The 288,358-nt window shown below is 41.4% G+C and overlaps 6 protein-coding genes across 30 annotated transcripts; 4 read left to right on the plus strand and 2 right to left on the minus strand.

The window, feature by feature from the left end:
• Positions 1-30,567: 30,567 nt before the first annotated feature.
• Positions 30,568-77,783, plus strand: KLHL7 (kelch like family member 7). Of its 7 annotated transcripts, XM_081147290.1 has the most exons (14): positions 31,552-31,600; positions 32,478-32,607; positions 39,786-39,915; positions 41,023-41,202; positions 43,660-43,762; positions 44,658-44,751; positions 45,013-45,137; positions 49,010-49,185; positions 51,499-51,673; positions 55,924-56,066; positions 69,352-69,592; positions 71,845-72,046; positions 75,808-75,905; positions 76,382-77,783. In XM_081147290.1, the coding sequence occupies exons 5-14, from the start codon at positions 43,684-43,686 to the stop codon at positions 76,663-76,665; spliced, it is 1,617 nt and encodes a 538-aa protein (XP_081003416.1). In that variant the 5' UTR covers positions 31,552-31,600; positions 32,478-32,607; positions 39,786-39,915; positions 41,023-41,202; positions 43,660-43,683; the 3' UTR covers positions 76,666-77,783. The 7 variants fall into 7 exon arrangements, with proteins under 7 accessions (XP_081003411.1, XP_081003412.1, XP_081003416.1 ...); XM_081147288.1 differs by lacking the exon at positions 41,023-41,202 and having other exon boundaries at positions 31,553-31,600; XM_081147287.1 differs by lacking the exon at positions 32,478-32,607 and having other exon boundaries at positions 31,583-31,600.
• Positions 77,784-81,607: 3,824 nt separating this feature from the next.
• On the plus strand, positions 81,608-95,478 carry NUP42 (nucleoporin 42). 4 transcript variants are annotated; one of them, XM_081147626.1, is made up of 7 exons: positions 81,608-81,824; positions 86,531-86,762; positions 88,025-88,119; positions 91,075-91,151; positions 91,919-92,005; positions 93,991-94,075; positions 94,640-95,478. In XM_081147626.1, the coding sequence occupies exons 1-7, from the start codon at positions 81,713-81,715 to the stop codon at positions 95,206-95,208; spliced, it is 1,257 nt and encodes a 418-aa protein (XP_081003752.1). In that variant the 5' UTR covers positions 81,608-81,712; the 3' UTR covers positions 95,209-95,478. The 4 variants fall into 4 exon arrangements, with proteins under 4 accessions (XP_081003752.1, XP_081003753.1, XP_081003755.1 ...); XM_081147628.1 differs by having other exon boundaries at positions 81,664-81,973; XM_081147627.1 differs by lacking the exon at positions 91,919-92,005.
• An 18,093-nt stretch (positions 95,479-113,571) lies between these two features.
• Positions 113,572-134,760, plus strand: GPNMB (glycoprotein nmb). Its single transcript, XM_081147689.1, has 11 exons — positions 113,572-113,847; positions 118,448-118,600; positions 119,273-119,416; positions 121,189-121,359; positions 123,797-123,955; positions 124,270-124,581; positions 127,157-127,255; positions 128,115-128,217; positions 129,942-130,156; positions 132,909-133,002; positions 133,455-134,760. Exons 1-11 carry the CDS (start codon positions 113,778-113,780, stop codon positions 133,597-133,599), a joined length of 1,665 nt encoding a protein of 554 aa, XP_081003815.1. The 5' UTR covers positions 113,572-113,777; the 3' UTR covers positions 133,600-134,760.
• A 6,231-nt stretch (positions 134,761-140,991) lies between these two features.
• MALSU1 (mitochondrial assembly of ribosomal large subunit 1) lies at positions 140,992-163,224 on the plus strand. 3 transcript variants are annotated; one of them, XM_081147805.1, is made up of 6 exons: positions 140,992-141,261; positions 142,527-142,705; positions 146,980-147,061; positions 148,298-148,477; positions 149,087-149,146; positions 161,981-163,224. In XM_081147805.1, the coding sequence occupies exons 1-5, from the start codon at positions 141,006-141,008 to the stop codon at positions 149,134-149,136; spliced, it is 747 nt and encodes a 248-aa protein (XP_081003931.1). In that variant the 5' UTR covers positions 140,992-141,005; the 3' UTR covers positions 149,137-149,146; positions 161,981-163,224. The 3 variants fall into 3 exon arrangements, with proteins under 3 accessions (XP_081003931.1, XP_081003932.1, XP_081003930.1); XM_081147806.1 differs by lacking the exon at positions 161,981-163,224 and adding an exon at positions 153,626-155,490; XM_081147804.1 differs by lacking the exon at positions 161,981-163,224 and having other exon boundaries at positions 149,087-149,231.
• Positions 151,014-240,770, minus strand: IGF2BP3 (insulin like growth factor 2 mRNA binding protein 3). 4 transcript variants are annotated; one of them, XM_081147800.1, is made up of 15 exons: positions 240,454-240,770; positions 239,240-239,300; positions 207,657-207,705; positions 183,804-183,855; positions 183,649-183,712; positions 175,755-176,036; positions 171,829-171,963; positions 170,481-170,603; positions 168,258-168,393; positions 166,401-166,526; positions 156,354-156,473; positions 155,729-155,803; positions 152,980-153,111; positions 152,182-152,295; positions 151,014-151,318 (listed from the first exon to the last, which is right to left on the minus strand). In XM_081147800.1, exons 1-15 carry the CDS (start codon positions 240,626-240,628, stop codon positions 151,220-151,222), a joined length of 1,743 nt encoding a protein of 580 aa, XP_081003926.1. In that variant the 5' UTR covers positions 240,629-240,770; the 3' UTR covers positions 151,014-151,219. The 4 variants fall into 4 exon arrangements, with proteins under 4 accessions (XP_081003926.1, XP_081003923.1, XP_081003924.1 ...); XM_081147797.1 differs by having other exon boundaries at positions 156,354-156,470; positions 240,454-240,728; XM_081147798.1 differs by lacking the exon at positions 152,980-153,111 and having other exon boundaries at positions 240,454-240,728.
• Positions 240,771-267,272: 26,502 nt separating this feature from the next.
• TRA2A (transformer 2 alpha homolog) lies at positions 267,273-287,814 on the minus strand. 11 transcript variants are annotated; one of them, XM_081147644.1, is made up of 10 exons: positions 287,580-287,765; positions 286,993-287,082; positions 278,179-278,257; positions 277,532-277,665; positions 274,500-274,665; positions 273,230-273,418; positions 270,710-270,825; positions 268,850-268,975; positions 268,439-268,506; positions 267,273-268,115 (listed from the first exon to the last, which is right to left on the minus strand). In XM_081147644.1, the coding sequence occupies exons 5-10, from the start codon at positions 274,530-274,532 to the stop codon at positions 268,105-268,107; spliced, it is 543 nt and encodes a 180-aa protein (XP_081003770.1). In that variant the 5' UTR covers positions 274,533-274,665; positions 277,532-277,665; positions 278,179-278,257; positions 286,993-287,082; positions 287,580-287,765; the 3' UTR covers positions 267,273-268,104. The 11 variants fall into 11 exon arrangements, with proteins under 11 accessions (XP_081003770.1, XP_081003769.1, XP_081003766.1 ...); XM_081147643.1 differs by having other exon boundaries at positions 277,957-278,257; XM_081147640.1 differs by having other exon boundaries at positions 277,946-278,257.
• Between the last annotated feature and the right edge of the window lie 544 nt (positions 287,815-288,358).

Consider the following 288,358-nt stretch of genomic DNA (forward strand, 5'->3'; position numbering starts at 1 on the left):
CCACTAGTCTTTGTGAGCCCCCCTCCAGGGCTTGAGACCTGGACGAATCATTTTGATTCAGGATACAAGAGAGAGCTTGGCTGAAGCTGCTACCTGAAAGTTATAGGGTGCAAAAATGTTCTATGCCTGTCAACAACCCAGTGGTTAATCTCAAAACCAATGCTTAGAGAAGTTGCCCAGCTTGGCTAAGGTCACAACGTGGTGGAGATGGAATTCCACTCCATACTTGTCTAACTCCAAAGCCCACAGGCCCTCCACTGCCTTTTCTTGTCCTTGGGGCAAGAAGTTTTGATTAGAGGGTGAGATAAAGGATGGGTGAATCTAGAGTCAGACCAGGCCTAAGTTTTTCAGTAGGAGCCTCTAGGGAGACATAGGGAAACAATGGACCCCGGCCACAAGGAAGCTGGGGGGCTGGAGCAGGACAAGGAGAGGGAGGGCACTAGAGACGAACATCACCTAGTCCACAAACTTGAACTCCTTGAAATAGATTCTGACCCCTGGACATTACCAGATGTTGTACAGAAACTAAATGTGTGTAGTTCTTACATCGCATGACATTTTATTTGACATTTCAAACTCTGCACTCACTTAATTCTTCATCTTGTTTGTGAAGCAGTTAGCACAGGAAGGTCATCTGACTTGTCATAGGCAGTCAAACATTGTGAAACTGCATGTTGGTTACGGTGCCGAAGTGGTGATTTAGTTCATACAGATCACCGATGGGGTTGACTTCTGTCTGTGTCTTTCCTGGGCTATATCAGAAATAGCTAAAGGGAGTCAAAATGTACAAACTTCCAGTTATGAAATAAATGAGTCCTAAGGGTGTAATGTACAGCATGACTATAGTTGATAATACTATATTGTATATTTGAAAGTTGCTAAGACAATAGATCTTAAAAGTTCTCATCACAAGAAAAAATGTAACTATGCATGGTGGTGGGTGTTACCTGGACTTGTTATGGAGCTCATTTGTAATATATACAAGCATTGAATCATGGCGTTGTACACCTGAAACTAATATGATGCCATATGTCAATTATATCTCAATTTAAAAAATAAAAAATAAAGACCTGCAGCTCACTCACTGATTCAGTATTTCACTTACAATTTGTTATTGAGTTCCTCCTAGCTGCTATGCATGTGGATGTGATAATACATAGGCCAAAATGAGGTAGTGTTTTAACTAATTTAAACAATGTCGCTTAAGTAAAAATTAGCTCCAATCATCCAATTCAAACAACCACTATTTAAAATAATGTATAAGGCAATCAGGGGTGGTGGGGTGTGGAGGGGGCCTAATATATGGTGACAGAAGATGGTTTAACTTTGGGTGGTGGGTACACAGTGCAATATACAGATTTTGTATCATAGAAATGTACACTTGAAACCTATGTGATCCTATTAACCAATGTCACCCCAATAAATTTAATAAAAAAAATAAGTAAATAAAAATTTAAAGGCAATCAGGGAAATATGAACACTATATATTTGATGATGTTAAGGAATTTACTGTCTACTTCTTTTGATGTAATAATGATACTGTGGTTAGTTTAGTTTTGTTGTTTTAAGAATATTTATCTTTTAAAGCTACATACAAAAATATTTACTGATGATATGATGCCTTGGATGTGCTACAAAATAATTCAGTGGTAGTGGGAGGGAGTGGAGAAAAAGTAGGTGGGTAAAGATTAAAAAGATTGGCTGAGATAATAATTGGAGAGGCTGGGTGAAGGGTACGTGAGGTTCGTTATAGTATCATCTCTTTTGTTTATGTTTAAATTTTTTATTTAAAAGTTGTGGGTTTTTTACATATAGATCTAATCGGTGTGACATACGGAAATTTCAAGGGCTTTGGAGTCAGGTAGACCTGAGTACAGGTACTGATTCTTTTCACTAACCATTTAGGGAGACTGGCAAGATCCTCAACTCACACAGCTTCTTCTTCATATTTAAAATGAGGCTGATTTGTGCCTTACAGGTATACTGAGAATTAAAGAAATAATATCACTAAAGCACTAGCACAGAGCCTGCTACATGGTAGACACTCAGTAACTCTTGTTATAATTGTATATCGTATATTGAAAAAGTAGGCATGTCAAAGAAACTTGGAGCAACATGTTTTGAGATTTCAGTGGAAATAAATCTCAAAGCAGAATGAAATGAACCGACAAAGGGGAAGAGGTGGTATCCTATCCCAGACAGCCTGAGGTTAGAACTTATCTTCCTAGGCAACAAGACTATTATTTGGAGCACAAAGAGGAACACTTTCCTGTTTATCTCATCTCTAAGGTAACCATTGTAGCGCTAGTGAAATAGCTCAGCCGCAAATTGCACATAGTGTGCAAGGTCTCAGATTCCCTTCTGTCTCAGTACTTGAATGAAGAGCAGAGAAACAAGCCCTTGGCTGGGGAAGATGAAATAGAATCCAGGGTTCTTTTGTTGACTTTTTTCTCTGACTTAAATTTGTACTGGTTTTAGATCTCCTATGAGAAAATGGATTCTTACCAGACAGTTGTGTTTAAAATTCGGTCTTTCTTCTATAATAAATTAACCAACTCACGGCTTTACCATCCAGTTACTCAGGCCAGAACAATGATCTATATACTCAATTCCCTTTCCCCCCTCACCTCTTCTCTCCCCACACACGGGCCATCGATTCCCAAGTCCATCAGTTTCACGCTCACGTATCTTTTGAAAGTGTTCCTTAATCTCTGCTTACATCTAAGCGCTGTCACTGCCTTAGGCCAGGTCCTCAGCACCCCACAATGAAATTTCTGCAGCAATCATCAAACTAGTTTCCCTAGCTCTAGTTTCTTCTTTCTTCAAATCATATTCCAAAATGCCAGCAAAATGGCATTTTTACACTCAAGTCTGATAATGTTATTACTCTGGGTAAAATATTTCGGTAGCTCCCAACTGTCTACAGGAGTCCAAATTCTTTACCACGGCATACAAGGACCCTTCGCCCACTTTCCTGGCCACATGAGCTCTTTGCAGATACATTCTAAGGCCCCTGGTCCACTGCTCTCCAGCCACACTAAATGACTGGTCATTCTCTCCAAGTGCCATGTTCTCCTCTGCTGCTCTCTGGTTTTGCATATGCCATTCCCCCTGCCTCGCAGGACAGTCCCGTCTATTTGAAAAACCTTGCTTATACTTCAAGGCCTAGCTTGAATATCCTTTTTTGGGTCGTTTACCCTTTTGTTACTAGTTGCTCACAGCCACCACACTGAGTTAGACCCTCTGGTCTCTGAGCAACATGCACATACATGCATATACCCCTATTTTTAAATCTCTGAACAGCAATCTCTCTCTCTCTCTCTCTCTCTCTCTCTCTCTCTCTCTCTCTCTCTCTCTCCCCCTCTGTGTGTGTGTGTGTGTGTACTAGCCCATGAGCTCCTGGAGAACAGAAACCATACCTTATTTATCTTTATCTCCTTAGGCCTTACCCAGTACCTGAATAGAGCTAGGTGCTCAGAAATATTTAATTAATATTTAATTAATTAACAAAGCACTTTCATCTAACCAAGCGCTTTAATCTAATGAAGCACTTTATTAATGAAGCTCTTTAATTAACAAAGCACTGTAATCTAACCAAGCGCTCTAATACAACCAAGCCCTCTAATATAGTCAAACGCTCTAATCTAACCAAGCATGAAGCGCTTCATTAATGAAGCGCTCTAATCTAACAGGCTCTCTAATCTAATCAAGTACTGTAATCTAGCCAAGCATGAAGAGCTTTAACTAATGAAGCACTTGATTAATGAAGCGCTTTATTAATAAAGTCCTTTAATTAATGAAGCCCTTTAATTAATGAAGCACTTGATTAACAAAGTGCTTTAATTAATGAAGCACTTTAATTAATGAAGTGCTCTAATCTAGCCAAGCTCTCCAATCTAATCAAGCTCTTTAATCTAATCAAGCACTTTAATGAAGCGATTTAATGAAGCGCTTGATTAATGAAGCGCTTTAATATAACCAAGCACTCTAATCTAACCAAGCATGAAGCACTTTATTAATGAAGTGCTTGATTGATGAGGCGCTTTAATTAATGAAGACCCTGACACCTCACAGATCCAAATGTTTGAACATGCAGGTGTGTATATAAGCTTCTGGAATTCTTCTAAATTAAATTTCTAGCTGAAATCCTGGGTTTCCTCCCAGCACAAATTAGCCAACTTTTCACCTTTTACTCAAAATCCTTTTTTTTACTTGATGGCCATTTTTAAAGGTCAGGTTTATGGGGATATAATTTACATAGAATAAAATTCACCTGTTTTTAGATGTATAATTTTATGAATTCTGACAAATGTCTTGTGATATAACCACCACAATTAGGTTATAAAACATTTCTACCACCCCAAAAAGTTCCCATGTGCCCCTTTGTGGTCAATCCCCAGCCTCCGTCTGTCCTTATAGTTTTAAGTTTTCCAGAGTGTCACATAAATTGAAACATACAGCTTGTAGCCTTATAAGTTTGGCTTCTTTCAGTTAACATAATGCATTTCAGGTTTGTCTGTTTTGTTGCTGAGTAGTTTTCCGTGTCATGGGATGCATCACAGTAGGTGTGTACACAGTATGGACGCACCACGGTTTAGTTATCCCTTCCCAAGCTGATGAATGTTGGGGTTTGCAGTTATTGAATTGCCAAAGCTCTTTCCTTATTACAGAACCCAGTCTTTTATTAGACTGTGTTTTAGAAACAGTTTTTCCAATCTGTGGCTTCTCCTTCATTTTCTTAACAGTGTCTTGAGGAGTAGATGGTTTTTACTTTGATCAAGTCAACTTTGTCAGCTTTTTCTTTTCTGGTTTGCACTTTTGGGATGCTATTTAAGGCCTTTTTTGCCTAACCCAAGTTTCAAAGATTTCCACTTGTTTACTTCTAGAAATGTTATAGCTTACATTCTGCACTTAGGTCTCTGATCCATTTTGAGTTAAGTTTGTAAAATGGTATGAGATGTAGGTCAAGGTTCTCATTTTTGCACATATATGTTCAATTGTTCCAGCAGCGTGCATTTCAAGTTTTTCTTTTTCCACCAAATTACCTCAACACATGTGTCAAAAATCAGTAGATCATAATATAATCTCCTTATGGACAGGGCATATTCCATATCCATCTTCTGTATTCACAATGCTATTACAAGGGTTAGGAAATCCCGGGCATTAACACAATCTATTTAATGAAGAGATGAGCACTTTAAAAATTAAAACAGGGCTTTTTTCTTGTACAAAATTTTTCTTATATCAGAAAAGAGTAGTCTCTGAAACAACATATATGTCATACATGCTAAAATTTAAGGCTTTCACTGCTATTAGAAGTATTCGAGTTGTCTCTGTTTTTTTACAGGGAAAAAGTCTATTATAAAATAAAAGTAATGGTTATTGTTGGGTTTTTGTTACATGGAGGCTTTAATAAACCTCCATCATCGTGTGGAAAGCTTAATAGTCTCAAGTTGCTGCATTATATGTCAGGAGTCATAGTATTGTTGGTTATACATATTCCTTTTGTAGAAATATTTTTTAGGTAGGCTTTGAAATCTCCTTTCACTTTCAGAATAACCACAATAGTAGCTTTGTGTGTGTGTCAGTAAGAGAAAAAAACTTATATGATGCCTTTTTATGTATGTACATCATGCAACAAGACAAAAAAATAAAACATTTTTTAATTCCATGCCTCAGGCCAGCGGAGCAGTTAGCTGGCCTACACAGCAGTGCCATCTACTGGCACAAGCAGGACTGAGCACCCTGAGGTAATGGAAACTGGCAGGGCAGCCTTTCCGTCATCCTCTAACAATCCCTGGCTGACAACACAGAGTTACACAAGTCTGACTTTCTTAAAAACAGAGATCATGTGTTTTTTGACCACTGTATCTCCATTGCCTAATATTGTGCTTGTCACATTAAAGATGCTCCCAAAATGATGTAGAGGACCATGAATGTAACTGCCTATAGTCTAAGCTTTTAAAAAGCACAGTATCCAAACAATGCTGTAAAAATGACTTAAATTTTAAAATAACATTAATAAAATTCACTAAAAGAGAGGCTCTTTGTCTTTGTGGTTGATAAACTTCTTTTAAATTCTAATAATGAAAATGTCCCATGTTCCAGAAAAACCACACACAATTTTACATACAATTTCATGAAGGTCCTAAACCTTATGTCTCAGGTCCAGATCAGGAGACAGCAATATGTTTTTAGACACTGTAAAATGCATGTGAACAAATTAAAACAACAATGAAATACCACTACATACCTATTAGAATGGCTAAAATCCAAAACATGGACAACACCCGAAGGCTGGCAAGTATGTGGAACAACAGGAACTCTCATTCACTCTTGGTGGGAATGTAAAATGTTGCAGCCACTTTGAAAGACAGTTTGGCAGTTTGTTACATAACTAAACATATCTTGCATATAACAGAGCAATCATGCTCCTTATTTTTACCAAAATGAGTTGAAAACGTATGTCCACACAAAAACCTGCACATGGATATTTAGAGCAGCTTTAGTCATAATCTCCAACACTTAAAAGCAACCAACTGTCCTTGAGTAGGTGAATGGAAAAACAAACTGTTTACATCCATGCAATGAAATATTCAGCAATGAAATATTATTCAGCAATGAAATAAACTAGCAAGTCATAAAAAGACATGGATGAACCTTAAATGCATATTGCTTAGTGTAGGAACCAGTGTGAAAAGGCTGCAGACGGAATGATTCCAAATATATGACATTCTGAAAAACGCAAAACTAAAAACAAAAAGCTCAGTGGTTGCCAGGAGTTAGTGGGGAGGGAGAGACGAATCAGTGGAGAATGGGGATCTTTAGGACAGTAAAGCTATTCAACACAATACTGTAATGGTGGGTGTATGTCACTGTACATTTATTCAAACCACAGAATGTACAAAACAAAGCGTGAACCCTAATGTAAACTGTGGACTTTATTAATAACAACATATCAATATTGGCTCATTGATTGTAACAGATGCATCACACTAATGCGAGATGTTAGTAATAGGAGAAGCTATGGGGAGAGTAGGTACATAGACACTTTATGTACTTTCTGCTCAATTTTTTTAAAGATTTTTTTTTTATTAGTGATTTTTAGAGAGAGAGGAAGGGAGGGTGAGAGAGAGAAAGGAACGTCAATGTGAGGGTGAAACATTGATCAACTGCCTCCTGCTCTCCCCTCACTGGGGATCGAGCCAGAAACCCAGGCACATGCCCTGACCAGAATCAAACCGGCAACCTTTCGGGCACAGGCCGCCCAACCAACTGAGTCACACCAGCTAGGGCTCTGCTCAATTTTTATGTAAATCTAAAACTGCTCTTAAAAAGAGCCTATTAACTTTTTTTAATTAAAAAGGTAAACATCTTTCATATTGAAACATATTATAGGATCTATTTGTTACAGTAAAAAAAAAAATGCATGCAGTCCCATAAGAAATAAATTGAACAGGCTTATATTCCACTGTTTTTCTCTGCTACATTTTAAATGACACATCATCTATGCCAGAAGTTTATTTTATAAGTGCTCATGTAATCAAGTGTAACAGAAGGTTATTTTGCTATTATAAGCCCAAAGGAGAGACTTTTTTAGTTCATCCTTGGGTTGATGAGATTAAACACTTCACTTGGTGTGCTTTTCATTTTGATGTCCCTTAGGACTGAGAATTGCCTTTCTCAGAAAGTACTATAAATCGACTGTGAATTGCTGGGGTAAGAGAGGGAGGAAGAACGATTCTATTTTAGCTTCTGCCAAGAGCTCTCAGGCACATCTAGCAAGCTGGTGCCAAGAAATGTTTAATAGTGTGGCAGGGAGTTCTACTCCCTGGATCCTCATGAAAAACCGAAAATTGCTTTTGCTCTGTCAGTTTCATTATAAAAAGTCTTAGGCTTTAAAAATGATTACCATTTTATCTCAGAAAGCAGCTTGGCAGCCCAACAAATCATGAGTCCTGTTAAGTCCTAATCTAAACTCCTAATTCTTATGTCAGGGAGAGAGAAAATTCCTGCCCTCTACCCTTCTTTAGTTCTTATGGCTGGACTAATAATAAAATAATAAAATTGACACAGTACCAGATTAACTGGAGAAAAACCAATTAAATACTTGTACACGGGAGAATCACAATATGAGGCTCAGATCAGAAAATGAGGCTCAAAGAAATGATCAAACCAGGCATTAAAAAAATACTTTTTAGACAAAGAAACAATAAATTTATCAGAAATTGGCAGGACCCAAGTGCAGCATCTCAACTTTTCAGGTGTGAGTCTGTCTCTCTTCATGTCTCTCCAACTCCAGGGACACATGCCAAGTTCTTGAAATGGTTCCACTGAAGCTTATTGCACCTGGCTTCAGCTGAAGGTTAAGTCTCTCCCTTCTGCATCCTGCCTTCTTGGAGGAGGAAAGGAGACATGCACAGCACCCTGCCCCTCTTTGTAAGTTTCTTCAAACCTGAATGCTTCCCATCCTCTGAGATAGTCTGAGAGTGGGTCATGGGCGGGTAGTCAGAGATGGGGCCACACGGAGGTAGCCCAGCCTTTTCTTTAGGACGTGAGAGTACATGGTACCTATTGTATTATTTTTGGCCTTAGAAGCTTCTGCTAAAACTTTGAGGGAATAGGGAAAATTCATTTAATATCCAGTTCCCAGAGTACATTAAAATATTAAATCAAATTTAAAAATTAATTTCTTCTCAGATTTTTTAAAAATATATTTTTTATTGATTTCAGAGAGGAAGGGAGAGGGAGAGAGAGAGAGAAACATCAATGATAAGAGTCATTGATCGGCTGCCTCCTGCACGCCCCCTGCTGGGGATCAAGCCCATAACCTCAGTATGTGCTCTGATGGGGAATCGAACCTTGATCTCCTGGATCATAGGTTGGTGTTCAACCACTGAGCCACACCGGCTGGGCTCTCTTAGAGATTCTTAAACACCCTTTTCAGGGGTGGTGCCCACCCCACATCTAGTTAAGGAGGAACACTGTTTTATATATAAAAAATATTGAATTTCTTGAGGCTCTTCTAAAAGTCCAAGGCATCTTTGCAACCACCCAAATTTGGTGCCTGGGATCGAAGATCAGTAGGGAACTTTGCTCAGGTATAAAAAAAAATATCTAACTTTGATGAGCTGTAAAAGGGTGGTTAAATTGACAAAGTTGATATCCCAAAGTGAAAAGGCTGAGGCTCTTGGGCCATACAATCAGGGTTCCCTAGGTTCACAGGACTGGAAAGGGTCTGTCTAAGGGAGCAGTAAAACTTGAGCTTTGGGACATCATTCTAGTCACTTGTTTGCTTTCCTTATGACCAGAAGCAGGTTGGGGTTGGGCTGCTCATATAAAGCCATAAAATATAGTCAAGATGACTATGCCCTGGAGATCTGAACACATAACTTTAGCCTCACCGGCCTTGTGCTCATGCTGAGTTCATATTATAGAGAGCAGTGAGTAATACAGTAGTGGTCCCTGGGATGCTGTTTCTCTCTTTGCCCAGAATGGTTCTAAAATATTTACAACTCTCCTTTTGACTAGATAACCAATCTGACAGTCTAGATTTCCCCATAAAGTTTATCTCAATACGATTCTGAGTGTTAAAGGGATTTTAAAGACCCAGGGACGTATATGAGGGAGATAGTATCTACTACTGATAAGGTTGTCACTCTTATAGTATCACTCCACTGGGCATGATGCTATCAGTGTCTTGTTATCAAAGTATCTCTGCTAGTCCCAGGTGCCAGCACAGAATGGAATAGAAGCAGTAGACTTGGCCTTTCCATCTCTGTAGAGAAATCAGTTCATCTCCTAGATCGTAGCAAGTCCTAATGGAGTTGAGGACTTGTTTGAAAATTCCTCTAGGAGATTCTACAGAACTCTACTCTGGATAGGATTTGATAAACTGAACACTATGTATGAAGTGGTTTCCATTTCTTAAAAAACCCAAAGAGCAGGAGCAGCATTAATTCTGTGAGTTACAGCTCCTGCTAGAACAGTGCTCCTAATCTTCCCAGGTGGCTGTCAACCAAGAGAAGGGTGGTATCCCCTTCTGAGGTGCTGAATACCACAGAGCAGCAGCTTATTGTCCTGACGCTGAATACCCCAGAGTCTGGCCACAGACAGAGGGTGAGGTGAATTATGACAATGCATGATTTCTTTTGATCAGAGATTAAGGGTGGGTGACAAACATGATTCCTATTGCCTAGCCTGGAATGACAGGTGATTTGGAGATGACTGATTTATTTTTCTTTCTTATTTTTAGATAATCCTCATCACCTTAACCCCCAAAAAAAACACAGACATAAAGCTAATGGCTGTTTACAAGTGACTGTCAACCTTCATATCATGTACGTCCTAGATTGCTCTCCACAGTGTTGCCTAAGAAGATCATATACCTCAAAGTGGAAACAAATCTGATTTCCTCAAATATTATTCAACTTGAGCCCTGACAAATGCAAAGTGTCAGTGTACCAAGAACAAAACTTTGAAAAATTCACATGCTTTTCTTTTTTGCTTTTCCTAGTCATGGCTTTCTCTTTATGGAACTGAAAGCATCCATCTGCGTGCCTGCCTGGAGGCGGATGGTAATTAGGAATGAAAGAAGTAACAGTCGGCTTCTGACATATAAACCAGGATTTTGCAGTGAGAAACTGTCAAAGTGAAGGAGATTATTTTTCTACATCACTTTGGCTCTCACCTAACATGTTAGGAGCTAGACTTGGCAAACCAGATCATAGAGCTTTTCCTCTTTGCCTAGAACACTATGCCAAGAAACTTTCTACTCTGTGGTAGAAAGATGTGATAGAAGTAAAACTGGACTTTCCCACTGGTGGTCCAGGGGGTGGTGAGAAGGAAAAGAGGGATCAGAGGAAGGGAAAGGTGGACAGTGAGAAATGCATGCTCCAAGGTGGTCATCTGGCCCCATCCTGTGGGATCCTGGGATGTCTATGCTCAGTGGCTTCATCTCAACAAGAGATGTCCCAGCATTTAGGAGAATAGAGTGCTGAGGTCCCTGAGGCGGGCAGGGGGGTAGGCGGATTGGAGAACTTCAGTTGTACTCCCGAGCCTCCCTTGGTAACACAGACACAGAGCTGAGAGCCAGCAGCCTGCCATGGGACCTGCTGTGGCAATGGGGGAGATGATCTCAGGCGACGAACAGCCTGCTCAGGGGCTGAGTGGGGGGATACTTTCAAGGGTCTGCAGTCAGAGAGAGTGGAAGGGGGAGGTCAAGCCAACAAGGAAGGGTGACTAGGCCCTGACTGAACCAGAAAAAAAAATAGATAACTTTGGCAGCCACTAAAGTCTATAGCCAAAACTTGGGTGAACTAACCGGTACACAATCAAGAACCAGGAGAAGGCCATGTGGGCCCCTCTGCCTACCCCATGTCTTAAGAATACAGTAATCTATGCTCTTCCATGAACTTTCAGATAAGAGGGCAGTGAGGTGTGAAAATGTGGGAAATCCAAGAACCTGAGAACTACCTAAAGAGATGGTTTAAATTACTGGATCAGAATACATTTTAATTCAGATTAAACTGAGTTTGGTTTGGTTTTGTTCTTTCCAGCTACCTACTAGGTCACAAGACCAAACCGTCTATAAACAAAATAAAGAAACTAAACCCCTCCTAAATTTCTATGTCAGGAGTAATTTTGTAATCCTGCTACAAAAACACTAAGATCAAATAATGTTATGTTCTCATCATATTGCATTCGACCCCACAAAAACAAAGTCTTTCACTACCCAGAACTTTGCCATAGAAAGTCTTTTCTTTATGAGGCTTTTGTGCATGGAAAACGATCACTACTATTTGTGCTTCAGTTAATATCCAATATTTTGATCTCTTGGATGTGCTGAGTGTGGTAGATTACATTATTTGCTCACAATTTTTCCTTCCCTCCCCCCATAAGAACACAGGTAGAGCATTCTTTCCTACCTGCTTGATGTTGGCCTTGGGCATGTGACTTGCTTTAGACAATGGAATGTGGACCAAAAAGAGAGCCTGCCAAGGAATTAAGGCAGTCACATGATCCCACTCTCTTCTTTTGTAATTCTGCCATCTGCCTTGAGAAAAACCCTGAGTAGCCACTGATCCTACAACAGAAACACATGGAACCTACCTAAACTCAATTCACAGTCTGGCGGATAGCCGCCCCAGACCACCTGCAGGCCATGAATATGAAATAAGTGATTTGGGGGTTGCATTTTATGCATCAATATTGCAGAAGAAACTTAACTAATGCATTAATCAAGTAGCATTTCCTTAAATATTAAACAATCAACATTATCCTAAACATTCATACACTATTCATACAATTGAAACACCAAATCACAGATTTAACTATTTAAAATTTTCCAGATATTCAGTGATTATAAAGGTATTTAATTATATGTTCTAATTAATTACTTAAAATCGCAAATTTAACCCATCAGGTTTTTATAAATATTTTAAACTATTTATAGTAGAGACAAACACATTCACGATATTATATTGATTACCAGCACTGCAGGGTTGGAGTGGTCAAATGACTGCTGCTGAGTTGGATTTGGAATCCAATCACAGTCCAAATCACAGTCCAAAATGATTCTACCTCAAACCACTAGTCATTAAATTAAACCTTTATCTTAATTAAAACTCACTTTTACTTTTAATTAGTTGCCTTTCCTAAAGATTTTGATACATGGTTTCTCTTTATAAAATCATACATTCTTCCATGTATTCTAGGTGCAGCAGTATCTAACCAGTAGCCTTACCACTGTGATATAATAGTCTGGCCTGAAGGTACAATCAAAGACTCCTGTTTCATGAATGTCTTACTATAATTAGAGTATCTAGATCAGGGTTTTGCAAACTTTAAAGTGCATATGAATCACCTGCGAATCTTGTTAAAATATAGACTTTGGTTTAGTAGCTTTGGAGAAGGGCCTGAGATTCTGCATTTCTAATAAGCTCTCAAGTGATGGCAACACTGGTTATTAGTCCTTGAACCGTATTTTGCACAGCAAGAATGTAGAGTTAGCTTCTCCTGGGTAGTGAGGGATTGAGTCTATGGAGTTAATTATCTTCTTTGGACTAGCTGGCTCTTTTATTTTCTTAAAATACAGTATCTTCCAGCATGACCATTATGTGTGTTAAATAATTGCCAAACTTCCATTCTTCATGTTGTTGCTGGTGTTGATCAATTTTTCTCTTTCTTGGAACAATATCTGCTTCTGATGTTCTTGGTGTATATTCTTTCTTTTATTCAGACATAGAAATAAGGACATTTATATGCCTTATAAATAGTCAGAAAAAAAATGTGAAAGACTTTGAAATAAGCAGAAAAAATATATACGGGGTGGGCAAAAGTAGGTTTACAGTTGTAAGTGACATTCTTTCGAGTTAATAAAGCTACATAATAATCATAACCTGCATGTCTTTTTCCTTACAAACAACTGCCCATCCTTGTATTGACTGTCTTGTCTGGCACATTTTCCATGTTCCATTGTCTTTGAACTTGACGAGCTATCCCCAAATATGGCACCTTGACATACTGAATATTTTAAGCCGAAGGAATTTGAGAAATGGCATGTGCAGGAAGAACTTTCCGACCTTCCCCTGAGACAGGTCATAAAAACCCTCATGGGAGACTTGACGTCCCTATTGCTGGAGGAAAGAAACATCCTTACTCCAAGATAGGAATCTGAGCAAACAGGCCTTGCTGCTTAGCCCAGTTTATTATACTCAGCTTACGCCCTTTCGGTTTTTTTGTTTTTGTTTGTTGCTGTTGTTGTTTGTCCTAATATATTTTTCTACCACTCTCCACTCTTCATCAAACCCAGCTTTAAAACACTCGGGCATAACCACTTCTCCTGGTCTGCATTTCCTTATGAAGGCTCCTGTGTCACATAGAACTTATGCAAATTTATATGCTTTTCTCTTGTGAGCCTGTCCTTTGTTACAGGGGTCCCAGCCGAGAACTTAGAAAAGGAGGAGAAATGATATTTTCCCTTCACTACAAACTATTTTACAACTCTGTAAGTTGTAGTAAACTAATAATAGTACAAATGATTCTTGTCCATAGAAATGGAGATTAACAGTTGAATGCAATTTATTATTGCCTGTAGATAGATCCATTTTGCATCTATTTGTAAATTCATTTCAACATTCCTCATTACATATGTGTGTGTGTGTGTGTGTGTGTATTTCTTAAAATTCTCCTTTGACCAAGTGGTAACATAGGGCTGGTTCACTCATTAACTAATGAGTTAAATAAAATCTTTTACATGGATTCATTCTATATTGTTAGAGACAGCAGGTCCATAACAGCGTCACTTGTGCTAAGCCTTACATTAGCAAACCAAGACTTAATAATTGAGACTAACCAATACAGACCTAGTTGCAGATTCAGCCTCTCCCATAACTGTAAACTTTAACCAGCCTATCTAGAATTACCTGGTCAGTGAGAGTGAGGTAATCCACCTGATAGATCCCTTCTGTCCCCCAAAGGAGAGTGACCTTGCCTGAAACAATCCACTTTGCTAGAACAACTTCCTTGCCCGGTCTCTTTCTGCCTATAGAAGTTTTCCACTTTGTACAGCTCCTTGGAGCTTCCTTCTGTCAGCTACATGGAATACTGCCCAACTCATAAATCATTAAATAATGCCAATTACATCTTTAAATTTGCCCAGCTGAATTGTGTTTTTAACAATATCTGCATGAGAGAGTCGTATACATAGAATGCCCTTTTTAAAATGATCCTTTAAAAAGACATAAATTGAAAACAAATAACTATCTTATTATTTCATTAGTAAGTAAAAATTGAACAAATACATTCATAGTCACCATTTTGTCTTATATCCACCTTTATCCTTACACATTAACTTTGCTCTCTGTCAGCACCCGAACTATTTTTAATAACAAGGTAGGATCTGGGGTTCGTTTTTGGAGCGGTGGCTGGCCCCTCGGCCCCTGGCCTGCTCACACTCCCAGCCCTTGGCACGCAGGGAGGGTTGAGGTGTCCGCGCGGTGCCAGGGGCCTTGCTGAAATGCATGCACCTCTCTGCCCTAGCGAGGACCAGAGAGCAGGACCATGCCACAGCCCTTGGGGGAGTCCAGGGCCAGCTAGTAGAAGGTGAGGACCTTGCCTCTGGCTTTGAGGATGCTGCGCCAGCGGGGCTGCTCACGCCTAAAGTTTGGGAACCTCCTGGACGTGTGTTCGAGTCCCTACACGTCATGTGTTCTAGTCCCTACAACCACAGTGGTTTTGCCCTCCCAGCCAGGAAGCAGCATCTTTTGGGTCATCGGGGAAAGGAACAGAGGCAGCCGCCACTCATGAACAACCTCTTCTGCACCTCTTGGTTAAAGGTGTCTTGGTTGGTGTGGCCAGAAACCTGTACAGCGTGACCGACAGCCTTAGGTAGGTGTCCTGGCTCATGGGTTCCTTGTGCTGAACATTTCGTCTTTGTCGTGGCGGATGCCTGCTCCCACGATGGCACCTCCTGCTCCACCTGTTTTCTTCTGAGTATCATTATGAACTTAGAATACTAAAAATAATCATTCGATTCTTAATTTTTCAAAATTTAGTCTGCGGGAACACCTTTCATTTTCTCCTTTAGACCGTTCTGCACTGACCTTACTGTATTTTTAAAGAATCCTTGTTTTCTGGCAATAGAAAGGATATTTCCTGATCTATTTAATTATTTTTCCCCCTCTCTAATCTTGGGAACTGCTACAGTCAGAGGAGTTCAGGCTCCTTCTAGCGGACAGAAGTATCACAGACTCAAGTCTGAGCATTACAAGTACTCACCGGAGTTGGTGGTGATGCTGCGTCTTGCTGGGGCACTTGAGAGGTTGCGGAGTTGGAAAAGATGCCTTTTTTTAAAGTCTTGAGTTCATACTGATTTTTCCAAGCATGTTAAGTTGCTATGTCCTACTTTTCTTAAAGGCTGGGGTTTTTCACTGATCCCTGAGACTTTCTACCACGTTTCTACAGAAGAAAAGACGCTAATCTGTAGAAAAACACAGAAATAAATTTCCAGAGGCCAAGAAGGGTTTGGGAGAAGGCTGCAAAAGAAAAATTTATTTTTTTAATTCTAATTTATTTCCTTGCTCTAATCTCGTACGGATATTTATTTACATATAACCAGAGAAGGGAAGAGGGTGGGAAATCACAACGATTTGGGGAAATCGCTTTAGAGACAGAATGAGCGCAAGATATAAACTGTGAGTAAGAAATCAGTGTTCTGTCTCAGGCAGTCTCCATTCCTCTGAGGTTAAACTGGGCTCCCAAACGGATGAAGTAAAATATTCGTTTTAACCTTCCCCTTGGCAGCGACGGAGAAGTCAGTGTTCTCCAAGGACACTGTGACTGCGGCTGGTGATCCCCTAGAGCTTTCTCTAAAGCAGCAAATACAATTTTTCCCACTGTGGGGTTTTTCGCTTTGCCTATGAAAATCAGCTATGGCTTGATTCTAGGGACTTCTCCTCTTACTAGTTAACTCTCTGCTGAGTTTCCTCCCCTTAGTTGCAGTTTTCATCAGAGCAAATTGCATCCTGCCCTACCCAGAGGACAGGAACCGTGACTAATGCCTGAGTCTTGGATCTAAGCCTTAAATACAGCCGTGTGTGAGCTGGAGGGTTTAGGCCTCCTCGCAGTCCCTTTGTAAGGCGCCCGGAGGGCAGAGAGAGAGCACGCTCTTGTCCCATGGATTCGTTATGCCTTAGCACAGAGTTCATGTGAGCCGGGCCCAACCTCTCTAAAAATCTAGATTGTCTCCCAAACAAAAAATAATTAAATCAAAGATTTAAACACCCTGCTCTCTCTCCCTCCCTCTCTCTCTCTCTCACATACACACACAAACACGCATACAAAACAGTTAAATGCTGTTATGTTACAATAAGATTCTTCCTAAGACTATATTACAGATTACCAAATTAAAAATATGATTTTTATTTGCTTCAAGGGAACACTACAGAATCTGTCAACTGATATTATTACATGTTACTCTTGAAAACAGCTTTTTCCCTGCTTGTCTGAACCAAGTAGCAGTTCATGCCAAGTGCAGGGAGCAACAAAGTGCTGTGTTCATTTCCAATGGCTGAGAAGCTCATAGTGCCCCCAAAGAAGAGAGGTGATCTTTTAAAAATCACAAGTGAACCAAATTTGGGAACACATTTAAGTTACTTTATCTTTTGAAGCATTTATAAAAGAAGAAAAAAAAAATTGGAGGTGCTTAGCCTCACAAATGCAAGAGGGTGAAGAAATATATATAAGATTTTTCATAGTCAAAGACATGCGGGTGGCCCTGGCCGGTGTGGCTCAGTTGGCTGAGCATCGACCAATGCACCGAGAGGTCGCAGGTTCAATTCTCGTCAGGGCACATGCCCTGGTTGCACTGGGCTCTATCCCCAGTAGGAGGCATGCAGGAGGCAGCCAACGGATGCTTCTCCCTCCCTCACCCTTCGTCTCTCTTTAAAAATAATAATAATAATAAAATAAAAAAAGAACCCAAAACAGTTTCTTCCTTTTAAAAAAAGGACATGAGGGTTAGTTAACAGAATATTTGATTGCCTTGTTTTCTGAAAAGATGCTGACATTGGAGCAGGCATTGCCCACTCCATTTACCCAGTTTCATCACATTCCAGCACTAGGTAAAGTTCATGGACAAGAAGTATTTATAGTCTAGTTAAGTTTGCATACGCTTACCTCATTTACCGAATGTGCCATGTTAGGATTAAGGATCCGATAAGGCAAGGAGAAAAAATAAACCCCTGCCATCCACAAGATTTCTCTTGGTCCTAGTTTTATAAACAGTTCTCTGACTCTTGCATTTAAGAGAAGCAGCAGTGATTGTGAAGGCTGCTGGAGAGGAACAAACATTATTTTGCCTAAATAGAAGAACTCCACAAGGAATTAGCTGGTGAGCCAAAGAGGCTTCCAAGCAGCCAAAATTGATTTTACACATTCCAAATACTAAAAGTAATGGGTTGCATCCCCAGGTTTGCCTCCTGGAGCCTATTTATTCCTACTTTATATACAATTCTAGCAATGGTGGTATAGGAAAATACTGGCTCCCTCGCAAAGATTAATGTTGAGAACTTTCAAAGTTAATACCATGCAGTCCCTGTTAATACCATGTAGTCCCTGGTAAGTGCAAAGTTAATACCAAGCAGTCCCTCATCTCATTCTAGTGGACCTGGCCACTTGGTTTTCAAAGTATATTTGACTAGCAATCCACAGCTGATAAAAGGGCAAATGGTGCTACTGTCCTGTGATAAGGTGTTATGATTTTATAGCCTTTAGAGTAATCAACCCCAAAGATGTTGTGGTTTTATTGCCCTGTAGAATGTTAACCAATTTTGTATCTCAATTAACAGCGGGGTTTTTTGCTAACTCTGTGTGTGTGTGTGTGTATGTGTGCACAAGCATTTAAGAAAACCAAATATTTTGTCTTATTATGTAATTCCTGGTTCCCTCACTGAGTTCAGTAAAAATCAGAGACACCCTAACAAATAATTCTGTTCAAGAATTTTGCTTTTAAAGCTCTGTATTATTCCATACATTATCTGAGATACCTGCCTGCCCTTCAACACTGACAGACGTTCACAGGTACTTGACCTGTCACTTTCTTCTTAGTGCCTACCTTAGTCTTACTAAAGGAGGAGCCGTTCTAACATTCACCCAAGAGTGTTGCTTTCTTCATAGTTTTAATGCCTTTGTGGTTGTGATCAAAAGGATAGGTTTTTTTTTTTTTTTTCATTTTTGCTCATTGCAGCTCTCCAGGCCTGGCCTTCCCAGCCTCTCATCAGCTGACTGCCACCATGAAGGACCTGACCTGGACTTTCAGATACATCAGTATAACCATCTCACTATAATAAAATGCCAAAGCTCTGTGCGGGAGAAAATGGGTTGGGGGACTTTACTGAAAGAACTCTGAAATATTTATAACTCCCTTATATTCGATATTTCTGCCATTCCTTGTTTCCCTAAAACAAGTGGTAAAACTTAAAATAAGAAGAGCCTATGCCCGGCTGGGCGTGGCTCAGTGGTTGAGCATTGACCTAGGATCCAGGCGATCGGGGTTCAATTCCCGGTCAGGGGACATGCCCGGGTTGCGGGCTTGATCAATGACTCTCTCATCATTGATGTTTCTATCTATCTATCTCTCTCTCCCTCTCCTTTCTTCTCTCTGAAATCAATAAAGATATATTTTTAAAAAAAAAAAAAGAAGAAGAAGAAGAGCCTATGTTGAGGGATTATGGGAATAGTTGTTTTCCCTTTTTTATTTCTGTTCAAATATCTGTTGTCCCCTATATATAAGCACTGTTAGCACTTTGGTTTGTAATTTGGTTTCCAGACAGCTTTTCTATGTAGTTTCAATACGTTCTGCTACCTTTCCATGTCAAAAGGCTGCCCTTTGAACCATTGCCTCACAAGTATGAAAGAGTCTCCCAACAGATTTTGAATGTTGGTACAGCAATGGAATACTTGGAGACTTAGAAAATCAGTCATTTTTCCTGTGTGTTTTATCTATCGTTGGGAATGCTTGTGGAGCATGGGGAAAGGTATGCGGAAATGTGGAGGGGAAGACGATAGAAAATAAACCTAGAGAAGCTGGGAAGAGCTAACTAGAAAATCCGGTCTCCAAGTCCCCAGCGAGAAGGGACTGGGGGAGCAGAACTCCACTGAGTTTACAGGGTCACTCTGATGTGTGTTTGTGGGATAAAGGGGGAGAAGAGCAATAAGAAAGAACAAAGATAAATACAACTGTCCTCAAAAGGGTGGGGGGTTGGGGGGAAAAGGCCCCAGATGGATATTCAAGATACACTGGAGAAAGATGTTGAAGCTCAGTGGGAAGGAATTCAGAAAGAGCGTGTGCGTTCTCCAGCCAACCTGACCTGAGTTCCGAGGCAGAGCTGAATGCCTTGGGCTGAAATCCTTTCATAGATGGATTCATTGTTATGTCGTCTCCTTAACAGCATTTTAATTACAAGCTACGGTTCCAGTGAATTAGTGTATGACCCACAGGCAAAACAGTCAATTAAGCAGTTATAAAAAATGTTCCAGTCTCCTTGGGTTTCCTCTGTGTTCCAAATAATTCCTTGAGGGTATTTGAGATACTGTCTTTCATTCCAGAGTCTTTTTTCATTAGAGCATCTATGTATGTAATTCATACCTTTTAAGCTGAGGATGTGACTAAATTATAATCTTTTTTAAAATATAGTTTTATTGATTTTAGAGAGAGAGGGAGAGAGAGAGAAAGAGAGAAACATCAATGTGAGAGAGAAGCATCTATCAGTCACCTCCTGTACACACCCCCATTGGGGAGCGAACCCACAACCTGGGTGTGTGCCCTGACCGGGAATCAAAGCTGCAACCCTTTGGCACATGGCAGGATGCTCAACCAACTGAATCGCACCGATCAGTCACACCAAGCTATCATCTTTTCCCCACTTAAGACTCCCATGAGTTTAGAAGACTAAATATATTTGGCGCCCGGCCGGGCGTGGCTCAGTGGTTGAGTGTCGACGTAGGATCCAGGCGATCAGGGTTTGATTCCCGGTCAGGGCACATGCCCAGGTTGTGGGCTCAATCAATGACTCTCTCATCATTGATGTTTCTATCTCTCTCTCTCCCTCTCCTTTCTTCCCTCTGATATCAATAAAGATATATTTAAAAATAAATAAAATAAATAAATAAATATATTTGGCACTTTAATTGGGGGGGGACCCAACTACATTCCTGGGCATGGCCACTTGACCTATTGGCATAATGGGCTGAGGACCATCACCTTGTCCCCTTTCCATCTCATTTGAAAAAATGTTGACTCCTTATGTTATATTTTCAGTATCAGATTTTTCCCTTTGAGGTTTAGACTAAAAGCAAATGGTTTCAAAAGACATTTTCTAGCCTTCTTGCCTAGATATGGATTGTTTTTGTAATATAATATTGGGAAAGTGAAGGCAGTCTAATCACCCAGAAAACTTCAAACTTGAGATATGAAAGATAAAATTTGTGACTAGCAATTAAATTACTCAGTTAAGAGTTCAGAGCTGAGCCCCATTCTCCTGGCTGCTTCTCATGTTCAGGGATCTTTTTGATCACGCCTAGGTAAGAAATGAGAATAAATAGATGCGTAGATAACATGGGAAGTAAGTTCCCACTCCTCCAGGAAAGGTCTTTTTGCAGTTAACAAATAGATAATAACAACAATGACAATAATAATAACATACAACACTTTTGATTACCTACTAGGTGCCAAACACCATTCGAGGTGCTCTAATTCCCACAACAATCCTGGAAGATGCGCATTATGGTCTCCATTTCTAGCTGAGGAACCTCAGGTTCAGAGAGATTAAGTAACACATCTCAGGGCAAATTTTTCTGGTTAAGAGAGTGAGAGAATGTGCTGCTGTGATGCAACAGGATTATATTCCCTATGCTGTACTTTACAGCCCCATGAATATTTTGTAAGTACCAATTTGTACTTCTCAATCCTATCACCTTTTTCACCCAGCCCTCCAATCCCACTCTCCTCTGGCAGCCATCAGTTTCTTCTCTGTGCCTGAGTCGCAAGAGGACATTTGGATAGCACCCTCCCACCCCAAACATATCCATTGCTGTTGAAAATTTAGATGCTGCTGGGAATGAGACTGTATTGGTCAGAGCCTTCAGCTCTTGGGAGGAATGGAAGTGAGAGCTTGTCTCTTTCCCTCTCAAGTTCAAATGAATCACAATTATTTGATGGACTTAAATTAGGCAACAGAGAAGAACAAGATCCCTAGGAGATAATTTACCAGGGTGACGGGTGAAGATAGGTAGAGCAATCAGCTAGGAAAAGTGAATCCTGGTCTGTGTTCATTAGTGGATATGCCCCCAACATAGCCACCCGGAAGCAGGCAGGGCCCCAGGGAAGTGAGTGTGAATCGTAAGAGCCTGAAGGTAATAAGGCTACGTCATATTTGATGTAGATCCCACTTGACGAAACATTGTGCATTTCTCCTCTGTAGTAGGAGGAACAATCATAACCTGGCTTATGATCTGCCATATCCCTGGTGGCATAATTAGAGCCTCAGTGGTTTGGCTTGGCCTGGGTCCGCAGACAACAATCCTGAGGTTCAGTTTCAGCAGTAGTAGCAAGAGGGCACATGGTCACTGGGCAACCAGAGCATGGCCTGGTCAGGGCATGTCCTCAGGCCGCTCGGGTTTCAGAAGGCAGTGCACCACTCCTCTTAAGTCAACATTACATCAGTAGCACATTCTGGAGTTACAGCATCAGGAAGGCTCTTTGGAATCCTCTTGCCTCAGGGGGGCACATTCACTTGGGGCTTGCCAAGAAAAAATAGTGGACAAACTTGGACATGAACCAGCACCCCTGGGGCTTCTTGGATATACTTGGGGAGTGAAACTCAAAAAGGACTGGACTCCCTGCAGGCATGCATGCCACACTAAATTGTGTAGTAAAAGATGTGACTGCTGTGGATCATATGAGGACATGCTTTTCTAGGTCACTCAGAATACTTCTTTGGCTCTTCTGGATCCTTTCCCTCCTCGAGCTATGATCAGTAATATGCTTTTGCACATCTGTATTTTTTCTTGGAGACCTCATCCTGCATTTTCAATGACTTACTGGACATTTTTACACATACATTATCTCAAACTCAATTTGCCTAAAACCCACCCCAACAAAGAATACTTGCAAATCAATAGGGGGGAAAAATCAAAAGAACAAAGGACATAAACAGGCAATTCACCAATGGCCAATAAACATATGAAAAGATGCTCAACCTCACTAGGCATTTTAAAAATAACACTGAAAAATCACATTTTGCCTGTCATATTGATAAATGTTTCCAAGACCAGGGGCTCCCTGTCATAATCCAGATCTAAAGCTCTTTTTTAAAAATGTGAACCCAGGGAGAGACAAGATGGAGGCGCAGGTAACCGCGTACCCGCCGCCTCCCGCAACCACATCAAAATTACAACTAAAATACAGAACCACCGTCACTCAGGGCCTCCTGAGATCTGGCTGAACAGAAGCCCCACAACCAGGGGACTGAAGCAGCACCGAGCCAGGTAGGAGGGGCGGAGACGCGGGCGGGTGGGGGCTGAATCTCAGAGACGCAGCCGCAGGCCCACACCGGGTGCCGTGGTTTAAACCCGGGAGGGAATCTCAGGAGTGGAGGTTTCCGAGTAGTGAGGGTCCCAGCCCCACAGCAGGCCCCAGCCCAGGGCTCCAGGCCAGAAAGAGAAGTCCCCACACCTTCGGGCTGTGAAACCCGCGGGGACTGTCACTGAGGGTCGGAGGCTGCGGGAGCCCCAGCAGCTCCTCCTAAAGGGCCCGGCACGGACTCGCTCGGACGCTCCCTCTGAGCCCAGCGCCGGGAGCAGCCTGAAAGGACCCGGGACACTCGGGGGGAACTAACCTGCCTGAGATCCGGGCGAGAGGCGGAGGGCGGCTTCCTCCCAGGCAGAAGGGCTGGCGGAGGCCATGACCCCTTAGGTGAGTCCTCCCCGCACACAGCCGGCAGGCGGGCGCCATATCTGAATCGCCAGCACCTGACTCACACCTTTGCCCCCCCCCCCCCGTGATTCCCGGAGGCCCCGCCCCTCCCACCTGCAGCTCATCCAGGCCATTTCCAGGGGCTTTTCTGTGCAAGTGGCCTCTCCAGCCTCATGCTTAGGACTTTCCTAAAATCTCTCCAACAAGCAGCAGCTGCCCCATACGGCTTGATAAGTGGCCCCAGGCCTGGCACGAGCGGCAGCTGCATTGGCTCATAGCTTGGCCTCTCCTGGGCACCTCCAAGCCCAGCACAAGTAGCAGCCAACTACGGTTTGCTGAGTAGCTCCTGCTGGGTGGCCCTGGGCAAGGCCCTGGCACAGGCTGACTTTGCACCTCCCGGGAGGCCCCAGAGACAGTGCACCTGGTGGTCAGACTCGACCACGCTGGATTACAACCCTACCACATCCACGAGTGACACACTCCAGGGGCACACTTGGTGAACACCAAAGCCCCACTGAAGTAAATCCTGCTCCATAGGGGTGTCTCCACCACAGCAGCTCTTTGACTGTGGTTGCAGCTGGTCCTCACAGCTGATTGGCCTGGGAGTCAATTCCTCCCAGTGACTCCAACAGTAACCAAGACTCAGCTACAACAGGACAGTGCACACAGCCCACACAGGGGAGCACCTAGAAGGCCCAGCTCAGGTGACTGGGGAGGCTGAGCCACTGGACCCTACAGGACACTTACTACATAAAGCCACTCTACAAATTCCAGGAGACAGAGCAGCTCTACCTAATACATAGAAACAAACACCTGCAAGTGGCCAAAATGCGGAGGCAAAGAAACAGGTCACAAAGGAAAGAACAGAAGAAATCTCTAGAAGAGGAACTAAATGAAATAGATCCAAGCAAGCTAACAGATACAGAGTTCAGAATTTTGGTTACAAGGATGTTTAAGCTGACTATTAGGGAAATAACTGAGAAAATCGATAACATAATAAAGTATCAATATGAAATGAAGACTACACAAACTGAAATGAAGAATAATTTACAGGGAATCAACAGTAGAGTGGAGAACACAGAGAATAAAATCAGCAATTTGGAACATAAGGAAATGAAAAACACCCAACCAGAAGAGCAAAAAGAAAAAAGAATCCAGAAATATGAAGATAGCATAAGGAGCCTCTGGGACAACTTCAAGAGGTCCAACATTCATATTATTGGGGTGCCAGGAGGGGAAGAAAGAGGGCAAGAAATTGAAAACCTATTTGAAAAAATAATTACACAAAACTTCCCCTACCTGGGGAAAGAAATAGACTTACAAGTCCAGGAAGCACAGAGAGTCCCAAACAAGAGGAATCCAAAAAGGCCCACAGCAAGACACAGCATAATTAAAATGCCAAAGGTTAAAGACAAAGAGAGAATCTTAAAAGCAGCAAGAGAAAAGCAGTTAGTTCCCTACAAGGGAGCACCCATAGGACTGTCAGCTGATTTCTCAACAGAAACTTTGCAGGCCAGAAGGGAGTGGCAAGAAATATTCAAAGTAATGAAAAACATGAAACTACAACCAAGATTGCTCTACCCAGCAAAGCTATCATTTAGAACTGAAGGTCAGATAAAGAGCTTCACAGATTTAAAAAAAAAACAAAACTAAAGGAGTTCATCACCACCAGACCAGCACTACAGGAAAAACTGAAGGGTCTTCTTTAAGAAGAAGCTAATGAACAAAAGAACCTGATGAACTAAATAGATCCAGAGACATTGAGGCATGCAACAGACGATCACATTTCAGAGGAAAGAGGGAAGGGGGGTGGAGGGTGGGAAGAGATTAACCAAAGAAGTTGTATGCATATATGCATAACCCATGGACACAGTCAATAACGGGGTGAAGGCCTGGGGAGAAGGTGGAAGCGAGGTGGAGGGGGTCAATTGGGGGGAAAAATGGGACACCTGTAATACTCTCAACAATAAAGATAAATTTAAAAAAATAAAAAATAAAATAAAAACGTGAACCCAATGTCTCAGAGCTTGATACCAGCTTTCTTTGTCCACTGGGAACTCTTCCCTCCAGGTGAATGATCTCAGTTGTCTTCACAAGAGGAACAAATGGAGGTCTTTGGACATTTAGAAAAGCTAAGAAAACAATATGGGTCCAACAAAATCAACCAATTTCTTCTAAGAGTTCATTCCTTCACGCACTCCCGAGCAGCAGAGGATATAGATGAGAAGACACAGTCTTACGAGTCGACTCCTCTGACTCTTTTCACTTGCTACTTTGATGCCTTCCATTCTTTCAACTGTCTTAGCTAAAAATGTTCTAAACACCTCTGACTTTTGTCTTGCAGGAGGAACCTATGTTGAACAAACCCTTTTGTAGGTGTTTGTACTCCCCTGGAAAGCCTTTGAAATTATTCCTTGTTTCAGCATATTAATAAGACCGTAACTACTCCAATATTTATAATTGGGCACCAGTGATTACTCTAAAGGACAGGGACGTGTTTTCCTTAAAAGCCACTAATGTAGCCCCAGCTGGAGAGTGTGCAACTTTTATCAACTGTACTAACAACTGTTTTATGCTTTCAGCAGGCGTGTAGATGAGTTGCAACCCCACCACTAATACATCTTATGCCTTTGGTTATGTCAGATTGCCGGCAGGATGGCTTCTAATATGTGGGAGGACTGGTTTTCCTATGTTCAGCAAACAGTGCTGGGGGACCATGCTCTCTAGAAAGACTGACGGTGTTTATCTCAGAAGCCTCACTCCACCCGGTCTCGATGGGAACTCTCCCTTGCACCTGATTGTGACAGTGATTTGCACCCTTTTTGCCCCACTGAATATATATCTTTGACTATATTTGTAATGCTAGTCATGGTAACTTCTTTGAATTCAGAAATAAGTAGATTAGCCTGCGCTATAGTAAAGGCTTTGAATGCCACCTCTCAAGCGATTAGTGCCATCAGTCAAGAACTAGGACAAGTTAGAGAAGAGGTATTAGAAAATCGCACAGCTATAGACTACCTCCTTTTAAGACATAATCGCAGATGTGAAGAATTTAAAGGACTCTGCTTCAACCTCACTGATAATTCACAGCTCATAGAGCATAAAGTAAAGCAAGTAAATGAAGTAGTGTCCAAGATAAAATGAAGAGAGGGATTCTTTGGTAGTGATTTGTGTAAACTAACCTCCTGACTGCCCAGTATTACTGGTCTTAGAGAGGCATTTATTTTCATTCTTTTTGGTATAACTTATTGTTGCATACAATATGCTCCCTTAAGTGTATTCCTAAACTCCCGAGACTTTCTAATGCTAAGATACATGCTCAACAGCAAAATGATTATTTCCATATGAAACTAATCTCATAGAAATAAGATAAAGACTAACAGTGGGGAATGATGGGGAACTCAAGAGGTCCTGGTAATTAATGCATGTAGAAGGCTATTGTTCCAGGAGCTGAAATGTATGACTGGACCTACCCTGACTTCTGGAGACCCACATGCAATTCGACCTTCATGCCCCAGGAGGACTACAAGTGACCAAGATGGTATCTCAGCCATTGTGCTCCAGGAAGAGAACGTTGGCTGCCCAGGATGCAGATCTAGAATCACCAGTCAGCAGATGAAGGGATGCTCAGAAAATCTCCAGACTGCAGCTGTTATCTGATTAACCTTTTCCTCTGAATTCCAGACCCATTACCTACTTTCTCCTGAATTCCAAACCCTTTACCTACACTTTTCTTCCCCTTATAAAAGATCGGCTTGAGATGAGATGGAAGGTGGTCTTTTAGAGTACATAACCCACCATCTTCTCAGGTCACCAGCCATCTGAATAAAGCGCCCATAAAGAATCAATCTTTGTCTTTACTTATTGTTTCTAGTAGTGACAGACAGCAGGAATGCCGACTTTTCCAGTTTCACAAGGAGGCATCTATAGGAATAGCTTGGTCATAGTAATTTTTTGATAATAGATAAAAGTCTAAACAACTTAAATGTCTACTAATAGGAAATGGATGAATGGATGTTGATACAACAAAGAATTATATTGCAGTTTAAAGTGAATGAATTAGAGCTGTAAGTATAAACATAGACGGGCTTCATCAATATTGAGGAAAGAAAGCAAGATACAGAAAAATACTCCTTGGATCATTGCAAGTCTTTATTAACTTCCAACATTCTGAAAAAGTTGATTTTGACAATTTCCCAGGGTTCTTGTTGCTTTTATGGGGGAGTGGATTTTCTCTCACTCTGCCATTCTGGAAGTTGAGGTCACACTTATCATTTTTATGTTGTATTATAAAACATATGCATGACAAGTGTATGGCATCCAGTTTTGACTAGAATTCAATATACAAAATCTTTTCCTTACAATGTTGTATATCTGAAAATCAAAAGAATTCTCCACAGACCAGCTTCTGGCTTCAAATACGTCAAGCTTGTTTCTCCTGCACTCCTTACATGAACCTCCAGTGTTGGGCACTGTAGAGCATATTGTGATCAGATCTCTGGCCCTGCATATTTTCATTGCAGCACAGAGTTGGCACAGTGGGCACAGAAACTATTGCTGGAAGTTGTATGTACATCAGAAAGGCTAAAAATAAACTACATGTAAGCAACTATGATCTACAAAAATATATCCTACTCAACCCCAACAAAATGTATCCCCAACTTAATTTTCCCTTAGTTCCCCCAAATATCCATGTCCACTCCAATACCACCTGACAGTAGAAGAGGGGTGATAGAGGCAAAATCAGAGCCAAATGAGACAACAAACTCAACTGATTGTGGTTAAAATATTTACTTTTGTAAATTTTACAAAACTAATGACCCTGTCAACACATTGTTAGAACCAAGCCTTGAAAGAAGCCTGTTAAAGTTAGAGATCCTGAATTTTAAGTTAACCTTATTCTATCTCCCTCTCCCTCTCCTGCTCCTGCTCCCTCTCTCTCTTACCATGTGGTCTCTTCCCCAATCTCTCTCTGGGTTTATGTTTTATTTTTTCACTCTGAAGTCTCAGAAGACTGCCTTTCTCTGCTTATCTACGCACATTGTCCAAAAATAGCTACCTGAGCCCCTTGTACATATTCCCTGTAGAGCTGCCACATGCCAGCTCACCAACATCCATCTGTCCAGTGTCCAGAATAAATATGATGCTCTTCACCCCAGTTTATTAATTGGCTTTCTTTGGTTCAGGTGTTCAACCTTGATCCAGTCAGCTGAAACCAAGTATAATAAAGTCCCGTAGAACAAGTGCAGCTTTAGGACCCCATCCTCTAAGTGAATAGAAGATTGAATAATTCATGGAAAATGGAAATGGGCTGATTTGACACCCCAAAAGCCAGTATACCACAGCAAAGCTGATTAGGTTCAAGCAATAGGTACAGCAAGTCTTCTCCAAAAACTTAATAAACAAATGTATTTGGGATTTTCTCCAAGAAGGATGTGTTATTTTCCAAAGTTGTATTCTCAGGGATCCTATTCTGGGGGAGTTGAGGGGTTGTTGGTTCATAGCGCTAATATTCTGAGGAATGCATTTTGGGAAATGCTGGATTCAATAATAATAGTTGTTATTAACTCGATGATACTGTTTGTCTTCTGCTGTCACCAAGCTAAGCGTTTTTGTAATCTTTATACCAGTTCCATGCGGTAGGTTCTATTTTGACAGATAAGGAGCCTGAGGCATAAGGACGTTAAGCGATTTGGCCAAAGTTGAACAACTAGAGAGTGGGGGTGTTGACTTTGTACCCAGGCAAAGCTGCAGGCTTAACCTGTGTGAAATTCCACCTCCCTGGGCTCGTTAAGCTCTGAATCCTATGGCTCTTCCATGACCCTTGGGGTTCTATATTTTGTAACAAGTGAAAGGACTGTTCCAACATCAAGTAGAAAGGATGCCCTTCTTTCCTTCGACTTGTTACAAAATAACACTTCATCTCATCGCCTCCATTTCTGCCTCTGAATCAAATCTGCAGCGTCGCTCAGAGCATTAGAGTTAGAAGACCGGTTTCCAGTTCCGTTCGATTAAAACTGCTTCAATGTGCTTTTTATTCGTCCGTGTCCTCGATCATTTAATAAAATGAACACATTGTTCCTCGTTTCTAATTCCACAGGAATAAATGTCTCCTATCGTCAGGGTCCACCCGAAAACCTGACACTATTGACTAGTTAAAATTAAAGACTATCTGGGAACCTCTAGATGAAAGGGGGGGGGGGGGTACAGCGGCATCTCTTATTCTTTGTAAAAAAAATATAATAAAAATGGAGGCTTATCTGCCACTTGCTCTTTGTTATACTATATTGCCTGTCCTCATCAAGAGAGAGCATAATGGTTCAATAGTGTAAATTATTTTACATTAAACATGTCTCTATATTCCTATATAGACCTGCGCAGAAAATTAAGGGGATACGTAGAAAGTTCTCAGAATGCGAAATTTCAAATAGTCCTGCATCTTGCCGCACACTAAAAAGAATAAATTACTCCAGTTCCGGAAAGCGCTGACCCGGCGCTGTGACAGTCTCGCGTGGCCGCGGGCCGCGTGGGGAAGCCTAACCGAGCGCGTCGCGACCGCGCACCGGACCTTGGTTTCGAGCACTGAGCGCACAAACCACCCTGAGCAGTCGGCATCCCGCACCGAGGAGACACCCGCGGGGCTGCGTGTTCTTGCGTGATGAATCCCGAGCAAATAAGTCTTGAGTTCCGTGTAATAAGCCTTTGACTTGCAGCGCGGGATCTGTACTGAGCGCCTCCCGCGTGCCAATCTCGGACGATGCAGGGACGACCACGCCAACCCTGTCGCTATGGAGATGACACTAATGGGAGGTACTTGTCACGTGCTCAACCGCCTAATTATGCCAAAAAAAAAAAAATCATCTCGCCACGTAGTCTAAATTTGTAAAACTCTGTCTCGGACCCAGGGAAGGGGACGCGCCACCCAGGTCCCGCTGGAAGTCAAAGCTCTTCCGGCTCCAGGCGGGGACCAAGGCAACCGCGGCGCCCGCGCGTTGCGTCGCTTCGAGCGGCGCGCGACTGTGACGCAAGGCTCCGCGCCCCGCCCCCTTCGTAGCGTCCCCGCCCCCTCCGGCGCAGTGCGCAGGCTCGTCCGCCCGGCTCCGGTTCTCCAGAAGCTGCAGCCGAGCCCGCGACGCTGCCTCCGCGCGAGCTTCTGAGGGGACCTCCGGGCCTGGTTCCTCTGCGGTGGCCGCGCCTCCGCCGCCGGTACGCCCGGGAGTAGGGCGCTGCAGCCGCAGACCCCGCCGCGGTGTTTGGTAAACAGAAGCCCCAGCGTGCCCGGTGCGGGCAACCCCTCGCCCGGCCCGGCGAGCCCCGGGCGTGAACCGAGCTGACGGAGGATGGCAACCTCCGTGGTGGAGAAAAGCTGCAAGAAGAAGACCGAGAAGAAACTTGCTGCTCGAGAAGAAGCTAAATTGCTGGCGGGCTTCATGGGTGTCATGAATAACATGCGCAAACAGGTACCTCCTGTGTGGGAGTGGCGGGCAGCAGGGGGGAGGTGTCCGGGATCCGGGACCCGGGACCCTTGCTCCCTGGGGCTCAAATTCGCGCCCTGTGGATCCAGACCCTCTTCTTCCTCCGTCCTCGCCCTTCCTCCCGTTTTCGCGCGCAGGCAAAGCTGCCGTTAGTAGAGGGTCGCTTTAAACTGGTGTCGAGCCGAAGTGCCTCCTCGTGTGCCGACGCTGGGACTCGCAGGTCGGGCTCGCGGGAGACGCCGCGGGCCGGCGTCGGCGTCGGGTACCGGTTGTATAAGAGCCCTGCCCTAGTTACCGCTTTGTGAGGCGAGGATCGCTCCATGGGCGAGCCAGTGTAAGTAAGGTGTCGGGAGATCTTGTGCGAAGAAGCGCGTTGGCACAGCCCAACCAGGAGCCCCCAAAGCGGGGAGAAGCGTTGCTTGCCCTGAAATCAGCTCCTCTCCAGTAAGGATCCCCGCCCCCTTCTGTGGGACCCGGGTGGAGCTAGTTGCGTTACCCTCCGGTCCGTGTTAATTCAGAGCAGAGACCGCCGTCGATAAATGCAGTGCTGTTTTTAAAGGGCACTGTGCGCCTCTGCTGTGATGACGAGCTCTTTGTTCTGTCTGGGGTGTGTGGCGCATGAATGAAAGTCTTCACTCCGTCTCGAAAGGTGGGTTATGAAAAGAACCGAATTTAATACTCCAGGGAAGGTAGGTTAGAGAGGTTTTATTTTATTTTATTTGAATTCCATAACATCTCCTACCAATAACGTATCAGAAAAGGTCACTTGGTTACGTTTCGATTCTGTAAACTTTGTTTCTAGAAAATCCAGTCTAGGGAGATTTGTGGGAATGTTTCCATTTTGTGACACTGGTCCTGTTTTTTTCAAGAGGACAAAAGCAGGTCGTATGAGTAGCTGCGAAACCTAGTTTGCTTATCTAGTGGTTCTGATGGGAATGTGGATGATAGTAGAGGAATTTAAGATCTTTGTGAAGATGTTCACTTTGGCTTCTTTAGGGGAATTCTGACTGATGGGATCTTGTCTTTGTTCATCAGCTCCTGGCATGGATGGTGCATGAATGCAGTAAATACCTGTGGGAATGTCTTTTAAATCTTTTCTGGCCTTTGTGCTGAATTAGCTGGGAATGTCTGAATGCAATATTTTATGTAACTTTTATGTATCTATTTTTATGTATACATTCATGTTGCTTTCATGTAAACCTTTTTATATATGCAGCACCACTGACAGAATCTGCCTGTAAATGGTAGTTGGATACAGTGCACCAGTGCTCAAATTTGTTTCCAACAACCTCTCCCCTTCCCCAAATAATGTGTTTTCATCCGTGGACTACAGCATTGTAAAGCAATGCCTCATTTCTTGCTTAGGCAAGGTGCAACTGGGTTGCAGCATCAAATGTTTACTTGAGGAGGAGGGGATTGCCTGAGATTGTATAATTTAGCTCTTTAGGTTTAAAAATGAATTTATATCCATTTCTTAGATTTAGCTTTAGACTATGTTAACATCTGTTTATTTACTGTCAAAATAGAAATACAGTTACTGAAAAATCAGGATCCTGTACTGAGTAGGAAGGGAAAATGGATGCTGGGTGGTATCTCTTCCACAATGGTTAACTGACCTTAATCTGCTGGATCCTCCTTTTGTCAGTGGCTTTACATGTAAGTCCAACAGTTCTCCAAAAGTATTTTTACCAACTTAATGGAATTCTGCATCTTTTTAAGATGTGTAGGTTCGCTTTGCAGTTGATTTACGTTATACTTGTATTGTTCTGTTTAACATCATAACACAGAAAAGATTCATGAAGAATGACTGATGAGGGCAGTTGATGGGAATTGGCAGAAGTAGAAGCTGGTCTCAGCCAGAGAAGGAATGGTTGAGTGAGGACCCATTTTATAAGTGTTCTTGTTCTTTTGTGAATATTTTTGTGTTATGACTATTTTTGCTTCCCCTTATGACCTGAGTACTTTGGGGATCAGGATGACGAGTACCTAAATGACAAGGGTTCCTCTATGTACGCCCAGAAACATTTCTACAAGAATTTGAGAACACTGAAATTAGGAAACCTGAATTCCAATCCCTGGGCTACCATTAATTAGTTTTGTGATTTTTATGTAATTTAGGTCATTTCATCTCTCTATAACATAGTAACCAATCCTATACATAGTGGTGAAAGGGGAGTTCTGCAGAACCACAGCCTCAGCTTTTTTTTTTTTTTTTCCTCAGCTTCTGATGGAGCCTTTTCCTCCATCACCCTTTCAGTCATTTCCAGCCTTTCATTTTTAAGTACATTTTCCAATGAAGTAGAGGATTCACATAAAAGGATACAAACCATAAACATGCAGCTCTGAATTCTTACAAAGTGACCACACCACCACCATCCAGAAATAGAACATGACTAATACACCAGAGGTCCCTCTTTAGTCACTATCCCCCAAAGATAACCATTATTCTTCTATCACCAGAGATTTTTTTAAACTTTTTTTTAACTTACAAATGGAATCATACAGTAAATATTCGTGTCTTGGTTTCTTAAAGGGTAGTATGTTTGTGAGATAAATCTATGTTGTTGTGTATAGCTCTAGTCCATCCTCATTGTATGTAGTATTCCATTGTATAGAAACACTACAATTTATCCATGCTATCATTATGGACATCTGGGTCATTTCCAGTTTGAGACTATTAAGAATATTTGAACATTTTTGTACATTTTGTACATGTCTTTTGATGTGCACATGTGTGCATTTCTTTTGGGAAATACCTAAGAGTGGACTTGTTGAGTTATAGGTTATGCTGTGTAAAGCTTTATAGATACTGTCATAGTTTCCAACGTTTTGCCAGTTTACATTTCTGCCAGCTGTCAATACTTAGTATTCTCAGTCTTTATAATGTTAGCAATTCTATTGGGTGTATAGTGGCATCTTAATTAGGTTGCACACCTTTTCATTTATTTTCCTAACTTTTTGTCTATATTAATTTTATTACCTGATGCACTAGTGAGGGGCTCTACAAAGCAGGGCTGGGTCACAGTTGCTACTACACATATCCAGTTGTTTCTATTGTGTTAATGAAGTCTGGAAGTCCCTTAACATTGAGGGATATGTTTTGAGACCTAAGTATCACTATGGTTTCCTCATGTTAAATGAATTAAAGCATAACTGGAATTTAAGAGCTTCTGTTAAAGCCCTGTTGAAAGTTATATGAGAGAACCACAAGGCTGATTTGAGCATTAGATGCTTGGCAGTCACCTGGGCTCACTAACTAAAAGGGCCCAACTTCTGTACATGCACCTCTCTGAGACTGGAAGTTACTATATATTGTTATTCTTTAGGGTCTCTTGTGAAACTTCTTGAGCACTTACTCTCTACCAGCCATTCTGCAAAGTGTTTTACATGCTTTGTCATATTTTATTCTCACAACAACTGCTACTGACGACTCCCATCATCCACACCTTCCCATTCTTAACTCTGTTCTCTTTTCATCTGTCCAGCCTAGGAGATACTCATTCATATTCTCTGCCCCCCTTTCTCTCCAATGCCTAAAGCTTTCTTGATTCTCTGTACTTTTTTCACATCCATCTCGCAAAAGGCATTGATGACTATTTACCTTCTTTGTCCAAGGCTTCCAAGCAGAGCTAGAGAATGTCCCACTGCTGGGCTGTGGGTACTGGTGAGCAACCCTACCTTCCTTTTACTTTACTTTCTTTCTCTAGCTTGACTTCTTTCTCTGTATCCTCACTTGCAGTAGATCATTCCTCCTTTGTCATCACAAATAAATAGAAGTCATTAGTCTGCAACTATCTGACTTTTAACTTTCCACCACAAAATCTGTGAACCTGTTTTGATACTTTTTCTCTTTTTATTCTGCTACACTGGAGAAGCTGCCTCTTTTCCATCCAAGGCCAGTACTTTTACCTGGGCTTTGACTCGCTCAATACTAGCATGGTCATAAAAGTCACACTGTTGGTTATGCCATCTCTTTTGAGCATCTTGAACTTCTCTGCTGGATTCTCACCGTCAGCATTTAGGCATGTTTTAACCTCTGCATCTTTTTTTAAATATTTTTTTATTATTATTGATTTTTAGAGAGAGAAGGAGAGAAAGAGAAAGAGAGAGAGAGAGAAACATCAACGGTGAGAGTCATTGATCAGCTGCCTCCTGCACGCCCTCTACTGGAGATGGAGCCCGCAACCCAGGCATGTGCCCTGACCCAGAATTGAACCAGTGATCTCTCAGCGCATGGGTAGACACTCAACCACTGAGCCACACTGGCCAGGCTCTGCAGCTTTTAAACCAACCATATCTAACTCCAAGTTCAAGATCACTTAGTGAAATTCACTTCTTCTATAATCATTTCAAGATCCTAAAGGCTAAGTAATAATAGATTTTATTGTTTGATTCTGGATGGGAAAAAAGAAAGAAAACTAGTTAAAAGTTATATAAATATAAGAACAAGGGTGGAAATGAAAGTAGAAACCACATTTGTTGTTTAATATTATTTATTCATTAATATTTTTATTATTTATTGTTGTATCTATGACTTCTTTCACTGCCTATTCCTATTCTTTGTCTTTAGCCAACTCTCAAGGTTCTTATCTGATGGGGTGACCTAATCTTTTAGTTCTAAGTATCTTAAGCCTTTAGTCTTGCCTGTATATATGGCTACTTCAGGCTTTTATTAACATTTACCACTAGATTTGGCAGTACCAGTGTTGAGTATGGGATTTGATTTTTATGCTACTTAAAAGCTGATTAATTGGCCTGTTGCTGTTTAATGGATGTTGGCAGAAGACATGAGACCCCTGTGTCAGAGACAACAGACTTGGTTACTCACAGCACAGCATCAAGAGCGTCAGCATGTGTGTCTCAGTTCCCCTTGCCCTACAAGTGCTGTGAGGACAACATGGTGAGCCCCAGGCGGGTGTACACTGAGCTTAAGAAATCTGTGATTTTTATAGCAAGCAATAAGCAACCTGCTCTTTATCCTAGAGAGGAGGCATTGTCGCATCCCTGACGGTCACTCGCTGCCAAAACAACCCAGAGAAGCGGCAGCCCAGGTAATAAGTGGCAGGGCCTTGCACTCTTGTTATGTCCAGGAAGATATGTAGGAACTCATGGAGTACTGTGTCTCCTGACAACACAAGGTACCCAGATGGATCCCCTGAGTTCCAGCCGTCTTCTGCCCCGTGGATGACCAGAGTCAGGCACCTAGCCAAACAGAATAACTTTTGTTCTTTTCACCCGGTGGCACAAGGAGGCCACAATCTTAACTTGCAGTTCTGTGAAAATACTGTTACATCATTTGGTTGAATCATTCTTTTTTAGGACTCCCAAATCTCTAAACTTGCAGGGTCCACCTCCAGAAAGACATTACTGAGATCAAAACCAAATTTTTTTCTAAGTGAATCATTAAGTGTAATAGTGACGGTAACGTCTTCCATCCCTTGGTTGCCAGGCTAGTTCTGGCTACAGAGAAACCATTCTGTCTATATAAATTATATGAAATCAGATCATTTGAGAATGGATTCTGCTGCTTAAAGAAAATAGTTTGGCCCTGACCGGTAGCTCAGTCGGTTGGAGCATCGTCCTGAACACCAAAAAGGTTGCAGGTTCAATTCCCCGGCAGGCCACCTACCGGGAGGCAACTGATCCATGTTTCCCTCCCTCCCTCCCTCCCTCCCTCCCTCCCTCCCTCCCTCCCTCCCTCCCTCCCTCCCTCCCTCCCTCCCCCCTCCCCCCCTCCTTCCCTCCCTTTCTCAGATCAATAAAACATATCCTTGGGTTAGGATTAAAAAAAAGAAAAAAGTTTGAAAACCACTGATAAAGCTTTTCTCTGAGAGTGTACTCTGTGTGTGTGTGTGAGAGAGAGATCGAGATCCTAATCTAATTAAGTTAGACTTAAGACATTGCTGTTTTATTAATGATGAGGTTACTCTATTGAGACCCACATATCTCTACTTAAGCAGGACCATAAGGCGTGTCTTATGGTAGACTCTATAAACTGGATTTGGGCCCAGCCATCTTTTTTTTTTCCCCTTGCAGGACATAAAAATATGCAGATTCCAAAATTTAGATTATTGGTGGCAGAGGTGGATAGAAAGGCCTATATATGGGCTTCTCAAACAAAGCCCAGTTTTCCAACTGTATTTTATTAGAGAAGCACTGCATATGGGAGATTACCAAGTCCTTGCCCATCCGTCAGTAGTATGTTCTCTTGTGTCTCATTTGGACATTGATCCTTACATAAACTCCCTGCATTGGCAGAATTCAGACACTAAAGTCCCACCCCACTCCCAATAGAAGTTAGCTGGACCAAGTAGCTGTAAGTTCTTATGTCCAAGTTTACTTGTCTTTTAGGTTTTCAGTTTTCTTCCTGGCACAGGGAGTGCTTTGTTCTGTCTTCAGTGATGATGAGGCATTCTCTATCAATAACTGTTCTTTTGTGTATCCTCTGAAGACTAGTTTAGGAGGCTGTTTAATTTTTTACTCCAGAAAGCTTTGAAGTGTATAGGCATTGATTAAGTTAACTCCAGACTGGAGTTTACTCCATTTCCCATTGCAAATTTTTCTCAAGATATCATTCATTCATAGTATTCCAGATTGTCTGCAGTGAACCACATGACAGCTTAAAGTACTTCATCTAATTCCATACTAGAAACATAAAATCCCCCAAATTTGACTCTTACGAGCCCTCTTATTAAATTCCCACATCTGTGGTCTCCCTGTAAATTAAAATGAAAACAACTGAATTGCAAATATCTGCTCTCCCTGCTTTCTTATGCTGCTCAGTCTTAGCAATACAGCATTTGCCTAAGTGTTTGTGTAGTCAGGATAGCTTCAGCAGCTGCAGCGTGGGCTGTCTTCCTTTGGAATAGATTTAGTTTAATACCTCCAAAGCTGAATTTCTCCAATTTCAAGGTAGTTGGTGCCACATGTTTTTTTGCATGTCAAAGGAACCCTAGAACTCTTAAGATTAGCACAGCATCATCTTCACCTTTACAAACCTGAAGAGATTCATGCAAATCTCCCATCTCTGTAATAAATAGTGCAGATGTTGATACATTATTATACAATCCTAACCCACATTATTGTTCCCAGCCAAAAACAGAACAGAAACTTCAGTTTCTGAAGGAACAGAGGGTTTTCAAAAACATAAAATCTTGGCTTTTGGTGTCGAGGGGTTGCCAGTCTACGGGCTGTCTGTAATTGATAGACTCTAAGACTAAACTCAGCTGGGAGGAATCACTTATCAACAGGCTAAAAGGAATACTGTATTTACCATATAGAGAGGGAGTTTCATCTATACATAATAATGTTTCACTGGCATAAGACACATTGTTTTTCTTGGACAAAATGTTAAACATTTGCCAACGAGATTTACTCTGCTGCCTGGTCTCCTAGAGTTTCCCCCTTTTCCCTGTAGTCCATCCTGCACTTTAAAGTTTAATTTTTATTTCTTTTTTGAACTCTGTGTTCCTGGCTACCCAGTGCTAAAATGATTGAGTTCTGTCTAGTGACAAAGCCTTCCCTCCCTTTTGAGGAAAGAATGACCTACTTTTGTAGCAGGCACAGAACAGTTTGTGGCCATGCATTCTCTACAGTTCTAACCCTTCTGGTGGTTCTGTACATTTGTGTCCCCATCATTACCCTGCCTTTCTGTTAATTTCCTTATATCAATTAATACTATCTCTGGAAAGGAGCCTTTTCTCTTTTCCCCTCCATTTGTCTGACCTGAAGAATGACCTTGAACAGAGTCCTATGAGGCCTGCCTGTCTGTGGTCCCCTTAGGGACCAGTATCGCCTTTACTGTGTGTTCCTCAAAACCTTGTCTTTCTTTATTATTTGAGTTTTCCAGGCCTTGGAAACTTAGTGGTAGCAGACGCATTCCTTTCTGTTACCTATTTTGTGTCAAAATGGGCCATATCCCTTTGTTCCTTTCAGGCAGCCCCAACTGAGTTGTGAACCTGTGTAAGTTGAATACCTTTCCTTTTCTGTGTTGTGTAGAGGTAACATTGTTTAGATCAAAATACCTTCCTTCTTTTTCCTTTCCTTTTCATTTAGGGTCCAGATGTTTGTTTGCTAACATTTTTTTCTCTCTAGTGCCTGTCTTACAGACTTTGCCATAGTGGAAAATTAGAGGCCCGTGGTCAGGATTGATTTAGTTACTGCCAGCCCTTACCACCCTCAGTAAGGTAATTCCAATTGTGGGGAAGTCCAGCATCTAATGTAGGCCTGGACTATGTCTGAGTCACTTGGCTTCCCTTTAATGTGACCTAGTACTCTCCCTTTAAGTCTTATTTCCACAAACTTCCCAGATGTGTCCCACTGTAGCATGTACCATTCCTGTCTTCCCACCCGGGTTACCTTGCAAATTGCTTAATAAGAGAACCATTTTAATCTATTCCTGAATTCTTCTCTCCCTCTATTTTATCTTTTTGATCCATATTACTTTTTTTGAATAAATAACAAAAATAACTCTCTCCTAGTTCCATCATTGAAGAGCAGTCATACCAAAGCGCATCTCCTTTCGCTTTCAGAGCTGTTTGGCCTAACATCACATTTCCCTTAAGGAAGGAAACCCCCTTTGCCCTCTGTTAATGTAGGTGTCTTCCTTTGACTTCTTTCACTCTCTTACTGGTCGTTTTGTGATTATGCGTGTGTTTAAGTCCAATGCTGTTTGTCTTCTTTTCTGAATAAACTTGATTCCTAAAGAGGCCTTTTTAATTTTTGTCCTTAGTCTTTGGGTTTATTATGGCTTTTGCTGGGGCTTTTCTAGTTATCTCAATTCAAGATGATTTACCCCCATATAATAAGGGCTCCGTTTCCCTTTATCTTTTCAGTGATTTAAATCTACCATGCGACTATAATTGAATCTACAGTCTGCTCAGGTATTTAGACCCAGGGCCAACTTGAAATCACACTGGGCGGGACTGATTGCAGGACCTGTTGACAAACTACGTAGATCCAAAGGTTAGTCATTCTTCCGACCTCTCCTTGGGATACACTGAAGAGCAGAATTTGGGATAGCTGATTACATGCCTCCTGCTAGTGCCAGCACATATCCTTAAAAGCTATAACCTCATCTAGTGCCGCGGCGCTTATGTGGAACCCGGCTGCCTTTTGCGGTCCTTTCTGGCAAACTTGTAAAGAGGAAAAGGTCATTCCACCAACACATGCCTAAAATGCTGGCCTGTTTTGAGGTCTTTCCTAACAAAGGGTCTCTTGCCTCAAAAGCCCCTACTACTTGAAGGCCCTAAAGCAGCACCAAAGTTTGTCTCCTTCTGTGGTGCTTTGATGATCTGTGCATGTGGAATTGAGGAGCCTTCTTCCACTGAAGAGGGAGTACATTAAGAGCCAGAAACCTGACGTTTCCTCTAAAAGTATAACAGTTATCCCAATACCATTCTTCCCATTATCTGATCTCTCACTACATTTTTAAATTAATAGACTTTATATTTTAGAGAGGCTTTAGGTTTACAGAAAAAATGAGCAGAAAGTGCAGGGTTTCCAGTTACCCCCTTTGCCCCACCCCCACAGTTTCCCCAATTATTAACATCTTGCATTAGTGTAGTGCATTTGTTACAATTGATGAGCCAATATTGTTACATTATTATGAACCATAGTTTGCATTAGGGTTCACTCATTCTCTTTACATTCTGTGAGTTTTGACAAATGTATAATGACATGTATCCACTGTTATAGTATTATATGAAACAGTTTTATAGCCCTAAACTTTCTCTGTGCTCCACCCTTTTACCATATTTTTGAAATGGTATCTCTGTCGTATACCAAATTCCCACTTGTTTCAAATTGGAACGAGAGTGCCTCTCTTGTTCCACCATTAAATGTGATGTCTGCTGTTGATTTCTTGTTCCACCATTAAATGTGATGTCTGCTGTTGTATGCCTTTAGTAAACAGACACATCATTTTCTTTATTAAAGACTCTCAGGAAATGAATTTTTAATTTTATCCAACACCCTTTTGCCATCTATTAAAGTTTTTCTACATGAAGTTTTTCTCTTTTAACCTTTCAATATGATGAATTACATTAATAGAACTATTTTTTTGAACCCTAGAACAATATTTGACTAATACCCTGCTGAATTCAGTTTGCAAATATTTGACTTACCTGTAAGCAAGCCCCCAAAGGAAGAAAAAAGTGCACAGAAAATGTGACCAAAATAGCAACTGGCAGTTAAAAAAGAAGACACCAAGGAGACATAATAAATAGCATAAAAGAAGATGGCATTTGTAAGGTAAAATATAAATTTTTAGTAATAAATATGAAGGATTAAACACTACTAAAAATCTTAGATGATGAGAAATTCAGACTGTCACACAAAAATCTATGCTCTTTATAAGAGACTAAATATTCAAAAGCTGAAATAAATACAAATTGCAAGGGTTATTTTTCTTGTTTTATCCAGTGAACATGTATTGTTCAACCGGTAATTTTTTTGTTTTAAGTTTCTCTTCTATCCCCCTAGGACTTGTCACCTCGCACATTCTCCAGTTTACCTGAGTCTCATTTTTCTTCCCATTTTCTGTCTGTGGATATGCCTCTTCCCTAGATGACTGATAGCAGGAGGTCCCTCTCTCTAGGTCAGTCCCATCTCTTGTTGAAACCTATCAATCTCTTGTGGTGCCGGCAAATATATGTACCATTTGGATACAAAAGATTCCTCCCCTTGGACACCCCCCCACACACACACAACATTAATATCCAGCTGAAGATTAATCTTAGATTAAGACTAAATTGCTCTACAAAGATTCCTCTTATTTCTCTAATTTCCTTCAGTGCTTATAAATTCACTCCACTGAAACGCCCCATTTGTTGCTGAGTATGCCTTAGAAAGGATTTTGCTACATTTCAGTTTAGCTCTCTACATGTACCGGAAATTCCCAGCAGCAGCCGTAGATCCTCTCCCTCTCTGATTTGCTTGCTATTCTGTCAGTATTTGTTTTCCTTCCTCCCTTGCCCTTGCCCTTGCCCTTCCCCTTCCCCTCCCTCCCTCCCTCCTTTCCTTCCTTCCCTTCTCCCCTTCTTTTTTTCTTCAGCAACTTGATCAGCTTGTTTTGATGGTAACCAAATAGTTGGTTTGGTTTTTGGTACCTGGGTTTTGGGGTTGTTTTGGGTTTTTTTTTTTTGGTGTGGTATGTAGCAAAATCACCTGAGAGCTATGCGTACTCTGAACCCCCGCCCCAAATAAAAGGAAATACATTTTTTAAAATTCAAGACATTATTGGGATCACAATAGCTTTAACTTACGCTGCGTATAATTTCTAAGCAATAGTATGTAGGCCTTATAAAAAAATCTTCAAATAAGCAATAAAAGTGAAATAATGTTCATCCTTTAGCCCACTGTTTGGGGTTCATTTCCTTTCTCATCCTAAGCATTACCTTCTTATTTGGATTTTTATTCATGGAGTAATAAAGTAGGAAAGAACAGTGATTTATGTATCAGAAACTAGATTATCAGTTACAGCAAAATACTTAAAAAATGCAAAATGCATATCCTCTGAGCTACTAAGCCATTATTTAGATTTGTGAGTGATAGATTTTTTTTACTCTGAAAATACAATTTTCCTCATTTTCCCAGTGCCTAAAAGAGTACTTACTATATCCCAGGCTAAATTTTCTCTGAGCCTTACCTGTACATTATATCTTTAACTTCATTAAGAAATTGAAATTTTATTTTGCAGAAAGGACATTTTTTTCCCTTGAAATTCATCTCTAATGGTTCTAGTAAACCTTACAGTTTTTTTCTTTAATATTCCATTTTTCCAACATTTTTAGTATTTAATCTAAATCTGCCTTTCAGCAACATAGAGTGACACTGTTTTGGCTTTGGTCAGAAATCACAATTTAGAAGTGACTGATATCCAGCTCCTACCAGAAGTACATTTGAGAGCTGTGTTATTTAAGAAAAGAGTGCCAAGTGGACATTTGGTTTATCCACTCTGTATTTTGAGTTGCTTCTGTTTCAAGTTAGATCTATGAAGGCTACTATAGGGAAATGCAGTGTGTACTCTGGATTTTGCCAAGGAGAGGTCATTTTTAAAAAAAGAATGTTATGTTTGAAAAACACACATTTACACAATGGAGTACTACTCTGCCGTAAAAAGGAAGAAAATTTTACCCTGTGTGACAGCATGGGTGGAACTGGAGTACATTATGCTAAGTGAAATAAGCCAGTCAGAGAAAGACAAGTACCATATGATTTCACTCATATGTGGAATTTAATGAACAAACTGAACTACTAAGCAAAATAGAGACAGACTCAGAGAGAGCAGGCTGACAGCTCTTTGGGGAATGGGGGTGGGGGGAATTGAGGGAAAAAGAAAAACCATTAAGAACATTGTCATTATGTCATTTACTGTCCCCATAAAATCTTACTATGATAAATAGCTTAGAATTTGTCTCAGAAAAAAAAAAATTGGCTTTCCTAAAAGATTAGTAGACTACTTCTTTGCTGATTATAAAGATTTTCCTGACTATCGGGAAGCTCAGTGCCTGATTTTGATACAGCAAGCTCATGACAGCAATTCCAAGTCCTTCCTAAATAGGTCTTATAAACAAATTCTGTACTGGAAAGAAGACCAGCTTTAAATAGAAAATAGAGATAAAGCATTCGACAAGCACCTATTTTATATGTTTGCTAAACTAGGCCCAGTGAGTCCCTTTTGATTTTATTTATTTCTCTCTTGATTAGAAAACCTTGTGTGATGTGATCCTTATGGTCCAGGAAAGAAAAATACCTGCTCATCGTGTTGTCCTTGCTGCAGCCAGTCATTTTTTTAACTTAATGTTCACAAGTAAGTATCTTAAAGTCAAACATGTTATTTATTCTATGAGAATGATGGGGGGGGGAGGGTCTAAATGAAAATATGCCATTTTTCCTCATTTTTTTAAAGGACTTAGAAATTAAGGCCATAGAACAGTGAAGAGATTGAAAAGTGGTCATGGTGATGATTAACCAAAGGAAACATGTCCTTTCATTAGCCCTAAAGGCCCAAGGTCTTTATTGATGGAGATACAGCTTCTTCCTGAATGCCTAGGGTTTTCTTCTTAACCTCTGGTGGAAAGGCAAAGGAACAGGTCAACCTTACGACATTTTATCTAGCAAGTTAAAGTAAAGAAAAATGAAAACAGCATATCATACTAGAAAGAACCGTAGATTTGGAATTGAGAACTGGGTCTAAGTCCTGGTTCCTCTACCCAGTACTGTTTTATGAGCTTGATCAGGTTATGGACTGTGTCTACCTCAGGCTTTCTGTCTGATGCCCTAGCCACCTGCCAGGGTTTGGGGGAAGAAGGAGAGCTTTGCTAGTTGTAGCCAACTGTACATAATTGTCATTGTTCTTATAGGTTTGTTGCTGCTACATCAAAGGCGTTTTCCTTGTAGCAATTTAGAAAAGTGCTACTTAATTATTTTAGGAGTTGAGAAAATACTAGTTTTATGTCTCTGTTCACTTGGGCCCCTTTGTAAAAGAGGTACATAATTCACTAATTTCTTAAGATTATTTTAATTTAAGGCATATCTCAAGTGTAGAGAATTAATTTGCTTTTATTATAGGAATGTTGGGCTTTCTGGGGTATTTTCCAGAGAAGCCTCTGTCCTATTATTCCTCTCCACATTTCTCATGGCCTAGAATGATGTGGTTCCTCAATGGTAGTATTTGCCATTTGTGTTTCCCCTCTTTGTTGTAGCTAACATGCTTGAATCAAAGTCTTTTGAAGTAGAACTCAAAGATGCTGAACCTGACATTATTGAACAACTTGTGGAATTTGCTTATACTGCTAGGTAAGTTAAGGATTATTTCTGTTACAGAGGAGTAAGGCTGGGATCTCCCCTGGCAAAGTATTGCAACAAATCGGTGTGTTCCAGAGCCTTTAGAATGAAAAACTTCAAGGATTGGGGCAGGGGTGGGGGGTTGAAGATCCTTTGCCACACTAATTCAGGGACCGAAAAGTTTAATTTTTTGCGTAATTTCAGGGCCTAGAGGGATACATTACTTAAATAAAAAGTCATAGGAAATTAATATTCACTTTAACTTATTTGCAGAATTTCTGTGAATAGCAACAACGTTCAGTCTTTATTAGATGCAGCAAACCAGTACCAGATTGAACCTGTGAAGAAAATGTGTGTTGATTTTTTGAAAGAACAAGTTGATGCTTCAAATTGTCTTGGTAAGAAATCAGATTCCTATTTTTAAAAAAACTTTTAATGTGTATTTTAGTAAACAAAAAAAACTGTGATTATAAGTGTCCTCATTTAATCTTAAAGACATTGTCCACTAAACATTTTTCTAAGAATATATTTTAAGAAGAGCTTAGGGAAGTTCCTTTAACTTGGGCAGCAGTAAGCTCATTAAATACTATTATCAGTATTTCCAAAATATAAAATAGCTTTAATAATGAGTTTTTGTTTATCTAGAAAAGGAGTAAGGATTGCATCTGGTAGTGGTGTGCGATACATGATGACATAAACTGGAACGTTTTCCTTTGTTGAAGCCCTTATGGTTACTATGGTCTGTCACAGATAAGGAAACAGGTTGTGTAACTTTCTAAGGTCAGATAATTGGTTATGTGAAGGAGCTAGGGTTGGAATTCAAGTAGTAAGTCCTGAACTACTACACTGTGCTGCCCCTCCACACTGTCAGATATGCTAACTATTGTATACTGGAAGATTTAAAAATCCTAGACTGTAACCCTGCCCAGTGTACTCAGCAGTTAGAGCGTTGGCCCATGCACCGAAGAAGCATCGTGGTTCAGTTCTTGGTCAAGGGCACACACCTGGGTTTCGGGTTCACTCCCCCCCCTGTTAGGGAGGCAACTTGTTGATGTATCTTACATCGATGTTTCTCTCTCTCCCTTTTGCCCTTCCTCTATCCCTTCCACTTTCTGAAAAGCAATGAGAAAAAATGTATATTCTCAAGTGAGGGTTAACAACAACTAAAAATCATAGACTGTAAATTAAGAAACTGATTAAGGGACAGCTATAGCACTCCATTTTAAAGCCATACTCAAATATTTTGTATCTGATATCAGGAGAAGCAAAGAAAGTTGACCGGGGTTTTCCAGAGTGTGGTGTGGTTTGCTTTCCACTGTGAGATCATGCTTAGCAGCACATGAATGAACATCCAGATCTGTAATTATATTTTCCTGCCCTTGCTCTGATTCAGAGGGAAAGAGAATCAGGGTAGGAGTGTAGGAAAGCAGAAAGGAAAGAAAGTGGAATCAAGGACAGCATAGAGGGAAGCCTGGGAATCCAGCCAATGCTACGATTTTTGACCCATAGAAAATGATGGGGGGTGCTGATGACAAGAAGCCAAAGGCTGGGGCAAAGGGCTCCTGGAGATGCACCAGAAGTTTGGCAAGCCTCCTCTGTTCCCCCTTTTCTAGGCTCCCTTCCTCCTAGATAGTTTTATTACTCCATCTGGTACACCATCACCCCACCCCACCCCGCCACTGTGAGCGCAGAGAAAAAGATCTTAGAAGGCAGGTAGAAAGGAAGTGGAATAAATTTTAGGGAGAGACAAAAGCTAGGCAAAGGATGTGAGTGCGGTTGTTTCTGGTATCCAGAAAAGGAACTGAACCAGGTGGAACAGGAGGGGAAATAGCTATGCAGGTTGAATATACTAGTGGAATTTTTTTTGAAGGTAGCCATCGGTTTACATAGTGAAAGATCCCTATATTAGGAAATAAAAGACCACCCTTCAATCCCAATAGACACACTCTGGGATGAGTCCCTGTATCTCTCTGGACCATAATTTGGGGCTCCATTTATCAGTAAGATTTACATTACTGATATTTATTTCCCTTTAAATAAATATGAACAAAAAATAATTATTAAAAAAAAGATTTTGAAGAAAGATTTGGAAGATAATGGCTTAAAGTATATTTCCCTAACTCCCTAGCACTCCACATTTCATACTGGGGTGATTCATTTAGAATGTAGGGAATGGGTATGGCAGTAGAAAGCATAGTGTGGAACCCAAAGCAAGTTTTTGCTAACCACATCTTAAGCTTTGGGCTTCTGGGGAGACTATTTAGGAATTTTACCCTGAATGCCTTCTGTCATCGCTGATTACAAAGCTGGGAGGAAGGGCAGCTTGTCAGCCTAGGAGGGAGCCTGATAATCTGGCTAAGCCTGGGGCAAAGACAGGGGCCCAGCCAGCTGAGCCAAGTGCAGCTACTCAGTGCCCCGGGGAAGTGCTCTGGCCTGCCTTCTCTTTAGCCCTGAGCCTGGCTGTCCCTTGAGAGTGGACTGGAGAACTCTTATTTTTTATCACTTGTCAATTTCTGCTGCCCATAAGATCCCACCCGATGATCTGACTTCGATGAGTGCTAGAGGAATCCGTGACAGCTGGTGGAACTGGGCAGAGGTCTCATGTACAAAGTTAAAGGAAACCCAGTTCAAGGGCCAGGAACTCAGTCTAAACAGCCAAAATGAATGGCTCCCATAGCCAAATTTAACGTAAGAAACGGAAGAGAACTTAAAAATAGGATGCATTTGAAGGGGGGAAACGTGATTTTCCATGAAATTCAATTGAATTTTAAAAAAACAGAATGGAGTACCTGAAAAAATTAAAAATCAAACAGAAAATTAATTGCCTCATGATACAAAACAAAAATGCAAATAAATGGAAATGATTATTGAAAAAATAAAAGATGCGGGAAAAAGATACAGGGACACTAATTTGAAGTAGAAATTTCGGAAGGAACGGATGGAGGAAAAGCACTAACTTACTGAGAGTCTGAGTACAGAATCTCTAGACTTTTGCAGTGTTTGCATTGTTTTCCTGGATCTTATCAGCTGTCTTCGTCATGGCTAATTTGAGCTTTTTTCCAAATTGGTCTTAAACCTTAAGATTAGTTTTCATAGAAACAACTACTTTTCACACTTGTAGTTTATTGATCTGTATGCTATATAATTAGATTGCATAATTGCAACAAATTCAACTGCCAAAAACTAGTCAGTCAGTAAACAGATACTGGTTCTTGGTGAAAATGTCATCTCCTCGATGGGAGCATAAGTGTACAGATGCAGCCGACTGCTCACCATGAAAATCTCCCATGCCGTGGCATTAGTCAGCACATTTATAAAGTGGCAGCTAATGTGACAAGTTCATGAGCAGCATCAATTGTGAGAATCTTTATGGAATAAATGTGGAAGCTTCAAAATTCATTATCTGAAGACAACATGAAGTTGAAACATGGAAAATCAAGATAATGAACTGAAAAAATGTATCCCATGACTTTGAAGGGAGATTACATACAATAATCAATGATTTTATTTAGGAGAGAGGTTGGCAAACTTTTTCTGTAAAGGGCAAGATGATATTTTAGGCTTTGTGTCACGTGGTCCTTGTCACTCCTGTCCCTCTTCTCTGGCTCCTTTCCCTTCCCCTCTCCTCTGCCTTCCCTCCCCCTCCTCCTTACCTTGCCTTTTTTTTCTTCACACTTCAAAAATATTTAAAAAATAGCTGCTAACCCTGCAGCTAGATGTGGGCTGGATTTAGCCTATAGACAGTAATATTTTGCCAGACTCCTGATAATATAACATTATTAATCAATTAATAACTTATCTCCCAAACAAAAGTTAAAATAGCTAGGAAAGTCTGAATGGGAAGTATAGGGTTTCTATGAAGAAAATTGTATAATTATATTCACAATAAAAAATCTGAATAAATGGAGATGTATCATGTTCCTAAGTGGAGCTCCTCCCGATTGCAGAGCAATCACTGTCCCCAAAGTAATTTAAAACATAAGTGTAATCCTAATTAAAATCATAGTAGGATTTTTTAAAGTAGAATGTGGTGGGCTTATTTTAAAATTAATATACAAAAGAAAATATTTAACAATAGCCAAGAAAAGTTTGAAAAAATGTTGAAGGGGGCTTGTCCTACAAAGTATCAAAATCAGCCATACATAAGATGGCATAAAAATAGATCAGTGGAACAAAAAAGATCCCAAATTTATGAAATTTATGCAGGCTACTTGGAGTCATATTTTATCTTCAATGAGTGATTTTCTTTTCATTTTCTTTCTATGTTTAGGTATAAGTGTGCTCGCAGAGTGTCTGGACTGTCCTGAATTGAAAGCAACTGCAGATGACTTTATTCATCAGCATTTTACTGAAGTTTACAAAACTGATGAATTTCTACAACTTGATGTCAAGCGAGTTACACATCTCCTTAACCAGGACACTCTGACTGTGAGAGCAGAGGATCAGGTGATTAAATTGCCTTCTCACATTTTTCTTAGTAAAAATACAGCTACTGATTTCTTACGCTTCGTGTTGGGATGCATGACAAGGAATAGAATCATATTAGGAGAGAATGTGTTTTTTATCTTAAATAGAGTATCCCAAAGTCTGCTTTATAGGAAAAGTAAGTCTTGGGTGCTTGTAAGGGCTGGCTACATGAGAGATAGGCCACTTGATAGAGATAAAGCTATTGGGTACCATGGTAGGCAGAACAATGCCTCCCCCAAAGATGTCTATATCCTGATCCCCAGAATCTATGAATAGGTTACCTTACATGGCAAATGGAACTTTAGAACTGTGGTTCAGGATCTTGAGATAAAGAGATTATCCCAGTGGGCCCCATGTAATCATAAGGGTCCTTAAATATGGAAGAGGAAGACAGAAGAGTCAGTGTCAAAGTGATGTGAGACTTAGTTGGCCATAGCTAACTTTAGAGAGGAAGGAAGGGGCCGAAAGCCAAGAAATGCAGGCGGCTGCTAGATCTGGCAAAGGCAGGGAAACAGTTTCTCCTCTAAAGCCTTCAGGCAGCCCTGCTGACACTTGATTATAGCCCAGTGTGACCCATATAGGACTGTGACCTTCAGAACTGTCAGATAAACTGTCAGAGGTGTAAGTGGGGTGGAGACATTTTGGAGTGAGGTGGGGTAACACCTTGATATGCAAGCATTCACTTAATCCCTCTTTTCAGTCCCACATTCTTCCCTGTATTTTAAGCCAGTAACTTTGTGGTAATTTGTTATAGCACCAATAGGAAACTAATAGAGGTACGGTAAGATCATAGGCTTTGCGTTATTTTTGTTCTAGAGATAAAAGGTTTGTACTGAGCCTTGTTATTTTGTCCAGTCTTCTTCATGGCCCAGAGTATTAGTTTGCAAGTTCACAGTTTGGACCTGGAGGACCTGACTGGGCAAAAAGAAAAACTCAGTTCTATGGTCAACATTAACTGACTTATATGCAATATGGAAAAGGAGGAAAAAATAACTTTGGACTGAAGAAACCTGACAAAATACTACCTACAGGTTACCATCAGTGATAGGTTATGTTGCTAGCATGCACCCTTGATATAATGTCACCTGTGTGGTCTTTGTCCCAAAAATCTGCAACCCTAGTCTAACCATGAGAAGAACACCAGACAAACCCAAGTTGTAGAGAATACCTGACTCGAACTTGTCAAAGTCATCGAAAACAAGGAGGGTGTGAGAAACTGTCATAGTCCAGAAGAACCTAAGGTTATATAATAACAAAATGTAATGTGGTATCCTTTATGGGATTGGGACAGAAAAAGAACATTGGATAAAAACCAAAGAAATTGTTTAAAAGTGTAGACTTTCGTTAAGAATAATGTATCAATGTTGGTTCATTAGTTGTAACAAGAGTATCATACTAATGTAACATTTTAACACCTGCGTGCAGGGTATTTGGGAACTCTGAACTATCTTTGCAACTTTTCTGTAAATCTAAAAGTATTCCAAAAGAAAAAGCTTATTTAAAAAAATAAACCAATTCCCATAAAAAAATTAAGTAACTCATAGGGAGATCAGACCGTAGTCCTTTTTAACACCAACCCAAAATTAACAAATTTAACTAGCTCAAGTGTCTATGTGGTAGATGTGTATGTATATGAAATAATGTTTTCAGTGTGTTTAAACCATAATTTGTTAATCAAATTATGTTAATAGACTTGGACTTGTTTGGTACAGTTAAATGAATGCCACAGTATTGTTTTGGGAAAAAATTCTTATATAAAAATCCTGTAATTTGTTTTTTAAATATAGAATTTGTATATTATAAATTTTCTAGAAAGCAGATAAGTCATTTCACAATTCAGGAATATTAGATTGAAATAAAATCATAGGTTACCTTAACATCTTTTGAGATAGAAGGCCTCTTAGGAAATTAACCTGTTTTCCTATTACCAATGAACATATTTTAGAATTATCATTGACCAATAGATTTTTTTTCCATAGAAATATGCATCATATCTCCTTCAAAAGGAAGTGATAGTTTATTTTTAAAAATCATAAATTCAGCATTCTCCCTGTCACTACAGTACGTAGTAGTAATTCTTAAAAAAACATATTACTTAAAAGAATCACTAGAACAGCGTGCAAACTGTTCTGAAGTATAGGCTTTGCTTTGGGGATGAAAGCAAATATCTGAATAAAATATTGGGAATAAGTGGTTATGAGATTCTTCCCCTTCAGTGTGAGAGTAAATCTAGGTAACTGGAAATGTGCCTGCCATCTAAGAACTTTCACTATGCTGTTTTTCCCCCCTTAGGTTTATGATGCTGCAGTCAGGTGGTTGAAATACGATGAACCTAATCGCCAGCCATTTATGGTTGATATTCTTGCTAAAGTCAGGTTTCCTCTTATATCAAAGAATTTCCTAAGTAAAACAGTACAAGCTGAACCACTTATTCAAGACAATCCTGAATGCCTTAAGATGGTGATAAGTAAGTTGCCTTAATATCCATTTATAACCTGACCATGTAGCCAGTTTTTCATGGGCTTCAAAAACCCTGTAGAATGAATCGGACTCCGTAGCCAGGGAGAAACATTTAAAAGATTTTGCTCTTCAAGATAATCATCCTTTGGGGTTCTCAGCTCTCTACCTGGAGGGGACTTAGCCCCAGCCCTTATTTTATAGGGACGTGTGTGATAGAAGGTAAAAAATATATACATATTCCTCATGCTTTGTCTCCTTTTGTGTACGATAGCTTTCATATACTTTGTTTCTAGTCCTTCCTTTGTTATTTTATTTAGCCAAATAGTGTACTGTGATCACATTTTCTTTCTTGAACAGCTTTGTTTTTGTTTTTTTGGCCTGGAGCTAATACCACATTTTTTCATTTACTTAGTTTTTCTTGACTTGCAGGCTAAGTCCCAACCCCTCTGTAAAATGCTACTTGACAAAATTGCCTGTACAATTAAGCAATCTTTTGCTTTTATTTTATTTCTTGGAAATCTCCTTCATAGAGCCTTCCTCTGCCTATTCCAATATGGACTGTTTGCTCTCCAAGCCTAAGACACAATTTTTATCCTTGGGCTCCCCTTCCCAGCCATCTTGGGATGGCCTTTTACCCCTCTCCTATGTTCCATCTGCTGTCTTCCTGGACCCCAGGTCTTCTCCTTTCTTAATTCTTCCTATTTGATGGAACGTATCCCCAGAGGTTCCTGAGAAAGAGTATACAATCAGTAAATATTTGGAACCTTGACAAATCTCGTATCTTTGTTTACGATAAGATTGAGGAATAGTTAAACTGGTTATAGAACTATGTTGAAAATCATGTTCACTTAGAATTTTGAAGGCATTGCTCCATTATCTACTAGTTTCCAGTCTTACTTTTGAGAAATCTGATGCCAATCTGACCCTTTATTTTTTACTCGTCTTTGTAAACATACAAAATCTTCAGTGCTTTTATCCCTGATATTTTGAAATGTCAAAATAATGTATCTTAGTGTGCATCTTTTTTTCCTTTTAAGTTCTGTTGGGTATTCTCTGTCTGTACATGTGAGTGGGCTTCTCAGTTCTTGGGAGAACTGTAGAGTAGTCGTGTAGCCAGATAATTTTTAATTGGGGATCCCCGAGTGTCGGTGTCTATAGATGTTTTCTCAAGTAGCTGAATACAACATTATAATTTGACATCTGTATTCATTTGTCGTATAGTTATTTTATGTTCTGTATTTGATAATACCAATATCTGAAGTCTCTGAAGACCAAATGTTGTTTGTTAGTTTTGTTGATTTATTTCTGGTGGCCTAATTCCTTGTGTTTTGTAATTTTAGAGTATTCATTTATAGTTAATTGATCTTAATTGCCAGGAATAAGTTTGAGTGTTCTGATTGTTAAGTAGTATCACTTCCCCCTTCCCCTTAATTTAGAAATTAAGAAAAATTTCTGTTAAGACTTACCATACAGCTACTACTTCATAATATTGTTGTGGTTTTAGGTAAGTTGTCACCCAGATTGGAAAAGTATTATTAGGTATCCATGTAATGGAATGCTTTATACTTACTAAAAATACTTTAAATTAATAATGATATGGAAAAATCTTATAAGTGACAAAAGCATAAAATATAAACAATGTATGGTATAATACCTTTTTGTTAAATAGAAATAAATTTTTCAAAAAGACTTGGATATTTGAATCCAGTTAAGGTGTTGAGAGAAAAGGGTATGACTCAAGGACATAACCTGTGAGTATCTACATTTTAGGGGTGGCAGGAAGAGAAGCACCAGGGAAGAATAATTCACTGAGCTGCTTGAACCAAAGGCTGGTGTCTTGAAAACCAAGGTGTAGAGTTATAAGGAGTGGAACGTAAGTGGCCACTAGTCTCTTAAATGCAGAGAGATGAAAGAAAATTGGCACCAAGAAGATGTTTTTCTATTAGGACTTTCCATCTTTGGATTTCATGCATGTTAATACCAGGTTTTTTGCCTTGTTCCCAAACTGTGTTATATTTCTGGTTTTAGCATTTCGTTGGGCAGAGAACTTCACCTGTTTCTTCTTACATGGTATGAGCTGTCGAAGACAACTAACCATTTTTAGTCAAGTGTAGTATCTAGTTCTTATGTTGATTCTAAAGTGATTTAGAAACACGATAATAGGACTGTTCCAGAAATCCAACCAAGTGTGGGGATTAGGCTGTTTGGTCTTGCTGTTTATTACATTTATTTATTTATTTTTAAATAGAGAACAGTGAGTTCTAAAATTTCTTGACTAAGCATAAGCAGCCAAGAGTCTTTCAGACTTTGGGGCCTGGGCAGAGCTAAATGGGGGAAGGAAGGCTCCAGTCTCCCTTCTTCAGACCACCAGTTACCTTACTGTCATCTGACTTAGTGCTGCCTTTTGAGAGTGGACAAAAAACAGAAAATAGACTAAAACTAATAGAATTTACAACTAGAAGAAAGCTATAAAATTAAAAAAGAACAGTCAGAGCCACCACAAAGTTCCAGACCAAGTGCAAATGACCATACCCGACCCTCACAGGACTAACTCCCAAAGGACTAAGCGTACGGAGCAAAAAGTTCCTCGGAAAAGGGCTGGAGTGTTTATCCCCAGCCCTGTCCTTGGAGAGAAAAAGCCTGTCAGTGAAGGAGCCACAGCTCATGCTTCCTCCAGGGGTCAACACAGTTGGCCGCAGTCAGACACTTCACTCAGTGGCCTGTTCTCTCCACATCCCCGCCAGCAATGAAGGGGGGTGCTGCTCCCCACACCTTCCCCTGTGTTCCAGACAGTTTCATCTTGGCCATTCTGATAGGTAAAAAAATATTATTGTAATTTGTATTTTTCTTACTTGAGCACTTGAGTATCTTTTGATATGTGTAAGAGTGGTTTGGAGTTCTTTTTCTGAGAACTTCGTTCAGATACTTAATCTAATTTTCTGTTTCTGGTCTTAATCTTGTTAATTAATAGGGTATCTTTTTATATTTGTCTTTTAAATGATTTATAAATATTTTCTCAGTTTGTCATTTGATTTTTTTTTTTCTTGCCATGCTGTAACTTAACTTAAAACCTATGTAGTTAAGTCTGAATATTTTTTCTATGGCTTCTGTGCTGCTTGTCTGTTTTTAGGCTTCCCCATTCTGGGCCTAATTTTTTTTTAAACTATCCTATTTTCTTTTAGCATGTTTATGAGATTTTTTGCATATTCAAATATTCTATTGATTTTAAATACTTTAGAGTAAATATAAAGTAGGGGGGACAAATTTTCTCTCCATATCATTGTCTCACATCACTTATTGGACAATCTACCTTTTCCACAGTGATCCGAAATGACACCTTAAAAGTTTTTAATTGTTAAGTGGCCCTTGACAAAATTAAGGAATTGCTAAAGGATCATGTTAATTACAGTAGTTCTGAATCCTCACTGCATTTTAGACTTATCTAAGGCAGTACTTCTCAAAGTTTTATGTGCATCTGAATTACCTTGATATCTTGTTAAAATGCAGATTCTGATTCAGTAGATTCAGGGTAAGTTCTGGAATTCACTTCTAACAAGCTCCCAGATGCTGAAGGTGCTGGTCTTTGAACCACATTTTATTTATTTATTCTTCCTCACCTGAGGATATGTTTATTGATTTTAGAGAGAGAGAGGAAGAGAGGGATGGAGAGAGAGAGAAATGTCCATATGAGAGAGAAACATTGATCGGTTGCCTCTTACATGTGCCCCAACTGGGGATCGAACCCACAACCTTTTTGGTGCACGGAAAGTGTTCCAACCGACTGAGCCACCATGGCAGGGCATTGATCTACATTTTAAGTGGCAATACCAGTGCCTGAGCCCTACTACCTGAGATTTTTATTTAATTATTCTGTGGTATGGCCCAGGCTTGGTTTCAGAGATTTCCTAGGTGATTTCTAATGTACATTTAAGACTGAGAACTGCTAGGTTAGGAGATCTGAATTTCAATAATTATTATTTTGGCAGCTGTTGCTTGAAGAGCCAGATAATTCACTGTTCTGAAGTAAGTGGGTGGGGCAATCAGCATAATGGTAATTGCTGAGAATAATAAATTGGTTCGGACTCAGATCCTCATACATTTCTCCTGCCTCTTCCCCCTCTTTCCTTAAAGGCTATAGAGGGATGATAGAAAAACAGTTACACAAATAAAAACACTGTTATGTTTAGGTGGTTTTGTTTCCCCCAAAGCATTAAAGTGCCTTAAGTTCTTAAAGAGTTGCCATGTATTTTTCTACAGGTGGAATGAGGTATCATCTCCTGTCTCCAGAGGATCGAGAAGAACTGGTGGATGGCACAAGGCCCAGAAGAAAGAAACATGACTACCGCATAGCCCTGTTTGGAGGCTCTCAACCACAGTCTTGTAGATACTTTAACCCAAAGGTAACTAATTTTTCTTGTTTTCCTTCTGAAAGCTTTGAGCACATAGACACTCACCTGTCACCAGTAGTAATAGCTTGTGTCTGTAGAGATGATACTGTTTATGGTGTTCCTTCACATACCTTATGAGATACATAGTTATCATCTTCATTTTATAAATTAGGAAATTGAGGTTTAGTCAGATTTCAAATGTTTCCATAATTGCTCTGGAGTGCTGCACAGTAACCACTATCAAAGAAAATGGAACACTGGTTCTCCTATCTTACCTCACTTTGTTAGCAACTCCTTGCTTTCAGTGAATAGCTATTTTTGGAGTATATGTGTTTTTTTGTTTTTGTTTTTGTTTAGTATTTATGTTTTAAAATAAAATAATAGTCATTTTAGAAAATTTGGAAAACCTAGAAAATCACAAAGAAAAAAGATAAAATTATCTTTAATGCAACCATCTAAAAATGACCATCAATTTTAATGTATTTTCTAGTACATGTTGTGCCAGTTGGGCCAGCAGAGCCTGAGTCATAGGTCTAGGGACACAATTTTTAAAATAGATTATTAATTGTAACCTTAATAGAGTCCACTCACACTCCTACCCCTTGTTTCTTAGACCTGTGTTTTTTGGCTATGGCGAAATAATACAATATTTTGCTGATACTACATGTATTGCTGGGACGGAGCAAATACTACAGTCCTAAAAGATAGCACCCCTTCCTTGCAAGACCATAACTGGTGTTTGAGTCTAAGCACATAAGGGTCTCTTTCATCATTTTGTAGGCCTATTTTGGTTGATGGTAGATACCTGAAGAGTCCAGAGCATCCTGTTGACATCAGGATACTTGTCTGATTTTTCTCACTGAAGTGGGTCCTTGCAGGCATTGTGTATAATACTGTAGTGGTGATGTACAAATTATTTTTAAAAACACGTGGTGTTGTTATGAGTGCAAAAGACACTCTGGCCAGTGATGCTCAGTGCTTGGAGTGAAACCCTGCACCGAAGGATCTCGGATTTGATTCCCGGTCAAGGGCACATACCTGGTTGCAGGTTCAATCCCCAGCCCTGATTGGGGCATGTGTGTGGAAGGCAACCAATTAATGTGTCTCTCTCATGTCGATGTCTCTCTCTCTCTCTCTCTCTCTCTCTCTCTCTCTCTCTCTCTCTCTCTCTCTCTCTCTCTGTCTCTCTCTGTCCCTCTCTTCCACTTTCTGAAAAGCAATGGAAAAAATATCCTCGGGTGAAGATTTAAAAAAATAAAAATCAATGGAAAAATATCCTCAGGTGAGGATTAACAACAAAAAATTTTTTTTAATTAAAAAAATAAAAAGTGCAAAACACCACAAAGGCCAATCCAAATCCAGAGTAAGTATCAGTTCCAGTGAGGGCAGAGCATTGTCCCTTCAACAGTGGAAAGGTCCCAGTGTAGTTAGCCTGGTATTAAGCAGTTCCCTCAAGGTATAGTAACAAATCAAGCGCTTAGGATTGGCCAATATTGCTGACAAAGTGCATGCTGGCCAGTAGTGGACAGTTACATTGATCTTAGGCTTTGCTGCAATTGTGAGTACTCTGGAGAGAATTCGTCTTGGACACAAATCTGTGTCCTTTCTGGATAGCCATCTGCTTTATCTTTCCTCAGTTCTCATTGTCAGCAATCTTCCATGCTTGCTTATTTCAAGTCTACATCCCATTTGGGTAAAATGATTCACCACTGTCCAAGAATTGATAAAAAATATTGACCAAAGGCTTTCCATCCTGAAAGGTATAATGGACAATGAAAGGAACTGCTTGAAATTTTGCCAAATCAGAATATGTTTCTTCTGTATGGTCCTTCCATACCATCCCTGCAGGGACCGTAGTGCTTTAGCAGTCCACTTTTGACTAGTACTATCACAAATGAACCAAGCTCACGTCTCTCAAATTTATCAGCTGAAGACATAACCTCCATGAAGACAATCCTGGTTAAGGGAAATAGCCTACTGGGTAAGGATTGTAATTACCCTGTTTGAGTATTCTGTGCCTTTGAGACCTCTATAAGCCCAGTCTTATATTTACATATCAGATTATTGGTTAAAAGCATGCTATTTATGATTTGGTAGATCACATAAACTTCAAAAAGGATTAATGATATGGTCACCTGGATTCCCTTGGTGTCAGGCATTTGCTGTCTGTTAGAACTTAGTGGCCAGCCATGAGCTGTTTACTAAGAAAATGGTACCTACTTAGCCCTGGCCGGTGTGGCTCAGTTGGTCGGGCATCATCCCATGCACCAAGAGGTTGCCACCTCAGTTCCCAGTCAGGGCACGTGCCTGGGTTGTGGGTTCGATCCCCAGTAGGGGGTATTCAGGGGGCAGCCAACCTATGTTTCTCTCTCTCTCCCTCTCCCTTCCTACCAGTAAAAACTTTTTTTTTTAAATGGTACTTGCTTAAAGTAGGTTGGCTTGCTTCAGAATCCCAGGAGCATGCTCTGTGATCATATTGGGACATGCCTCAAGCAATATGCTGCATCCTGGTCAGCATCCTGACGCCCCAGGATCACAGTGTAGCCTGAGCAGCCAAGCTGTACTGTTGTAGCCTGTCCCACTTACAGAGTGTTCTCCTGCTCTAAGGTTTACTTGTAGTTGACAGCTTTTTGGTTCACCGAGTGAAAGTATAAAAGTAGGACACCCAAATACAGGATATGTGTCATCTGTAATGTGTAGGAGATTCTTGGGGCAGCAAGCTGCCCTCATTTCCAAGAGATTATACCAATATGCAATAATCAGGGCTCGGCAAACTTATTCTGTGAAGGGGTGGATAATAAATATTTTCAGCTTTGTGGACTAAATAGTCTCTGCTGTAGCAGGAAATCAGCCAGAAACAATACATTAACAAATGGGCAAACAAAACTTTGTTTACAGAAACGCAGCAGGCTGGATTGGGCATAGCAGGCCTTGCTCTAGACCTCTGGATATCTAGGAACTTTGAAGTGACCAACACTGTATTCTACTTCAGCTTCTCTCCTGTTCTGTCAAATACTTGTCTTACCAAGGCATACAGGAAGGATCCTTTCCATTTCCTGTTCTCCAGAACTGATGACTATTATGACTATTATGAGACCAGCATATAACTACCTACCTTTGGAAAGGTGAAATAGACCAGGGCTCCTGCAGCTTAGATTATGGCATACAGCTAGAGAGTCAAGAGATCTTTAAGGTCAGACCATGAAGTAATTTGATTTTCCTTGCCAGTTGAAAAGAAATTCCATCTAATGGTCTGGGTAGACAGTAACAGAAACATTCATTAGCCAGAGTGTTAGCTGTATGCCACATTTTAGTGGTTGTTTTCAGTCTGGTCCAGTAAGACCACATCTGGCCTGGCTGCAACAGAGTCGCAGTCCTGACAGTTTCTCCTCTATTTTGGTAGAGGAGACCTACAACAGCTTCTCTTTCTTATTATAATACTTAACATCATAACGTGTAGAGTAAATACGCTGCCAAATATCAAAGAGACCTCTTCAAGGAAGGAGGATCGGGTTAGACTAGGCAAATACCATCCTATTTGGGCTGTCCCTACTGGGCTACTCTCAGCTCATACATCTATCTCAGGTCCGTTTCTCCATCTCCAGAATATAGACTGATTTTGTACTAAAAACATTTATTTGGCTTCCCTTCTCAGTAGAGAACTGGGTACTGGCAGGTGCCATGAGGCTTAATGGCCTGTTGCAATCCAATCAAATAAGTACAGTGTCCTTGTACTTAAGAGATTGTTATACATGCACATCTATTTCATATCAGGTAAGGTTAAGACTATTGTTACTTCGGTGGCTATTTAATTTCATTTTTAAATTTTTCAGGGTCCTTTTGAGTCAAGAGCAGGAAATTTATAAATATATTTTTTCCAAGCAAAAACTGAAATCATAGGAGTTTATAATTCTCTGAACCACAGCTTTTAGGTGTTGATAATAGTTATACTCCCTCTTGTTTCCCAAAGCCTAACTATAGTGTTGAATTTGATAGTTAAAAAGACTTAAGCACGTTTTGGTAGAAATATTTTATCTTAAAGTAGTAATTAGCTATTTTGATATACAGAGGGACAAGAGGAACCCTGATTTCATTTAGGAGACAGAGCATTATTTCTAGATTAAGGCAAATGTGGAATGATTCTTAGCACTTTGTTTTTTGGTCTGTAGTTCTAACACTTTCCTTGATTTTTTTTTTTTTTTATTGGACAGTCGAAAAGAGATATGTATTCTGCACCAGCCTGGAGGTGAATCTGTAACTTCAGAATTCTCATTTGATGTCTTACCTTGCTCTTATAAATGGCCCATACTTACTGCTATTTTGTATACTCAGCCACAAATTTTTAGACTTCCATTGGAAAAATTCATATAATTGAGGAAATAACTACCAATAAATACATCCTCATTTCATCAGTTCTCTTATTCCCTGAAGCTAAGAGCATTAGAATCTCATTACATTATTATTAAATGTTTCTATTAGAAGTACCAGCCCATTTCTTCTTTTTGCTATACAATTTCATTTGGAAAAATTTGCACCATTTACTCTTATTTGTATATAATATAATATGAGTTGATTGGTCTTTATCCTGTCTAATAGCAAAACAATTGAGATACTTTCAACAATGAAGATACATTTTTAAAAAACTAAATTTAAAACAAAACCAGCTGGAGACGTTGACTTCATTATAAATTATTATTTACCTCAACTCTCCCAAAGTGAACATTATTTCACTATTCAAGTTGACTGCTTAATAAGAAGTGCTATATAGGAATTGTTTTATTTTAAAATTCTTGAACTTAATATTTTCACAAATGTTAAAATGGTTTTAACTATCATTAAAGGGGACCCATTTTTGTGTGTTCTCTGCCAGCCAAAAATTATCATTTTTATTGGACTGATCTCCTTCAAAGGGGACAATTTAAGCATTAAAACTTAATTGAATTATCTAGAATTAAGTCAGTGTCCCTGTAAACTGTTATCTTTAGATATTCTTTGGATATCACTGGTGATAGGATGCAAATATTTGTATTAAGTGCAAACATTTGTATTAATTGCTGATTGAAAAATGATAAAGAAAATCTTAATATTTTTTCTGAGGACTTACAGAAAAGGAAGTCTTGGGTTGCTGTATTGAATTAAAATGATACTGTTCTTGTTATGGTCCTTTTATAAAGCCTGCTAGCTTTCCCTTCCCCATCTGTACCTGTGTTTTTAAAGTTTTCAAGTGCTTAGTGATTACTAAAAGAGTTATTTGTTTGTATCCAGTGCTCTACTCTCTTAGTGTTGGAGTTCTCGATAGTAGCACGGAATGTCTTATGATATTGATGCCTAAATAAAAGTTGACTTAATTGACCAGTTTTTATTTGGATTTTTCTTGTCAATGAAATGATGAGCTCTGAGGACTCAGAACTTTGTAAGGGTCTCGGCTCACCATTTCCATGTGGTGGGGAAAGAGACTTATGTCCTAGAGAAAAGGGGATTCTGCATATTTCCTGTCAAAAACAAGCAAGGAGTAAGAGCACAGGGTGAGGGCCAGAGCTTGTAAGTAATAAAGGCAGAAAACCATAGGATGCCATGTTATATGGAGCCATCAGGCCCAGAAGGTTTACCCTGAGTACATTTTCTTACTCAGAACTCTGAAGTAGATTCATCACTGAGATTAGTATCTGGCCCAGTGTGGGTACAGGCACCCCTCATTTTATTGTACTTCTCTTCATTGTGCTTCACAGATGTTGCATTTTTTACAAAATGTAGAGTACACCCTCCACCAGCAAAAAGATTATAAATCACTTTATTGCGACACTCGCTTTATTGCAGTGGTCTGGAACCAAACCCATGATGTCTCCGAGATAGGACTGTACTCAGGTTTGTTAGGGTGAATGAACCAGTATAACTTTATTTAACTTTTCACAGGCAGTTTTGTCAGTTGGTTTTATAGGGCTGGATTTAAATATAGATTGGCCCTAAATCAAAAGACATGAAACAAAAAAAAAAGAAATGAAATTACCTTCAAGTCAGAGCACAGTTTCCTGTTGGAAATATTATTAAAGGTATCACAGTGGCTTTTCTCAGAGTATCATAGCCACTTTCCCTTTTAAACAGGCCTCCCCCAAGGAGACGGCCCCACTGTGTTCAGGGTGGAAATCAGCAGTTATACTATATTGCATGTGACTTTTAAAAACGTGTGCATAAGTATAAACCTTAAAGGAAAATGGTGTTACATTAAACAATTACCAAGGCTTTTATAAGTGTATCAATAGTGTTTACCACCAGCAAGAGTATTGTAGAAACCGTGCCCTCAGGTAAGAGGGTGAGCACTGCTGAAATGATCGGGAGCACTTACAGGAATCTAACTTAACTTTGTGCTTCAAAAAAAAGAAAAAGAAATTAGGCATAGGTAAAAGAACTGGAGGACTGGGCCACTGGCCATTTTTTTTCTGTGAGGCCTTTTCTGTTCTAACTTTTAAGGAAAGCAGCTGTTTTGTAGAAAGAGCATTTCATGTCTAGGTATATAAGCTCAGGCAAGTCACTTAGCCTTGCTAAGCTTCAGTTTTCTGGTCTATTAAAAAGTTTAAATCTTAGTGAATATCCATTATGTTTACTTGACTCCCTTTTTTTTTTTTTTTTTGTCTATGTTCGCTCAGGTTCTCCTTGCCATCCTTAGTTTTTGCACATTTAAATGTAAAGAGGCTCACCATCTTCATTTTTTCTGTTCTCCTTCCCTAACGCTTCCAAACCCCTTGGCCATCTGCATCCTCTCCTGTACTCGGCACAGCTGAGACAGGGCAGATGTTTGTCCCCCTGGTGAAAAGCTTTTATTAAATGAGTGTGTTACTGCATTGGGGTATTTGAGGTAATCATTTAAAGTGTAATATGCCTTCCTGTGACAAGATTTAAAATCACACATCAAAGTTTATCTAAAGGCAAACCTTGTGTTGAGATAACTGGCGGTGGCTAGCAGTGGAATACTTTCCTACTGTCTCCTCTATTTCTATTCAAAAGAGAAAGGCTGCTGTTGAGCACAATATTCATGTCAGATTTCACTTTTGGACTGAGTTTCATTTTATACTTAAATTTCTGCATAGTTCAGGTTTGAGTTTTGTTTTTTTAGTGACAGGGTTTTAGTTTGAGAGCAGAGGGAAACATTTTGTGACCTTCTAAAGCAGCAGTGATTCTTAATTAGTAATTCCCTTTAAACTGGTCTCTGGCCTCATTTCAGACTCCTTACTCATTTTAACTAATCATTAACAGCTGAGAAATGCCCATTTATACATTTATTCTTCTTAATTTTAATCTGTTACCTTACAACAGAACAATCATTCCCTACCCACCCCCAACTGTGGAAGCCTTCTTTCCCCCCTCCCCACCCCAGCTACAATGCTATATTTCTTAAAAACTTAAGAGTATTTTCTCATAATGGCTGATTATTAAATTCCTTTCTGGACTTGGGGGGTTAATATATTTCCAGCAATATTTGTGTGGGCCTGTTGAAAATGAGTGCATTTCAAAATGGGTACAACCTGTGAAATTACTTGGCTCAATCAGGTGCTCACTTCTGAAAAACTAGAGTGCCCTCAGAAAAGTGCTACTTAGCAGGAAGGCAGAGACTATTTCTGATCCATCCTGTAGTTGAAATCCAGCCTCATAGTATAACTGTTTGTGTTTTTCAATTGCTAAAGCCTTAAATTAGTTTTAAATTTTACATTTCTATTAAAACATTTAGCACTATTATAAGTATAAGAAGATGTTGTTTTCCTTGTACCATACTTTTGATACCACTTGTCTGGTTGATGTATTTACTTTTTCTGTTTAAAAAATAATATTAACACAAGCTCATTGTAGAAAATTCAAATATAGCAAAATCTAAAGGAGACCACCAAAGTGCTCCCACCATTAATAGTTAGCAAACATCATTCCAGTCCTCTCATTTTACATATATGACATTATGGCATGCAGGCTATTTTGCAAAATATATTTTTTTACTCTCTCAGCATTTATATGATGGCAGTATTCTTATGTCAGTGAAAATACCATCCTTTTGATGGACTGTGGAGTATTCCATTACAAGGATATACCATAAGTTAGTTCATGCTAACTTAATTTGTTTAATGCCTGTCTTCTTCATGCACATTTGGCCTGTTTCCCATTTTGCCCTGTTAAAATACCCCTGCAGTGAAATGTTTTTGTATGTGCCAACTTTGTACACTGTCCAGTTTTTTCTTTAGGGTAAATTCCTAGAAATAGCAAGGGATAAAATGGAAACTGTTTAGATTTACCCAAAAAGTAGATGAAATCCTGGTCCCTGACCCCCGTTACTATTGGTTGGTTGGTCCTCACCACAAGGCCAGGAGCCATAGTGACAAGGTGCACACTGGAGTCAGTGTAATTTAAGGACAGCGCTGCAGTGAGGAACTGGTCCAAACTAGGAGTCAGGTGTCATATCTACAGCCTTTGACCTTTAGAAGGCCAATAATGAAGGTGGCTCAGCTGGATGAGATACAGTTTTCTGTAGAGGTGGCCTGTTGACCAATACAAACATTCCCTTAAACATGCTATGCCCTGGGCCAAATATCACACCGGGATCTGGGGAAAGTCCCTGTATTCAGAGAAGCTGTGGCTTTAGTGGTTGAGCATTGTGTTTATAAGTGTTAAGATGTGGAGACTGCAGGACCTCAGTGGCCATCCTGCCAACAGCCTGATTTTATAGATGAGGGTTAAGGTTTCTCATTGTCAAGTCAGATGCCAGGCACTTAGCTGGAACCACAACAGGAACAAGAAGAACCCAGGTTACTTCACTCCCAATCCAGAGTTCTTTCTAGGTTGCCATGTAAGAAGATTGTTAGAGAAGCCTGGCAGTGTAGGGGTTAAGAGCACAGCTTTGGAGTCTGAGGAATTTACACTTAAATCTGGGATTCACCACTCTAACTCTGTGACCTTTGACAAGATATTTAACATCTCTAGGATTTAGTTTTCTTATCTGTGAAATAACCTCATAGGGTTAGTGAGGAAATAAGATAATGTTTTAAGATATTTCAACATAGTTCCTGGAAAGGGAAGTGCTCAGTAATGGATAAATTAATAGTAGCTCTTTTTTATGAACACATTCTAAATCATTTGGACCCAAGGTCATTGGGTTTTAGCGCAGTACCCAGGTTTTACTAGTTCCTTAGAGCTCCATTCTTTGTGACCTTGTGAAATAAATGAAGCCAAAGTGTGTCTATATGTATTTTTCATGAAACTACTTCTAGGGATGTTCTGACATCTGACATAAACCTGCTTTCAATAGAGATTGTTGCCGTAGTTCTGTGGTGTTTTGTGTGTGTGTTTTTTACAGCCCTTAGAAACTAAGATAAGGCAGATAATGGCTTAAGAGAAAGGGCTTATAATTTGGACATCTTAAACTCAGATCGACTCCTGGAGGTTTCTGCAAGAAATCTTAAGGTTGTTTACCATTTTGTTAATTTTGCTTTTCTTTTTTCTATAACCCTGCCTTCCCTAATTTGCTTGGTGTCTTCTCAAAATGATCCAAAATAAAGTTTTTAAGTCTTAAGAATAAAAAGTATTTCTTTCATTTTGGATTTTGGTTGTCTTGATTATTAAAACCTACATGTGTAGTGTTTCTGTTTTTTGAAGATTTGTGTGTTTTCAGAATACAAATGATATAAAATCAGTTCTTACTCTCAGGAAAAATAGTAGACTGATGTTCCTGCCTTGAAGCATTTAGAGAAAATGTTACAGCCCCTCACCTCAAGAGGTGTTTCACTCTCCTGTAGCATTGTACTACAGCTGGGAAATCACAGTATGCTCACCATCAGTATGGTGGGGACTTAGAGAAAGAAAGTTGGAGAAACCTACAAAAAGAAAAGGAGTCTTGAACTCGAACAAAGTCTACAGTGTGGTATATCACAGCAGAGGCAAGAAAAGTTGACCAGGTCTGGGGAAAACAGGACTTTATACATGGGAGTGTCTGCATGTGTATGTGTGGATGCATATATGTGTGATGTGTGAACATTTGAGAAATCCTTCTACTTGTGTCTTTACCAGGCTTTCCATTTTCCCCATTTTCATATCTTCTCAGCAGCTAAATACAGAACCTTGCATGGGCTAGTTAACCTCAATTAAACTTAACTGAATTAAATTCTATTTTTAGGGTAACAATTCCCTGCCCACACACATACACTGTGACTCTAGTGCTATTCATCTATCTTGTTGCCAACAACAAAGAAGCATGTCCCTCCAGCTTGCCCTGTAGCCTAGGAGTGCAAGAAGCTGTAAGTAACCCTTAACCCTTCACCTCCAGGCCCAGGTTGGGAGTAGTCCCATCCCTAGGATGAGACCAGCGCTCAGATCCACTGACATGAGTGGTATTAGGAGGATTTAAGGAATTAAATAGACTTCCCAGGGAGGTCTACCCATACACATACACACACACAAAAATCATGAGCTCCCCTCCTCCCATACGTACATACAACCAAAGTCAGATATGTTCAAACACAGGTGTATGTAACACCTGACAGATCTATTTAATGAGCCCAAATGTAAGACATTACATTTTAGCTGAAATAAAGTCCATTTTGCATTCTAGAGAAATCATAGCCTAAATTGCAAGTAAATAGAAGCATGTGCCTATTTCTGTGTCACACACAGGTACTACACACACAAAGGTTAATCATTTTTCCCCAAGGGCTTGTAATTCCAGGAGAGCAATTTATTTTGTTAAATCTGAAGCATAACCAAGCCCTGTATGGCAGGTATCTGTGAGCACCCATTAATTCCCCACTCAAATCCCTGAGTAGTATTAGAAAGTTAGAACTATTGTTACCAAACTCTTTGGAATTCATTCTTTGGAACTCCATATCCTAGCATGTAAATGTTTAAGCTCATCTAGCTAAAAGAAAAAGTATTTTGTTTGTTTTAATCCCAGCTTCTACATGGGCAGTTATTTTTAATTTGAAGAGTAGCAGGTCTTGGAGACCATTAAAAGAATATATGACCAGTTTTCTCATCCTGATTAAATAAGGAAGAACATGGAAACAGTGTTTTTGAGGACATCTTTAGAAACTCTGGAAAAGTGTCCGATTGCTTTCTAATAATAAATATCAATAAGTTAGGTGTAAGAGTGACAAGATGAGATTCACTAAATTAATAATGTATCTTACTAATGAAATTATATTTCTCAGCTAATGAACTTGGTGAGGTAGGAATTATGAGTAGATCTGCAGAATATGTAAGAGAACCATTAGTTTACTTTTGAGGGATCACTCCCTGTAGAATATTTTCTCTCTTCTTTTTCATTCTTTGGTTTGCAGTTTCTCTAAGAAAAAAAATTTAACATCCCCCCCGCCGTTTTTCAGTGTTCGTTGAGTAAAACTGAAGCTTTGGGGAGGTGTTATGTTTATCCTATAGTTTCGTGTGCCTACCAATACACATACCACACAGTAACCCTGGGAGGCACATAGATCCTAAATTGAGAATAAAAAATAGATTAAGACTCTGTGTGTTTTTTCATCACCCAAAAAGCAGAATGTTTATCATCACTAGAAGTCAAGGTATTCTCCGTCAGGGACTCTTCTTTCTGCTAAGAGACCTTAATGAAACTTATTTCCTATGGGACTTTGCTTTAATCCGATGAATGCCTGAAACATGGGATACTAGCATCATAGATACCACTTGATAATCACATAGATATCAGTTCCCCTTGGGAACTGAACGTTAATAATCACACACACTGCTTTACTAGGTGAGATTGGAAATTGTTTGGATTTCTGTTTGACCCTAATTATTTTTAGTCATTTTCAGAAAGCAGCAGGAACACTATAGCTTCCTTTTTCTAAAGGGGAGGATCCAAGATACTGTAACTTTGGGTGCATTCCCCCAGACATTTACATAGAAGAAGGGCACAGGTATCCTTGGATGTCATCAAACATAATAAGGAAACAGAGTGTGCTGTGAACAGCCCTTATTGTGAAGTCCTGATAGGTGCCCATTCCTAATCATTAGGAAGAAAAAAGTGAGTTTCCAGACTACTCAGAACAGATTACAGTAGTACCCTTTATTCAGGGTTTCACTTTCTACAGTTTCCATTACCCGTGGTCTGAAAATATTAAATGGAAAATTCCAGAAATGAACAAACAGTTCATAAGTCATGACTAGATGACCCTCCTTTTGATGTATCATTGTCAGAAGGTCAGTAGTAGCCTAACGCTATGTCACAATGCCCATGTCATTCACCTCACTTCATCTCATGTAGATGTTGTATCCATCTCATACCATCACAAGAAAAATGGTGAGTACAGAACAAGATATTTTGAGGAGACTCCACAGCCACATAATGTTTATATCATATTATTAAAATTATTCTATTTTATTATTGTTAATCTCTTACTGTGCCTAATTTATAAATTAAACTTTATTATAGGTATGTATGTATAGGAAAAAACATAGTATATATAGGGTTCAGTACTGTCCACGGTTTCAGGTATTCACTTGTGGTCTTGGAACAAATCCACCACAGATAGTGGGGAACTACTGTAATCAAGTCATAATAAATATCACAGCTTTAAGCGTCCAGCTGACTACACTGATGTAGCTCAACTGAATGTTTACAGAAAATTAACATCTCACAGAAGTCCCCAAAATACCCTCTAGCTTTAGACATCAGTAGGATAATTGCAGTTTAAACTTCATATTAACCATTGATTTTTTTTTTTCCATTCCTCACTGGGGACTTTTTTCAGTCCTCACCGAGGATTTTATTTCATTGAATTTAGAGAGAGAGTGAGAAACATCGATTGGTTGCCTTCTATAGGTGCCTCACTGGGGATCAGACCCGCCATTCTTCATTGTACAGGACCACGCTCCAACCATCCGAGCCACCCCAGCCAGGGCAACCACTGATGCTTTAAAACACTCTGTACATCTGGCAGGGAAAGGGTGAGGATATTTACATTTGAAAAGAGACTTTTTAAAATAAACTACTCACTTTAGAATTTTCTTGTATTACTATCCTCAGTAACAGAAGGAATAGAAGACTGGGAGATGACAATTCATCCAAATGTATTGAAGTTTATTTTAGAGCCAGAAAGACCCAGAGCAGCCACTGTCTTTTTCCCGCCCTCTGCCTACATTCTGAAAAAATCACACAGATTAGACAATAGTCTCAAGCCCAACATTTTTGTATGTATTCTAGTAAATTCACATATTCTTGTATTTTGTATTTCCTCAACTGTGTCTTTGCTTGATCTTTTTCAATTATATTTTTCTATTACTGAAAGCTTCCTGTCCTTTCCTGTTACAGGATTATAGCTGGACAGACATCCGCTGCCCCTTTGAAAAACGAAGAGACGCAGCATGCGTATTTTGGGACAATGTCGTATACATTTTGGGTGGCTCTCAGCTTTTCCCCATAAAACGGATGGACTGCTACAATGTCGTGAAGGATAGCTGGTATTCCAAACTGGGCCCCCCAACCCCTAGAGACAGCCTCGCTGCCTGTGCCGCGGAGGGCAAAATTTACACATCTGGAGGTTCCGAAGTCGGTAAGCACTTTCTCGGTGTTTTCGTTTGGGGCGTGTTTTTTAAAGACGAGTATCCTGGCTTTCATATTTAAATAAAAGAGTTGGTGTCATATGTCCAGGTATTTTTTTGACATAATTTAAATGCGTATGTTACATTTTAGAGCCCATTTCCCTGAAAGCTTACCTTACTCCCTTATAAGTCATTACTTTACAAGAACTTAAGCTTCATGGCCAAGCCGTCATTGACGACATCTGGATTAGTTCTAGATTAGCTGTTTTTGATACGTAATATTATTTGCTTTGAAGATTTCAGAGTTTGGCTTACTTATAGACCTCTTTACTACATTTGGGCTTTTAAAACTTGTACTATCTTTGCTTTCTTTGAATCAGGAAAAAAAACTAAGACTGACCTTTTCATTGTCTTTATTCTTTACCTTTTTAATGTAATGACTGGTTGTGTTATTTTATTCTTTTTGATCAGAATGGGGCAAAAACCTTTCTCATTGGTGGATAATAATTCAGTGTGCTGTAGTGGTCTTTTCATAAGTGAATAATTTTTTTGTTTGTTTTATTTTTATTTTTCAATTACAGTTGGCATTTAATATTATATTAATTTCAGGTGTACAGCATAATGGCTACACGTTTCTATAACTAACAGAATGAGCTCCCCGTAAGTCTAATAATGAATAATTTTTCTAAATGAATATTCTATGTGCAGACTAAACACATGGTAGCTTTTACAAGTAATTGCTTTAGGTAAGTAATGGGCTGATAAAGAAAACTAGGAAGACCAAGTAAACCTAAAACATGGAATTTAAATGTTAGTCTTTTTATTTTCTTTGCTAATTTTTATATTAGCCCAAAGAATGTTTTACTTTTATTCAGCATATTTAAGTTTTCACTCCCTCCCAGATAAATACAAGAAAAAATATGATTTCCTAAATGTGATTTAAAAGGTGACCTTTTCTCCTCTTTAAAAGCATTTTTCACAGACTATCTGATGCATCATATTTCAAATGCAATAAATGCTAAAAATAATAAAAAGTAACTTCTATAAATATGCTTTTTGTAGAAAGTATAATAGATAACTTCATTTCTTCAGCATTTACTCTTAAGTCAGTTTTTTACTTAATTAGGTGTATGGTTTTTTTTCATGTTTTATTGATTTTTTAGAGAGAGAAAAAGGGAGAGAGAGAGAAACATCTATGTGAGAGAGAAACACCATTTGGTTGCCTTCCATACGCACCCCGACCAGGGACCGAACCTGCAACCTGGGCATTTGCCCCGAGCAGGAATTGAACTGGCGACCTTTCGGTGCACAGGACTTTGCTCAGCCAACTGAGCCACACTGGCCAAGGCACTTAATTAGTTTTTTATATCTGTTGTATACTGTATATTTCCACCTAATATCAACCTGTTAAATCTGCCAAATTGGAAATGTTTAAAAAGTTAAAAGAAAGAAGTTATTGTTAGTCATGACCATTGTTTTTCCTGATTGTTACTCTCTGATCTTTGCTTTTCATAGCCTTTGGTTGCGGTTGAGAATTATAAGACGGTGGGAGTGGTAGCAAAGCTCAGGAGAATGGGAGATGAGAAATAATTTGGTAACGTTCTAACTTCTTTTTTCTTGGGAAGGAAAAAAGCACTTGATCTTTAATAGTATCATTTCTAAAACTTTTTATTGAGCTCCTATAATGTGCAGAAGTTTCAAAACAGAATGAATATATGTTTTGCCATTAAAAGGTATAATCATAGTACACCAAAAACATACAGTGATGCCTTGAGAGTAAAGTCAGGAATGGACCAGCATGACTTCAGCGCTTACTACACAACTACTGAGAGCAGTCAGGAAGGGGGATTATGTTAATGTGCAGTGGCTGTTATAAAATATTAAATGATAAGCCTCAGAATATTATCAGATAGTGGTTTTTACATTTGAAGGTATGGATTTACTATCTGTAAATAGTTACGTTTTTCCCCTCTATATAAACATTTCACATTTGGATAATTCCCATCATGCACAACTGGGCTTGAGGACATACATAAAATAGCTGATTTAATTTTCTTTTGAAATCAAACCAATTTCTTTTTCTAAAATTTAATTCCCAATGAGTCTCTCCAACATATCCTTCTGTGACTATTTTCCAAGGTCTATACCCTGAGTATAGAAAAGACTCTGTAACCCTAAATTCTTTCTTCCAGTAACTGACTCAGCTCTGTATTCAGCCCCCCCCCCCCCACATCAAGCATGATGGTGCCCACTTCTCTTACAGGAAACTCAGCTCTGTACTTATTTGAGTGTTACGACACAAGAACTGAAAGCTGGCACACCAAGCCCAGCATGCTGACCCAGCGCTGCAGCCACGGGATGGTAGAAGCCAACGGCCTGATCTACGTTTGTGGTGGCAGTTTAGGGAACAATGTTTCTGGCCGAGTGTTGAATTCCTGTGAAGTGTATGATCCCGCCACAGAAACGTATGTATTAGTTTAAAGGTCTATGTCACAGTATTGTGTCTGTACGCTTGGTGGAAGGATGTGTCAAAAGGCAGAAGGAACCTAACAGAAGAATTTAGCTCTTATATTAAGATGCACATAGTTTTAAATGTGCAAAGGTCAGGGGCAGTGCAGTCTGGGCCCTTCCTCTACAGTTCACACCTTAAGAAATGGCTTCAGCTTATACCCTGTGGGAGCCTCTCTCTTTCTCTTCCTGCTTATAGGCAGTAAGTGTCTATGGATGGGACAGGTCTGACTGATTGATCAATCTCATGAAATATCTTTGTTTCAGAGGTCAGGAAATGTAGGGGATGAGGGGGAAAATTATGATCGGTAGTAAATTTGCCTTTAATTAGAAATATTATATGTTTAATATGAAATACTAATAAATCATAACCCTAGGTATAATGCCTTTTCTGAGTTTGTGCTTACTAACTAAAGTATGTTTGGATTCATGTTTATTAAACAAAATTATTCTTAAATCAACTGGGAGTAACTGCTTTTTAAAAAGCAAAATGATAAGCCAGTTTTTCTGACCTTAATTAATGATGAAACCCACTGATTGTTGCCAAAGGAAATGTGCTGTTTATTGACTAGGAGGGGTGGTGGTAAATATAGTAACATGAAACTAATGAGATGAACACAGATGATATCCCAGTCAGACCTTTTGTTGATACTCAAAAGCATCCCAAGAACTTCAGTAAGAAACTTCACTTGCTTTTTGAAAGGATTGTTCTTCCTTTACCCCAGAACAAGTTATTGGGTAAATATGTTCACCTTAAATGTTTGTTACACCAAAGACCTGTACCAAAACTCTTGTGCTCAAATTTTATATTTAGGAAATATTTCCAGACTACAAAACGTAGCAGTCTTCCACTCCAGCTACTGCTTTTTTAAAAAATTAAGAGTAACAATTTAATTATAAAATATGATCAGTCATATTTTAAAGGATTTAAGGAAGCATAATTAACAACTCCTGCAGTTACAGTGGGGTTTTTTTGCTCATATTTTGCTCAACTGGTTGCCAGTGTTAGGAATAGAGTTGAAAGCAATGTACCTTGAAACTTGTACTTTGCTAGTGTTGAGACTAAGAAATCTCTTGAGATCCTCAGATTTACTACTCCTTTCAAAATGTACCTTTGTACTTGCCAGAGCAAACGGGGATGCCTCTCCCTTATCCCCATCCTGCCATCCATCAGGTCAGCTCTACCTCCCCCATCCTGTCCCACACCACCAGGGGCGGGGTACCAGCTGTCCTCCCTCCTGGCTCAGTCTCTGCCTTACTTCCCGTAGACCTACGCTCCAAGTGTAACACACACTGAACGGGAAACTGGAGTCCTGTTCCTCCTGCTGCCTAATTCTTTTCTCGTTTCTAAAAAAAAATCTCTTAAAGTAGAACCTATACCATGTAAGTCCAGGCTTCTAAATTTTGAGACTGTTCAGGCAATATCACTGTAAATCAATACATTCTCATTCATATTAGCAGAGAAGAAGAATTAAAGGAATTCTGCAATCTTGATTTTTTTTTTTTTAAACTAGGTGACTGTATGCAGTTTGGGGAATATTTAAACTTATACAACTTAGCATTTCTTTTGTTTTGTATAATTGAGCTTGTGTGTTAAATCTGAATTTTTCATATTTTCTTCAGTGCCCTTAAATTTTCCTAAGTGAAAAAAGTTGTGTGAATATAATTATCCAAAGCTCAAAATGAAAATTAAGTTATATATTACTAAGATCTCCTTTCTAATATGTGATCTGTCCATCCAAGTTATATATACATATATATATATATATATTTTTTTTTTTTTTACTCCTCACCTGAGGATATTTTCCCATTGCTTTTCAGAGAGAGTGGGAGGGAACGAGAGAGAAAGAAACATCGATGTGAGACACATTGATTAGGTGCCTCTTGCACACGCCCCAGCAAGAGCCAGAATCGAACCTGAGACCCTTCAGTCCGAGGGCTGATGCTCTAACCGCTGAGAAAAACTAACTGGGGCCCAAGTTATATTTTATAAGAAATTTTATTCCCAGTTTTGACAATTTCCTTGTGTTTTTTAAACTACAGTGTGTTTAATTGGAAGCTATGAAATGAAACCTGTGCAGTCAGAATTTTAAGAAAACTGTTTTGGGAAACGTCCTTAATTCTAAACCTTCAGGAGACATATATATATATATATATATGTCTCCTGAAGGTTTAGAATATATATATACACATAAAAACATGTTCTTTATACCATAGACATATCTGAAGAAGAGAGGTATACACACACACACACACACACACACAGAGAGAGAGAGAGAGAGAGAGAGAGAGAGAGAGAGAGAGAATTTTCCAAGTCAAATACTATTTTAACGCACTTTGACAGCCCACTCTATAAAGCTCACTGCATGGAGAGCCATGGAGACCTGATGCTGACTCTCCCACTTCCAAGCTGTGTACTGGTCTTTTCACCTGGATGAGCATGTGTGTTTATCCTGAAAAACAGGAGCAGTGTTGCCCACCTCACCTTACAGAGTGCTCTGAGAATGGAAGTGGTGGCTGCCAAACCATTTTTTAAAAATAAATAAGGCGCGGCCGGGCGTGGCTCAGCGATTGAGCATCGACCTAGGATCCAGGAGATGGGGGTTCAATTCCCAGTCAGGGCACATGCCTGGGTTGCGGGCTAGGCAGCCGATCAATGACTCTCTCATCGTTGATGTTTCTATCTCTCTCTCCCCCTCCTTTCCTCTCTCTGAAATTAATAAAGATATGTTTAAAAATAAATATGAGGCAACAAAAAAGTTGCTACTATTTCATAGTCAATCAGTATGCCTTAGTTATGTTTTGAAAAGTTACATATATTACATTGTTTAAGAGGTAGAAGTAACCATATTAGAGAGTTAAAGCTTACGCCAGATTTTTCTTTTGTTGTTTGGAGTATTTTGGTTATTAGCTGTTAAGAACACAAGCCTGTGTGCCAGTACCACCTTCACAAACACAAATGTCAGTTTTGTGTATATGGGAGTATATGCAAAAGAAGGGATTGAATCTCATAGAAAGAAGTAGCTAACCACATTGTCTATGATGTGTATGTCTATGATGCTGTTACCTGTGAATCAGTGTCCTTCAACACTTGTATCCACATTTATATTCTTAATCTCAGTATTTGTAGTAGTGGCTGTGAACATAGCAACATACTAATAAGTTATTAAACTCGACAGAATGATAGTACATTTGTTGCTAGAGCTGGCTAAAGTTCTGAGTGTAAATTTGAAGATGACATGTGAATAGTAACGGATACTACTAATTTGCTGATTGCTAGAGGCCCATGATAAGTTTGTTTTACTTATTTATGCATAAATATTATTTAAAAGCACATGTGACAGTGTTCCTGCTTTATAGTCTCTTATGTACCTTTCCCTTGTTTTTTGTTACCATTTTACAAGTTATTGTGAACTAAGGGAAATGAATTTCTTCCAAAGACATCTTAATAGTCTCCAGATATGCTCTATGTCTCATATCCTATCAGAGTTGAAGGGAGTAAAATCTTTTATTTACCCACCTATAAATAAATTACTCAGAACCACTGTTAAGGTTTGTTTTCTAGCCTTCCAGGTGTGTGTGTGTGCATGTGCATGTGTACACATATGTGACTGGTAAGTGAGCACTTAGTTGGGATAACAGATCTTTCTTATAAATTAGTATGAGTCCTATTACTGCCTGTGAACAGGACCCTAAAAACTTTCTTTTATTTTTTCAGATGGACTGAGCTATGTCCAATGATTGAGGCCAGGAAGAATCATGGGCTGGTGTTTGTAAAAGACAAGATATTTGCTGTGGGTGGTCAGAATGGCTTAGGTGTGTGATGTTAACTCACTGTTCAACTTTCCCAATGAGTTTGCTGATATTTCCTTATCTTAAATTATGGAAACACTTAAATTATAGAAGACAAAATAACTTCTTTCCCTCTCCTGTTTCTACTCATTGCTATTTTCCATAAACTGCTGAAAGACTAATAGTAGAGGGACAAAGTGGACATTTGAATAATTATAATTAAAGTTAATTAGAAGAAAAATCCACAGATGGTTTACTTTTGTATTTTTCTAGAACAAATAGAAAATATTTAATTTTATAGAATTAATTTCTATAAATTTCTGTTGTGTTAAGGTAAGAATAAGAATTTCAATGGTAGATATGTGGGCATTATAAAATTCTTACACCTTTCCTGCATGCTTGAAAATTTTCATGATAAATTGTTGGGAAAATGAAAAGAATTATTACTTTAAGAGATCTTTTTAAAATTGTTCATATAGTTCATGTTTGTTCTTTTGAAGGTGGTCTGGACAATGTGGAATATTATGACATTAAATTAAATGAATGGAAGATGGTCTCACCGATGCCGTGGAAGGGCGTAACAGTGAAGTGTGCAGCAGTTGGCTCTATAGTTTATGTCTTGGCTGGTTTTCAAGGTGTGGGTCGGTTAGGACACATCCTTGAATATAACACTGAAACAGACAAATGGTTTGCCAACTCCAAAGTTCGAGCTTTTCCAGTAACAAGTTGTTTAATTTGTGTTGTTGATACTTGTGGAGCAAATGAAGAAACCCTTGAAACATGAAAAATGAGTGGACTTCACGACTCACCGGAGACTCAAAAATATGGCCACCAGTACTTTGTTCCCAGAGTTTGGTTACAAAGTTTTAGTTTGGTGGTGTTTTTTTATTTTAAGGAAGTTTCAAGTAAAGAAAGATCCCTATAAAATAGATTTTTATATGAATTTCCTTAATTCAAAGACCACATTTTAGCTGCCCACATAATCATGAACATATCTAGCAAGAAAACTTGAAAAATACTAAGCATTTGGTGAAACAATGAATTCTTAAATGAATTTCACATATGTAGCTGTGACTATATGGGGGGGGTGCTCATCAGTGAAACAATCTCGTCTTAGCTCTAGATTCTATTTTCATACATCACAGAAGTGCTGTGTAGTTAGGTCTGTTTGTTTCAGTTCAGTCAAGAACTAAGAAATAGTATGGAGCAGCTTAGTCTTCCATAATTTTGCTTGTCTTCATTTGTCCTGTTTAGTGCCAAATGTGTTCTATTTTTAAAAGCAAGACAGAGAGAGTTAAGGCATGCACATACTCTCTCACAGATTTCATAATCGCATTTTGGGACTTAAAAATGTACCAAACTCCTGATGAAATATATCCAATCCAATTAAATATATTCCATCTTTTAGACAGAAATGTCAAGCTTAGCACCCATCATTAATTTATATCGCTGTTTTTACCCAGTGCTTAAAAAATGATGTCTCTTCAGTCCTCACTTTAAATAAAATCCAATTATAAAAGGAAGGATTGGCTAGCCAAAAATAAAGCTATTTAGAGCAAATTTATAGGTCAGTAGGCTAGCACTGATAGTTATACAATATCATTGTTGACTTTGAACTTCTTATGGATTAAAAAGTACATGATTTCTTTCCCTCAGCAAGACACATCAGAGATATTTGCCCCCATTGTATCTAAAAGTTTTGTGATAATTTGAATTGAATATTTTTCCTCTCATATTAATTGCTTTTCTGTGGTCAATAAGTCTTTTACAAACCTGTCTACTCATTTCTTTCCTACTTAGTTTTTCCCTTTACATTATGAAATGTATGGAATGAGCCATGTAAAGCTGTCACCATCAATGTTTTTATCTGGTAATATTAAATATTTTTTAACTTAAAATACACTGCTTAGTTCTATTCGCTCTTTATTTTAGATGTGTTAGATAGTAATTGTTTTTAAAATTTGTGAGGTAGTGTTTCTGTTTTCATTTTCATTGTTTTCTTTATATGAAAGTTGTATAATCTTAAACACTAAAAATGTTTAAATGAAAATGGGATTGTAAAAAGCATAATGATATATTTCTATTTATGTAGGCTTTTTTATGTACATAATAGCTTTATTGAGATATAATTTACATATCAAGTAATTCACCACTTAAAGTGTACCATTTAGTGGTCTTTAATATATTCATAGAGTTGTGCAACTGTCACCACAATTTTGGAACATTTTCATTACCACAAAAAGAAACCCCATACTCATTAGCAGTCACTCCCCATCTCTCCCATGTATTAGTTCCCTATGGCTCCTACAACAAATAACCACAAACTTGGTGGCTTAAAACGGCAGAAATTTATTCTTCCTCAGCTCAGGAGGCCAGAAGTCCTGCATCAGGTGTTGTCAGGGTTGCTTCCCTTTGGAGGCTGAGGCGGAAATCCCCCAAGCCTCTCCCCTGGCTTCTGGTGGCTGCCGGCATCCTTGTTCGTTGGCCTATAACTGCCTCACTTCATTCGCTGCCTCTGTCTTTACATGGCCTTCCCAGTGCATCTCTCTGTGGCTTTCTGTAGTGTTATAAGGACAACAGTCCTTGGATTTAGCCCCCCCACCACATCCAGTATCACCTCATCTAAACTGATGACATCTGCAAAGACCCTTTTTCCAGATAAGGTCACACTTGGAAGTTCTGGGTGGACGTGAATTTTGGGGAGGCATTATTCAACCCAGTCATATCCTGCAAACACCCAGCTCTGGGTAACCATTAATCTTCCTCTAGGTTTGCCCATTCTGAACATTTTTATCTTGGGTATTGAATTTTTCACTCCATTGGGGGGAAAAAAGTGTCATGAGAAAACAGATAAATCTCCATTGAGGAACGTCTACAAAATAACAAGCTATAATCTTTACTAGTGTTAAGGTCATGAGAGTCAAGGAAAGACTGAGAAAATGTTCCAGAATGAAGGAGATTAAAGAAATATGAGTAAGGCAATATATGGTCAATTAACATAAGACAGAGGAGGCAAGAACATACGATAGGGTAAAGACAGCCTATTCAATAGATGCTGCTGGGAAAATGGGACAGATACGTGCAAAAACATGAAACTAGACCACCACTTTACACCATATACAAGAATAAACTCAAAATGGATTAAAGACTTAAATGTGAGACTCAAAACCATAAAACTCCTAGGAGAAAATATAGGCAGTAAACTCTCTGACATCTCTCTTAGCAATAGTTTTTCTGATAATTCCTCCAGCAAGGGGGGAAAGGGGAGGACTACATCAAACTTAAACATTTTTGCACAGCACAAGAAGCCAACAACATGAAAAGACAACCTACTAAATGGAAGAAGACACTCACCAATGATACATCTTATAAAGGATTAATATCCAAAATTTATAGAGAACTTACACGACTCAACACCAAAAACTATCCCATTTTTTAAAAACAGGCAGAGGACCTGAATAAACACTTCTCCAAAGAGGACATACAAGTGGCCAGTCGATATATGAAAAGATGCTCAACAGCACTAGTCATCAGAGATGCAAATTAAAACCACAATGAGGTATCACCTCCCACCTGTCAGAATGGCTGCCGTCAATAAATCAACAAGTGTCAGGAGGGTGTGGAGAAAAGGGAGCCTTCGTGCTCTGTTGGTGGGAATGCAGACTGGTGCAGCCACCATGGAAAGCAGAATGGAGGTTCCTCAAAAAATTAAAAATGGAACTGCCTATGACCCAGTCCTACTTCTGGGAATATATCTGAAGAAACCCAAAACTCTAATTCAAAAGAATATATGCACCCCTATGTTCACTGCAGCATTATTACGACAGCCAAGATTTGGAAGCAACCCAAGTGCCCATCAATAATAGATGAGTGGATTAAAAAATGGTGATACATATATATACAATGAAATATTAGCCATAAAAAAGAATGAAAACTCGCCATTTGTGCCAACATGGGTGGACGCAAAGGGTATTATGCTAAGTGAAATAAGTCAAAGACAAACACCATATGATTTCACTTATATGAGGAATCTAAAGAACAAAATGAACAAAATGGAAACAGACTCATAGGTACAGAGAACAGACGGATGGTTGCCAGAGGGGAGAGGGGTTGGGGAGCTGGGTGAAAAAGGTGAATGGATTAAGAAGTACAAATTGGTAGTTACAAAATAGTCACGGGGACATAAAGTCCAGCTTAGGGAATATGGTCAGTATTGTAATAACTATGTCCAGTGCCAGATAGGTACTGGAAATACTGGGAGGAACACTTTGTATTGTCTAACTACTATGTTGTATACTTGAAACTAATACAAAATAATATTGAATGTAAACTGTAATTGAAAAATAAAATTTAAATTAAAAAAAAGAAATATGAGTAAGGCAACAATGATTATGAGCTGAATTCTTTTCCTTTGAAGGACATTATTGGGACATTTGATAAAACATGAATGGACTCTAAGGATTAGATAGTAATACATCGATATTAATGTCCTGATTTTGCTGATTGTATTGTGGTTAACTAGGAGAATGTCCTTATTTGTAGGAAATACAGTATTTGGGTGATGGGACATCAGGTCTGCAACAGTCTCAAGTGGCTCAGAGGGAAAAAAAAAAAGTTATTTGTACTATATCTAAGTTTGTTTTTAAAATAAATGAGACTGATTTTATAAAATAAACTAGGTTGCACCATTTATTCCCAGTGCTCCTGTAGATGCCACCGTCCTCAAAATCCAAAGTATGGGAACAACTACAATAGTCAACCATCCTAAACCAGCAGTTTTCAACCTTTTCATCTCAGGGCACATGAACTCATTACTAAAATTCTATCACACCAAAAAAAACCAAAAACATTTTTTGCCTATCTAACCAAAAAAGGGGTATAATTTTGATTCATTCACACCAGACGGCTATTGTTGTGTAGGCTGCTGTCATATTTTTTTAATTTTTTTTGACACTCTAAGGGGAAAAGGGGTCAGTGCCCCTGACTTAGATAGTCAGGTATTGCATGTTTTAAAACTTCTTGTAGCTCGCTGGTTGAAAATCGCTGTCCTAAACCACCAGGGACAAACCTGCGATCCAACGAAGTCAGGTTTATTGATTCGTTGCAACAAAGGAGACTGAACGCCAGGGGAACTGCAGGTGTCTCACCATAGAGGAGAGAGTCGTAGGATTTGAGTGGAAGGCGGCCGAGGCAAAACTTAGAGGAAGCAGCACTGACAGGCTCAAAGCAGAGCGGCTGTGCGTAAAGGCCTCGAATCGGACCTGCACTGAAGTGGATGTAGGCTCCCGTTTCATTGGAAACTACAAAGCTGAGAGAATACGGGGTGCTCTTTCCAGGAGCCCCTTCTCAGAGCTCCGCCCCTGTTAACGCTGCAATTGCCTCTACCTGACACTGTCATCCATCCTGGTGAACGGCTGGGCACCGCTTTCTTTCTCAGCTGCTGAAAATGAAACCACACTCGGTCTCTCAGACCACAGCTAATCCTCCTCTCGGGGCCTCGAGCGAGTTCTGGGTTCGCCCGACTCGCTTTCTTCTCATTTCGAACCCGAGCCTCCCTTGCAGCCGGGACATCACGCGCGGGTGAGGCGGCCTCTTTCTCAAAGCGCCGGTTCAAGCTTTCCGCCTTCCCAGGCTGCGCGCAGTACTTGGGCGGGGCCCGCCCGCTCTTCTCAATTCCTATTGGGTGAAACCCACGCCTCTCGTCGCGCTGGGGGCGGGACGAGGCGCTGGAAGATGACGCCACAGCAGCGGGGCCGGAACTTTCAGCTGCTCCCGGCTCTCCACAGGCTGAGGGCGCTCGCTACGACAGTCCCGGTGGCGGCGCCTCCGCAATGACCGTCTGTCAGTTCTTCCTTCAAGGCCGGTGTCGCTTCGGAGAGCGGTGCTGGAACGAGCATCCCGGCGCCCGGGGTGCGGGCGGGGGACGGCAGCAGCAGCCCTCAGGTGACGTTGCCCTCTGTCCGCGCCGCCGCTAGCGGAGTGGGACGGGCCTGACGTGGGGCCCAGAGGGTAGAGGACGGGCGTCCCGCTAGGGGCTCGGCGCAGCGACCTGCGCAGTTTCTTTCCGACGGTTTTACCAGCGTTTAGACTCGGTGGGTCGGTTTTCCTTGAGCGGAGGAAGCCAGGGGCGTGGTCCTGGGTACTGGCGGGGAACAATGAGTTTTCAGTCGGCTGTGCCTGTCAAAACTGCCCCGTCGGTGGGTGGCAGTGGTCCGGGCAATTGGCGTCGGTTGACCCAGACGCCTCTCGCTTTACTATACCTTTCTGTTCACTTGGTTTTTTCCCCCTTGACTCGACTATAATGCTTACTAAACTTGTTTTCTGAGGGAGAGGCTAGCAACTGGGGTCAGAGTCAGGGCTCTTTGGGGAAGTCGCGAACACCTTTGGAAATACAATAAAATCTTAGCCATGCCTCAGACAGCTGTACGTGCTCATGAAACCTGGGGTAAAATTGGGAGGATGGGATGCCCAACTAAGAACTCTGGGCTATGAGGGAACGGGGTGTAGGGGACCACGCCGACCTGCTCCCTGGGCCTGTCATTGCCCAAGGTTTCGGAAAATTTCATTAAACCAATTATGGATGATGCAAGGAGCACTGTCTTCGAGGAGAGGAGGCGTCAGACATGAAATCATAGTACAGCACAAGGTTTTAAAGGTCTGATGGAGAGGTGTTATTTTCTTAGAATTGGAATTTAGCCTTAAAGGTATCACAGGATGCTGACCCCCTCACGCATTCCCCCCTCCCTTCCCTTTTTTAGAGGCATTCATCTCACCTTTCCACCTTGAGTGGCATTGTGGTTTCATACCTGATCCCTCTTCTTGAAACAGTCTTTTTGCATTACCCACAATAAGTGTAATGAAATATTCCAAACCAAAAACTAGGACTCCGGGTCTGATAAATACGAGTGTACTTCCATGAAAAACAGAATGTAATATTTGACATTCTGTAGAGACTCACTCTAAATGTAATTAGAAAATAAATGTTAAATGGGTATATTAATTGATGAAAACGTAATAACACTCGATAAGTAAACAGTGTATTTAGTGAGATGGAGGAGAGACAAGGTGGCAGCGTAGGTAACCCCGGTCCCCACTGCCTCCCACAACCACATCAAAATTACAACTAAAATACAGAACGACCATCACTCAGAACCTCCTGAAATCTGGCTGAACAGAAGCCCTACAACCAGAGAACTGAAGAAGCACTGAGACCACTAGAGGGGAGGAGGTGTGGGTGGATCGGGGCTGGATCGAGGTGCTGCGGGTTAAACCTGGGTGGGAAGCTCCGCGGTGGAGGTTCCCAGAGGAATGAGGGGGTCCCTGCCCCACAGCAGGCCCCCAGCCCAGGGCCAGGAAGAGAAGTCCCACAACTTTGGGCTGTGACAACCAGCGGGAACTGTTGCTGAGGGTCGCGGAGGCTGCGGGAGCCCCAGGCTTTCTTCTTAAAGGGCCCGCGCACGGACTCACTCAGACGGGCTCCCTCTGAGCCCCAGCGCCAGGCAGCAGCCTGAAAGGAACCTGGGACACTTAGGGAGGAACTAACCTGCCTGAAATCGGGCGAGAGGTGGAGGGGCGGCTTCCTCCCAGGCAGAAGAGCTGGCAGAGGCCATTGCTCCGTTGGTGAGCCCTCCCCACACACAGCCGGGAGGCAGGCACCATATTTGAATTGTCAGCACCTGACTCACACCTTTGGCCATGCCCCGGTGATTCCTGGAGACCCTGCCCCCCCCCACCTGCAAGCTCATCCAAGCCGTTTCCAGGGGCTTTTCTGTGCAAGGGGCCTCTCAAGCCTCGTGCTTAGGACTTTCCTTAAATTCTCTCAAACAAGCAGCAGCTGGCCTCAGCGTGCCACATATGGCTTGATAAGTGGCCTCAGGCCTGGCACTAGTGGCAGCCTGCATTGGTTCATAGCTTGGTCTCTCCTGGACAATGCCAAACCCAGCACAAGTAGCAGCCAACTACGATTTGCTGTGTAGCTCATGCTGGGTTGCCCTGGGCAAGGCACTGGCAGAGGCTGACTTTGCACCTTCTGGGAGGCCCCAGAGACAGTGCACCTTGTGGTCAGACCCTACCATGCTGGATTACAACCCTACCACATCCACGAGTGACACACTCAAGGGGCGCACTTAGTGAACACCAAAGTTCCACTGAAGTAAGTCCTGCTCCATAAGGATGTCTCCAGCACAGCAGCTCTTTGACTGTAGTTACAGCTGGTCCTCACAGCCAGTTGACCTGGGGTTCAATTCCTCCCAGTGACACCAACAGCAACCAAGGCTCAACTACAACAGGACAGTGCACACAACCCACACAGGGGAGCACCTAGAAGGCCCAGCTCCGGTGACTGGGGAGGCTGAGCCACTAGACCCTCCAGGACACCTACTACACAAAGCCACTCTACAAATTCCAGGAGACAGAGCAGCTCTGCCTAATACATAGAAACAAACACCTGGAAGCAGCCAAAATGTGGAGGCAAAGAAACATGTTACAAAGGAAAGAACAGAAGAAATCTCCAGAAAAGGAACTAAATGAAATAGATCCAAGCAAGCTACTAGATAGAGTTCAGAATAATGGTTATAAGCATGCTCAAAGATCTTAGTAAGACTATTAAGGAAACTAGTGAGATCATCAATGACATAATAAAGTACCAATCAGAAATGAAGGCTACACAAACTGAAATAAAGACTAATTTACAGGGAATCAACAGTAAAGGATGCTGAGAATCAAATCAGCAATTTGGAACATGAGGAAACAAAAAACACCCAACCAGAAGAGCAAAAAGAATCCAGAAATATGAATATAAAGAGTCTCTGGGACAACTTCAAGTGGCCCAACATTTGTATTATTGGGGTGCCAGAAGGAGAAGAAAGAGAGCAAGAAACTGAAAACCTATTTGAAAAAATAATTACAGAAAACTTCCCCTACCTGGGGAAAGAAATAGACTTACAAGTCCAGGGAGCACAGAGAGTCCCAAACAAGAGGAACCCAAAGAGACCCACAGCAAGACACATCATAATTAAAATGCCAAAGGTTAAAGACAAAGAGAGAATCTTAAAAGCAGCAAGAAAAAAGCAGTTAGTTACCTACAAGGGAGGACCCATACGACTGTCAGCTGATTTCTCAAGCTTTGCAGGCCAGAAGGGAATGGCCAGAAATATTCAAAGTGATGAAAAGCAAGAACCTACAACCAAGATTACCCAGCAAAGCTATCATTTAGAACTGAAAGTCAGATAAAGAGCTTCTCAGACAAGGAAAAGCTGAAGGAGTTCATCACCACCAGACCAATACTACATGAAATGTTGAAGGGTCTTCTTTAAGAAGAAGCTAATGAACAAAAGAAGCTGACAGACTAAATAGATCCAGAGACATTGAAGCATACAACAGATGGTTGTATCTCAGAGGGAAGAGGGAAGGGGTATGGAGGGTGGGAAGAGATTAACCAAAGAAGTTATATGCATATACGCATAACCCATGGACACAGACAATAATGGGTTAAAGGCCTGGGGAAGGGGTAGGAGTGAGGTGGAGGGGAGAAGTGGGGGGGGGGAAATGGGATACCTGTAATACTTTCAACAATAAAGATAAATGTTTTAAAAAACCAACAGTGTATTGAGCTACCCAAAACAGTGGATACTTCTGGAATTAATAAGTATGAAGGCCAAAAGCTATATACAAAAAATTAATTAAATTTCTTCAGTTGTGTCATTCCCCAAAGGATTTGGAACTTTAGAAAAATAAAATACCATTAATTCCTACTAGTGGAGTCTGGTCCAGCAATCTGCTGCCTTTTCTCTGGTTTTATTAAGGAGTTTTAAAGTTGGGAGATGAATTTTAATAAAGGAATATATCTCCCATCACTCCACTATTTAATATATTTAATGGAATATCTCCAATTCTGTGAGTAACAAGGTGAATTATCTTGGACCCAACTAGGAAGTGATGAGTAATTGAGATAGTTTAAGTGATGAGATTTTTTAAAAATATAGAGACTAAGAGGATAGATTCCTATTGGCTCCTTTTGATAATTATGAAATATTAGTAATATGCTCATAATAGAGGAACTCAATGCACTTTATTTACATGTAAATCATCTTTATAATCTCCCTATGAAATTTAGGTGGGTATGTGTTTTACCAGAGAGAAGACTGAGTCAGACAGATGTAAGCATCTTTTCAAGGACAGAGGGTAGAGGGTATAAGCTTTTATATTCAACAAACTTTTTGGTATTCCCCATTTTTCAGACTTTATTACTATATCAGGCCCAATGGGAGAGCAAAGATGATAAAGACAGCTTTTTATCCTGAAGGAACTTATGATTTAGGATGTGTGTCCTTTAGCCACTCCACTACCAAGCCAGTTTACTTAGTAAGCTAATGTCAGCTAAATTTAGTAGTACATCATTACTTTTCTAGGGATTTACAGTCCTCTCAATCTTTTTAGCCAGAATACAATTAGACTGTTAATGCGATTTGTTGATATTACACTGAACTGCAGTATATAAGTCAAAAATGAAGAGTTCTGTGATTTAAAATGAGTGGAAATGTTGAATGTTTGCATGTCTGCATGTAATGAGACAAAATATGTAATTAAATTTTTAGAGATTTAAAAGATGAGTTGCTTGTAAAACTGTTTTATTTTATTGCTTATTTCAGGTAGTAACAGACGTGGATGGAATGCCACCAGCCAGAGATACTCCAGTGTTATCCAGCCATCCAATTTCTCCAAATCTACACCATGGGGGGGCAGCAGAGAGCAAGAAAGGCGATCTTTTGTTTCTTTTGATTCTGGAGATTCAACTGATAGGAACAGGGGGTTTGGGTTGCCTCAGAACCCATTTGCTTCTTCACCCAGCTCTGATGCACAGAATGATGAAAAGAAATTTCTGTAAGTGAAAGCATTCAGAAAAATTACTACCCATTTGCTTATTTTTTTTAAAAACTACTTATATATTTTTTAAAGAAATAATACATTATTTTAAAAATCAGGATAAGCAAAAAAGAAAAAGCATTCATGATCCTATCACTCAGAGAGAACCACTGTTTTGCCCACATATCATACTAGACTGTATTTCACTCAAAAATGTGTCGTCTCTCCGTATCGGTACAGTGCCTTCTTAGGGCTTATTGTGCATTTTCCACTTTTCTCTTGGTAACACTATATTGTGACTGTCTTTCTAAGGTAGTCCTGCTTGAGTTTGTTGTAAATTATGAGACCTTTACAAAGTATGAGGTGATTTAAAGCAACTTGTAATCTTGGAATATAAACTACGTTTATATAGCATCTTGTATTTTTCTAAAACTTTTACTTCTTTACCTCATTCCAATTTATTTCATTCCTCATTGTAAAGTAAATTCCTTACCATTTCTTGAGAACATTTGTAGTAGAATTTATGACTGATGCCAAAACAATGCCTGGCTATCTGTAATTTCCTTGAGCTTCTGGCTCCCAGGACAGAAATATACTTGATAGTCTTTTACTTTCCATAACTAAATTAGAACCAATGGTAAACATTTTGATCCATGTACCATAAACTACTGATTTTTTTTTTTAAAAGAAAAATCAAATGAACCCCTCCTTCCTGTATTTGATGTTGTAAAAATCCTAAATTTAATATAGATTCTCTGTGGCATCTATTATTAATTGTAGTATTCTGGATGGTGTGGGAGGGGATTTAATTTAGAGCCGACTCTATCCATAGCTTTGCCAACAAATTAACTGTATGGGTATAGGTCTGTTTCCCCCTTTTGAAAAATGTGAGAATTAGACAAAATGATCTCTAAAGTCCCACCCCTTTTAAAAATGTTATCCTTCTATATTATGTGGTACTTTCCGTTTTTCCCAGTTAAATGATCATTGATATTTATGATAATGAACAAATGATTAAAGTTGTATTGTGTATTTGATTATATTTTAGTTCTTTAATATATGTATGGTACAATAGTTCTCAGTTAAATGTTTTGGTTAATGATTTCGTGTACTGGAAATACCAAAATTATGAACTTCTTTAGTATTATAATAATACCCATAACATGAAATGTAGTTTATATTTCTATAAGCTGTTTAAAGAACACTGGAGGAAATGTAATGGGGAAAAATATATATATATATATAAAATTTTTTTTCTTTTTTTTTTCTTTTCCTGTCAGGGAAGGAATTGTGAAAGATATGGAGATTTGGGAGTCGTCAGGGCAGTGGATGTTCTCTGCTTATTCACCAATGAGAAAGAAACCTAGTATTTCAGGTAACTGAGAAATTGTATGTTTTTAAAGTATGTTTTACAACTCTTATTTTCTAAAACCAAGGCCATGCCAAATAAAGAAATTAACCACAAACTTAGCTACAGTTAGGAGAGTTTGGACACTGTTTAAAGTATCCAAGTATTCTAGCAGAACTTCATGATTCAGAGATTGAGGTTGGAAGGTATAGTTCTTTTAAGATATGTAGTTTTCAGTAAAATCAGGACCCACCACAGTTCCAATTCTGGAAGCCCAGGCAGAGGCTCTGCTTTCTTGGTTCCCTATAGGTACAACTCAGAATCTCTCGGCTGCCTGCAGTGGATAGAAGAGTCACATCCTGCCTGCCATTAAGGCCTTGGCTGCCTGGTTCTGTTTTCTCTTTCTTCCCTATCTTTCCTTTTAAGGATAGTCTTTTTTCATAAGGCATGTGAAGACCTATCCTGGAGATAATGTTTAAAGGTAAAGAGCTTTAGCTGGACCACAGGGATAGTATTTCTATAGATGCCCCTTTCCTTCCCGTTTTCTTTTGTCCATAGTTTCTAAACCCTTTCTGGGCTGAAACCTAGACCACTGCACTTTTCTAAGCCCACTCTGGGTGGTCCTGGCCTTCTGCCCTGTTGAGGGCAGGTACCTAGCAGGTGAGAGCCCTGCAGTCCCTCAGAACTCTGGGATCTCCACTCTGTCTCAGCTCTACCTGCTCATTCTCTGTGAGCATTTGTGTCCTCAATCAATTATTTACTCAATCATTCAACAAATTCTTACTGAATTTCTTTTGTTCCAGGCCCTATTCTAAGTGCTAGAGATGTAGTGATGAGCAAGATGGACAGGAGCCCTCCCTTATGAAGCTTACGTTCTTGAGGGAGGGAGACAATAAGTAACACAAATAAATAAGAGAGTTTCAGATAGTGATTTTTCTGTAAAGAAAATAAAGAAGTATTAAGCCTTTTTAAATCAGTTCAGAATTGAACCTACTGCCTAATGAATGCCCTAAAGCAGTGGTTCCCAAAATGTGGAATGTAGATCCCTAAGTAGAGCTGCCAGATAAAATATGGGGTACCCCCTTAAATTTAAATTTTAGATAAAGAATAATATTTTTAGCATATGAATAGCCCATATAACATTTGTGACATACCTATACTAAAAAAGTATTTGTTGTATGTCTGAAATTCAAATTTAACTGGACATCCTGTGATATCTTTTGCTAAATGTGGCAGCGCTATTCCTGAGACTCTTGTAGAGGCTATACAAGTTCAAAAATATTTTATAATAATAGTAACACATTAATTGCCATTTTCACTGTGTTGACATTAGCACAGTTGGTGCAAAAGTATTAGTGTGTAAAACGCCTTGTATCCTAGTATAAATCAAGGCAGAGAAAATAACCTGTATTAACTGACTATAATAGTCAAAAAATTTAATGTCATTTTCACTTAAGAATGTCCTTGATGGAATGGTAAGTTATTAATTTTATTAAATCTTGACCTTTGCAAACCTTTTTACTATTCTGTGTGACAAAATGGGAAGCACACATAAAGTGCTTCTGCCACATACTCATGTGTGGTAGTTATCTTGAGGGAAAGCACTGGTGTGATCATTTGACTTGTGAGCTGAACTAGCCACTTTTTTCCATAGGACAGTTTATATTTGAAAGAGTAACTGGAAACTGTGATTACTTAGACTTAAGTATTTGGTGACATTTTCTTTAAAAAATAAAGGAAGTGAGCTTGTCACTTCATAGAAAACAACTGACAGTGTTTATTGCCAGTAATAAAATTCAAGTGAAAATTAGATTATGGAAAACTGTTTCCTGCTAATGTGAACTTGATGACTTCTTGATACTTACAGTCTCTTCAAATGAGATGGATAGTGACATTAACAAATATGAGTATTTCAATATTATAAAATGACATTTGCCAACTCAGTGAACCAGTGTTTTCCAGATGCTCAATCTGTAATGTTACAAAATTATACATGGCTGAAAAGTCCATCCTAAGTGCAAGATGAACCACTGGAGTCAATATAATTGTACAAAAAGTTTGAGTCCACATTGTAGCTAACCTTTTAGAAACTACCACCTGTCAAATTTTGGTGTAATACCAAAGAAGAATATTCACAATTATCTGAAAAGGCCATTAAAGTCATCCTTTCCCAACTACATATCTGTGTGAAAACAGGTTTACTTCATACACTGCAACCAGGCAATATATTGCAACAGATTCAATGAAATTCTATTAAGGTCAGAAGGTATGAACATTTCTAAGGCAATTGATGCTTATTGACAATTTTTCTCCTAGAAAAATTTTACATTTTTAATTCCCTTAATGTCAATTTAGGAGATAGTTCACCTCACCACATTCTTAATAACAATAAATAACATTCATTTTTAATTTTTGGCAGTCTGATAAGTAAAGCATTTTCTCTCTATTTTAAGTTGTATTTTTAAATTGAACTTTTTTATTACATTTATTTACTATTTGAATTTTTGTGAATTGCCTGTTTATTATATTTGTTCATATTAACTTATTTTTCTTATTGATTTGTAAGAGCTACTCATACAGTAACATTAGCTCTTCTCCTGTTATGTTGCAGTTACGGTTTCCCCAGCTTATCATTTGCCTTTAATTTTGCTTATTGTAGTGCTGTCATACAGAATATTTTTTAGTCAGAAGTTTGAATGTATATGTAGTCAACTTTCTTTTTCTTCTGTTATTCCTTCCTCTTCATTTATCTTTAGAAAAAAACTCCCCCTTCAAAGATCAAATAACCAACTATACCTTATTCTAATTTTATACTTTGTTAAACATGAAAGAGAGTTTAGGCTTTGAATTTTTTCCTTATGATTATGAAAATTTTCTAATGATCAACATTAGCATATTTCCTTGTCTAGCACCTCTAGCTTTACTATACTGTCAAAAGTACTGGCATTTATTTTAAAGATTCCAATTGATTCCTTACTTCAGGTTTTACAGACATTTCACCAGAAGAGTTGAGGCTTGAATACCAAAGCTCCTTAACCAGCAATAACTTACAGAGTTATGTAAGTTCATTTCCTATTCATCTACCCCAGTAACAGATTGGCTGTTAATTACTGTCTGCTCTGTTTGTAGTCGAGGCTTGCTTGTGTTGGCAGAATGGATGAGATCTACAATTTTTTTAAGACAAAGCTATTTTTATTTTCTAAACTACTTTCTTTGGAATTGATTGGTTATCTAAAATGGCGATAATATATTTTGACTGTAGTAACTCGGAATATCATTATTCTATTACAAATTATCCAGCAATCAGTCCCAGAAATTAAACCCTTCCATCATTTAACATTTATGGAGCATCTGTTAGGTGCAGACACCATGATGAATGCTAGAAAGACAAAGTTAAATAAAGTAGTTTATTATATAGATTAACATTATCACATATCATATATCAAAAAATAAAAACGCTGAGCTTGAATAAGTTTGGTGCTAAAGGAAATGACAAACTCTGTATTTTTTGTTGTCTATAGTCATGATCATGCGTTTTAAATAGTACACATGTTCATCTCCCATCCAAATCTAACAGACTCTATGCTGCCAGATACTTGTGATTCTTAACCAGGTTTTACAAGGAGTTAGAGAACAGGGAAAGGGGACTATAGCTGGAATATCTTTGGCAAATAGGGGCAGGTCAATGCAAATTTTACAAGTTATGGGCCATAAAAATGTTTCATAAACTTTTTGTGATTTTGGCAAAGACTCGTGAAGTTGTCATTTGAGAGATTAACTTAAACACTCAATATTGACTCATTATTTTCCTGCCTTCTCTCTTCAGCTAAATTCCATCCATCAGTTAATAAATCAGTGGAGGAACAGGGTAAATGAACTGAAAAGTCTAAATGCATCAACTAAAATAGCTTTGGTGAGTACTAGAGAGTTTGCTACAGGGAAGTATCTTCTCTATTGCTTTTCTGCAGAGAATTTTACTTTGAATTTGGAAAGCAAAGCAAAAATTCTGTCAAGAATTATGATACACACATTCTCAAGAACTGTATCATCATTTAGAGTCAAGGTCCTGGAATTGTTTTCTATCTATTCCTCAGTCAGAAAAGCACAAATAATTATGCCTTTTTAAAACTTTATTTAGGGTCATGTCTTAAACTTTGGTAGTACTAATTTTGAAATTGGCAAATACTACATAAACTCAAATATTTCTAGTTATCAGCATTTAAAAAGAAATTCCTTCAAAAATAACATGAATACACATTTATACTTTTGTGACTGGAGGATACTTACCATATGTTCCTTGCCTTATACAGAAATGCCTTTAGGAGTTATATTATACTCACTTGTCTCCAAAGATACATGATCCTAACTGTAGCATATTCATTCTCTCTGTCAATAAAGTTACAATTTTTCTAGCCCCATAAAAAGTTCTTAAGAACCTATTTTAAAATAAGATATTTACCTTTAGAATTTAATATTTCCAGTTTTCCAGGCAGTTTATGTTTCTGCTTTCTGAAAAATGACATGAGAGTAGTAGCAGCCTAAACTTAGTGAATGACTGTATGACAGTCCTAATACCCCACCGTTCTTAACTGTGTGCATCCTAAATAACTAGACTCTTGTGCAAGCTAATTTCTTCCACCTTTCAGTTATTGTAATACCATCTGAATTTAGTAGGACTTCTTAAAAGTATTCTATCCATAGGTGAGGGGTGGCCCACCATCACCATTCTGAGCATTGACAGAGAAGGGGAAACTGAGTCCAAAGGACTACAGAATTTCCCTCATGGTTGGAAGTCCCCTGCTCTCTGCCAGCTTCCTAGGCGCCCCTTTGTAGTTGAGGATCTTGGACAGTCCACTCTCAACTGGCTTAGTAATTCATTCTTTATTCTTTTAATCCATTGTATGAATATAATGTAATTTATTCATTTACCTGTTAATGAATATCACACTGAGAGAAGCTAGACCAAAAAAATAGTACATACTAATGATCCCATTTATATGAAACTCTAGGAAAGACAAACCTCATCTATAGTGATAGGAAGCAGATGAGTGGTTTCTTGGGGTCAGGAGTTGGGAGAGGGCTGACTGGAAAAGGGCACAAGGGAACTTTTGGGGTGATGGAAGTGTTCTAAATCTTGATACTGCTGGTGGTTGTAAGTTTATCAAAACTCGTTGAAATATATATTTTATAGATATATAGACATAAAATGAATGCATTTTATTGTATGTAAACTATACCTCAATAAAGTTTGTTTTTTAAATATGCTGTTGGGTTTTCCTAATGAGAGAAATCGTTATCTGTTTCGGTTGATTAGGAAAGGAAAGGCTTCTTGGGAAGGGGTAAGTGAAAAGTTTCTTGAAAGGGAGATTAAGATTTCAGTAAGCAGAGATGAAAGGCATTTCTAGAGCAGGAAATAGTAAGAGCATAAGGTATTTGCAGGCCATGGGAAATGTTTAATAGATTTTAGTGGTAAGTTTTAACAGTGTCATTGTGAATGAACTTCAGTTCGAGCATTAGAGTAAGTAGACTGGGTGCCCTCTGAAGGTCCCTTACCTAATATCTAGGTTTCTTGATAAATGCAGATCAGCTTATAGACAATGAAATGTATTATTAAAAATTCCTTTTCCAATTTTAATATGTGTTCCTTAAAGAAATTTAGAAAATATTTAAAAGCATAAATAAAATTAAAACCATAATTCATCAGCCAGTTACTCTTAATCTTTGAGGTTGGTTTCCTTTTTTCTATGCATATTCATATTGTGGGCACTTTCCTATGTTAAACATTTAGCTTCACATTTTTAAGTGCATATTTTAAACACTGAATTTGGTTCTAAAGTATATAGAAAAGGTACTTGAGAATTATTCATCAACTACTTTATTATTTGCCTTTTTTAATAGCTCTCTGATGTAAAAGATGGAATAAACCAAGCAGCACCTACATTTGGATTTGGCAACAGGCAAACAGTAGCATTTGGGTCACCAGGTAAGTGATAAAGAAATGCAGGACTTCACTGATTTAGAAAAATATGACTTTATATGTTTCAAGTCATAAAGCCTGAAGGTATGTTAAGTACCATTTTAAGTTACCCTTCAAATTCTACCACCTTCTATAATGGAGCTTCAAAGAATTTGGCTCATCAAGCACTAGTGAAAGGGGGGCCAGAATGGGCTGGGCTGTCCTTTGAAAGACCCTGTGACTCAGGCTTTAGACGTGTATTTTAGGAGCGACTGCTCTGGTGAGATGGGGGGAGGGGAGGGGGATCTGAAAGCAAAAGGGTACTGGCTAATCTCTGAGGCTTCTCAAAGCTGCCTCCCTGAGTGAAGGTGAATCTTGGTGCAGATGAGATCAGTGTAGCAGAAAGACAGAACAGCAGGGTTCAGTGGGTGTGTCATGGTTCTCATTTTCACTTTTCTCTTCCCCCTTCCAATAATCTCTCTTCGCAAATCCAAGCATGACGGGAATAAGGGGGAAGTGAGAGGGAGTAGGGGGTACATGGCTACATTTTCTGACTGTAATTATTTTTTTATTTTTCTGGTTTATTTGTAGGTTTTCCCATGAGTAACAGCAGCAGTAGTAATGCTCAAAATTTCAGTTTTAAAGCAAGCTCTGGATTTGCCACGGCTTCTTCTGGAAGCCCTTCTGTGTTCGGGAATACTCCAGCATTTGGAGCTGTTCCCTCTACCAGTCCTGCCATCACTACTTCTACTCCAATTCCTGGATTTGGGAAACCGGAAATCACATCTGCTGCTTCATTTTCATTTAGAACCCCTGCAGCCTCAGGATTTGGCTTAGCTGGGTTTTCGGGATTCCCAGCTCCCGTGGCAGCAGGCCCTTTTGGAGCTCCAGTGGCCCCAGCCTTTGGAAACAGCAGCTCTGTGGCTGGCTTTGGTAGTCCAGGCTCACATTCTCACACTACTTCCAAGCCAGCCAGTGACACTTGTGGAAGCAGCACATCCACCTCTGTCCCTGTCTCAAATGGCAGCACAACAGGTAATGAATTATTCACACCCAAGCATCAACTAACAGGAGAAGAACTGGAGCAATTTCAGTCCAAGAAATTTACTCTGGGGAAAATTCCATTGAAGCCACCACCTATGGAACTTCTAAATATTTGAAAGGACAATTTTAAATACAGAAAAACATGACTTTTCAATTGTTTTGAATGGTTCATACAAAAGAGTAGATACACATATTTATGTACCTATATATTTATAAGGAATATAGCTTTCAATGATAACTTTAGGGGTTTGAAATTTAACATTTTTTTCCTGAGCCTATTTAAATAAAACATAATGCTCAGCAAGAGATTTTCTTTTACTGTAATTATGAATGGAAGTCGAAAAACTTGGTGTGTGCTGAATAAAGTACTTTTCTCATTCTACCTCATTTTACTGTCTTAACCTTTAAAGTTTTATCTTAAGACAGATAATTTCTAGAACCATTGGGGAAAAAATGCTCAAATATTTAGCCTGCTTACCAAGTGTAAACATCAGCATGACTTTCCTTCATGCAAAAGAAGATTCACTTAAAGAGAAATAAATTTTTGAAGAGTGAAACTTTTATTTTTAGGACCTAGGAGGCATTTTTTCCCTCATAATTTTGTTCCCCCTCAATTTTGGCTGTCTCGTGGACCACCATTTGAGTTTTCTGCAATAATTTTAGGCTAATTTTTATATAATTCTATTTATTCCTTACATTATCCCATCAAATGGTTGGATTGTAAGAAGAATAGAAATTATGATCATGAGAATAAATAGTGTGTTTCTAGAGCTTTTATTAGAATTCTCAGACATGCTTAAATCTCCCTGTGTCCTCAAATTGAGGGATAACATCTTGCTATCTTACATATGGTTGATCCAAGAAACCAAAGACTTGGCATGAGTCGCACATATATCAAAGCTCGGTGCTCCTTTCTCAAGCCTCAGAAATTACAGAGGTAGTACTGCGAGAACAGTGATCTAACATAGATCTGGTATTGAGCTGATTTTTTAAGTGAAAATAAAACCTTACCTAATAATAGATATGCATTCCAAATGATTTTAATATAAGCAAAGGATTATAGACCTCAGTGGATCCAGATTTTCTGTTACACTTTTTGAAGAACTGTATGGCTCCAACTAACAGTTCTGGAACCCCAGAATCTGGGATAGTATATACCCAAGGAGTGTATGTTTGAAACCATCCTTGGTGCAGAGATGGTAAATTGACCCTAAGTTCCTACCTTGGTCTCAAGCTCTGAAGACTGTCCAATGTTTATTCCAATTTGTAGTTGACTCCTAGAATTTTCCTACCCTGATGGAATGAACCCTACACTACTATAGGTTGGTTACAAGCTTACCAGGCTCCCTTGGGTCCCAGTTGAACTTCCCAGTGTCCTGATAGCTCTGAGGGTGGAGGTAAGGGCTCAGTGTTTCTAAATTTGCCTGATTAAAATTATCACCTGGATACTTGTTAAGTAATATGTCCTTTGGATTAGACCTGGAAATGTGTTTTTTTATGAAGTGTTCCATGAGATCCTTTAGGCAGATTGGGAAACAGGAGCCTATCCAGCTACATTTAGGATACTTAGTAATATGTGATTTGAGAGTTTTGTTTCGATTTAATTATTGAAGTCTGTTTTCTTTGCTCACACACAGAATATGATGAACTTAATGAGATCCAAGTTGTTAAATAGTGCAGATGTCAAAACACAAATAAGTGCCATGCGTTACTTAAGAGTGTGAGAAACTAAAGCAAAAAAGTCCACAAAGTGGAAGCCAGCATTGTGCATGCTTATTGGTATCAGGAGCCCAAGAAGGCTAGAAACTACTAATCCTAGGCTAAGGGACAGCAGGGCTTCAGAAAATCAGAAACAGGTAGCAATGAGGAGGTGGACAGGCATAAAGGTAACTTCAGTCAAGACCCTGAGAGGGAGAAGGAGTAAAAAGGCAACAAGAGCATGTGCCACCATCTGGATTTATTCAGTGAGGCAAGAAGCAGGTCTAAGAGAGTTAGTCTAACTGAAAGGTGTACCCCAAAATAAGCAAAAACAGCCTCCCCTCACACTGCTGCAATAGCTGTGCCTTTCACGTAGGACTTACAGCAAGTGACAGAATTGCAAATAAGGTTGTATTACAAGTAAACTGATTTCAGTACCTTATCTGATCACAGATTAGGAGAGCAGTGTAACAGCTGAAAGCTGATCAGAAGGGGAGAGAGAAGCTGATGTTAAAACTATTTCAGCCCGGCCGGGCGTGGCTCAGCGGTTGAGCGTCGACCTCGGATCCAGGTGATCAGGGTTCGATTCCTGGTCGGGGCACATGCCCGGGTTGCGGGCTCGATCAATGACTCATCATTGATGTTTCTGTCTCTCTCTCCCTCTCCTTTCCTCTCTCTGAAATCAATGAAGATATAAAAAAAAAAAAAAAATTTTAAAAAAAACCCTTAAAGGAATAACAAGATTTAGTTACACAGTATTATTCATAAGGGTAAAATAATTCAGTCTCTTGTCCAACAACAGGAAATTGGTTAATTGCAGCAGATTCGTATATTGGAATATTTAACAGTCTTTCTAAATGACCTAAAAGAATTAGGGAAAAGCTTGGAAAGGTTTTTATCCCGTGGTCAACGAGCAAAAGCCTGCTATATTATAGCAATGTTGTCCAATTTGCGGGAAAGTATATATTCATGGGGCAGGTGGGGGGGGGGGGTGCTAAAAGTTAATAGCTCAGATTTGTGTGTTTTTTAATTGTGGTAAATAACATGAAATCTACCTTCACCATTTTTAAGTGTCTAGCTAAGTAGTGTGCACAACATTCACATTGTTGTGTAACAGATCTCTAGAGTTATTTCATCTTGCCACGCTGAAACTCCATACCCACTAAACATTAATTCTCTCTTCCTCTCCCCCCCAACCCCCGGCATCCACATTTCTACTTTCTGTTTCTATGATTTTGACTATTTTAGATACCGCGTATGAGTATAATCCTATGGTAATTGTCCTTTTGTGACTGGCATATCTCACAATGTCCTCGAAGTTCACCCATGTAATAGAATGTAATAGGATTTCCTTCTTTTTTGAGGTTGTGTAATATTCCGTTGCATGTGTGCACCACGAGAGTATCCATCACCTGTCGATGGAATTTGAGTTGCTTCCACTCTGGGCTACTGTAAACGATACTGTGATGAGCATGGGTGTGCCGATCTCTCTCGGGATCCTGCTTTGAATTCTTTTCCACATATACTCAGAAGCGAGATTGCTGGATTATAGATGTATCTTCACTGAAGTTTGTGGAGTTTCGTGAATTTATATGTCCATTTCTATTCTCAGATTTTGTAGGTTTGGGCCATTATTTTTCAAACAGGCTCTCGGCTCCTCCCGCTCCCCCTGCTTTTTCCGTGATATATATGTTGTTCAGCTTGATGATGTCCCATAAGCCCCTTAGCTCTCTCCATTTTTCTTCAGTTGTTTTCCTTTTGCTCCTCTGCCTCAGTAACTTGAAAGTCCTGTCTCTGAGTTCACTGACTCTTTCTTCTGCCTAGTCAAATTTGATATTGAGTCGCTCTAGTGAAGTCTTTCATTCAGTTATTGTGGTTTTTTTCATTTCCAAAATTCCTGTTTGGTTCTTTATAGTTTCTATCTTTGTTGATATTCTCATTTTGGTCATGTATTGTTTTCCTGATTTTGTTTAGTTGCCTGTGCTCTCTTTTAATTCATTAACCATCCTTATGATGATTATTTTTAATTCTTTGTCTAGTAACTCATATGTCTGTTTCTTTAGGGTAGGCTTCAGGAGATGTAATTTGTTCCTTTAAATGGGCCATGTTTCTCATTTTTTTGTATGTCTTTTTATCTTCTGTGGGAATTTTTGGCATTTGAAAAATCAGCCATCTCTCCCAAACTTTGCAGTCCTGTTTCAAAATACAGGGAGGACATTCTCCATTCAGCCCTGCTGAAGATTCTGGAGACCTCTCAACCCTGTTCTGGAAACGGTCCTCTCTGGGCCTGTGTGGAATACCCTAATTGAATGGATTTTCCTATTTCTATTCTGGAGCTCCCCCTGATGTCTGTGTGATACTGTGTGGCATCTCTGGTGCCAGAGTGTGCCATGGTACTGGAGAGTCACCTAGTGCCTGTCTGTAGTACTGCAGATTCTGGTGCACATTGATCACTTTTGTTCTCAGAGGCCAAGCTCCTGGTTCTTGTGTTTGGATTCAGGCAAAATAGAAACCCGTCCCTTAGGCAATCTACCTAAAATTCAGATTGTTGGATGGACATTCCACTCCTTTCCTCCCAGGGAGAAGATGGGGATTGGATGTTTCCCCGCAGTCGCACCACACTGTCAGGAGGAGGGGCTCTGGAGAGAGACAGCCACGAATTTTCTCGCCATGCTATGATGTAGTTGACTTTGCACTTGCCTGGAGCACAGGAACCTCTTAACTGGGTTCTGGATTTTTCACAGAGGCAATTGGTCCATATATTGTTAAATCCAAGTGTCCATGGGGGAAAGAGAATTGAGCATTTCCTACTCTACCATTTAAAGAATGAAACATGAATAAAGACATTTTATTTGTCCAAAATATTAGTTTATGTTGAGAATTATTACAGAAGAAGGAACTCAAGAGGTCCAGCTTCAATAATACTCAGGAAAGGCAAATTAATATAACAAGATACCACTCCATGCCCATCAAATTAGCAAAAAATTAGTCCGACAACAGTTATTGAAGACGTAATGTTGTAGAGAGTTGTGACTGTTGATAGGCACGTGGACTGGTGCAAACACTTCAGAGAGCAGTTTGTCAATATCTAGTAACATCGAAGATGCATCCCTTACAACCTAGCAGTTCCATTCCTCTGCAAAACCCTTGCTCCTCAAAGTGTGGTTCAAGGACCAGCAGCATCAATACCACCTGAAAGCTTAATACAAATGCAGAATCTCAGGCCTCATTTCAAACCTACTGCATCAGAGTCTGTATCTTAAGATCCACCAGGTGATTATGTGAAGACAGGAGTTTGTGAAAGTACGTTTGCAATTGTGAGTATGTGAAAGAGTTTATTCTTGCATTATTATTTATTTATTATTTATTATTGTTATTATTAACCTACTTTTCCCCACCTTCGTATATGAGGAACTGTTGCATTTGGGAAAAGGAGACCTGTATAAAACGACATAGTATTGTTTGTAGTAGCATTTCCCACAGCCTCTCACTGGCTCTGAGTAGGGCTGTGAATCCATCCTGGATCAGTCATGGGATACACAAAGGCTCTTCTGATATCCTGACCAAATTCTGATACAAAGAGCTACCTCCCTTTTAACAGCTGTATAGTATTCCATTGCATGACTGTGTCATAATTTATTTAACCTCTCCTTTGTTGGTGGACATTTAGGTTTTTCTAGCAATTTACTAACACAAATGATGTCAGGATGCACTTTCTTGGACCTTGCCCACCCACATACTCACACACAGTTCTTTCTTCACCAACCTCAACAAACACATGACTGCTGAATTTGCTTTAAAGGAACTTTCTATCATACCACCATGTCACACCATGTCACACTGTATATTCCTGTGACTACTTTGAGGAAGAGGGGTAGGGAGGGGACTGTGGAACTGCAATGTCCAGACTTTTTCTTCACTGTCTTCCGTTTACCAAATGTAGTCCACCTGACAATAGACGGGCTCTATGAAGCTTCCCCTAAAATTAGGGGGGGAAGCTTCAAATGTTGATGGGAGACCCACTTGCCTTCTGATTTCTCTGGGTCTCCTGGGTGTGGGGGCACCTTTCTCCTAATCTATTTTTCTGAATAGCCTCTGCTTTCACCACAACAGTGGCGGTAAAAAACAAACAAACAAACAAAAACTGGTAAAAAAACACAAAAAAAAACCTTGAAATTTTCCATTTCCCTTCTTTTGCTATTGTCTAAGGGCTGCTATAACCCAAGCCACAGAGAAAGCTACTACCACAACCCATAACCTCCATCCCCAAAGAGGTGGCATCACCCCCAGGCCAAGGCCTGACTCCTCGGCCCCTGTCTCGGTCCCTGGCCCTGTGGTGAATGGCCTTGCCTGTCCACAACGCCCTGACCTGCCCACCATCACCCTGAGGCCAGGAGCCAGCCCCTCCGGCTGAGTGCCGCATCTCTCAGAAGGCTGTCCTGCTCCCAACCCCTGAGTTTTTGAAGAAGCACTTCCCCACCCTCTCTGGGCTAGCCCCCATTCTGAAGTCCTGGAGCTTAGCTCTAACCTTGTCTAGGTCTCCATCATTGTTTTATTGCCGATAAACAAGCTTCCTCTTCCTTGCAGGGAACTTATTCTTCTCTTTTGTCTTCACTCGCTCAGTTGTGCCGTAGCCAAACGCCACCAAGCCCATTTTTAACCCATGCAACGGAGGACCTCTTTCTGTTCCTCCCCTCATGGCCAGCGTGGAGTGAAAACAGACTGACAGTCTCCCTCCCCCCCTTTCTGATGGGACCCCCACCTCTCACCCCCCCATCAGCCTCCCAGTGAAACGCCCCGCCCACTCCGGAATACACTCTTCCCTCGGGCCACAACATCTGCTGACATTTCATAAACAAAACTTGCTCTTACTGGCGCTTGGTAAACTGAATGAACAAGTACTGCTCAGAAAATGTAGACAGAACTTATTAGGCTGCCCAGCATTGTCTCTAAAGGGCTTTGCAAATGCTGCACTGTTGGCATTAGTAAGCATATTTGTTTTAAAGACTTGGCCTTACCAGAAGCAGCCTCAAAACAGAAACAGGAGCGGTGCACAAGTTATAATCCCTAGCTGGTGATTATTTTGGTTTTCCAAAATCTAATTTTTTTGTAGATCTGTATACATTAGTTATTCTTTATCCTGTGACTGTAGCACTTTATCTCAGCACAGCTCCCTAATTCCCACTTAATCAGGAGATTTAGAAGAGAGGAGAGCAAAAGGAAAGCGACTCAACTTGAAACAAAATTCCTAAGTAATGCTTGAAGCGGAAGAGAAACCCGCCGGTCCCCTTACCAAATTTAGAAGGTGGACTCAATATTCAAGTGTTTGCTGATTTCATTAATTTGGGGGGTCAGTTACAGGTGTGGCACTCAATGTGTCAGTCTATAATAATGTATAATGTACATCTTACTCCTTTAAAGGACAGGTTCTCTAATCCCCCAAACCCCACTACAGCCAACACTTCCCCGGGCAGCCCTGTGAGACCCAGGATCAAGCTCCTCCTTTGGTGTGTCCCAGAGTGTGGCACGTCTCCCTTGTCACACGACTTCAGGAGGTACACAAACACATTTTTTTGCGTGCTTGTTTCAGTAGGTTTCTAATATTTATTTTACAACAGATTACTTTTCAGGAGATAGATTACAGTCGATTATTTTTCTATATAGAGAAAAAACACATAGCTCGCATATTGAACTCCTGAACTCATAGGTACTACTGTTTAGGGTGAGATTAAGGTATCGCCAGCAGATCCTAAGATACACATTAAGTCAAAGCCATAATAGGAAGTCCCCGGATATAACCAAAACCATGAACGAGGCCCAAGGAGGGCTGAGCTGAGAAGGCCCTGCTCTCGCCCGCTGGGTAGAGCATCGGGGTTTTGTCAGGGTTCAGTCACCGTGATGCCTGATCCCTGCCCAGTCTGCCTGCGACGCTTCACATCACCGCCACAGGCCAAGGAGGTTAATCAGTGGCCACTTCCCCAGCTCCCCGTTTCCTGCATAACTGGTGCACTGGTTATGTTGCCTTTGGGTATCAGAGAAGGCCCCAGGGCCCTTCTCTGTTCAGCAGACAGTGAGCTGGTTTGGGTTTGTCTTACTGTTGAGAAAGAAGAGGGTGGCAGTGATTTCCCCAGGAGCCCTGGGCAGCTGACTGCATGTCATGGGGTTTGCTGGCCTGGAGGCATTTTAACAGCAGAGCAAATCCCATGACTCCATGGGACTGCCCCCCCCCCCCCCCCCGGCCCCCGTGCCCCTGTCTTCGCTGCTGTGCCAGAATGCTCTAGCGAATAATACTGCGTGAGTGAGTAGGTCCCGAAAAGTCGTTTTACTTTACTGGGGTTTCAGGGGAAGAGGGCACTTGATCTTGTAGGATTTGATTTATTTTAACAATTATCATTTATTTACTGAGTTATAACTTTCTTTCTAGAAAGGATGTGAGATGACTTACAAAAATGCATCCAGTAAGGTAGACGTTTAAAAGAACAAATGAGGAAAGTGAGGCAGGAAAAATAAAACGGAGCCAAGAGGGAGAACTGCCCCACAGTGTCCGCGGGCTCGACACTTGCGAGTGGTGGCGGCCCCTCTCACTCTGGGCCTTTCTCTAAGAGGCTAGTGGGACTATGGATAAAGGTGCCCCTCTGGATCTAAGGAGGGGTTTCATGAGCTAGACCTCTGTGAACCTCTGTGAACATCCTACTGTAGGATCTCAGAGGGTTGTATCCTAGCCCTAGAAAGAGGCCCGAGGTAAGGACTACACTTTAATGCCTTCCTGGGGCATAGAATCCAAGGGAAGCGAGGGCGATAGGGTAGGAGGGCTGTGTTACCACGCCGGCCACTGCCTTGTAACTAGCACAGAAGGCTGGGCATGATCACAGGGCATCTCAAGAGAAACTGCAGAAAGCTACTGCGTTTGAAACAATCTGTTGTCAGGAAGGAGAAGCCAGTAGTTTATCTGTGGCCTCCTTCCCCAGTCTCCTCTCTCTCACTGGCCAACCCGCCCCCCCCCCCCGGGGCATTAACTCCCCAATACTTTCGCATGGGGAGGCTGCAGCCTCTGCAGGTCCGGTGAAGGGTGCAGATCTCTCTGTGAGTGGGCTCTGCAGCTAAGTGCTCCTGGTCTGGGGCCAGGGCTTTCTAATGGGGGGGGGGGGGGTAGGGGCGGCCTCCGCTCTGACCTCGCAGGCTGGGAGGAGAGAAGCAGGGTCAACCGATCTGGGGTAGAGTTGGGTGCCTTCAGTCTGTGCACAGAAGGCTCCCCATATCTGGATAAATCTGGAGTTTCCAAAAGAGATGGTGGGGACCACAGGATCAGAAACTGCACCGAGGCTCAGGGGTTGTGGGGCAAAAGCGTTTTTGTTTCCAGCTTCTCTGCTCATATCCATCGGCAGAAACAGAAGCATCTGAGGGCCACTCCAACTTTCTGGGTTTCCTTTCCCAGGTCATAAACCAGCCTCACCATTAGTGAACCTTGGGGCAGACACTATTCATTGCCTCCCTCAAAGCCATTCCCTTATTTGTCATTTTTCAAGAGTTTTGGGTGGAGATCTCCAGTTCTCAAGAAGGGGGGTCCAGTCCCTGGGCAAGGTGAGCAGGGATCATTGATTTCATGTCTCCTTGGAACCTGTGCTCGCATCCTGTGTGTTCACATTCTGGCTTCGGCCAGGAGGGGAAGTCTGCCGCGGGGCCTCAGGGAATATCTTCCTCTCCTATAAGAAGGGGGGATAGTAGGTCAAGTTCTTTGCCCATGTTGCTGCCAGTTTTCTGCCTTTGAACGTGATCACTTGCGGGAACTATCGAGGAGCTGCGGATACTATCTTGCAACCCTGAGTGGACAGTAGAACAGACCTTGCCCCAGGGCCCTGAGCTGGCTCCACCGAGCTGTTGAATCAATGGATTTCTTGTTATGTGAGAATTAAAAACCTACCAGAAGGCTATTCTGTTACTTGAAGCCAAAAGTAGTCCTAAGTGGTTATAACTAGCACTGCAAGGCTGTGTGTGGAGCAATCAGGGAAATAAAAGATGCCCTGTATATGATTTTCATCCTCAAGGGACATTCAGTCTGGTTTGGGGTTTGGCAAAGGTTTTCAGCAAAGGGCCAGAGGGTAAATAGTTTAGGCTTTGTTAGCCATACAGTCTCAGTCACGACTGCTGAACTCTGCAGGTGACAAACTCTGCAGGTGACAGACTCTGCAGGTGACAGACTCTGCAGGTGACAAACTCTGCGGGTGTGACAAAGCAGCGCAGACAATGCATGAGTGTGGCTGTGTTTCAATAAAACTTTATTTATGAACACCAAAATCTGCATCTCATATACTATTATTATTTAAGTGTCACAAAATATTCTTATTTTCCCCTCAACCATTTAAAGATGTAAAAACCCTTCTTAGCGGGCTGTACAAACCATGAGGTCAGCTGGATTTATTCACAGATTACTGACCCCTATGCCAGGCAAGGAGAAGCCTAGGGGGAAAAAACTCTCTTTTTTATTTACAGGAAGGGAAAACTGAAAGTAGGGGAGAGACAGGCTTTAAACTTTAGCTCTTCTTTCCGTTTTGTCCTTAAATAAAAGAAAACCCCTGGGCAGCTGCGAAGGGCTGACCCACAGCCGAGAGAGGACTGGAAACCAGTGCGAATGGAAGAAATTCTCAAGGACTTCCATGTTCTTGAGGGTTAGTTTGAGGAGTTCTCTCCTCCCCCTACATCACTGAGATAGTCACCCACACTTTCTTCTTCTAACCCCATTGTTTCCACTTCCAAATGTTGGCCTCCAGTGGACCTAGAGTTCACTTTGTATGAAGTGTCGCGTGGGGATCCAGTTTCATCTTTACCCACGCAGTAGCAAGGCTTCCCAGGGCTGCCTTTCGAGAGCCCCCCTTTTTCCCGGTGGTGTGGTGGATGGGTGGGGGCGGCCTGGGTGTCTGTCACCTGCGGGAGGGGAGGGTCATACGTAAGGATGTGCAGGTGGGGACCCAGCAGCAGGGAGAGGAGAAGCCTGGAAGTCACGGCGACCTGGACTCAAGGCCTTAGGGAGAACGTCCCACATCACACCCTGGAACACGGGGACACGGGCGTCAGCACAGCACGCCTCTCCACAAGCACTGGGGAGCAGAGTCCCCTTCAACACGGGATGCTGGGGGGTGCGGGAGTGAGGCGAGTGGAAAAGAAGACAGACTACAAAGCAGGGGGCAGGCGTCTGTGGAGCCGCGATGAGCATGTGCTTCCAACAGGGGAATAAAATTCACGTCGTCATCCAGGTTAGCGCCGTGAAAAAGAGTTTACGAGCATCTTGAGAAAACAGGTCTGTTCCTGCCGCGGCCCGGGGATTCCTGACCGCTCTTGCCTCCCGAGGGAAGCGTGGAGATTTACGGCCCGCAGCAAGGCAACTGCTCCCGGGGGTGTGGCAGCTCACGCGGGAGTGAACCGCGCCGCGGTTGGCAGCTGCGGGCGGGTGTCTGCGAGTAAGCGAGAGGGCGGCTGGATCAGAGGGTCGACAGTGACAGTGACAATGAGGATTACCTTCCTATGCGAGACAATAATCTGAGTGTTTCACATCCTCACAGCTACCCACTGGGGGCAGGTGCTTTAATTGCCCTGATTTTTCAGATAAGGAGACTAGGGCACAGAGAGGTGGGGTAATTTGCCCAAGGTCACACAGCCAATAAGTACTGGACCTGGGATTCGAACCCTTGCAGTCTGGTTCCAGAATCTGCCACCGAATCCTCTCACTGTGCTGAGGGTTTCGCCAGGTGCTGGCAGTGTCCGGTGAAGCTGTATCACCAGCACCACTCAACTTACGCTCTTGGTATTCATGGTTTAATTATAACAGGTTTAACTTTTTGAAAATATGGGGACATTCGGTACCACAGGGGGGACGATATACAACATTTTTTGGCCTTAAAATCTTTTCACAAGCACATTTGTCCTGTGGTTTTATTTCTCAATAAATTAATATGACACTACTTTTAAATAAAGAGTATTGAGGGCCATGTTCTATGCCGGTGCCACGAACTACACTGTGGAGTGTCCTTCCCGGGCCTGGATATTGAGAAAGACAAAGGTGAGAAGGGGCCGTTTTGATGGAGGACCAATGATGACAAGGTAACAGGTTAACTGGACCTTTTCATCTCTAATTGTGTTGTTTGTAACTCGGTCAGTGGGAAAGATGTGGGCACGTCTTCCCTAGTCTCTAGAGTAAATGGCTGCATTTCACGCTAACAGATTAAAGGACTGTCAGTGAGCAGAATCAAAAAGAGAGGAAAGAAAAGGATGAGAATACTGCCAGGGAGCTGTGTCAGCGGGAAAGTTACAGATTCCTGTATTCGGGCTCTGCGGTGGCAAACTGCTCTTTCAGACCAATGTTTTGGAGTGTGTTCAAACCAAGAAGAAAGCGGCAGTCTTCATGAGCCGCAGATAACAAGAGGCATTTTCAGTGGGACTTAACGCTGGGCCGAGGCCGCGGCAAGCATGGCAATAACCGCGTCTGAGCTCATTGAACTGATTGGTGCTGTTTGCTGATGAAAAGACCCCATTGATTCAAGTTTTCTGCCCCCGAAGCCCTTCATCAAGTGTGCAAGGAATTGGCACGACACTCCCGGCCAAAAAGAGCAACACCATGAAAAAGAGACACGTGAAGGAAGCGGACTTTTCTGGCAGGAACGCCCCAGCGCCCGTGAAAGGGAACACTGGACGTCTGTGGGGCCAGGGCAGGGGCCACAGCTGCCAGATGAGGCCTGAGCGGAACACGTGGCTTCTGTCGAAGGCGTCGGGCTTCTGGGGAAGAATGAAGGCCCGGGCTGGGCCGAGGCGGCAGAGAAGAGCTCAGAATGGTGAAAAAGACAGCTGGGTTGGCACCGGGAAGGGCACACCAGGCCCTCTGACACTTCAGCCCCCAGGGGCTCAGCCAGACCTGCTGAGAGGAGGTGGCTGTCCCTCTGGGTCAGCTCACACTGGACTCCACCAGGACACACAGGGCTGGAGCTTAAAGGCTTAATCCAGCTTTTAAGAGGAGAGGATTATGACAACATGTTTTAATAGGTACATCCTTCAGAAAGACAGCAGGACAGGGGGGCACTCTCGTGAGACTAATGAAAGGGACAGTCAGGGAACAATAGAGGGAACTCTCCCTCTATACACACGTATCTTTATGTTTCTTTTCATTCTATGATTTTAAAATTTCAATTGTATATAAAAACAAAGTAGTATATGCCACCGCGTGTAGAAAAGGCAGACCCGGAGGTAAACACACGGCGCCCAGCGTGGGATCGCCTGGGTCAGAGCCCGGGCCCCACGAGCCTGTCTAGACAGAGGGAGGGCCCCTTAGATTCTCAGCCTCACAGAACCTGTTACACGTTCCGATCATGACCACTCAGGTCAGCAGATGAGCCACTGAAGGCCCCGTCAGACAGGCACTATCAGGAAAAGCAATACAGCGTTCAGGCTATAAAGAGAGAAGTGTGATGTGGTGGCTTTTATAGACTTCTTTAAAGTCTGGCCGCTCGGCTTGCTCCGTATCAGTGTTTACAACTCTTTTTCAGTCGGTGACTTTGGTGGGATCCATCCCCACACTCCTTCCCTGTCCTCTCGGACAGTCCCACCTGCCTCTAGGACCCAGGCATGAACATAAATAAATCAATCCCCACAGTCCTTCCCACAGAAACTTGGAAGAAACGGGGACTATTGTGCTAAGTGAAATAAGTCAGACAGAGAAAGACAAATACTGTACGATTTCGCTTATATGTGGGATCTAAAGAACAACATAAATGAACAAACAAAACAGAAACAGACTCATAGATACAGAGAACAGCCTCAGGGCTGCTGGGGGGGGGTTGGGTGAAAAAGGTGACAGGATCAAGAAGCACAAATCGGCAGTTACAGAGTGGTCCCTGGAGGTAGGGAACACAGTCAATAATACTGTTACAACTGTGTATGGAGCCAGGTGGGTACTGGAAATATCGGGGGGAACACCGTAAAGTGAATGACTGCCTAACCACTATGCTGTACACCTGAAACTAATTCAAAATAATATCGAATGTCAAATCTAATTGAAAAAGAAATTTGAAAAAAGAAATTACAAACTTACACGTAGCAAACAGAATACTTAGCGTCCCAGAGACAACTCGGAAGAGGGGGGTTCTGTTTTAAAAACCAGCCTATGCTCTTCAGAAAGTGAGCTGAGGGAACGTCCCAGGTTAGGGGAGACCAAGGAGACACAAGGACTAAACACGACGCGGCATCTTGGAGGGGATCCTGCGTTTGGGGGGAGAGGTGCTATAAAATATGTTACTGATGATTGGCCAAATGTGAATATAAACTAGGCATTAGGTGGTAGTATGGTATCGACGTTAGATTTCCCGATTTGGGGAATGCACTGCACTTTTATGTTAACAGCATGCCCTTGATTTTAGGAAGTGCCGGCTGAAGAACATAAGACTAAATGAGCCTGATGTCTCTATTTATGGTTCATAAAAAACAGTAACAAAAAGTAACGTACATGTATGTGTATATATATACACGAAGATACACATAAGTATATGTAAATTAGTGCGCAAATGCGGCAAAATGTTAAAACTGGTCCATATGGATAAAGGATATAAAGGAGTTATACTATTCTTGTAACTACTTCAAAATAAAATTAAAGTTAAAAATAAAGTTATAGAAACACACCTTACTTCGGAAATGGGCTGCCTCGAGAGATTTCACTCTTGGCTAATGTTGAAACATTATTTTGAGCAAGGCACTGATAACTAGGTTGAGAAGGGACGGAGTTTTGCAGGATTTATTTCCACTTTGAAAAGAATGCTGGAGACGGACAGTTGGGGGGGGAGTGGTCATTTATATCAATTGTGTGTAATGGGAACCCGACCTCTGTGTTCCTCCCCTGTGTCTCCAGTCCTGAGAAATCCAGCAGAGAAAAAAAATACCGATGTGCATTACACCCTCTTTCCATCAAAATCAGGCCTGACGTAGGGTGAGCACGGCACCTCGCAGCTTGCAGACCTCTACACCCCTCAAGCCTGGGGCCCCAGGACTTTCTCTGCTGGAGCAGCACAAGCCCCAGGCCACCCGGAGCTGAGCTGCCCCGACGCCAGGCCCAGGCACGTGCGCTGGCCTAAAACGACATGTGCTGTACGTGCGAAGCACACACTGGGTCTCAAAGGCCGCATGAAAAAAAAGATGTAAGATAGTTACTAATTTTATACACTAATCACACGCTGAAACGGCGTTTTAGGTACATTGAGTTAAATCGTGCGGAATATCAAATTACTTTCACCTGTTTCTCTGTACTTGCTTTAAACGTGGCTACCAGGAAACTTTAAATGGCTTACGTGGCTCACATTACATTTGTCGTGGTCAGCGCCCAGGCCCTTGCTGAGCACCCTGGCCTGCTTGTCCTCGCATCAACACCCCTTCATCGGGCCACTGCCTGCAGGGGGCCTGCAAGCCCCCCAGAGCCGGGGGCCCTTCTGTTTTTCATCCCTACTTCCCAGCACCGTGCCCGGCTCGCCGGACAGAGCGTTGTGGGGCTAGTCCTTACGCTCCTTTTCAATCGAGGTGAGATTCTCATAGCATAACACTAACCATTTTAAAGTGAACGACGCGGTGGCATTCAGTGCTTTCCCACGTTGAGTGGCCTTCGCCACGGTCTACTTCCCAAGCGCTTTCGTCACGCCAAAATAAAACCCATACCCACGAAGCGCGCTCCCCACCCTCTCCTCCCTGCAGCCCCCCAGTCACCTGCGGATCTGCCCGATCTGGATGTTTCACATAAATGGAGTCATGCAGCAGGTGACCTTTTGTGCCTGGTTTCTTTCACTTAACAATGTGTTTGAGGTGCATCCACATGTTAGCGTGTATCAGGACTTCATTTTTTTTAAATGTCCCTTCGATTCATATCATCCCGTCCCCACCTGCGATGCGCTCTCCCGGTGCCTCCTCTGTGCTTATCCAATTTAGCTCATCCGGCTAGAACTGCAACAGCCGGCGGGGCTTGGTGATTGCGGAGGGGAGCGTACAAGCATGCGCTGGCCTCGTAATTCACTTTCCCCTCTTTCCCTGAAAAGCTAGGAAAAGTATGTTGGCTGAAGTGTAATTTCAAAACTTAGTAAAGCTGAAAACGAGGGCGTTTAATTACTCATTCGCGCAGAGAGCACCCAGACAGAGACTGAAGAGCCAGACCAGGACAGAAGCCGGTGAGTCACTTGTTAACGCTTAAATCTGGAAAATGTGACTCCGATTGTAACACGTGTAGAAGCCCAGGTTGGGACAAGGCACACATCACATGAGCTCGCTCTCTCCTTTGAACCGATTCCTGTATCTTCGGTTTGTTCCTGCCTTTCTGCGCTGCCAAATATCAAAGGCTCTGTTTCAACAAGCCCTGGCAGCTTGGAGAGGCGCTTCCCCTCACTGCCTTATCACATGCTCTTTTTCATAAACAGCACCTCTTACCAAGTCACCGGCTGTCTCGCTTTGATGGGCCCCCCAAAGCTGTTCACACCCTAATCCCCGAACCCGGGAAGGTGTCGTGCGGGAAGGGGGAATTAAGGTTGCAGGTGGAATTAAGGTTGCTGATCAGGAAATGAGCCTGTCTTATCAGGTGGGCCCCGGGGAACCACAAGGGTCCTTATAAGGGAGAGAGGGAGGCGCAGAGCCAGCGTCAGGTGCGAGGTGAGAAAGGGCCCCGGGCCTTGGCTGGCTCTGCAGGGACCGGGGCCCTGGGCCAGGCCAGGCCATGCAGGCAGCCTCAGGAAGCTGGAAGAGGCAAGGAAACCGGCTTCATGGCAGCTCCCCTGCTGAGACTTTGGTTCTGGCCCAGGGAGGCCCGTTTCAGGTCTAACTTCCAGAACATAAGACAACAGATTTGTGTTGTTTTAACCCTTCCAGTTTCTACTGTTTGTTACAGTGGCAACAGGGAACAAATACAAGAGCTGGTTACAAAAGTCGGGGAGAAAAGAAACTTAATTTTTGTTATCTGGCTTAAAAACACCAGTTTGAACTGCGAAATCACTAAAATTAAAGGTGTTAACTGCACCCCACCACCAGCAGCAGCAGCAGCTCCCGGGGCCACCGGCCGACCCCTGGGTGCGGTTGTCACCTGGCGCTCCACAGGTCCCCCTCTGAGCGGCAGCCGCGGTCATTACACCTCAGGTGCTGCTCCTCAAGGCAGGACTTTGGCCACCACAAGCGGCGTCAGAAACCAGGACACTAAAGGTAAGCTAATGCCTTCTCGGGAGTTGACTATTTTCTCAGCGTCGTTTGCAAACTGAATAATCATGTTGATGATACCAAGTCACTGGGACGGTTCCCTCGGCCAGGGACTGATTTCAAACGTTATTTACAGTGTGATTTTTATACTTTTAAAAAAAGACCCCGAGGATATTATCCAAAATAGCCTTGTATCTGGTCCTACGAAGCAAACGGCTTTGTATGCGGTCGGCTGTTGCTATCACGGCGCCCGCGGCCCACGGGCAGAGCCTGGGAGTGAAGAGCCTGCCTTTCTGCCCCTGTCCTGTTCATCTCCCCCTGACAAGGCGGGAAGGAGGGAAAGACAGGACAGACTGGGTCACCGTGCCTGTCTCCCCATTAATTAAGGTTTTGTCACAGAAGAGCTTGACACTTCCCATTTATTTAAAGGTGGAGGGAGTTTACCTGGCCAAAAACACGAACCAGAACTGTCGGTAACGAAGGGCAATAACACTTCAAAGAATAAATCAACGGTAAGTTTTTCCTGCACTGAAGCTCTTCATTAAATTCCGAAAGTTACACGTTGTTGTAAAAAGCAAGCAGAATTATATAGATTCTTTGCATAGCATAAAACACCTGAATTATTCATTTGTCTATGAAAACAGTGTTTCCATCATGAATAGTGCATCCCTTTTGCTTTTTTTTTCCCTTATATGCTTCAAAGGCTGCAGCAGGAGCTCTAAAGAGCTGAGTGTGGCCTTAGGGCAGGGAGCAGGCCACTCCCACTCTGCGGATTTCAGCCTCACAGACTATTTCTCTTCCTTGATAGTGTAGCTGAAACATAAATCAATACCCCAAATTTTACACACACACACCCCCACACAGGGCCTCTATGTCTACTGAAAACGGTTATGTGGGTGTGACTTAAAGATCACACCCAGTAAAACGTTCGTGTTCCACATTCTCTGCACATTCGGTAACCCGAAATAATTTGATTGTATAAAATTCATGCTCCAGACAAGCCTGTTTCGCCATTTAATGCCTGGGTTCTGTAACAGGACATAAATACGCTGTATGTTTTCTGCAACTGACTCTACAACACATAGATGCTTTGAGAGCAGTTACCAAAAGTGATGTAGGTTGTTTCCAAGTCTATGTGGATTTGCACAGAGGTCATAAATGTGCTTTTGGGTAAGTTTCTCGACTCCTGGAGGCCTGCGTAGCTATTTCGAGCACCTTCTGGCACAACATATGGTATCCATGTACGTAATTCACAATTTCAAGTGATTGAAGAGCTACATCCCCCATCTTGGCCTCCTCGTGTGGGGAGCACTGGCAGGAGCTGGTCATCGAAATTAGGGCACAAGAAGCGTAACTGTGCCATTTCAGCATGAGCTGGGTGCATCAATCGGTAGCGAAGGAATGGCAGCAAGTTGACAATCAATGAGGTGGGAGATCAACATTTTATTTGATGAAGGACATTAAAATAGGATCCAAAGGAAAGAAAATTAAGTAGAAATTTCTTTAACCACAAATGTGGGGTCACAGCTTTGAAACTGCATCTTAAAAGTGAAGAAACATGCTGAGAGCAAGTGAGTCAGAAGCACATGAGTTGTAAGAGGCTGAACTCAAGAGACCAGATCAGGCAACGCTGCTTAATAACATCACATGATCCGCCCCGAGGCCCATATTTAATTAAAATGAGTTCAGGCGCAGCAGAGGCCAGAAGAGCGCTGCTGCTCTTAGCAGATGGAGCCAGGGGAGCTGCAGGTTAAACCCTGATCGCCGGGTCTGTGCGAATTCGTGCGGCATGGAGTGTCTCTACTGCTTCCTGGGACTGCTGCTGCTGGCTGCAAGACTGCCGCCCAATGCTGCCGAACGTGAGTAATCCTCAGTTTCTGTGTTCCCTGGCTATTGGCTGGCGTGGGTTGTCTGCAGTAATGTTGTCTGAGCCAGAAGTTGGGCTCCATGAGGCTCCTCGGGCAGCCTTCATGCTCACTCGTTTCTTCTTCTGGAAACTGTTGGGATTGGAACCACAGCAAAGTGCCTCCAGCTCCATTCTTTGACTTGGGCTCTTGGAAATTAATAAGCGTGCAGCCTCCCTCTTATGTAGTTTTGTTTTTTTCCCGTCACAGTTTCGACCTACTATCTTGCCAGACAGTGGGAGGCGGGGGTGTGAGGGAAACAGCCTCTGGCCTGAGAACAAAGTGACGCACAGCACCCACTAAACTTTGTCTGGTTTCTATCCAGTAGGTAGAGACCTCAGATCAAATGGGGTCCCAAGCCTGGAGATGAGTGCTCTAATAATCCCAACCCCGAAGCTGTTGCTAATCCTCCTGAGATTTCTCCCCAGACCGGCAGGAACTTGTGGCCACTATGATGAGGTTACTGAGAGAAGACCTGAAGCCCAGGTCTCTGTTCTGGTTCCACACTGGAGGTTGGGGACTTGTTAACAATGCTGATGCCCAGATCTGTGAAACCAGAATCTTTGGAGATAGGGCTGGAGCACCCTTGTTTAAAAAGCTCCTCTTGTGGTTGGAATGCAAAGCCAGAATTTTGAGATATTAAGCTGGGATGCCGCCCACTTGTCTAGTCCAGGGGGTGGGTGGTGATGGAGGCCCGAGTTAGAGTGGAGTGGGAGAAAAGTAAAGTATACATCACCCAGAAGGTCCGCTCCACCTCGCTCCAAAGGAGTAGTGACATTCACTGGATGAAAAGTCCAGGGATCCTCTCTGCCAGGTGACTTCCTGGGGGGCAGGGGGAGGGAGGCCTGAGAAGGGACCAGCATCTACCGTCCCCGCCATGTGCAGCCTGTATGCTGGCTGCTTCCCTTCCACCGCTCAGGTAATCCCCACAGCACCTTCCTGGAGCAGCTGGTCCCCCCCGTTCAACAGGCAAGGACACCAAGAGCCCAGGCCTTGCTGCTCACCTGCTTGGCCCAGCTCTGCGAGAAGGATCTTGGACCCGTGGCCAGAGGGGCCTGTGCACACCTCCTTTCCCACCTCCTCCTAGCGGGAGAGGAGTGTCCTATAATTAAGTCCTGGCAGAGTGGGAATGGGGGGGGGGCATGAGAAGTGGGCACTGGGGGTCACGGGAGGCCCCACAGTGGGGGCAGGGGGCAACATTTGGGGCGAAAGGGAGGGAAGCAGCCAGAGGCACGGACAGTTCTGCTCCAGTCAGAGGAGACCCCGGCCTGTCATCTCCTGCCATTGGGGCCGGGGAAAGGCCCCGTGTCTTCAACAAAGGAGCCGGGGCTGAGGTGGGGTGACAGGGCCCAGAGAGCCAATGGCCTGTGTGGACAGCCTGGGGAGGCTGGCACTGAGATGATCCCATTTCCCAGGTCAGGCAGCAGGCCACAGAGAGGGCAAGCAACTCGCTCCAGGCCACACAGTGGGTAAGAGGAAGAAGGCCACAGGCGGTCAGCTGTCCTTCCTGCGGTTGGACAGACGTGGGCTCCCTGCCAGCGGTGAGGGAGGGAGGGAGTGACTTAGCTCCACCGACCTTTCATTTCCTCCTTTGCAAACGGGGTGTTGGGGTTCTTGAGAGATGGGCTAACAGCAGGTGCTTGGACGTGCAAGGTAGCAGCTGTCTTACCTCAGTGAACCTCCCTCCAGACTCCCCCTGGAGTCCGCTGTCCTGGGAGGGATGGAGGGACAGAGAACTGACAAGTCAGCGGAGGCCCCTGCTCCCAATTCTGGCCTCCTCACCGCCAGTGCCCCTGTGCTCTGCTCAGTCAAACAGATTAGTGCAGGTTGAATCTGTCAGTTTGAGAGGAGTCCCAGCCTATTGGGCAAGGTGATAAATCCCCGAGGTTCCTGGCTTCACCTGGCCCTAAGCTAGAGGCTGTGGCCAGAGGAAACAGGATGGGTAGGGCTTAGCAGTGTGTCAGGCGCTAAGGGATTCCTCGCCCTGTCCAGCCATAGCCCTGGCGAGGTAGCTAACAAACAGCCACGGCGACTCCTTTCTCTGCTGGCGATGGACAGAGCAGCGAGGCCAAAGTGCAGAGAGAAAAGCCAGACCTGTGCTGGGAGTGACCCCATTTACCTTCACATACCCCCCTCCCCCCAGTACACATACACCCCTTTTTCCCTTCTGGTCTGCTTACTGTTGGGTTTGTTTCATTCCACTTTTAATCCAACTTTCAGTTTTGAGGTCATTGTAGATTCACATACAGTTGTAAGAAATACTACAAAGAGATCCCCCGTACCCCTTACCCAGTTTCTCCCAATGGTAACGTCTTATAAAACTATTGTACAAAATCACCACCAGGATATTGACACGGACACAGTCAAAATACAGAGCAGCTCCATCACCACAAGGATCCCTCAAGCCCTTTTACAGCCAAACCCACACCCCTCTGCACCCCACCCCGCCCCAGCCCCCGGAAAACCAACAATCCGTTTTCCAGTTTTATAATTTTGTAACTTCAAGAACATTATGTAAATGGCATCATTACAGCACATAATCTTTGGGGACTGGCTTTTTTTACTCAACATACTTTGTCGAAGATACTGCACGTATCAGTAGTTCACTCTTTTTCATTACTGCATAGTATTCCACGGCACGGATGTACCACACTTGAACCACTCACCACTGAAGGATATCTGGGCTGTTATGAATAAAGCTGCTAGGAACATTCGTGTCCAGGTTTTAATGTGAACATAAGTTTCCACTTCTCTGGGAAAAGATGCCCAAGAGCTCTATTGCCTGGCTGCATGGCAATCACAGGTTTAGTTTTACGAGAAACTGCTTCCCAGACAGGCTGTCCCGTTTTACGCTCCCACCGGCAACGTATGAGGGATCCAGCTTCCTCCCATCCTCACCTACATTTAACGTGTCGCGATTTTTTCTTTCAGTCATTCTCGCAGGTGTATCGTGGCACCTCACTGGGCCTGTAATGGGCACGTCCCTACTGGTCCGCGACACAAACCTTTCCATGTGTTTCTCTGCCGTCTGTGCGTCTCCTTCAGTGAAATGTCTGGCTGGGTCTTTTCATTGGATTGTTTGAGTTTTAACACTGAGTTGTGAAAATCCTTTGCGTATTTCAGATGTTAGTTCTTTACAGGAGACGCAGTTTGCTGGTATCTTCTCCCAGTTTGTAATCTGCCTTTTCAGCCTCTTCACGTTGTATTTCACAGAGCAGAAGTTTTCATTTTAGTGAGGTCTAATTCATCACTCTTTCCTTCTGTGGACCATGGTTTTGGTGTCCAGTTTAGGAATTCCAGCCTAGCCTGGAGCCTGAAGGTCTCTCCTGGGCTTTTTACATTTTTCCAGCACCGGGCTAGCTTTCCTCCATCGGGCTGACTTTGCATCTTTGTCAAAAATAAGTAGAGCATATCTGTGGGGGCCTATTTCTGGGTTCTCTGTTCTGTTCCATGGACCTCTGTCTATTCCTTGTCACTCTCCTTTCAATTTTGTCTTTTTCCTTGAACTCTGACATTTAGAATCAGAAGAGAAATCTGCTTTGATTATGTTTCTGGAAACACTGACTTTCTCTCAGGACGTGAGGGAAAGGAAGTCCTGGGAATCAGACAACATGAATCTTCATTTCTACTCAATTAAAGAGGCTCCTGAGTGAATCATCTCACTTCCCTAGGCGTGAATTTCTTCCTCTATAAAATGAAAGGATTTGAACTAGCTAATCTTAGTCCTTCCCAGATTGAACAAGCTACCATTCTGTGACTCGGGTGGAGCGAATTTCCAGTTACAAGCATTTATTGATAAGCATGCATGTCCTGCCCTCACTTCGTAGTATTGTTTTCCAAATAGGAACAATCTCATAAAATCAAAAACTGACAGAACTGAAAGAAGAAATTGGCAAGTCCATTGTTCTAGTTGAAGATTTCAACATTCTCAGTAATTGAAAAACAATAGGAGCATAGACGTCTCAAAAAAGTACTACCAACCAGCCTGACGCAAATGATGTTAAGGAAACACTTTACCCAACAACTGTAGACTCTACAAGTGCATATGGGACATTTACCAAGATAGACCGTATGCTGGGCCATAAGAAAAAATTAGATTGTTCAACAGTGCGCTGTTCAGGAGGCACCTCTTGGAGCCGTGGAGAAGTCCCCGAGCCTGGCTTTCCTTCAGCCAAGGAGACAACTCAGAATCGGAAAAGGTGCAGACACTGGTCTGAAGGTCACTGGCATCGGTGTTTTCCTAATGACACTGTGTCAAATCAAAATATTCAGAGGAGATGGATTGAAAAACCAAATGATGGATAAGAAATACTGACTTTCAAAGTTTTCTTTGACTCATCTAAAGTACATGAAGAGAGAACGTATGAATACTTGTATTAAAGGTATTTCCAGGGGACATTTTTTTAAATAAACCTTTACTTGTTTGACACATTGGAAATATTATGTATGTTTTTTCTACTCTTATGGAATGAAAAGTGGCTTTAACTATTGTTAGGTGAGTACTAAACAAGGACTGGAGTAGGCTACATAATTTGTTTTTCAAATATCGATACAGGATTTCATGATGTACTGAGCGATGAAAGGACTTCGGGTTACATGAGGGAGCACAACCAGTTAAATGGTTGGTCTTCAGATGAAAATGACTGGGATGAAAAACTCTATCCGGTGTGGAAGAGAGGAGACCCGAGGTGGAAACACTCCTGGAAGGGTAAGTCGAATGATTCAACCCAAACAACTGTCATTTTCTATTTAATTTAGTCTTAGGTTACAGACTTGGAGACCGCATGGCTTGTTTCTTCTGTGAATGACATACTCTAGTTCCCAAGTGGGAGGCCCCTGGTTTGGCAATCTTTCTTTTATCTCAACATATCATTTTCTAAGCCACACACAGACACACAAACAGTTTGATCTCCTTAGAACTTACAAGTCTGTGGTTTGGGGAAGATTTGGGAAAGTGTGCAGGTTTAGTCTGAAACATATTTAACTAACGTGTAAATGGTCATCTTCAGAAGATCTGAGACTCCAGAATAGTTTTTGATCATCTCACAACTGTGGTTTGTTGAATGACTTCTTCAGTCATTGGTTGGGAATTTTAAAAGATATGAACTTTTAATACTTACTGGTTTCCTCAATCCAACTGGGCAGGTTTTAAAAATTATTTTAAGTGAATTCTTTAACTGGGCTGACTTCCTTTTGTTATTTAGCTTCTAGAATGTTATACTCTGATAGCCAAAGTTAGGAATCCAGAAAATAAATTAATTTATCGTAAAGAGGCATAAGGGTCCTCTGGCTGGTCCCTAGAACTAGGTTTAACGCGACATCCCTCATCCGTGAGAGGAAAGAGACGCTTGGTCACTGAGCTCCACCCTTCTCTGCCTAGGAGGCCCCGTGCAGGCGGTTCTGACCAGCGATTCCCCAGCCCTGGTGGGCTCAAACATAACATTTGTGGTGACTTTGGTATTTCCCAGATGCCAAAAGGAAGATGCCAATGGCAACATAGTCTACGAGAAGAACTGCACACACGGTAAGGAACGTGACTCATGTCACAGGAAACACGAGCTCTCCGAGCTGGAGGCCCATCTGAGAGCCCGCTCCTCGCAGGTACTTCTCTGATTAATGCAAGACACCGCCGTCCTCCCAGGCCACCCCCTCCCGAGGCTGGGTGACGGGGAGGGGGAGCGTGCGACTCCACTCAGTCCCTTCATCAGCGTTAGCCAGTGACACTTGAGCAAACGGATGGCTCTCTGCGACTTGGAACCCTCTTTAAAAGCTACACTGTCACGCTCAGTTTTTTCTTAGTGTCCAGGGGATTGGACAGAGAATCCCTTGTTCATTCTCACACTTTCTGTTTTCTTACTTGGAATTCTTTTGGCTACTCCGAGACTAGCCAATGTGACAGACGCTTGCTGATCGGAGTGATTCTGCTCACAGGTATTTAAGCAAGTGCTGTGTGGCTAGCACAAAGGCTAACATATCTCTGTTTGGGGTTTGTTCTGCTCCTTAACAAAGAGCTTATCTGCTTTAACGCAGAGTGCCCGTGATCACAGATACATCAAGGGAAAATATCTTGTTAGAACTGTACATTCTCAGAACTTCCAAGCTAATTACTGAGGTTCTTCAGTCAGCGATTTTATTATTTGAAACTTCGATTAAACTGTCAATGTGTTCATTCCTTAATTTATCATATTCCTATGAGAAAACATGAGATTCTGTATAGAAAGGGTTTGAGAGTTTAAAAGTGTTGTATTTAATATTTTATAGCATTTTTCCCTAAAAACTGATTCTCATGGATGTTTCCAATGACAATCTAGCCCTCTGAGCATTTTTTGTGTGAAAGAGTTCTTATGACTTATTAAAATTTTAATGAAATATCTATCGCCCCTACAAAGACCTCGGGATCTTTGAAGAAATGACTGATTCCAGGTGTAGGGCAGGAAAAGGAACAAGTGAGCCTGGGATACCTTCGAGCCTGGGAAGTGCTCAAAGACGAATGGGGACATGTCACAAGGACACAGACGCCAGCTTGAATGGGCTCCCGATGGCCCTGTTTGGGTCAATTTAAGAAAAAAAAAATACTAGTGGCTATAATAGATTGATAAATAAAAAGCTTCTCCATAAATTTCAGTGACCAAAAAAATACCAAAAGGGAAAGGAGTTGTTCTAGATGAAAACAATATTGACTGTGACTTGTTTAAAAATCAATGTCATACGTACAGAAAAGTAGAAAGCAGGGTACATTGAGCAGCCAGATGCTCTACCTAGATTCAAGAATTTAAACGTCCTGCCATATTTCCTTTCCTCCCTCCCTCCCTCCCTGAAACAAACCAGCCAAATGTAGAATGTGCCCCTTGATTGCTGTGGTGGGGGTGGTAATGGCATTGTTTATGTAGAATACCCCTGTTCTAAGGAGACGTGTGCCGAAGTCTTCAGGAGTGGACAGTCACGATGTCCAATGAGTCAGGAAAGAAGCTACAGGTAGAGTGTATCCAAATACAAAGGCAAAGCAGCCCTCAGACTGGTACGAATGCAGCTGGGAGTTGGACACCCAGTGTGAAGATAAAATGTATTAAGTGGTGTCTCTAGACTGAACTTTCCTGAATAATTGCTCTATATAGAACTTACTGAAATTGAACATAGACGCAGAAAAAATGCACAGGTCATAAAGGCGCCATTGGGTGGTAGTGGTTCAACTGTTTTGAACCTAGTTTTGAAAAAATATAAGAAGTGCCTAATCCAATGATGAGCGTTGAGCATTCTGACACGGACAACGGTGACGGTTTTTCTTTCTCTGTTTAGGCACAGGCCCACCTCCCGACACGTATGTTTACAACTGGACGGCGTGGGCTGAGGATGGTGACCGGGGAGACGGCACCGGCCGCAGACACCACGTGTTCCCCGACGGAAGGCCTTTCCCTCACCACCACGGCCGGAGGCGATCTAACTTCATCTACGTGTTTCACACACTCGGTTGGACTTTTACTAACCCCTTTAGCTTTTCCTTAAAATTTAAAATGCTTTCTCTTTTCTTATTCTGTAATCAAGAATGAATAGCACTGAGAGTTTAATAATACTAATATGTTAACTTTCCTTAGCTGGGATAGAGAATGAGAGATAAAATACATATATTGCTTAGTCTTGCCAAATCTCCAGGACATCAAAGAATTAGCAGGAGGGGGGAAAAAGCTTTTAACTTTCTTTTTTAAAACAAAACTACTCAACTTTTTTCTGTCTAAAACAGTAATCTGAAAAATACAAGTATTTATATATTTGAATGGCACACAGGTGGGCATTTGTGGACTTATTCTTTGATTTTTTTATATTGTCAAATGATTTTTTAAGAATTAAAGAAACATGTTTAGGACATTTGGAAAATGCAGGAAAGTACAAATGAAAATTAAGTGATCTGTAATTAACACCAGAGGTTATCTCTGTTAACAAGAGGGTGTTTTCTTTACTAGTATTTCTTGATTAGGATTATAATGTATACACATTTTTTATTAATATCATGAGTATTTGACTATATCATTAATATCCTTTATATACATTAGTTTAATGACTATATAATATTCCATTGTATAGAAATAACATAATCTAACCACTGCTCTTCTTTGACACAGCCTACCCTTTTTTCTTCTTTTAACCACAAGTGGTATCCACTTTGCTTTATTACTGGCAAAGTGATTATTTTTAGGGGGAGCAAATTTAGGTTATTACTAGTAGAGCTGCTAAGTCCTTAGTTAAAAATGTCACCAGGTGCCACCTGGCTCTGGGGATTTGAAAATTGCTACCAATAGTGTAGCCTCCAAATTTCTAAATGTTTTGTCTTCTTTTGTAAATTAGAGAAAGCTTCTCTTTCTTCCATTTACAAACCAAAACAAAATATTAATAATACATCTGGCCCTGGCCAGTGTGGCTCAGTCAGTTGAGTGTCACCCTGTACACCAAAAGGTTGCCAGTTCGATTCCTAGTTGGGGCACACGCCCGGGTTTCGGGCTCAGTCCCCTGTGGGGGCCTTGCAGGAGGCAGCTGATTAACATTTCACTTACATCAATGTTTCTCTCTCTTCTCCCTTCCTCTGTCTAAAAAAAAAAAAAAAAAAAAAATCAATAAAAACATATTTTTAAACATAATAGTACATTCTGATTGAACAAAGTTCAAAATACATGTCAAATATTATGCCCATCTATTTAAATCAGTTGATTTGAAGCTGATTTTTTTCAATGCTTTTATGGCCGTCTGTCGCCTCACCCAGTGTCATAATTTCTGTGACCTGACACTGGAGTTTTCATGGAGTCACTTATGCTCACTAGCACTCCAGACTCATTTTAGCCCAGTTAACATCCATTAACAAGTTAAGATGTCTTTATTTAAATTCAGCTTTCAGCCAGAAATTTGTTTTTTTAACAAGACTTTTGAATTTGCATCTTCTGCTGCGGTCTCCCAGTAAACCGATGTTGTCCTTCAACTAAACATTGCCCTGTGCGCTCTCAGGGCCACAGCTAACACTTTCCCACGTATGACCAACCCTCGGAGACGCCTCCTCCACTACCCCCTCCCCCCACAGAGCTGCCTCCGCTCGTCAAGGTCACGGGGATTCCCACTCACTCGTCCCTGGGAAGATGAGCGCGTTTGCCTGACACCCCGACCAGGTGATAAACGTGGTCCGTAAACATCCCCATGGCGCACGCATCCGCCTGACAACACCTGATGTTCCAGCAACACACCTACCCCGGTGCTCAGGTGCATGAGAAAAGGCCTTGCTCCCTGAAGGAGAGGGGTTACTTTTCCCCCTAGACAGGGCCAGTGAGGTCGAGGTTCGGGTTCAGAGAGAAAAAGGGTGGCTCGAGGGAGCCCTAGAATGTGTCTGTGGGACTACTCCACTCCTTTCTGTACCCACCAGGCCTTCCATCGCTTCCTGCATATTAGATGCAAATACTGTCGGAAAGTGGAGGATTCTAGTCCCCTAAAAAAAAAGCTGCTTAATAAATAGCTGAAATAGTAATATTATTACAAAAATAAGGTAGATTCTTGGATACATTTTTAAAACTCCATTGGACACCTCACCATTATATTAAGTGTATTTTATGTGGGGAAATAGATGTATTTCAAGTGCCAAATCACTTATTTGTGAAAGTATTTATTTGTGAACTAATGACTGTGTTATCCCACTAAACAGCTCTGTTCATTTTAACGGTGCAATCACGTTCATTTAACTGGGGGTTTGTTTTACACAGTTTTACATCAAAATGAGAACATCTTCTTTCTGAAGCAGCTAGAGCCACGTGCCCGTCCTGTTCTCCCTCCCAGAGCCACCTCTCGACGGAGGTGGCTGATGGCTGAGAAACCACTTCCTATAATGATCACGAAATGTAACCAACACCTGACTATTTCCACCCTCCCGCAGGCCAGTACTTCCAGAAACTGGGCCGGAGTTCAGCCAGTGTCTCTATAAACACAACCAACGTAACGGTTGGCCCTCAATCCATGGAAGTGACTGTCTACAGAAGAAACCGCTGGGCCTACGTGCCCGTCGCGAAGGCGAAGGATGTGTACGTGGTAACAGGTGAGTGGGGGGAGCTCCAGAGTAACCGAAGATGTGGCCCTTAGTTCTGATGATGTTAGTGGGTTAAGAAAAGGGTAGAGCCACGTGTTCTGGGTTAGGTTGCAATTCACCTGGACTCTTTCTCAAACTAATATTCAATGATGCATTCCCTCTAGGTTCCAGATGAACTCGGGTAAACTCTAGAAAACCTGCATAGGAAAGATGATGCTGAATTTTCCCTAATTTTAATTTTTAACTTAAAAGCGTTATGGAAGTCAACCACTTAAAATCAAGTAATCATGCATTTTTTCTTTTTTTATATATATATCTTTTAGATCAGATTCTTGTATTTGTGAATATGTCCCAGAAGAACAATCGAAATTCATCCGATGAAACCTTCCTCAGGGACATCCCCATTATATTCAACGTCCTGATTCACGATCCCAGCCACTTCCTCAATAAGTCTGTCATGAACTACAAGTGGAACTTTGGGGATAATACTGGTCTGTTTGTTTCCGACACTCACACTTTGAATCACACGTATGTGCTCAACGGAACCTTCAGCCTTAACCTCACCGTGCAAGCTGCAGTGCCTGGACCTTGTCCTTCCCCTACCCCTAGACCTCCAAGGCCCACTCCTCCCTTCTGTAAGTGTTTTCCGGGTGACCTTTGGGGGCGGGGGTGGGGAGGTCCTTAATGGCTAAAAAAAAAAAAATTCCACATAAGTTAAGACTATAACATCCCTAGTTAAAAGGATTGTGTACAGATGCTGCTAAAATCTTTCCATTTTTAAGGCCATTTTAGTCTAAGCTGTCAGAATATGGAAGAAAGGAGAATATGTTTAAAGCCACTTTGCAAGTAAACTTTGGTGACTTGTAAACAGCTCTTTGACCTTCCTAATTTTCACTGGCCTTTGTCATGTGTACAGATGCCTCCGCTTTCTAGTGCATCACATTCTGTTCATCTCCCATTTTTTGTCGCTATGAGAAGACACACTGACCCCTTGTAAACATTCAGGCCATCCCTCTTTCCTTCCTCCCCTCCCGCTTTTCTCCTCACTTCCACTCCCCTCCCTGCCCTGCTCACATCCACCCTAGTGTCCCATGAAGACACAGCCACACTTAAAAGCGCTTTCTAAATGGCCCAAAAGGAGTGTACCTTGAGAATATTTCTTGGCAAGCAATCTGGAAAGACTCCAGACATTAAAATTGTTCTGGATTTAAGGTTTAATTAATTAAATCCCACCCTCTACTTATAGATTATGAGGACATTCAAGAAGTTCTTAAGAATCTACTTTGGGAAGCCTTAGCTTCCGTCCTATTCCTTGACCCTTCCCCACTCAGCCTTCAGCACATCTTAGCCCCCCAGGACCCAGGGGATTGTAATAGGCTGACATGCTCTCACTGGACACAAGAGGGCGCCCTCACCACGCCCAGACGGCCGCGCCACCGCGCTGTCCAAACTCGTAACTGTCTTTACCAAAAACCTGTTAGGTATAAATAATAAACGGTCATAAGGTGTTATTAATAAAATGATATATTATTAAATCAAACATATGTAAATCAAGACATGTAATTTATTACTGATTTTGATTAATTCTTTTTTGAAATATATATTTTTAAATTTTATTTATTGATTTGAGAGAGAGAGAGAGAGAGAGAAACATCGATTTGTTGCTCCACTTATTTATGCATTCATTGGCTGAATCTTGTATGTGCCCTGACCGGGGATTGAACCCACAACCTTGGGTCAGTTGGCATGAAGCTCTAGCCAACTGAGCTACCTGGCCAGAGCCCATCTGTCTTTTAAGGTGTTAATTTTTCTCCATTAGCCCTTTAATCATACCTCAACTTTATAAATATAGATACAGACATACAGACTTGACTTTAGATGTGTCTGCATATCTATAAGCATTCTACCAAAGATAAAATAAACTTCTATTATTTGGTTATTTTTTAAAGTTTTAATTTAGAATATAGCAGAGTCCTGATTCCTTGCTATAACTTGACGGTTAAACTCTGCCTGTCAAGAACTTCAAAAGAAGTAGTTTTCTAGTTTCCTGGGAATAGCCAGTCATCCATAATTCCCTGTACAAACAAATCTATTGCTACAGAGCATACCAGTTAAATCTCAGACAAAATGATCATCCTGTCACTTCAGAAGGACCAATGTGAAACTCAGGGGCCATCCCCAAGAGTCTGCCACAGACAGTCCTGCTGATAAGCCACTGCATTTGGATCCAACATGGCATTGGAACCCCTCTGGGCTCTACCCAAGTGGCATTTCCCAAAGTGTGTGCCGTGGAACACTTGCTTTTAGAGATGCTCTGAGAAGGCCCCTCTGAATCAAGGAGTGTCGCAGGGCACTCAGTCACCCATAAAATAGGAATAATGCTTCCTGACCTAGTCGGGTTGAACTATGAAACGTAAATGAACTGAGTATATAAAACTAAAGGCTTCGAGGAGCCCTGGAGAACTCTCTCAACCGGCTTCATACTTACATGTCGCTGTGTTAAAGATGTGGCCCTTATGAAACTTGGATGCCCTTCCTGCAAAACTGGGTCTGTTTTCATGCCTTTTGAAATTTAAGAGAAGATAACATTGCATTTTCAGTATCATATTTTCTTTCCAGTTTTTTTATCTTGTTAAAGGAATACCAACACCTTAATTAGACAATAACTATCTTTTTATTGAGGTAAAATTGATGTGTAACATTAAATTAGTTTCAGGTGTACAGGGCATTACATTCTTTGCTCTAATCATAGTCAGAGGGATAGTTTTCAAGTGTCTTGTGTTCACTCCTTTCCTTCCCCACAACTCTGCTCACCAATAACTGAGACTTTTAGAATGTAAGCTTAGGAGCTATGAAATGGGGGAAATTGCCTTTTTCTGTGTTGCCCGCTTCTTAATCTATTGTGCACCAACTTTACTATTTTAAATTAAATATCTCATATATGTTCTGGTTTACCATGTCTAAGTAGATGTATAGACTGTATGCGGGACAAGGAAACGGATGCTTATTACAGCACTTCCTAGGCGGCAGGCATGGGAAGCCGGTTTATATACCTCACCTCATTTAAGTTTCGTAGTTCAACCCGACTAGGTCAGGAAGCATTATCCCTATTTTACAGATGAGTAAACTGAGGTTAGATTGTGGGTTCTATCACGTACATCTTTTACACTCTCAGCAACTAACCTAAACTCTGTTATTCCAATTCTCCAGCACCTGCTGGTGACAGCCCCCTGGAGCTGAGCGAGATTCCGGATGAAGACTGCCAGGTCAACCGGTACGGCCACTTTAAAACCACCATCACAATTGTAGGTAAGACTAGCAGGGGAAGGATGTTAGAATCGACCTCCGGCCATCCATTGACTCTGGAGGGCGGGGGAGGGGACCAGGGGCACCCCTCTCTGTCCAAGGTGATACTTCATGCACCCGAGCAAAGACTCAATGAGTTTCTGGATTCCCGCCTGCCCACCCCGGCCTTCCTACCCACACCCTAGAGGAAATGAGCCCTCTGGAAGGTTCACATACTGATGAGCCTCCCCAGGACCTGGATCCCCGACCCTGTGCACCCCAGAAACCTGAATGAACGAGCCTTGAAAGAAGGCCAGTCATAAGCTCCCACAACTGCTTTCTTGCCTAGCAGATTTCACAAAGTCACACTTCTCGTATGTAAGACACATGAATGAACAGGGCCACCACACATGGCTGTGCATTTTAGGCACAGCCCACAAGCACCCAACAAAGAAGACAGGTGGGGTCTGTAGCCCAGGCCGTCAACCTTGGTTCGACCTTGGGGAGGCGAGATAAAACCTGCGCTGTGCACTCTGGGGCTGAACCACCTCACAGAGAAGCTGGTCAAGGCCTGAACCCAGCACTGCATCCCCCAGGAGCGCCTGTTCCTGGGGCACCTGCCCGGAGGGGGTGCTGCCTTCTAGCACATACTCAGGCTCCAGAAATAAAGAGCGAGGTAGGCCTGAGGCACAGTGCAGTTTGACTTTGAAAATGCTGCGTGGACATATACGCGAAGCCATGGGGTAGATTCCCAGATCTGGTGTATCTGGTGTGGCGAGAAGGCTCTGTTTTGTTTGGCCTCCTGATTGGTTAAGGAGTAGTTTGATTTGGGTTGGTTTCCATGGTATTTTGACGCATTTTTCTATGGGGGTTGTTTTGTCAGAGGGAATTCTAGAGGTTAACATCGTTGAGATGACAGAAGTTCTGATGCCAGTGCCACAGCCTGACGACCCCCTGATGGATTTTGTCGTGACCTGCGAAGGAACGTGAGTACACGTCTGTCAGAGGAAGGGGTCAAGTGAGAACCCCAGGCCTGAAGAGAGGCCTGACTGCAGGCTCCCCTTCCAAGCTGATTTATATTCCTAGCTCATCAGGAAGCCAGGACAAGGAAGGACCCTTCGGGGTGCTCTCAGGGATGCATTTGTTTTGCTAGAGTTGAGCAATGTTCTTTACCTTTAACTGTGGATGAAGCTGAATAATAATTATTGATCGGGCACTTACTATGTTCTTCACATTTTACATTTGTTCTCCTATTGAATTCTTGCACAATCCTATGAGCATCCTCATAGGGACTCTGGTGATTATAGAACTTGCCCCCTGGCAGAGCACAGTTCACACGCCAAGGTCTGGCTCAGAACCCTACTCTTTAAAAAAAAACACACAAGTTTGTACTGATTTTAGAGAGGGAGGAAGGGGGGAGAGAGAGAAACACTGATGTGAAAAACACCAATCAGCTACCTCCTGCGCACCCCCTAATGAAGATCAAGTCACAACCAGGGACCTTTAGGTGCACAGGGTGACGCCCAACCACCTGAGCCACACCAGCCAGGGCAGAACCCCACCTTTAAGCTCCCTGAGGCTCCTCCAGAGTAGCAAGGGGTTCAATGTGGAATGGCTGGGTCCTAGCATTAATTAACAGCGACACCTGACAATCCTCTCTTTATAATTTACAAAGCTCTTCTATATTGCATTATATAATTTGGCTTCCTATGGTTTGGTTATAACTATATATAATAGACTAAATATATATTAATGTATATATGTACTATGTCAATTAATTAAATGTTAATAAATTCACTGATTCATATATACGTTAATCGAGTAATCAAAATCTATATGTATGTAAATGTACACATGCATCGAGAACATGGACGGTATAAAAATGGTAGCTAAGAAGCCCTCCAGCTTGGGGAGGGGGTGGAATGAGGACTGACAGAAACTAGAGAAAAAGCCGACTGCAGGCGTGAAGCTGAAGCAGAGGCCACGGGGTGCCTCCACCTCACCCCCCGGCCCCATCAGTCCCAGCATCAGAGTTCAGTCTCTCCCTCCAGGACGTCTACTCAGGAGTGAAACTGTGGCTAAGACAGTCACGCATGGCCAGGTAGCCTAGTGGTCACAAGGACGGCCGGGAAACAGCTCCTGTTCGAGTCCCAGCGCCACCTGACTGCTGTGTGAGCTCGGGCCAATTATTTTCCCGCCCTGAGTGCGTTGTCCCCTGGTACGCGTGAATAATACCACTTTCCTCATAAAGCCATTGAGAGACAGACCATGTCACGTTTCTAAGACTCATGCCTCGCACACAGTAAACGCGTGCAGTCAGCCGGCATCGCCGCGGTCGCGGTGGATCCCTCTGCAGGCACCGGGCGGGCCGGCTCTGCCACGGAGCAGCATCTGTGCCCAACCCCGAGCCGGCCGCCTGCTAGGAGCCGGGGGCAGAGGAGTGACTGGGGCTTCCCGCTGTTTCCAACAGCCCCGTGCCTCGGGGGACATAATTTCTTCCTGTTCAACGCCCAGGGCCTCACCCTCCAGAAGCTACAGAGGAAACAGTAGTTCACCCCCAGGCTTGTTTAAGGGCAAATTATATGGGACGATTCGACGTCATATGGTTTGAGTAAAAATTAGGTGGAGTTCAAGTTCATAGAAATGTAACGATTTTCCCTTTAAATCTATTACATCCCCCCCCTCTCCCTCTCGGGACTCACGCCCCCAGCACCCCCACGGAGGTCTGTACCGTCATTTCGGACCCCACCTGCCAGACCGCCCGGGACACAGTGTGCAGCCCCGTGGAGGCGGCCGTGGGCGGCGGGTGCCTGCTGACCGTGAGACGGGCCTTCAGCGGCTCTGGGACGTACTGCGTGAACCTCACTCTGGGCGACGATGCGAGTCTGGCCCTCACGAGCACCCTTGTCTCTGTCCTGGGTAGAAGTAAGTCTTGTTTTATGGTTGTGGGAGCATCTCATATTGCAGATAGAGTGCTGTGTTAAATGCTGAAGCTCTTCAGAGCTTTGTTATCGGTGTTGAATTTTATTTCAGTGCAAAATTCATTGAACTATTGTTAATGTGGATTTGAGGACTGGCATTAAAATCCAATAGCAAATCTATTTAGGGAAGGGATGAGAGAGAGAGACTGAAATAGTGGCCGAAGAAAAGCCTTTGGGTGAAAAAAACTCAGCTGTGATCATGGAGCAGTAATAACAGGATATGATCACTGCATGCTCGAATAGATTTGTATTCCAAGGGGGAAGTGTAAACCAACCTCAAAAAATAACATTCTCCGGTTAAACTATGATAAAGGGGAGGCTAGTGTCATGTTGTCACTAGAATCCACCCGGGCAAAGATAGGAAGCCAAGGAGACGTGAGAAACCCAGTGGACTCCTCGCTCCCTTCTGAGTTGCCCCGTGTCCTCTCTTTCCCTTCCCAAGTTCAACTAAGCATCACACGGAGACTGTAGGAAACCAACTTACCTATTCCTCAGATGTTCACCAGAAAACCAACCTTATCCTCCTAATGCTTGGAGAGGTAAAATGTTTACAAAGTGGACTAAGAAGTTTCATTGAGAAATTTTCATTTACTGGTGGCTTCCAATGTTCCCCAACCTCAAAATAAGGTCTCTACCTGATGACCCTAACTGAATTTTGTTTATAACCAATTTGGTCGTAAGTTACTGCTTCATCTCTTAGAAGGAGTGCTACATGGTGGAACGGAAGGGAGAGATTAAATTGTATGCACATTACAGCACTTAGTGTGCCCTTTACCTTGAGTATTGTCAGGTGCAACCTAATGACTAACTCACAAATAACCCCTTTGGACGTGGAGCCTCTCTCATAAGGTAAAATGTACTTAAACATATTTAGTCGTTGACATAAAAGGCAGCTTTAATCTCATTAAAAGAAAAACTTTAGTAGCCATACATGTAATTAACTGTATGAAGGCTTATTATTGGTAAGATCCAAGGCGCAGATTTGAAAAAACAGAAAACCAAGAATACAAAGGAAGGAATTCTCCTTCCTGGAGGGCAGGATACATCAGGGCCTGGGGTGAAGAGTGGGAGATGTCGGGGTAGGAGGAGGCGGCTGGAGCCTCGACACTGTCACCTCCAGGAGCTGCTGTGTCCATGCCTCTTGTGCTGTCGCTGTTGTTTTGGAATTGCCTTTAGAGTGATAATCTAGTCTATGAAGCTTCCTCGGTGCCGGTAAACTACTCTCTTATCTGGATTAGATGTTAGATGTTTGTTTAATTATTCTTATAGTGAGGGGTAGCTTTAGGTGTGACCTGAGCCATTTTCAAAATCCAAATAAAGAAAGTTCAGAAGGAGAGCTTTGAATCCAGTGGGACTGGAACTCGATGACTCAGGTATCAAAGTCAGAATTTCAGAAATAGATTGTTGCTCAAAGGCAAATCCAGAGTTTTAGCTGAAATGACTTTCATTCATCGATTCAATGAACATTCATGAAGCAGCTGCGATTCTTTCAGTAGGTATTCATTGAGCATCTACTCCGTGCCCAGCACAGCTCTAGGCACAAGATACAGTTCTAGGAAGAGTGGGGAACAAGACGGAGGTGACCCCTGCTTTTGTGAGTGGAAACAGACGGCACACAGATAAGACGGCAAGGTCAGGACACGGAGAGTGACCAGCATGGGCGAGAGGCCACAAACACTGGCTTCTCAGGCCGGCAGGTCAGGTGAAGTCCTGCCAACCCAGCGGCGCCAGCTCGGTGAAGGGCCTCTGAACTGAGGCCTGATCGGAATTAGGAGCAGCCTGTTTCCATCCTTGTCGGCCACCAGCAGGGTCAGGGTTTTATCCTGTGCATAAGGGGAACCCCGGGTGGGTTCGAACCATGATCTTAACTGATGCTTTCAGAAGATCAGATTGACTGCTGAGGGCAGCAAGGATTGTTGGAGGGAAAACGGGAAGCAGGCAGACAATTCCGAGGTCGTCCCAGGGGAGAGGGCTGGTGGCTGGGACTGCCATAGTGTGGAGGAGATGGAGGGGGAAATAGAGAAACTCTAGTTATACTTTGGCAGTAGAGACCAGGCTAGGTGATTTTCTGGGTTCCAAGAGTAAAGAGAAGACATAATCCTTGCTTAGTGGTTCTCACAATTTAGGAGGAGAGAAACATGTGTAAGGAAGTAATTGCAACACCACATGATTGAGGCAGAGGAAGAGAGGCGAGTAGTGACAAAGGAGGGGGTGACCACTGCCTCATGAATGTCTGGAAGGCGTCCCGAAGGGGTGGACACTTGAGATAAGCTGGGGAAGGACATTCCCAGCAGAGGGCATGGAGCTCTGGAAGAGCATGGGGAGGCTGGGCAACTCGCAGGATTTTTTAGCACAGCTGGAAGCAGGGGGAGGGGAGGCCAGAGGAGTGGGCAGGAGGACCATGGAGCCCATGATGTGGGCGCTGCTGGGTCAGCTGAGGCCTGAGCAGGTGTCGTCAGGGCATGACATCTCTCTCTTGAGCCCTTCGCACAGTGTTCCAGACTTGCGAACTCATTCTCTAAATGGAAGACAGGCTGACCCAAGACTATGTATTATTTAATGGAAAAGATTACCGAAAGCCCAGAGGGAGCCACGTATCTTCTGAGAGCTCCCTTCGTCATTTATTTAATTGCATTACAAGCAGCATGTCCTCTAGGTGCAGGATGTCGCTAACATGGTCTTTCTTCTGTTTTAAGACCCAGGCTCCCCTTTAAGAATGGCAAGTAGTGTCCTGGCCTTTGTTGGCTGCTTGGCCATATGTGTCACTGTGATCGCCTTTGTGGTATACAAGTAAGTGGCTGGTTCTAACACTTTAAATTACTAGAGTATATTGTTGAAAATAAGTAGCAATGTGCTGCACTAATGGGCCATTTCCCCTTTTTTTGGCTTTTAATCATGTCGTATGAGGGAGAAAAATCTTCCACTGAATGATGGATACCAAACTAGTCTGTTGATTTTGCTGTGGTTGTTTTTTAATCCTAAAAACACTACCAGATGTCAGTAACTTAACAAAATTGTGTCAGCTTAATATTTAACATGTAATCTCAAATTAGAGTAAACAGGCACATTTCTTGCTTGAAGGAGAGAAAATAAATATATTTCCATAAGACATTAGCGTCCTAAAAGCCATAATAAGGTTAAATGGAATTAACCCTTTTATCCTGGGCATGTAAAAGCTAGTGGAAAGTAATACACCCCCAGCTGGAGATCTTTTTAAAATATTTCTAACACATTGCTTTCAGAAAACGCAAGGAATACAAACCAATAGAAACCAGTACTGGGATCAAAGGCCAAGGCCTGCATGGTTTCCTGGAGCATGCAAAGGTCAAGTTCTTTCCCAGAAGCCAGGAGAAAGATCCACTGCTCAAGGACCACGTGGGAATTTAAATCTTCAGCCTTATTTCTAACCAGTAGCTCACTCTTCAGTGCCATATGTGTGAGCTATGCTAGAGTAGACCACTATTCACTTTTCCCCCCCTAAAGATTGCTGTAAAATAAATACTGTGGTTCAGGGAGGTGCAATTTCTTTTATAGGTTAAGGGACATTTTAGAGAAGTGGAGAGGAATTATACAGCACGCAGCCTCAGCTATGTTATAACTGATAAAAGCAGTCAGCGGTGCTTTCTTTCATTATGATTTATGTTTCACTTATAATGTCTTAACATGATTAGCAGTATAGACATACTAAAGAGTAGGGGAAGAGGTACTATTCATTAGAGTCTGACCTAGGTGTCCTAGAAGGAGAGGCTAGACACCTTCCAGCTTCCCATATAAACACATGCATAAAACCCATGTCCTGTATTCCTGTCCTTGAGATCATGTTCCAAGCCAACTGGACCCTATTTCGATGAACATGTACGAGCTCCAGGCGGAACAGTAACAGGCCAAGCCTCTATTATGATGCAGATGCTTGCTATACTAAAATAATCATAATAATCTAATCAATAGGTGTGAATATTTTTGCGGCAACCTGCCCTGCCCAGTTGTGTAAAGAAATGGTATCCGTCCATTCATTTATCCCACAAACATTTCGCACTTTCTGTGCATCAGGCATGTTGCTGCGCACATGGCCCAGCACTCAGTGTTGATAGTTTTGTACGTCTCAGTTTCTGTGCACTCTGGTGCATTTATTTGAAATTACATATAATGATTTTCCAGAGAAGGAGACCTCTGGTTGTCCTAGTAGCTTCTCTAGTTAAATGATAGAGAAACTTGCCCTGGCCAGGTGGCTCAGCTGACTGGAGTGTCGTCCCTACGCCAAAAGTCTGCGGGTTCAATTCCCGGTCAGGGCACATACCTAGGTTTCTGGTTTGATCCCCAGTTGGGGCGCGTAAGGGAGGCACCTGATCGATGTTCCTGTCTCACATCTATGTTTCCCTCTCTCTCTCCCTTCCTCTCTCTCTAAAAATCAATAGAAACATATCCTTGGGTGAGGGTTTAAAAAAAAAAAAAAGATACAGAAACTTGATCAGTAAGGGTTTTACCTCCATTTGTAACTAAAACTATCTATCATATGTCAGACATGACCTCTTTTTCCTCTCTTCCCTGAAAAATAAAGTATAAAAAGAGACAAGATAATGGAATTGTAATTATTTTTCAATTTGTTGTTCGCCTTTCAATTTTATTTATAGTTCTGACACATAAAAAGTTGTTTAATGTGGCCCCATGGAGCACTGAGAATTTCATAAGCATTTTATATTTTTAAATATATATATATATATATTCAGTGTGTAAAATTTCAATAAACTTAATATATAAATGTATATAATCAGACCAATCTAAAAGAAGAGGGTTTTCTATAAACAATTATTCTGGACTCTTTGAATAGTCAGTAGTATACTAAAAATTAAGGAAAGAGGCTAGTTCTAAATCCTAGATCAGCAAACTTTTCCTGTAAGTATTGTAGGGTTCATGAGTCATACAGTCTCTGTTGCAACTACTCAACTCTGCTAACATATACACAAATGAAAGAACAAGTTCCAGCAAAAACCTATTTACAAAAGCAGGTGGGAGACCAGGTATGCCCCACGGGCCATCATTTGTTGGCCCCTGTTCTAGGCTGAAAGAGACTAAAGAGACACAGCAACCAAAAGCAATGCAGGAGTCTAGATTGAATCTTGCATGGAGAAAAAAAGCTATGAAATATGTTCTTGGGACAACTAAGGGAAATTTAAATACATACTGGGTGCCCGATGATATTATGGAATTATTGTTAATTTTCTTAAAGGATGGTGAAGAACTTTATAAGGAGCTGGTGGAGATCAACATTTAGCCTAATACCTTCACTTCATAGATGCCTAGGTGCCAAAAATAAGCTATTTATTCTGAAATCATCTCCAAAGAGTAAAACATTTGCAGGACATGAACTGTGAAATGTCTCCCTATTTATGTGTTGGCTGTAGGTCACTGGTTTTCAGCCATGGGTTACTCTGCGCCTTGGGAGACACTGGTAATAGTAGATGTTTTTGGTTGTCACTACCAGGGTGAGGTGCTACTGACTTGTAGTTTGTCTTAGAGGCCAGGGATGCTGCTAAACATCCTATAAGCTACAGGACAGCACCCCACAACAAAGCTCCCCATACTATCTGGCCCAAATGTTAGAAACCCTGTTGTGGACTAATTGAAGAAACCCTGGACATGGATGTAAAGACGGACAACTTGGATTCAAGTCCAGCCCTGCAGTGGGAAGATGCTTTGTCGTTTTTATGATGATTAGGAGGCCAGGACATTAGTACCTATGCAGAAAAAGTATTATCAAGTTGCAGCAGACTCCCTTGGACGTTAAAACACAGACTCCTGAGCCCCACCCTCAGAGTTCCTAATTCAGTGTTCTGGGGTGGGGTCCCCTAATTTGGGTTTCTCACCAGTTCTGGGTGATGCTGATAATGCTGCTCCCAGGACCTAACTTTGAGAACTATGGTCTTGAAATCCAGACTTTCCTTCTATCAACAGAGGGTAGCAGAGAGCAGCAAATAAACCGTCAATCACCAGGGAAGCCGGTCAAAATCCTCATCAAATCCCCCAACATTTCAATCTAACAAATAGCAGGGAAGAGAGCTGAAATCATGAGTTACTTAGATTTATATTCTCCATGTGACCTTGACAACAACTCATTTAACTTCTGCTGAATGGCTACTTGTAAAATGGGGAAAATAACCTAAACGATGGGGGAATGACGATTAATGTTTGCTGAGAATTAGAACTTCCCAAGACAACTGAAATGTGTAGGTAATAAATTATTCTGGGAACTTCTTATTCCTAGGACTTTTTATAAATGTCTGCATTTTAAACACTTCTGACTCACTTATACACATTGGTTGCCCTCGTTGAATTTTCAGTTGTTTAACAGTTTAGAGGCAGTACTGCTAATGCATTCATTACATCCGGAATGTATTACAGCCCCAAGGGGTAGTGGTGGGCTCAGGGCAGGTGAAAAGACAGCCATCCAGGGGGTGAAGGTGACCACCTTCTGATGGGGCTCCTGGTTGGGGAAACAGCCTTTAAGAACTTTTTAAAGAAAGGTCTCAAAGCTGCTGGAACTGGTAACCTAAAAATTCAGAGGTCAGTTCCCGGGACTCACCTCTTAGAGAATGATTTCGATCCTTCAACCATCATTGCCTGAGCACCAGTATGTCCCAGACTCTGGTCTGGAGAGGACACAGCCGATGAACAAGCGACAAGGACTCTGCTTGGGGCTTGGTTCCGGACATTCACCGCAGCGCAGGCGCAGCCTCTGGCCTGAGCCCCCCGGCCTGGCCGGCCCCCTGACCACAGCCTAATCTGCAGGAGCAACTCCTCTGCTGTTTATACCTGAACTGCCATTCCTTTTGTCCTTGAAATTCTGGAATAAAATTCGCTTCGGGGATCTTCCAAAGGCTTTTTGGGATTTGGGTGCTCTAACGGTATTTTAAGTATTTAACCAATTGTAGTTCTCTGTATAGTTTTCCCATAGATATCATCACGTCACCTCACTCATCAAAATTTCTCTCAAAGTTACACTGCAATTCTCACTGTTAATTGCACTGAACAAGTTTCAATGATACAAATGAACTATCAAGACTTGAGCTTAATGAGTTCTTAATTTTAAGGTGTTTATTAGAATAAATTCCTTTAGGATCTTTTTACATATAAAAATGGATTAACTGCTGATGAGAATGCGGCGGAAGGATTTCGTGGCTGTGGATATAGTTTTAAATAGTTTTGGAACTGAGCAGAGGAGGTAGGTAGGACTTAAGCCTGGCATTTCCCCTCTGTGCACCAAAATCTCTTCACCTATACAGTGGAGGGAAAGGGGAGGAGAGGGACACTAAACTGGGTGACTTCCACTAAACTGGGTCTCTCGGAGTTCTGAGGCTTGTGCCTAATGGGGAGGACGTCACCCAGTTTCCTCACAGTGAGGTAGGATTGCGTCCTAAATTAACGGTTAGCGCTATGGTAATGGGCCAAATCTGGCTCTCTCCCTGTTCTTCTATGCCCCACAAGCAAAAGTTGGCTTTTATAATTTTTAATGTTTGGAAAAACTAAAAGAATATTATTTTGTGCCACAGAAAAATTATATGAAGTTCAAATATCAGTGTCCATAAATAAAGTTTTATCGGAACATAGCCACACTCGTTCGTTTCTCTATTGTCAGCAACTGCCTTGCACTGCAGCGGAGTCCAGTAGTTGGGACAGAGACCATGTGGTCTGCACGGCCTAAAGTATTTGCTATTTAGTCCTTTGTAGAAAAGTTTGCTGAGCTGTGTTTTAAAGCATTGTTGAAGTCCGTTCTGAACTGAATGGAGAAAACAAGAACTCTTCAGAGACTTTCGTTTATGTGAAATATAATTTCCTGATTAAGTACCTTGAGCTCTCACCCTAATCTCATGTCATGTGACTCTGTAGTGACAATAAGCGCTGTATTATTGGCCATGGTACGTTAAGTATACATTGCCTACAGACTGCTACGGGGAAATGTCAAAAAAGACTTTCTAAAGAAAAATAATCTAATAATCCTCTCAGGAGGAATTACAAATGGGAGAATCACAACATGAAGCACCAAGTGATGAAGGGTTTCAAACATCCCCAAAGCACAGCCACAAAGGAAAAGATCGGTGTATCGAACTCTGCCACAGTGTTAAAGTTCTGTACGAAAAAGACACCACAAACTTCTTATTTAAAAAAACACAAAACTTTCCCATGCTGCTGGCGGATGTGTGAGATGGGAAACAGTTCAGCAGTTTGGAGAACAGTCTGGCGGTTTCTTATAAAGGGGAACATGCGTGCACCGTATGACCTGGTCCTTCTACTCCTAGGCACTTACCAAGAGAAATTAAGACGCATGTTCGCACAACAGGCTGTGCCTAAATGTTCATAACAATGTTATCTGCAATTGCCGCAGACTAGAAACAGCTTAAATTTCCGTCAACTGGGGAATGGATAAACCAATGTCGTATGTCCATACTATGAACTACCGCTTGACGATAACGTGGATACGTCTCAAAAGCATTATGGTAAATGAAAGAAGCTGGACACGCTGAATGAGTCCATTTAAATGACATTCTGGAAAAGGCAAAATTATAGTGATTGAGAGCAAACCCATGCTTGTCTGGGACTAGAAGTGGGGGGAGGAGATTGTGGAACAAGGGAATTTTGGGGGGGCATGGGAAACATTTTATACCATCATTTTAGTGGTTACACAACTGTATACATTTGTCAAATATGACATTTTTGGATTAAAATTTTGGTTATGTTTATTTTATATAAATATACCTCAATAAAGTTGATTAAAAATGAAAAGGCACAGACTAGAAGAATATAATTTTAATACGTGTAAGTGATAAAAGATTAGTGCCCAGATTATACAAAAAATTGTTAGGCAAACACAAATCATCACACGATGAGATATCATCTCACATCCACTAGATTGTCAAAGATAAAAAAATCTGACAAAATTAAGTGTTGGCGAAAGTGAGAACACAGGACCACGTATACTCTGCTATTGGGAGTTTAAATGTGAACAATAGTTATGGGAAACAATCTGGCATTATCTGGTGAAGCTCGAGATGCAGCAATCTCACTCCTGGGTGTAGAATGCCCCGGAGAAACGCCTGCACGTGGGTTCCAGGGGACTCGGGCACGCACGTTCAGAACGGCATGAGGAACAACCCAAATGTCCCTCAAAGTGAAATGGATAAATCAGTTGGGATACGCAATGGCATACTAATTAATCATCAATGAAAATGAATGAACCTACAGCTATAAACACCAAGAGCGAAGACTCTCACTAATGTAATGCTGACAGAAGTTGCCAAAGGATACATGCAATATAAAACCATTTGTGTAAAGTTTTCAAAAGCACAGAAAACTAAAAAATATGGGAATGTACACAAACATATGTAATAGGCCTATAAAAAAGAAGGCAAAAGAGTTACTATCTGAAATTCAGCACAGTGGTTGTTTCTGGGGAGGAGGGATGGGTGCTGTGGAAGCGGCAATTGGAACTTCAATAGGGCTCTGATCACAGCTGTTGCTGCTATAACATTTTTGCAACATGTCTCCTTGAGAAAACCATTTCAATCTTAATTTGATCCTAACCATGTTATTTCAGAACCCCAAAGAGAACAATGGGAGCAAAAAGAAGCAAGATCCCCAGTGTGGCACCTCTGGTATTTCAAAGGTGTGTTAACCTCAATGCACAGGAACAATGGACAGAGCTGGCTTAAAACCTTTCACTAAAGAAGTTAGTTACAGGTGTGGGGTGTGACTACCCACTTTGACCTGCCCAGTTAGGGATTTATGACCAGATCACCCTGTGCAGTTACTTTCCATAGAACCCCTATTTTTCCTTCCACATTTTCAAAAATAATTTGCAGCAACTGTAAATATTTGGGGGGAGTCCTACACAGGTGCTTATATTCGTTTCTATAGTTTTTAGTTTCCCCTAAATTAGTGCTTGGAGTTATTCCTTCAAAAGAAATTAAATAATGTATCGAGCATTTAGAGCACCTACTATGTGCCTGTCACTGTGCCAGGCATTTTGGGATATCTGTCCCCTTCTACCGCCCTGTTCCTTTCAGAAGTCACCAGGCCCAGAGTTCAGAAAGGGCTTCTGGCTCCAGTAGAGCCACAGGCAAGTCACTTTTCCTCCAGGGACCTGGCAGCTCTCAAACGATTTAATAGGGTAACTGCGCCTTGGCATTCCTTCTTCTCCCCGTGGGACCCACCTGCACAAACACGTGCACGTGGGGAACCTACTGCACACGTTTTCCAAATGCTCCTTTACACCTCCCACCCAGCCCAGGCCGAGGTAACAGGCTTTCCTCCTGGGGTTTCCAGTTTGCAAGGGGATCTTGATAATTTTTTGGAAATGGGCAGTGGGTAGAAAATTACTGCCCTAATGCCAGTGTCATCAACAGGCAGCAACTTCTGCTCATTCAGTGCCCCCTGATTTAGGCGCTGTGCAGAGATGAGTCAAAAACAAAATGAAAATTCCTGCCTTCATGGAGTTTGCATTTAGAAGGCAAGGACGGCGTCGTGCGTCACTGTGACGTAGGCAGAGCCAGGTGGGCAATTACTAGTCCTCTGACTCCCGCCGAGCCCGAGCCCGAGCCCGAGCCCGAGCCCGAGCGCCTTACAACCCCCCTCGGGCTCTCAGACTCCGCCCCTGGCCCCGCCTTCGGGCCCTGGCCCCGCCCACGCCCCTGACGTCAATTTTCCAGGCCGCGCCGTATTGACCTGGCCAATCGAAAGCCGTAGAAGCCGCTCGGGAGGCATTAAGCCCCGCCCCGCGTAGTCGACGCGCGGCGACGGCGATGGGGCTCGGAGGCTGTGTGGCTCGGCGGCTCTGGACGCTGCGCGCGTTTCGGGCGCTTTCCCCGCGAGCGGGGCCTGTGGCCGGCGCTGGGTCTCGGCTTCGGTTGCTGGCCGTGGGACGGCTTCCCGAGGGACCAGCGCTCGGCCAGGCCTGGCTGCCCCCCGCCGGTGCGCGCGGCCTGCACGGCGGGCCAGGCCCGGAGGAGTGGACGGAGGAGGCAGCCAGCGAGGGGCCCCCGGAATCCCGCGCGGCAGGTACGGGCGTGAGGAGGGCGGTTGAGGCCCCCGGCGGGCAGCGGGAAGCCGGTCCCAGCTGAGGCGGCTCTGAGTAACCCCCTCTGTGTATTTTTCTGGGAGTCACAAACTCCTCCATGTCCAGAGCTGGAAGGGACTTAGAAGGTGGTTGGCGCCCGCTTTGCCATTTCACCGTGAAGCGACAGCAAGGCCAAGGGACGAAGTGACGGCTCCAAACCGCCAGGCGTCCGGAGGGCCACGCCGGACCCTTGGCGGCACAACCTCGCCGTCCTCACTCCCCTTCACACTCCTCCTAGGGTCCCGAGAAATGGCCTTGGCCGGAGGGTTGGGGCGTGAGGATTCGGAGGAAGAGCCGGGGGCTGGGGCTAGAGTGTAAGAAGCGCTGATAGGAGACGGGGCTAATTTAAGGTCCTGTAATCACTGGAGGTTTTTAGAAACTTGAGACATGGTAAATAGATCGCATCTGCGAAAGGCCAGTGTACGAGAGGGGAAGGTGTTAGAGAACTAGCCACTGCTAGGTCCTTGGGAGTCCGAACGTTAAGGAGCTATAAAGTTACAGGCTCTAGTACTTCAAGGTGAAGAACAGAGTATCTGAATCTTTACAGGAAAAAAAGAAAATCAGGATCTCATAGATAACGGTTGTTATATAACCCAAATGGCTTTATAAGAAAAATTTGAGGGTTCAAAGTAATTGCTTTAAAATTTTTAGCGCTCTCATTTTTTTTTCCTTTGGGGCCACACACACACACACACACACTCACACTGCTAGGCCTAAGTTTCTTCCATCTCTCAGGTGAAGGTTGTGGACCAGGTAATAAGAGCCCATACAGCTCACAATTCTAGTTCTGTGACCCTTTATGTCTGGGATTCAATTTAATATGCCCCAGGATAGCACCACCTCCCCAACTTGTGCCGTTTTCCTTTAACAGTTCTGTGTCTGAGGTATGTATTGCTCATTTCCTCAAGTACTAGTTAACAGAAAGTCATTTGTTGCTGATGTGTGGTTCCATTTGCATGCGGTAATGGCAAAGGATGTGTGGTGGCTCTGTGTATCCTGGGCACCCTTCCTGTAGGAGAGCAGTGCTGTATGAAACCACTGCCCAGGTTCCCCTCCCAGGAGGCCTGGGCCCTACCGTCTTTGAAAACATTTTAGATCTAAACACCCTCCAGGAGGAGCAGTTTCACTGTCAGTTGCGTCTTTGGGTGCATACCATGTTTGTCTCCTACTTGGCCACCTGACACAAGCAAATCTTTGTGCATTTCAGATCATACTGGTCCCAAGTTTGACATTGATATGTTGGTTTCACTTCTGAGGCAAGAAAATGCAAGAGACATTTGTGTGATCCAGGTTCCTCCAGAAATGAAATATACAGATTACTTTGTGATTGGTAGTGGGACTTCTACCCGACACTTACATGCCATGGCCTACTACATCGTGAAAATGGTAGGATGCTTTCTTTTCACTTTGGAACAGTTGACTGAATGAAAGTGTCAGTTCGTTAGGCTGAGGAGCAACACATGAAAAGTAAACCCATCGATGAGATTATATAAGCAGCCCAAATTTTCATAATTTGCATGAGCGTTTTATATTCTTTCTTTGATAGTGAAAGTTACGGGGGCAAATATCCAATCCTAGTGAATCAAGGTATTTCTAATTATTGTCTCTTAAAAAAATATTAAAAAATAACCTGAGGCAGACAAGAAGACATTATAACCCAGAGGGATTTCTAGAGCAGCACTGTCCAATATAGTAGCCATTAGCCACATGCGGATATTTAATTATAAATTAAAATTTAAAATTCAGTTCTCCAATTGTACTAGGCCAGATTTCGGGTGCTCCATAGCCACATGTGACTAATGGCTACCATAGTGGACAGCACAACTATAAGACATTTCCACAATTGCAAAAAGTTCTGTTGGACAGTGCTGACCTAGAGTCGAATTTAAACGTTTGAGCATATCCGGTGTTCCCCAGCGCGGTGCTGGGTGTGGAGAAGACAGGATTTAGTCCTTGCCCTCTGAGGTCACAGCTGAGGAAAGGGAAGGCAGTTCATTTCCAGCTGGACTCGCTCCAAACCAGAGTGAAGAATAGGAACATGGTGGCCTTTACCTGATACCACTTTACAGGGAAACATCTCTCTCACCTTGTTGAAAATTGGTCAGAGAAGGGACAGTTAAGACCAAGCGAATAGCTGGAATTGCCTAGAGAAGGTTGGTAAAATTAAAAGGGGGCTGAAAATAGCCTTGGTGCCCGTACACATTGAACAGTAACTGCCCATTCCCCTGGCAATCACCATTCTGCTTTCTGTCTCTGTAAATTTGATTAAGTACCTCATATGAGTGAAATAATACCCTGTTCGTGTTTTGTGGGGTTTCTTTGTGACTGGCTATGTCACTTAGCATAATGTTTTCAAGGTTTATCCATCTTGAGCATATGTCATAATATTTTATTATATGTGCATACCATATTTTATCTATTCATCCATTGATGGACATTGGGTTTCTTCCCCCTTTGGGCTATTATGAATAATGCTACTATAAACACAACTATAGAAATATCTGTTCATGTCCCAGCTTTTTAAAAATTTATTTTTTAATTATAGTTGACATACAAATTGTATTAGTTTCAGGTATACAACATATTGATTAGACATTTATATACCTTAAGAAGTGATCGCCATAAGTCTAGCACCCTTCTGGCACCATACATAATTATTACAGTATTATTGACTATATTCCCTGTGTTGTATTTTACATCCCCATGACTAATTTTATAACTGGCAGTTTTTACTTCTTAATTCCCTTCACTTTTTTTGCCTATCTCCCCACCTCTCTCACTTCTGGCAACCTTCAGTTCTGTATCTATTGAGTCTGTTTCTGTTCTGCTTGTTCATTTATTTTGTTTTTTAGGTTCAATTGTAGATATATGTATTTATTGCATTTTATTGTTCATGTTTTTTGTCTTTTTTCCCTCCTCCTTAAAGACCCTTTAACATTTTGTGTAATACTGGTTTGGTGGTGATGAACTCCTTTAGCTTTTCTTGTCTAGGAAGCTTGGGTATGGCACCTGCCTGCTGGCTCTGTGGGAAGGGGGGAGGGGAGCGGTCATCTCAGAAAAGGAACAGTGGCCTCTGCCAACACTTTCGTCTGGCAGAGGCCATGTTCTGCCCCTCCAGCTCTTGCCTTGATGCCAGACAATTCAGTTCCTCCCTGTCTTTCCCTGGTGCCTTTCAAACTGCTGCCCCAAGTGCTGGAGCTCAGAGGGAATGAATCGGAGTAAGTCTGGCAGAGGCCTAAGTCTGTGTGTGGGCCCTTGAAGAGGAACTGCCTAGGACTCCAGCAGCCCTTTGTCTCACTCAGCCACAATCCCCACTGGTTTCAGAAGTTATGGGAGACTTGTTTTCTTGGCACTGGAACCCTGGGTTTGGAGGCCTGGTGTGCGGCTGACCCCTCACTCCTCAGGAACATCTGAAGCCAAGATATCCCTCCTGATTATCTGCCACATGTGGATGTGGGACCAGCCCATTCCACATCTCCACCCCTCCTACTAGTCTCCATGTGGCTTCTTCTTTAAATCCTTTGTAAGACTTCCATTTATCTAGATTTCAGGTGGTTCTGAATGATGGGGTGAAAGTGGGCATTGTTTCTAATCTTAGAGGAAAAGCTTAGTCTTTCGCCATTGAATGTGATATAGCTGTGGGCTTTTATCATCTTGAGATAGTTTCTTTTCATTTAGTTTGTTGAGTGTATCATGAAAGGATGTTGAATTTTGTCAAATGCTTTTTTTGCATAAATTTGAGATGGTCCTATGGTTTTGTCCCTCATTTTATTTATGTGGTTTATTACATTTTTTCATGTGGAACCATCTTTACATTCCAGGAATAAATCCCACTTGTGTATGTATAGGTTGTGTATATATAGGGTATCCCCCCAAAATGTACACACACACTTTGAATATTTAGAAAGGCAGTGTTTATTAAACTACATTTTATTTTCAAAATTGAGCTATCAGCTGTTACAGTGTGTACACACACCCTGTATTTTTCAATGCTACTGAATTGGTCTGCTCGTCGGTGGCATTTTGTTTAAGACTTTTGTATCAGTATTCATCAGGGATTCTGGTCTGTAGTTTCCTAGAGGTCTTTGGCTTTGGTGTTAGGGTAATGCTAAGGTCATAGAGTTAGGAAGTGTTCCCTTCTCTTAAATTTTGTTGGAAGAGTTTGAGAAGAATCTGTGTTGGCTTTAGTTTAAATTTGTGGTAGAATTCACCAGTGAAGCTATCTGGTCCAGGGCTTTTCTTTGTTGGGAGTCCCGTCGTCGTCCCCGTGTCCCCCCCCCCCCCCCCCGGTTCCCTTTTTTAAAAAATTGATATTGTGTTGAGACGTTTTTGATTACTGATTTAGTCCTGTTACCATTACTGAATAGGTCTATTTAGGTTTTCTATTTCTTCCTAATTCAATCTTGGTTGTTTCTAGGAATTCATTTCATTGAGGTTATCCAGTTTGTTGGTATACAATCATTTATGGTAGTAGTATAACCCTTTTTTCCTTCTCTAAAATTGATAATAATGTCCCCTGAATTGTTCCTGATTTTAGTTATTTGGGTCTTCTATTTTTTTTTTTTAAGTCAATCCCACTAAAGATTTGCCAATTTTATTGCTTTCTGAAGAACCAAATCTTGGTTTCATTGATTTTTGCCTTATGATTTTCTGTGATCAGTTTCCTTCTCTCTGCTAGCTTTAACTTGTTCATTTCCTAGTTCTTGTGTAAATTTTTTATTTGGGGACTTTTCTCCTATAAGTATTTATAGGTATAAATTTCCCTCTTGACACTGTTTCACTGCATCCCATACGTTTTGGAATGTTACGTTTTGTCTCAAGATATTTTCTAATTCCCCTTGTGATTTGTTCTTGAACCTCTTGGTTTCTTAAAGTGTTAATTTCCGCATATTTGTGGATTTTCTAGTTTCTTTTCATTGTGATCAGAAAATACTTTATTAAGACTTGTTTTGTGGCCTAACATGATCTATTCTGGTAAATGTTCTATGTGCACTTAAGGAAAATATGTACTCTGTTGTTGGGTGCAATGTTTTGTTAATGTCTGTTATGTCCAATTGCTCTGTAGTGTTGTTCAAGTCTTCTGTCTGGTTGTTCTGTCCATTATTAAAAATGGTGTAGTGAGTCTCCTATATTACTGTTGCCATCTATTTATTCAATTCTGTCAATGTTTTATATGTTTAGGAGTTCTGATTTTTGATGCATGTTTCTAGTTCTGTCATCTTGGTTAGTTGCCCCTTTTAATGTCCTTCTTTGTCTCTTGTAATAGTTCTTAAAGTGTATTTTCTGTGACAATAGTGTATCTGTTGGGAATAGAGACGTGGGATAATAAAGTCCCATTAACACTGTCATAGAGGTAGTTGAGATGGGCTGAGAAGACCTAACCTTAAAGCAGGAAGGCAGCATCTGCCTCCCCTGAGAGTGAAGGGAAGCTGGGATGGACAGAAGGAATGATGTAGGTGAGGACCAGATACACCGTGGATTGAATATGGTGGCCCTATCAAAAGAGTTTGGGCAGAAGGATTTAGGGGGGAACTAGTTCACTAAGTTATGAGTAAGCTAGGTCCCAAGTTAAGACCAAGAAAAAATACCAGTAGACCCTCAGTTAAAGCAGAGGTCTCCTTATCCCTTCTCCCTTTAATATATGATCTCTCCTTTTTCAGTACAAATTCCTAAAAAGTAAAAGTGAGCCTCATGTGAAGATTGAAGGGAAGGACACTGATGACTGGCTCTGTGTGGACTTTGGTAAGTTATTGGTAAATATTTGGCATTGTGCTAATCTTGAACTATTTTCAGTTGCAAAAGAATTGAGATCAAATTTCTGAGTTTTTCCATGTAAAATTTTTGAAATGTTTCATTGTAACCCAGGTAGTCATATTCACACATTAAACGCTCACCTAACTTGGTGTGTATCTAATGAGCCAAAGAGGTCAGAAAGATGATGGGAGAGATCCCTTATTGGTGGTAGGTGGCTTGGGGGTACACATAACCTTGGCCTGAAATAATTCAGCCGAGGTGAAGGGCATTCCAGGCAAAGGACTGGAATTTTGAAAAGACCTAACAAATCTGGGTATTAATCTATACATAGTTTCAAAGTATTTCCCTACCAGGTACTTATTACAAAGGGGAAAAAACAGGAACTGTCAAGAACTAAGAGGGCTCTGAGATTTTATCTTACTTGTAAACTAACAAGTTAGCCACCCAGTTTCATAGATATTGGTAAAAGACTAGACTATTCCAGGGTGGGAGGTAAAGGACAGTTTATTACTCACAATAGTAGTAGCCAACAGCAGCATTTTTGCACCAGGTTCCCTAAGCCCCAGCTTCTATAGAGCAACATAGGACCTGCACACACTCAGAGGAACCCTGAGATTAGGGTATCCACATTGTCTGTAATGGGCAGGAAGCAGGTCTGCTTTTGCTGTGGTGGAAGATACTTTTTCTGGCAAGGCTGTAAGTCAAGGTTTCTCAGCTTTGTCACTTAGCATTTGAGACCGAGTGGGTAAGAGTATCCCTCCCCCTCTTGTGAGAACCAAAAATGTCCTTGATTGAAAACCACTGCTGTAAGCAAAGCTGCCCTTTGCTCCGGACAGCCAGTCCAGAACAAAAGGCAGTCAGTGCTTTGCTCACAGCATGTGCAGAAATGTGACACATTTGGAGAACTGACGGGCCTCACCTTTAGTCACTTGGCTGAAGTTAAACACTTGAGTCAAGTAATGTCACATATTGAAATCATGTACCTCCTGTGTGATGCACTGAGAAAAAAACACAGCAGCACTTCCGTGGTATTTTGCTGGTTGGGATCCACAGTTTGTATTTCTAACAAGTTTCCAGATGGTGCTCATCTGTGGTCCACACTTTAGGAACTCAGACAGCGGTTCTCATAGTTATACTGTGAGTAATAAACTATCAGAGGGTTGTGAGATCATAAGAATAACAGCAAACTGCTGCTTCTTTGTAACTCTTACCTGTCCTTGACAGGCAGCATGGTGATCCATTTGATGCTTCCAGAGACCAGAGAAACTTACGAACTAGAGAAGTTATGGACCCTACGTTCTTATGACGACCAGTTAGCTCAGATAGCACCTGAAACATTACCTGAAGATTTCATTCTTGGAATAGAAGATGACACTTCATCCCTGACTCCAGTGGAGTTCAAATGTGAATAAAATACTGTTTTAGTCATTTCACATTGAGATTGAGTCCCTTCTTAAAAAATAGCTCCTAACCCCCACCTTATTGGTAAGTTATTGTCGAAGTCTTATTTGACTATGGGTACTCATGCTGACTGACATCAGGATGTGGAAATTGCAGGTAAAGGAGCGTCAACTACAGTTTTAATATGTTGTCTTTGTTCCTGAGATCCCAGCAGGAAATCCTGGAGTTATCACTGGTCCCTGCACTTCACTTGAGGTCTCTGCTCAGATTTTAGTTAATTTTGCTTAAGTGTAAGTATTATGTAGAATGGAATAGCTAACATTTAAAAAAATAAAGCAAAAGACCCATAACTACCCCACTGGTCGGTCCTATTACTTAAAGCCTATATAGTTCTTAGTTCATATGCAAACAATATTATCAAGGTTCAAATTAAGTACCATGGAATGGAGAAAATAATTTACCAGTAGGTATTGGTGCTTAACTTAAGATTGACATACTATTACTAAAAATCTGTTTAAATTTATAAATTATATCCACATTTATTTGAAAAATCAAAAATAAAACTATACATCAAGCTGCACCTAATGATGAAAAACTTTATTCTGCATCAAGGTATCTGGAAAATGAAGCTGCATTTGGGGCACATTACAAATGAGGAATGATCCATATGCGGTGAGTACAAACTCAGTTACAGAATTATTTCCTAGCTATTACCAGATACTCCATTACCAATGCTTAATTGAAAGTAAAACATGATTTGCTGCACTAAAAGGCTAGAAGTGAAATATGAGAGAATTTAAACCAGCAGATATAAATGCAGCACCTATCTGTATTTAAAAAAAACAAACCAACAAATATTAGAAAAATCAAATACTGAGGAAGAGCTCTGGCCATAAGCACGTCTCACCTAAAAACCAACCACAAAGCCAGTCCATGATTTTTTATTTTTTTTTTTTAAAGCAATTCGCTGTTTGGGGGGTGGGGTGGAATTATGAATGCTAGATGAATTCAGTGACAAAAAGGGCACTTTTTGGCTAAAACTACAAAATAAACTGGTTTTCTGAAAACATTTAGGAAAACATTTCAAGTCATTTTCAAAATGTCTGATATGCTGATCATCAGAAAAACTTACCTAGTCTGTAGAAATTCATCTTGAAATACAAATGAGGCAAAATGACTTTGTAAGGGGTTATTATATATGTCCTTCAGATCCATGTAATATGATGACTGTGACCACTTTATGAACAAAAGCAACACAAACAATTCTGAGAGCAGCGTGGCCTCGGAGACCACCCACGCCCATAATTGTACATACTGGGCTTTGCCATCAAGTTATGGAATGGGCAAATGAGTTCAGTATTAAAGGTCAAAAGTTTTCTCACAGTCATTCAAATTACATTTCAAAAATTCTTTTCTTACAGTAACTGGTTGCACAGAATACAGGAATCCTGTTGCATTCTATGTAATATTTTAGGTGGCCTTTCATTTTTCTTGATTTATCCTTGTTTAAAAATCTTCAAAACAGCTTAGTGAGGCTCATAGCAGTGCCTGGCACATATAAGATATAGCCTTTTATTGCCTTTAAACACTGTCACACCATCTGACTGCCCCATTGTTCTTTGCAAAGCAATTCTTTTGGGGTCTGCTCAAAGGGTAAACCAACTGCTCTGAGGTGGATTGGCAAGCTAAGCATCCTGTAAGACAAGTTGAGGCTTGCTTTTTGCCAATCAGTTTCAAGTCCACAGGGGCTGCATCTCTTCACTGACGCACTTTCTTTAGGTAGTGATAGTCAAAAGCACAAAGAAATTATGCACTCAATCACTTAAAAAAAAACATAAGTCTCCTGAAGCCATTAAACTAGCCATTCCAAACTTCCTGTGACCACTTTGCTCTGTTAGTACCATCAAAAACTCTCCCTAACAAACAAAAAAATAAATGGTATTGCTGCTCTCCAAATATAGGCACTGCTCCATGTCATTGGACATTTACTGGATTTTCCAACTAATAACTGTCAAAAGCCTCAAAAAACCTGAAATTAATTTTCCAGCTTTACTGTCAACAGCCAGAAGTAAAATTTTTTCAGTTATTTGCCTGTTAGCTAATTAAATTTTAAGTTTATTTTTTAAAAAACAGTTGGATTTTTATCTTTATAAAGTATATAAAATTTTCAAAACAACCACAAAATTTGCTTTCATTGCATTACTGAATACCTGAGGTAGTTGAGTAAAAATGCACGTTTAATACCCCTGCCAACACCATTCAGCACTTCCCTTAGGTTATTCATGTTAGTGTTAGATAAAAATAAAACAGACAGTTTTTCCATGTTGATGCCTTAACATTTAAGTTCCTGTAATAATTCTATTTTGACTTAGGAGCAATCTATTTATTTGATGAATTTAGTGAGTGCATCATTAAGCCAATTTCTTGCATTATAGGGGAATATTAAGAAAAATTAGAATATTTGTTATACCGAGAATACAACAGAAGGGAAGTGCAGAGTCCTCTTTTCCTCCCCCTTATTTTTTTTTTTTTTTTTTTTAAAGCTGGGTGTCATACATTTCAGAGAGCATAAAGTATACATTCTCACAGAGACAGGAGTTCGAAAGTTGCCTGGTCCTCAGAAACAACTGGCTAGGTAAAAACTTGTGCATGTGATTCTGGATAGGGTTCAGCCGCCCGTCTGTTGGTTAAGCAATCTGTCTTTGGTTAGGCATCTGCCTCTGTGGTGGGCTGTTTCCTGAGCCTTTACTTCCGTCTTGACTGAAGTGGTCCACTTTGCAGAGCTTTCTGCTGTTGGTGCTGCTTTACCTGAGTCAGAATTTCCTGAATTTTCCTCTGGGCAACCTGCAAAAGGAGAGAGCTTTGAAATTTCTACCTGGTCAAAGGTTACTAAAAGTTGTTTTATTTTTCCATTTCAAAAACTTCAAATAAAAGTTTATTCAAAGATTAATTATACATACTAATTAGTTTGCTAGTGGATAGCCAAGATCACCTGCTAAAAGGGGGATTAAGCCGTTTGGCGCTAGAATCAGTGGGCCCGCCTGGAGGCATAGGCTCAGGGGTGGGACAGAGAGCTCAGCTGCCAGTGGCAGGGTCTGGGGAAAGGGTGGCAAGAAGCAGGCCAAGGAGATGGACAAGGAAGGTGAGGCATTCACACAGAAGACAACAGAAACTAAGAGCAAAAGGCCACAGGGAAGGGGCCCTGGTGGAACTAGGAAATCTGGCAAAAAGTGAGCTGGTCCTTGTGCCTGGGCAATAGGGATCCTTAATTCCATTCCTGTTTTACATCTGGATTCCCTGTCATAACATCTCTTTCCACCTCTAGCTAGAATGAAGTATTGTCTTGGAGCCTGTTACACGTTTAAGGATAAACTTTTGTAAAAATCATCATGCAGTGGCTCATCTCTTTAGCTCTTCTCACTCAGCCATTTTTTAACCTTAGCTGTGAGGTCAGAATAGACCCAGCCCAGAGCCCTATCAAACTGTGTTCTTCAGTCTTTGTTCTATCCCAAATTCTATACCGCATGGAAGTAAACCAACTCACTTGAAAAAAATAAATTTTAAAAAAATGTATTTAAAAAAAAAATTTTAAGTGTTTGGTACTAAACAACCTTAAGTATTTATATGAGGTGGGGGCACCCACAGGAAAATTGCTTCCATTTGGGGAAAAGCAGAAGAGCCTGCTCATCGTGTCTGCGCCCACTTGCCTGGCAAGCGTAGAAGTGACCAGTTATTTTGACCACCACCTGATCATTCTCATCGGGCGTCTGGTCACGAGGGACAACAACTTCTGCACTAGACAAATTCTGGAGCTCATTCACCTGAAAAAGAAATACAAGTCATGTTGTTTTTTACTTACCATTTCCCACGCACTTACTATGTACCAAACACTAGCTCTGCCTTTACAGATTTCATCTAATCCACTAATGGTTCTGTCCAGTTATTAATATGTCCCCATTGCAAGACAATGGAAACTAAAGCTTAGACAAAGAAACTGACTTGCCCAAAGTTACACACAAGTGGATGGCAGGGAACAGATTCAAACCCAGAAAGTCTACTTCCGAAGTGTACACTCTCATTCACTTCAAAATTGTATAGCTTTGAAAATGATTTAGCAGTTGCATGTGTAAAAGAAAAACTGGAGGTCATTTGCTTTTTTCAGTTATAGAGGTACAAGTTATAAAGGTAGATGAAATTTAAAAATTTTTTCTCATGTCATTCTTCATACAATAAAAATTAAAAGCTGGGTTATGTCAACAGAAAAAATGCTAAATGCCCCTTATAAATGAGAGTTTTCTCACACAAAGTGGTCTGAAAGAGAGGCATTACTTTCTCCAGTAGCTGACACCAACACTCAGGAGGAACAAAAGGCAGTCTTCTCCAAACCTTGGCCCAGATGGTCCTGCTTTTTACAAATTAGCCAAAATTCAGGGGCTTGGAACTCCTAAGTACCTTTCAATGCTCTCCCTTTCATACCACTGCACAGGTTTTGCTGAAGTACTTGCCGTTTTGCCTCCTTTTCCAATAACTCTGCCAGCAGCAAAGGATGGCACTCTGATATGAGCTTCAAGTTTCACCTCCTCTTTAGGACTAACAAAGTTTTCTTCTTTAATTTTTCCATAAATTCTTCCCTGAGCCTACAGATGAGAACATAGGCTATCAGTGTCGTTCGGGTAGGAGACAAAAGGTCCATTAACAGTAAAGATGGCCCAAGTCCACTGGAATAGCCCTTTGCAGTGATACGCCTGCATTTGATAGACTGAAGATCGCATACGAAATGGAGAAGGTAGGAAGCCCTAGGAAAGGTTGCCGGTAACTGCGCATCATAGACAAGGCAATTGAATGATTGATGAAAGAATGAACCGTATTCTTCTGACAACAGTTAAAGGCAGTTAATTAGTAGTCATCCTCACTAAAAAAATCACTTTTGTGGGCAAATGGCCATTTTGCTCTCCATCAGAAAGGAGAAACCTCTCCTATAGGCAATAAGAAGTAATTGTATTTTTCTGAGCAAAAGAGACTAAGGAAGAACTAGAGAGCCAGCTGTGCCAGGAGAGGAATGGTTTCTGTTTCTTCCTCGTAGCCAGGTGGTTTCTACTTTGAATAGTAAGGCTATGAAAGCAAGTTAACATGTGCTTCTCATTTTTATAGCCAGCACATCCTGCCACCTTCTGCGTACAACCAGAAGTCACGTACCAAAAACCCTGCCTGTGATGTAGCCATTGATTTGTTCTGCTTTGCACCAAAGGAAAAAAGTCAGAGTTGGTTTAATTTGACAAGCTGCCAGGGCAAACCACAAAAACAAAAGCATCTAACACGTTTTCATTGGTGCAGAAATGATTAGCTCATTTTAGGGGATTACAGAAAAGAAAAACCCATCTTGGTGTATATTCCACTCATTCTCAGCCTCAGACCACGGATGTAGCTGTTAACAAAGGACACTGGGGATATACATCCTCCTCCAAAACAAGCTCTGGAGTTCATAAGAAAAAACATGGTTAGGAGGTCTCTTATTAGATCTCTAAAATAATTCATTTGTGATTATCACTGATCACATAAATGAGATTTAAGCATTCTAGCTTTTCTTAAATGTTCCACTTAGGGCACCTGTTCAGCGTGGGCACTGGAGGAGACAGGGAAACAAACTGACTCTCCCAGCATTCAAGCATTATAGAAATTGCAAGATGGTAATTCCACTTACCAAATAGTAAGAGCCTAGCATCAAGGAACATATAATAATTGATGTTATTTATCTTTAAGATTTCAAACTAAAAGTGACTGACCCCGTAGGTTCAGGATAGGAAGCAATTTTCAGCATTTCTGACTTATAATTTGAACTGCCTGGATGGACCACGAGGCTGGTGTGAGGGAGTCAGTTTCTTCACCTGAGTTTGAGCCTAGCCAACCTGCACCCACATCTCAAAGCAGCTCCCCTTGTTTCCTGTTCTTCCTGTAAATGAAGTAGGGGGATGGAGTTTTAGTGAAAAAATGGCCCACTGAAAATAGAGATCAAAGACAGTGATGGTTTAAAAGAGTGTGGGGGTAGGGGGAGGTTTAGGCAGTGTTCCTAGCCACACTTTAAAGCTAAGGGAACTAAGGCTTAAGGTTAAGAGTTGTCCTATTACACAGCTACCAAGCAGTGGGAACAAGACAGGGGTTTTGGATCCATTAGTTTCCTTAGAATTCAGAGGTTGCTTATACCTGTGACAAAGACACTGTAAGTCTTACAGGAAAAATCATACACTCAAAGGTATGTACTTGTGAATTCGAGGATTTGGCGGGGCCTTAGTCTGATTCACCCAGAGTCTGCTAAATATCACCACATGTTGTGCTTCCTATGTGTCAGGCACTATTCCAAGCACAGATATTGTTTAAACCTCAAATCCCCATTTTACAGATGCGGAACTAACCAGAGGAAGGTTAAGTAACTTGCACAAGGTCCCAAGCTGGTAAACAGTAGGGCTGGGAGTTGAACTAGCAGCCTGGCTGCTGAGTCTCTGCTCTTTATCGCCCAGCTCCACCACCTTTCAGTTACACAGTGAGGCATTCCAGCCCCCAAACCCTACAAACATGAGCAGTGGTTCACGCCAGGACAAATGCCACAACCACCCCTAACTTTGAAGGGTTAGAGTGACTGTGGGGAGACAACAGACAAGGGCTAAGTTAATCTAAGGGTAAGAGGAAAAGGGGGCATTTTAACCCAAGGTCAAGGCTTCACAGGAACAAGAACAATCTGAGAACAAGTTTTCCAAGGTATATGAGCCAGGCAAGTTTGTAAATTTCAGTCTTAAGGTCTCACTTTCACATATGACAATGAGGCACTGAGCAAACTCTCTTTCGGGAGTCAAGTAAATCCAAATCCAGCAACCACGACAGAACTCTCCAAATCACAACACCGACTTTGGTTTACTTTTGAAATGTAATCTGGAGTATGTTTCTACTCTGTTCCTTTTTTGTTTTTTAATTGAATCTATTGGTGTTACATTGGTCAATAAAATTATATAGGTTTTCAAGTGTACAATTCTACAAATTTTTATAAGATTTTATTTGAGCCAAACTGACCGCAGTGGCTGGGAAGCAAGATCTCAAAGGTTCCTCTCCTCTATTCTTCGTCTTAGGACTTTCCATCGAGAAATTGTTTCTACTGAGTATTAGATACATTTAAGGGAGAAGCCAGTTAGCATTCCCGAAAAGAAGGCATTCATGTTCTCCGCATCCATCTGTTTTTCACCTGTGGGAGACTAGAGCACATACCTTAAACTGGGCCTCCGGCGGCCCGGTGATAATCACCATCCTCACCTTCGCATCTGGTGCTTCAGCTGGGGCAATCTGGAACAAACCCATCAAGGGGTTATGATAGAAAGGTCACACAAACCAGCCTGACATTTGCAGGTGGCTTACTGACATGTAGAATGAAAGCCTTCTGGAAGGAGTTGAAAGTCCATTTATAGTCCCCCTCAGCAAGTCCTCACTACATCCTGATGAGGTGCTGCCTCTCCTTCACATGTGGGCAAACTGAAGGCTGGAGAAGTTGAGTTACCTGGTCTATGACCACAGCTGACAGACCCGGAGGGCGAGCTGGGTCTGTGTCTTCACTGTCCGTGTTCCTAACACTATACCAATGGTACTCAAAGTGTGGTCCTTGGCCCTCATGCATCAGAACCCCTCAAGCTTCCTGGGTGTGCAAGAAACTGTTAAGTTCACAAATTAAGACAACTGGTAAATCCCCCCAAAGTATGGTTATAGGAGTAGCATATGAAATAAACTACGTAACCTCAGGATAGACTGCACCTTCAATTCAAACTATGAGGTGGCAAGAAGACTCATGTTTCTATAATTATTGAAAGCACCGGGACAGCCCCAGCTGGCAGAGCAGTACCTTAATAGAAGCTCCTGCAAAGCGAGAAAGCTGTTTGATGTGCTGCCCCTGCTTGCCGATAATGGCACCGACAGATAAGGCTGGGATAAACAGATGAACAGTCTCCATTTCTGACTGCTGCTGGGGAAGAAACACAGGACATTCACGCTTGTTGGATACACATCAGGCTGTTATCGTTGGCATAGGGATGGGGCCAATCACATACAGCAGGAATACCAAGATGGTTTCAGGAAAATCACAGTAAGTTGACAGTTCACCTAATGGGTCGAAAAGATCTTACGCATCCGGAAAGCATTTGCGTGTTGCTTCTGTACACAATTTTCTTAAACTTTAGGAAGTCACCAACTTATAGATTTAAAAACTATATAAATGTTATAAAATTTAAATGTAATGGAATAGATGGACAAGACTGTTTAAAATAAAGATCCCCCATCACTATATCCAAGGAAGATTCTTGACAAGTAAATGAAGTTATGACAATAAAATAACCACATCACTAAAAGGGGGGGAAAAATCATGATTCCTCCATCTTGACTTGACAGTTATTTTGTTATATCTGAGGATGCTACTTTAACGACCTTCACTTCAGCCTGGCTGGGTGGTTCAGTTGGTTGGAGATGGGTTCAATCCCCAGTCAGGGCACATACCTAGGTTGCTGCTTCATTCCCCAGTCAGGGCGTTTATGGGAGGCAACCATGTCTCTCCCCGGCTCTAAAAAATAAAAACAAACATGCCCTGGCCAGTGTGGCTCGGCTGGAGCATCGTCCTGTGCATCGGAAGGTTTTGGGCTCGATCCCTGGTCAGGGCACATACGAGGCAACCCATCAATGCATCTCTCACATTGCTGTCTTCCTCTCTCCCTCCCTCAAATCAATTTTAAAAAGCATATCCTCAGGTGAGGATTAAAAATAAAAAAGATCTTCAGAAAGTCTGGTTTCCAGTTTTTCACTAATTCATATAATACTGCAATCAAATCTTTAAAAACAAATCTTGTGCCCTTGTACAAATACTTCTAAGATTTTATGTAATAGAAATGCTGTATCAGAACATGACCATTTAAAACTGACAGATATTTCCAAATTCTCATGCTAATAAATTTAGTCAATATTGGGGGGGGGGGGAGTATTTTAGTTCAAGCCATGCCTTTCACACTTATGAGAAATACAGCAATGATTCTAGGCCCCACACCTAGTTTTCTACAAATGAAAATCATCTAAACTCGGCTTATCAGAGTCTGTTCCTTTATAGCCTCCACCATGTACCTCATATTTCCTGTAAGAGTTAACCTAAAATTCAACTCCAGGAAATATTCTTGACAAAGACCACTGGCTTTTCTCCAATCACTGGGCTTTGTTTCTTCAGCATCTGTACACGGGGTGCACTATATTCTTTATAGCTTGGTATTTCTTCGGGGTTCCCTTTTCCCAGCATGTCCTCACACACAGCACAGCTGCCAGCTCACGGAGTCTTCTCCTGCAGCGCTACGACCAGTCTCAGAATAAACGCCAGCAGACTCTGCCTTCTCACTAAACTCTTGACCGGAGATTTGTAATAGGGGCCTGTCCTGTCACAGCTTGGTCAGGTGACGACTGTCACTATCATCAGTGAAGGACAGCAAGTAAAATTATTTCACTCTTCAGTATTTCCAAGTCATAAAAACAGTGGCACTTGTAGGAAAGCACTATCCCTCACAGCTGCCAGAGTTAGTTACCATACACCATTTATTCTAGAGGGACACTTTAAGGCCTATCTCATTTTAATAACTAGATAGACAGACAAATTCATTCTGACACTGACTACGAACTGTTCAATGTTAGCACCTATTTTGTCATTCTGGTCCTCACATTAAAACTCATACATTAATCTTAACCAATATTTTTTTAAGTAAAGCTAGGAGCTAAATATTTTATGTCACAGAACATCCGTATCACGTTCTTCCGTATTACATACTTTTTTAAAATAGTGTATTTTTTTGTTAACCCTCACCCAAGGATGTTTTTCCCGCTGATTTTGGGGGGGGGGGGGGCATCAATGTGAGAGACACATTGATTGGTTGCCTCCTGCACACACCCCAACTGGGGCTGGGGAGCAAACCTGCAACTCAGGGACGTGCCCTTGACCAGAAAGCCCGCGACCCTTGGGTGAGCAGGCCAATGCTCTTTACTGAGCAGCACCGGCCAGGGCTGAATTACATACTTCTCTTAGGGGAGAGGGGTCTAGCAGTGATAAAGACATTTTAAATGATCAGCCTAAATCTAATGTGTAACTTGCCCAGATCTGTCCCACTGTATTTTGCCATGACTGTATAATAATTTGTTTTTTGGGCCTTGTTCCAGAAAGATTTTATGCTGCTTACAAAGTACACATAACCTAGAAAGATAAAACAAAGGAGGTGAAGAAATAAGAGCATAGGGACCTGAACAGAAAAGACAAGATGAAGCCAGAAATGCTATTACGCAAATCTGGCTCTCAGCTTCCTAATTAGAAGGAAAATGAAATCAGTTGCATGATTTACCAGGTCGATGAGAGAAAACTATCCATTTGCTTAGTAAAAACTACTTTTCCTGTGACTGATCCCAGAGAGCAACTTCTGAATGTCCTCAGAGGATGAGTGTAGCAGGCACCATCCTTAGGGTGCAGGTCCGGCCGGCACAGCCTGAGCATGTGTCCCGGCCCAGAAGATACTGAAGACCACGCTGCTATGAGAAAATCTCGGAGGCAGGAACTGTCATCAAAACTGCCAGAGCCTCGAAGGCTGAACAAATAAAGCATCTTCCCACCACGGTGAGGAAAGGCTATCGATGCGTTTGTGTTGTTGATTTGGGGGCAGGTAGGAAGTAGCAAATCCAATCAATTTAAGAGAAAAGTTGTGTGAAGTTTGGAAAAGGAATGGTGGTTAGTAGAGAAGGGTCCAAAGGATCAAAACCCAACAGAGGAGGAGCACAGACCTGCAGAAAGAACCAGTATGTAGACAGAAAAGTGTTCTGCATGGGGATGGAAACAAGCAACGGAACCTGTCAAATACAAAAGCACCAGAGCGAAGCCGACCGAGCACACCAGGAGGTGGTGCCTAGACTGACGGTGACGTGTTCTCTTGGCACCTTAATAAAAAGTTGACTCATCAGATGTCTAGATGAAGACATTTCTGAACATGGCCCAATTCCCTCTGCTCCAATTCCGCATCCACCAGGCATCTCCCTGACCATGAATTACTTTTCAAGGAAATCCTCCCCTGGGAATATAAGGCGCCTCACACACACATCCTGTCCAGCTACAGTGATTGCACCAGCTCTCCGGCACAAAGCATCTAATGTGGGGCTCTGCGCAGCAAGCCATGTTTTCAGGACGGGGACCCTCAGATAAGCAGACAGCTTCATGTTTACTTACAAAACAAAAGCCAGAACAATGGATACGATAAGCCTCTTCCACCTGTGAATTCAAGGCTCTAAGGTGGAGCTTGAACAACTCGCCAGCGTTACCCTTTCTGTTACACATCCTTTACATTTAAGTTAACGTTCACTGTGTTATCCTGAAGCCCTTTCCCAAACCTTCAGAGGTGAAGGACATTCCTGGGACACAAGCCGCTTCCCAGTGGACTTCTGCCAGGTGCCTATCAGCAAAACTTCCTTTGGACTTGTTGGCAGACTCTATGTTACAGCTTGAAAAACAAAAGAAACGAAGCTTCTCAACCGAAAGTCTGCATAACTGGTGAAGTCTGCCAGTGAGCAATTCCTAATCCTCTATCGTGGGCAGAGCAAACAGTAAGGTTAAGTGTATTTCCTTTGTGGGGAGCAGAACCTAAGACATTGCAAAGGCCTGGAGACACGCATGCCAGCCAGCGAGAGCAGCCTCCAGGAACCTGGAAGGACGCCAGTGTTTTCCTTGGGCTTGTCAAATAGATACTCCTGGGTTTCTTTGTTCCGTCTTAATAGATTTTGGTCTGGAACGGGAATTAAGTTTACTCAACTCCATGACCTGAAAAGAATACTGAAATCTTAAAAAAAAAAAAAAAAAAAAAAAAGGCCAAAGAAACCTTTCCCCCGTAACAAGTAACCAAGGCCTCTTAAGAGGTAATAAATGTGTACAAGGAATTACTTACTTTGAAATTGTTTCCTGACAAGAGAGCTGCACCCATAGTAAGAAATCCTAAGGACTAAGAGACTCCATGAAAACAGTCATCTGATCCAAAAATCCCTTTCAACTCCTATTTTGTTTCTTAAAGAGCACCTTAAACTAGCTAAGACCTAAGGAACTGCTCACCTTCCTTGCCTCTTCCATAAGCACAAAGTTTGCAATTCTAAGATTATGCTATTATTTGGAGACTTCTGGGAAGACTCCAGAGGCGCTACCAAAATTAAGACAACAGCACTCGGGCTAACTTCTGCCAACCCCAGAGCAGGCTGCCAACACTGTCAAGCTATGGCTGCTGCTGTGTGGGGGATGCTGTGTGCCAGTTCCAGCTCTGGCTCTGCTCACTAGCTGCCAATGGCCTCTTCCCTACTGTTTGAGCATTTCTGAAAGGAGCATTTCCTGTCATTTATAAACTCGAAGTTTGCCAAGCAAGTACTGCCTGAGCCAGCTGCTAGGCGGAACTACAGACTTTTTGTCTGCTGGAAGAACCAACTCTTTGGCTCTCTGGGAAAAATCAACCTGGCGGTTCCAGGAAGAAGGGTATGAACAGAGGCAAGGGCTTTAGCCAAAGGCGAGATACATCCATTCTACTTCCACGTTACAAAGCAGAAGTGGGAAAACGGGAGGAAAAAAGGAAACAACCGTAAAGAAAGAGGAAGCAGGACGTAGAAGTAGATTCTTTGAAACATTTAGTCATCAAAACCTAGTCCTTGCCAGGCAATATACGTTTAAAGAAAAAGCGGAGACTTGCCGCTGACCCACAGGGCTTCGAGGGGAGAGGCGGCCGCAGGGAGCAGGCCGAGGACCAGGGGCGCTGAGGGCAAGCACCTGCGGCCTTTCCTCCTCTAGCCCGGGTTTAAAACATCTCCCCGGCCTTCACTATTACGTTCAGCAAGAAGCGAAGCAAAGCCAAAGGGAATAAGAGGTCTGTAAGAAACAATGGTAAGCAAAAAGAGAAAACTGGTGAATTTAACTATCGCCTTTAGAAACAATAGTTTACTTGTGTTTCAAAAAGTGGTGACCACTTATTAGAGATCTGGGTTTAAGAAAAGAACAGCCTGCTGATATACAATAAAGGCAAAGCTATTCCAACTAAGTCTTCCTCCCCCGTGGAGTTGCAGGCTAAAACAAAACTTGTTACAGACTTGTTCTCTGAAACATTAAGCCGCAAAATTACCCGACAGTTACTTGGAAGTAGGTTTTACCCTCATTGGTATCCAGAGACAGTATAATTCTCTAAAAATGGTGTTTTCCCTTTATTAGATGAAAATAATCTCCAGGAGTGGAATTGGAACATGGAATTTTCTCCTCTAGAATTTAGAGTCTCCTGTTTTTAGGGGGGTGGATAGGCGGGGAGACCTTAAAAGTTTACCTCGCCCCTTCCACGCTGAGAGATTCCTTTAACGTGTAGCGCTGCTAACTCCAAGGCAGGCAGAGTCAGAGCCATCCCCGACATCCGCTCATCTGTTTAGTTATAGACTCAGTTTCCCTTGCAGGCAGAAGTGGCCAGGTGTAATGTTCGTGCAAACACGACACCAGTGGGAGTGAAAAGCTATCCTCAGGCAGTGTCCGGAGCTCAAGCAGTCATCCTGGACGCGGAGATGGTACGCTCAGCCAGCAGAAGGCCAGCCCTAGATGATCCAGCAGAACTACTACCAGAACTACTTGGATTACCTGCCCTTCGACTCTTCTCTTAAAAAAGGAAATTCATTTAAACCACATTTTTTCATTCCAAACACACAGCCAAACCTAATCCTGATCATACAGCATGCCAAAATATATTTAGAAGCATGAAAACAGACATATGGCAGCATCCCACGGACAGTTTTGGCCTGATAGTGCCTATGAGTTGGAAAGACAGGTGTTGAGAGAAAAGGGGGTGAGTTTTCTCTTTACACTTTAAAGCCTCAAACAAGTTAGACAGACATATATGAGTGGTGTGTTTGTGCTCATCCTAAATATTGTCTCCCATGCATTAGTCTTGAGAGGAGATACTCTTTTCCAACACTTAAGTCCACCCTCCACAGACTGGTAAACATTCTTCCAGAATAGTTCTTGAAAATGAATGGGTAACAAAAAGCTCCTGATGCCCACACCACAAGTTCCTGAGCCTCCACCGTCTCCTACGGAGATTCTGATTCATTCACGTCCAAGGTGGGGCACAGATTCTTAACCAGTTAAGCAACAGCAGCTGTTGTTAACCTTGGCTACACATTGCAGTTATCTATGGAGTTTTCCAAAATAATGACGCCTGGGTCTCACCCCTAATCCCCACCCCGGGCCTGGGGTAGGGGGGATTCTAATGCAAAAGGTCTGGGGAAGTTCTAATACAATTAACAACACCCCCCACCCCCCGCCCTTAAGGTACGGATCAGAGAAAGCTGTCTTTTACAGAAAACTGTCAACTAATAAATGTAAAAGGAGACATTACGATATACCATACATGATTTGGGCAAATGTCAGCAATGGACATTAAACCCACTGGGTGAAAGACTTAGGAAGCAGGATACTCACACAGTCTCAAAGTACTGCCGGTTACTTCTTAATCACAACTGGGAAAGGTATTTTTACAGTGGAGAAATCAAACAGGCCTGGCCTTAATCATATGATCAAACTTAACGTGACCAATAATGACACACGCTGACACCACTTGCTTCCCAATGTGACAAGATATTCCAATAAAAGGTATGATGTGAGCCCAATCTGAGGCAGCCAATAAATCCAAATGGGGAACATTCTATAAAACCACTAGCCTGGATTTGTCAATACCATAAGAAAGGGGGGAAGAAGGGGTGCAGTGCTGTTTAAAAAGGAGGCAAAAGACAATACAACCAAATGCAAGGTCCTTGATGGGGTTCTTTACTGAAAAGATACAGAGAGGACATTATTGGGGTAACTGGAAATTTAAACATGGGCTACATGTTAAATAACAGTGTTATGCCAAATTTCTGAAGAGTGATGAGATTGTGATTAACACCAAGGTGAATGTCCTTAAGGAGAAAAGCTGACAGTAGTGCAATGTTCTCATTAATAACAAACTATAATTACAAAGTTTGTAAAAATATATACCAGATATCCAAGAGAGGACTGTCCACCTTTGTACTTGTGAGAGGAAAAGGCAATTGTTGAGCACCTCTTTTTAAAACCCACAAAAGCAAAGATTTCTTCCCATTTTGAAGAAAAAGGTAGATTACAAAAATATGTCTCCTTTCCACTTTTAAGTTCTATGGATAATTCCTGACATTCTTTGAGGTCTAAGATGGAGAGAGAGATGAAGTTACCAGTAGGTTAAAATCTATAGAAAAATTGCAAGATCAAACTCATCTTCAGCAAAAAAATGCCCTTTCCGGCTAGGTAGACAGATTTGCCCTTTTTCTTAGCATTTAATGTTTTAGGGGGTACCCGGTACACCAAATGTAGTTGGAGATGTCCTGTTTGACGTTGGGGTTCCACGTAATCACTGCCTAGAATACGTGAAGAGCACAATGCCCACTGGAATTTCGCAGAGAGCATGGACTGCTAAGACTGCCCACATTTTACCCCTTTGAGAATGAGGATGTCTTTTTCCTGCCCTGGAAACCACCAGGCATTGGCGTCTGAGCTGTTGCCCTCGAAGTGTTTCTACCTTTCCTGCTGGCAGCTTCTGCACCTTTTCCTGTTCTCATTGGCTGCCTCTAATTGCACATACTTGTTTTAAAATCTCAGGAGAACCAAAGACCACCTAATTGCAGTGAGATCCTCCTCGGGTCTACTCCTGGCTCAGTCATTAAAGATCATTAGGCCAGTGTGGCTCAGTTGGTTGTCATCCCAGAAACCAAAAGGTTGCCAGTTTGATTTCCACTCAGGGTGCATGCAGGAGGCAACCGATCAGTGTTTCTCTCTCTCTCCCTCTCCTTTCCTCTCTCTCTAAAAAAAAATCAATAAAATAAGAGACCCTTGACCTCCTCCTCCCATTCTTAAAATAAATTGCTATTTATTTAAGCCACTTAGACGTTTAAAATTGTAAAAGTGCTTCAGAAGTTCTTAATATGATCTCCCTTCGCTTAAAACAATAAATTTTTTAACATAGAAACCCAATACACAGAACTGTATAATCAGAAAACTGAATAAACCCAGAGAATATTCGTATCTTTTACTTGAATATTTAAAAACTAGAGACCTAGCAACTCAATTCAGGAATTTTGATGATGTCCACGAATGTTCTGATGTGTTGCCACTCATGACGCAAGAGGCTTCAGTGACTGAAACATGACATGCAACCAGCAGAGAGGGAGAGAAAAGATTTGAAGTGACACCTCACCTCACAAACTGGGAAGTGAGGAGCAGAGAAGTGACCTGCCCAAAGAGAAAGCTAGGCGATGGCAGCTAGCAGAAAGGTAGGTTAGATGAGCGCTTCTACAGCACAGAAGATGTCATTTTACACAAAACTATCAGGACACATCTGCCCTAACCTCAGTCTATGACAAAGGCACCTGTTTGTAAGAGAGATACTAGGAGGCATTTAGAGGCTAGGTCCTTAAACTCTCAGATTCCTATTTTAGGCTCACTTTTACTCTCTCCTCAAACTTTTTATATTACTGAAGTCTTTAAAAACCAAAAATGTTTGACCTAAAAAAGAAAGTCTTTAGAGATTATTCACCTAGTTCAGTTTGTCCACTGTGCAGGTGAGAAAGCAAAGAGGAGGCTGACCTATGACACAAACCTAGGGCAGAGCTGGGCTCTCACCTCCAGGGCTCCTTCCACCTGCCCCCGTAGCGTCAAGGTGCAAACACATGGGCTGCCTCACGTGACTAGCTGTAGGGGAAGAGATGAGTCTATTCACACCCGACATGGAGCCGGACTTCTGAGGCCTGGCCTTAGATTAATGGGCTTTGTCATGTGGTTTCCAGGCCCAAACCCGTTGCAGTGGCAGATGAGTTGCAGGGAAGATACAAATGCTGCTGACAGTAAAGGCAGAAACACACCCTAGAAAGAGGGCGAAAGCTAAGCACACCCAACAGTGTGGTGGTTTCAGGGACAGGCAGAGGAAATTCTCATTCTTAAAGGGATAAAATATGGACAGTCTCAGTGACCTGTGTGCTCAGTACAATTCCAGTGGCGCTTTCCCCTACACATATTCTAGGCGGGTGAAATGGAACCAACCCCCAGCCTATTCCACCCGGACATTTCCCTAAACTGGCACAGGAGGTACCACTCACAATGTTGAATGATAAGAGAATCGAACAGAAGGGAGAGATGTAAAAACAAAGGCATGAAGGAAGATTCTAGAATGTTCATTTTATTTCACATGACCGTCTACCCCCAATTATCAGTGATAGCATAAATGACTTATGAACTACTTTCAAAAAGAATTATTGGACAAGGTGTCTATTATGCTGCAATCATTTTCATACTATCCCTGGTCGTCTCTATTTCTGACCTCAGGAAAGATGCTATTCTTAAAAAGCAAATATAAAAAGGTTTATTTATTAATAACCTGTTTACAAAATAAAAGCTATTTAACATTGGCACACAAACACATGCACAAAAGTATGTGAGTTCATAGTTTCAAAAAGTACAAACAATCCATGAGAATAAAAAGCATGTCCAGTTTTTACTGACCTTTCAAAGCAGTTAACTTTCAGGTGAAGTTAAAGATGAAGGAAGCCTTTAAAAATCCTTTTCTTCAATATTTAAAACTTTTGACCTTTGAAAACACATGTTGACAACTCTATCACCCTAAAACACCAAAAGTAATAACTCCCGTGTCTACAAAGGGGCCAAAAAGCATGTGCTGGCTCTAAACTAATTCCAGATCACATGGCAACCAGGTATTATATTAGGATTTCCCCCAGAAAACATCACACGTCACACTACTCGAAGGTAACAGCCTGTGTCCCGCTCAACCATGAAGAAAGCCAAGGCGCATCGTCTTACCTCAAACTGTGGGTACGGAGGAGTCATGGCTGACGGGGGCCCTGAGGTGGGAGGTGGCATCCCTGAAGTGGGTGGGAACAGACCCAAGGCATTTAGATTTAATCCAGGAATCAAATGTGCTTGAAGCTGCAATGGTAAAAAGGTCCTTTCATTTTACAGTTAAAAGACCAAGTGTAAGCATTTATAAGTGACAATATTCAGATTGTGACCTCTTGCCTAGTTAAAGAAAATCACTTGACACAAATTGTAGAACAAAGCAGATGTTTCCTGTGACCACACTTGAGCAGATAGTTTATATCTGTTTATATTTCTTGGTATTTTAAAATCCGTGTGCTTGTTTGCCTCCTTGATCTGAAGCCACGCTGTTTCTCAGGCAGGGAGCACAGCATTCCTGTCCCCTACACGCAGCTCGCGGTGCTCAGACAAGTATGTTCTCGATACTGTGGGCGCTCGGTAAACATACACACAAAACTGTGCATTAGTTAAAGAAGTAAGCAGCCCGGCCGGTGTAGCTGAGCGGTTGAGAGTCGTAGACCCAGGAACCAAGAAGTCAGGGCATGTACCAGGTTGTGGGCTGGATTCCCCAGTAGGGGGCGTGCAGGAGACAGCCAATCGATGACTCTCATCATTGATGTTTCCATCTCTCTCCCCCTCTTCCTTCCTCTCTAAATCATCAATTTAAAAAAAAACCACAAAAACACACACAAACTTTTAAAGAAGCAAACAATGTCTGGTCACTGAAAAGCAACCCAGCCATAGAGAAGGAGCTATTAAGAGATCTTTACTTCTGGGTAAAACTTGGCAGTCATGGGTCTAAAGGCCTAAAGCAAAGTGGAGCCCTTCGGAAATCAGGTCCTTTCCACATGTAACTATTACAACTAAACTTATCTTTGGAGTGGATCCAGAAGCCAGAAAGGGACTTTGTTTTGCTTTAATTTTATAAGGGTTCAGGAAGTAAGGTGGAGATCAGAGAGTTGAGACGTGAGCATACTGGAGAATTTTTTTAAAAGGCCCATGGAGTTGGATTTACTCCCAGTTAACTTCAACATTTGGATGAGCAGTGAGAACGTGCAGGTAGGAAGGCAGTCAAGTGGACTAAAGCGATTAGCATTCTAAGCTCTTCTCACAAAGCTAATAACATCTTTACATTTCCCTTCCTTTAGGTATAATGTTTCAGATGACAGGCCCAATTGAAATTTTCTTTTCAATCATTTTCTTGAAAATTCAAGATGAACTTTATCAATGGAACATCATGAGCACCATTCCACCCATTAAGGAATGTCGACAATTCACTGTCCTAGTTGCACTACACAGATTATTTTTATCTCCAAGTAATCAAGTTTTAAATTTGTATTCATAACAATAGTTTTTACAGGCACTGTTATCTACTGTAATTCTAATAGGCATGCAATGTAGCCAGTAGCCCCATTTTACAGAAGAGAAAACTGATGCTCAGGAAAGACCAAGTAAGTTGCCCAAGAGAATGGAGCTGCAGCTAATAAAGTGTGAGCTGGGATTCAAACCCAGCTCACATACTTCTAAAGCCCATATTCCTACTATACTAATTTCCCTCAAATTAACATTGTGCAGGAGATATTAACCTTTCTAAAGTAGGTTATTAGCTTTACCTCACAGATAAAGAAGCTAAGTCTCAGAGACTAAATAATTTGCTGAGATCACAGAGCTAGCCAAGCCTACTGTCAAAGCCTGTGTCTTCCCAGGGCACTCCCTACTGCGCTAAAAACCATTGAGAGCCTACATCTGATGATGACACCGTTAAAGAAATCATATCAATGCAACTGAAAACATCTTTTAACTTCATCAAAATAAAGACAGGCCCTTTGTATTAACACTAACGTTCATAGAAGCAATGTCATTTTCGTAAGACTCCCTGATTTTCTTCATTATCTCCTCCTCGGCCTTGGCACACGTTTCCACGCTGCCTTTCACGGTAATGGTGCGCTCCGGGTTATACAGCGTTAATTCCTGCAATCTGCAGATCGGAAAAGAAGGGACAGAAAGAGAATGGACATTATGGGAGGAAGACGGTTAGTAACAGTTCAGCCACATATGGTAATTAAAACCCCACCGTGGGGGCTGGCAATATGTAAAAGTGGGTGGTTCGACATGATGAAAAATGGGTAGCCCCAAAAGACTCGAATCCAAGAACTACAAGCTACAGGAGAGAAAACACTTCCTCTCCCACATTCTCAATAAAAATCACTGGGTGTACGTGGTTTAATAGAGCTCATGTTTCAAACATAGTGTACTTCTTGATCACTTAAGGTTTCGTAATTTAACAGTGAAATATAAAAATGATTGGAGAGATATAGTTTTAGCAGAAACCAAGAACCTGATGTACAGAACCTTTAATAAGTATGTCCCTAGTCTGCACTGCCCAATTCTAGGCATAACTGGCATTCTCATGCAATTGCATTTTCTGGGTCACCGAGCAAGGAACAAGCATGGAAATGATCCAAAAAGACAAACCAGAGTTCATGTGTATAAACTTCCTCTTTGCCCGTGATTTTAGAATTTAGATCAAAGTAGGCTGGAGGAAATAATATAAACCAGTCCATCTTTTTATTTTCATTTTTCAGTTCCTTGTGTTCTTAAAAAATTTTTTAGCCCATCTTAACTAAATTTAAAAAATGGTCCCGGATGACCATTTAGACAACTAAAGAATCAGAATGCTGCAGCAATGTTCAGAAACTCCCTGCTCGACCTAGGTCCTGCTGAAGCCTCAAGACCACTCACTGGCATCTGAGGCCACCGACGCCTGAGCCAGTCCACGGCCTTAACAGGGAAAGCGGTGGGGCCACTTACCATGGAAAATAAGCACATAGATCGGAAGGACATGGAATACGGGTACAGCTCTCCTTCATTTTCCCAGTTAAAATTCTCGTCTTAATGACTAGCAGAATACCTCATGCTAAACTTGAGAAAGGTGAGCAGGATACTTTTTTTTATCCAACTTGCTAAAAATGTTACCACCTACACACACTATTTGCCTTAGACTGCTCAAAGAAGTGTGTTTCTAATCTCTGGTTTCAACCCACCTCACCCCTGCTAAGCTTTTATATTACAGTTTTTAAAATAGCTGCTTCTAGAATAGCTTTTAAGATTTTTTTTCACTTAAAACCCTCCCCTTTCTGAGAATAAACTCCAAGACAGGGTAGGATCGTTTATAATATTTACCACTTTGTGGTTTTTTTCCCTTTCTTGAAAATCAAGCAGGACTTTCTCCTTCCTTGCCACCTCCTTTGAAAACCCCTCCTACACAAACGCCCTGTGCCTCAGTACTGCCCTAGTCCATCCCTCTCTTCCCACCTTGTCTTCTCGCAGGTGCTCTGATGGAAACTAGGGATAGTCACTCTCAGAAAAAGAAAACCCTTCCAAATCATTCCAGAGCATCTGTGGACCCCAGGTGTGGTAGCCAGCCTCCGAGGTGACCCCCTCCCCAGGGACGGGCACTCCTCTCCCACACTGAATTGTAACTGTAGGGTGTGACTTTTCTGAGGCTGTTATAAAAGTCACTGCCGCTTCTGTCCAGCTCTCTCAGACACTTGCTCTGGAAGGAGACAGCTGCCCTGAGGACACCCGAGCAGCCCCGTGAAGCAGCCCCAGTGGTGAGGAACTGAGGCCTCACACCAACATCCAGGACTGACTTGTCATCAACATGAGACCTGAGCAAAACCACCCAGTCAAGCTGCTCCTGAATTCCTGACCCACAGAAAGTAGGTGTCCAATAGTTTACCATTGTGAGCTATCAAATGCTGGGATAATTTCTTACACATCAATGGATAATAAACTGGGTGACCAAAACTTCATCTAGGAAACATGAATGTAAAGCTTTCAGTGCCCCCTGCCTCTTCAGTGGGAACAGAGAATGCATTCGATACGGGTTAGAAACAGCCAGTAGACAGTGGCCTGAGTTTGAAAAATGAAGTGTAAGCACGGCGGTGTAGCTAGCGCTGACAGCCGTCCAATGGGACAAGCAAGCTATGCTTAATGTGTTACCTACAGCTGAAGCTGTCTTTGAAAATTTTCTAATTCAAAAGAAAGCAAGGCGGCACTTACGGAGATATCGTGATTTTAGTGGCTGTGTCTTGCTCAATTTTTTTAAGATTTCTTCCTTCCTTACCAATAAGACGGCCTACAAAGTTATTATGGGCTAAAATCTTCAAAGGAATCTCTTCTGTGCTGTAAATAAATTTTTAAAATGGTCATGAAATCAGGTAAGTAAACCTATTCTTGAGTAAAAAGACAATATGAGTTCATTAAACACTTACTTCCCACCTTCATATAGGAAACATTATGCCAGGTAGAGTTTAAAACTGGCTGACCATCAGCCTACATTCCAGCAATGCATGAATGGAGGGCGTAAAAAACGTTAACATGTACTTGGATAGAAGTTAATTTTTAAAAACCGTTTCCTTTTACTCATCTCAGAGACTATCTTCCAGTGATGGATTCTGTTAGCTCTGACAGCAGCTCCTATTCAAATTCCTATTCCTAACCCCCAACACCAGAACACAGGGTACACATGCGAGAGTGCGGTTTTAGTATAAATTTTAAAACACATACCTGGCATCACACGCACAATTTATACAAGGAAACGAGAAACTCAACAGTGGTTACGCTCGGGGGGGGAGGAGTGTAGGAGCAGGAAAGGGGTTGAGGCTTCTTCACATTTCATTCTGCACTTGTCTAAATTTCCGAGTCATACACATAGCACTGTTTAAAAACGTCATTGGGGTTATCTGGGTGGTGGGGTTTTCCTTTATTTTTCTCTATACCAAAAAAGAATTATAATCTTAACACCTTATAACTAAAATATATGTAATATATTTTAAAGGTCCCTACAAATTAAACACTGGAGATCAGGTCCCTGGGCTAACTCCAGCACCTTACTCCGGATTCTGCTTAGCACACAACCCCGACCTCCACTCAAACCTCCTGCGGAAAAGACCGTTAAGAGCTCCAACCTGGAATACCCAAATAGATCCCCAGTTACTCTTAGCACAAGATGAGGGATTGCCCCACCTTTGCACTCCCAGCTGCTGCAGGGTGGGGCTGGGCAGAAAGTAAAACAGAGCCCCAGGGAGCTCAAAGTCAAGGAGAGAGGACTTGGGCCCTGCGTCGGGTAAATCCCAGGGATACTTCCTGGACCTTAGGTGGGCTTATGTCCCCCAGTCGCCTCCTGCAGCCGGACTTTCCTCATTACCACCCCTCACCCCATGCCAAGCACAAATGAAAATATTTTAAGGACTTATGCTTTACAACCAAATCAACAGTGCCAACCACTGGAGCTCATCGGGACCGCACTCTGGGCATTTGCTGGCAATCCTCAAGAACCGTGTCATGGAAATTCAAAAAAAAACAGCACGAATGTCAACCTCTCCACAGGCTCACCCTCGTTACTCACAATTTTATATCTTGAGCTTCCTTATGCATAATCTCCAGAATAGACTTACAAGCCGCAGAGGTGCCTTCAGGGGTAGAAAGGATAGTAATGGACTTCTCAGCAGCGCCTGCATTCTCTTTACGATGGACATCGATTCTTGGGGTGGGCACAGGAGAGAGAAAAGGAGAGCTGTGAGCTCGTGTTCACAACAGAGTTTACAATGACCAACCCCCAAGTCAGGGCTTCTGGGCAGAGAGGATGAGTCACTTCCCTCAAGAGCATAAGCTCCTGATAACTGTCAAGGGGATGCCTAGGAGATGAATTTTAACTCTCTCCTCTCTCTCCTGAATCTGACCAAGCAGGGACATCGTTTCATTCTGCCCCGGCTGTATCTGCTTCAAGCTTCCTTTCTGATGGCCAAGAACAAACATCTCACGTCAAAAGAGCCTCGGTCTAGACAAAGGCTTTCTTCTGCTTAAAACAAACAGGAACTGCACAGCATGCCAAGAGGGCAGGAGCTGGAGTCCCACAGCCAGGTCCAACTCGTATTCCACACAGGCTTCTCTCTCTATTCATCGGACGACACATTTCACTGTTTCCTTTCGCAAGGCGCTTCCCACATTTTGCCTCCTTCATAGAGGAAAGTCCACAGCAAAACCCAAAGAGATGGCAATTCTACTTCAGAGAAACGCAAATGGTCAATTAATGCAAAATGTCAAGCCTCACTAGTAATTATATACATCAATTAAAATAAGGTGTATTTTCTGCCAGACCTGCAAATATTTTGACAGATACAATGGCAAGAAGATGGGTAAACTGGGCACAGCCACACTTTGGGTGGGAGTGCAGAACAAACTGGCAGGACCTATCCGAGGTAAAATGCTTATCACCTTTTCACTCGAGTTCTACTTCTTGTAACATCACAGATGTAGCCCCACGTGTGCGCCGAGAGTGGTGTTTTCACCTTCAGCCCTATTGACGTTTTGGGCCAGATCAATTCTTGGCTGTGGTGGCTGTCGGGTCCTGTATACTGCAGAGTGTTCAGGGGCATCCCTGGCCTCAACCCACTAGATACCTGTAGCACATTCCCTCTTCCAGCTGTGACAACCAAAGATGTCTCCAGACACTGCCAAATGTCCACAGGGGGGAGGGGGTCGCCCCTGGGCGAAAACCACTAACACGGGAATAGTCACTGTAGCACTATTTGTAGTAGAAAGAAAATTGGGATTATCTTTAAAAGGCCCACCAGGAAGAGATGGTTAAAAAAGAGTGTATCACAGATCTGTTTAAAAACATAGTATAATTACAGACACCAACACTGTAAGAGGTCCATGACCATCCATGAAAAAATACAATACGCCCTAGCCAGTTTTGCTCAGTGGTTAGAGCGTCGGCCCGCAGACGGAAGGGTCCAGGGTTCCATTCCGGTCAAGGGCACAGGCCTCCGTTGCAGGCTCGATCCCTGGCCCCCATCAGGACACATGCAGGAGGCAACCAATCGATGTGTCTCTCTCACATTGATGTTCTTTTCCTCTCTCTTCCTCTCTCCCCCCTTCCCCTATACTCTCTCTGAAAAGCAACGGAAAAAATATCCTCGGGTGAGAATTAAAAATATATATATAATACATACCATGATGAGATTTCTCCTTTAAGCTACACTTGTTAGTAGATACAAGGAACAAATCCTATAAAGATACACTCCCAACTTCACAACGGCTACAGCAGGAGGTGAGAGGAAGGGTAGCTCTTGTTTTTTTCATTTGCATACATGTACATTTTGAATTAAATGCAAAAATAAGTCTGCTGTTGTTGAAAAGGTACGAGAAAGAAAACCAACTATCCAAAAAACTGTGTTCAGAGAAAATGAGATATTTTTGAAGCCCTCTGGCCACTCAAACACTAGAGACAATGAGCTACTCAATCCCTCGCCATGAGAACGGCCACTTCATCTTGCCAATAAAATCGAGGTTTGGATTTCATTTTCCTAAACGTTGGTTTAAAACTGAAGACATATTTCAGAAGCAAAACCTATCGCTAAAAATATGGGCAATGTAGAAATGAAACAAATAAGAGCTAACTAGAACTAACTAATTAAAAACAGTACCTCAGATAACAGTCCAACCTTAGGAACCACAATCCCAGGAACCATTTTTCCAGCCACTAGTTCAGAAATCCCCAGTCGCCCTAAGCATCCCTTATCTTCTAGAAGGCGAGATATGCTAAACTCCCTCCCCTTCCAGTTTGCTTCCAACATTCACTGTGTTGAGGATCACTAAACGCTGATCCTCGGAGAGAAGGGAACGTTGCTCTCCAGATCGGGGGAACCCTCTGAGGCCGGTCCAGGAACACAGGACCTGGTCATGACTAGTTCGAAGACAAGAATTCAACTGGCAGAGCTCTGCAAATGAATCATCACATAAAACAAAACTCGCTTCCCTTCCCTCTCCATCCACTATCTTCCTGCCTTAGATAAGACAGGTCCATTTAAGCCACAGAAGCTTTTTTCCTCCGACAAGGACATGAGTAGCATTGAAAGGAGAAACTCTAATCTGCCAAGCGACCAGGAAGGAAAACCATTTCATAATTAGTTTCTGCAGGTAATGCTGAATCGAGGGAGGCAAGAGGCCCTTCAATTTAAAAATTAAAACCAGGCAAATTTAACACTAAAACTGATCGAGGCTATGGTTCAATTGTCTTCCCCACGCCCTACATTATGAGGTCAAGGCCACTCATTCTGCACAAAGGTACCCAACTCCAAACATCTCCTGCTTCAAAGCAGGGGAAGGCAGGGCGAGACGTCACTCTGCAGGCGGAGTGGCCCGCCACCACCACCAACACAGTTCCCTGGTTCTGCAGGAGAGATCAGTCAGCTAGCTCAATGCAGGCCCGGTGCCCGCGATGAATATGGAAATCCTCTGAGGCCTGTTGGAACAAACGCGGCACCATAGCTGTACTTCCAGAAAAAGACTCTCCCCTTAGTTCCTTGGACCACATGAAATGAAATCCTTACTAAATTTAAAAAGCAAAATAATTCACAGCCACCTCTGTAGCTGGCTCAAGGCCATATCCCAGCCCCTTGGTGTAGAGCGACCCACCCAGGAGACGTCTGTACACAGCCGCTTCCCACTAGAGTACACTCAGCTCCTCAGGAAATACGGCAGCAGCCGTCCCAGAGATGTGCCCAATAGCACCTCACAAAGCTAGGGTGGGGACAGGGTCCACCGCCAAGCTTCCTTGGGTCAAAACGGCCACATGCAGCATCACAGAATGGTTAATAAGGCAAAGCAAGTAACATGTGATGCAGTGGAGCTACATTTCACTCATCTGCCAAGCACGAGAGCCTCCTACGTATCAGGCAACGTGCTCAGCACAGTGGTAGATCATAACACACAACGCCTGCTTTCTGCTCCTGAAAAATTAGCTCCAATGTTGGGCCAAGAATCTCCCAGTCCCTTAAAATCTGCAAGTTAAAACTCCCAACCAAGATCCTGAAGAAAGAGCCATTCTGACTACATGGTGCAATCAGATAAACTTGGACCACAGGCCAAACGATTCTTTACCCAAGTAAAGCAAGACTTAAGAACTTTCTCTGTATTGGACCCGGAAAATTACTTCCAAAAACAGAAAGGCAGGTATCGGCAGGGGTTTGGGGAGCAGTGAATAACCTAGAAGTTGCCCTTTAGTTCACCAGGTCCTCTCCCATCCCAAGGGGATTAAGTATCATTTGTTTTCCATTAATGTGTAAAAATGTGGGGTCCCCTTTGAGAGTAAGATTTAGCCCATTTTTATAAAATAAACACTAAGACATCAAAATCGCAAGGTTTTTCGGGATTCCCAAGTCCTAGAAGGGATCACGGCCACGTTCACAAGAACAAGCACCAGACAACGTACGTGGTTACTACGATGCGGGGGGACATTCCCGCCCACCGCGCGCTCGGGGTACTCACTTGGACTGGGTCTGTTTGGTGATGTTCCGAATGGTGGCGCCTTCTTTTCCTATGATGGCTCCAACGAACTGGGTGGGAACCAGCAGGCGGAGAGGCAGGTCGCAGGGCTTTTGCTTGGACCCGGATCCCGGAGAGCCCTGTCTCGAGGAGCCTCTCTGCCCAAACCCGCGGCGGCCTCGGGGCTGCTGGGCCGGGCTCTGCTGGGCGGCCATTTGGTCCGGGATGTAGGCCACTTTCAGCGTGAAGTTCTCCAGCTGGAACCCATTCAGTTTGTCTAAAGCTCTGGGAGCGCCAAAGGGCGAGGGGCGGAAAGAGAAACCGGCTCTGTAACAAACCTGCCGGCAAAGCAATGCCCATCTCTTCCACTCGGGACTGTTGGCTCAAAACGTGAATAAAGCCACAGAACAGGTGGCCCAGAACACACTTCACACCCCACCCCAACACGCGCACACGCACACAGAAGACCAACAAATTTCCAAAGGGAACATACTTGCCATCTACCAATGAAAGTAGGAAAAAAAATTAAAAATCATCAAACATTTTTACTGAGGTGTAGATGACACACAACATTACGTCAGTGTCAGGTGCACTACCTAAGGACTCGATAGTTGTACATATTGCAAAGTGATCACCATAGAAGTCTGGTTAACATCGTCACCATACATGGTTACAGAATATTTTTCTTGTGATGAGAATTTTAGGATCTACTCCCCTAGCAACTTTCAAATATGCAATACAGTACTGTGAACTACAGTCACCATGCTGCACAGGACATCCGCATGATTTACTTGTTTTATAAATAGAAGTTTGTACCTTTTGACTCCCTTCACCCATTACACACACACACACACACACACACTCTCTCTCTCTCTCTCCCCCCCCACCTCTGATGCCCACCAATCTGTTCTCTGAGTCTATAATCTTGTTTTTGTGTATGACTTTTTTTGAGGGGGAGATTCCACATAAGTGAGATCACCTAGTATTTGTCTTTCTCTGTCTAACCTCTTCCTGACTTATTTCACTTAACATAATGTCCCCAAGGTCTATCCATGCTATTGCGTATGTCAAGATTTCATTCCTTTTAATGGCTGAATACTATTCAATTGTGCGTGTATGTGTGTGTGTGTATAAAATATATACATCAGGTTTTCTTCATCCATTTACCCACTGATGGACAATTAGGTTGTTTCCATATCTTGGCTACTATAAATAATGCTGCAATTGAAACTCTTGATTAAGCTATTACCCAAGAGGTAATATTTGGGTAATGTTGACTATTACTCAAACAGCAAGGGAAGTGAGTGGGCAGTCCTTGTCCAGGCTAGTCTTTCTAAATCAGAAGGGAAAAGATGTTAGAAATACATACCCCCCTCGTTTCATACTCTTAAAAAATATAAATATCAAAACATCTTAAGCATCAAAGGACAAATCTCTCTAAACCACTCACAGGAGATTGGTGGAATTTAATACTCAGGATAATCACGCCATAAGTTCTCAGTACCTATTATGAGCCAGTCGCTGAGAAAACAGCAGTCGCTGGCCTGGAGTTTATGATCTGAACTGGGACAGAGAGGCCTGGGTGGTGATGAGCCAAAAAGGCAAACGAAACTATTTTCTACCTTATCTATCCACCCACCCACCTATCCATCTCTCTATTCTGAGAGGAGCTTTACTGTTTTATCGTTTTGAATGTTACTATGGAAAGTACCCAATCTTAAGAGTCTATCTCAATGAGTTTTCATAAGGTAAACATGCATATACCCAAATCCAGATAAACACATACCAGCGCCCCAGAAGCCCCACCAGTACCTCCCCTAAACTTTGAGCACCACAGATTGATTTTGCCTGTCTTAAAAATCTATATAAATAAGTATATATTAATATACATGTTATATAGTCACTCACGTCTGGCCTCTTTTACTTACCATGTTTATAAGATTTACCCATACTGTTGTTTTTAAAACTTACCTAAATATTTTAAAAGTGGAGAATTTAATAAAAAATTTGACAGAGAAGATATATCAAAAGCACACATAAACACACTCTTAATAATACACACTCCCAAGTACACAAAATTAAACACAAATAAAGGTCCCACACTTTCCCTAACGTTACTCAGGTTCTCTGTTCAGATTCTGTCCCAATGGGCTTTGAGGTCAGCCCAGGAAGGTGAAGAAAAACAGGCATGAGACGGTCTCTCTCTAGCTAGTGGTCATTTCAGGTTCCCATACTGCTTCCTTCACGTGGAGATCTTTCCATTTCTGACTTAGATGGAAACAGGAGGGTGGAAAACAGATGAGCCCACCACCAAAAACGGGCACCAAAAGCATGGAGCTGGAACTCAGGCCGAGACAAGCAGACGGATGTTCTCGGGGCCCAGGAGCCTGCCCGCCCCTCTCACTTCGCCCCCTCACATCACCGCCCCGCAGTGCCTAGCGCACAGACGACCGCCTATCGCCAGAGATCCACGTCATACAGAAACGCGAAGCACAGGGTATTCCTGCACCATCGCCAAACCCTCCAAGAGCCTTCCCGGACTCACTGCTGACCTCGGGAACTTCTGCAAACAGGCAGGTTCTCTCCCTGGTCACATTCGCACGTTTGTGCGCAGTACCTAACCCAACTGGGATCATGATGCACGTGATTTTGTTCCGCTCCCTCCCCCCCCCAATATATCTTGGGATGTTCCCGTGTGATTTCTACGTCAGAGGGCACTCTTTTCATAAGCTTCAGAGGGTGACAGCAGGCACACGGCACAAGTTACTTTACCAACGTCCCAACGACAGGGCCTTAAGTTAACCTGTGACTCCCTGCTCTCTCCTCTTTTTCCTTAAGGGAAATGGGGATTAAGGGCATTAAATAGGTTGGTTATTTCTGAAGGAAGACAACCACTGAGAAATCTTATTAATATTTATGATGTATATTTTTTATAGAAAGTTGGAACCGCATAAGTTTCAACCAATTAGATAGTCATTCGAAACAAGGTCATTTTTTTATTTGGTGCTAGGTTCCTCACCGACAAAATGCAGAGATTAGATCTGTGATCCCTTTCAACTCTGAAAGTCTATGTCTAAAATGTCCCATTTCTTCTTCAGGACCTCACTGCTGTATGTAGCACAGATTCTAATAAAGTGAGTCTTAACCATTACTGAAAAGTCATACAATTCAGTTTTCTGCCTGTACCAAGAATAAGAGGTTGAGACATACAACTCGGTAATAACTGCTGAAAGCCTGGCGACACCCCTGCAGGGATGCATCTTAAGGAAACAATTAGGGACAAAGCCAAAGATTTACCTACAAAGGGCTTCATCAATTAAACTGATTCTAAAAGCACATGAGCGCACACACACACCTGCAAGCAACCTAGATGCACAGTAGAGGGCTGGATACGTAGACTGCGGTAGGGATGAAATACTATGTAGAGATTACCAACAGTATAAATATAGTTAATGGAAAGTCAACCCACAAAACTCCGCAGAATGAGCTTTGTAATTTTCAAAGTTATGACACATGGGACAAAGTCTACAAAACTTGAAGGAAAATTTAACACAGTTATCTCTGAATGGCAAGAAATTCCTTTGTCTCACCGCTTTATCTGTTTAGTTTTCCAGAATAAATCTTCTATTTACATATTTTTAAAGTTTAAGGGTGACTTGCCTCGCCTTAGCCACCAGCCAAGTTGTTTAAAACACTTCTAACCAAAGCAGCGTATGCCTGATAAGGGTCTTCAAACTGATATAGGAGGGTCCTCAATGATAGCTTCAAAATATAAATAAACTATATTCTGATTCCCTAACAAAAAATAAGTATAAGAAATAAGCCTAAGGGGAAAAACGTATAAAAACTAAATGCCTGCGAATTCTAAACATTCCTTGCCACACATGACAATTCCTCCAGTGAGCGATGTCCATCCCTGACAGTGTATCTGAGCATCGCCGAAGGAAACAGGTGTCCAGAGGCCCAGGCCTCTCTTGCTCCAAGGAACCGGCGATACCAAATACATACTTCTGTTTTTAATGATTTATTTTTCTTTATTATTTTTACTCATTATTTTAATGAATTAATAATCTGAGACAAAGTTAAAACAAGTATGTATTTCCTAGTAATATATTACTCTTAACCTTTTACTTTTCTTAGCCACAAGGTGGCAGGAATTTCCATATTAAATTCTGTCTTGGAGACGGCCTTACCGAGCAATCAATCTTCTTAAAAGTGGTGCTTATAGAGCTTTAAGTAACAAAAAGAGGCAGCCACAAAAGCCTTTAAACTAGGTCCCTAACTCCTGAGTACCAGTGGCCAGTCACTATCTGAAATGAAATATACTGAAGAACAGGGTATCATCAACAGCAATGAAAACTGTGGGAAAATGCTTAATGGCCGCTAACTTTAGAGTCCTTGCTAGGTATTATGGTAAGTGTCTTGGAAGCACTACGCAGGTTCTCTCAACAGCCTCATGAACTAAGAACTATAATTATTCCCATTTTACAGGTGGGTGTGAATTAAGATTAATTTGACCAAAGTCACAGCCAAAAGTGGTGGCACAGAGTCCATTCCATGGAACTGGACTCTGGAATGCATCTTCTAAACCTCCCTGTTCTACCTACACCTGCACAAGCACATCCCAGGTACGCCGGCTCCCAAGTATCAGATGCTATGGAAAACAAAGACCTCAACTGAGAAGCAGCTCAGTCCTCAGGACCTGAAGAGATAAGCTGTGAGTGGGCTGCCAGGAAAGGACATGGAGCAATCGCTCCACATTAGTGTGGGCAGAGCCCAGAGAACAAGCCTGCAGGGCTCAGTGGAGCAAGTCCCCGAGGGACCAGCATTCCCCCTCAAGCTGCTCTAGCAGCAGCCCAGATCCAATGGGTCGGGCAAGAGTTACTATTTCCTGGGTGCCCCTGTGCCCGGCCACTTGATAAGCTTGTTTTTCTACAAATGTGTGCCTATATGAATCAACGTATTTGTTTCTTGTCAATCCCCATTTTGTAGCTGAGAAAACTGAAGCTCAGAGAGGTCAAGGTTACAGTCAGAGGCCATGCTTTCTCCACTACATCCAATGCCTCTCACATAAAACTGGTTACCCTCACAGAATGAGAATGTACTCCCCGTCTCTTTTTTTAAACTTACTCGAAAATTTTCATAACACTGTATCATAAGACTGATTTTTTCTATTCTTCAAATCTATTAACTTTCTCTGAATTATTTTCTAATTCTCTTTGCTCTTTGGAATTTTTGGGGGAGAGAAAACCCAACATTCTTATAAGGAAACTCAACTTGGGCAGTAATTGAAATCAGGTGATCCCTCCCCAAATACTCCTTCACCACCGGGAGGCACATCCCTGAGGACAGAAATTTTGACTTTATTCATTGGCAAGTCTTGGTCACTAGAGTTGCTATTCACTAAATGATAACTGATCAACTATTAGAATAAGAGATGTGAAGACCATTTTCCTCACTGAAATGCCCAATTTATTTGTTTAGGCTACCTAATTGCCGAAATTACAAATTCCTAAGTCTTTCCCTCTGTCCTTGGGATCAGGACCCTACCAATCTCTAACACTTGTAGAACTAAAATAAAATGTCTCCACATTCTGTTTGCTGGAGGGTTAGGACTGTTTTCAGCAGTAATTCTGCCTTGACTAAGCAGTCCACCCTTCCTGTTTGTGCTCTCGGTGCTTGGAGCAGAGGGGCTGCTAAATGTCACCCAGTTCCTACTCAAGTCCAAAACTATGTGGGTTATGTCTCCAGCAAACATTCTCCATAAGACTAAATAACTTAAATTAAGCATTTTCCCTTTAGCTAGCTATCCTCACATACATTTTCAAACAAGACAACCAGGACAGATCTCTGACAACCTCCAAATATCCTTGGGTTTATCATGTTTCCCATTTAGCAGAGAGTTGGCTGTACCAGTTCTTACTGTAGATCTTTTAAGGCCCATAAGACAAGCAGGGCCTCTGCATTCTCACTGCCCTCACTCTTAACCCCCAATCGATTTGGGGTATAAAATGTGGCATTTTTTCGGTTCTTCCCTCTTACACAAGACGGTTGAAGAATCAAGGTTGTAAAAAAATCAGTTTTACCACTCACATGACAATTCCTAAGATGTCCAAAAACCTCATACAAACTGTTAATTTTTAAAATATGAAAGATACAAACAAAAGGAAAAATAGTTTTTTAAAACATCTTAAAAGTGTCATATTAAAACATTAAAAGTGAATCTCAGAAGCCGCACTCATTTTTTAGGAGGAAAAAAAAGGGGAAATGAAGTGAAATGATTAGATGCTACTTTTCACCCATAAGATCAGCAAAGCCTGATAAAGCCCTGTGTGAGGGAGTAAGGACAAATGCACACGGTGCTGATGGGAATTTAAACTCGTTCAAATTCTAGCAAAGACAACTTGCCAAGAGCTGACAGAAATTTAAAGGGCGCAAGTATCTTGACTCAGATTTACTTCTAAGAATTTAATCTGCATCTATACTCATACACATACGAAATGACGTGCAGAGAGAGATTCACGACAGCAGCAATTTTTAATCTACGTGCCGCAAGTTTTTAAAACATGCAATACCTGAGTATTTAGTCAGGGGCAATGGACTCTTTTACCTGAGATTGTCAAATAAAAAAATGACAGCAGCCAGCACTACAATAGCCATCCAATGTGAATGAGTCAAAGTTATACCTTTTTTTTGGTGTCAAATCAGCAAAAAATATAATGGTGGGGTTTTTTTGTGTGTACTGCAGAATTTGAGTAATTAGTTTGTGTGCCATGAGATGGAAAAGGTTGACAATCACTGCCCTACAGCCTTGTTCATAACTGCAAGAGACTCAAAATACACCAAGCATCCAATTTGGAACTAAGTCATCTATATTCAATCAGATTCTATGCAGCTATAAAGATTTCTATGTACAAAACACGCAAATGTTATGGTACCATTTGTGTACAGAGGAGGAAAAAAATACACATATATCTGTTCTTCCATGTGCTCATCTCCAAGGAAACTACCTGGAGGGAGACCTGCACATTTGTCTTCGGACCTTTAAATTTCTGAACCGCGTGTGTATGACCAATTTAAAAACTAAAGTTCCATTTGTGCAGTGCAAATTCCCACCTGCTTCCCAGCCCTGCCTTCCTTCACAGGCCCCCGCAGCCAGCCCCCCTCTCCCGGAGGGCTCAGGGCCCGCGCCGTCTGGAGGCGAAGGCGCCCCGGGTCTGCCCACACTCGGTCTGCGCTGCTGGGCACCTCGCGTGCCGCTGTTTGCCATCTGAACACACACGGCAAGCGCGACATTTGTGGGACCCTCATTCTCTCTCTAGTGCTCAATCAGTTCCTTAGACCACTCCCAAGCCTAGAGAAGTGTCTTTTCCTAAGGGAGATGTTTTGACCAGTAAAGTTCAGCCTTCGCATTGCATTGGAATATTTTTCCCCCACCAATCTAAAAGCAGATTACATGGGTTCAATGTCTGCACACTCCTAAATGACAACAGTAATCATTAGAAAAATCAAGGAGCAAGAAAACAGCATTTAACACTGTTGTTAGTTTAACACATGACCAACTTACCAATTTTGAACACAACAGCAATAATATGCGTATCATACCAATAAGGAAAAAAATTCTTAATGTAATTTGATGATACCCAGGTCCACAGCTTTTTGCAAATAGAATATAATTCAGCTCCGTATATCCACCAATAACTGGCATTAAAGATATATTGAAAGGGTAATAAAACGTATAACTGATGCAAATTCTTAATATACGTTTAAATGTTAAAAAAATTGCAGGGTCAGACCTGGCAAAATAAAGTTTATTTCTGCTATCCATTAGGCCAAAATATAAGTACTATACTTAACCTACTTGTTACATATAGATAAAAAGTTTCAAACTGCTTACTGTCTGGCTTGGTCCTTACTGGAATAGGTGACATTTACGACTGCAGTTTCCGAGTCAGTGTTCACTAGAGGGAGGGAAAAAGGAGAATAAAAAAGTTAGTTTTCTTTTTACTCCCCTCCTTTTATAAATTTGAAAGCAATTGAGGAGACATGTACCTTGCTCACAGCTTTCCACCACTCCATACTGGACTAGTAAACTATCCAGCACCTATCAGGAGGGGGAGAGAAAATTACAAATTTTCAGTTTCCCAAGGTATCAGCAAGGGCAGAAATATGTTTGAAAATCACAAAGAACTGTGATGGAAAAGAGGCAAAAAAAAAAATTAACTGGGGTTTGGGACTATAGTAGAGCGGGGGCCTCTCTCCTGCCTCTCCCAAGGTCCCTGGCTCGAAGCTCCTTTCCTGTGGATGGAAACCGAGAGCTGAGCAGCTCGGCAGGGCCGAGAGCCAGCCGCCCGGTTCCCGAGCGGGAGGCGAAGGAAGTATGTATATTTTCCATACATACACCAACGCACTTCCTCCCTGTATACAAAGTCATGCGACAAGGGCCTGAGTTTCATCTTTAAGATGTTCCTTTTCAAGAACTTCCTTCTATAGCTCTACGGGGTGTATCGGAAGAGACGACTCGCAAGGCAGGCTAGCAAAATGAAGGGAGAGCACAGCTGACATTCTACCTGGAGTCTAACTAGAGGCGAAGCTGAGCGGCATATCAATATTAGGAAAAAATATTTTAAAAAGCAGTGAACATTTCTAAATCTATTCTAGGCTGGAAAGCGTACAACTTGAAGCTGTCTGTTTTTACCACCTTTCCTGTAGCTGCATTATTACACTGTGCATGTTACTCTAATGAGGGGCCATGAAAACAGTAACTAAATTTTATCATATTGTGAACTGCGGGTGTCCGTCTCATCGGTATGAACCAAACCCAAATGTCCTTAGCTTCCAAGAACTATAAAAAGTTTTTCTTGAAAAGTAAAACAAAATTAAGTTTCTATTAATTTATAGGGAACCGATTATTCATTAATTTAATTGCAAAATTCGAAGGAGATTCCCTTGAGAATGCTTTCTGGCCCCCAGAACACAGTAAACCATTGAGAAACACAGCAAATAAATGTTTATGGTAATTTCTTACTATACTTTAAGCAATTTCTTCTAAAGGAATGTTTATCTTATGCGGTATCTTTCAGGTTTTTATATTGTCTACTGATTCCAATTTGAAATCTACAGCCAGGTATGTCTGAGAATGAGCTTTTAATTTACTTTTTTCCATTTTAAATAAGGTTAAAACCTATTTTGAGCAGAATCATTGCATTTTTTTCATAGTGAAGTTTAGACAGGGTGAATTTCCTTTGAATGGGGCCTATTAATAGAAGCACACTAATCTTTGTCTCTACAGCTGCTGTTAAGACATAAAGCTTAATTTTTCATTCAGAGCATTTAACTGACTACACATCACTTCATTTGTCTGTCTCAGCCACGAGGATGAACGATCCACGTGAACAGGAATTTTTTTTGTTCACTGTACTGTCCCTGGCACCTAGAATGTACCGGCACAGAAAGACATTTACATAGTTCATAAGTAAATACTTCTCAGGGGGAAAGTCTAGTCTAGCTTATTAGGAACGGCACTCTTTTCAATAGTGTTACCTGTTTCAGAGGTGAATTTGACATGCACGTACTATTGATCACAGACATATTTTATAAAGGCAAAGAAATAGGAAACCTCTTACAATGCCACCCAACGAGGTAATATGCAAGACGCAATGCCTTAAAAATCTAAAAAAAAGTAACCTACTTATATTTTTAAAACAAAAGTTTTTCAATGCCAAAAATGTTTTTTATGTAAATTAATAGAACTCTAACAAAGTACTTTTATTCATTCCATCTTAAGTAATTAAAGCAGCAGGGAAGTTTCATCTACCATTTAAAATTTAACTTTTCAATGAAAGCCACTCTAATAGTAGGGCTTTAGAGAGACTTGGGTGTCTTGAGGGGAAGGGGTGTGGAGGGGCCTTGGAGATGGTGCTGATGGAGGAGAGGTGTAGGGAGTAGGGAGGGGGTAACTGCCAATTTAATATATTACTTTAAATAAACATCATTATTAATTCTTCCTAAAAGCTGTTTGTTCAGTAATTAAATACATTACTCTCCACATTGTTTAGCTTATACCTCTTTAACTTTTACTACTATAGAGAAATTTATAAACAATGTTGACTAAACCTGCAAAAATAATACTAAAGAAACTAATGTTCTCCAAATGTGTATAAATTATATACACATTTATTTACATATATGCACGCACAAATACACACATATATCTATATGTAAATATATACATATATCCATACACACAGGCATATAAATAAATGATACAAGAAAAATTTTAACTTAAAAAAAATCGAGGAAATTTTCACTGCATATACCGTATAAAGTTTAATATGTTCAAAACAAAATTGCTTATAGAGCTAAACATTCTATTCCTAAGTAATAATAAATGCTACTGATTATCAACTATCGTGTGTAAAATCTCTGGGGAAAAATTTCAAAACTATAATCCTATACACTAAAAATGGTGAGTTTTACTGTATGGAAATTATACTTCAATAATCCTGTCTCTAAAACAAACAAACAAACAAACAATAATCCTTAAAATAAAAGTAGGTCCAGCATCTATCTTGGTACCTAGTTGAGGACAAGTTAACGAGACAACCTAGGGGCTTGTACCTCGACACCGGAGATGGAGTTCAATGGGTCTTTGAGGTCTTCACTCAAAACTTTATGCACAAGTTTTGGGGTTAGTCACAACGGAGAGACAGGGGAGAGACTGTCAAGAGCCCAATCTAATTCACACATCCCAGAAGGGTTTCCAACCCCCAAATGAGTGAGCAGTGCCAAGTAGAGTTTTCCTTTAACCTACTGGGAAGGCATCTGACGTGCTGTGTGAAGAATTGTATCCTGCGGCTCCAGCCCACTGAGCTCCCCAAGTAAATGCAACTTCTTCTTAATAGGTTCTGCCCTTTTGACTCAGCCTGCCTTAAGTAGGAAGAAAAGACAAACGCTCCTGTTATCTGTCGCATAAACCACCCACCCCTAGGTCCTTGCCGCCTCTCAGTTCCTAGAATGTCTTGTCTTTTCTCCCATCTAGCTCAACCACAAATGTTTCTTTTAAACAGCCTTGTTTTAATGGTAAAAACAAACAAAAACCAAAATACTTCCACTGCACATTCCCAACATTTCCACAATCTCTTAACAAACCAAAATTCTCATTCCTAAACGAATTTATTTTACTCAAGCCAGAAAGAAAACATTTCTCTATGGCTATGTAAATTTTAACTCCAACTGGAAGGAAAAGAAGCTACCAAAACAAAGCCTCAGGGGAAATGTCTTGGTGGAATCCCCCTCTTTTATATATTTAAAACTTAAAAATCTCAAATGTCCAGCACTTTTAAAAGAAAAAAGTTCATCCAAATGTATAAATAGCAAAGAAAGAATCACATGACTAAATGTAAAGATTATCAACTTTCCTTAATATAGTGGTAAAGAATTAGATCATTCATGACAGCCCAAAGTGGAAACAATCTAATTGCCCATCAACTGAGGAACAAACAGAATGTGGTACAGCCACACAATGGAATATTATTTAGCCATAAAAAGGAATGAAATACCGGGACCGGGTGGAGAGGGTCAATGGGGGAAAGAGGGGGGACATCTGTAATACTTTCAACAATAAAGATAAATTAAAAAATAAAGGAATGAAATACTGATATATGCTACAACATAGATGAATCTTAAAAACATTAAGTGAAAGAAGTCAGTCACAAAAGACCATATATTACAGGATTCCATTCATATGAAATGACCCGAACAGGAAACTCGACAGAAACAGAAAGTCAATTAGTGGCTTCACAGGGCTGGTGAGAGCGGAAGGGTGATAGCTAAAGGTTTCTTTCGAGGTAAGGAAACTGTTCTAAAATGGACTGTGGTGATGCTTGCACACATCTATGAACATACTAAGCACCATGGATTTGTACACTTTAAATGGGGGAATTGTATGGTATGTGAATTATATCTCAAGAAAACTTAAAAATAACTAAGATCAATAATACTAGCTAATCACCTAGGGGTTTTTTTAACCCTTGGAGTATTACTACTAAAGTACAATACACTGTATGAAATTTTATCAGTTCTGCCATTACATATGTACTCATGAAACCATCCCCATAATCAAAAGTTTCTTCATGCACCTCTTCAATACAGTGGCCTAATTTATTCATACCCGGAACACCAAAATAAAGATGGTTGAAAAACTATCTTTGTGCCTCACACGTGATCAGCTTTCCTCTGCCACAGCAACCTACCTCCATCCCCCAAACACTAGCTATTTCAGCTGATTCCCCATGGGTCTGGAGTAACTCATGCTCTCCAGATAACCTCCTGCTGACTGGTTATTCTTTACAGTCACTGCTCGGGTCCCATCACCTCTGAACTACCTGAACCAGGAGTCTAACTGGCACCCTTGCCTCCAGCCCACCACACCATGACTGTTCTCCTGCTACAACAGGGGCGGGGAACCTTTTTGCTGCCAAGGGCCATTTGGACATTTATAACATCATTCGCAGGCCATACAAAATTATCAACTTTAAAATTAGCTATGAATAAAGTTCCTAGATTTATTGAATTTCGAGTCCTTCCCACAGTGGCCTTGGCAGGGCCAGGCCAAATGATTACTCAGCCGTACACTGCCAGCAGGCAGGACATTCCCCACCCATTCTAGAAGTTACTTCTCTACTGTGGCTTCATATGCCAATAGAAATTGTCGAAACTGCAACTCGGTGTAGGAGGTCATCAGTGTTCTGCTACAACCTGCCTCTTCCAGAATCTTTAATGTGCTTCCCCTACACCTAAGCTCCGGTCACACCCTCAAGAGTGGGGAAAGTGCCGTTTCCATAGCACCTGAGCTTACCTAATCCTGGAAATGAAACCTATGTCACTTACAATCTCTTCACTGATCTTTGCTCTCCCACTAGACTAGTGATTATTAACCATAGCGATGGAACTATTTTTCAGGTGTGTTGCAAGTAATCTACTCCTAATCATTACACTGGCTTTCATGGATATATGTCAGAAATCTTGCACTCGAATAACTTTACCTTCGTCTTCCTGAAGCTCAACATTAAAAGTCCACCTAGTACTGCGACCTCCTACTTGTTGCTCTGGGCCTACTAGCTGCTCTCTCTTCGGCCACCACTAGACCAAGCTCCATCACCCCCTCCGGCCTGCTGCAGCTCAAGCCTAAGCTGTCTCCCCATATTCCTTTTGCTTCCAGTTGCTTGTTCTTGTAACAGCTAGACCTGCACTGTCGGAGTGTGACAGCCACTGGCTACGTGTGGCTGTTGGGCACTTGAAATGTGCTTAATTGTAAAATATATACCGTACTTAGAAGACAAAAAACAAAGAAAGTTTAAAAATATTGATTACAAGTTAAAACTGTAATATTTTAGCTATATTGGATTTAGCAAAATATTATTAAAATTAATTTTCACCTCTTTTACTTTTTTTTAACGTGGCTACTAGAAATTTTTTAATTGCATAAGTGGCCTGCATCATCTTTCTACTGGAGAGTGCTGGGCTTGACTGATTTTTTTTTACAGCTGAGCTAATCAACTCACACACTGTAAACGCTAAGAGCCTCCCTTTGTATTTGGGGTATCACCCAAAATCCCCAACGAGTGTCTGAAGGCCCGTGTGACTCACTCATCATACAACGTCACTCTCTCCTCTCCAACCACAGTGGACTTTCAGTAATGACTTCTGGGAGATACATTTGGGTGCTATCTAATAGCAGCACTGTCCCAAATGCCTGATCTATTTTAACTCATTTAGTTCACACAGTCCCACAAGGTAACATCCCATTTCACAGATGGGTAAATTACAACATAGATGCTTAAGTGACGGAGAAATGATGTAATCCCCCAGCTATCAGATCCCACACTATTCACCACATGGTTAACTAAGCTGCCTCATTTCTTTACACAATTAAATTGAAACGTAATGATACAAACTAAAACCAGTTTAACACATACTTTGCTGGAAGATCACAATCATCACTTGGTAGGCAAAGGATTTTATCAACTCCCATGTTCCACGTGCTAAGTACTATATTTCTCTACACCTTATTCCGATTAGGGTATTAACCAGCATTAACTTGTTCTATATTTTACTAACAGAAATATTTGTAAAGACACTCCAAATAATATAAACTTAGGGTCCCTCTGACCACCTGCTTCTAAACTATTTACTTCCCCCAAACCCTAAAAGAAACCACTATCAGTTTGGTGGGTCTCTCCAGATGTTTTTAGAAATGTGTGTCACATGAAAAGATGCTCAGCATCATTAGTCACTAAGGAAATGCACTGCAAAATCACAACGAGATGCCGCTTTATACCCACAAGGAATGGCTGTATTTTCCACTACGGAAAACAGTGTGGAGTTTCCTCAAAAATTTAAAAATGGAACTGCCATTTGACCCAGTAACCCCCACTCTTAGGAATATATCCTAAGAAACCCAAAACACCAATCAGAAAGAATTTATGCACCCCCATGTTCATAGCAGTGCTATTTACAATAGCTAAGATCTGGAAACAGCCCAAGTGCCCATCAGTAGATGAGTGGATAAGAAAACTGTGGGACATTCACACCACAGAATACTACGCAGCTGTAAAGAGGAAGAATCTCATACCTTTTGGGACAGCATGGAGGGACCTGGAGAGTATTATGCTGAGCAAAATAAGCATTTAGAGAAAGACAAATATCACATGATCTCACTTACATGTGGAATCTAATGAACAAAATAAACTGACAAACAAAATAGATACAGACACATGGAAGCAAGGAACAGATTGACGATTCACAGGGGGAGGGGTGGGGGTGGGTGGGAAGGTATTAGTCAAAGAACTTACATGCATATATGCATAACCCATGGACACAGATAATATAGTGCATGACGGTCTGGGGAGGGGAAGGGGGCAGGGAGGAGGGTGTCAATGGGGGGGGAAGGGGGGGCATCTGTAATACTTTTACCAATAAAGATAAATTTTTAAAAAAAGGGAAATAAGTCTTGGCAAGAATATGAAAAAAATTAGAACCCTCATACACTGTTGGGAGGAATCTAAAATCATGCAGCCTCTGTGGAAAACAATGTGGCAGTTCCTCAAAATAATTAAAAATAGAATTACCACGTGATCCAACAATTCCACTTCTGGGTATATACTCAGAAGAACTGAAAACAGAGACTCGAAGAAATAATTGTACACCTACATTCATAGCAACAGGATTCACAATCACCAAAAGGTAGAAGCAACCCACTGGATAATCCAAACGGAGTCTACACATACAATGGAATATGATTGAGCCAGAAGAAAAAATGGAGTAATGATGCGTGCCACAGTGTGGGTGAAGTAAGCCAGACACAAAAGGGCACATACCGCAGGATTCCATTTATCAGATGGGTAAAAAGGCTAGTGGCTGCCAGGGGCGGGAGGGAGGGGAGAATGGGGAGTGGGTGCTAACAGGTAGGGAGAGTCTTCTTTGTGGTGATGAAATGTGCTGGAATTAGCAGTGACGGTTGTATAAACCCGTCAATATGCTAAAACCCACTGACTTGCACGCTTTAAAATGGTAAATTTTGTAATTATCTGAATTTTAACTCAAGGTTTAAAAAAAAAAAAAAAAAAGGCCATGTGTGGCTCTGGCCGGTGTGGCTTAGTGGTTAGGGTGTCAGTCAGCACACCAAAGGGTCAAGGGTTCGATTTCCGGTCAAGGGCACATATCTGGGTTGCAGGTTGATCCCTGGCCCCAGTCGGGCCCACCAATCAATGTGTGTCTCTCACATCGCTGTTCCTCTCCCTCCTTCCTTCCTTTCGTCCCTCCCTTCCACTCTCTCTAAAAATCAATGGAAAAATATCCTTGGGTAAAGATTAACAAAAAATAATAATAAAATAAATAAAGTTTTAAAGTATGTGTGTATGCCTACATATTCACACATACACCCACAGGACAAATATTTTGTTGACAAATATTTTTAATTGTTTTAAAACTAATGTGTTCTAAACATTTTACAAAGCAGCCCATACAAAAGTCCTTAGAATTTGCCCCGTTCTAAATCTACTGGTCAGGAGGGTCTACAAGGAAAACCAGGGTTTCCCCAAACCCACCCACTGCTCTCAGCCTGTGGTAGTGTGTATCCAACATCGAGGCATTACTTGGAGCCCAGTCATGTATTTGCTGTACTTAAAACCTGCTAATTAAGCCCCTGAGCAAAACTTTTGGTCCAAAATTCTGTTTAACAAGCTTCTCACCCAGGTCCTAGCCCTCAGATTGTAACATGATCCTGCTTCATGCTCTCTTAGAAAAGATCTGAGTACCAATTTGAACAGCACCTCTTACTGATGAATTGGGCATGCTCGAGTGGTTTAAAAAGTAACAAAGGCCCATCAATAGTCAAGGAAAAGTTATAATATGAGGAAGACAATTTTGTAAACTGCAAACTTTCTAGGAAATCAAGTCTATAACAGCAAGTTCACCTCTTGGAGACTTTATTTACGTATCCCTCAAGTTCACCTGGGGTTTTAAAGATATTGCAAAAAAACAAAAATAAAAATCTCAGCCTGGCCAGGCATGGTTCAATCCAGGATCCAGGAGATCACAGTTCGATTCTCGGTCAGGGCACATGCCCAAGTTGCGGGCTGATCCCCAATCGGGGGCATGCAGGGGGCAGCCGATCAATGACTCTCATCATTGATGCTTCTATCTCTCTCTCTCTCTCCCTCTCCATTCCTCTCTGAAATCAATAAAGATATATTTTTTAAAAATAAACATAAATAAATATAAACCTCAATTTCTAATCTTCAAAGTACCCCCCATGCTGCTTCCATCTCCAAATGGAGATTCCTGGAGACCTGTCTACAATTCGCCACTCCCAGTACATGTGTGGTTAGGAAACTGTACGCTCTGTGGCTTCTACTTGGTCAATTCTGAACACATATCCACAGTGCAACTCCATGTCTCTATGCTGCTCATGACTGCATCAAACTCTGGCTCGGATGTATTTGAGAGGCCAGCCCCACAGCCAGCTTTCTACATCCCAGCAGCAGGTGTGAGGGAGGGGGGTGGCGGGGACGCCATAACCCAGTAATTTCCTCAAAAGAAGAAATATAAAAAATCTATTTCAAAATTAATGTTCAGCCATGAATACAACAAAAATCCACTGTGCTATGTGAATTTTGAATTCAAAACCCTTGAGGTTCCCCATGGTTCTTGGGGGGGGGGGGGGGGAATCCACGTGATTTAATATGGTTCAAGACTATTATCATGCGGTACTCTCCAACCTCATCTCTCACCCACTCCCAACTTTCTTAGTAACCACCTTTAAAATGGAACACATTTTAGGTCTTGTTATGCTCTAGAATTCAATCCCTGATCAGTCCCAGTCTTGGTTAACCCCTTGTACTGGGTTGAAGAGTATCCTTTAAAAATTCATGTCCATCGGTATATGTGAATGTGGCTCTAAGGATGACTGGCATCCTTATGAACAGGAGGGCAATTCAGACAGACAGGGAGAACACAATGTGACCACCTAGGCAAAGAGTGGAGTGATGCATCTACAAACCAAAGGATACCAAAGAAGCTGGGAGAGAGGCTTGCCAGCACCTTGATTTCAGACTGCTAGCCTCCAGAATTGTGAGAAAATACATTTCTGTTGTATTAACCCTCCCAATTTATAGGAATTTGTTATGGCAGCCCTAGAAAACTAACACACCTCCCTTAGCCTCCATAGTAAGCACCTTGTACTTAACCTAGGGGCTTATCCATCCGTCTGTCTACATCAGAATTGGACTCTTTATCACACTGCTGTATCTAAAATAGGCCTTAGCAACAATTACAAACTTGGGAAAACCAATATGGCAATGGAGAACCATCCCACTGGCACACATATGTACGCACAGTGATTAACACCAAACACTCTTTCGATTCTTTATGAACATTTGCCCATTTAAACATCCAGACATCTTCAAAGGTAGCTATTAAACCTGATTTCAAGATGCAACAACTGAGCTTCTTCTGTAAGAGGAAAGGTCACTTGCCCAGTCAGACAGTAAGGACAAGGGGAGTCAGGATTCAAACCCCGCCCCACTCTTAAGCCAGTGCCCATTACACCACACCATGCATTTCTCAGGTCAGCATACTGAGTGGAAAATGATTCTTTAAAACCCTTTCATACCAACATGAGGGCAGAACATCCAGAAATGTCTTTAATTTAAAATAATCTTTATACCAACTCTGAAAGTCCAAATTTGGTCCCCACAAAAGCATACATCCCTACAGCACTATAGGTACTTTTTCTGATGATGTTTTTTCTACAATAAATACAAAACATCTCTATTTTTGAAAGTTAAAATGGACAACACTCATTGCTGTAAGATGGACAACGGTCAATTTTTCAGGAATCAACAGTGAGAATAACCCAACTCCTCAGCTCCTCAGGGGGCACTCAGCAAGTTCATCACCATGCTGAGCTAACCCAATTCAGCTTCCATGACCAAAGAGAACTTGCCATCACCCAATCTCAGCAGGTCTTTTGCCTACAGGGGCAGTCTCCAGAAGAGCCCTTGGCCCACAGAATCTGTACCCATCACCTCACCACTAAATCACCCTGACCGGTCCAGTCCTTCATGTTAGTGCTAAGCAGCAGTTAAGTTAGACACCACGTGTATCTTTAACATGCAAATCAATAATACTTTAATATTTTAATACCCAAAAGTGAGTTCGATTGTAATGAATGAAAGTCTCATGTTCCAGAGAATGTGGGCACATAACCTTTCCTTCACTGAACAAAAAGTCAGCATCTGTCAAGGAGAGTAAGCACAGTTCAGATTCGTGTCAGTTCCGCATCCTACTCTCAGAGACTCAGAAACCAGGGTCCCAGAGGGAAACAGCTGTGAGGGGTCAGAGGAGTACATCAGAAGAGGCACAAAGGAGGGATCTGGAGAAGTGAATCTCAGCTAAACAATGTACCCCCTCAATGTGCTCTCTTCGCATACTGGGAAGATTTGTATATGTGAATGAGGTAGCAGACACTCTCAAGGGGGCAGTAGAGATTTATGGAAGTCAAATGGATAGGCTCTTAATAGATCTAGCCCAAGGAGACAAATAATGACCTTCTTGCATTCCAGTGCAAGCAATTGGCTGTGACTGTCCAGACACTGTTTAAGAAGCATTCTGAGGCTTAATATAGACTCAGTGGGAAAAGCTCTCTCTGGGAGAGTCCCTCCTGCTGTGGAAGGAAGGAGGCACGGCCACCCAAGTACCACAGATTTCCCACCACTAATCCTTGCTCAGTGGACTGGGCCCTTCAGAGGCTGTAGTTATTACAAGGGGCACACAAATCCATACATGCTTTCGTGAATTTTTGGTAAAATGAACAAACAATGAATCTTTCCCATGTGTATACCATAATTTTTGGATGGATATATGGGTTGTTTGATTTTAAAAACTAATTATAGAGTTACTGAGGGTCTCATTTTCTAAAGGTAGGGAACCATGGATCTAGTTGCCACACCAATGTCTTTTAGCTACAGAAAAACCTACACAACTGAAAAATAACTATTTCCCAAAAGGATAAAGCAACTTACCAAAGAAAACTGACACAAGTTTTTTTGAATATCCATAAGAGAAAAACAAAGCCAGGGGAAATTAAGGATTAAAAAAAATGAGTATGAAGATCAGTGGTAAAGTTAAAACCCTGAAATACACTGTAAGGCAGAGGTGACCCTTAAACTCAGTAACAGACGACACCAAGTTGGGCCCAATCCGTAGAAAGTAACTAAAGTTCTATTATATAGGACAAAGCCCTGTCTCTAGTAGCAGAGGGAAGCATATGAGCAAAGGTCCTCTTATTAAACAAACATTAATTCAACAGTAAGTCGGGATAAAATCCTAGCACACAGAAACAAAGCTGGGTCTGATGAAAGACTTGCCTGTGTTTAATTAAGCAAGAAAGAAACTAGCATGATTAGGTCATGCTTTTATGGGGGGGAAAAGATGAAGATGATTTGAAATCAGAAATATTTGTTCAGCTGGGCAACTTGAAGCAGTGTTCAACAATCCTGGAATATTGGACGTGCACAGAACATGCTCCAAGTTGACGGGCATCCGATTTGTTGAGAAAGGAGAGCATGGAAGTAATGATGGGTGTAAACTCAGGCTTGAGTTTAATCCATCCTAATGAGGCCAGCGTCTTGGGGCACAGTCCCCTCAATACAGTACTAAGTGTTTCCCCACAGGCCCTTATGATCCAGGACCCTTCCTGCCGTACTACAGGAATTATCTTCTATCACTACGAGTCTCACAGTACGTGGAACATCGCTGGAAGTCTTCTGAAATTAAGGTTACAAAAGCCACTGCTTCCCTGTGGGTTTGCGTGGAGAAAGTGCAGTGGATTTTAAGTATATGAAGCTAAAGAAAAATCCAAAGCAATTTGAGTTACGTCGGTTAAAAACTACATCGCAAATTTCTATCACAGAATAAAAAAGCATCCCGGATAGTGAAGGCAGTTAGGTTCATTTCCATCACTCGACAATGCAATAGTCTTAGAAAAAGTAATTATTTATAAACAACAAAGGAGGTGTTGGGAATGAGCATTTGGCGAGGGAGAGGAGGAGTCAAATCTTCCAAGAGGAAGAATTTTTCAGAAACATACCTTCATTTTGGGTGACTTTGGAAAGAGGCAGGGTGAGACAGAGACCACACGGTGACCAGGTAAGTTCGCAGTGGAGATTAAGCTTTTAAAACTTCTTATAGCAGACTGACAGGAATTTTACAACTGCGAAATATAATAAATTAGGGCTTGACTTTTTGACTGACTTTAAATTTTTATTTTTCTAATAATTTCTGTATTTAATACAAAACCAGTGATTGGAAAATTTTTTTTTAAATGGGTCTTTCCACACAGCTGGGGAAGGGGTGCCCTAGAGAAGTAATTCTCAGTGGAGAAAACTTCACCGCTCAGGGAGTGGTTTTAGAGATCTGCGGGTCCATTGGGGTGGGAGAAGGGGGCTTCACTGACACCTGACAGGCAGGGACCAGGTAAGTCGCACATCCTGAGGCGTGCAGGACAGTCTCACACAATAAAGAGATGCCCCGTGTCCTGCACCACTCTCAAAAGCTCTTGACATTCACATACGCATAAAGCCCATTTACCTGAGCCTATAACCTAACAAAGTATTTATCGTTCAGCTTTTTTTTGTTTGTTTTGTGTGTTTTTTAAATATATTTTTATTGATTTCAGAGAGAGGAAGGGAGAGAGAGATAGAAACATCAGTGATGAGAGTCACTGATCGGCTGTCTCCTGCACGCCCCCAACTGGGGATCCAGCCCGCAACCCGGGCATGTGCCCTGACCGGGAATCAAAGCCCAGTCTCCTGGACCCTAGGTCCACGCTCAACCACTGAGCCATGCCAGCTGGGCTATTGTTCATTTTTAATTTAATTGTTCGGTTGGGAAGATGTATGCTATCTTCCAAAACTGCAACTAGCATGTAAAATCAAGACACAATTGTAGCCCTGACAGGGAAGCTCAGTTGGTTAGAGTGTCATCCGAATACGCCAAGGTTGTGGGTTTGATTCCCAGTCAGGGCACATACAAGAATCAACCAATGAATACATAAATAAGTGGAACAACAAATTCCTCCCTCTCTCACTCTCTCTCAAATTAATAAATAAAAATTAAAAGAAAAAATAGATACAATTGTATTTTGGTCTGAATCACCCGTATGCACACCTGTATTTTAGCATCAATATTGGGTCACTGAGGGTTACTCTATACATGGTACGAGCACTTGATTATTTCATTATGCCCCAAGCTCTGGTCATGACCAAGTACTTATGTTTTGAAGTATTTTACACAAAATATTTCCCTTTCATTTCTTCTTTCTGGTATGACTGAATTTTAAATTACATATGTAAGTAGGCTACATTTTCTGTGAATTTCACTTCAGGATTGTAACTGAAACATTAGAAAGTATTTGTTTAAAAGAGGGTGCAGGTCTGAGGGTTGAAAAAGCCAAGTCTATTTAAATATCTGTGTTCACTATCAGTCAAACATAGGAAGAAATTACAGTATATCTAAATAAAAACATACTGATGAGCTAGGTGTTCATCAATAGACTTGCAGGAGATGTTAGTGGTCATTCTTATATTTACATGTGAGATGAAGGAACTGCATAGTTTACACACATTGGCGGCTAAGAAAGGGGGCTTTAAGTCCAGTAGCCCCAAAGTAGGGACAGCACTATTTCCTTCCTGTACCTAGGGGCTGACAGTCCATCCCACGGTCAGGGCTCCCCACCTGTATGCTATTAAAACTGATGTAAAACTTAAAGGCAAGGTAGTAAAGTAAAAGGGGAAATGGGAGCTAGGAATGGGACAGCAAGCACGAAAACAGGGCAAATGCGCAAACATAGGCCTCACTTGAAAACAAAAAGGCCTGTAAATCAGTTCATTACCATCAACCTGACGGAGCTAATTAAACAATCTGAATCCTGTTTAGGTACATGGAGGAGGGGTGACACAGAACGTCAGCCCGAGAAGGACCCTAGCAGGACGAACACAGAGATCTCTGTCCGGGGTTGGCCTGTTCTGAAGCGCATCACACTGCGCTCTCGGTTCGACCGATGCTCACTGAACGCGTCCTTTTGTCTCCCAGACAAGGGCCAATTGATAGCTGAGGAACCCTGCGAAGACGTCAGTGCATGTGTGCTACACATACATCTAGGAAAAAACGCAGAAAATCACAGCCCTTCTCACTCCCACGGGGGAAGAAACTCTAAACAGCAAGGTTATGTTTCGGATAAGACACAGCAGGCCACTGAGCAATGCACACACACAAAGGGGGAACACGGTCCGAGCGCTGAGGTAACCCTGCTTTCTGGCTGCTGATGCTAACATTAGAAATAGAATTAAGAGTGCCCTGCCACTCCCAGTCTGTTTACTGTCCTAAACCCCTGCCTGGGGACTTCTCCCTCCCCCTGGTTAACCCTGAAAATTTGATTCATTAACATGAGAGGTAGGACACAGTAGGAAAAGAGCAACAAGTGAAGGTTTTTATACACTTAAACCTGAAATGATCTGTTTAGCATTGCACACACATCTCCAGAGCTGAATCACATGCCTGCCCGGAGAGGGCAGGAAAGCTACAGGCTCCCTTCCCCATACCTTACCCTGTGCATCTCTTCCATCTGGCTGTGCCAAGCTGTACCCTTTATAACAAATTGGGAACAGTAAGTAAAGCACTTTCCTGAGCTGTGAGCCAGTCTAGTGAATTATCAACAGGGGGAGGAGGGCATTACTGGAGCCCCCAAACCTGCAGTCAGCAGGTAGAAATGAGTAGCCAACACATCCCATTGCACCTGGCATCTGAAGGGGGTGAGGGGCAGTTCTGTGAGATGCAACTCAACCTATGGAGTCTGACACTAAGTCCAGTACTGTCAGGACTGAGTAGAATTGTAGCTGGTGTTGGAGAATAGAAACGGCATTAGAAAAAAATGCCACAAAAGATACTTGGAGGGGGGTGTTGGGTGAAAAAGGTGAAAGGATTAAGAACTACAAATTGTTAGTCACAAAATAGTCCCAGGGATGTAAAGTACAGCACAGGGAATATCGTCAATAATACTGTAATGACTATGTATGGGGCCAGGTGGGTACATGAAATATCGGGGGGGCACTCTGTAAAGTACGTGATTGTCTAGCCACTATGTTCTACACTTGAAACTAATACAATACTGAATGGAGACTGTAATGAAAAATAATATTTAAAAAGTTAAATTTAATTTTAAAAAAGATACTTGGTGTCAGAAGTGTTGTAAGTAAAAATGACGCAGATCCTTCTCGATTTCTGACAAACGTCTTACTTCACACTTAAGGTACCACTTGGCACAGAAAACAGCAAGAGTTCTGAAGGCTCCTGTGAGTTTAGAACAACCAAGGAAAGGCCAGTGGATCTGGTCCCAAGAGAAGCATGATCACCCTGTGGCCCCTAAATACCATTTCCCAAGGAACCAGGCTCCTCGGAAAAAGGGCTGATCTCAGTCCCTGGAACAGAACATGTACAAGATAAACCTGGGATTTCTTGAACCAAAAGTCAAGGAAGCTACCAACTACTGAGGTGGCATCAAAAGGCCACTAGCACTGTCCTGAGGTTAGAATCATCTGAGTACTGGGATGAACGATTCTAATAATTCTGAAACCCAAATGTGTTTAAACTCATGAGCTCCTAGTTACACAAACAAAAACTGCCTGGTCAAAACAAACTCACTGGTCATCCTTGTAGGATGCCAAGGCACCATATTTACAAAGTAGAACACAAATGGAAAGAATCAAGCATGTTTCCTGTCTCAAACTTTACCTTAGCGAGATCAAATCACGATGAGGACAAGTTCCTCTTAACAAATGCATCCCACCCAATAAATGTAGACAGTGTAGAACTAGAATATTACCATCCTGCAGGCACACAATACTGAGTGTCAGCAATGATCAATGGCATTTCAGATCACAGAGACAAACACTATATCATGTCCCTCCTGAAGGAAGAATACATAACCACTTATTACTTTGTCTTACAAAGTAACAAACAGAAAGTGAACCTGAGTCTAATCCAAGTCCCCCAAACGTCAGAGGAACATATTAAGGATCACACATGAATGTAATTCAGCAAACTATAAGTGTGGAACATTCTACAGAGCAAATAAACCAACTTCAACAAATACGATGCACACAAAAAAAGTTGGGGTAGTGGAAACTTATTGATTAAATGTCTTGAAAAAGATCCTGTGTGGATCCTGACTCACACATTCTTAAAAATTGATGTAATCAAGAAAATACGAATGATTTGATTTGCTATTGGAGAGTTACTATTAATTTAACGTGTGAATTTTTAAAAGAGACTGTTATGGGTTGAATTGTGTCCCCCAAAAAGTCATGATGAAGTACCTTAGATTGTGACCATATTTGGAGACAGGGTGTTTACAGAGATAATCAAGTTAAAATTAGGTCATTCTTATGGTCCCTAATATAAATAGTGTCCTTATAAAAAGGAGAAATTTAGACATACAAGTACAGAATGCCACATGCCAAGGCACTATCAGTAGAGAGTGGGGTTTTTTGTTTTTGTTTTTTAAATATATCTTTATTGATTTCAGAGAGAGGAAAGAAGAGAGAAAGAAACATCAATGATGAGAGAGTCATTGATCGAGCCCACAACCTGGACATGTGCCCTGACCGGGAATCAAACCCCGATTGCCTAGATCCCAGGTCAACGCTCAACCGCTGAGCCACACCCGGCCGAGTGAAGAATGGTCTTGAATAGGTCCTTCCCTCATAGCCCTCAGAGGAACCACGTGTCAACACCTTGTTATCAGACTTCAACCCTCCAGAACTGAGAGATAAAAGGTTCCTGTTGTTTAAGCCACCCACTTTGTGGTCTTTTGTTATAGCAGTCCTAGCAAACTAATACAGAGACGTTATCTTTTAGAGATACATACTGAAGTACTTACTAAGTGAAGTAATATGTCTAGGATTTGCCTCAGAATAATCTGGAAAAGGGTGAAAGGGGTAGAGTTATAAACAAGACTGTCTGATCATTGATTGATAATGGTTGAAACTGAATGTCCTTATATTAGCCTCTCTATTTGTGTTTATGTTTTCTATTGTCATAACAGAAGGTTTAAATAAAGGGCACGGAGACCTTGATGACCATCTCAGAAGAACTATGGAAGCACAGGACAAAAGTCTAGGCATCATAGTGCAAGGGCATGGTAAACACAGGGAGGTGACAGCTTGGGAGCAGAAATACTTGCCTCCTACACCACTCATATACAGCTCTGGTATCCCCTGCACACCTTTCATTTCTAATGAGGCAAAGTCCAACCCATCCCTGAGCAACGATGCATAAAGAACTCTACTGACCACAGTTCTCTAAAAGGGAGAGTTTACCAACAACTTCCCCAAATAACCTATCCAAGTCCATTGATCACTCATAACCACATATTTCCTCCAGACCTGGGGGGGTATGTATTGGGTTCACTGTGAAACTTCCAGAGGTATGCTGAAAGCAAATTAATGATGATAATTACAAGAACTAGGAACTGCCTTTGGGGGTTGTTTTCTGTGTGAACCTGAGTAAGAGCAGAAACTCTACCACTTTTCAGCTGCATGACCCTGCACAAGTTACTTCACATTTCTGTACCTCAGCTGCCTCATCTGTAAAGTGGGGACATGGGACTCTTGTGGAGATAAAATGGGTTAATCCAGCACCCAGTACATAAGTGCTTACTAAATGTCAGCTATTTATGAGCCAGTGCTCAGAGTCAGGCCATGCATCAATCGTCTCCTTAAATTGCTTGTTACGTTCCTGCAAAATTATTTGGTCAAGATCAACTACCTCTAACAACCGTTCATTCAAATTCACTGATGTCTCAGTGATTTTCAGAGTCCCGCAAAACCTCCCCAGAGGATTCCTGGAGGCCAAACAGGGAACCACCAGGCAGGGTTCTACGCTACCTTTGAAGAGCTCTGCCTTTATCTATATGCACACACCAGGCTTCAGCCATACCATCTCCTTTGAAGAAAAGAGAAAAATTTGAAAAGCATCCACCCAGAACACCCTGTTTATAAGCTACTATTTTATTTCCAACTCCAAGATGTCCTACTGCAGAAGGCAACCTTTAAATGGGTTATTTCTAAAATTCAACATCAACGCCTCTGGTGACTTCTTGATCAGTTCGTGGTTAATGCCAACCCCACTGTTCCTGCAGATGTCCTTCTCTATGTGATGGAGTTAAAGCCCCTCATATTGTTAGCTTTACATTGTCAATAATTATTAAATGCTTTGGTCTCACCTAATTTCTGCTTGGCAGTAATTCACATATTCACCATGAGCCAGACAGCATCTGACCAGAGCACCCAACAAGAATCAGCATGTGGACAAGGAACATGAGTGACAGTTCCTCCCCTTCAAGACGTCAACATCCGCCCGGCCAGGCGTGGCTCAGCGGTTGAGCATCGACCTAGGATCCCGGCGATCGGGGTTCGATTCCTGGTCAGGGCACATGCCCGGGTTGCGGGCTCAATCCCCAGTCGGGGGCGTGCAGGGGGCGGCCGATCGGTGACTCTCTCATCATTGATGTTTCTATCTCTCTCTCTCCCTCTCCTTTCCTCTCTGAAATCAATAAAGATATATTTAAAAAAAAAAAAAAGGTCAACATCCACCAGGGACTACACCTAACAGATTCCACGGCCCTTGCCTAAATCTCTTCACTTGAAAGTCATTCCGCCTCCCCCTAATCTCAAGACAGTCTTCTAATGCTCAGCACACACTCGCCCCAAGTGTTACACTATGAGGGCTCTCCTTGAACGGCTGTATATTAGCTATGCTATCACCCCGTCCCCCCCAGACCAGATCACATGGCATCCCTACTTTCTTCCTTCCTTCTTTCTTTCTAAATAAAAGCTCCTTTGGTCTCTTCTGCCAGCACCTATCTCAACGATACTGCTATTTTTACTTCCTAGTACACCCAGGAGGTCTCCTGTAATTGATCTCTTACTATATTCAGAGCGCATACGGAAAAAAAATAACAGACTTCATCGAGATGTTAGCAGCTTTAAGCAGGAGTTAATGAGCTTTTGGAAGTTTCTGACCTCCACGCTCACCCTCATTAAGCATTCTTCTCGATATAACGTGGATCATGTCATTTCTCCATTGTAAGTACCTGCCTCGTCTCACAAGAAAATATCCATTCTGAGGGTTCCACCTTAGCTAGAATGCGCCTTTCATTGTGTTCTGAAACGGGGGCATCTTCCTAAAAGCTTTAGTCTTCCTTCCCAAGGCTGAGCGTGATGAGCCTGAATGTGACGGACAGGGAGGTTCTGGGGCTTTTCCCTACCACATCTCACCGTTAATGTGCCGATCCCCACCACCAAGCTACAAAGGAATCAACTTCTTTTAATCATGAAGGGAGGAGGCCAAGGGCTTTCTGACATTCCCTATACCCTAGGTCAGCTTTCTCCAAACCGGTTACTAGGAGCTGGGCTCAAAACTAAGAAGCCGAGCTCCAAATAAAGTGTTCTATTAGGGCGGTCCCTTGGCCCTACAAAGGAAGAGCCTTTTAAGATTTCCTACAACATCCAGTTACTTCCAAAAATTGCTTCAAGCTCACAGAGAAGCACCAAAAAGACCTTTAAAAGAAATCATTAAGGTAACTCTGCTCTGAGAAAAAAAACAAACCACACACAGTATTTTATGCTGCGACTTCCAATTTGTAGCTTTGGTTTTTCATTTTTAGTGTGCTGGTTAGTCGCTTTCCACCAGAGACCAACTCATGAATGTCAGAAGCCTGGGTGCAATCTGAGAATGCTGCAGTTATGAAGAACCGACCCCCGCCTTGACTCCCGTGTTTAGCCCAGAAGACAGCTTCTGCTTCCTTTAGTCAATCACACACCAGACCACACACGTGGCAGAAGCGGGTCTCACACTGCGGGAACCTCCCGAGAGTTTCTTCCCAACACGCTCATCTTCTCAGCTCAGCTACGTCCAGGAAAAATTGGATATTCAGTCCTTGAGGTAAAGCCAACATACATTCTCAATTTTCTACCAAGATTGTGATTTTAAAGTATATATTCCTCAGAAGTATTTGTCAGACCACAGTCAAATCTTTGCCTCAGAAAATATAGTGGCTCCGGGGATGAGCATGTCAGGGCCCTGTCAGCCTGGGGAGCCTCACGGTGCAGATGACCAACTCCATAGCTCAGGCTGTTCTACACGCAGTAAACTCTCCAGAAACATCATTCAACTCTGATCACCTGACCCCAAAATGAGACCCTAACTTGCCCTTTACTCTGACACTTCATGTACATAATTAATGGATCTTACGTTTCTTTTAGAGAGGGTACCGCTTAAAACACTTTGTGAGTACTTACTGGGAATTTTGATTATTTTGATGAGAGAGCAGTAGTAAGACAACAGGATTAGAAAAAAACAACAGCTGCCTCCTGCACGCCCCCGACTGAGGATCGAGGCCGCAACCCGGGCATGTGCCCTGACCGGGAATCGAACCCCAATCTCCTGGATCTTAGGTCGATGCCCAACCACTGAGTCACCCAGGCCTGGTGGAAATTTATTTTTTAAACGCAAAAAAAAATATATTTTTTTCCTTAAATTTAGAAAATGGGGCCCATCTGAGACATCGAGTAAGGCTTTAAAAAAGTATTCTCAAAGGTGTTTAAGGTCAGGGCCCTGCTGGGGCTCTGTTGGCCCCACCTGCATGCTGTCCTCCCGAGAAGGTGTTCCCTCGTTCCTCATCACACAAGTTCACCTCCCCTAGCCTCCCGGGATCCAGAAGTGCCGGCCGTCAGGGCTGTTCTAGTTCCTGTCACACCAAAAACCTATACTTCAGGCCCGGCTGGCGCGGCTCAGGGGTTGAACATCAACCTATGATCCAGGAGGTCGAGGTTCGCCAGGGTTTCGGCTCCATCCCCAGCAGGGGGCGTGCAGGAGGCAGCTGATCAATTACTCTCATCACTGATGTTTCTCTCTCCCTCTCCCCTCCTCTCTCTGAAATCAATTAAAACATATATTTTTAAAAATCTACCCTTCAAGTTCCTCAGGCAAGGGGGTGGCAGGTGGAGAAAAAAGTTTTTTCAATCTCTCTTTTATATTCCACATATTTGGGGAAAAACAAACCTACCTAATTCTCTGACAGCAGACCCTTCAGAAAGTTAGTTTCCCCATATCTGTATCTGCCCAAAACGCTTCAGTGAAACATTTAGGCAACCCAGTGTCTACAGATAACAGTTATACAAGGTGACTCGTCTCAGAAAGGAAGTAACAGACGGCGTTCACTCGAGTCTTTAAGGAAAGGAAAGCTCCCTCTTCCTTACCCTACTCCTAACAAGCCCTCAGAAAATTCTGTTGTTGATCAATATTTCAAACAATCATTTAAAAAAAATTTTTTTAAGGCGAAAGTCAAGAGTTTCAAAGTCTAGTTCTAAACTTCTTACAATTCAGTATGTGTTATGGCTTAATTATGTGAATCCTCTGTGCCCACATTTGCCCTTCACCTTACCTTAAAGTACTATGGGGGGGGGGGGATGAAATAAAAAAGTTAGATATGGCAGCCCTGGCCAGGCAGCTCAGTTGGTTAAGAGTGTCGTCCCGACAGCCAAGGTTGCGGGTTCGATCCCTGGTCAGGGCACACTCAAGAATTAACCGATGAATGCATAAGTAAGTGGAACAACAAATTGATGTTTCTCTCTCCCCTTTCCTCTCTAAAAATCAATCAATAATTTTCTTTTTTAAAGTTAGATACGGCACCCGGTTGGGCGTGGCTCAGCAGTCGAGCATCGACCTAGGATCCAGGCGATTGGGGTTCGATTCCCAGTTTGCGGGCTCGATCCCCTGTCGGGGGCGTGCAGGAGGCAGCCAATCAATGACTCTCTCATCATTGATGTTTCTATCTCTCTCCCTCTCTCTTCTTTCCTCTCTCCGAAATCAATAAAGATATATTTAAAAGTAAATAAATAAATAAAGTTAGATACGGCAAAAAAAAGATTTAGTCTCATGAATAAGGTTAGATTTTACCCACGATAAGAATGCAATAAACTAAAAGCTTGAAAAGCCACCAAAAATACAATAAACTAAATGCTTAAGAAGCCACCACAATCTAAATCTGAAGAGATACTATGAAAGAATTAAAAGGAAATTGCCACCTGCTGGTATCCCACATACCACTACTCTAATAATTCACTTGGTTAAAACTGGCTGCCACCATTTGACTCTTTCATTGAAAGCTACCATGCACAAGCAGAAAAATCATATTTAACAAAATGTTAAACAAAGAGATCAAACCACAATTTTTGATTTGGGGACCCATCCTCCAAACTACTCCATTCCCTAAACAAATGTCAATCTAAAAGAGGAAAATGCATTGAACTTTACACTGTTTCCATCTATAAAATATACTTTTTATGCATTATATAGCTTGAAAAATATTCAAGCATATACCAAAGAACCAACTCTTCCTACAAAGATTAAACTCAATAAATAATATTGTTCTGAGTATGAATGCTGTACAAAATATTCTGAGCATAAATGATTTGTTACCCAACTGAGACCTTGGAAAGTCAGACTTCTGACCAATTTCCCTCAACTCACCACTAAAGAAATCTTTTAACCATACTTTGCATTTTGATGAAGGTTCTGGTTTAGTGACTCATCAAACTGTCATTTTAGAAGACAAATGTGAAACTCAAGAAGCTAGTTATTCTTGATTTTTATATTAAAAATACATAAGAGCTGCGCAGTTTTCCCTGCAACACCTCTCTAAGGTAGGTTTTAAGAACTTTCGGGTTTCATCATCTGGAAGAGTCCACAGATATTTTATCTCTTCAACCACTGGTGTCTCAAATTCTCACCATGACATCATTTATTACCCTTTGAAAATTGCTGACAGAGGCTAATCAACTGTGCTAAATATTTAGTTTGTGTTTATGCCCAGTCTCCACAGTGCCACCATCTGAGCAAAAGAAAGCAGAGTGACATTTTTAAATTAAGCATAAACAGCAAGTATTTGTCTTTTTAAAATATTTGCCAAGAAGGGCACGTCATATTTAAATACAATTGGCAAACTCATCAGAAAGACCTCAAATGAGAATATTCTGTTGGGATGAGACTGAATGAGGAAGATTACCCAAGAAGCTACTTAAACTTTTTAATAAGTATCTCAGAGAGCAATTTTTAAAATATACAGTGTGTCCTTACAAAGAAAAGTCCACAGCAAGGCACAAACTGTAAAAGAGAAAAATCTGTCCTAGCACCAGAGTTGGAGGAAGGAGAAAAACCTTTGGAAAAACTATCAATAGGCTTAGATACTGAAATCTTAATTTTAAATATAGAAATTCTTACCTCCCACTGTAAGTGAGGCGGGATATTTCGTATCTGAAGTTTCCGAATCCTGCAGAAGAATTAAAATGTATTTTAAAAGAAAAAAAAAAACATATAAAAGCAAAAGACATTAATAGCCAACATGGATGTTTATAAATGACTTGAATTAATTTTATATCAGCTGCGAACCAATATACAATAAGAAAACGCAGCCCAAGAAGGAAAAAGAGACGAAGTTAGTCACTGAGACCATTTGGAGAACCAGCATCATTAGATTGTAATGGATTTTTACAATAAAAGTCTCTAAAACCGGCAGAGGTAATGTTAGAAACACATTTCATCTGATGACTATATTCTAAGTTCAAACCCTTTAACCTCACATTAAGCATTGCAGGACCCAACGCATTAAAGCAGAATGTTCTTAATCAGAGATCGCAGCCAAGGGGTCCATGGATAGAATTCTGGGAACTTGCAGGGGGGGGGGAGTGTGAGTATGAGTGTGAATGTGAATGTGTGTATGTATCTGTGTGTGTGCACACGCACTGGTCGTATATTTATTTTCACTATGCCCTGAAATTTAGTTCCTCTTTTCAATCATAAATGATGGCATTAAACCACCGTATAATTACACTACTTGTAATTTTGACATCAACATAAATCCGTTCTTTTCATATCACATTAAGTTGTTGCAGATCCTTAAATATCACCTACATTCATTACTGTGAAATTTAGATGTGTTGCCGAAAACTTGTTACTTATGTCAAGAAGCACATGTTATTATGAGTTTTACCATTTTGCTAACTATTTCAAAGTAATTGATTTCTGCATAACCCTATGTTTTTTGTTTTATGCATTTAAAAACATCCTAAGAGGTCCATACATTTCAGGCCACCAAAGGAGTCCACGGTACAGAAAACATTAAAAAAACAAAACACCTTAGTTCAAATGCCACATATGTAAACATGCATACATAGTATACCATATATTGTATATAATAATATCTACTATATACACACACACATTCTCTTTTTCTATCCCTTCTTCAACACAGAGAGAGGAAGGAGAGGAGGGGAGAGGAGGGGAGGGACAGGACAATAATTATATGAGATTTTAGCATAGATGCCACACACCAATCCCCCAGTAGAAGGCAAAGGAATTTATAATCAACTAGTTATTTAAAAAAAAAAAAAGACGACTAGCAACTAGGCTTGACATCTCAAGTGACATAAATTACTTAACTTCTAGGATCAGAACCAGTCTTCCTTTCCAGGTCAGATAATCCACTTATTTTGAAGCACCACAGCAGAACACCAGCTTAGACAAGATTCACAGCCCAGTACTTGGTCCCTTCTATTTCCCCCAAAGCATGAGATGAAATAAATGCCACAGAGACCACCTGTCCCTTAGGAAGCTCTGAAGAATATGTGTAATAACCAAACTCAGGTACATCCCGTTTGTAATCATAAAATCTAGAACAAGAAACATTCTTACATTATTTTTAAGACAAAAAAACAAAGCGTAATCACCAGGAGCAATATACCAAAGAGGTCATGAGAATATCAATTTAAGAAAAAGATTTTTAAACACCACCCAGTCTCAATTTACATATGAAATGCTAGTGTGGGATTTGTTTCAAAATAACTAATAATTGTCAAAGTTGCAGGATGTGTACTATATCTCTGCCCTTGTATAAAGTTTCATTTTCTACAAAAGCCTTAAAAATACACCCTAACACAAGGATTTCTAATCCACAGATTTCAAAACTGCTATATATCGCCTTAGTTAGCAGAAATGTTACTCACATTGTATAAATATTTACCCTGGGTAACCAAGGAAGTAAGAATTACTACAGATATGCAAGTACTAATCTGTTTAATCAAACATGTGACCCAGTAAGAATCAGCAGCACAATGTTGAGAAACTAAGCGTTTATTACCTCTGGATTCATTCTTCTGGGTCTATGTTACCAAGAAATCTTCCCAGAAGTACACATGAAAATGTACATACAGAGTTCTGGTCAACTAGCAGGTAATTATTCATATTATAAAAACAAATATCCACTTCACAGGACTCCCAATAAATTATTTAAGTAGAATGCCATCTCCTGTACATCAGAAGTAATCCATTAGCCATGTTTCCCAATGCATTCTTCAAAATGTACATCCAACACCCATTTACTAATTGGATGTTATTCCAGAATAATTATTTCCCTTAAATGGCTGGCTGGTTCCCATTATCTGATTCTCTCAAGTTTCATTTCAGACAAACATTAAATTTTTTTTCATACAGCTAGTGTTATTACAGCAAAAATTTTCTTCCTACAAATGTTGTATTATAATTTGTACACCTGAAATTTGTGTAATGTTATTAACCAATATTACACCAATCAATTTAATTTGAAAGAAATTTTTTAAACATTTAGAAATATACTCAATACCACTAAAAACAGAAGCAATACAAATGAACAACAATGTTGAAATGAGGAAAAGAAAAGAACTGTCCTTTTACCCAGTAAGTAACCTTAAACTCTGCAGTTCACCTCTGGCTCCTAACCCCAAGCTCCACTCACCGGCATAAGAGTCAAAAGGCTCCAAATTAAAAGGCATGAATTCCAATCATCCAGCACAGAAACACAAACTCCTGACTTGGAAAGCACTAGAGAAAATCCACCTCACTCAGCTGTACTTACCAAGCTGGTGGTAAACAATTAAGACACTATCACCTGCTTCTCTGAGCACCCCTTTCCCATGTGAGCTTTCGGAATTGTTATATCTAAGTTTGATTCTAAATACTTAAGGGTCAGTAGATTACATATTGGTATTTTTTTCTACTCTATGATTACCAAATCACTGAAGTGCAATCAGCAAAATAAGTTGATGTTTCATCTCTTCCTAAAACACACCAAAGTAGCAGTGATAGGACACAATCCATAAGAGCAGGGGCTTACATCTACTGCTGTATTCAGAGCCTGGAACAGTGCTTGGCAACCAGGAAGCACTCAGTTAATAAATTAAATTTGGCTATAATATATAGAAGGGAAAGAAAAACAAGACTCACAGATCCACCATCCAGAAACAACTAACATTTCCAATGATTTTCTTAAAAATTACAAGATGAGTGCCCTGGCTGGTGTGTCTCTGCTGAGCCTCATCCTGGGCACTGAGAGGTAGCTAGTTCGAGTCCTGGTGGGGCACATGCCAGGCTGTAGGCTAGATCCCTGGTCGGGATGCGTGCGAGAGGCAATGACTGATGGATCAATGTTTCTCTCTCACATTGATATTTCTCTCTCTCTCTTCCTCTCTCTAAAGTCAATTAAAAAAAAACATTAAAAAAAATTATAAGGGGAGTTGAGAGCTGCCTTACTTAAGCTTGAGAGCAAAAATCAGAAAATACTGATTTAATTACTGTTATTTAAAAAAGCAACTCCAACACTATTTATAAGTTAATCATATAGAATTTAAGGGTGTCCCCCCCACCAGAGACATCCAAGTCCAGAGAGAAAAATGAGGTAAAGTTTAACATTCTCTGTGCTTGAAATCTTACCATGAAACTTCAATACTAGTTATTTATTAAAAGCAACTTAAATTACAGGGTAAGGAGCCAACAGAGAAGATCATAGAGACTCCAAAGGGCACCCTCAAGAGCTTTAGTAATCAATGGGACTGATTTAAGTTGATTTCAGAGCAATTTTCACAGTGACACTACACCGGATAAATGAATAAAATCAACCTCCATACGCCCATACCAGCTTCAATTACCAAGTATGATCACCTGGCCTTGTTTATACTCACTCCTGTACCAACAAGTCCCACAGTCGTGCTGAAGTACATTAGTAAAGAGCTATAAAAGGACCTTTTTTGTTTAAACTTAACCACACCACCACTGTTGTGCCTGAAAGTAACAAAAATTCCTTGATATCAGATATCCACTCTATTTCCAATTGCCTAATAACTATCTTCTTACACTTGGTTTGTCCCCATCAAGATCTTAATGAGATGCACACATGTAGAACTGATATCTTTTTAGGTCTATTTGAGACAAGAGTTTCCCTTCACTGTTTTCATGCCATTCATTTGGTGGTCCAGGTCATAAATCCTGTACATTCATTCATTCCCAATTTCATCCATTGCATTTCTCTCTGTCATTTTAGTAATTGTTTACTATGTTGAATTTGATGCACGATGCTGTGTAATTTTTTATATTATAAAACATAAAACATCTATGAACCCACTTACCAGAGTAAGACAACTGAAGTTTCCCATGGTAGTGCCTCCCAGAATGTAACCATGACCCCCAATTTATAAATAAAAGGCATGAGAATGACAAGTATTAGTATCTCTTTTGTTTTGTTTTTTAAAGATTTCTTTAAATTGATCTTTTAGAGAGGAAGGGAGAGTGAGAGAGAGAGAAACATCGATGTGAGAGCAGAACATCGATCGGCTGGCTGCCTCCTGCACACCCGCAACCCCAGGCATGTGCCCTGACTGGGAATCGAACCAGCAACCTTTTGGGAACCTCTTAAAACGACTTTAAGTAGACAAAATACTATTATCAAGTCCTTAAAGATGAACAAAACTTCACACTAAAAATCTAGTCAGTGTTCAAATTGCCAAGATTTAACAAATTTTTTTTTTAACAATTGTTTGTCCAATCAGTATCCAAGCAAGGTCCACACACATAGCATTTGGTTGATTATGACACTAGTGTCATAATCTAAACATTTCCCTTTTTTTCTTGCCACTTACTTGGGGGTAAAAACCCCCAAACCTGGATTTTGCTAATTAAAGCCCCATAGCGGTGTTTAATGTGTTCCTCTGTCCCCCGCAAAAGTGGTACTTAGATCTGAAGACTCCATTTGGGTTTTTTTGTTAAGAGAGTCAATAATACGTCACAGGGGCTGTTTCGCACTCCATGAGGAGATTCGGTTATCTCTGGTTGTGAAATAACCATTATTTCATTCAAAGTGGAGAACTGATGGTCTCATTCTTTCATGCCTTCTGTGTTTAAGCTGGAGTTCTTCCGTCAAGAACAACCTTCCCTTATCAAATATTTGGATACTCGGAAGCACAGTATGTCCAGTAAAGACAGGATTTCCTTCACTTCTGCAGAGACAGTTCCATGCCCCTGTGCCATCCCCTCACTCACCTCTGATCTCACACACACACACACACACACACACACACACACCCCCGAAGCTGTCCTCCTCCTTCCACCCCTAAGCATACACCTCTAAGCATACACCTTTGCCTTTTTACTTCGGGGCTTCTCCAAAGTGTCAGAATACACAAGCAGCCCAGAGGCATAGGAGGGATGAAGCCCTTAAGATAACCTGCAATTTATAGGCCGGGGGTGGGGGCCAGTAGATAAACGCTGCAGGCTACCAGCGGGGAGGCATTCCACACTTTTCTCTAAGGCCCCATTTCCTTACAGCCGATCAGTCAAGTACCCCAGCCAGCCAATCAGTCAAGTACCCCGCAATGGCTTTTCCTCATTCCCCAGTTCAGTCTCCCTGTCCCCTCACTCTTGCTCCTTGAAATCATCTCCAAAATAAATCAACTTCATGCAAGTCCTCATCTCAATCTCCTTTTTCAGGAGCTCAAAGACATCATTATTTCAAATTTTTCCGCTGGTGCCATGGCATTGTGCAAAGCTGGCCAAATGTTAATTTTTTTCAGTATCACTATAAATTCATGGATTCACAGAGACTTTGTATGTATCAATCCATTGCATTCATTCTTTCTGATGCTCAAATTGCCCTGTCTTTGGCCCATCAGTGGAAGCCTCTTCACATTGGCTCCTGCAACTTTTGACACAGCTCTAGTAACGTGAGAGCTCTTTTGCTTTGTTATGACATGATAAATCCACGTTCAACCTGTACACTTCCTGCCCCCATCTGCAATCAGCCGTATCTACATGGAGCACTGGTCCCTTTTAATCAAAAATAATACATAGAGACTCAAGCTGGCCACTAAGGTGCTCACTGTTACTGGGTTGGTCATTGCTCCTAGATCAGAGCTAGAAAATATACATTATGTTTGAAAGAGAAACAAACCATGTGTCCACAATGATCATTTCCAATTCAAATTTTAGATTCCTAGGCTTTTACCAAAAGTCTTTGACATTTGCATCTTTTCTTCCATTGCAAAGTTTGACAAGAGTATAAACAAGAATATAAATAAGAAATGCTTTATGTGCCCCCCCCCCAAAAAAAAATTTCCTGTTGCAGCCCTAAACACCAATGTGAAGGTATTAGGAGGCAGGGCCTTTGGGGAATCATTAGGCTTAGATGAGGTCATGAGGGTGGAGCCCCCATCATGGGATTACTGTCTTTTTAAGAAGAGAAACCAGAGCTCTCTTCACTGGTACCCACTGAGGAAAAGACCACTTGTGCCTACAGCCAAGAAAGCATCATCTGTCTACAAGCCAGAAAGAGGGCCCTCACCGAGCGCCAAACGAATGTGCCTGCATCTTGATCTTGGATTTCCCAGACTCCAGAACTGGGAGAAATAAACATCTACTGTTTAAGCCACCCAGTGCACAATATTTTGTTATAGCAGCCCAAACTGCCTAAGACAATGTCTATTATCTCATTTAACCCTTGCAGTCAGCATTTTAGAGACAGAAAAACAAAAGTGGAAGTTGAACTCATCCAAGTATACACTGCTAATGTGTGGCAGGGTCTGAATCTATAGCTGGGCATTCTGGCTCTAGAGTCTGTCCTCTTAACTTCACTATATTCTATATTCAGTCTTACTGATTCCACTTATAATCCAATCAATAATGTAACCACATCAAATAACTTCAGAAAAGTGACAGGTTGCATGTTCAACCCAAAAGGTGAAAACATCTACTGGCTGCAGATGTTTATTCCAGCTGTGCCCAACCAACTCAATCTATGCCCAAAATGGAATTCACTCAACCTGCCCAAATTCAATATTGCTAATTACTGGTAATAATTACAATATTTAAAGTATAATTATACCTATCCTTTGTTTTATAGTTAATAATTAGCTCTTTAAATGAATAGCATGTGATTTTATTTCTATGTAGAATCTAAAAAACAAACAAACAAAACTGAAACAAACTCATAGATACAGAGAACATTTTGATGGTTGCCAGATGGGAACTGAACACTGGGTGGAGGAAAGGAAAAAGTATGCCGTCCTGTCCACTGCACAGGGAGGGATGACACCCCAAGGGTGGTCTAAGAACAATCTACAATAGAACTACCAGGGGCACTTACTTAAAATGAAGATTCCAGGGCCCCAGTGCAGAAGCCCTCAATCAGAATCTCTGGGGGTGTGGTGGGGAAATGCGATTTCACACACACTGAAGTTTGGTGACCAGTGAGGTCTATTTAACAGGGCAAGTCCCCTGAGGGCAAAATTATTTCCATCTTACCCACTGCTGTATAGTCAAGTGCGGCGCAGACTGCCTGGCCCACAAGGGGCAGTAAGTCAGCTCGGTTCAAACGACGGGGGGGGGGGAAGGTCTCCTCCAACACTACAGCTCTAAGTGAGCATCTAAGGTGATTCTTCTGTCACCCCCAGCTCCCAGATGGCCCTGGGCACAACATGCGGCTTTTATTTAGTCCCCTGAACTGAAACAGGTGCGTTTATCTTTCAAAGCTGACTCCTCATCATCTTCATCTACCTGGAGCAGTCTAACAGCCATAAGCGTGTGGATGGAAACTTGACCGAAGCAGCGCCACGGCCAGGGAGAGCCCGAGAAGCGCTGAGTGCTCTCCGCCTGCTCCTAGGCTCCTCTCAGGACACTAGGTGTCCCTCCAAGGGAGGAACGCAGGTAAAGCTCTTACACTTCCTCAGGACATGTGCCAGTGAGACGGCAGGACACTGCTCAAAAAATAATAGTGGAGCCCTGGCTGGGCAGCTCAATTGGTTGAGCAGCGTCCTGTGCCCCAAAGGGTGCAGGTTCAGTTCCCGGTCAGGGCACACACTTAGGGTGTGGGTTCGATTCCCAGCTGGGGCGCCTGCAGGAGGCAGCCGATTGATGTTTCTCTCTCCCCCCCACACACACACCATCCCTCTCTAAATTAATAAACATATCCTCGGGTGAAGATTAAATAAATAAATAGTTGAATTAATAGGGCACAAACTGATCCCTGATTTCTGAATAATCCAAGATTTCTGTAGTCTTCTTACTGAGATTTCATCTGAAAATGTGCCTTTAAGCAAAAAAGTTACTCCCAGTATTTCGACCAACCAAACACACGGAGCCGAACATCAGGGAGAGTTCTATTTAAATAAGAGTCTCACTGCCCCTGTGACTCCAAAGTGTAGCTCCTTCAGAAGCATAACATTACCACCATAGAGCCACTTACACAGATCTTCCGGGAACCTTAGGGAATAAAGCACTCGGGCAAAACCTCTCATTTGTTTGAGCCACACTGAAAATTAACCATGCCCATATTTTCCCACAGTTTAACTTTATGAATGCCATTACATTTTTCTCCAACAAGACTCATCATATTTTTAACAAATGATGTTTAAAGCTAAGCATCTTAAAACTTCTTTGTTCAGTGGAGTAGCCACTAGCCACATGAGGCTACTGAGTACTTGAAATGTGGCTAATCCAGTCCAAAATGAATTGCTCCATGAGTGTAAAATATATAAGATTTTTAAAACTTAGTAACAAAAATAGAGAATATAAAACTTCAACAGTTTTTAATAATGATCACATGAGAAAAGATTAAAACTTTAGATATATTGGATTGTATAAAATATGAAAATTAATGTCACCTGTTACTTTTTACATCTTACTGTGGCTACTAGAATAGTTAAAATTTTACATGTACATAAAATTTCACATTTTTCTGTTGGACAGAGCTGATCTAAAAGTATACTTAATGCTCAAAGGTAAAACTAACTGATAAAATTTTGTTTGTCAAGGAAATTTCATGGAACAACTAAACAAAATTTGGCCCAGCCAGTGTGGCTCTGTGGTTGAACATCGACCTAGGAACCAAGAGGTCGCAGTTCGATTCCCAGTCAAGGCACATGCCCAGGTTGTAGGCTCAATTCCCCAGTAAGGGGCGTGCAGGAGGCAGCTGACCAATCTCTCCCTCTCATCAATGTTTCTATCTCTCTATCCCTCTCCCTTCCTCTCTCTCTAAAAATCAATAAAAACATATTTTTAAAAAACAAATAAGAGACACTGCCAATGAAAAGTTGCATCCTCTAGCTAGAAAGACTGAAGGCAGCAACAGGAGAAGATTAATAATTTCCAGGTTATTTCTGCCACGACTGAAAAACAACACAGATCTCTAAAAAAACTGTCCAATATAATCATAACTATATAAATCCCAATCTCCTAGGGGGGAAAAACCCCCCACAATAGATGTTATCTAATTTATATCCACATGTTATAGAGGTCACATCACCATAAAGTAGATCATTTCAAGGTAACAAAACCTCTAGCCTCACCTAGCAGCTAACATGACACACGAAAATAAGACAAACAGCTGTGCTCACCAACAATAAAAGATGCAACGCATGTGACATTTCGAGAAGCTCCCCTCTACCAGGAAGGCCTTGCAAGAGGTACCTCTACAGCTATTAGACATGCAATTTAAAAAGTGACATGTTAAAACTGTGCCCTTTATGACAACCTAGAATGTAGTATCATGCTAATAATCACTGATTATATACAAAAACACGTTACCTATGACTAACATCTCCAAGCCCGTGGAGGACAGAAGTCTCTCAAACGAAGAAACTCTTGGTCTTGATGAACTGATGTAATTGGTCAAAAAGTTTAACATAAGCCAAAAGCAGAGGGGGCACTGAGCACCACAGTTACCTTTGCACACTCCTCACCCTCAAGTGTACCCAAAGCACATTACCTGCCCTGGGGCTTCCTCTATAACATAGACACCAAGAGTTTTAAATGGCCCTCCCCACCCCTTAAGTGCTCTACCCCTTTTGAAAGCTTTGCTATTAGGAAAGCCATCACAAACTAAAGCTGTCATTAACAATCTGTACAGGGCATTAAATTTTAGTGGGCTGGGCTTTAGACTTTAACACCTTGTAAAAATGTTGAAATAAAAGCTTATGCATTACAAAACACTTAAGAACGTGTTAAATGCCGGCCAAGCACTTTAATTAATTGCCTAAAGACTGACTTGTAGGAACAAGTGCAAAACACAAACTATCGGAAAAGACCGTCCACCAGGGGGCAGCACACCAGGACTCCAACACACCCCTAACCGCCAGCATCTGTTCATCAGGTCTTTTATTTTTAACCAAAAAAAAAAAAAAAAAGTCTGGAGTTTTAACATTTTTTTCCTAAGAAGTCCTACAGTATAGATAAACACTTGCATTAAGCACACTCTATTGATTAAAACTAGAACACATCTTAAATTTAAGAGCAGAATACCAGTTACAAACATTTGGGATTCTAAATCCCTTCTCCATAGATTTAGATGCTAGATGTTATTTAAATAGTTATTTACCCCTATGTTTAGAACTTTAGGTATTTTGGGACTTGGGAAAGCTTTAAATTTATAAAGTGGGTAACTAAAAAACTAGTTGCAGAATTCTATCTTCATTGTGATACAAGCAGAAAAATTACTGTAGGCATAACAGTCTATCTTTTCAAGAGTCATGAGTTATGAAACCAAACAAATAGTATCAAAACAACCAACCAGAACTAGATCTTATTTTCTTAGAACCACACACAGATCTTAATATTCTGTAGAGAAAAAGCGAAATTTTCAGAATCTTAACAGCTCCCATCTCTTCCAGAAACTGCAAGCTACCTAACCAGACAGCCGCAAAGACTAAGTTCAGCGATGCATTTAAAGTTACTGCCGATTGTGACAGTGGCTAAAAATATGTCACTGCAGGTATCAGTCATACAAGTTTGCTTTGTTACTTGAATAAGATTACTGTAAAATGTTCGTTTTTCTCTTTCAAAATCGTAAGATAATGCTCTTCTGTCTCCCTAGCACCTGGGCAAACTAGTTGTCATATGCAGGGCTCAACAGATAAACTGAAAGGAAGTAAAACTGCAGAAAGCCTCAAAAGTCACACTGCAGATATCAACAGCTTTAAAATACAATTCCTTTTTTTAAAAAACATATCTTTATTTCAGAGAGAGGGAAGGAGGGGGAGAGAGAAACATCAATGATGAGAGAGTCATTGATCGGCTGCCTCCTGCACGCCCCCGACTGGGGATGGAGCCCGCAACCCAGGCATGTGCCCTGACCGGGAATCGAACTCCGATCTCCTGGGTCCTAGGTCGGTGCTCAGTCGCGGAGCCATGCCCGGCCGAACTAAAATACAATTTCTTGAACCTGACTTATTGCCAGTTTGCTACAAATTAATGTTATCTTGGAGATTTTTTAGTTTTGTTAAAAGTTAGTAATATAGAACCGTATTTTCAAAAATCTTAATTCCTAAGATTTTTTTGTGGGTTTTTTTTTTCATTATTGGAATAACAAGAATACTATACATACTCAGACTTTGCTGAGACTAATCTCCTGATTTTTAAAAGTTTCAGTGTTTCAAATTTAATCAGTCAGATTAAGTATTTGTTTTAGGTATTTTGCTGTTATTAAAATATTCACCCATTCTGATAAATTTAGGGATTTGGCAGTACTTGAACCAAATGAAAAATTATAATAAAATGAGTAAACTAGAATTTTATGTTTGACAAAGTCATGTGGAAGCAGTTTAGTGAAATTTTAACATTTTAAACTAATTACACTATCATAAGATTTAAAACTTATTCTGAAAAAGTTAAACACTAATACTGATACACAAATCTAACATGACCAAACTAAAATTTGTCAGATCTACACATTTAGATAGTATAGACAGTGATATTTTTAATAAGCTTAAACTTGATTAAAGTTCAATACATATAACAAATCTTAGATATAGTATGCAGTATTGACTTGCTAGCTGTAATTCCACTATGAGATATTTAGTAACATTTAATTATATAGTTTATCTAAAAGCTATTAGTTTAAACAAGTCTGTGAATTTAGAATCAGCCAGATTGATGTGCACTAAATGCTTTAGATTTCCACCTAAAATTAAAACTAGTATTTTATTTGTTAAAAATTCAATTAATGTACATTTCAATTTAAAATATTTACATTAACAGTATAAAAACTAAAAATATTCTTCTTTACAATCTTGAACTATTTTCTTTATGCTTACAAATCAAATTTCAGTGTTTTCCAGAATATTTTAATAAGATTTTTCTGTAAAGTTTTTTATTTTAAAAGTAAGCAGCATTAAAAATTGCCAGTTATAAAAATAGCTTCAGGGATATAAAGTACAGTACAGTGAATACAGTCAGTAATATAATAAATATGTATAGTGTCAGATGGGTACTAGACTCATCAGGGTGATCACTCTGTAAGGTATGTAAATATCTAATCACTATATTGTATACCTGAAACTATTACAAGGTTGTATGTCAACTGTAATTAAAAAATAATTTTTAAAAAACTTCTTAAAATGTAAAATAAAAAATGAACAGCATTTTAAGTTGTTCTTTTAGAGAACAGAGAACTTAAAATATTAAAAGTAAAATAAGATTTTTAAAGAAATTTTTAAAACACAAAAAGTTGGGAGGGTAAAAAAACAATAACATAATTACATTTAGAGCACTGAACTAGTTCCAGATAATATAATGTATTATGTATGTGTTATTTAAAAGGACTGCTCTGAGGTTTTCAGAGGCTGGGGCACTTTTTGTTCCGTTTTAATTTTTGGTTAAATACTGTAAAACACGTTTCTTCTTCCCATATTGATGATGGGGTAAACTACATGCTGGAGTTTTCAGAAAATTAGAACAATCTGTAAAAGGTATTAATAATGAAACCTAACAAATTCTTAATATCCTATTAATAACAAAGACATTGAAACAAGTTTTAATGTATTATCATCAGTCCAGATATGGGTAAACATACTTTACTCTTAAATCAATACTCCACTATTTTAATATATTACTACAATTTCCACCTCTCCAGCTTCGAAAGCACCTTTAAAACTGTTTTTTAAAACTTGAAAACAGTAAGGGGCAGAACTGAATACTATTTTTTCTATGAAGTATACATTCACAGATGCTTGTATACATATACTAATCTTTCCTCAAAAAATGCAAGAAACCACACAATGACTACATTTGGGGACAGAAAAAAAAAAATCACTTTAATCATTTTTATGGTTTAAATTTTGCTATGTAACTACTTATTTTTTTAATCTTCCAACCTTTTTAATTACCACAGAAAAACTAGTTCTGCTTAATTCCTGCGGGTGTTTTGTATACTGTATATTATCTCAAGAAGACAGTTTAAGATTCCATTTGATTTGTGTCAGTATACACACCACTCACCAAGAGACATAAGATTAAACAGGAACACTGAAGAAACATATAGCAATGTTCTTCCCATTTCACACTTACTGTAGTTAGTGCATCAAAATGCAAAAGAATGGGGGAAACACCTGATCATGAGCTAAAATAAAGTTGACTGGTGTGAAAAAAATAACCTACCTATGACTACCAATTGTAAGTGATGCACATACTAGACAAGTTAATACACATTTTCAGGTGCAGAGCACAGTACCTGAATTTAAACTTACTGTGTCATTTACATGAAGAATGACCTGATTTTCACTAGTTATAAAACATCACCAGAAGAGAGTCAACTCGACTAATTTGTTCCACTGAGGCAGCTAAAGTCCGCTCCCAAGTTAAGCGCAAAGCCGCTCATCTACGAGCATAAGCACGCAAAGGTTTCCTCCCGTACTGGGAACATCGGGGGGTCACAGTCATTTCCCACCCGTGCCGAAGGGCGCCCTCAGCTCCCCGCCACGCCGGGGTGCCTCTCACCTCAGCCCCCTCTCAGAGCAACAAACTAACAGTAACATGTTACAACCTGCAAAGTAAGAATCAGGGAATGGGAACAAAATAAATGCAGAAGAGAAAGCTCTTTCTCAGAGTAAATCCCAGCTAATCAATGTCGGAGGAACGACAGAAACTAAGTCACCATTTGGCAGCCACTACAGTTTCGGGTAAGAACCATCAATGAAGGCTTAGGTCAGTGAAAGTCTGATGAGAACCCGGATCTTTACATTGTTTCAGAACACCCCTGGCAAGACTCATAATGCCAAGGAGAAAACAGGAAGTTCACACCGAGAAGCCTGGCAGATAACCACCCCAACCAACCCACCGCAGTTAGCAACCTCACTAGGGCACAAAGTCAACACCTGGAGCCTCCCGGTGTGGTGCAGGGGGGACATCACCGCGTCTGTGGAACTCCTCCAAAACCACATAACCTGATTCTAACCACAGGGAGACGTCAGACCAGCTCCTAGGAGAGGCGCTCTACAAAGTAACTAGCTTATGCTCCTCCAAAGCAGGGAGGTCATGAAAGACAAACAAAAGACTAAGGTATGCTTCCAGATTAAAAGCAACCAGGAAACATCACAACTCAATACTTGAGGTATGTTGGACTGGATCCAGGATCAGAAAATGGACATTTGTGGGACAACAGGCAAAAACTGAGTAACATCTGTAGATTAAACACAAGGATATCAGCATCACTGGGTCCCCCTCACCTCCCCACCACCCCCTGGACTCCTCCCCTTACAGTGAATCCACTGTCCTACCTCCACATGTTTAACAGGCATCTCAACTTAACCTGGCCAAACTGAATTCATTGTCTCCCTCTCCCTCCCCCATCATGCTGCTCCCACAATCTTGTTCATCACAATTAGTTTGCTGTTGTTTATCCATTCATTTTATCCATTCACCACACTGCCACCATCTCCACCTCGAGAGCCCTGGTCCCACCACCACCATCACCATCACCATCACCATCCCTGATCTGTGTAATTGTAATTTTCTCCTAACTGGTCTCTCCCACCACCACCATCACCATCCCTGATCTGTGTAATTGTAATTTTCTCCTAACTGGTCTCTCCCTGACCCGCTCCACCCAACACGGTCTATTCTCAGCAGAGCATTCCCTAAATTTCGACAGAACTGTCCCTTCTAAAAACCTTTCCATGACGTCCTCTCATTCCATTCCTACCCACCAGCATGCGTGCTCATCTCCTATAGCTCCCCTGCTGCTGCTCTGATCCAGGGACAGTGCCCTCCTTATTGACTAGAAAGGCAGTGAGCATGCACAGACTTTGGTGTTCCTGGCCTTGCTGTGCCCGCTTTGCTTGGGTCACTCTTCCTCTGGGCACCTACCTGCTCATCTCACTCCCTTTCCCCCTCTAAGCCCCTGCTCGTGCGGAGAACCTTACCGGGGAGGCTTTTTCATGATCACCCAATATGAAGTAACCAAACCCAGGCCCCTGCCAATTTTGCCCATTCCTCTTTCCCTGCTTTATTTTTCTCTGTAGCCTTGAACATGCCTCACATTATATATATATTGTCCACTTCTCCTCTGTAAATCAGTGCTGCCCAACAGAAATAGAACAAAAGCCACAAATGCAAGTCACGTGCATAATATTAAATTTCCTAGTACCCAATTCAGGTAAGAAGAAATAGGTAACATTAATATAAAATTTGAGATGTCATATTCTCTTTTTGAACTAAGTCTTCAAAATCCCAGTGTATTTTATACATACAGACCTCCATTTGGACCAGCCACATTTCAACTGCTTGAAAGCCACACGTGGCCAGTGGCTGCCCTCGTGGACCACGCAGTCCCAGACCCTAAACTTTATGAGAGCAAGTTCTTGTATTCCCTAGAACCTAAAGCAGCACCTTGGCATGCAGTAAACACTCAAATTTGTCCAACTGAAAAACTGCTAAGACCCAAGATCAGCAAAACAGAGCCATTTGAAAAAGAAAACGTACCAGCAAGCTACCAAGCTTTCTGACACCATGAAAGGTCACTGCTGTATGATTCCTGAAGGAAAAAAGAAATTGTCTTAAGACCAAAAAAAAAAAAAGTACTTGTCCTGTGATCGGAACAAAAGTAGTCATTTTCTAAAGTTAACCAATGGTTACTAAGAGCAAGGAAAGCTGGCTGAAATATATCAGGAGGGCTCTTCATGTGGCCATCCTTACAGATGCAGTGAGTTCATCACAAGCAAGCTTCTAGCCTCGAAATACCTAAATCCTCGAGAGAAACTTCAACGGTGTCCCAAGATTCTCATTAGATCTCTCTAACGTTCGAGAAACAACAACATACTGAAGGCTGTTCATTTCTTCAGGCGAGACCTGTAGTCAACATGAACAGTTCACTTGCCTGCCCAAACGACCAAACTCGCTTCATTTTGCCCACGTGGGTTTGTGTTAAGTGCTCCCTAACTATTTAAATATTTGATCTTTCATACACCTAGATTCTTCCTTTGTGTTTAGTTTACCTTTTTCTTTTGTGGTTTTTTCTCTCTTCCCACACTTGTTTTTCACAAAGTGACTTGTGTAAAATTCCCAACCAAGGCCGGGAAGTTGCCTAAAACCCTCACTTGTTCTTGCCATCTGTTGTTACGATGTAAACGTACATTCACAGGAATACCTAACCCAACGAACTTCAAACATCGCGTTAGTGGAAAGCAGCTATTGCCGATATACATAGTATGTGGGCTCCTGGGGGTCCCTGAGACGCTTCCCAAGAGGTCTAAGGAGTCAAAGCTATTTTTATGCTACTAAGTTGTCCTCTGATCTTTTTCACTGTGTTGGCATTTGCACTGATGGTGTAAAAGCCACGGTGGGTAAACTGCGGCACCTGAGCATCACTGAATCTCAGCTGTAGTAGTCGTCGTCGTATTCTTCACTTGCAATAAAACATCATCCAACTTTCTTTTTTAAAAAAATATTTTTTAAAATATGTTTTTATTGAACTGCAAGGCTGTACCCACCACGCTTCACACAGCACCACTTTTACTTGAAAGAGCTAGAGACAAAGCATGGTTATTCAACCTTGAGTATCTGGTGGACATTTGCTCAAAAGAGAATAAAGTCAGCCAGTCACTTCTAGAAAGACTAACAGTATTTGTTGCCAATGACTAAATTTGAGCTTTTAAGTAAAAACCAGAATTTTGGCAAACTTATCTACCACCACGAGCTTTGACAGTTTCCCAATACTTACAGATAAAAGAACCATTCAAAGTGCAAGTGAGACCAATGGATTTTAATGTAACCGAATACAAAAAGTTCACTGATATGATTTCAAATTCCACATTTCAACTAGCCTTTTAAAAACTACCACTTGTCCAGGTTTGGTGTCAAAACAAAGACTATCCACAACCATCTACAAAGACTACTGAAATAATCCTTTCCTTTTCTAACTACATACCGAGTTTGGATTGTCTTCACATACTTCGACCAAAACAATGTATCCCAATGGAGTGAATGCAGAATTACTCATGAGGATTCAGCTCTCTTTTAGGCCAAACATTAAAGAAATTTGCAAAAATGTAAAACAATTCCACTTTTCTGATTTTTGTTTTGGTTTTAGAAGGGTTTTGTTTGTTTTTTGTTTTTTCAAAAACCGTATGTTAACATAAAACAAGTTTTAATGTAGTTATTTTTAAATGATTTCAAACATTTTTTGTTCTTACCTGAGGATATGCTGGGGTGTTTTTTTTTTTAATTGATTCTTAGAGAGAGGGGGGAGGAAGGGGGAGGGAGAGAGAGAAACATTGATGTGAGAGAGAAACATGGATCAGTTGCCTTCTGTATGCGCCCCAATCAGGGATTGAACCTGAACCTTTCGGGGCACAGAACAATGCTCCTACCAACTGAACCACCTGGCCAGGGCTAAACATTATTTAGTTAACTGCTAATGAAGTATATATCAATAAATAAAAACAAACAAAAGCTCTCTGGGTCCTTGGTTTTTAAGTGTCAAAACCAAAGTTTGAGAGCCATTACAATAGGGTATAAAACCAAAGATATCCCATTAGCCTCTTCTTTCCTCAATCAGTTTCCTTTTGCAGAGTTAACCACTCTTTTCCTTGGATAACCTTCCAGACCTTTCTGTTTTTAAACAGACATGTGCATCTGAAAGGTTTTTTCCCCCCAAATGCCTGTCTTTTTATTTATTTATTAAATGTATTTTTATTGGTTTCAGAGAGAGGAAGGGAGAGGGAGAGACAGAAACATCAATGATGAGAGAGAGTCATTGATCGGCTGCCTCCTGCACACCCCCGCTGGGGATCCAGCCCGCAACCTGGGCCTGTGCCCTGACTGGGAATCGAACTTCGACCTCCTGGATCCTAGGTCAATGCTCAACCACTGAGGCACATCAGCAGGGCAAATGCCTGTCTTTTTAAAGAGTCATCCCGTAACTTGCTTTTCAATTTTCTCCTCTCACATCAGCTCATATAAATCAGTATCATTCCTTATAGCTGCCACACAATTCACCACAGTACAGTTTGTTTAAATATTATGGTACATTTTCTTTGGATAAAAATTTAAGTTACTTCCAATTTTCTATTAAACAATTCTGCAAAAAAATGTCTTTTGCCAAGTATTTCTTTATAATAGAAATTGCGAGAAGAAAAACATTAAACATGCCTAAAAGTTAGAAATTGTTTACCACCACTTCAAAGTGCTTTTAAGGAGAGGGGAAAAAAAGTGAAAGATGATTTATTGGTAGCTTCCTCCCTTTCAAAAATCTACCTTTTTTAAAAGTATTTTTTAATGTTTTTATTGATTTTTAGTGAGAGAGGAAGGGGAAGGGAGGGAGAGAGAAACATCAATGAGAGAGAAACATCGATCAGCTGCCGCCTACTCGATCAAGCCCAGGTGGGAATCGAACCGGTAATCTCTGGGTGCAGGGGGATGACGCTCAACCAACTGAACCACACCAGCCAGGGCCAAAAATCTGCCTTCTCAAGCTCAAAAATGAGTAACTGCAAAATGTCTCAGACAGTCAAATTAAGGCTACGGAATTCCCTTTGCTTGGAAAGTAGACAAATGGTGCAAGTTCCAGGTTATCTGAATAATACCTGTTAAAATGTAATGAGTGATGTAATAAAACCTCCAAGTTTATCTGCGTGTATTATGGACTCCTACCCGGAGGCCTTTTTACAAAGTCCTGTCTGGTGGTTTGGGGCTCTTTTACCATACTGCTGATTCAAACGATGCTTACAGACCGCACACAACCCAGAGGACTGAGCTGTTTTCCATGACACTTGAAGGGTACTCACGCTAAGTTCTAACAGACACCGCCAATAGCAAGAAGCCTTTGACAATTTGCTCTCTAGCTGTCTGAGCGTCCACTGCTCCACATTCTTGCCAACTGCAGACAGTATCAATCTTGTTCACTTTTCCCAATTAGCATTTTTCTAATAACTAGTAAAACTGAGTATCTTTTCCTAAGAAGACTGGCTTTTAAGACACCCCCTTCTGAAACGCCACTTCATATCGCCGGTACGCTTTTATGCTGTTATCTACCTCTGAAGTTAACAGGAACTCTTTATCTCCCAGCCCTTTTTCTTTCTTTTAAACAGTATGATCTCTCTTAATTTCAAAACTAGACCCATTTTAGAAATCCTAAGACCTACACATCCAAACATAAAGTACAAATTCTTAACTTATTCACAACACATAACCTAGTTCCCCAAGGAAACGTGAAACATTCCTATGTATCTGTACATATGACACACAAACCATGGGACTATACAGGAATAGATATTCTTACGTCCAGTTGCCACATGTAAACACACAAGCTTATTAATATGAGACAAAACCACTCAGGTGCCAGGTACTCCAAGAAGTCCTGTCCAAACATGATCCTTTAGCTCCCACGACCTTGTGCAATAGGTTTTATGGCCCCTATTTACAGATAAACTGAGAGGCTCAGAGAGTTTAATCGGTTTGCCCAGGATCACAGAGCTGAGCAACTGAAGTCTTTATGGTTCCAGGCGAGACGCCACTGGCCCTCGCTCCCTATCGCTGGGCTGCGGGCACCACTGCCCCAACTCTGCTGCTAATAGTGCGCACACAGACCTGTCCACCTCGTTTCTCTCCAAAGGTTCCTCCATCGTCTGAGATGCCGTCATAAAAATCAAACACTAGATGCTTTAATCATCACTGCTGAGGACTGTCTTGTCATAACTGACCTTAAAAAAACAACAGAGTAGCCCAGCTGGTGTGGCTCGGCGGTTAAGCATCGACCTAGGATCCAGGAGATCCCAGTTGGATTCCCAGTCAGGGCACATGCCCAGGTTGTGGGCTCGATCCCCAGTGGGGCGCATGCAGGAGGCAGTCAATTGATGACTCTCCTCATTGATGTTTCTCTCTCTCTCTCTCTCCCTCTCCCTTCCTCTCTCTGAAATCAATAAAGACATATTAAAAAAAAAAAAAAAGTCTCCATCAGCCTCACTACAGGGTTCCTTAGCACTGGTACTGTCCCCCCTAATTCCCTGTCAGAGGGTATCCTAGGGACAGCTCTAAACCCCATGGGATGCTTTGGGGGCACGGCAGTTCCCATGAAGCATTTAAGAGGTAAAAGCAGTTCAACAGGATCTATGGTGAGCTGATCCCAAAATTAACCTTGGCATAAAGTCTGGCATGATAATCCCAAATAACCATCTGCTAAATGAAACGGACTGAGCCCCTGTAGTTAAACACATGAAGAATCAGAATCATACATATAGGCCCTCCTCAAGCCTGCTCTTGCCACCGCCCCTCAAGGCTCAGCCTGAACCACCATCCTCTCACAGCTGAGCCTCTCTAATCCCAAACAGCTTGTAGGTCCCCTGCACACACCAGGGTACTTCGGTTACATGCCTTGGCTCCTGCTCTGCTGTCCCTTCTGCCTTTTCCATCCCCAATGCACATGGTTAGCCTCAGTTTCCCCGCACACCCTTCTCTGAGCCTATCCCTGGATGGCTTACCAACACCCAGCCAAGCCTGATGCCCCTCCTGTGTTCCGCGGCTTACCATGTACCCCACACCACATTTGCAGCTCCTCTTTACCCGCAGAGATATTAATCCACCTTTAGGATCACTGCACCACCGAGAGCCACATCACCCAGGGACTGAGAGCAACATGAAAGCCGCCACACCCCGTATACTTCTTCAGAACAAGTATCTTTCCTCTAGCACCTAGGAACGGACTCGGAACACAAATGTTCCATCTATGCTTGATAAACTAAAAATTATATAAGCCACAGGGAATGAACTGACTTCTGAAGTTCAAAAAATGCAGAAATGGGTAAACTTGCACCCCACAAAACATGGAATTACAACTTTCAACCACACTTCTCTCTCCAAAGAAAATGCAAGAGCTTCTTTATTTTTGCAAGAACAGCTGACTTTTTAAAAAACAGACATGCCCTGGATAGTGTGGCTCAATTGGTTGAGATTCGTCCCGTGCATCAAAAGGTCACCAGTTCTACTACCGGTCAGGGCACATGCCCAAGTTGCAGGCTGCATCCTGGGAGGCACGTGGGAGGCGGCCGATCAATATTTCCCTCTAAAAACATATTTAAATGAAATAAATAAAATAAAAAACAGACATTTGGGAACCACTGGGGAGAACTTAATCACTTCCCAGACAGTTTTAACAACATCACAGCCTCTCTTAATTACACTCTCCCATCATCATCTGCCCAGCTAGAGTGGCAAGCTGAGCAGCACTTTGTTTTGGAAACTAACTTTTAATCAAATTTAACCTCAAAGTATGACTCAGTGAAGTTCCCAGTGCAAGAAAATACTATTAGTTTCTGAGGAAAGATCCCAAATTCAAGGTGCTTAAGTATGGGAGAGCATAAGCCCTAGGTATTCAAGCCAGAAGTTACCAAAAGTAAAACTTTGTAGCTTTTGACTTAATTTTTACATACAAGGGGCACAAATGAATTGGGACCTAGATTTGTCAGCGTTAGCGCAACATCCATGGTAGAAAAAAATAAGATGTTCCTAGAATGAGAGTCCTCCATGCTTGAAAAGACAGTTTTTAACCAAACTGTCTCACTGCACACTTCACTGGAAACTGCTCTCGTTTGTCAAATTATGACAAACCACGTCAATGTACATTAACTTAGTGTTTGGGGCAGAGCACTTTCCCATTTGAATGTGCCAGTCTTTTGACAGCAATTCCCGGTCTAAGAATCTACCTTGTAAAAATCAATAACCAAGAGTCCTATAATATCCATATAAATATGCTCAACTGAAATTACTATGAAAAGAACAGTTAAACTGTTGCACACCTATGCTGAACACTGCAACTGTTAAACTGCTGTACCTAAGCTGAAGACTCCTCAGGATACAATTTAGTACAAGCACAAATTATATAAACAGAACGATTTCATTATTAAAAAGTGTTTGTGGATACATGCAAAGAAGAATTTCTGGAAAATAATACACCAAGGTACCAGCTGTAAGATGTGGGAAATATATGGGCATAGGGAGAATTGTAAAACAAGTATGTTCACATTTTATTTCATGTGGTTTGAATTAATTTGAATGTATACATATGTAAAATCTCACTAAGCTGTTTAATACTTATACACTCTATTGTATCTAGGTTATACCTTAATTTTAAAAAAGTTAATACATGCTCAGTGAAAATAAAAGCATGAAGACACCACCCACAGATTTCTATCAGCTCACATCCCAAATCAGAACAAAGATTTTCCGTATTTCTGTTATCACCAAATATAATCCATTTCCACCCTTTGCATTCCAACAGCAAGGGGGAAAATACAAACAGCTGCCCCTGGAGTGACGACTGAGGGATACTGTGTTGCTGTTTTACCTACACCGCGCCTAGGAATCCGTGAGACATCATTTCCATTCTAACCCCCAGCTCTCGGTTTCCTCACCCTTAAACACCACCGCGCATTTAGAAAGCATCGGGATTCAAACCCAGATCTAAGACCTCATATCCCACATTCTTCTGGCTGTACCTTCAGTTCAACAAGGACACATGAAGCAAGCACCAGGGCTCCCAATCAAGAGGTTTCCACACTACTCCTTCCTACTCTCTCCTAATTCTTAACAATATTCCACATTTAGGAGACTTCCTCCTGCAAGCCAGGGTCCTACGCATCTTGGTAGAGCTGGGACAGCCAGGCACCATGGCCTACACTCCGGACACTGCTACCTCTTTTGTCATCTCAAATTCATTCCATGAGTCACAATCACCCGCCTGAGAAAAAGCCACGGCAGCCGCCTCCTGATGCCGAGGTTCTCCTCTCACACCCTCTTAGGCCCCCTCCAACTTCTCTGTAATTCATTTATATTACGATGAAACTGCTAAAAATTACCTGAAAGGAAAAGTAGTCTCATTTTCTGTCTTAAGAGAGGATGTCCAGATATTTTAGTATATAGTAAGCCCCAAACTTCAGACTACCTGTACCTGTCTTTTTCCTACAGGAACACAATAAATCAACTCTTCTAAGAAGCCAAACAAGATTTTTTTCTTTGGAGAAAGCAAGAAACAGGACATGTCTGCTCTGACTTGCCGCTGCAAACATGATCGGGCTGCTGCGTAAGCTACGTTGAGGACTTGACAACTTAAACGGGAGAATTGAAGGCAGGGCAGAGTTGTGGACCTGGAAATGGGTTCCAACATTCACCTGCAGGGCCCTGCGCAAGTCACTTCCCCCAGGGCTTTATGGAGAATCCTTTGGTAAAACAACTAATACCACTAAAAAAAAAAAAAATCTATTGTGCTATCTCATTTTTATTAGTTTTCCTTTTTTAAATTAGTAGGTGTTTAACATATTTTGAAAGTAGTACTCTGTTATCAAAGGACTTGCATGGACACAAACAATCTTAAAAAAAGACTTATTCTGTCTCCAAATCAACTGCTCTAACACATCACATAGTTTTAGTGACTATTGTGGCAAAAGACAGAATTCATAATTTGAGGAAACGTCTACTTTACCAAGAATCAGATTTTTAAATATGCAAAAATGATGGAATTTAGGGTACTTACAAAAGGTTTCTTGTATTTCTTATAGTTAACATTTTATGAATATAATGAGAGGAATGCTTTACTTATTCCAGGATCCTAAAATAAAGTGATTCGAGTAGTTTAAACCCAGCCTGTAATATCCACAAGTGTTTTGGCCAATAGTTTCAACCTTTGCTTGTCAAATGATCAAGTATTTAGACAACCACATAGAAGTACTAGACTTGGTCTATGCTGTTTTCTTTTTTTAATTTTTTTATAAAGTATTTTTTAAAGTTTTTAAAATATGTTTTTATTGATTTGAGAGAGAGAAGAAGGGAGAGGAAGAGAGCGACAGAAACATCAATGATGAGAGAGTCACTGATCGGCTGCCTCCTGCACGCTCCCTGCTGGGGATTGAGCCCACAACCCGGGCACACGCCCTGACCGGGAATCAAAACAGTGACCTCTTGGTCCATGGGTCGACGCTCACCCAACTGAGCCATACCAGCCGGGCAGTCTACACTGCTTTAGAGCCTAAGATGGATTCAGAAGATTTTCCAAATGTATATGAATAAAAAACAGAATGGATTGTCCATAAGAATGCAGGCTCACAGTCACCAGAAACGTAGAAACAGATGTCAAAGGGTTGGTCCACTGTTACAAACAAGTCTTGTTCATTCAACAAGAGGATCTACTAAACTTAGACTCTTTCATCTCTAGCAGGTTATATAAGTAGAACATGTTCATAGATGTTTCTAGAAAATAAGGAAATGAACTAATGTCTCAACAAATGAATTCTGGAAGAAAGGCTACATTCCAGGTTATTCCAAAATTCCTAAGTCACTTCCCATCGATAATAGCAGAGCCAGAAGTCTGAGACTTAAGACCACCCCCACCAGCTTCCCCATTCGCTTAGATCACAAACCCTCAGTGGCAGGCACACTGCTGGTGGCACCATCCCTCTCTCCACAGGCTTTCTTCACTCATCTGCCTTCCTCTATCTCAGTGGTTTTGTTCACTCTCCTTGGCTGGTCCCTCCTTCCTCCTGCAGCCCCAGGCTCTGTCCCTTGGTGATCTTATCCAACTGCATGATTTCAAAAACCACTTAATGAAGCCTCGTTTTGTTTTGTTTTCAATTTTAAATTTACTGATTTTAGAGAGAGGGAGGAAGGGAGAGAGAGAAACATCAATTTGTTGTTCCACTTATTTATGCATTTACTCATTGACTCCCAGATGTGCCAACCGACTGAGCTACCGGGCCAGGGCCAAAGCCTCTTATTTCCACCTCCACTTCCTACCTTCCCCTGAGCAACAGACTGATAGATCCAGCTACCTACTCAACTTCTTCATTTAGGTTTCTAATTTCTTTTAAGTACCCAAAACATAGTATGCCGAGAGTAAAGCTCCCAATCTTGACCCGAAAATCTGTTCTTCCTCCAGTGCTCTCCATTTTGGGAAATGGCACCACCTTCTACCCAGTTGTTCTGGCCAACAAAACCTTTTGGTCATCCTCGGCTCTTCTCACACCCCTCATCTAATCCATCAGCAAATCCTACTGGCTGCTCCTTAGAGATACACAGAGACTGACCACTACTTAGCACCTCCAAGGCCACACCATTACCTCCTGCCAGGATATCGTAATGGGGATTGGCTCCCCATTTCTAGTGCTAAATGCAATTTTCAGATCTTGTCTGTTACAAGCATTTTGAAGCCACTCCTCCATTTGATAAAAGATAAACTATAATGAGGGCCACCATTAACTTCCATCACCAACGTCTCTCTCTCTGCACATGGCATGCCACTCTACCATCAAGAGGTAGAGTCTAGCCCTGGTCAGGTGGATCAGTTGGTTGGAGCGTCATCCTGGGCACCAAAAGGTGGAGGGTTCGATTCCCGGTCAGAGCACACACCCAGATTATGAGTTTGATCCCTAGTTAGAGTGAGTACGGGAAGCCACCCTGCAGGAAGCAATCCATTGTTTCTCTTGCACCTCTCTCCCTCTCTCTCCCTCTCTCCCCCCGCCCCCCCCCCCCGTTCCCTCCCTCCCCTTCCCCTCTCTCTAAAGAAAAAAATTTAAACATATCCTCAGGTTGAGAATTTAAAAAAAGAAAGAGGTAGAGTCTATTTCCGCATGTCCCTTGAATCCGCGCTGGCCTTGTGACTTGCCTTGATCGACAGAATGGGAGAGAAGTAAGTGTGGCAATTGGGGCCAACCCTGTAAGAGGCCTAGCACCTTCCGGGTTCACTGGGGTCGCCAGCTACAGGTTACTACAGGTGATGGAGAAAGGTCAGGATGACAAGCACCAAGAGGTCAAACACGTGAGTGAAGCTTTCTTGGACCTTTCGGCCAACTTACCAAATGACCCAAAATGCTACCCAGTGCAACAGAACTGACCACCTCACAGGCCCATAGAGTCACGAGAAGAATAACTTGTTTTGAGCTGCTGGTGTTGCGGTGGTTTGTTATGAATCAGCTTCCAAAACAATTAAGGGGTAATGCCAGATAGTCTGAGGATTTACGCCTTTTTCGGCTTATAGTTCAACCAGAGACCTCAAAGAATAGTTCTATCATAATTTCAAGCTATTTCCTAATTGAGTTAAATGGTCTTGGGATAATTTTCTAAAATACATAATTGATGTACTATGTGTTCCCCTCCAGGGCAACAAAATCCACACAGTATGTTAAAATTTACAACTGTGTTTATTTACCAATACTGAACACTTGCCAAACAGCGATTTAAGACCATGAGAAATTATACCCTCAATTTTAATAGAGCACTGAAAACTGTGTCTGCCACCAGCTTTCAAGCAAAACCCTGGCAGTCCAAGCCAATTTTTAAACATCAGATTTATGGGGCAGAGATCCTAACTGAAGATGCCAAGCCTACCCCTCGGTCACTGCTACCACACTGCCACCTCCTGTCCTAAGATTCCAAAAGCTTGAATCAAAGGCAAGAGTCGATAAAGGAAACTCAGCTAAGAATAGCACAGCCTCTCTCCTTCCTCCCAGACCAAACCAACCACCAGAGTTACTGAATGGATAATTCATACCTTTCAGAAATGTTGCTGCTAGAAAAGTTGCTGTCTTAATGCTGCTAAAGACAATAGAGTTGCTTTAAATATATATCAAGGTGGCTCAACAGCTTCCCTTTCTCACAAAATTCCAGACCTGTACGGTAACTGCAGTGGTGTGGCTCAGAAAAGTATGGCAAAAATCGTTTCCCTCTTGCCGACTGCCTGGAAGAGGTACCCGGGCAAAAACAACTGAGCTACCACACTACAGACAAGAAATATAAGTCAAGCTTCTTACAGGGGAAACCTCAGAGCTCTGTAGTAATTCCAAAAGATATTTTTAAGCCTTAGCTGGTAACTCATTTATTTCAAGCAGAATGGCAAATCGGAACAAAATATGCCCCTTGTTAGTTTATTATTTGGCAGGAACTGATCATGTAAGTGATCACACGAGTCCAAAGGAAAGTCAGAAACACAAGCCAAGATTCTCAATTCCCACTGGCTCCAGGCACATGTCATATTTCCCTAATGTCTTCCTTGTTACTGTGGACAGCCACGCGCAGCACTTAACATCTATTTTTTGTTTAAATTCTAATATGGCCAAAGTAAGAAATCTTTTATACTTTTTTCAAACAGTACTGAAAAACAGTACGATATCAAGAAAAATCTCGCTGGCCACAGCTACTTAAGCAGGCATGCATTACTAATCTTAAACTGAGCACTCCAAAGATAACCTTGCTTACGATTCTTTACCAGCCACAAAAGTTCCTCAACATTCAGAATCCCACATCCCCACACGTGTGAGGAATCTCCCTAATTCACAAGCTTCACCTGTTCCACTCCTGATAAGCAAGGAGCAGCGCAGCTATCCATACCTGCGTTTAAATAGCATTAAAAACAGCTTTTGTTGCCCTGAGACAGCAGGGTCCTATGCCCTGGCTAATGGGCACTCGGCTGGCCACAGCACCAACCTGTTCTCTACTGAACAGCTATTAAAATGAAGCACTAGCTTTTCAATAGCCATTTAAAGTAAGATACACTTAAAACCCCAGTAATTTTTATGCATGCTCTTTCCATCCAATTTACATATTAAGTACAAGATTCTAACATGGAAATGAGTTGTTCATTTATTTTTTTTGTTTTAAGGAAACAAAGCAAAAAAGGCATTTGAGCTGAGGCACCACAGTCTGTTTTAACGAATTCGTCCTTAAAAAATATATATATTAATAACTATAATATCCTACTGTTTTTTCTCCTTTATTCAAATATATATTTAGCTACATATCCTAATCAATATATCCTAACAGCTAAACCATGAGGGAGTTTTAAGCTATAAAAAAACTGAAAATATAAAAAATTTTTCATAATTTAAAAAAGTAATGGAAAATGAAGTAAAACCACCATCCTCTTGGTTCCTCAGTGTCAGCAACTTTCCTAGTCTCTCTCCCATGCCCAATAGCCCACAAATATAACAACAACAAAAAATCAGTGCTATTTACATAATCATAGGGGCACATAGAAGGTCCCACAAAGATACCAGTGGCTCTTCCCAACCAAACTCAGCTAGTCTTCCAGTCACAACAATTTTCACACACACCCTTAATTTAAACTTTACCTCCACATAGGGGGTGGGGGTGGGGGTTAAGCTTATACTTCAGAGTGAAGCCAAGTCTTCATGTGCTGTATCTTTTATAATTGGAACAGAAAGTGCAACACTATCACCAATATTCAGTGCAATCCTCTCTCCATTCTGGATGGAGGGGAGCTCAAACTCTATGAAATGCTGCTATAATCTTCCCCAATGGCGGGGTATATGAATGCAGAAAAGCAACATTCCTTCCACATTCCCTTGAGACTTCGGTAATCAGGAGCTAAGCTTGGTCTGAACCAAATTCAACAATACCCCTTCCTGAAAGGGTCCCCACCCAGCTCTGCTGCCAAGCATCAAATCACTTCTTAGGCCTGCTTCCCTGTTTAGTCGCTGCAAGCCCATTCATCCATCTCAGAGTGCTGCCATAAGCATTCTTCAGCTCAGGGCTCCCAACATGCCTTGCACAGCAGGTATAAAGGTCATTGCTGCATATGTGGGTGTGCCTGCCTCAGATGCCTACACGATGATGGGATGGAATGCAATGATTGCTAAGCACAAAGAACTCCACCCAGAAGTCCAGCAGGCTCACTTGGCAAGGATTGGTCTGCAGCATTCAACTCACTATCACCACTACCACCTCTTGACCTTCCTGTAGGTGCTGGGCATGTGGATCGCCAGGGTCCCTTCTTTGCCCTCTCCTAAAGTCCATTTGGGCAGTGGAAACATTCAGATAAGGGGAACTGCATCACAGCTCCAAGGTTCAGTTCAAACAAAATTGTAATATGGATTTCTGGAACATTTCTCAAAGAAAATTCCAGAAAAGCAAGCTTTACTTTTGTTTTTAGCCATTTCAATACAAGCAAAGGAGTTAATTATTCTCTAAATCAGTAAAAAATTGTCTCCAGTGTACTCCTATTTATTTTGCTATTAAGATAATATCATTTAAAATCCTGAGCATTTTTTTTTTAATATATCTTTATTGATTTCAGAGAGAGGAAAAGAGAGGAAGAGAGAGAGATAGAAACATCAATGATGAGAGTGTCATTGATCGAGCCCGCAACTGGGGCATGTGCCCTGACCAGGAATCGAACCCTGATCGCCTGGATCTAGGTCGATGCTTAACCGCTGAGCCACGCCCGGCCGGGCCTGAGCATTTTAACTTAATCTACATTGTTAATAAAATGAAGAAGCTTCTGCTGATAAAGACTTGCTGCCACTAGTAACATTTTACCATATGTGCTTTCCTAAAGAGGAACCTGCTCGTTATAAAGTAACAAGTAACTAAATTATGTTTTTAGGTTGAGCAAAGCCTTTAAGAATAGAAGAGGCAGCCCTTACCAGATGTTTTACATTTATATCCCTACATATGGGGGAAAAGTAACACCAGGCTGGAAAGGAAAATCAGGAGAGTAAAACAAAGTAATCTGCATTTGCATGCAGGTAAATGAATTGTATCTGAGAACCACAAGACATTTAATGTTTAAATTTAAAAACTCTGAAATGTTAAAATGCCAGTCCTTCAATACAACCATTTGCTTATTTATTCAATATTTGAAGAAAATTAGGACACACTGGCTAAACATGAAACCAATTAGAACTTGCAGAATGTGCTTACACTCCCCCCTCCTCAAGGTAAACAATTCAGACAATGCCTTTAAACTTCTTTTTAAGGAGCTATGACCTCATCGAAATTTTTCAATTCCTCTTAAACTGAGATCAATTTAGATAACTTTTCAGTACACATTCTATTATTTTAGTAAATTTTTAAAAAGAATTCCATCCTACTATATGAAATTATCTGACCTCCCTCCCCTACAGAATTTCCCAACTAGAACTAAATCTATCCAGTCACACAAATCTCTTTCCAACTATCCGTACTGGAAAATTAAGTACATGAACAAGAGAAATCCACAAAAATCCAAACCAATTTGCTAACAAAAACACAATTTGTGGAAATGCTTTACCTGGAAGAGAGCTCAATCTAGAAACAGTGACATTTTCTGTAGCCATCTCTTCCTGCACAGCAACAGGGAAGTACATGGCAAACCCCTCCTGCCCTCCGGCACCCACACTATCACCAATACCTAACCAGACACAAACAGTCCTAGTTTAAATTAACTTCCAGGTTATTGCTTGGCTCAGGGTTGGGAGTGGGGAGGTGGAAGGGAAAAAGACAGAACCTTAACCCCACCTTGCAACACCCAGAAAGGCATACATAGGCCAGCCCCAGCACCCCTGGGAGGGAGCAGCACCTTTTCAGTTAAGAGTTACAAGAGCGAGGATATTGGCCTGATCTTGAGAAAGGAGCCATTTCCCCCAAATACTCCAAGTGTAAAAACACAGCCTCCAAACATTCTATAAAGTGACACCCAACACATGCTCTCTGCAAAGTGCAATCCCATTGCTGCAGTAGCCCCAATCTTGGGTCTTCATGATCTCTTGGTGGTTATTGGTGAGAGAAAAAAAAAAAAAAAAAAATTTTTTTTAAACGGTGGGGGGAGAAGGAGACAAAGGCGGGTTTGCAGAAAACCTGTGCACCTCTGGAGTGACTGAAAGGCGCTTCTGGGCAGGAGGAGGCCAGGCGTTCACTCACGTGTTCCAGTCTCGGGTGGCCAGCTAACAGGGTAAAAAGCAATCTCTCCTCTCAGACTTGCAGCGGCCTCCCAGGCCTCTCACACTGGTAGCCGACAACTCGGGACAGAGAAGGAAAGAGGCACGCCACACCCACGAGCGACCGCAGCTGCTTTCGCCCATCCAGTACTTATTAGTAGAACGGGGGGGGGGGCGGGGGGAGTCGCCCACAGCTTCCTAAGTCCTACAGATTCCCAGAAACTGCCCTCGAGAGACTGATCTGATGCAGCCACCCGACCTGCCCTGCCGGGCACTATTTCGTTGTGAGAGCTTCCTTGAGAGACTTCCACGCCAATACCACCAACCCAGCGCGCGGGACCCACCGACGAGCCCCCTATTCCGCACAGCATTACCCACGCGCGCGCACCTGCCACACACTTGACGCCAAGCCCTGCAACACGCAGCCCAATCGCCATTCAAGAGGAAAAGTTGTTTTCAGCTGTGCTGACAGTCTCCCCCCCCCCCCCGCCCCCAATAATGGGGTGAGAACAGAATCCACGAGAACGTAATAAACAAGCTCACCTTTGCCTTTTGGGGACCGAGTGCTCAACTTCTATGAGTTTCCCGTGCAGTTCTACTTTACCTGCGGACACACAAGAGGTGGAAGACGGTTGGCAGGGCTCCGCGGCTCCCCGAACCCCCAAACCGCACGGGACGCAGCTCTGGGCCCCGGGAAGCGCCGCACCCCGCCGGGGAGGGAGCATGTAACTTACAGACGGGTGGGGAGGGGAGTCGACGGGAGGCCCCCCCTCCCCACGACACTCACTGGGCCTACGTGGCCCCTCCGCCCACCTCTCCCCGCGCTCGTGTGAGAAAAACTCGGGGAAAGGGGGCGCCGGGCCCCTCTCCCGGGTTCAAGCCCAGACGCGCGGGGAACAGGGAGTGGCGGGAAGGACCCGGGGCCAGCAGAAGAGAAGAGGCCGGCGGTGCATTTCAGCACCCAAAGGACCACGCGCGAAGCCACCCCGAAGGACACGGGTTCCGGGGGGACCCGAGCGCAGCCTTCCCCTGGGGCGTCCCCCGTGCCGGCCAAGCGCGCCCGGCCAACCCGGCGGCCGCAGCCCGAGGCCGGAGGCCGAGCGCCGCGGGTCCCTCCCCGCGACCCCCGCCCACCGGCCCCTCGGGCTCCCGGGACGCGGCGGCGGGGGCCCTGCAGCCCAGGTCGCGCTCGCCGGCCCCCGCCGCGCACACGCACAAGCCTCGGCCTCGCTCCGCAGCAGGGTCGAGGCCACTCGGCGTTCCCCGAGCCCGGGGTCCGGGGCCCGAGCGCGGTCGGCGACTCCAACGCCGTGAGGAGCGAGAGGAGGCGAGGAAGCGGGGAGAAGGCGGGAGGCGCGCGTGTGCGCTCGGCCGCCGAGGCCCGGCGTGCGGGAGCCTGGAGCACGCGCCCGGGCCCGGGCGGGGAGCGGGGCGAGCGCGCGGAGTCCCGCCCCGGCCCCGGCGCCAGCTCCGCCGCGGCCCCTCGCTCCCCGCGCCCGGGCTTTCTTGACAGCGCGCCCGCCCGGAGCCCGCAAAGCCCCGGCGGGGGAAGGGGAAGGCGAGCGGCCGGGCGCCCGGGTCGGAGTCCCGGGGACGCCGCGCGCGTGGGCGCCCGGGCCTCGGCCCGGGGCCCGGGGCGCACCGGCCGGCGGCCGCCGCAGGCCCGGCTCCGGGCTCCGGGCTCCGGGCCCCGCACGCGCGCAGGCCGGCGGGCGCGGCGCAGGCTGGGCGGGCGCGCGGGGCCGGGCCGGGCCCACCTGAAAGCGCCTCGATGGCCTTGAGGGCCCAGCTCTCGTCCGGACAGTCCACGAACGCGTAGCCCGTCTTCACCAGGAAGGGTCCGGACGCGGGGATCTTGGCGTCCTTGAAGACACTTTCCAGGTCCGCGGGCGCGGCGTTCTCGCTGAGGTTGCCGATATACAGTTTGTTCATCGTGCAGAGCGGCGGTTTTAAAAAATGAGGAGAAGGGAAAATTAAAACCACCCACAGCGATGGCTCGGCCGGCGGGTTTTGTTCCCCTCGTCGTCTGGCCGATAAAACACACGCGGGAAGAACCAAGGGCGAGAACGAGGGAGAGAATCAGATCCGAGGGTGGTTCTCCTCTTCTTCTGGGTACTAAAAAAAAAAAAAAAAAAAAACCACGAAAAGAAAAAGCCTCCCTTCCACCCCGACGCCGCGGCGAGTCTTCCTAACTCGGAGGAGGAGGCGGGGTCAGCGAGGGAAGGGCGGGGAGAGGGCGCCCGAGGGGGGAAAACTACTTTTTGTCTCTTCCTCCCCAGCCCCCGTGGCAGCGGCCAGCGGACTGTGAAAATATCACACGACGCGAGGGCGGGCACCGCCCCCCCATAAAAAACCCGCGGGGGCGGCCGGCGGGAGGGGGGAGGCGGGCGGAGGGAGGACGGCGCTGGAGGCGGAAAAGATCCGCTCCGAGTGTCCGGCTTTTTGAATGAGCCACGTGTTCAAACTACAAATCAACGTCTCACGTGAGGAATCCCAGCGCCTCAATTAGACTGGGTTTCGGCGGTGGGGGAGGGGGACCCGGAGCGGGGAGGGGGAGGGGAGGGGGAGGGGCCGGAGGGGGAGGGGCGCTAAAGGAGCCGCCGCCGGGGCGCGGAGCGCGGCGCGGCCCCGGGAGCGGATCCCCGCCCCGGAGTTCGGAAAGGGTTATCTGGTCGGGGCGGGCCCTGAGGCGGCGGGGAGGAGGGGAGGGGAGGGGAGGGGAGGGCAGGAGGGTTCATTTTTTTTTTTTCTTAACGAGGTGGGGTGGGGGTTCTAACTAGGCAATTCCTCCGCTCTTAGTTACCGGAGTTGTAAGTATTCGATTTCTTAAAATCGGTCATTAAACAAAGCCAAAGAGTCGCCGTCCCGAACTCGCCGTCTGGCTCGGGTGACATGAGAAGTGTAACCTCGGCAAAGCCGGGAGCCCGTCTGCGGCGCTCGCGGGGGCGGAAACGCGGCGAGGGAGTGGGGTGGGGTGGGTCGGGGCGGCCGCGGAGGGCAGCGGCGCCGCACCCCTGCACCCTTCAGCGGCCGGGGCGCTGGGGAGGCGGGGCGGTCCCGGGCCTGGGCGGTGGGGGATGGGAGCCCGCGGCGTCCTGGGCGGGTGTCTGGGCGACACCTCCTCCGCCCGTGCTCTCGGTGGCTCTGGGCTTCGCGCTCGCCATTGGTTGCGCGGCTCAGAAAGGGCTCCGGGATAAATGAGGCCGGGGGCGGGCTCGGCCGCCGGTGGGGGAGGGGAGCGCAGGGGCGGAGGTTTCTGGGGTGGGGATGGGGGCGTCGCGGGGCCTCGGAGGCCGCGGGAGAGAAGGCAGAGTGGGAAAAGTCGGTATATAAACGGAAACCACTTCTTCCTGTAGTTTCCAGAGAATGAGGAGTGGGGTAGGCTGGTACTTTCATTTAAATCGTTTTCGTTGTAGAACTTAGGACTCTTAAAAACAGGAAGACCGCTCTGCGTTACCCCTAAGTGGTATTTGCACTTGAAAGTTATTCGAGCCTTTTTCTGCCTCTTTTCTGCCCGCATTTGGTCATGAGAACCATTGAGAATTTCCCTTGTGTGTTCGAGTACAATGGTGGGTGTTGGGGGAGGGTCTGGGCCCGGTGGAGCCTTCCTGGACCAACAAAATGCGGACTGGAGACGAGGAGTGCGGAAATGAACCAGCGCTGGAAATCTCCAAGGCTCTCGTGGAAATCTCCAAGTGTCCTTTAATGGTTGTGTTCTCCGTTCACAGGCTTCATTGGCACCAGATACTTGTGGTATATTTTTAACAGGTATTCCATGGGAAAGATGTGAAATGCTTGTATTAAACAAGTGAATGAGATTCTGTATAGCATAGAAATAGATACAAACCTCTTTAATGACTTGGTACTCTTACTAAGTAGGAAAGTGTATGGTGTAACAGAAAATATTGTGATTTGCACTGAAAGATCTTAAGTAATTATGGCAATTGGTATAGTTCGTTTCCCTTGTCTAACTGTATAAGGCATTTAAAAGTGTGTATTTTCCAATTAAAAGATGAAGGGCAGATTATTTTTTAAATATGTGGGACTCTGCATAATATGAAGAGTATTTGCATTTTTTTTTCTTTTAAAAGATACTTATTTGATAATTTTGGTTAAGGAAGCTGAAGGTGTCAGCTCACCCATTTTAAATGCAACTATTCCAACAGGTTTTTTCTTGTTTTTTTCCTTCTGCCAAGCAAATCCAAATTTTTAAATGTAAAACTCACTTTCACAGTATTTTCGTTCACATTTAACTTAGTAAAATATTTTTATGAGATAGAAGGGACAAACATGTTCTTGTACAATAATTTAGAACTGTGTTATGAGCTCTTATCTTAAAAAAACATTTTGGTGGTTGAAATTTTATGTTTACGGCTAGGTTTAACTTTTAAAAGCTTACTTATTTTTCCTTTTCATGTTTTTAAAAAGAGAGCCTTGCTTCTGAAAAGGAAAAAAATAGGTATTCTTCCTTTTTGACCTCTGTGGCATTAAAAATGTATATTTCAAAAATTGTGCATTTTTCAGGAACCTGTTGCATGTGATCAAAAGCTTTTTAAAAAAATATGCTTTTCTAAGTACCTCTTTAGATATTATAACTAGCCTGTTGATCATTTAACTTTTAGTAATTTCTCATGAAGAACAAATTTTGTATGTTCAGCTTGTTTCCAGAGTCAGTTGAATGGTGCCTTCTGGATTTCTGACTGTATTTGCTCGTATTAAAACTGAGACCTAAGGAAATATCTACTTCCAAAGCATGGGATAAATTGTTTATTTTCCATAAATACTAGCCCATGCTTGTCTGTCACTATCTAACAAATCTAACAGCTGGAATTTAAAATAGTGTGTGCTGTTTTGATGAAATATGTTCCTGGAGCTCTTGTGAACTTAATCTGTGTATTATTGTAACAAACTGGATACTCCATCTAGGACCTTAAAAACATACATGAGTTATATAAGCTCACACATCAAAAAGGGAGGTGGATCCAGTCCACTTAACCTCGAATCTTCTAGGCATTGAGGGATAAGTCTATGCTTAGTGGCTGAGTAAAAAGAGCATGGGTAATTGTTTTTTTATTGGCAGTTCAAGTGCAAAAATATCGTTGATGTATTCTCAAGCATGAATATAAAGTCAGTCTGACTTCCAATCTTTCGATGAGCCTCACACAAGAAATTAACCATGTGCGTGGGCTACTCCCAATTCTTCCTGAAGCAGTTGTAGCTCCTATTTAATAATTCCACGAAGGACTCCCACCCTTTGTATGTGCTCTCCTGCGGCTCAGTCTCTCCAACTGCAGCCTCTTTACTCTTTGGACAGCTGCACCTCCTCATCTGCTGACCTGAGTACAATAAAAATGTTTCTTATTGGTCAGTGTAACACTAAAGAAAAACTCTGCTTAGAAGGTCGGCTACCGTGGCTGTGCCCACAGGTAATGAGCGAAGGCTGAGCAGGTAGCGGAGGGCGGAGGGGCATTCTGGCCGCTGCCCGCGAGCCCAGCCGAAAGCCCGTGTCCTCGCCGAGGGTGGGCTCGCGGTGCCCGCGGCGTCGCCCGGGCCTCCGGGGAGGTATTTGCTAACATACTCTTGCCCCTTCAGCCGGCTCTCCTGGACTCTGATCTGTTAAAACCAAATGCATGTTAAGGAGTAACTTGGCTCTGTCCTCTCTTCAGAATCTTCCTCCAGTTATTTTTGTTTAAAATCAAAAATGGTGCCCCAGGGGATGAGAAGATGGGGCGGTTTCCTTTTCCCCTGGCTCTGCCCGGAGAAAGAGGGCGGGATCCTTGAAGCTCACGCTGGGGAAGAGCCTCGGTCCGCCGCCGGCCGACCGGCCTCGGAGGCCCGCGCCCACCGCGGCGCCCTGGCCCTGCAGCGGGACGGGCGCCTTCGGGCTTCGCCTCGGTTCTTCCCCTCCGCGCGGAGCCGCGTGGACGGGTTGGACGCGGGGGCCGGGGGAGCCTCTGTCGTTCCCCTCGCGTCGCGACCCCACCTGAGGTCCTCCTGCGCCCGCCCGCCGACCAGACAGCGTGCGGTTGGTGAGCCTCCCGCACTCCCGGCCCGTGAGGAGTGCGAGAGGGGCTCCTGGGCGCTGCGGGATGCCCGGTACCCGGGGAGAAAGACCGCACCGAGCGCCGGAGGAACGCAGCGCCGCCGCCCGGGCGGGGCGGGGCGGCGAGACCGGCGGCCGGAGCGCGCAAACGCGGCCCCGGGGCGGGGTTTCGCGCTGCGCTGGGCGGACGAGCCGAGACCAAGTTGAGCAACCCGCGCGCAGAGACACCGCCCCTGGCTGGGGAGGGGGCGGGGGGCTCTCCTCTCACCCGATTGGCGGGCGGGGACAGCCTATCACCGTCGGCTGCCGGCCCGGAGCCGTTTGCTGGTTTCCCCTCATTGGTCCCCCCGCCGCCCCTGGATTTCCATCTTTTGTGGCGCGAAAATAACCCTCCGCTGCCTCTGGTTGGTGAGGTCGGGTTCCCTCTCCCCGGTCTCGTCTCCCCGGCCCTTTAACCGTGAGCCCCCAGCCCCGCGCGGGAAGGGGGAGGTCGCGAGGGGAGAGGAGGCAGCCGCTCTGGGGGTGCGGGGGCGCCCGCGGCGGGCGCTGGCCGCGTGGTGCCCGCAGAGCCCTCTCCCTGCCCCCACCGTCCAGCGCCCGGCGGTCGCGGGTTTGCGCCACGCTCGGCACCCGGGCTCACCTCGGGTCCGGCTCCTCCCGGTATAAGTCTCTTTTTTTAGTTAAAACAACAAAATACGTTTCTAAACGCCTGCACTTTCCTGAGCTTTTATAGAGAACCGACTCGTTCTGCCCCCTCCGTTTCTCGCCCCCTTTGTGGTCCGCAGGGTGGTTTTAAGCAAAACCAAACAAGCCCCCCCTCCCCCCCCCAAAAAAGCAAACGAAAAATTCCGGGTAAAAGCAAGTCTGCGGAGACCAGCGTTTTCGCTGAAGCTGTGCTGAGACCGAGGCAGCTGAGAACGACCTTGAAGGATTAGCGATTTCTGTAACTGAAAGGTTCTAAGTTTACGTTTGGTGGAGACGGTGAGAAAAAGTAAATCGGAGTTTGGCTTATATATTAAGCACAAAACAAACGAATAATCGTATCTAAAGTGATTAACTGAAAAAGCCAACAGCTACAGCGGTGCATTCTAGGCAGTGGCGTCTTTGCTGCGTTTGTGGTTTCTATACATAAGTTGCTATTGATCTTCTCAAAGATAAATTAAAGATCAGAACTCTGACCATGAGGGAAGTGTAAATTTTGTTTGGTGTATGATTTCATAACACGCTTTCCAATTTTTTCATTATTTAAGGAAAAGGAAATGTACCAGTTAGAAATGGAACACTTTGTTCACAGATAATTTAATTGTTCATTTTTAAAGTCTTGATAAAATATTTGATGTGGTTAAAAAACAGTTAAACCGTAATTCCTAAATAAATATTAAAAACTTGCAGAGAATTGGTTTAAAACAGCGAGTTTTCAGTTTTTATTCTGTCTTGTTAACTCTTAGCTGCTAGTGATGTTACATCATTCTCTTAAGTTCCTTTGGAAAAACTATTCTTTATTTAGTTTCTCTTCCCTTTTAGTCTCTAAAAACCAACTAATTGAAGTAACATAAATTGCCATGAACCATAATACCAAAACAAAGTTATTTTAGCAGCTCTTTAAAACAAAATTCAAAAACTTACTTAATTATTAAAGAAAAATTTTTAAAATACAGACATTTTGTTTACATTTTATATAACAACTAATTTTACTAATGTGGTTAATAGATATGTATATTTGAAGTTCGTATATAAAATTATTTCTCAGACATAGAATAACTTATAAGTGGTTTGTTTTGAGTTAAACAAACTAAAGTTTAGAGACAAATTTATAGTGTAAATGCTGAAGATTACAGCTAATAATTTAGGTCACTTAAATACCTAAGAAATCTAAAATGAAAAGATGTGATTATTTCTAAAATGATTCCAGGTTGGTATTTATATATTGTCTAATTTTCATATTTTGAAAATGATACATTAGAAAAAATATTAAAGAGTTTTTTAGAGAAAATTTTAATTGTGAAAGAAGTTCCAAAATTAATCTAGACAAGACAAAACTCCAAAACCTGAGATGTTTTCAAACATTTCCTCAAATTCAGAGATTTATATAACCAGTATTTTTATTTAAGAAAACTGTTCTTGTTGGGACAAATTGATTTTTAAAACTTTCAGCTACTGAGTCAGGAATGAGAGTTTTAGTATAGCTGGTAAACCTTTACATAATTTATTGCAATTATACCTTCTGTTTCACTTAAGTGAAACTTTGAAATACTCACTTAGTACTACTGTTCTAGGAGAGGGTAAGGATGAGACCTTTAGTGAAAAGTCTTTGGTAATTGGTGTGTACATAAGTATTTGCAGACCAACCATAGAGAAACAAAGAGGACAGGCATTTGTTTGTGGGGGAGGGGTATGAGGAAGCTGGGAAGAGCTGGTTATTTAAACTCGTTTCTTGGTTGCAACTCATTTATCCTGTAGGTTTCCTTGCTAAGGGTGGAGGGCAGGTGGTAGAGAGAGAATGTATTAACTAATGGAGTAAAATGGGACAGTAATCCAAGCACGAAATCCCACTGGAAAGAACCTATTCTCTTCACTAGAACAATTGGAAAGCAGAGCACATGCTGAGGTTACAGCTAGTTCCAGCATTTTCTAACATGTGCATTTAAAGGACATCTTAGATTACTATTTTCATATTTGGACCCTTTGTTTTCCTGACCATTACTTTTCCAATTCCCATTCCAGAACACTTAGGAACTGAAGTCCCCTTAATGAAACAAGCAGATTTCATGACAAGTATAAACAAAGCAGCTCCTTCTCTGTGATTTTAGAGAAAAACTGATGAATTCCTCATGCTGTCTATAAATGGAAAGTTAATTCTTAGATTTAATAAGACAAGGTATATTTGTAAATTCCTTATTTGAAAGAATAATAGTAGATCATTACCATTTCCACTTTGACTCATTAAAATTCATTTCTTCTGAGTTCAGTTTACATTTTGGTCCTCAGCTCCTCTAACATGATAATCCCAGCTTTTAAGATGAAAGCAGCAGGGGGAGGAGGGAAGTGACTTTAAAAATTATTATTTCAAAACATCTCAGCTTAAGTTCATGAGAACCTGAGAACATAAGATATAGCAGAGAAAAAACCTAATCTGAAATCTTTATCAAAATTGACACTATAAGATTTGTCCTAAAATTCATGCCTAACACACTCTGTTGAAACGTTTACTTTTTTGTAGTAGATTGCTTAAAAAGATTAAAGTTGGATCCTGGCCAGGTAGCTCAGTCAGTTAGAACATCATCTGGACACACCAAGGTCGTGGGTTCGATCCCTGGTCAGGGCACATACAAGAGTTAACCAATGAATGCATAAATAAGTGGAACAACAAAAAATGGATCTCTCGCTCTCTTTCTCTCTCTCTCTCTCACTCAAAATCAATTTTTTAAAAACCAAGTCTTTAAAAAAAATTAAAGTTGGTTATATTTTTTGTTTTTGTCAAGTGACTTTGATTTAGTGATCAATTATTTTTAAATTGACAATGCTAGTGCGTCTCAAAGGTCAAATTTTGTTTGAACTGGGGTTTAATTTAATATCAATAATTTCCCATTATTTAATTTTGATTTTGGAGGTGTCCTGTGCCAGTCATTGAAGTATTTTTTCTAGCTTTTAAGTTTGTTTTCTTTGGAAACTATTCATATATTATTATCTAAAAATGTTTTTCCTAGCACTTTCCAAAACTTGGAGAATAATTAAAAGTAGCTGAATCTGACTCTCTCAAGTATCAGTAAAGACTTTTTAAAAGGTGTATAATTAAACAAGTATGAAACATGACTATTGAGTATTTTCCATTAAGCTAATATAACTGTATGGCCCCTTATTCTAATTCTAATCCATTCTAACTCTAATCTAGCTATTAAAGATCTAATTTATAAAAAGGACACTAACAAAGGTCATAAAAAACAGGAAAAAAAATATCAGTTTTGTTGCATCAGAAATAGATATGGTTTCTGGTGGGGGTTTTTTCTGGCTTGGTTTTTTTTCTATTTACTCATTTTAGAGAGAGGGAAAGGGGGAGAGAGGGAAACATCGATTCGCTGTTCCACTTACTTATGCATTCATTGGTTGACTCTTGTATGTGCCCTGACCAGGGATTGAACCCACAACCTTGGCATATCAGGATGATGCTCTAACCAGCTAGGCTGCCTGGCCAGGGTTTTGTTATATTGTTAATATTTTGCTCTGTGACAATTAAATACAGAACGATGTCACCGTCTTCTGTTTTCGTTTGTTGAAAATTGCCTAGAAATTTGCTCCTTGGTTCAATGATCATATCGCTTCTGCTCATTTCTTTGCTCATATATTTCTTTAACTACCAAGATGAAAATGACATTTGGGGTTTTGATTTAAATGAATGGCCATCTGTAAAATCCCAACTAGAAAATAAACTAAAAAATCTAAAATTTTGGTGTAGCACATTGTATATAGGAGCTTATCTCTGGCAACCGTAGAGATGTATTCAAATTTTATTTTAATCCAGAGCCAATATTATGACTCTAAAAAACAGGTTAAATTGAATTTTGTTTTAAATATTAATAAACAACAACAACAACAAAAAGTTGAGTAAATATTTTAATCCAGGAAATAGACAGTAGGGTTAAAGGTAACGTTGCCCTTTTCGCTCAACAACAACACATCTTCCAGTTGAGGGCAGTTTTGTCCAGTATGGAATGCAGTCAGCATGTGCCATTGGAAATGGGAATACACACGCGTGTCCCTGCTGAGAGGCGCTCTGCGGGGATTTGTGAAGGAGCAAAGCAAGACAGAACTTGTGTTCAAATTCTGAGGTTGCAAGTTAAAACAAGTAAGGTAAGCACAGTTTTATTAAGTTTCTCCCTTAACCATCAAAATACTTCAATATGATGTGTTTAAAGGTGGGGAGAGAAGAGTAACCATACAGACTGACCTGAAATTAGCATGTTTATTGGCACATCAACATTAGAATTTAAATAATACAAATGTTTTTAATTTTACATTTTTCTATTTTTAAAAACTTTTGTTATGCACACATAATAAAGCATCCAATAATAAAACAAACATATACTTAATTTTAAACCATATATAATAACATGATGGCATATTTTGAAAACGATGTTAAGTTTATTTGCAAATAAAGTTATTGCATTCTTTCTGTTGGATTGTTCTACCACTTTCTGTTTGTGCCAGTTATCCAAATGTGCATGCTTTGCTTTAATCAAAGTATATAGCATTATTTGAGAAAATGTCCTTATTTTTTTAAAAAAGAGCAGAAGATATATATGGTCAGCTGCTGTTGTAAAAACAACAATGTGGTTTGAAATCTAAATCTAGTGAGGAAACGCAGATTTTAAGTGAACACTGGGTCCTGTTATTTACTGCTTTCCTATATTTATGGAGGGTTAAGGAAACGGATTAAGCTGTAGTGCTGCTTCAGGTCTGACCACCAATGAAGTTTTTAGTGGCCATAAATGAAGAATGTTGCTGCAATCAATGATAGCCCCTCTTATTCTTGTAAGAAATTCTGTTCCTTAGTTATTAAATTCCCCTAACTTATTTCATTACAAAATGTCATGTTACATTAGGATAACCAAATATTTTTTAACACTTTGAACTTTGTGTAGATGAAGAATGACCATTGCTTTTTAAATAGTTTATTTTTGTTATAGTAAGTGATGCATTTTTTCATTTCTGCCAATGTTCTGCTAATATAGTAATAAACTGAATTACTCTCAAATGTGATAACTAATAGAAATAACTACATTACAGCCAAGTGCAGGGAAGATGTATAAGCAAGAAAAAGATCAAAATCAGCATGTTTATGGAACTCTTGATTAAACTAAAAATTAGAGTATCTTCCCACAACCAAATCCAGTGATCAGACTTACAGTTTTTGTTGTTTAAAGTCTGTAATAGTTAAAACTTGAGTGTATTGTTAGTATACAGTTATTACTAATTATCATGAGAAAAATCTCTTTGATGGTTTGTGGTTTCCCTTAATGTAATTTTGCATGTGATATAAAAAACAATTACTTTGTTATTTTAAGTTTTTTTATGTATCCTTGCAGTAAAATTGAAACATGAAAGTTAAGCTGAAGACTATTAGTAATTTTGTTAAAATTTATTATCTGTGGATTAAAATGTCCTTTCCCTTCTAATTCTTTTCATGAAAACTTGGAATGTAACCTGTTAAAAGCCAACAGAGTTCATGGCATTTATAAACTCATAAAACAGGTTTGGTGATTTTTTTAAAAAAATAATCTTGCCTGGCCGGCGTGGCTCAGCGGTTAAGCGCCAACCTATGATCCAGGAGATCGGGGTTTGATTCCCGGTCAGGGCACATGCCTGGATTTCGGGCTCAATCCCCAGTGGGGGGCGTGCAGGAGGCAGCTGATCAATGACTCTGTCATCATCGATGTTTCTATTTCCCTCTCCCTTCCTCTCTCTGAAATCAATAAAGATATATATAAATAATAATAATCTTACAGGTAATTTAAGAATATTGGAGAATTTGGGGTTGGATATTAAAACAAATTTATTTTGAAAACACTACAAGCAAACTGCCAAAGTAGCGTTATCAGGGTGATTAGGCAGTGTAATATGAAGTTACAGATTTTGGATTTTGAATCTGGTTATGGATATATCAGTATAAATATGCAAATAAATTATTGTTTTCAAAAACATAGGCTAGTGTGGATGCAAAGTCAAGAAGGCAGACTGTAGTGTAATGGGAAGTCAAGTGTTTAAAGCACTTGCAACAGGAAAAGGCTCTGTGAACCAGAAATCTAAATTTGCTATAGCAAATAGTAAGTTAGAGATTCTCTAAAATGTAACTTCGGTAGCTAAGATTTTTGTCTTTAGAAATGTAAACTGTTAGCACTTTTTATTGACTGGAAAGAGAAAGGGATTGAGGCAGTGTATATTAGAGCTTCGTACTGACTCAGTGGGAAAATACCCCCTATTACATATATTTCAAATTCTTGGATAATTTGTATAAATAAGTTTGGGGTTTTTTGTTTGTTTAATTAAGGAATTGTACAGAGCATGTTCTCTTTCATGTCACTTTCAGTTGAACCTGTTTCATAGTAAGATGGTTCTATAATTTGAGGGCTGGAGAGATGACTGGGGGTCTCCTGCATTCCCATTCTGCAGCTGAGGAAATTGAGGGAAAGGAAGGTCAATGCAGGTAGATACACAGTTAGTTCCATGGCAAAAATGAGATATGTTTATCACTGAATGAAACCATGTAACAATCCTGAGTGGAGGTAGCAACAAATACTTTTTTTCTATAAGAAAAAAAGTGATAAGAAAACAGACCCAAAGTAAGGTTTGCCCAGACCCAATATCAATCTTTTAAAAAACAAAACAAAAACCTACATTTAGGCCCTGGCTGGGTAGCTCAGTTGGTGAGAATGTCGTCCCGATACACCAAGGTTTTGGGCTTGCTCCCCCATCAGGACACATACAAAAATCAACCAGTGAATGCATAAATAAGTGGAACAACAAATCGATGTTTCTCTCTCGCCCCCTTCCTCTCGCAAATCAATCAATAAAATTTTTTTAAAAAGAACCCTACATTTATTGTCACCAGTTTCTGCACGTCATTGAAAGCTAAAGGCAGCCTTGAGGATAGAGGAGACCTTGAAAAAAAATTGTTTTACCTGGTTCGGCTCAGTAAATTTACTCAAGATCTTTAAACTATCCCGAACAGGTAAAATCAATTCAGTGTGAAAGGCTCGCAGGGATATTTCTCTTGTGTGCTCTCAAAAGCTCGATTCATGGCTCAGCTACATGAGAAAGTCCAGGGGCCGACCCGCTCTTAGCAGGAAGCTAAGAAGCTCCTCCTCGTATCAAACCTTAAAGGGAATGCGTTCGGATTTACTTCAAATTGACAGTAGTTTATCAGTGGGCTTGGATCTTCTTTTCTTTTTGCTTTAGTGAACTTTGAGGGTGTGGGGCGGAGCTGTGTATTACTTTTTACATGTTTGTGTTTGCGTGCACACACAGACACACTCGTGCACACTCGTGCACACACACCCGCCCATCTCCTGGCTGTGGAAGAGCAGCTGGCAGAGGCTCACCCTGCCACCAGCTCTCGTTTGCTCCGCCTGCCCAGGGTGGCGGTCACTGGTCGTAGATCCCCCTGGCCTCCCACCCCTAACAAGATCCACGAGCCACATCCTGCTCTGAGCTCAAAGTCCCTGGCCGTGCCCTTGAGCTCACGGCTGCACTGCGCCAGCACGTGGCCTGTACTCCCGTGGACCTTCGCAAACGGTGGGTCAGCCATGCCCGGGGCTGACCCTGCTGTGCCGGGGGCCAGGTCTGTCGGGGTGCTTTCCCCCCTCCTTGGCCTCTGTTTCCACAGCTGTAAAGCGAGGGAAACTATTTATGCCATCCTTTGCCTCTGTCACAACACCAGGACACTGAGTAGACTTGCTACAAATACATGTAGAATTTAGTGTTCAGAAAAAGGACCAGGGCTGGGAACGTCGATGAAATTGTTGGACGGCTTCAGAGAGTCCTACGAAACGCAGGAAGGCGAGGGGTCACTGCTCAACGCTGGAACAGAAGGCAGGGAGGGACAGAGAAGGCAGGGAGGGACAGAGAAGGCAGGGAGGGACAGAGAAGGCAGGGAGGGACAGAGAAGGCAGGGAGGGACAGAGAAGGCAGGGAGGGACAGAGAAGGCAGGGAGGGACAGAGAAGGCAGGGAGGGACAGAGAAGGCAGGGAGGGACGTTTCTTCCCTCACACCCAGTGCCAGAGAAGGGAAAGCTGACTTAACCCCCGCAGCTGAGCAGCAGTTGGGGAGAGCAGGATACGCGTGGAAATCCGCCTAAACGAGTCCCTTACAGATGCCAGCCACTAACAGGCCACTGTCCTGACTGAACGCTACGTGACATCTGTCTCTATTTTCCCATTTACTTTCCGCTTTCAAAGGTTTCATTGAAGGCAACCTATTAATTAAATCAGATCCTGTGTTTCATATGAACTTAGATAAGAAGTTATTACCATAATACAGAATTCACAGGTACAGGAAATAAAAGAAAAAAAGAAAAAAAAAGTCAAAATTTAAAAACAAGCCCAATGTCAAATTACTCGATCAGTCGGTGTGAATGTTTGGTGATGACTACATTTGGCTTTGAAATCAGTTTTCTAACTGCTTCCCTTAGATTTCTGAAGAATTGATCAATTGGGATACACTTATTTTAATTTTACAGAAACAAATTCTAGATGGTTACGAACAAAAGCTGGAGCATAGTTGCTGCTTCTTGCAAAATAGCTTTTAACAGTGGCGCCCCTGAAAAACCAGCAAAAATGACGGGACTAGCAGGGCTCTAAGAGGAAAGAGATCCTGCCGGTGAATCTTTATTTTCAGTAATGGAAATAGCACAGTTTAGGACTCAGACTTTCATACCCTGTGATTATGAGCATCTCTGTGCATTTTATCTGTTGAACTCATCCTCCTAGAATGGAGGAGAGAGGAGCTTGATGGAGCAACCGGAATGATTTAGGAACCATTTCTTCTCTCCCACTTACTTAAAATAATAAATTGTGAAGCAGAAGAACACCACTCATGGGAATTTATTGAGCGAGATTTGGCTGGTGCTTTCACCTATGATATTTCAAGTTTATGCTGAGACTAAAATTTTCAGAGTCCAGGCAAATTGTAAGAATATTTCGTTAACACAGATTTTATATTGTGAAAGTAAACGAAGACTCTCGGTGATAACCTAGCAGAAAATGTTACTTGGCTTATTTCATCTATAGCTCCAAGGCTTATAAAAATAAAAGCCTATTAATCTGGCCCTGCGGCTTTGGAGTAACTGATAATGCAAATATGCAAATATAGGGTAAGAGATTTTTATTTTGTAAAACTTCTACTCCCCTGCAAAGTGTTAAGTGTGTTTTTAATAAAGTCATTCTTGTCTAAAATATAAACTAATAAAATTGTTTAAAAACAAGGGAGGCTTGTAAAAGACAAAATGAATTACATAATTAATTAAATTTAAAAATAAAGACAATCAAATTTTGGCTTAGTTTTCCTTTTAATTCCTGAGCTTTTATGTTTTTCGTGTTGAAAATCTCCCATGTCCATGGCACATTAAAAGGTAGACACATTGTGAACTTTATATTTTAAATTTACCTCATTTTTCTTTGTTCTTTTTGTTTTGTAATACAGTGAATTTAATGTAAAATAATTATGTATCAAGTCTTCATAGATTAGGTTACACTTGTAGGCTGGTCTCAACTGAGTCATTGTTTTCCAGGAAGGCTTCCCTGGTCCTTGAAACGGGAAATAACCTCCCCATTCTCTGATGTCAGAATTTTGAAGTGTGAATTTGACACAGCACTTTGTATTTTGCAAGACATTTACCATTAAAAAAATTGTTTTACACGTATACCCTCTATTAGAGAGTAAACTGATGGGTAAGATCTGGTTTATCTTTATATGTAAGGAAACCCCATGAGTGCAGGGGTTTTGTCTGTTTATGTTGCTTACTGCTAATTTTTCAATACCTACACTTGTGCCCTGCACATAGTCTACACTCAGTAAATACTTGTTGAATGAAAGCATGATGCCATCCAACATCCAGCCTTCTATGAAGCAAGTCCTCTGCTAACGTCGTTGAACATACCTTTTTTGTGCAAATTCACACTCCTCCCCACCCTCTAAAAGGCAGGCGGTGACCCTGTTTGAAATTTAAAAACTAGCTACTCCGGGAATGAGGCTGTCAACGAATTCCTCTGAACCAAAATATTTCAAAGCTCTATAATTTTCTTTTTAAAAATAGTTTTCAATTTTGTAAAGAGAATGAGAAACCCTTGGTCCTAATTCATTATCAGCACAATCCTGCCAGACAGAGAACATCATAAATGTTCATCACTTCATACATGGACTAACTTCTGAAAAATAAGAATAGAGAGCTGAGTTGGATTCACAGGAAACTTTTTTTTAAAGCTTACTATGAATGATTTTTGTCACCTTTGGCAAAGGATATTGAGTAAACATGAGGTTTTTAAACTTACACTTTAAAGTAGCTATAATTTTTAGATAGTAAAATATATGCTTTGGTTTTTATGGAATCCTTAATGTTTACATTTCTTCTTTTATAAGCCTCACCTGAGGACATTTTTCATTGATTTTTAGAGAGAGGGGAAAGGAGAGAGAGAGAGAGAGGAACATCAATGTGAGAGAGAAACATCAATCGATTTTCTCCCACACGCGCCCCGACTGGGGATCGAACCCACAGCCTTTGGGTGTATGGGAGGGAGGATGCTCCTACCAACTGAACCACACCGGCCAGGCCACGTTTCTTATTTTATTATGGGCAATATCAGACAACGTTATCCAAAACGTGGTACTACAATGCCATGAGGCTTCATGGTGCGGTTAGCTAACAGAAACAATTTATATAAGCACTAGATTCTTAAAATGATAAAAATAGTGGATACATTCTTCTATAAAGACTTGAACTGGGTATACTTTGGACTGTATTTGTTCAAGTCTCCAATTCTCTCGTAAGTATCATCAAAAAAACATTTGGTGAAGTGGTGTTTACTTATTTATTCAACAAATACTTGTGTCCCAAAACGTGTAGGGCACCATGGAAGATAAAGACTGATGCATGAGCGTCCCTGGCTCACCACCCCTTAAGAGGTAGAATATAAATGCCATTCATGCAATCCTTGAAAATGTCAGCGATGCGCCCAAAATGCCCTTAACTTTCTTTAATGACTCATTTAAAATGTATCTGAACCCTTCTTGAACATATTTAAATGAAATGAAAATATCCAAGTGCCTTCAAAAAGCAACACTTCCACTAAATAAAACATTTCTTAATTAATGAATAATTAATTTTTTGGTCAGTCACGGGTTTCTTGGTTCATCATGTCCCAGCAGAGATTGGCAGTAGGGGGTCCAAAAAAATCTCACTACCTGCCCTCTAAAGAATTTTTTCTCCCAACATCTCTCAGATTTGAAAGCACACTTTCTGATTCTAAACACCAAGATCTGGTGAACAAGTTCAGACTCATCCTACCCCTTGCCTTCAGCAATATTTGCACCTCCGTCCTACAACCTCTTGTTTTTGACTTTTCAGATAATAGTGCCCTGATTCTATCAGCCGAGGCTCTTACGAGACTCACTCATGGGTGCCTTTGATCATGTGTTGCCCTTTTCCAGACTTCTGTCTTCCTTTCATTGTCTTTGGAGCCATAGTCAACATCCAGGCATGGATTTACTAAAATTCTGTGAAAGCCTAAGTTTTGTTTTCTGTCTGGTTTCAGTAATTTGCGAGTATCACCCAGGGTGGGGAGGTTTCAGGCTTCCTGAACGTTCCTTTCAGGCTGCTGTTTAAATGCAACGATATGTCCAGTAACTTCTCAGTCTCTTTGCAGAGCAGTAATGTTGGCTCGGGGCAGAGCCCCTCACTTTTCCCCTCCGCCCTTCTCTAGGCTGAAGCTTGCATTGCACTGTCCGTGTTCTTGGGCAAAGGGGGGGGGGATTAGGTAGTTGTCAACCGGTGTGTTAGAGTGACTGTGGAAATGACTGGATCAGCCCACTGTCATGTTCCCCTGGCATGCTCTTACCTGCTAATGATTAAACGAACCAGGTTCACCTAAATGATGCCCCACGCAGGTTAGCCTTATACTTTGTATCTGGCTGTTCCCTAATTTTAAAATGAGTACACTGGACTAAGTAATCTTTAAAATCCTTTCCTGCTATAAAATTTTACTGATTCTTCTGAAACAGGAAACTGTTACCTAGGACGACTCCTTTACAGCTCGGTATTTGCCATTTTGTATTTAAATATTGTCTGGAGACCTTATGTCACAGCCAACACGGAGATACATATCATAGTCAGGTTGATCCCACTGGGAAGAAACGCAGAATGTGCCACAGGATAACGCATTTCCATTTGGTGACTTATAATTGTAGCAGAATTTTATTTTTAAAAGTTTTTATTATTGATTTTGAGAGAGAGAGAGAGAGGGAGAGAAACATCGATTTTCTGTTCCACTTATTTGTGCATTCATTGCTTGACTCTTGTATGTGCCCTGCCTGGAGATGGACCGCGAAACCTTGGCATATCCTGAAGATGCTCTAACCAACAGGGCCAGAACTCACTTTTTAAAAATACCTCCTTTATAAATAAGGGTGAGAGGAGAGGTGAGTGGCCTTTTTTCCCCAGGCACCAGTCTTTAAATATTCTAGCATCATTTTTTTAAATTCACCATTTTGACCATATTAAAATGTACAGTACATTGGCATCCAGTGCATTCATCATGTTGTGTGCCCATCTATCTAGGTCCAAAACATTTTTGTCACTGCAGGAGGAAACCCTATCTAGCATCACTTTTAAGGAGAGAGGGAGTAAACGTTATTTGTGGGGTGGGGAGGAAACATATTTCAGGGACCCTTGGACATGATTTCCTCTTCTGATTCTACTACCTGTAAAATTAAACATGAGTTTTTGTCAAAGTTTTAGTACTCACGTCTACCTGTATGTAGGCTGGGACAATTAAGACTCAGGAAATCAAAACGAATTAAACTCAAACCTTGAGAACAGAACATTAAGTAATGACATAGAGTTCCAAGGCCGATGTACTCTTGCCTATTAGGTTATCAGTTTTATTTCACGTGTGATCTTTAAAAAAATTTTAGCTTTTCTGTTTATGTAGCACACAGTACGCTCTTACAGTAGCATTTTTCTCTCAAAACATGAGGCCGTGATTTATTTTCCAAAGGGCTAGTCAGCTGACAGCATTCTAAACCTAGGCGCGCTGCTTTTGGCTGAGGGAGATTTCATGTGCCGGCAGGCCCAGGGGCAGTGACTCGTGCCACAGATGCTGCGGAAGCGTTCTTTGAGGAACTGCGGCACTCCTCTCCCTTCCATTTTATTATTTTATTATTTTTGGTGCTGAAACCCGGGGTTATTCTTACTTTTAAAGGTAAGATTCCCCCCCCCCCAGTTTTTAATCACAGTGGTCTCCTTTTTTAAATTTTAGATTTTAAACATTTCATTTTTTATTAGCCCAGAGGGTGTGGCTCAGTGATTGAGCGTCATCCCGTGAACCAGGAGGCCGTGGTTCGATTCCCGGTCAGGGCACACGCCCCAGTTTTGGGCTCCATCTTCGGGGGGGGGGGTGCGGGAGGCAGCTGACCCGTCGCTCTCTCATCATTGATGTTTCTCTCGCTCCCTCTCCCTTCCTCCCTCTGAAATCAATAAAAAGATATTTTAAAATTTTTTATTTAGATAAATCTATACTTACAAAAAACTTGAAGTAATAGTACAATGAGGCCATACATCTTTTTGGCTTATCTCCGTATATGTATCTATAATACTGGTTTTTGTGTGTTTGAACTGTTAGAAGGTTGCGCTCATCATGACACCACGCCTCTCAGCCTGCGTCTTCTCAGAATGACATTCTGCCCTAGAATCATGCCTTTTCCCAGCTAAGAAAATGAACATTTATTCCATCATGTTATCATATGTGTACATATGTAAATTTCTCTAATTAACCTGAATACCTTTTGTTGATGTTTTATTTTGTTAGATCCAGGATGCAATTATAGTTTAAGCATCACCTATGGACGTTGTATCTTTTTAGCGTCTTTTAATCTAGACCACGCCAGGTTGTTTTGCAGAATTTCTCATGTTCTAAATTTTTCAGATTATTTCCTCCAAATTAGATTCAGGTTAAACACTCTTGGCAAGCGTACTCATAAGCAAAGTTGTAAGCCTTATATTGTATCGCAATACAGACTCATGGAGGCGCACGACGGGTTGTTCCACTATTGGTGACTCTAACTTTGTTAATGTGACTGCCACATCTCTTTATTGTAAAGGAATACTCCTTTATTTTATAATGAATAAGTAATCTGTGGCATGATACTTTGAGTCCAAAAGCAAATATCCCTTTCTCCAACAACCGTTCGCCCAAACGTATTAGAATCCGTTGATAATTTTTGTCTGAATCTGTTATCATATTGAGGGCTGCAGAATGATTATTGTCTCTCATTTATTAAGTTTTTTAAAGAATTTGTTTCCTTTTTAATTTTATTATTGATTTTTAGAGAGAGGAAGGACGAGAGAGAGAAAGAGAAACATTGATCTGTTGCCCCGACTCAGGCCCACAACCTGGGTATGTGCCTTTTCCCAGCTAAGAAAATGAACATTTATTCCATCATGTTATCATATGTGTACATATGTAAATTTCTCTAACTAACCTGAATACCTTTTGTTGATGTTTTATTTTGTTAGATCCAGGATGCAATTATAGTTTAAGCATCACCTATGGAAGCTGTATCTTCCCGACTGGGAATCGGACCCACCACTTTTTGGCGCAGGGGGTGACGCTCCAACCACCTGAGCCACACTGGCTGGGACTCTCGTTTGAACATTTATTAATAGACATTCACCTGTAAGAAAGACTTTTCTCTCTCTCTCTCCCTTTCTCCTTCATTCTTAAGAGTTTGTAGGAGGTGGTTTTGTATCATATATATGGAGAGTCACCCTTTTGATATGTTTACAAAATTTTCTACAGTTTATCATTTCTCTTTAGACTTTGTTTATGGTGTTTCCCATACAGTGTTAATTTCTATGCTATTGAATTTATCAATCTTTTTTATTGCAACTGGATTTTGAGTCATAATTTAAAAGGATTTTCTCACACCGAAATGATAAAGAAATTTACATAGGTTTTCTTTTCATACTTGCAATTCTAAAACGAAATGTCCACTTTGGATTTGAAGTGCTATATGGTACCAACATAAATTTAACTCAAATTTAGGTTGATTTTCTGTGAAGGTTCATGTGAAGATTTAGTAAAGTTTTGATCATCTGTTGGAATGATCTGGTTAATTGAATTTTCTCATCAATTGACTTTTACTCAGAAAGCCCTTTATTTCAACTCTTGAAGTATGTTTTAAAATGTGTTAGCTTCCTGCTTTTAATCCAATAAACAACTTTTAACAATCTTCACACACCTTAAAATTAAGTCTAATTGTATTTTACTGTGGAATTTGCAGGACCTTTACGAAATCTCTACCAACTAAAGGCAAAAAATGAAAACCGTTTCACTAAATACAATTTTGGTTAGCACTTTGTTTTCTCATGACACATCTCTGTCACCTAAAAGTAGAGTAAGCCTTAGTTTACCAAGAACTTAATTTAGTTAACTTTTACTTAAAATCAAATTTAACATTCTTTTTCACACCATTTCAGTCTGTCTGGAAAGTCAGTTCACATAATTAGCCCTCTAACATGTTAAGCACTAAAGAAATACTAAGAATAATAGATATGAAAATGTTTCTGCTCTCTGTAACTGTTAAAGTAGATTAAAAATTAATGTAAACCCCGACTGTATACATTTAATCAAAAATCATATTGTACATTTAAAAATGGTAAATTAAATTTATGTAAACTATATGTCAATAAAACAGATTTTTAAAGGGTTAGAGGACTGATTAACAAATGGTCTGGCCCTGGCTGGTGTGGCTCAGTTGGTTGGAGTGTCATCCTGGGTTCAATCCCCGGTTGGGGTGCGTATGGGAGGGAACCGATTACTGTTTCTCTCTCTCTCTCTTTCTCTCCCTTCCTCTCTCTCTAAAATCAATTTTAAACATTTAAGTGGTCTTAATCCCTATGACTGAAAACAATGAAACTGTAAATCATATTTTAAAAAGAATGATGATCCTTGATCATGGCTTGAAGTTTTAAAAAAAAATAATTTTAGAGAGAGAGGGAGAGAGAGAAAGAAGCAGCGACTGGCTGCCTCCCGCATGCACCAGACGACACTCAGCCAACTGAGCCACACCGGCCAGGGCATGGCCTGTGTTTTTATCCTGCCTTTTCAGTCTCCTTTCATCTGAAATATTCCTCAGCCTTTCATCACACTGAAATTTTTTTAAAACTTTTTTAAAAATGGATTTTTAGAGAGAGGAAGGGAGAGAGGAAAACACTGATGCCAGAGAGAAACATCCGTGGGCCGCCTCCCACGTGCTCCAACAGGGGATCCAGCAGGAGACCCGGCCCCAGCCCGTGTGCGCGCCCGGCCAGGGGTCAGACCTGCCGCAGTTAAGTGCGAGGGTGGTCGCTCCAACCCACTGAGCCACGTCGGCCGGGGCCGCACTGAAAGTTTTTGAGGTGTACGGGTCGCTTACTTTATAGAATGCCTCCTACTTGGGGGTTATTTGGTTTTTCCCATGATTAGAATCAAGTTATGTATTTTTCGAGGAGTGCTACAAAAAGCGATACTGCGCTTAGTGCGTCCTATCAGTAAGCACATGGTGTCCACTTGCCCCGTTACTGGTGATGGTAACTTTGATCGCTTGGTTAAGGGATGTCTGCCAGGTCTCTCCTGTAACGTTACATCTCCCCTTTGTAATCGGCAGGCATCTTGCACGGAGAGATGGTCCCACTGTGTGTTCCTCATAATTCCACAAGTTTTAGCACTCATCCAAGTCTTGCTTGTCTCTTCATTACTGCTGTCATGATTGCCAAATTATACTTTATAGCTTTACTTATTTACTTTTTAAATATATCTTTATTGATTTCAGAGAGAGGAAGGGAGAGGGAGAGAGAGAAACATCAGTGATGAGAGTCACTGATCGGCTGCCTCCTGCACGCCCCCCACTGGGGATCGAGCCCGCAACCCGGGCATGTGCCCTGACCGGGAATCGAACCCCGATCTCCTGGATGCTAGGTCGACGCTCAACCGCTGAGCCACACCCAGTTGGGCTATTGATTGATTTTAGACAGAGAAGGAGGAAGAGAGAGGGAGGGGAAGAGAGAGAGAGAGAGAGACAGAGAGACAGAGAGAGAGACATCGATTTGTTCCAGTTATTTATGCATTCATTAGTTGCTTCTTGTTTGTGCCCTGACCAGGGATTGAACCCACAGCCTTGGCATATTGGGATGATGCTCTAACCAACTGAGCCACCTGGCTAGGGCTGGTAAAAATGATTTGATTGGTGAATTGGCTTTGGCCTGGAAGAAACTATCTGATGGGGACACCATACTTGGAAGCTTCGGAGGGCAGGGAAATAACTAGTTATGTCTTCCAGGAGCTTTGGAAGCTATGTCTGCGGAGCTGTTACGAGGGCTGTTGGGCACTGACCATGCACCTTCTTAGCAGGTGGCTCCCGCCCTGACACAGCGTGGACTTCAGCACCTCGTGCGGATGTGGCACTGCTGTGCGCCGCTCGGGCTCCTGAGGAGCGCCCGGCACTGCCCCCTGCATGCTGCTTCCTGCCCCGGATTCCCTGAGAGAGGATGATGCCAGGTGTGGACTCGTATAATTTTCTAAGTCTGAATGTTTACTGGATTTTAAGACACCACCTTGATGATGTAGCAAAGCATTCTGCTTGGAACTCAGGACGTGCATACATACATTTGGGGTACGGATTGGATGTGCGTAGTACTAGGCCTTCCCAGTTAGTGTGTATTAATGGTTTCAAAATCCATGTACACCAGACAACAAAGGTTTTCAGTTTTCTTCATTTGAGTCTTGCACTTATTAAATTTATGGTATTTTAAAAAGTGTAAACCATAAATAACCCTGAGAAACTAGAGCATAAAAACCATAATATTGAAATTGTAATTGTATTAAAAGTTCAATTACAGCCTGGCCGTGGCTCAGCGGTTGAGCATCAGCCTATGATCCAGGAGGCGGCCATGTGATTCCTCATCAGGGCACATGCCCGATTGCGGGCTCCATCCCAGGTTGGGGGTGTGCAGGAGGCAGCCGATCGGTGACTCTCTCACCTTTGATGTTTCTCTCTCTCTCTCCCCCTCTCCCTTCCTCTCTCTGAAATCAGTAAAGATATATTTTTTAAAAGTTCAATTACAAATACATGTATGCCTTTGCAAAGAGGTTAGTGAAAATAATTTATAATGTATAGTACTTGAAAATAAAATTCACATCCCTTATGCTTAAAAGAACATTTTCCATTTCACGTCTCTGCACCTGGTTTCATAAATAGCAAATAGAACTTATCTGACATTAGGGAATCTGTTCCATATAAACGAACTTACAAGGTGACTTAGCACCAATACTTCTGTTAAATTGCCGTTTCTCTCCTAAACACATTTAAAAGTGATTCTTAATCCTTTTTAGGGTCGTCGGGATTGAACTTATGTTCAGCCTAGACTTCTGTCATCTTCCTTTTACACCTGAGCTCCTTAACCTGAGAACCTTCTGACTGGGTCTCGCAGGTCAGTGGGCTCCGCCAGTCGTTTCCCCGCGCTGCCCTCACTCGCGAGCGTTCACGGACATTCCCTCCATCCGGGACCCGGTCTAGGCGCCAGTGACACAGCGGTCACAAAGCCACCACCTCCTTGGTTACCTAGTCACTTGGCGACGTTCACATCGCAGACCACAACAGCGAGAAGGTGGTACCAAGTGCGGTACGTGTGGATCTGTTTCAGGGAGGTCTGGGTTTTTGCTCTACGCCCTCGTGTGCGGGGTGAACTATACATCCAACTCACCGTTTTGAAGTGCACAGACCTGTTGCGCTTCGCACATTCGTTGCTGTGCAGCCATCACCACCATCCAACTCTTTCATCTTCTCTGAAACTCTATACAAATTAAACGCCAACTCCCCATTCTCTTTAAGTACTTTTAATTTTTCCAAAGTAAAGTGAGCAGAGCCACGCTCTGCTGAAACCGTGGTGTTTCGATTACCCACGTGTCCGTGCTCACCTGCGAGGGGAGAGGAATCTGTTTAGGCCCTCTTCGACAGCCTCAACTTTTTCAATCTTGTCCCCGTATCTCACTGGGAAAGTGCATTACATTCCCTGCATGGAGTATCCTCTCAAATGTACACACAAAAAACGCAGTATCTGTAGAAGTCTGAAAAATTATGCCATGAAAATCTATTCCAGGGTTAAATTATCATCAGAAACACACCTAGGTTCATATCCCAGTATCCTGGTGAGGACTCCTTACTGGTTTGTTAAGCAACTGCTTTCTTTTTAGACTGAGCACCAAGCGAGGTTTCCCGATTGGAGAGCCTTTTTGAGGTCATTTACAAGGGAAGTGTAGGGCAGAATTAGCCAAACAGGGTGCCGCAGTGTGGGTGCATTTTTTTGTACTAACATCAGGTAGTCTTTTTCCCCCATCAGTTCCTTTTTTTTTTTTTACCTCGCCATATTGTTTTAGGAAAAGTTACCTCAATTTCATCTTGAAATAATTTTGTGGTGTATATAATTCAGAGCATAGCTTACTTTCCTTTAGTAAAACCTGAACACCGTTTGCTTCAAGACAAGACCTCCCACCCAGCCGGCGTGGCTCAGCCACTGAGCATCAACCTATGATGCTAGGGGATCATGGTTCGATTCCCGGTCAGGGCACAGGTCCGGGTTATGGGCTTGATCCCTAGTAGGGGCGTGCAGGAGGCAGCCAATCAATGACTCTCTCATCATTGATGTCTCTCTCTCTTCTCCCTGAAATAAAAACATATTAGAAAAAAGACACCTCCCTTTCATATTTAAAATGACAAAACCTGGTATTTCACTTGTTATTTGCTTTCTTGGAAGTTACTCAGGCCTTTCTTGTTTTCTATATTACTCTCCATCAATGGTATCTCTCACATTACCTTTTAATGTGTATTTCATATAATACAAAAATGCACCGATTTTGACCATCCAATCCACTTAATTTCAGATTAGGTGGGGAAAAAGGAAATTCACATGCTTAAAGTTTGGCATCAGAAGTGGACATATTTTGAATAAACCTTTTACATTACAAATAAGACTTTTAATTGCCATAATGAAGTGATACATATTTGTGCTTCATAGTTCTCAAGGTGCTAGGAAATTCAAGTGTTCTAAGCCACATCCTAAAAAACAAGCAGCCAGGCAAGTCTCTCTGATTCCATAGGTGATGTCTATGACAGGAGCTTTTGTCCAGAGGTTTGCATAATGTCCTTGAATTTCTATGTAAAATTGTTCCTCTCCACACTTCATAGGGTAACTAACCACTGTTAGAAAACTGGTGCATATTCTTATAGATTTTATCTATGCACAAAATGATTTAAAACCCAAGTATTTGTATACACAAATTTTCTATGTGCATTTTCTAGGAAGACATATTTCATTTTTCCCCCAGATTTTTAAGGGCTCCATGACTCACCACCCCCCCCCCCACCCAAATAAGTAGGAACCACTGTTGTAAGGAATTAGAAACATTTTTTTAAATCACTTTAATACAGGTAACAGAAGAGGCCCAGAAATACCCAATTTTTATTTCTATGTTGCACATCCATACAATGTAACACATCTAGTCTTTAAGCCTTATATCCAAGTATCTGTAACATTACACCAATGCACTCACTTCTGACAGCTGTTCCCTTCTATAAAAAAACTTGATTCAAGTTGAAACCACACCTCTCAACCCCCTTCCCCTCCTGAGCAGGGCCCAGCCCCTAAGGTTATCATCTTTGTCTTCTCTTGTCTAACATTCCAGGTATTCCTCTGCCTTATAAGGCCATTACACTTGCTGTTTCCTACCCCTAACCTGCTCTTCCAGGTATCTACAAGGCTCCCATTGCCTTCAGATTTTACTCAAACTTCACCTTCTCAGGGAAGACTCCAGACTGCCCTATTTAAATTTGTATTCCCACCTCCCTTACTTCCCTCCTCCTTCCCCGCTTTTTCTCTCCATCAACACGTATGTAACGCACCTACATTATGTTTAATGTCTCTTCATATCGCCAATTTCTTCCAGATTGGGGCCTGTTATAATTTTTTGTTGATATAAATTTTAAAGTATTTCCATAGTCAACAGATTAGTAATGTTCTCTTTAGGGCAATGAATCTGTCTTTTAATAATCTGGCTTAAAGAACAAAACCCCTCCTGGGACCAACAGGAGTTTGCTTTGTTCTTTGGATAGTCTTTACTAGCAAAAATAATTTTTCTGAGACAGACATTTGAAAAGTTAGTTTTTTAAAGTCAAAATCAAAAGTTTATAGCAGCATTTAAAAAAAAATGTTTTTATTGATTTTGAGAGAGGGATAGAAACATGGAGAAACATCATCGATCCGCTGCCTCCTGCACGCCCCCTACTGGGGATCGAGCACACAAACAAGACATGTGCCCTGACTGTAATCAAACCAGTGACCCTCATGTTGCATGGGACGACGCTCAGCCGAGCCACACCAGCTGGGATCTATACTTTATAAAGGTCATCTGACAGATCAGACACCTCTTTGCCAAAAAACCCCCCTCTTACCTTACAGTACAGTCGTTTAAGTGTTTCCTACTAGAATGTGGACTTTTTGAAGACATGAACCATATTATCTTTCCTTCAGCGTGGTATTTCATACTGAATACTCTCAATATTTACAAGGTGGTCAATAAAAATGGAAGAGTAAAACAAAGGTTTTTAAAGACTGAAGAGACAAGGATTACATTTAGGTGTAAGCAAAAATGTTAGGAAAAAGGGAGGACTGGTTACCAAATCAATCATTATATTTTCCCATTTTTAACACAATAAAGAGACAGTCCCATTTTCAAAGAAATTAACTTTTATTTGAAAGGAGACTACTTTTCCCCACACATATCCTCTAAGAACTCTATACGATACAACAGCCTGCTTAACCATTGTTCCATACCAAAATTTCTAACAGGAAAGTATACAACTGCTCTAATAAATAAATAATAAGGGTTGTCCTTCACTGATTAAAGAGAATACTTCAATAAATTCAACACACACAAAAAAATCACACTTTGTAAGTTTTAACAGATGTAGTTTAAATACGTTTTATAGGAGTCCGCAAGCTTTCCATCTCTAGAAAAAATGTCATTAAGGTTCAAAATTTCCATATTTTCAAAAGAAATGACCAAGTGTTTTCTTTTATAGCTTCAAACTTTCTACACTCAACTATTTGCTCCATGCCACCCGACAAACCCGACATGACTGAACTACTTTATGTGTTACTACCTTCCCCAAAAGAAAATTAAAAAAGGAGTTTGTTATAAATGTAGATTTCTAATACAATATCTAATACAGTAATCTAACACAAAAGAAGCTTTAAAAAGATCATTTCTTTCCTTTTTTTGATTAGCCAGGAGTTAATTTTCTGTAAAAGCAAAGAAAAAAAAAAATCATTTAACACTGGGGGTTCCTTTTTTACTCAAGATGTTCAACTATTCAAAATGACACATCTTTAAGAGTATAATAAAAAGGGTGGAAAACAGCAATACAATTGACAAAGTGTGGACGCTAAATAAACCAAAGGTTTTTTTACAGATTCTTTTTAAGAAGCAGGAAGGATTAGAAGCTCAGGGAAACCCAGAATCAAACGAGAGAGAAAAAGATTCTCAACTGCAATCATTCTCTTCATCAATAGCGTCCTGAAAGAGAAGGAAAAAAAGTTAAAGGACAATTATAGTTGACTTGCCTATTATTTTTCTGTTAACAGTCACCACATAACCCTAATCTTCTAAAATCAACCATTAATTGGAAATGTTCTTTTTTTATATATTAAATGTACTGGGGTGACAATGGTCAGTATGAACAGAGGTTTCAGGTGTGGGTTTCTATGTTACAAGACCTGTATATTGCTCCGTGTGCCCACCACCCAAAGTCCTATCTTCTCCCATCACCATATATTAAGAACCTCTTCATCCCCCACCCAGAAACGAGGTTCTTAATGCCACAAAAGCAGAGGACGTACTTGGGCTGTAGGAACGAGATCTTGATCGTGATCTGTATCGACTATAGTAAGGAGAAGGTGATCTTCTTCTGTAGGAAACAAAAGATTACTTAGCATACACATAATCCACTGAGGCGGATGAAAATAAAAATTCCCTGTCATTCAAAATAATGATGGACTCAAGATAATAATTACTAAGTTCTCTGTGTGCCAATGATACTAAAACAGTAAGTACATGGCACAACCAAATACTGGCAAATGCGAATTTAACCTCTGTACTCAGTCTTGAGAAAGTCATTTTTTCCTACTTTCTCAAGAAAGTATCATATAAAATCTTTTAAATATTTTTATTAATACATATCAAACATAAATCAAAAGTGCCAAATACCACTATCACTTAATTTAGAACAGAAACCACAAGCTGTATATTACCTGTACCGGTAATCATAGTCTTCATATCTGTCATAACCACGCTCGTATCCCCTATCGTAGTAAGAATCCCGCCGTCTGCCACCTCCTCCGCCTCCACCACCGCCTCCACCTCCGCCACCACCACTACTACGGAAAAATGTAAACATTTTACATCAGTGTGAACGACTATTTTCCAGTATCACTTAATACAACAAAATGGTACTTAAGTAAAATAAAATGGAGGAAGGAGGCAAGGTAAGGGAAAGAGCAGCCCTTTAACGCCAGCTACCCCATGTCTTAGTTTGTTGCCGCTGACAGTATTCTGCCTGACTTCCTATTCATTACACAAATAACCAGGAAAAATTTCACACAACTCTCAAAACTAGAAACTCTTCTTTCTTTTTCTTTAAATATGTCTTTATTGATTTCAGAGAGAGGAAGGGAGAGGGAGAGACAGAAATAACAATGATGAGAATCATCGATCAGCTGCCTCCTGCGCACCCACTACTGGGGATCAAGCCTGCAACTCAGGCATGTGCCCTGACTGGGAATCCAATCCGGCCTGGTCCATGGGTGGATGTTCAACCACTGAGCCACATGCCAGGCTAAACTGCTCTTCTATTAATGCACTGACTAACTCACCAGGACTTTTTCAACAAGGTGAAATGAACTGTGCTGGGAAGCAATACCAAAACACTACAATGTGTATCCTTATGACTAAGTCAAAGCAATTAAAAAAAGTCAAGAATATTCTCATTCATGTTCTCTACATAATGTAAAGCTTTTTTTAAAAAAAACACTAATATCAGTAAAACTCTTCCCTACAGAGGCTTCCCAGGTTACATAACAGAAAGGGAGTGCTGGTGGTGTGCCTCAGTTGGCTGGAGCATCGTCCCGTATACCAAAAGGTGATGAGTTCGATTCCTGGTCAGAACACATGCCCAGGTTGCGGGTTCGATTTCTGGTCAGGGTGAGTGCGGGAGGCAACTGATTAATGTTTCTCTCTCCCCAAATCAATTAAAAAAAAAAAAAAAGAAATAAAAGAAAAAAGAACAGAAAGGGAATAAATACTTTCTTAAAAGCATATGGTATTTTTCTAGTATCTAATAATTTTTCTATTTGTATAGGACCAAGGGCCAGAAATGCACATCAATAGTTTTAATTACTCTACCTGCACCAGCGCATGCGCGCACACACACAGTTGACCCTTGAACTGCATGGCCTACTTATACACAGATTTCCCCCCAATAAATAAATACCCGTACTGTTTTCAATCAATGGTTGGGAGTCTGTGGATGCAGACAGCCAACTGTATGCATTGATCTACACCATTTTACATAGGGCACTTGAGCATCACAGATTTTGGTATCCACAGGGGTCCTAGAGCCAATCCCTGGTGGATACTAAGGGAAAACTAAGTTTTCAGAGTTAAAACTTGTATGTGGATTTTTAGATTTTTTTTTTTTTTAATATATCTTTATTGATTTCAGAGAGAGGGAAGGAGAGGGAGAGAGAGAGATAGAAACATCAATGATGAGAGAGTCATTGATCGAGCCTACAACCTGGGCATGTGCCCTGACTGGGAATTGAACCCGGATCGCCTGGATCCCAGGTCGATGCTCAACCGCTGAGCCACGCCCAACCGGGCAGTATGTGGATTTTTGACTGCACAGGAGTTAGTGCACCTACCCCTTGCGTTGTTCAAGGGTCAATTGTATATATAAGAAAATAAATACAATGATTCAAAGAATATATATAAATTAAATAAACTTCCATTTTAATTATAGGAAAAAATTTATCTTTTGACTAATCAAAATTTTGTAGACGTTTCTGGTGGATGTCTGGCTAAAATAGTTTAGCTTAGGAAACATGCAATCTTACTGAGTTGGTCTGCCCATGTAGATGCCTGGTGTAGGTGTGTGCGCTCTCTTGGTGATAGAATAATCCACACGAATTCTTCTACCGTCCAGCTCCATTCCATTTGCCCTTTCCATAGCCTTTAAAGGAGGACAGGCATAGAAAGTCAAGCAAAATTCACCAAGGAGAGGCTATAAAAGCTAATAAATTAAGCATTTTCCAATTGAAATTTCAAAAATTAAAATTGCCCACTTATTTTTCAAACGGGGTAGGATTTTACATACTAATCCCTGTTATATGCATCTCAACAGTGTTGAGTTTTCTAATGTCCACATGGACACACAAGCAAGCCTGTGTTGAAAGACTAGGGGCAGCTACAGCCACAGAGAAGGAACTGCACAATTCAGGGAAGCCTGCATAATTTTGAGGCTGCCGTGACTAATTTCAGTCTGGACAATTCAAAGCAGAAACTGCAATTCAACTGCCAAGTCTAAACTAGTCAAGCCATTCCTTAAGAACATACTGCCACCTAGTGACCTGCAAACAGAAAGGAACCTCAAACCTCTCATTAGTGCTCCTGTCTTTATATCTGCATTTACATTCCCTATCACTTTGACCTTCAACACTAATACCAATAAATGCAATAATACCTAAATCACTTTAAACAAATTTGCATGAAGTTCTTTGCTACTAAGTAAAGTTGCCATTTTCATTTTATTTTACCCAGGAATAAACCTGGGAGGAAGAATAGAGAGATAAGACAAATAAGTTTCAAGTTTTAAAAAATTTGAATTGTAATATTGTTCACAATTTTCAACATTCACTTCAGGTCATGTGTCTTGGTATTCCTACATTTACACCTTAAGCCCTCAGCTGAGAACAGGAATAAGCAAATCACCAGTAGCCCTCCTCCCCCATGAGCAGTTTCAGTTGTCCACAGTCAACCCTGGGACGAAAATATTAAAATGGAAAACTGCAGAATTAAACAATTCGTAAGTTTTAAATTGTGTGTTGTCCCTGCTGGGATGTGAATCAACCATGTCCAGCATATACATACTGTATAAGCTACTCCACCCCAGTCCCCCCGTTAGCAACTTGAGTGGCTGTCTGGGTTGTCAGATCAACAGTCACAGTATCTCAGTGCTTGTGCTAATGGCCCCAAAGCATAAGAATAGCAATGCTGGCAATTCGAATATGCCAAAGAGAAGCTGTAAAAAGTGCTTCTTTTAAGTGAAAAGTTTGGCACTATCAGCAGTTTCAGGCATCCACTGAGGTCTTGGGATGTATCCCCTTGTGGGAAAGGGGGAACTACTATATACTATATGTAACAGTAAAAAACAATACTGACAAAACATCAGAATGCCTATCACATAAAGGTCTCACAACCTGACTTTATTTTGTTATCGACTTTTCCAGGGTTTTACAACCACAGCACTACCAACATTTTGGGGCTGCTAGTTCTATGCTGTGCACTGTAGGATGTTTAATATCATCCTTGGCCTCTATTATTTTTAAAAGATAAGCTAACATTTATTATGATTGCTTATGTTGCAATCAAACACTGTTGACGCATACAGCAATAATGACCTATATCCAACTACTGTCACATGTAAAATGGTACAAAAAAGAAATGCTAGTACTTGTCATTTATTAAGGTTTGATAGAGCCTTAATAATGAGCTTCTAATTCTTTAAAATGGAGTTTTCTAGCTCAATCACTATAAACTTTTAGTACAGAGAAAGCAAGCCTACTGCTTCCTTTATAATCCAATACCTATTACATCAGAATGGCAGTATTTCAAATCATCCAGTTAGGCAAATTAAGAATGGCACCAAACAAAGATTAAAGAGTACTACTCTTTTCATGTATTATTTTTCAATTATAGAACAGAATGATAGATGAATATTAAAAGACTAGAAAAAGCTCTTTTCTATACATGGGGAGCTAATAAGAAACAAAATTAAACCTAACCACCACAATTCTAAAAAGTGAATTGAATCACCGGCTTGGAGCATGAATAAGACTTATTTAAAAGTAACACATGCTTCAATTTTTCCATTAACTCAGACATATACATTTCACTTTATTATTATTTTTAATCCTCAGCATGAAGATATTTTTTCCATTGCTTTTCAGAATAGAAGGGGGGGAGAAACATTGATGTGAGATACACACATCAATCTGTTGTCTCCCGCATGCACAGGGTCGGCCAGGGATCAAGCCTGCAACTGAGGTACATGCCCTTGGCTGGAATCAAAACTGGGACCCTTCAGTTCGCAGGCTGACACTCTAACCACTGAGCCAAACCGGCTAGGGCTAACATTTCATTTTACGAGATATTTCAATAAGGATATGCCTATACCAGAGCGTGAAACTGGCCATTCTAATTTTAACACTAAGAACCAGAGTTTGAACCAGGTCAAGAATTAAAGAGGACATGTTTATGGAACTGGGAGTCTATTAATCAACTTTAAATAGTAACTCAATACTATAATCATGCACATCAGAAAATGTTCAAAGTGACAATTATAAAAACAAAATTACCTCCTTTGAGTCATCTATTCTCTCAAAATAGACAAAAGCAAATCCTCGTGATCGTCCAGTTCGCTGATCATAAACCACATTGACACCACTCAATGGTCCGTATCGAGAAAATACTTCACGAAGATCTCTCTCTGTTGTGTACAAACTGAGGCCAAACACTCCAAGACAAGTATTAGGATCTGGATTTGCCTATTGAGTAAAGATGTCATTTAACTTTAAGCTCCAAATTAAAATAAACATTAATACACAGAAATACTATGCTTAGAACACCTCATCCAATACACAAAGACTACATTGTTTCAAGTGACTTGGAAATAATTTAAGAGAAAAAAAACAAGAGTTATATCCTACAGTTCACAATACACTCAGGCCCTCTTTGGAATATACTTCAGGTTGTATGTAGCCTGAATAAAAACCCTACTTTCTAGCCCAGCAATTTTCAGAATGTATACTAAGAATTCATCCTTAGTTTAATGCCATATTTCCAGTTTATTCAAATGTTTTACATCCCTTTTAGATGTGTACTCAATCTGACTTCACCTGCAACTGCTGATTAGATGCCCCCCCATTCCTTAGCAGATTTACAGGGGAGTATGCAGTATCACATGGAGAAGTGCAGCATAGTAGTTAAGCACAGGAACATTAGAGTGAAGAGTCTGGTTGAAACCTGGCTCTGCCAGTTAGCCTGAAAACAAACCTCAGTGTCATATATTCCAGACTCAATTTCCTTATCCATAGCACGGTAACTTGCCTCACTGATGTTAAGAGTATTAAGTAACTCTGCACAGTGCTCACACTATGAGTGCTAGCTATTTATATAGTTTTCGGTCTTTACTTGTTGCCTGTCCCCCAACTTTTTAAAAAATATATCTTTATTGATTTCAGAGAGAGAGAGAGAGAGAAACATCAATGATGAGAGTCACTGATCAAGCCCACAACCCAGGCATGTGCCCTGACCGGGAATCGAACCCCGATCGCCTGGATCCTAGGTCAATGCTCAACCGCTGAGCCACGCCTGGCTGGGCTGTCCCCCGACTTTTTCTTGGAACATATAATTTCTCCCCAAATTTTATCTCTTTTAACTGCTCAGAAGTCAAGAAAAGACAAATACTTAAATGTATATTAAATAATATCCATACCCTCAAGGATGCTTCTTGAGCACTACTTTTTTAAACAATGGTCTTGCTCTCATAAAGGAAGATATTATGCTATGACGAAACACATTATTAAAGACAAAATAAGCTTTCATTAATCTATGAAAACCACATACCCTGCTGCCTGTATGCCTTCTCCGGTTAGACATTGGAGAATGACTTCGGCTCCTTCGACGCCGGTATTCTGGTGTGTATGACCTACTTCGAGATCGTCTCCTGTGAGAGTGAGAATGGGATCTGGATCGCGTGTAACGTCTGTGAGAATGCCTCCTTGACCTGGACCTTGGAGAGAAATAAATTTAGATAATACTGAAACACATGGTTACTGCCAAGGACCTACATATATCCCTGCTTACTTTTCACTCCTTTCTGAGGAAGGGAGCCTTCCCCTTGTTCTCCTAGTCATTACAATCTCCTCCTTGCTCTCAGTCTAGCCCTTCACATTCACTCTTTTCACCTTACAAGTGTGTGAAGACTCTAGTTTCTTTAAAAACAAAAGCAAAAAAACCTGACTACCACTGGGAAGGAAATTCTGCAATATTCAACATGGATGAAATTTGAGGGCATTAAGTCAACCACAAGAAAACAAATACTGTATGATTCTACTTACATGAGGTACCTGGTAGTCAAAATCATGAAGACAGAAAGTAAAATGGTCATTGCCAAGAGATGGGGAGTCATTGTTTAATGGGTATAGTTTTAGTTTTACAAGAGATGAAAAGTTTCAGGGACAGGGATGGACGGTGGTGATGGTTGTACGACAGTATGAATGTATATAACATCACCTAGCTGCACATTTTAAAATAGTTGAGATTATTATGTGTATTTTACCACAAAAAAAGACAAAACAAACCAATACTACCACAATAAAATCCTTTCGGCAAATCATTTATCATCTCAATATAGTGCTATATTCCCTTCAATGTTAAGTATCATTTCCTTTCCAATCTTTCTTTAGCTTGCTGCAACTTAACATCTACTAATTAACAAAAATGCCCTTTAATCTAAGTCTTCAATTTCCTTAAGTTTTCTACACTTCTCACTCATCTCTCCACCAATGATTCCCTAGCTCACTTTCCACCTCTGATTATTTCCAGTGGTTCTCAGTCTCTTTTCTTGGCCTATTAATTTATTTACTATTCATATGACTCATCCTTAACTAAACACCCAGACCAGCAGTGATGACAGTCATACAAAATAACTTCTATAAAGCAGGTACTCAATAAATGTTATATATGCTAAGGGCTGGAAAGTTTAAAAAGAGAGCATGTGGGTGTAGGAAATAAAACTAAAGAGGGAAGATTGTTCAAAACAAAGGTGGCTAACAATAAAGCTAGGACACATAACAGACTTTACTAGGTAGAGAGGGGGAAGTGTCCTTCCTAGGAATAGCAAGAGCAAAGTTTCCTTGACAAGAAGACGTGGAGACATCATCAGAGAACTGCAAAACAGTACAATCAGCAAGGAATCAGGATACTTACAAAGGAACTAATGAGAGTGAAGATTAGGAAAGGATCAACACAACACTGTGTAAAAGCATGAATATCAAGCTGAGAGTACAGATTTATTGAAAGGGGCAAACAAAGGCTTCTGAGTGGGAACAAAAAACAATAAAATGAGATGGCTACTATCTTAAAAGAAATTAATCATTTGGGGGGTGGGATGGGATGTGTATGAAGAAAACATGTTTGTACAAGAATACCAAACAGGATATTTCCCATTTTCCTTAGCACTAATTTAGTCTCAATTTAAAAACAAACAAACAAACAAACAAACAAACAAACAGTAAGAAAAGCTGTCATTTAAAATATCAATTGTTACTTTTAAATAGTAATGAAGTGACATTAATTTCAGGAATGCCCCGCCCCCTAGATAGATGGTGACAAGTATTAAGAAAAAGAATTAAGAATAAGGGAACAGGCCGGCCAGCATGGCTCAGCGGTTGAGCATTGACTTATGATCTAGGAGATTGAAGTTCAATTCCTGGTCAGGGCACATGCCCGGGTTGCAGTTCGATCCCCAGAGGGGGGTAGGTGCAGGAGGTGGCTGATCAATGACTTTCTCTCATCATTGATGTTTCTCTCTCCCCCTTTCCCTTCCTCTCTCTGAAATCAATAAAAATATATTTTTTTAAAAAGAGTAAGGGAATAAAAAGTTTCTATCTTATTTAATGTTTTTGGGTGACACACGAGCAGGGAAGTGAATCAAGTAATGAGAGAATATCTGAGGGCAGAGAATTCTAGGCTGAGGTCAGCAAATGCAAAGGTATTTAAATAAAAATATGTCCATTTCTGTTTCTAGCCCCAAATTCTAGCCAGTGCTATTCTGCACACGTGGATTTAATTAGAGTGGTTAGTAAATCAAGCACTGGGCTGGATGGACACAATAGAGAAAAAGACATAGCTGTGGACCTCAATGAAAGTAGTCTTTTAAATGGCTCTTCTGTTTCCTATCCCCTTACAAGCAGTCTCAATTCAAAAACATAAATTGTCTCTAATCAAGAAATTACAATGATTTATCAAACTAACTGCCCAGGCTGTTTTCTCTACCCCAGCACACCTGGGATATCTGGTACAGTGAACCTTGCAGTGGTTACTAGAGAGTTTTGTTGAGGTCGTAGTGGTAGGAGCTCTTAATCACCTAGGGATCCTCCCGCCCCAATTACATCTGACCAGAGTTCCACCCTGGACCTAAGTCAGAATCTTCAGGTAAAGATGGAATGTGAATCTTGAAAAAGCTTCTCCAATCATTTTGATAACCAGCACAACATACATATATCAACTTTCTCTGCACTAAATTACATGCCAAGAAAATTACTTTTGTTGTGCAAATATTACTGAAATAAAATCAAACACTAATCCTCAAATGTTAAGCACATTTAAATCAACTGACATTTAATTTGCTTTGCTAGCTAGCTAGTATCTGATAGAGTTTAGAGATAATTCTACCTTATCTAAGTCTTTATCTAGAATGTGTTATTAATTTCTAAACTCCATTTCTAAACAGTTTGAGAAAACTACTTCATGATTTTGAATCTTTGGTGAAATTTCTACACAAAATGCAGTAAAAATGAGGGATTTTGGGGAAAATTACTTTGCCCTGAAAAATCCAAGGAAAGCATTTTAAATATTATTTTAAACACACATACCTGGATTTTGATCTTGATCGAGAATGGGATTCAGAATGTTTGGAAACCCTTGATGGACTACGAGATCCTGACCTGCTCTCCGATTTTACACGAGCAGGAGTTCCCGTTGGAGATTTTGACTGAGAGCGAGACTCCTAACAAAGAAGACAGTATTACAAATGGCACTGGTCACGTAGATGCCTAACACCTAACATTTAAAGTACCGTAATTATTTATATTGATTGCTCCTGAAAAACAAATGGTTAGGCAACACCCTCCAGAAAAAATTTCAGCTCATTAATAACCCATTGTTAATACTGCTAACTGTCCTCAATAATTCCCTACTTGAACCAGATCACCAATCCTCTATTAACTAAGTAATCATGCAAATTCATCTACAACTTGATCATACAGACACTGGAACATAAACCATACATTTACTTAACCTAGGACCCATTCATTCTTCCAGATTCTTTTAATTCTACTTCACTCTTGCTTTCTACTTCTCTTCATTCTTCATTGAGTTTTTCATTTTTCATACTTCGTGTATTCTTCCCCAATTCAAACAATTCAAAATAGCCTTAAAAAAATATTCAAGTGCTTCTATCTGACCAATCTTCTGTTCAATTTTTTCCCCCATTCAATTTTAATTTTCTGATCTTTAATACTTTTCATTAGCCTTCTTTTATCTTGATTTATCTTCCACATTCTTGGAAAAAACTCTTCAATTTCTTCACGAACATTAACCTTAATGGAAAAAGAACATTTAGTATATTTAAGCACGTGGGGATTATAAAACTCTGCTGGAGTTCAGAATGTTATCTACCAAATGGAAAGCCAGCAGGTAAAGTGCAAATAACTAGTTTATTTAAAAAACAATTTTATAATCTTTAAAACTGCTCAAAAGTCTAGTTTCTAAAAATTAAAGAGAATTTACTGAATTTTTCTAAATGTTTTTACCATACTCTTCACCCTCCTCCCCTTTCATGTTTCATCCTAGTTCCTACAATGTGAACAATTTTAATGTAAATACTTAATTCGAGCACAAATCTAACATGAACTGTAATCCCCCACCTACGTTTTACATTTTCACTAATTTATAACCTGATGGTTCCTAGTGATCTTAAAATAAGCTTTCACTAAGCCATGCAAAGCATCCTAGCCTGAAGTATTTGTACACACCTATCTAACTCAAACATTACAGGATACATGCTGAGGTTCAAAAAAGTAGAAAAAAATTAGTACAATTACTAACATCTCCCATTTTGTTTGACCACTATCTTTGCTCACTCCAACTTAACCAGGAAGGTAGGTTCTGAAGTAAAACAAGCATTCTGAAAAAAGTAAGGGGAAAAGAAAGCATGAAATTCTTAAAATTTTCCCCTTGGCTTATAAATTCCTAATATATGTATTTTTGCAACTGTGTCATTTTAAAATTCTGTATTATCCATTAAGTATCTTAACGCACAAGAATTTATTACAAAATTAGTAACATGGTCTTTATTTTTATCCCACCTCTTTTTGTTCATAGTTCTGCAGATTTTATGCAGTTATGCATATTTATACTCCCTGTTCAGTGACTACATCCTATACGAGAAAACTGGTTGGCTTCTGAAAAAGCAGACTAAAAACCCCCCAAAACTTGCCAAATCAAACAATTTCAAACTGATTAAAAGCCTGTTTTTTAAATTTGAGATACATGAGGGACTTACGACCAAAGTAGGATGGGCAGCTTGGTTTCTCTGGCAACTTAAGTCTTGATTACTAGTGTAAATAAATTATCCCAATTTCACACCAATTTTCATTTACGCCAGACTACCTACCATGCAATCTTCTTAAAACTTCTCCTTTACATTTAACTTAGTGTCAAGAACTGTACTAATGCTGCTAAGCATATTTACTTTTTCAGATGAAAACAAAACTGAAATATATACCTTTCCTGTTCAATATTAACCTTTCCCATTTAGCCATCTACAGTAAGTCCTTCACCACATCTCACATACTCTCTAAATTTCTGGACAGATGCCTGGGACAGAACAGCAATTTAGGCCTTTTCATTCACTGAAACTGTAAAAGCAGCATATTCAGTACTTTTTTAAAAAAAGGGTACAAATACTTTGCTTGTAATTGCAGTTTCACAGATTGGTTCACTAACTATGCTAAGAATATCTTCCCCTCTCTATAAAACAGATCCTCTGGTATAACATTCATTTATGCTACTGTTGAACAGCAGTAGATGGAACAGTATCTATGAACATCACCACAGCCCTTGTCATACATACATATCACAGGCTTTGTGCTCTGTGACACTGTAAAATCTTTAATTTTACTAGGACAGAAATAAAACTCTTGTATTATTAAAATACCAAATTTATTCTTAAATGTTTATGTGAAGCTTTCTAGTAAAGGATAAAAATTTTATGATCTAAATATATGTGCCTATTTGATTTTAAAACCTTCTCTCATCAGCATGACTAATGGCTGAAAATTATTCAGTAATGCTGAAAATTACCACTTCTTAGAAACCAATGTAAACAAGGTAATCAATAACACCTTAAATTTTAAATCCCAGTTCTGGCACAGCACCTCATTGGAAAAAATGTAACTTTCCTTTTATTTGTTAACAAAGCATTAAGATATGACAATATCTTTTCAAAAGACATTAGCATATTTTTAAAGACGGCTTGCTTTTTGTTATCCAAGGTGTTACAAATACCTAACCACTTTTGTTTCCTACCCTTCAATTTTGTTTTATCAGGGAACCTAAATCTGCATAAATTTCTTCATGGAATCACTGAAGGTTAAGAAACAGTTCTCTTAACTCCTAGTTTCAAAGCTGTCACTATTGGCTTAACCTCCCAAAACAATTTAGAGACTTGAGACTTTAAAACAAAAAAATGTAAACTAAATAAAGAGGAAAAAATAAAAAAAGAATAAACTGCCAAGAATAAAATATACCTTTAATTCTTCAGAATTATTTTTACTATATACCAAAAAAAGGCCTGTCGTAAGAACTAGTAGTTAATCAACAGTCCACACACATAGAAAAATGGTCATATTAATATTTACCATTTTTAAGCAACTTATTTCTTAAAAGTTGGTGCCAAATAAATGCCATTTTCACTGAACTGTACATTAGAAACCAGGCTACAATAAACCCTTTATGGACAAATGCTACATTATCCTTTTCAACCTTTAACTTGTAGCCACATCGTATCACAAACTTTAATATAAATCTTAAATAGGCTTGCATTCTATCATAAACCAAAAGCCAGGCAAAAAGTTCTCACCACACAACCCACTCAAATAATGTGTGTGTTTAACTGTTCTTTACTATCAAGGTATCACTAATGGTAGCTGAAGGACATAGCCAAAAAAACCCAACAAAACCAAACCAAAAAACAGAGGGAGCTAACCATAAATATTAAGAAATTTAAGAGTATTCAATAAAGCCATCTAAGAACCATCTTTCTTTTGTGTTAAAATACAGGTGTATTTTGCACACTGAAAATAACCACAACCACCTACTATTCCTTTAACCAGGAAAATGGGTTATTCAATATGTGCACATATTGCTGCAGAACACAATTCCTACAGCAAGCAATAATTGCAGTGTGTGGTTTTTTAAATAAAGCTAGTATCATATTATAGGTGAAAAAATTCCACCAATATATGCTTAGTACTTGAACACATAGCCAATATAAATGCTACACACTGTAACCCATCCTACTATTATGGCAAGGTAAACTCTATGCCAAGTAATAGTGCCAAGCTTACACAAATTCAAGTCTCTATGACTAGAATATAAGCTTTTGAAACAAACTTTTTCAAAATATATTTTCCCACTACTTTATGAAACTGGGTATCTCTTTCCATAGAAATACACTAGTGCATTTAGGTAAATTTTATGTCCAAGGGAAGGGGGTGCTCAAATTATCCAAGTAACTTATATTATACTGTACTAAGAACCTTACTCTTTAGGACATGTGGGAAACCCATGTTCACTTGTCTTTCATTTTAGTCGACAGAAATAGCAGTTCTGCCTCCTTCCTCTTGAGTATGATAGGCTGCTTCTTTTATAGTCTCTTAGGCCTATAAAAGAAATACTCTCAGTCTCAATTATTAACTCCTAACTGCTATTAGAGCAATTCCTTAGAAAGAAAATACCAAATGCTCATAACATTAGCTATTTTTAAATGATTTCCCTTTCTTTAAGGTCACACCTGTATGATGCATTCTGAGTGAGGTTGAAGTGCCTTTGTACGTGCAAAGGCTCGTGGATCTTCTAACACTGTATGTGTCTACATTCTGTCAAGTTTGGAATAATTCTGGAAATGCTTAACAAAGAATTTGCCTTTACTCATATATAATCAAATTCATGTCACAACTATGAAATTATCGTAAAATTTATAATCTTCGTACAGATTTTAAATGTGGCTCATAAACCTGCCAGCTTATATGCCATGAGCAATTGTTACGTCCAAAAAGCTAGTGTATGTGACAATTTCAAAGGTACAGAAAACAAGTTTAAAAGAACTAAAATGGTTTAGGTGTAATAAAGCCAGTAAGTAAATGGCAACTAAAAGCAGACTACTAAAATAAGAACCTGTCAAAGAATTCTCTACTTATGTTTTCATCTTCTAATGCCATGAAGTATTTATAAATCTTGAATAAGACCTACAGGGCCTTAGTTTCAAGGAAAAATCATAACTTTTCCTTTACCTCAGATAGGTCAGGCCTAGTCACTTGCATCTTTCATGAAAATCCTAAGAAAATAAGGACTATACACAACTATACAGGGCAGTAACTTAAAGGAGGGAGAGGAAACCACATTTCCTTTCATTATTCCCCTCAACTTTCTTTCACAGGGTTTACTAATTCTTTTCCCCATCTGATCTTTACCATTTTCTCACCTCCATTTGTCTTGCTAAATCTGTTAGGACATATGAACAAGTATCAGTATTAATTCAGTATGTAAATATATACCTTTTACAAAGGTTCCACGGTTAGTTATTTGATGCCCAAGCACCCACTGATAGAGTTTTTTCACACTGCCTGGCAAGTTCTAGGAAACTATGCTGATTATTTAGGGCCATTTCACACTTGTTGTATATATCCTAGGTAAATAACTTTAGTTCGTTTACAAAAATCAAGTCCATAAAGCTTATTTGTATTTCTTAATGGAGCTCATTCCTAAATATTTAAATCTCTTGATATTCTTTCAGGTCACAAAACCGTTATTCTCTTTTAGCAATGGTACAAATCTTAAGCAGCATCTATGATAAATCTGTAAAATTACAGTTATGCACTGTGAATACAATTATTTGCATTACTCCTTTTAAAAATCTTACCTTCTACATACTTGTATTGAGCAAATTAGTACCCTTTAGGGAAAGAATCTCAAATGTAAAAATTTGAGCATTAAAATTGGATAATGAGCCCTGGCTGGGCAGCTCTGTTGGTTAGTGCATCATCCCAATATGCCAAGGTTGCAGGTTCAATCCCAGGTCAGAATCAACCAATGAATGCATGAGTAAGTGGAACCACCAATTAATGTCTCTCTCCCTCTGCCCCCTCCTCTCTTTCTCTCTAAAAATCAATCAATCAATCAAACTGGATAATGATAGTACTAACTTTAGGAAGATAAGCCCAAGACAAATAAGACTGTCTCAACTTTACTACTACACCTACTATAAGAAAGGAAGCTTTATCTTTTTCTAATAGGTTGATGTGATGAGAAAGGAAATTGCTGAAGAAGCTGAACTAAAAGCTAACATTTTAGCTGAACTAAAAGCTAAAGTGCTGACATTTTATCTGTAAAATAGGAATTCAATTTTATTTACATTGAATTTGTTTATTTTAAACCCTTACTTATTATTTTTAAACTTCCATCAATGGAAAAATTTGAAACCCAATTTAAGTTTTTTTGTTTGGTTTTTAAAAAGGAGCCAGTCACCAAGCTGGATTTTGAATGGCATAGTCATCGCTCCTATTGTTATAAATCAGGTTTCACAGAAGAAATAAACCTTCCCCTATTCCTGCTGTTCAACGAAATGTCAATACACAAATTTTAATTCCAAATTGGTACAAATTTGTTTTGCTTTTCATTTGTATCATCCAGTCAATAATCACATACATTAAGAGGAACCCTAGGAGTCTCTTTAAAAAATAGGAATGAGCTCTAAAAAGGGGGCAGAAATAAGTAGTATTTTTCCTCTTTAGCTGTACTTCAAAGCACAGACAATTGTGGAATAAGATGCTCCCCTAAACAAGACAGAATCATTAACCTCTATTAAAATCACAGGGTCATGGTATGAGAAAAAAGATGGACTCAATATTTTTCGAAGTTTCATTAAAAAATCTAGGGAAAGAGGGGAACAAAGTAAGTGAAAATACGAAAAGCTTAATTTCCATTCCCCTTAATTTCTCTAAAGGGCACTAAGATTTTTTTGAGACAGAAACCCTAATTTTAGTTGAAGCTGTGTGAAGCAAACAACTCATTCTTTTTGACATGCAAACATAGCTCAAGTGCCAACCTAACTTCCAGCTCCAAAAGACATTTTCACTTAAAATATTTAACATGATATACATGCCCCAAGCAAATTGTTTTAATGAACCACTGTTCTCTTGGAGCCCTTGAAACTGTCTCTCATTCTCAACATCCCACTGATGTCCTGTTTAGACCAGATTTTTCATAATTTCCTTCCTTAAATATTTAAACTGCTCTGCTGCTCCTCCTGTACCAGTTTCTTTGTTCTGTGCTAAAATCCCTTTCATTATGCCACTCCCAGAAATAATAATCCATAGATGGCTCATTACTGCATGTTAGATTAAGTCTAAATTTGTAAATTTAAAATTCAAACCCTCCATTATCTGGCTGCATATTCAGTCAAATCTATCACCTCTCACTATTCCAGCAACCTACTCATTGTCACATCTATACAATCAATATTCATTTCCCTAACCAAAAGATCCAAAATAAGTTCCACATACCAGGCAAAGTTTTCCCTTTCCGTAGCTCAGAGAACTGCTCAGCTCCTTTTTCTGAATTCCTTATTAATTCTATCACACAGCACTTGATTATGTACTTACTTTACCTAGATTTGAGCTGTCAGTCACTTCAAACAAGACTTCAAGTTTTTTCCCCCTGAAGAACATCTGGCCTTTATAGTAAAAAGGCAGCAGATGCCTAACAGTTTTACCTCAGGCAGATGGGAATTTTGGTTGGTTAAGTCTTAGGGTTATTCATAACTAAACTGAGTCAAGTATATTTTCTTTCCTAAAGTTTTTTTTACTCCAGTGCTTTAAGATGGAAGAGACATTAATCTATAATGGAAAATTAAGCTCCTGTAACCGTGTTTGGTAAAATCCATTAATGGCTCGGAGACACAAATACAGTGCATTCTTTTTAAAAAAATAAAAATATATACAACATAGTGCTGTACACAATGAGCAAATGAATGGGACTTGTACATTTCAGATTCCTGGCTGCATGGTCTTCTGGGCCTCAGTTTTTAAATTCTAAAATGGTAATAATACTCTAACCCTTGAAAAGTTAGTGAGAGAAGTAAATTCGAAAGTATGTCAAAGTTTTTTTGGAGGGTGGGCATAGATTCTAAAATTCTATAGAAGTACAAACCCTTAGTATTAGCCCTGTCTCTTTAATGTGTCCTGCACTCTCTAGAAAGTTGGCCTCTAATTCTAAATATCATTTCAGTAAGATGGGGTTAATGTGTGCTGTTTACTCTGTAGATAAAGCAAATGAAATCTGAATATGGACCTGTCAGTTTTCTCTATTTTAGTCAAAAAGTTTGAAATGTAACTACTTTAAACACCTTGAAATCCTTTTCTGAGCCTTTCTAAATTTATATAAAGAACACAATTGTGTTCTCTAAGAACTTTAAAAACTGCTAGTTTGTGGTTAGCAGATAATCACTGTACTTTAAAAACCAAAAGCACTAGTGAATTGCTTTAAGTAAAAAAAAAAAAAAAAAAAAGTAAATCCTCGGAAAAGCTTCTGGCATTCTTCTAATTCTTTAACCAATTACGGATAAAACAATTACCTCAACCTACAAAAAAAAAAAACAGTAACAGGTGAGCATGGACATATTCATTCAATGAGAGTTCACTCCCACTAAAATACTTGGGTATCATGTATGAAAAAATATTTTCCATGACCACAAACACTATAAGGGGTGGGGGGAGGGAAAAAACCCTTTTTCTATTAAAATAAATTAATGTCTACATACATTTTAGCTTAAAATTGGGTAGGAATCTTACATATATTAAGTGGGTAAGACGACAATTATCTTAAACTTGCTCCATTTCTCGACTTGACCAATGAAAAAATAAGAACTTAAGGGAAACAAGGTCCCAAATAGTAAGTCCTCTTCAATCCCCACAAACCAAATCAAAACAAACATTAACAAAAAGAAATTTCTTGTACTAAAGTAATCGAAGAGAAGATTAATGGACAGAATTCCTTCCCATAACTACCTAACATTTTCAAAACAAGCAGCAGCTTACAACTACCACCAAATGTTATTACATGATTTTTAAAAAGTTTGCTGGGACAAGCAAAATGCCATCCTAAAAAACAAGCAGGTTCAACTACTCATTTATATCTGTGCTCCAGATTATATGATTAAAAAATCCAATCTTAAAGGAATTAAAAGTAGACTTTTTGTTTATAATCGATTTAAATCTCTTTCCTCAAAAAGAACAAAAGCCTAAATCGACCTGATTTAACTGTCTGGTTCCAGGGGTTTATACTATGAGCTCTAAAAGACAAACTTCATTCCCTCCAGCACACACCTTGAGTGTTTTTATGCGTTTCCCCTAGCGACTAGAATACAACACACCACGTTGCCTGGGGATTCTGCTTCCAGGGTTCCACGCTAACTCCCACCAATTTCCACCACGAGGATCACTTTGGAGATATAACCCAAACACCGATAAACGTTCTGGTATATTTAAGCTTAGGATAACATATCTTTGTGATGTTTATATATTTATCGATCCCAAATAATGAAAACCTTTGAGCCCTCTTTGCTGGCTGAGAAATGGGAGAGGGCCTGTTAAGTTGTAGCTAACGTTTTGAGTTAGTGAATAGCATAAACTGACTATAGTTATTTTTAAAATACTGAGCCATGAAATCTGCTCAGTTATGTAAGATTAAGGCAGAAGATTCCCCCCACTTTTTTTTTTTTTTAACTGTAAAAGCCTGTAAAGGAGTGGTCAATTTCTAGATGAAAGGTCACGGGAGGAAAAGCATTAGAAGTTGAGATACAATGAAGAGGAAAAACAACAACCACCCAACAGCATGGAATCAGAAAAACAAGGCGTTACAGCATTTCCACATTCATTCTGAAATGAAAGGAAAGCAGAAGGGACATTAAGGGAAAAAAGGGCTCCTTGCGTGGTTTTCCCCTCACAGCTCCCGTCTTAAGAACGCTTAAGGGTCGTTGCGGTCGTTGACTAACCACTTCATTGGGCTCGTCCCACCTCCAACCTCAAGGCTTTCGCCTTTATAGACGCAACGCCGCCGGTTCCAACAGAGACGCGGCCGCTCACTGCAATAGAGAGCCAAGGAGACACAGGCCCCAGCTAGTCCCAAGCCAGCTGCTCCCCGCCCGGACGACAGCCCCGCGCACTCGCGACCCCGAGACCCTCTACGATGCTCGGGGTCGCCAGAAATGCCACCGTAGGAAGCACCTACCACTATCCGGCCGGAGGGGAACTCCCCGCCGTCTCCTCCCGCCCCACCGCGACCGGGACCCACACCTCAGGGGTGGCGAGAAAGGAGGACGCACTGCGGGGGGGGAGGGGGGGACCGGACCCAGGAGTCCAGGTCCCAGTCGGTCTCCAAAAAAGGGGACCGGGGTTACCCGTGGTATTTAGGACAGGAGTGGAACCCAGAAGCCATCTTGGGATGTGAGGAAGCCACAGCGATGGCTCCAGAGGCTGCTCCCCGCGGACCCCCGCAGGACTCCCCGCGACCGCGCTCTCCCCGGTGAAACCCCGAGCATCGGGCCGTCGCCGAAGACGGCTCCCGCGGCTTTGTACTCACTCTGCCCTCGAAGTTGTTCTCCTCTACATCACTCATGTCGGCCAGGCGCTCCCCAGAACTAAATAAGAGACAAGTTTCGCCTTGAGGACCGATGGCCTAGTCAACCCGCGGACCCGAGCGTGGCGAGAAGGAAAGAGTCGGCAACAACGGCCGCCCCACTCCACTCCCACTCGCTCGCAGGTTCCTACAAGATGGCGCCGGCGCCGCCAGAAACCTCCTGGCCCCCCTGGTGCGCAGCGTAAGGGGGCGGGGCCTCCGTGACGTCGCTGGGCCCCGCCCCCAGCGCGGCTTTATTTCCCGCGGGGCCTGGCCTAGAGGCGGCGCGCGCTCAGGCTCTCCGCGCGCCGCCACCTAGCTCCCAGCGCTGACCTCCAAACTTGGGAAGCCTTTCTAACGCGTCCGTCCTTTTGAAGACTTTCAGTCGCCCCCTGAGCCTTCGTTGACCCTAGCCCCTTTATATATTTTCCAAGTGGATTCTGATGGCACAGAAGAAAAACGGAAGCAGATATAATTAGCGGGCTTTTACTGTGGGATCTTTGCAGCTCGATTGCCTTTTTCCAACATTGGCGCTTTGCAGCGCTGTGGAAGTAATACCTGCGCAGACGGGGCGATAATGAAAGTCACAGCTCCTTGCCTCTCCTCTCTGCCTCAACCCCCGCCTCCCAGGGACAGTCGTGGCAATTTTACTTTTTCAAAATGCTTAGCTAAGTACTACTCCTTTAAAAAAAATGATTTGAGAGAGAGATGAAGGGGGAGGAGGGGAGAGAGAGACAGACAGA

This window comes from Miniopterus schreibersii (genome assembly GCF_964146895.1).
Source record: "Miniopterus schreibersii genome assembly, chromosome: 9".
Taxonomy (NCBI): Eukaryota; Metazoa; Chordata; class Mammalia; order Chiroptera; family Miniopteridae; genus Miniopterus; species Miniopterus schreibersii.

Bases quoted from the DNA above. Each gene is read 5' to 3' on its own strand.
- MALSU1 (XM_081147805.1), top strand. From the start codon at position 141,006: ATGGGGCTCGGAGGCTGTGTGGCTCGGCGGCTCTGGACGCTGCGCGCG. The intron at 147,062-148,297 runs GTAAGTTATTGG...TGTCCTTGACAG, and splicing joins CTGGCTCTGTGTGGACTTTG to GCAGCATGGTGATCCATTTG. The intron at 148,478-149,086 runs GTGAATAAAATA...TTCTGCATCAAG, and splicing joins GACTCCAGTGGAGTTCAAAT to GTATCTGGAAAATGAAGCTG.
- KLHL7 (XM_081147285.1), top strand. From the start codon at position 30,817: ATGGCAACCTCCGTGGTGGAGAAAAGCTGCAAGAAGAAGACCGAGAAG. The intron at 45,138-49,009 runs GTAAGAAATCAG...TTCTATGTTTAG, and splicing joins TGATGCTTCAAATTGTCTTG to GTATAAGTGTGCTCGCAGAG. The intron at 51,674-55,923 runs GTAAGTTGCCTT...ATTTTTCTACAG, and splicing joins ATGCCTTAAGATGGTGATAA to GTGGAATGAGGTATCATCTC.
- TRA2A (XM_081147634.1), bottom strand. From the start codon at position 287,615: ATGAGTGATGTAGAGGAGAACAACTTCGAGGGCAGA. The intron at 270,826-273,229 runs GTAATTTTGTTT...CCTCCTTTAAAG, and splicing joins GAATAGATGACTCAAAGGAG to GCTATGGAAAGGGCAAATGG. The intron at 268,976-270,709 runs GTAAGATTGCAT...ATTTTTCCGTAG, and splicing joins TACATGGGCAGACCAACTCA to TAGTGGTGGTGGCGGAGGTG.
- IGF2BP3 (XM_081147800.1), bottom strand. From the start codon at position 240,628: ATGAACAAACTGTATATCGGCAACCTCAGCGAGAACGCCGCGCCCGCG. The intron at 183,713-183,803 runs GTACATGTCTCC...CCCTCCCTCTAG, and splicing joins GGTGGAAAGCTGTGAGCAAG to TGAACACTGACTCGGAAACT. The intron at 168,394-170,480 runs GTAAGTGCCGCC...TCCGATCTGCAG, and splicing joins ACTAAAATCACGATATCTCC to ATTGCAGGAATTAACGCTGT.
- NUP42 (XM_081147626.1), top strand. From the start codon at position 81,713: ATGACCGTCTGTCAGTTCTTCCTTCAAGGCCGGTGTCGCTTCGGAGAG. The intron at 81,825-86,530 runs GTGACGTTGCCC...TGCTTATTTCAG, and splicing joins ACGGCAGCAGCAGCCCTCAG to GTAGTAACAGACGTGGATGG. The intron at 94,076-94,639 runs GTAAGTGATAAA...GTTTATTTGTAG, and splicing joins AGTAGCATTTGGGTCACCAG to GTTTTCCCATGAGTAACAGC.
- GPNMB (XM_081147689.1), top strand. From the start codon at position 113,778: ATGGAGTGTCTCTACTGCTTCCTGGGACTGCTGCTGCTGGCTGCAAGA. The intron at 119,417-121,188 runs GTAAGGAACGTG...TTCTCTGTTTAG, and splicing joins CGAGAAGAACTGCACACACG to GCACAGGCCCACCTCCCGAC. The intron at 128,218-129,941 runs GTGAGTACACGT...TCACGCCCCCAG, and splicing joins GTCGTGACCTGCGAAGGAAC to CACCCCCACGGAGGTCTGTA.